At 39.7% G+C, this 288,358-nt stretch overlaps 4 protein-coding genes and 1 pseudogene across 20 annotated transcripts; 1 reads left to right on the top strand and 4 right to left on the bottom strand.

Moving 5' to 3' along the window:
- Nucleotides 1–47,295: 47,295 nt before the first annotated feature.
- Nucleotides 47,296–71,959, bottom strand: Epdr1 (ependymin related 1). Of its 2 annotated transcripts, NM_001007625.2 has the most exons (3): nucleotides 71,439–71,959; nucleotides 49,830–50,038; nucleotides 47,296–48,808 (listed from the first exon to the last, which is right to left on the bottom strand). In NM_001007625.2, exons 1-3 carry the CDS (start codon nucleotides 71,705–71,707, stop codon nucleotides 48,612–48,614), a joined length of 675 nt encoding a protein of 224 aa, NP_001007626.1. In that variant the 5' UTR covers nucleotides 71,708–71,959; the 3' UTR covers nucleotides 47,296–48,611. The 2 variants fall into 2 exon arrangements, with proteins under 2 accessions (NP_001007626.1, NP_001389366.1); NM_001402437.1 differs by lacking the exon at nucleotides 49,830–50,038.
- A 3,142-nt stretch (nucleotides 71,960–75,101) lies between these two features.
- Sfrp4 (secreted frizzled-related protein 4) lies at nucleotides 75,102–127,018 on the top strand. 4 transcript variants are annotated; one of them, XM_039096132.2, is made up of 6 exons: nucleotides 75,102–75,943; nucleotides 77,150–77,230; nucleotides 77,316–77,381; nucleotides 79,298–79,496; nucleotides 82,535–82,598; nucleotides 126,711–127,018. In XM_039096132.2, exons 1-6 carry the CDS (start codon nucleotides 75,499–75,501, stop codon nucleotides 126,807–126,809), a joined length of 954 nt encoding a protein of 317 aa, XP_038952060.1. In that variant the 5' UTR covers nucleotides 75,102–75,498; the 3' UTR covers nucleotides 126,810–127,018. The 4 variants fall into 4 exon arrangements, with proteins under 4 accessions (XP_038952060.1, XP_063132856.1, NP_445996.2 ...); XM_063276786.1 differs by lacking the exon at nucleotides 126,711–127,018 and adding an exon at nucleotides 83,309–84,476 and having other exon boundaries at nucleotides 75,116–75,943; NM_053544.2 differs by lacking the exon at nucleotides 126,711–127,018 and adding an exon at nucleotides 84,546–85,500 and having other exon boundaries at nucleotides 75,252–75,943.
- On the bottom strand, nucleotides 100,940–168,689 carry Nme8 (NME/NM23 family member 8). Of its 12 annotated transcripts, none has more exons than XR_005495310.1 (18): nucleotides 167,656–167,794; nucleotides 166,972–167,011; nucleotides 166,837–166,894; nucleotides 166,542–166,648; nucleotides 164,446–164,517; nucleotides 161,780–161,896; nucleotides 161,158–161,224; nucleotides 159,950–160,023; nucleotides 150,924–151,016; nucleotides 148,123–148,340; nucleotides 146,933–147,108; nucleotides 130,367–130,511; nucleotides 129,593–129,700; nucleotides 128,738–128,889; nucleotides 123,524–123,668; nucleotides 114,315–114,357; nucleotides 105,261–105,499; nucleotides 100,940–101,095 (listed from the first exon to the last, which is right to left on the bottom strand). XR_005495310.1 is itself a non-coding variant. In XM_039095975.2 (18 exons), the coding sequence occupies exons 3-17, from the start codon at nucleotides 167,002–167,004 to the stop codon at nucleotides 105,274–105,276; spliced, it is 1,791 nt and encodes a 596-aa protein (XP_038951903.1). In that variant the 5' UTR covers nucleotides 167,005–167,011; nucleotides 167,656–167,766; nucleotides 168,080–168,666; the 3' UTR covers nucleotides 100,940–101,095; nucleotides 105,261–105,273. The 12 variants fall into 12 exon arrangements, 10 of the variants coding, with proteins under 10 accessions (XP_038951903.1, XP_038951904.1, XP_017456125.1 ...); XM_039095975.2 differs by lacking the exon at nucleotides 114,315–114,357 and adding an exon at nucleotides 168,080–168,666 and having other exon boundaries at nucleotides 167,656–167,766; XM_039095976.2 differs by lacking the exon at nucleotides 114,315–114,357 and adding an exon at nucleotides 168,474–168,666 and having other exon boundaries at nucleotides 167,656–167,766.
- Nucleotides 168,690–196,135: 27,446 nt separating this feature from the next.
- On the bottom strand, nucleotides 196,136–204,314 carry Gpr141-ps1 (G protein-coupled receptor 141; annotated as a pseudogene). Its single transcript, XR_005495717.2, has 2 exons — nucleotides 204,231–204,314; nucleotides 196,136–202,739 (listed from the first exon to the last, which is right to left on the bottom strand). The product of XR_005495717.2 is annotated as a G protein-coupled receptor 141 (transcript).
- A 21,514-nt stretch (nucleotides 204,315–225,828) lies between these two features.
- On the bottom strand, nucleotides 225,829–288,061 carry Gpr141 (G protein-coupled receptor 141). The gene is made up of 3 exons (NM_001410304.2): nucleotides 287,956–288,061; nucleotides 231,200–231,333; nucleotides 225,829–228,840 (listed from the first exon to the last, which is right to left on the bottom strand). The coding sequence occupies exon 3, from the start codon at nucleotides 228,824–228,826 to the stop codon at nucleotides 227,909–227,911; it is 918 nt and encodes a 305-aa protein (NP_001397233.1). The 5' UTR covers nucleotides 228,827–228,840; nucleotides 231,200–231,333; nucleotides 287,956–288,061; the 3' UTR covers nucleotides 225,829–227,908.
- Between the last annotated feature and the right edge of the window lie 297 nt (nucleotides 288,062–288,358).

Here is a 288,358-nt window from a genome sequence, read left to right as displayed (position 1 = left end):
CCATAGTTCTCAAGTCCTGGAGCAAGATATGGGAATGTCTACTCCCTCTAGTACCTTAAAATAGCCCAAATCTTTGGCTACAAGTACAAATATTTAGGATGCTTCCCCTAGTTTAGGAAGATAATATGTGTAAGATACCATGAAGTCCTTGTGTGGTTAAGTGACGAAGAAAGTAGTAGCTGTATTAGACAAAAGTGCAGATCAGCAAGAATTACGTATAGCAGAAGCACTAAAGTTCAAAGGAAAGCTATTAAACTGGCCTTGTAAAGAAGGGGCCTTTGTTAGCAAAGTTCCAACAACACAGTTTTTAGTCATCACCACTTTACTAAATAATGTCATTCCTTTAAAATATACCATTTAGGTTTTGATCACCACCCTGTAATAACTATAAGGAACTGCATAATTGTGAACCTTTTAACTCACAAATTGCTATGCATGTAACATATGTGAATCATTGTCACACCAGTCAGATGACTTCAAAGTTTGTCAGTGATTTCTCACCTTTTATCTGTTAATTCCATACTCATACTGACTGACAGGAAAGTACATAGTTTTCTCTCTTCCTCATTTTACAGTGACTTACATATCCTAACATTTCCCTCAATAGTTCATGAAAGGAATAAGCTGTCCAATAAATGAAGGGTCACAAGGATGGAGTTACATAAAACAACAGAAGCTGAGAACTCTCTGATGGTTAAATTTTGCAAGTGAGTGAGTTCTGAGAGCCTACATATGTCTACAAGACTGCTAAACATTCTAATGGATTTGAGATCAGCATTTGAATCAGTAATTGGCAATGTAAGTAAGTATCATCCAATAGAATGAGGGTGTAAAACCAGGGAAATTTACCTAAGCTGAGTATCCATTCTTCTTTGCCCTTGAGCAATGGTACTCCTAGATCTTAAGCTTTTAGACTTGAATGAGGACATAGACCATTGATCTCTTCAGCACCTGGACCTTTGTATGAAGGAAAAACAAAGAAGCAATATGTGTTCTAATTTATATAATTGCTTATAATTATTACACCATGTTAATAAAAATCTAAATGGTATACTTTAGAGGATTAATATTATTTAGTGAAATAATTACTCTAATAATTATTCCAGTACAAAGTTATTGGAACTTTGCATTTATATATCTATTGGTTCTATTTCTTAGAGAACTTGAAGGGAAATTCATAGTGTATTTAAATTGAGTTATGGAAGAAAGTGCTATCAGTAGGACTTTTTTTAGAGATTAGAGATGGATAGAAGGCAGACTTAGAAATATCCAAGGAAAAGGCTGTGAGGCAAAGGATTAAGGTTTCTGGGAAAAGTGATTTTGGAAGGATAGAACTTTAAAGCCACTCTCAGAGGTATTTCATGACTTTAAAAACACAAAAGATAGTGGGAAGCCAACCCAAACCAAGAAAGTTACATGACAATCCATCAAGGGATACTAAAATTGACCACTCAGTGTTGTTCGTAAAGAGTGAACAGCATGCCAATTATACTTAATAAATTTTATTTTACTTTAAAGTATTTTCATTATTTCCTTGAGAATTTCATGCAACATAATTTGTTCATATTCACCTCCAACTCCTCCTTATAGCAGTGCCCAGATCCACTCCTATCCTTCTCATGTTGTGTCTCATTAATTTTTATAATCCACTGACTCCAATTGCCCTGGCCATACACTCCTGAGTGAGCATTCCTTCACTGGAGTATAGTCAATCTACCAGGAAGCAAACCCTTCATGAAAACTGACTCTCTCTCTCTCTCTCTCTCTCTCTCTCTCTCTCTCTCTCACACACACACACACACACACACACACACACACCACACACACACACACACAATCAATCAATCAATCAATTCTCTATACCTCCTGAAGAGTAGGGGCTCAGGAGTTTCTTCCCACTCCATTCTTTATTGCTCTCTGGCTTCACTTTATGCAGGTTTTGTGCAGGCAGTCATGGCTGCTGTGAAATTGTGAGTTCAACAGTTTTGCCATCTCCAGAAGACACCGTTTTATGCTAGTCCTCCCAAACTCTGGCTCTTACAGTCTTTCCACTCTTCTGAGATCATCCCTGACCCTTGAGGAGGGGGTGTGATTTAGATGTCAGATTTGTGGTTGAGCACGCCACAGTCTACCTTGAGCACATTTCAGTTTCTTGGTGAACAGCCATCTACTGCACAAAGGAACTTCTCTGATGTGTCTGAGAACTGCTCTAATTTATGGGTAGAGATGAAGTTAGAGGCCAGTTTGATAGCCTAATAATGGACATAGCATTAATAACATTTTTACAAAGAAGTAAAAATGCTTCAATGCCTTACTGGTTTTCCTAGGTTTGGATTTCTCTACACATTTATAATATATAGTGAAACAATTTCCAGTTTTTAAACAAAATTTGAGGGGTCACAGAAGAATGATAGCTTTCTTCATTCAAGGATATGACCATGGGAAGAGAAATGCCATTACAGATATGAAGTGAGGTAAAACTTCAAGGATCCTGACTGGGTGGTTATGAAAAATGAGCCTGGAGATAGTGATGTTTATGCCTAGTAGGAAACAAATTGAACACAATTATTAGAGGAAGAAAATTACCTGGAGTCAAATTCCAAGTCAGATCTTGTCTAGAAAGAGAGTCAAAGGGTGTGAACATGGTGCATATCCAAGAAGAATTCTGAGATATGGAATATTGGAGGCATCTACGTACAAAGAATCAGCAGTGTGTAGTGTGGCTGGAAGAGCAGCACACAAACATCTGTGACTGTAAATGAGACATACATTGTTCATCCTCACTCCATCCCATATGGCACTAACTTACTGGGAAACACTGGCTTTCTGAACCTACCTTTAAAATGGTATTTAAAAACCTGATAATTCTAAACCTTACTAGTTCCAGTGTTTTTGAGTGAATACTTTCCTCTTTAGAAACATATATTACTTTTTTTATCATAAAGGGTTGTTTTCTTCAGAAAAAATAGTCAACAAATGAAGCTGAAAGAGGAGTGCATTCCAGGCATCCTAGGAATTCAGAAAAATAAAAATAAAAGCTGGTCTCATAGAAGGATTACAAAGAGGTCCCAACTGAGTTAGAAGACCATGCCCTGCAGGGAGGCAAATGGCAGATTCTAGTCCTTTTGGAGTCTAGCTATGAAGACTTTTAATTTTGTACTGTAAAAGACTCTAGCCATCCATCATGCTTGGTTGACACTATTTATTAAGTTGAATCAAGTACAGAAGAGAAATGTTCTTTATGATAGGCCAGATTCCATGAGCAGAAACTCCTTGGATCCAGTTAGAAAGAGAATACACCCCAGTGTAAAAGATTTTCCAGAGGCCTCTTCCATTTTGCTTTCCACCCCTCCCTAAGTCATTTGCCAAAGAAATTCCTGGATACTGAAATGGCCACAGCTGTGCTCAGAAGAAAACATCAGGGAACAATTAATCATTTTCTTTTCACTGATGTTTTTCTAAAGCCATGTTTAGAGTTCAGGACAGGTGCTAACAAGCACCTTTGCGGTATTTAAAAATGCTTCCCTTCCAATGTCTGAAAGCTCTCTAGAGAACTAATTATCTGAAGGGGATTAGAGTTAACTTTCACCTGTATTGATCGTGGGCAAAATAGTCATTAGTGCTATGTGAGGTTGTGATGAGTATGGAAGAGGTTGCTTCAACTCTACTCAGAAGCTTTCTGTTAGATTATTTTGTGATCCTCAAGTCCTGCGAGACTTCTGGACTGTCCTCCCTAACTAGCCACAGCAACTTGTGATTGACCTCCAACCAGAAAGGCTAGGCTTTCCCTGACTTGTGCCGTTTTGAAAAAGCAGTAGTAACTGAAGTCCTTTATTACATTAGTATTTGAAAACATCTCTAACTCTATAGTGTGTGTTAAAACATCTAAGAATGCATGTGTAGCTAGAAGGCCCTTCACTCAAAAGGGAATATCCCTCTGTCTCTAAACAATGTAAAAAAAATGACAGGGAAATAGATGCTGTGATTAGTACTTAGCTATAAATGTTGTCCAGGAAGTGAGATATTCTATATTTTTATCTATCTATCTATCTATCTATCTATCTATCTATCATCTTTCTATCTATGTTTGTTGTGATTTTTATGGTAAATGAATCAAAAGTCTTATGAATGCTAGGAAAGCAATCTACCACTAAGTTGTATTCCAAACTAGAATTAAAGAGACCAATTTGCCACTGGCGCCACTTCTCTGGAACTCAATAATCAACTACTGTGTCTTATCATGTCTAGAAGGCATAGATAGGCACACATATATAGGTACACATATATTCTTTAAATTCCACAAATTTATAACCTAAGTGTTTTATTACATAAATATAATAACTTGGAATTGATGATTTTTCCCAAAGGCAATCAATTTCAGCCAGCCTAATGACAACCAGAAGATTCCGTCAGTGAGATTCACATTCCTTAAGGAAAACTCCCTGTCTTAAGCTCATTTTTCAAGGCAGCCAACTCTAATTGTTGTCTAACTGGTTACTGATCACATTATTTTTGGTGCTCTTTTTTGTGAGTTCAAAAGAGTTAATGTCTAAGCATATCCTAAGGTTTATCACCAACAATAACCAAGGCTTTCCCCTCCAGGATTCAGCCTATTCACCAAGTCATTGACTGTTAAAGACAGAAATGCTTGGCTGCGAGCCATTCCCTCCAGTTGACTTGAAGACAGCTCCATTCACACCACCCAGATTTCAGACTTATGATTTCAAAGCAGACTTACTCAGTATTTATAAGCTGTTGTGTGTTTTTATAAATAGTCATAGCAATTATAGTAAAACATCTATGTTGTTATAAAGAATTTCCATTTATGTAGGAAACAAAGACTGCATACATTATCAATGTAAAACATTCATTCTGAAAGTTGAAAGATTAAAGACATTCATGAGTATGTGCCTTTCATAAAGGGAGAATTGGAATCAAAATGCTTGTTATGCAGTTAAATGATTCAGTTGCCCCAGAACAACCTATCTGCCTTCTCCTAGTTTACAACTTCAGACTTAGTTCTCTGTCTGTCCTTGGCTCTAGAATTTTGCAGTTGCTACCCTTACAAACATACAGCTTTACCACCACCACCACCACCACCACCACCACCACCACCACCACCACCACCACCACCACCACCACCATCATCAGCTTTGTGTCTACACAGATGAGCGCCAAAGTGGTGCATAACAATCACAAGATCTAATTCTCACATTTTCCCCTGAGAGCTGAGATTTATAATACTAATAAAGATTTCAACAGAATGTGGAGAATAAACAGCTCAGAGGAACTCAGTTTAAGAGGTTGTTCCAAAGTCCTTGCTCACCACCCTGTGGGTCATGGATCAAAATAAAAAGTATTTGTGAGCTAATATTACAGAGTCTACCAGGGTGTTTTGGAATTAGCAACAATCCTTTCATAACAACACATTATTTTGAAAATTCTTTTTTAGAACAATAATCTTTATATGATTTTAAAAAATCAGGCATATCTGTTAATAAGACATAAATAAACAAGAAAGAGAGGGAGAGAGTCTGAATGCAGATATTGAGTACCTTGGCATCTGACATTTACTTATGGACAATTTTAAAATACAAATGGGGCTCTGTTTTGGAAGGTCCCTAAGGGAGTCATATCAGGATTAGGACACCCATGAAGAAAAATTAAGATAGGCATGCACACCACCAGGGAGAAGCAGAAATGGTGGTCCACCCTTAACCCTGAGCAGTTCTACACTTGACTTATCACATGGTTACACTCAATGAGAAATATGGCTAGTGACTCAGAACATGAATCCTATGCAATTGAGGCAGGTCAGGGTCATTTTGTCCATTTTTGAATCAGAACATATGCCTCTGCCCTACTGCTAGGTTCTGCTTTCACTGGAAGGTAGAATGAAATCCCTCCACCCAATACTGAAGCATCAAATACTGACTCTTCCCTCAGATATTGCACACTCTACCTCATTATTTCCAGAACACTTTAAAAGTCTGATTAGAAAAAGTCTGTATGCCTATTATGGAACATCTGAAAAATGACAACAAGAAACCATCACCAGAGACTCAAGATATTAGTTGTTTCGTGCATTTTATAGTCTCATCCATTATTACATAGCCAAGGCCATTGGTGGGCCATGGGCATGGATTGTCAGCCAGTTCTAGTCCTTTGCCCCAGAAGACCATTCCACACTCACTTCTCTTCCTGCAACTGTTATATCTTCACTCTGTCATTCAGTCCAATCTAGGCACGAAGCACACCAAGCCGTGTTCAGATTATAATCCACGGACCATGACTCAGACTGAGATAGCTTGACCCTGTAGTAGTTGTTGAGATCATGGAGCACTGTGCTCATCTTTGCACAGTTTTTTCATTTGGCCTTCAGGACACTACCACATGTTTGCTTGGGAGCCAATCTACTTGATTGGCTCTTGTTTTTAGCTGGAGACTTTAGTCTCGACTAACACCTGCTACATAATTTGCTATACACAGTTCACAATGAAAGTTATTCTAGATTATTAAGAGTTTCAAGGTGGGGCTGGGGATTTAGCTCAGTGGTAGAGCGCTTACCTAGGAAGCGCACAGCCCTGGGTTCGGTCCCCAGCTCCGAAAAAAAGAACAACAACAAAAAAAGAGTTTCAAGGTAGTGAATGGATGTCATTTAGCTAGTCTAGGCCCTCTTGAGCATAAGGGTTTCTGTGGATGCATATATAGCTCCTAAGCTTGTGAGCTGGGCCATGTTCTCATGCTTAGAGTAGTTCTGTGCTCTTATGCAGTGCTCATTTATAAATGATCTTACACAATCCACTTGAGACCAGGTTCTGAATACACCAACAGTCACATTGTTTTAATCCTTAATTCTCTCTTTTCCCCCAAGTTCAATTCTTCAACTGCTTGTTAACCATAAGCACTGGGTATACAACATGCTCTAAAGAAATGTCAAATTGGAACTCTCATTCTCAATCCTTTAAGACCAAGTCCATTATTCAACTTGTTCCACCAAAAATAATTAAAAGCCTATTTCTTAGTATATTTCTTCTGATTTACAAATACTTATATGCTGGATAGGATATAAAAGGAAATTCTACCTTTAAAATATTTCCCAAATTTGACTGGTTAAATCCTGCAACTACTCCAAACTCTGAATTCAGTTTCTTTCCTCCCCCTACTCTATAGTACAGTCTTAGATATTGGGCTTCTTCTATGCTAGTCACAGGATATTGTTCAGACTGATATCAGTTCTCCTTTTAAAATACAGCTCACAGTTGGCTACCTCTAAAAGGCAAATTTGAAAGCTGTAAAAATATATCCACTCTCATCTACTATGTTTCAGTCTCTGAAAATTCCTCCAAGAGAGCCCAGGAAGCCTGAGCAAAATTACAACTCAGCTTCCTATCAATATCAGCAGTTTCTTCATCAACCATAGTAAATATTTTTTTATAATACCTCTGGTTATTATTATCTTTTCAGTTTTACTTTTTATTCTTATTTATATTTTTATTTTTATTCTTCATTCTTTTTTTACAGTCTAGTCTTTATCCTCCTACTGGTCTGCCCTCTGACTATTCCATATCCCATACCCCCTGCCCCCACCCCTGTCTCCAAGAGGATGTCCCTACACCCCTACCCTCACCTCCACCCCACCAGACCTCCCCACTCCATGGGGCCTCAAGTCTCTTGAGGGTTAGATACATCTTATCTCAGTGAGTCAAGACCATGCAGTCCTCTTCTGTATATGTGTTAGGGGCCTCTTATCAGCTGGTGTATGCTACCTGATTGGTGGCTCAGCGCCTGAGCAATCTTGGGTCTCCAGGTTAGACTGCTGATCTTCCTATAAGGTTGCCCTCCTCTTCAGCTTCTTCCAGCTTTTCCCTAATTCAACCACAGGTGTCACCAGCTTCTGTCCATTGGTTGGGTGTAAATATCTACATCCGATTCTTTCAGCTGCTTGTTGGGCCTTTTGAAGGGCAACCTGCTAGGTTCCTGTCTGTAAGCACACCATAACATCAATAATAGTGTCAGGCCTTGGGGCCTCCCCTTGAGCTGGATCCTCCTTTCTTGCAGGCTCTTCTTCTTTTGGTCTCTCCAGTTTTTTCAGACAGGAACAATTCTGGATCAGAGTTTTTGACCTTGGAATGGTAGCCCCATTACTCCACTTGATGTGGTCCATTGGAGCTGGACTCTGCAAAGTTCCCTCTCCACACCAAATGGTATTTCATCTAAGGTCCATCCCTTAGAGTCTCTCACCTCCCCAGTCTCTGGTACATTCTAGAGGTTCTCCCCCACTCCTACCTCCTGAGGTTGCCTGTTTCCATTCTTTCTGCTGGCCCTCAGAGTTTCAGTTCTGTTCCCCTCAATACCTGATCATGTTCCCCTTACTGTCCCCTCTCCAGCCCAGGTCTTTCCCTCACATTCACCCTCCCTATGATTACTTTCTCCCTTTTTTAAAAGATATTTTTCAAACTTTTCCTTGTACCCTAAGTCTCTTGGCCTAAAATGCTCCCTACTAGAGATGTGAATAACTTGCCTTATTAATTGTACCAAGTTTCAATTTACATGCATTTCCAAGAGACTCCTCTATACTGAACATACACCCGGTACATTTCCCCTGGTGAACTTGACCACTTCTTTTATTCCAAAAGTAACAGAGTCATTTTACAATAATGGACAACACCACACCAACTTTGTAAATTCCATAGAACTGGCAGGAATCTATTGGTTTTACGTCTCCACTCTCTTCTTGAAATGCTATACACAGAAAGTAGGATCTGTCTCCCTGTCCAGGAACACAATGATATAGATGCGTTCTTAGAGAGCATGAGTGTGAATCTCTTATGACACATAATGAGGAGGAAACAAGTAGAGACATTCAAAAAACAGAAAAGAATAGGTCTCAAAACATATAGAAGAATACCTAATACATCCTATCTCCTTACTGTTTTCCACTATTTACTGATATCTGTATGTACATGGATAAGTGTATACAAATAAAATGTGATAGCTTGAATCTCTTCTTTTGTTTATTGCCACATCACCAGTTGGTAGACTAGCCACTAGAAGATAGTATTCAACAAACATGTTTTGAAAAAACTGAGTGAGTGAACATCAAATACTATAAGCAAACTTCTCATCTTGTTCTTTATATGCAAAACATAGCTTTTGGTTTTATTTTTATATCACTAAAGTACTTTATTAAAAGGTTGTAGTTTCCTTTCTATTTCTGTGATAAACACTATGACCAAAAGCAACTTGTGGACGAAAGGGCTTATTGAATCTTATGCTTCCAGTCAGAATCAGAGGAAGCCAGGTAGGAAGTCAAGGAAGAGGCAAGAGCCATGGAGGTATGCTGCTTACTGGCTTGCTCACATTTCTCTTTCTTTCTTTTTGAAAATCTCCTTTTATTTTTACTTTGTCCGACACTAGAACGATTGCACAATGAGTGCTGATAGCCAGGCCACAGTTGGGACCTTACCACTCCTAAGTACAATGTGGAGAAGCAGAAGACACCATGCATCAGACAGGAAAAGGCTATCTTCATTGTGCAAACATACTCAAAGCACAGTTGTTTGCCAAATCCTAAAGCCTTTTTTCAATTCTATACCTTTTCAATTATAAATTATTTGTTCCTGAAGAAAAACTATGGAAGAAAATGTATAACTCTCCATTTAGTGATATTAAATTCCTAATATCTATTAACATAATTTGAGCCTTATATATTTTATACATGCATCAACTTATCACACTGTAAACAAGAATTTATGGAAAGAAGTTGTGCTTATGATTGACTGATAAAACTGTAGTGATGTGGAGAGGTTGCTATGTTGTAGGCCCAGAGCCTAAGTACCTTCTCCAGGGCTAACCTTAACCTCCTGGGCAGCCATTTCTTGTTTACCTCTGTGTCTGCACTAACATCTTGTGACTAATGGATAAAATCCTTTCTGAATCTATTAACTTAGTAGACCACAAAGTTTACCAAACCCAAAGCTAAGAATGCCATCAGATAACATCTTGGTCTTATAGAAAAGTTTCACTCATTTTGCTGTAACTATCTCTCTGATGTATAACCATGTTTTTTTAACTAGCCCTGATTTATGACTTTCTTTTTTCTTTAGAGCTGTATGTCTTCATAAAACTGCTTTCACATTGGAACATGGAATTTAGAGTAGCCTAAATGAGTGTTCCCAAGTCATGGTCACTAAAACTGTCCTTGGGGTAACCTATCTCTTATTTTTGTTGTTTTTTTACATTGATAAGACTTTGCCTTATGTATACATATAAAATTACTTGATTAAAAATTCTTCCAAATACATTTTAAAAACCCATGCTTTATAGGAAGTTAAACTCCATGAAAGTGCAAGGTATTATATCTGCAAAAGTATATATTTCTTACACAAGTTTACATTGTTCAGAAATCAGCTGTACACAAAATAAAATGTGAATTAAAAAACTCAGCAATTATTGATATTTTGCTTTATAATGCTCTAGGTACTTTTCTACACATTGATATAAACAAATACATTTACATATTATTTCAGATTGTCTTCTTATTACTATTAATGATCTAGGTTGCTTTTCAAATTTTCACAAATATTTATGATGCATTTTCTCAGAATAAGTCATCTTTGTATTGAGTTAAAGAAAGTATTCTGCTTGGTTAGGACATCTTGGTGTGCAATTTGATTCTGAGTTAGTGTACCGATATTTTTATTACTTCTTTTTATATTATAATGTACAACACTTATTGGAATTAGTCACAGGTTTCTTTTATGGACTCTCAGATTGTCATATAAGGAACCTCTGGTTTTATGAAATTGGCTTGTTGAATGTTTTCCTCTGCTTTCCAACAGTGTTTTACAGTATTTTCCAGTGAGAGCTTTCTTTAATCTTATCCTTTGACCTTTCATGTATCATGTCTTTTATTAACATAATAATGAAATAAAGAATAAGTAAAAAGGCCACATGATCAAAAGAGGTGCTCGATTTCATTATGCATAGCTCCAACAGACATGAAGTTCTGCAAAGTTGACATAACTGCTTTGAAATGCTGACTCTCAATTGCGTTTACCATAAGCAGATTGTACCACATTGTGTGGACCACACTTCAGCATCCCTGCATGAGAGAAAAAAAGGTTTAATATTTTTGATGAAATACGCTTTCTAGCAAATAATTATAATATACTTACTTATAAGTTATATTTATAATCAAATTATTTTTGTAAAATTCAAAGTGTTTGAGATTTAAATACTGTCCATCTCAATTTCATTCTGAGTTAACACACAGCACAAGCATATGCTTAAAGAAGTTTGTTATAGGCAATGCATATGGATCCCCGTTTACCAGTAACATTTGATGGCTTAAAAACATGGAGCCAATGTTTCTTCAGTCTCACTATATCATCCTTATTTTTGACCCAAAATATGACTTAGCTGACATTGAGCAAGAAAGTGACATTGTACAAGGAACATTCTTTTCAGGTTGAGACTTCTGTTGAGAAAGATCATCATAGCACTGCTCACTGGGGACATGTCAGTAACCATGAAGTTAAGTGGTCTAGGGAGACAGTAGTGTTGGGTGTCGTGGAAAACTCAGTGGAAAGAGGATCGGGTGCTACCTGACATCTCACAAGCATGCATGCTAGATCATATGGATGGCTTGGTCACAGGACATGCAGACACAGAGGCCAAACCAGTGAGTTAAACGTCATCACAGTGGTAATCCTTCTTGTCATTAGAGAAAAAAATCACATCCATAATAGTTTCATTTTTCCTTTACATCCTGTGGTTTATTCTTACAGACTTTGTTGCTAAAGGACCATGACATTGGTACAGGCTTCCCAGAGAACAGCATGGCTTGTGAACCATCTGTTTATTTCATATTCAGACTCCTGAGTCCTTTGACATGGTATGTACTAAAGGTCACAAAGAATAAGGGAAAGGGAAGAAAAAGGGTGATATATTTAATAAGCTTCCCAGGTGATTCCTGATTCTACTATTATCTAAGGATCCTGATCAGGTTCATGTTCCCTTGCAATTAAAGAATTAGAAGGCAGGAAATATCTGAGACAGAGGATGCAGCAATAGGTTAAAGAAAGAAAGAGAGAGCGAGAAAGAAGAGAGAATTCAAAGTACACAGAAAATTGCATAGTATTGGTACAGAGTCAGACACATTGATCAATGGAACAGAACTGAAGACCCAGAAATAAAACTACACACTTACGCACACTTGATCTTTGACAAAATAGCCAGAAATATACAATGAAAAAAAGAAAGCATCTTCAATAAATTGTGCTGGTCTAACTGTCTGTATGCAGAAAAATAAAAATAGACCCATATTTGTCACCTTGCAAAAAGCTTAAGTCCGAGTGGATCAAGGACCTCAACCTAAAACCAGATATACTGAATTTAATAGAAGAGAAAGTGGGAAAGAGTTTTGAACTCATTGACATAGGGGGAAATTTCCTAAACAGAACTTCAATGACTCATGCTCTAAGATCAACAATTGATAAATGGGACCTCATGAAACTGGAAAGCTTCTGTAAGGCAAAGGACATAGTCAATAAGACAAATTGGCAACCTACAGATTAGAAAAAACCTTCAATAACCCTACATTCCCAACATCCAAAATCCAAAATCCAAGTACAATATCCAAAATATATAAGGAACTCAAGAAGCTAACCACCAAAAAACCAAACAACCCAATCAAAAATTGGGGTATAGAACTAAACTGAATATTTACAATAGAGGAATCTCAAATAGCTGAGAAGCACTTAAAGAAATGTTTGAAGTCCTTAGTGGTCAGAGAAATGCAAATAAAAACGACCCTGAGATTCCACCTTACTCCAATCAGAATGACTAAGATAAAAACCTCAGTTAACATCACATGAGAAAGAGGAACACTCGTCCATTGCTGGTGGAATTGCAAACTGGTACAACCACTCTGGAAATCAATCTGGAGGCTCCTCAGAGAATGAGAAATAGATCTACCTGAAGACTCAGCATATACCCAAAAGATGTCCCACCACAGGGGCATGCTTTCCACTATGTTCACAGTGACCTTGTTTGTGATAGCCAGAAGCTGGAAACAACCCAGATGTCCCACAACAGAAGAATGGATATAGAAAATGTGGTTCATTTACACAATGGAATGCTACTCAGCTATAAATAATGAGGACATCCTGAGTTTTGCAGTCAAATGGATGGAACTAGAAAATATCATCCTGAGTGAGGTAATTCAGACCCAAAAGGATATGCATGGTATGTACTCACTATTAGCCAAAAAAGTGTACAGAATACCCAAGATACAGTCCACAGAACTGAAAAAGGACAACAAGCTGAAGGGACCAAGTAAGGACACCTCAGTTCCACTTGGGAGGGAGAAGAAAGCAACCACAAGGAGCGGCATAGAAACCTGGAGGGAAAGAGGATGGGATCAGGGAAGAGAAGGGAACATGACCCGGTATTGGGTGGGGGAAAAGGAATGAAGCCCTAAAGGCCAGCAGAAAGAATAGAGTCAGGCAACCACAGAAGGTAGGACCAGAGCTCTGACCCATAATTATTCCTGTTTGAAAGAACTGCAGGGATGGAAATGGAGAGGAACCTGAGGAGAAGGAGATCCAGTCACAGGTCCAAAGTGGGATCCAGCTCAACGGGAGGCCCCAAGGCCTGACACTATTACTGAGGCTATGGAGTGCTCACAAAAAGGGATGTAACATGACTGCCCTTCGAAAGACCCAACAAGCAGTTGAAAGGGTCAGATGCAGATATTTACACCCAACCAATGGACAGAAGCTGCTGACCCCTGTGGTTGAATTTGGGAAAAGCTGAAAGAAGCTGAGGAGGAGGTGGCCCTGTAAGAGGACCAGAAGTCTCAATTAACCTGGAACCCCAAGATCTCGCAGAACCTGGACCACCAACCATACACCAGCTGAGATGAGGCCCCCAACATACATACAGCAGAGGACTGCCGGGTCTGGGTCAGTCAGATAAGATGCACCTAACCCTTAAGAGATTGGAGGCCCCAAGGAGTTTAGAGGTCTGTTGAGGTGAGTGGCTGGGGGTGAGGACATTCTCATGAAGACAGAGATTGGGGGTGGAGGTATGGGATGTGCAATAGTTGGAGGGTGGATTGGGATGGAAATAACATCTGGAGTATTAAAAAAATCAAATATAAATATATATAACAAAGTCACAGAGACTCCCTGCAGACCAGAGGGACTGAAATCTGTTTTACCCCAAGAGGTCTGGTGGGGTGGTCTTAAGTGTGTTTTGAGGCATAGGATGGGTCTTTTCCCCCTCATTTTAGGTTGTTCAGCTTAAGCAGAAAAAGGGGAGCTGATAGCAAATTTTTGGTGGTGCAGAGCAAGTATCACTCCATTTAGAGCCGATCAATTTAAATCCACAGTTCTCAACCTATTCCATTGAAAGTTGAATGACCCTTTCATGCTGGTCACCTAAGATCACCAAAAAACACGGATATTTAAATTACAAATCATGACAGTAGCAAAAGTACAGTTATGAAGTAACAATAAACACATTTTTATTACTGGGAATCACCGAATAAAGAACTATATTAAAGGGTCACAGTATTAGGAAGGTTAGCAACAACTGACTTAAACAAATAAGGGAACCTTTAAAGACCCACATCACCCTGTAATATAACATGTTCAGAACCAACATTGAACATATCTGAGCAGCTCTATTCTTACCTGTTCTTTCTCTCATAGCCAACAACTTGTTTTTCCATTCCATTGCTCCTTCTGTTGCATCTTTCTTTTATAGACTTTTTAAAAAATAACTTGCTCTTTTATTTGGTAACTATGTCTTCCAGACTGAACATGAGCCCAGTGTCATGTGTGAGATAATTCCCCACAAGGTGTTGGTCAGGATGATCTCATAGACCACCTGAATAATACAGGCTATTATTGCCCACCATAAGTTGATGGTAAGACCCCATTTATAAATATACCACATATTTTGGTCATACAACTTGGAAAAATAAATTGGTATAGAAGCTGTCTCTCTGCTAACTAGCTTTCATAGTATCAGAAGGCACTTTACAGGATGATTGGATAGAAGTGTCATAGTCTTACTTAGGTGTGAACGTTATGAGCTACAATAAAGACTGGTGTAGAAAAATATGCTCATGGGTGGAATAGAGGAATGAGAGAACCAATCATTTTCTGATTTGATTTCAGACCCTCTACGCAGGATGGAGTTTATGCCTACAACTATAAATCTAGTCAAGAACCTATAGTTCATGTGTCCCATGGGCAAATCTACTACTATTATTTCTCTAAATGGGCTTACTATCAAACTACCTTCTAATACATATTTCTTTTTTTATCTTTATTAACTTGAGTATTTCTTATTTACATTTTGATTGTTATTCCCCTTCCCGGTTTCTGGGCCAACATCCCCCTAACCCCTCCCCCTCCTCTTCTATATGGGCTTCCCCTCCCTATCCTCCCGCCATTACCACCCTCCCCACAACAATCACGTTCACTCCATGTTCAGTCTTGGCAGGACCAAGGGCTTCCCCTTCCACTGGTGCTCTTACTAGGCTATTCATTGCTACCTATGAGGTTGGAGCCCAGGGTCAGTCCATGTATAGTCTTTAGGTAGTGGCTTAGTCCCTGGAAGCTCTGGTTGCTTGGCATTGTTGTTCATATGGGATCTCGAGCCCCTTCACGCTCCCCCAGTCCTTTCTCTGATTCCTTCAACTGGGGTCCCGTTCTCAGTTCAGTGGTTTGCTGCTGGCATTCGCCTATGTATTTGCTGTATTCTGTCTGTGTCTCTCAGGAGAGATCTACACCCGGTTCCTGTGAGACTGCACTTCTTTTCTTCATCCATCTTATCTAGTTTGGTGGCTGTATATGTATGGGCCACATGTGGGGCAGGCCCTGAATGGGTGTTCCTTCTACCTCTATTCTAAACTTTGTCTTCCTATTCTCTCCCAAGGGTATTCTTGTTCCCCTTTTAAAGAAGGAGTGAAGCATTCACATTTTGGTTATCCTTCTTGAGTTTCATGTGTTCTGTGCACCTAGGGTAATTCAAGCATTTGGGCTAATAGCCACTTATCAATGAGTACATACCATGTGTATTTTTCTGTGATTGGGTTACCTCACTCAGGATGATATTTTCCAGTTCCATCAATTTTCTAATATATATTTCAATACCATAGTTTAGTAAACTTCTCAGTCCACAATTAGGGAAGTGTCTTTGTGCATTAGATGATGGTTAATACAAAAATTCACAAATGGTCAAAGTGCAGAGAATAAGTATCTGTGGAGGGCTCTTCCATAAAGGAAGCATCTATATCCACAACCCCTGACACTACAGCTCAGGGACAATAATGGAAGAGGAGGCAGAAAGAATGCAAGAACTACAAGTTGAGGAGAACTTGGGTGAAACAATGCCTTTTGGAGATTACAAGACTTCTGATCTCATGAGCCCACAAAAGCCATGGGTGCCCTTACAGGATCAAGCCAATCAAGATTCAAGTATGAAGTAAGATGACTTCATGAGTTCCTATAACTAATTGAGAAACTATGGAGAGTTGATGACTTCTTGGAGAGGGAAAGTCAGGTTTAAGGATACGGTCCCTTGTAGGTAGACCTTATTCCAGTGGATGGTTCTACACTCACATATGCATAAATAAAACTGACTGGACTCAATAGGCTACCTTAAGACAATGTAAAGGATGTTAATTTGGGAAGTAAATGAGTAAGGAGATGCAGGAGATGTTGGGGGAAGGGCGTGTGTGAATATGGTTGAAATATATTGGTTTACATAAAATTCTCAAAACAATACTTTTTTAAAAATTAAAGTTAATCATTTTTCTTTATTATTAGGGTCTTCCAGTCAGAATCACAGAAAAGCATCTCTCATGGTTTGTCATGATTTGACAGTATATTGTCTCTGCACTGAGCTGAGGCATCTTGGGAATAGTGACTTCCTTGTACTTGTTCATTTTCTTGTCAGGAATTCCAAGTCCAGGGCTACTATGCTATGTGAACAGGACACCCTTTAAGTGTTAGCTTAGACATACATACAACACAGTCCAATGAGAAAGCTCAAATGTCCTTACCGCACAACACCTCTACTTTTCATTGTTTGGATTCACCTGGTTTGAGGCTTGCAACTTTATTTTTTCATTTTACACCACTTCATTTAATTTAGGAAACCAAACAAGACTGACAAGATAGGTTTCTTTCATCAGATTTAAAAACTTTAATTTGTTATCAAAGGAATATTATCCCTCTTCCAGCTGAACTATTAGTAACATTTATTACTGTGCTGTTATTTTCCATATCCAAGATGGAAATAACAGTTCCAGACAGGGCCTTTTATTTAACATGTATCTTCACCTCCCCTGGACTAAAGTTGGTTTCTTAACTGAACTCTGAAGTCCTCAAGACAGACATATCTATCATGCATGCCCTTTTCATAATCTCTTAATTTCCCTTTGTTCATTAAATACAAGGAAAAGTTCTGTCAGCCCAGATAGTGATAGCAGGAAGCTGGCACTCATTCCAAATGTCTAGGATCAGATTACAACATCCTATAGAGGGCTCAGTTGAGGTGATGTTTTTAAACACTCAAACATAAATATACAGAACATTTTCTCACAAACAAAATGTGAAAACCAGTAGTATGTCTGCCAAGGAAGTAGTCACCTTTGCATTGTTGTAACCAAATCCATAAACCAGCAACATTGGTTAATATTTATTTTAGCACACTATCTCACAGAGGTCGGTCTGTGTTTGTTTGATCCATATGCTTGAGCAGGACTTCTAGCAGCAAGAGAGAGATTGCTATACACTTCGTGGCTGACCAGGAAACAGAATGGGCAACAGAAAGCAGCCAGGGACAATCTGCCTGCTCCCAGGGATCTGTCTCCTCTTGCTAGGCCAACTTCTTCAAATCTTCAGAACCTTCCAGAATGAGGCCACCAATTGAGGACAACTATTCATCTCAGGAAATGGGGATACAAGTGTGCATGAATGGGGTAGTGGTGATGGTTTCAGATTCAAACCATTAAACCATAGAAGTGTTTTAAGAAAATCAGATAGTATGTAAAGACCTCTTAATATCTTATATTTAGCAGAGGAACTGCTTAAATTTTTGAGGAATACTATATCACAAGTATTATCTAGATGAAAAGGAGGGTTAAAGAAATAGCAAAGTCATAAAACTTACTAATGTATTCATTATTATATAGCTTTTTCTCACAAGAAATACTGATTTATGCATAGCTTAGATATTAGAAATTTACTTTTGGCAGTGGTGACACACACCTTGAATCCCAGCACTTGGGAAGAAGAGACAGGCAGATCTCTGAGTTCAAGACCAACTTGGGCTACAGAGTGAATTTCATGAAAGATAAAGTTACAAAGAAAAACTGTCTCTAAAATCCAGAAAGAAAGGAAGAAAAAAGAAAGAAAGGAAGGGAGAAAGGAGGGAATGAGAGAGGATGGATCTAAGGAAGGAAGAAAGGAAGGAAGAAGTGAGAGAGAAAAAGGGGAGGGGACTTTACTTTCTCATAATTCTGGAGGCCAAATAAACATCCAAGTAGTGTTTTGAGTGTTGGTTTCATTTGTGGCTCTTCTCCTCTGTATATAACAGCTGTTTCTCCTTTGTGTCCGTTTTCTCTTATGTCTTAACCTTTTCCTATAAAGACACTCATGATATTGCATTAATTATTGCATTAAATTTCTATTAAATTAGTTTAGACTTAGTAACATCTTTGAGACACTATCTTGAAATATATCATATTTTTAGCACTTCTAATGTGAATTTGTATGTGGGAGTGGGTGCAGTTTGAGCAATAAGAATCAGAAACAGATATCACAGATATTATCAACAATACTTCATAAAAATTAGTGAACAACCTTATCACTTTATGAGGTCCAGATGAGGTGCACTTTTTTGGGGGGGTCTGGTGTATTTGGTAAGTTATTGGGTCCTGTTTCCTTAATATGGAATGCCCCTAGTGTGTCAGTTCTCTGTGATATGCTTATAGGGTAGTCCCCTATCTACTCCCAGGAAGTAGTTATCTATCTGTCTATGGTGGATGGTGCCTGGCAGATGGTGTAGTTTCTGGGACCAAAGAGGGGAGAGGTGTGACATTCTACCTCAAAACAGGGTTGCAAAATGGAGTCATCTAGGGCAAGGCACTGCCTGATAAAAACCAGTTTCATGTAATATGGAATGATTTCGGATAGGATAAAACCTGATCTCAACGGACGCTCCAGGGAAGTGTGTTTGAAATAAGGACTGCCATCTGACATACAGCACGGTGCTCACAGTGCAGGTTGCTGGGCCAGAGCTGCCTGTCTCAGGAGCAGCTGCTAGTGTATAAATATGAGCATGTGACACACCTGTAAGTCATTGGGACTTGAAAAGATTGTTTCATGCCACACAGAGCACTTGGTAGAATAGACGTCCACCAGCAGACACTTGTGCAAACTTTCTCTTAAAACAGGCAGAGGAACCAAATATGCCAAAAATGACAGTGTTAACATGCTCATTAGGAATCAAAACTTAATGCAGTATTTTTGCTGCTTTTAACATTTTGTGTACAAACATGCTGGTTACTTTTATGGCGGAAATTTCTCCTGGGTTTAAAGAATTACTATTTTGATAAATGGATTGTCAGTTTTTGTATACTTGTATTTCTCTGTGTAGAAAGAAATCCACTGCTGTCTGTAGACAATAACCACAGAAACCTGAGCTGTCTGCCCTCCTATGGCAATCTGGAAGATTCTCAGCAACAGTTCTTCACCCACAACAGGATCAAGTTTACTGAAACATGCTAGGTTGACAATGGACTCAATTAGAATACATTCTCCCCCACCCTGCTCTTACACAGTTACTATATGGGATTGATAAGTGAGTCAGGTTACTGCAGTAAGTGGATTTGAGCTATAAAAAGGAAGAAGACTGATTGGGCAGCTGGAACAAAGACACAGAAAGCTTTTGAGAACAGGACCTGTTACAGCTGATAGCATACAGTAGATGAATGGGTACAGACACCATCATTACTTGGAGGGTCTGTCTCTGCATCCAGACCTCCAAATTAGAAGCCGAGAACAACTCATAGCAACAGACAAAACCTTTGCATTTTATGAGTCATGAGTATACATGTTCACATGTGGTTAACAAAGCACCGTCTTTAATAAACACACAGCACTGGGTAGCAGTTAGAAAGGCAGATATTGTAAACAGGCAGCTTTATACTGCACTCTGTTCATTCAGGACATCAATAAAGCTGTGGCAGCACCAGTTGCCTCTTCTGAGTGATAATTGTCACAACCATCTTTATAGGGAGATCAGTGCAAGTGTCTATAAAAGTCTCAGTAAAGTGTCCAAAAAAAGCTAGAGAAATGCTTTAAAAATAGCTACCACCAGCGCTCAGAGATGAAACCTTATTCATGAGGTACCAGGAGCGCTGACACACCTGAGAGCAGAGGTAAGACCAACTCTTCTGCCCCAAATGACCCACCTTCAGGACTCAGGACACACAAACCCAGGAGGTGTCTGAGAAAAACTCTTCTTGTTTCTGCCAGTGCCCAAAGCTATACTGGTCCCAGATCCATCTGTAAGAAAACAAGTCTACAGGAGTGCTGACACACAGGTTTACAGGAGGGTCAAGCCAGTGTCAGAGACAGCAAGACCAGATAACACCGGAGATAACCTGATGGTGAGCAGGAAATTAAGCAACAGAAAACAAGACTAGTTGGATCATCAAAACCCAGTTCTCCGAGCAAAGCAAATACAGGATATCAAAACACACCTGAAAAGCAAGATTTGGATTTAAAATCATACCTCATGATGATGATAGAGGACTTTAGGAAGGACTTTAATAACTACTTTAAAGAAATATAAGACAACACAGGTAAACAAATTGAAGCCCTTAGAGGAAACACAAAAATCCCTGAAAGAATTACAGGAAAGCACAACCAAACAGGTGATAGAATTGAACAAAACCATCCAGCATTTAAAAATGGAAATAGAAACAGTAGAGAAATCACAAAGGGAGACAAACCTGGACATAGAAAACCTAGAAAAGAGATCAGGAGTCATAGATGCAAGCATCACCAACAGAATATAAGAGATAAAAGAGAGAACCTCAGGGGCACAAGATACCATAGAAAACATTGACTCAACCATCAAAGAAAATGCAAAACACAAAAAGCTCTTAGCCCAAAACATCCGGGAAATCCAGGATGCAATGAGAAGGTCAAACCTAAGGATAATAGATATAGAAAAGAGCAACTTAAAGGGCAAGGAAATAACTTCTATAAAAAATTATAGAAGAAAACTTCCCTAACCTAAAGATTCCCATAAACATGCAAGAAGCCTACAGAACTCCAAATAGATTGGACCAGAAAAGAAATTCCTCCTGTCACATTAATACTCAAAACACAAAATGCACAAAACAAAGAAAGAATATTAAAAGCAGTAAGGTCAAGTAACATATAAAGGAAGACCTATCAGAATTACACCAGACTTCTCACCAGAGACTATGAAAGCTAGAAGATCCTGGACAGATGTCATACAGACCTTAAGAGAACACAAATGCCAGCCCAGGTTACTATATCCAGCAAAACTTACAATTAACATAGATGGAAAAATCAAGATATTCCATGACAAAATCAAATTTACACAATATCTTTCCACAAATCTAGCCCTACAAAAGATAATAGATAGAAAACTCCAATACAAGAAGGGAAACTACACCCTAGAAAAAGCAAGAAAGTAATCTTCTTGCAGCAAACTCAAAAGAAGAAAGACACACAAACCTAATTCCACCTCTGACAACAAAAATAACAGGAAACAACAACAATCACCATTTCTTAATGTCTCTTAACATGAATGGACTCAATTCCCCAATAAAAGACATAGATTAACAGATTAACAGACGGGATACGTAAAAAGGACTCATCATTTTTTGCATACAGGAAATATACCTCAATGACAAAGACAGACACTACCTCTGAAATTGAAAACAATTTTCCAAGCAAAGAAACAAGCTGGGGTAGCGATTCTAATATAGAATAAAATTGGCTTTCAATCAAAAGTTATCAAAAAAATATATAAGGAAGACACTTCATATTGATCAAAGGAAAAAAAACAACCAAGATGACCTCTCAATCCTAAATATCTATGCTCCAAATCCAAGGGCACCTACATTCCTGAAAGAAACATTACTAAAGCTCAAAGTTCACATTGCACCTCACACAATAATTGTGGGAGATTTCAATACTCCATTCTCATCAATGGACAGATCATGATAGAGAAACTAACAGAAGTTATGAACCAAATAAATTCAGCAGGTATTTATAGATGATTCCATCTTAAAACAAGAGAATATATTCTCTTCTCAACACTTCATGGTACCTTTCCCAAAATTGACCATATAATTGGTCACAAAACAGTCCTGAACAGATACAAGAAGACTGAAATAATCCCATACATCCTTTCAGATCATCACGGACAAAGGCTGGTCGTCGTCGTCGTCGTCGTCGTCGTCATCATCATCATCATCATCATCACCATCAACAACAACAACAACAACAACAAAAACCAGAAAGCCCCCATACACGTGGAAGTTGAACAATGCTCTGCTCAATGATAACTTGGTCAAGGAAAAATAAAGAAAGAAATTAAAGACTTTTTAGAATTTAATGACAATGAAGGCAAAACATACCCAAACTTAAGGGACACAATGAATGCAATGCTAAGAGGAAAACTCATAGCTTTCTGTGCCTCTGAAAAGAAACTGGAGAGAGCATACATTAGCAGCTTGACAGCACATCTAAAAGCTCTAGAACAAAAAGAAACAAATACACACAAGAGGAGTAGAAGGCAGGAAATAATCAAACTCAGGGCTGAAATCAACTAAGTAGAAACAAAAAGATCTGTACAAACAATCAATAAAACCAGGAACTGGTTCTTTGAGAAAATCAAGAATATAAATAAACCTTTAGCCAAACTGACCAGAGGGCATAAAGAGTGTATCTAAATTAACAAAGTCAAAAATGAAATGGGAGACACGACAACAGAATCTGAGGAAATTAAAAAAAATCATCAGATCCTACTACAAAAGCCTATATTCAACAAAACTAGAAAATCTGGATGAAATGGACAATTTTCTAGACAGATATGAGGTACTAAAGTTAAATCACGATCAGTTCAACCGTGTAAACAGTTCCATAACTTATAAAAAAATAAAGCAGTTCTTAAAAGTCTCCCAACCATAAAAAAAGAAACCCTGGACCAGATGGTTTAGTGCAGAATTCTATCAAATCTTCATAGAAGACCTAATACCCATACTGCCCAAATTATTCCACAAAATAGAAACAAAATGAACACTCCCCAATTCCTTCTATGAAGCCCACAATTACATTTATATCTAAACCACACAAAGACCCAACAAAAAGAACTTCAATCCAATTTTCCTTATGAAAATCAGTGCAAAACTAGCCAATAAAATTCTCTCAAACCGAATCGAACACATCATAGTCCATCATGATCAAGTAGGCTTCATTCTAGGAATGCAGCGATGTTTCAACATATGGAAATCCATCAACGTAATCCACTATATAAACAAATTCAAGGAAAAAAACCATATGATCATTTCAATAGATGCTGAGGAAGCATTTGACAAAATTCAACACCCCTTCATGTAAAAAGGCTTGGAAAGATCAGGAATTCAAGGCCCATACCTAAACATAATAAAAGCAATATACAACAAACCAGTAGCCAATATCAAACTAAATAGAGAGAAACACAAAGCAATCCCACGAAAAGCAGGGACTAGACAAGTTTGCCCACTTTCTCCCTATTTATTCAATATAGTACTCGATGTTCTAGTCAGAACAATCAGACAACTAAAGGAGGTCATAGGAATACAAATTGGAAAGGAAGAAGCCAAAATATCACTATTTGAAGATGATATCATAGTATACTTAAGTGAGCCCAAAAGTTCCACCAGAGAACTACTAAGCCTGGTAAACAACTTCAGCAAAGGGGCTGGGTATAAAATTACCTCAAACAAATCAGTAGCCTTCCTCCACTCAAAGGATAAATAAGCCAAGAAAGAAATTAGGGAAATGACACCCTTAGCAATAGTTACAAATAATATAATATACCTTGATGTGACTCTAACTAAGCAAGTGAAAGATCTGTATGACAAGAACTTCAGGTCTCTGAAGAAAGAAATTGAGGAAGATCTCAGAAGATGGAAAGACCTTCCATGCTCATAGATTGGCAGGATTAATATAGTAAAATCGATCATTTTGCCAAAGGCAATCTACAGATTCAATGCAATCCCCATCAAAATTCCAACTCAATTCTTCACAGAGTTTGAAAGAGCAATTTGAAAATTCATCTGGAATAACTAAAAACCCAGGATAGTGAAAACTATCCTCAACAATAAAGAACTTCTAGGTGAATCACCATCTGTGACCTCAAGCTGTATTACAGAGTAATAGTGATAAATACTCTACGGTATTGGTACAAAGGCAGGCAGGTAGATCAGCGGAATGAAATTGAAGACCCAGAAATGAACCCACACCTATGGTCACTTGATCTTTGACAAAGGAGCCAAAACCATCCAATGGAAAAAAGAGCATTTTCAGCAAATGGTCTGGTTCAACTGGAAGTCAGCATGTAGAAGAATGCAGATCGATCCATGCTTATCACCCTGTACAAAGCTCAAGTCCAAGTAAAACCAAATATAGTGAAACTAACAGAAGGGAAAGTAGGCAAAAGCCTCAAACACATAGGTATTGAGGTAAATTTTCTAAACAGAATATCAATGGATTATGCTGTAAGATCAAGAATCAAAAAATGGGACCTCATGAAATTATAAAGCTTCTGTATGGCAAAGGACACTATCATTAGGACAAAACGGCAATCAACAGATTGGGAAAAGATCTTTACCAATTCTACATCCAATAGAGGACTACTAACCAATATATACAAAAAACTCAAGAAGTTAGACTCCAGAGAGTTAAATAACCCTAATAAAAATGGGGCACAGAACTAAATAAAGACTTCTCCACTGAGGAATATTGAATGGCTGAGAAGTCCCTAGAGAAATGTTTAACATCCTTAGTCATCAGGGAAATGTAAATCAAAACAACCCTGAAATTCGATCTCACATCAGTCAGAACGGCTAAGATCCAAAATTCAGGTGACCACAGAGGAACATTCTTTCATTTTTGGTGGGATTTTAAACAGGTACAACCATTCTGGAAATCAGTCTGGAGGTTCCTCAGAAAATTGGACATTGAACTACCTGAGTACCCAGCTATACCTCTCTTGGGCATATACCCAAAGATGCCCCAAAAAAGACACGTGCTCCACTATGTTCATAGCAGCCTTATTTATAATAGTCAGAAGCTGGAAAGAACCCAGATGCCCTTCAACAGAGGAATGGATACAGAAAATGTGGTACATCTACACAATGGAGCTATCAAAAACAACGACATCATGAAATTCACAGCCAAATGGAAGGGAATAGAAAATATCATCCTGAGCAAAATAACCCAATCACAAAAAAACCCAAAAAACAAAAAAACAAACAACCCCCCTCCCAAAAAAACCCACACGTGGTATGCACTTACTAATAAGTGGATATTTAGTGTGGGGCAGCGAGCTTTGAAAGGTACCCTGATTCTTGGTTGAGACAGGTCAAATCCCTAGAAACACAATAGGGCTGGCAGGTGCACACTCAGCCTCCCAGATCAAGGCCTTATTAGCTTCATCCCCCCACAAACCCCTGTAGAGAGGTTTGAAACAGACCAGTCACTTAGAGCAATGCTCCAAACCCCTCCTCCACAGGTGAGGACATGACCACAGGTTACATAGGCTCAAGACATAACAGAGGACAATGCTCCAAACCCCTCCTCCACAGGTGAGGATGTGATCACAGGTCCTGTAGGCTCAAGACAGATCAGTCATGGAAACAGGACACACCTCTGAACATGTAGATGAGCTCTTCCCAAGCTCTCAGGCCAAACCAATAGGAAGTACCTGCTGTCAGACACTGACTCATCCAAAAATCTGTACTTGAGTTGTGTTCAAAATTAAAAATGTGCAGGAATTATTCCATTGTCTGAGAACTTCTATCATAAGAGTTCTAACACTGCTGCTTGGGGAAGAGAACTGCTCTCCCAAAATCACCTCCAGAAGCTCCCCTCTACCCCTTGCTGACTAGTCAGTCTCCTACTGGCTCAACTCTGCTGAGCAAGGGAAGCAGCAGAAAGGAGAGAACCAGAGCAGAACCGGAAGCTGAGGCAGCAGAAACAGTTTCCCCTCCCTGCCTAATTTCTCTCTCCCCCTCGCCTGAAAAATACTTCCTGTTAATTTCAGGTAGAGCAGGAATTGATCTTGAAAATTACATGGCTGTACTATAAAGATGCTGTCAGGGCATTGTATTGGAAATGAGAAATGAAACTATTTGGTCATTTTTATTTTTCCACAAAAATACACGAGCATTGTCTTGACTGAACATTAAGCACAGGTTTTTTAAAATAGCTTTTGCTCTAAGATATGTTCAGAAAAGCCAATGTTAATAAAATGTATTAGATAGATATTATATTGGCCATAGCCATTATATTTGTTATGGGCAAATTAAATTATCATGTTTGCATCGCTGGAATATATGACTGCCCTAGTAACACAAATGTATGTGTGTATTTTGCCCCAGTAAAATAATCATATTAGTTGACAATTTTTATGAATTAGGAAATGCCTAGACAATGAGCTTGGGTTAGCAGCTGAGTCACTAAACATTGGCTAACAGGAACATAAAATCAAAGATAACTGAACTGCCAACAGCAAGAACAACTAGAAAATGTGAGTGCCAAGGACAGAAGAAAAGGGGTTTTGGAAGGGGGTGGCCAAGCAATAGAAAACAGTGTTTAGCAGACTTCTTGGAAGCTTTCCAATGACTCTGAGAAGGCAGTCTGTTAAGTCCGTCTGTCTGCTTATAACTATTAAGAACTTTGCATAATTGTGCCTCTTTGAGTGTGAAAATACCAAAGGATGTTGAGTCCATGGGTTAATCAGCCTCAGACGGATTCTAGGGAAGAACCCTGTGTACACCAGGATACACACAGGAAACAGCAGTGTTTGAAAGATGTGACTGGAGATAATTGATAATATTAACCCCACTAAGAATTCATAATGTTCAAGCTAATGCAGGCAAAATTCTGAGGTTTAGAAGAGAAAAATATCAGAAGTAGAAATATATACACACATTGGATGTGCAAGACAGGTGATCTCACTGTTGGAGAGTACTGTCTACATTATTGAATGAAGGCTGGAACAAAATCTTCTACCATCTCTAATAATGGAATGACTGGGTGAACTGAATAGAAAGGAATTCACCCTATGTACTAGGGCATGGTTGAATGAGAACGTCCCCTAAAACGTACAGTAATGACTTTCCTCTGCATAGCAATCTATACATAGTTAGGGGAAAGTTTGAGGGTCTCATCTAAGGAGATGGGCACGAGAACTTTGCTTTCAGGTAGAATCATGGACCATTCAAGAATGAGAAATAATTCAGTAAGAAAGAGAGGAAATTCAGGGCGCAAAGGCAGGAAAAGACAAGTTCAAATGGCAAAGGCTATTATTAGCCAACCCAATCAGAAGGGAGAACCTCAAGTAGAAGTCAAGGATAGTGGTGAGATAAAGGTCCGGACAAGCCACAGGGCATTGTCTGCAGGTGCACACTGTCAGCCAGGTGGTTTTGGGTTTCTGGGCTTAGCTTGATTCTAACAGGTGTCTAAGGGAACCATCCCAGAGATCTAGCAGCATCTCCATCAGGGTAGCAGAATCTTCTATCACTCTTGGTTCTGGTTAATTCACCATAGATATCCAAGATTTTCTGGAAGATTTGAAAACTGTGTGTGTGTGTGTGTGTGTGTGTGTGTGTGTGTGTGTATGGAGAGAGACAGAGACAGAGAGAGACAGAGACAGAGAGAGATAGAGGAGAGAGGGAGGGAGGAAGGGGAAGGGACAGAGGAAGGGAGAGATTTTGAACTTGTCAAACAAGTTACAGTTTGTTTTGTTTTTCATTTCCAGAGATCCTTTTGTGGTTTGGAGTCTATATAAATTGAGATGATAATACCCTTGTCTAGGGGGCCTTAACTAGGGTTAGTATTGCTGTGATGAAATACCATGATCAAAGCAACTTAGGGAGAAAGGGGTTTATTTCAGCTTACACTTTCAGGTTTCCGTCCATCACTAAAGGAAGTCAGGACAGGAACTCAGAACCAGAACCTGGAGGCAGGGGCTGAAGCAGAGGGCGTGGAGTGGTACTGCTCACTCACAAGAGTCATTTACTGACTTACTTGCTTGCATGCCTTACTTCTCAGCCTGCTTTCTCACAAGACCTAGGACCACCAGCCCAAGACTGGCACCATCCACAATGGACTGGGCCCTCCGCCATCAATCACTAATTAAGAAGTTGTGTTATAGTCAGGTCTCAGAGTGGTGTTTTTTCATTCAAGTTTCCCTCTTTTCAAATAATTGTAACTTGTTTCAAGTTGGCAAAAGCTAGCCAGCACAGAGGGTGAAACAAACTTCTACAATGGAGGCAGCACTGCAGTCAGTATTTGCCACCATGGTGATTTTCTCCTTTCTTATTTCCTGGTATCATCTTCTTTGTTTTCTCCTTTAACTCTACACAGCTACACAGAGATCAGAAAATTAGACCTCCCTAGACCTTCAGAAAATTGTATTTTCAGAGCTCAGGTTGACTTGACCACAGTGGCCTTCACATGCAATAAATTTCTGGCTTCTTCCCACACTATCTCAGAAAGGGTGATGCCCCTTGCCCACAAGGACGTAAGCAGAAGGCATTGTAAGCCGGAGTCAGGGTCCCCTGGGGAAGATGAGTAGCAATCTAGTAAAATAACCTTCAAGTATGTGTTTTACATAGCAGTGGTCATCACAAGGTCAGACAGTTAGTAGTTTCCACAGCTGTCAGGTGTCTTTACCCCACCACTGTTCAAGGCTTTTCACAGATGACAACTTCACCTCTCTCCAACAGCAAATCTGTGCCAGTCACCAAGATCTTAAGGATTCGCAACAACCTCTTCAAAATAGGTCTGCCAGACAGTAGATCATGTAGGGATTCACATGACCAAAGCACTGCATTATTTATTTTACAAGCAAACAGAAAAGGCAACCACAGTGCAAGAAGTTATCTGCATAACGGTGGCAGCTGAAACCACACAGAAAGATAGGCTCAAATAAGAACCGGATTAGAAATCAGTTAGATAACAGAAAGAAGCACATAAGAAGAAAATGACCTTGAAAAGTATAGGTAGAAAGAACAAGATTATGGGGAGAGAACTAATGGTTTTCATTTTGTTTTGTTTTGTTTTGTTTTGTTTTGTTTTTTTTATAAAAAGAATCACCAGATAACACTGAAGAAGTCAGAGAGGGCAGAGGCTCTCAGTCTAGGCTGACCTTAAGGTGGCTGAGATAGAGATGCCTTTTATGGTTTCCATTTCTCTAACACAAAGATTGGCATGGTCACAGTGCCATGTGGCCAGCACTTACCTTATACTATTTTGTTGTTGTTCTCTGACATGCAGTTCTGGCTTTAAGTCTCAAACACAGTGTTATGTCTCCTACCACAGAATGTTTTTTCCTATGTTCCTCTGCTTGGAATACTCTTTAGCAGAGGTCACTTTATTCTTCTTTCTAGTCTTAGATAAAGCACCTTGTGCTAGAGCCTCCTATTTCTAATCTAGAAGAGATCTGCAGCATCCTTCTGTGTATGTTTTTATACAATCTTTTTTGGTCTCAATATTCAACTCAACTGTGTTTGCTGTTTAAGAATTTCTTTTAACAAAACACGAAATGCACAAAACAAAGAAAGAATATTAAAAGCAGTAAGGGGAAAAGGTCAAGTAACATATAAAGGCAGACCTATCAGAATTATACCAGACTTCTCACCAGAGACTATGAAAGCCAGAAGATCCTGGGCAAATGTCATACAGACCCTAAGAGAACACAAATGCCAGCCCAGGTTACTGTATCCTGCAAAACTCTCAATTAACATAGATGGAGAAACCAAGATATTCCATGACAAAACCAAATTTACACAATATCTTTCTACAAATCCAGCCCTACAAAGGATAATAAATGGTAAAGCCCAACACAAGGAGGCAAGCTACACCCTAGAAAAAGCAAGAAACTAATCGTTTTGCAACAAAACAAAAAGAAGATAAGCACACAAACATAATCTCACCTCTAAATATGAAGATAACAGGAAGCAAGAATCACTATTCCTTAATATCTCTCAAGATCAGTAGACTCAATTTCCAAATAAAAAGACACAGATTAACAAACTGGATATGAAATGAGGACCCAGCAGCTTGCTGCCCACAGGAAACACACCTCAGAGACAAAGACAGACACTACCTCAGAGTAAAAGGCTGGAAAACAACTTTCCAAGCAAATGGTCTGAAGAAGCAAGCTGGAGTAGCCATTCTAATATCAAATAAAATCGATTTTCAACTAAAAGTCATCAAAAAAGATAAGGAAGGAAACTTCATATTCATCAAAGGAAAAATCCACCAAAATGAACTCTCAATCCTAAATATCTATGCGGGCACCTACATACATAAAAGAAACCTTACTAAAGTTCAAAGCACACATTACACCTCACACAATAATAGTAGGAGATGTCAACACCCCACTCTCATCAATGGACAGATCATGGAAACAGAAATTGAACAGAGACATAGGCAGACTAACAGAAGTTATGAACCAAATGTACTTAACAGATATTTATAGAACATTCTATCTTAAAACAAAAGGATATACCTTCTTCTCACCATGTCACCGTATTTTCTCCAAAATTGACCATATAATCAGGCACAAAACAGGCCTCAATAGATACAAAAAGATAGAAATAATTCCATGTGTCCTTTCAGACCACCACAGGTTAAAGCTGGTCTTCAACAACAATAAGGAAAGAACGCCAACATATACATGGAAGTTGAACAATGCTCTACTCAATGATACCTGGTCAAGGAAGAAATAAAGAAATTAAAGCCTTCTTAGAATTTAATGAAAATGAAGGTACAACATACCCAAACTTGTGGGGCATAATGAAAGCTATGCTAAAAGGAAAACTCATAACTCTGAGGGCCTGCAGAAAGGAACAGCTTGACAGCACACCTAAAAGCTCTAGAACCAAAAGAAGCAAATACACTCAAGAGGAGTAGAAGGCAGGAAAAAAAATCAAACTCAGAGCTGAAATTTAAAAAGTAGAAACAAAAAGGATTATACAAAGAATCAACAGAACCAAAAGATGGTTCTTTGAAAAAATCAACAAGATAGAAAAACCCTTAGCCAGACTAATCAGAGGACACAAAGAGTGTGTCCAAATCAACAAAATCAGAAATGAAAAGGGAGACATAACAACAGAATCAGAGGAAATTCAAAATATCATCAGATCCTACTACAAAAGCCTATATTCAACAAAACTTGAAAATCTAGAGGAAATGGACAAATTCCTAGACAGATACCAGGTACAAAGTTAAATCAGGAGCAGAGAAACTATTTAAACAACCCTATAACTCCTAAAGAAATAGAAACAGTCATTAAAAGTCTCCCAACCAAAAAGAGTCCAGTTCCAGATGGGTTCAGTGCAGAATTCTATCAGACCTTCACAGAAGACCTCATACCAATACTATCCAAAATATTCCACAAAATTGAAACAGACAGAGTGCTACCAAATTCCTTCTATGAAGCCACAATTACTCTTATAGCTAAACCACACAAAGACCCAACAAAGAAAGAGCACTTCAGACCAATTTCCCTTATGAATATCAATGCAAACATACTTAATAAAATCCGAATCCAAGAGCACATCAAAACAATCATCTACCATGATCAAGTAGGCTTCATCCCAGGCATGCAGGGATGGTTTAATATACGGAAAACCATCAAGTAATCCATTATATAAACAAACTGAAAGAACAAAACCACATGATCACTTCATTAGATGCTGAGAAAGCATTTGACAAAATTCAACACCCCTTCATGATAAAAGTACTGGAAAGAATAGGAATTCAAGGCTGATACCTAGACATAGTAAAAGCCATATACAGCAAAACAGTCGCTAACATTAAACTAAATGAAGAGAAACTTGACGCAATCCCACTAAAATCAGGGATTTTAGGACAAGGCTGCCACTCTCTCCCTACTTATTCAATATAGTTCTCAAAGTTGTAGCCAGAGCAATCAGACAACAAAAGGAGATCAAAGGGAAACAGATTGGAAAAGAAGAAATCAAAATATCACTATTTGCACATGAAATGATAGTATATTTAAGTGATCCCAAAAGTTCTACCAGAGAACTACTAAACCTGATAAATACCTTCAGCAAACTGGCTGGGTATAAAATAAACTCAAATAAATCAGTAGCCTTCCTCTACACAAAAGAGAAACAAGACGAGAAAGAAATTAGAGAAACAACACCCTTCATAAGGCTCCCAAACAATATAAGATACCTCGATGTATCTTTAACCAAGCAAGTAAAAGATCTGTACAATAAGAACTTCAAGACTCTGAAGAAAGAAATTGAAGAAGACCTCAGAAGATGGAAAGATCTCCCATGGTCAGGGATTGGCAGGATTAATATAGTAAAAATGGCCATTTTACCAAAAGCGATCTACAGATTCAATGCAATCCCCATCAAAATACCAATCCAATTCTTCAAAGAGTTAGACAGAGCAATTTGCAAATTCATCTGGAATAACAAAAAACCCAGGATAGCTAAAACTATCCTCAACAATAAAAGGACTTCTGGGGGAATCACTATCCCTGAACTCAAGCAGGATTACAGAGCAATAGTGATAAAAACTGCATGGTATTGGTACAGAGACAGACAGACCAGTGGAATAGAATCGAAGACCCAGAAATGAACCCACACACCTATAGTCACTTTATTTTTGACAAAACCATCCAATGGAAAAAAGATAGCATTTTCAGCAAATGGTGCTGGTTCAACTGGAGGTCAGCATGTAGAAGAATGAAGATCGATCCATTCTTATCACCCTGTACAAAGCTTAAGTCCAAGTGGATCAAGGACCTCCACATCAAACCAGATACACTCAAACTAATAAAAGAAAAAGTGGGGAAGCATCTTGAACACATGGGCACTGGAGAAAATTTTCTGAACAAAACACCAATGGCTTATGCTCTAAGATCAAGAATCGACAAATGGGATCTCATAAAACTGCAAAGCTTCTGTAAGGCAAAGGACACTGTGGTTAGGACAAAACGGCAACCAACAGATTGGGAAAAGATCTTTACCAATCCTACAACAGATAGAGGCCTTATATCCAAAATATACAAAGAACTCAAGAAGTTAGACCGCAGGGAAACAAATAACCCTATTAAAAAATGGGGTTCAGAGCTAAACAAAGAATTCACAGCTGAGGAATGCCGAATGGCTGAGAAACACCTAAAGAAATGTTCAACATCTTTAGTCATAAGGGAAATGCAAATCAAAACAACCCTGAGATTTCACCTCACACTAGTGAGAATGGCTAAGATCAAAAACTCAGGTGACAGCAGATGCTGGCGAGGATGTGGAGAAAGAGGAACACTCCTCCATTGTTGGTGGGATTGCAGACTGGTACAACCATTCTGGAAATCAGTCTGGAGGTTCCTCAGAAAAATGGACATTGAACTACCTGAGGACCCAGCTATACCTCTCTTGGGCATATACCCAAAAGATGCCCAACATATAACAAAGACAAGTGATCCACTATGTTCATAGAAGCCTTGTTTATAATAACCAGAAGCTGGAAAGAACCCAGATGCCCTTCAACAGAGGAATGGATACAGAAAATGTGGTACATCTACACAGTGGAATACTACTGTGCTATCAAAAACAATGACTTTATGAAATTCATAGGCAACTGGATGGAACTGGAAAATATCATCCTGAGTGAGGTAACCCAATCACAGGAAAACACACATGGTATGCACTCATTGATAAGTGCCTATTAGCCCAAATGCTTGAATTAACCTAGATGCACAGAACACATGAAACTCAAGAAGGATGACCAAAATGTGAATGCTTCACTCCTTCTTTAAAAGGGGAACAAGAATACCCTTGGCAGGGAATAGGGAGGCAAAGTTTATTACGGAGGCAGAAGGAACACCGATTCAGAGCCTGCCCCACATGTGGCCCATACATATACAGTCACCCAATTAGATAAGATGGATGAAGCAAAGAAGTGCAGGCTGACAGAAACTGGATATAGATCTCTCTTGGGAGATACAGTCAGAGTATGGCAAATACATAGGCGAATGGCAGCAACAAACCACTGAACTGTGATGGGACCCCCTGTTGAAGGAATCAAAGAAAGGACTGAAAGAGCAGAAGGGGCTCGAGACCCCATATGAACAACAATGCCAACCAACCAGAGATTCCAGGGACTAAGCCACTACCCAAAGACTATACATGGACTGACCCTGGACTCTGACCTCATAGGTAGCAATGAATAGCATAGTAAGAGCACCAGTGTAAGGGTAAGCTCTTGGTCCTGCCAAGGCTGGACCCCCAGTGAATGGGATTCTTGGGGGAGGGCCATAATGGGGGGAGGATGGGTTGGGAACACCCATGTAGAAGGTGAGGTGGAGGGGTTAGGGGGATTTTGGCCTGGAAACCGGTAAGGTAATAACATTTGAAATGTAAATAAGAAATACCCAATTTAGTAAAGATAAAAAAAAGAGTTTCTTTTAATGCTAAACTATTTTTCATGCACACTAATGTATCTTCTATCCCAGAGCCTCCATCCAGTCCCCTTTGAAACACATCCACTGTTTTCACAGGATTCCTCTGCTCTCTTTAGCTATTTGAAATAGAGGCAGATTCCTCCCTATGTGACCCATTATTCTAACCAGTGCATTCAAAAATAAGTTTGCTTAAAACCTTGGAAGAAAAGGAACATTTCATTTGTCTCTAGAATAATGTTCAATATAAGTTTACCTAGCAAAGTTACAAATAGGTGGTGTAAATTTAGATGTACCCCATTTGGAAATATTATTAAATTCTTTTTTTTAAAGCATGAGATCAATAGCTAATGAATGGATAATTCAGATCAGCAAACTACAGAAAGAGAAAATCTGAAAGCCCAGGGCTAATAACTTAGAACATTATAAAGTCCAGTTAAAGCAAGAATTCCAGTGGAGTGTGGTCCCCTGGAGACCCAGATAAGCAGGGACAGAGATCCTGAAGTGGCATTACTCTGTCTGAAGACAGAGATTTAGCAAATGTAGACTTATTTACATAGAGTTTGCTTAAGGAATCTGAACCTGAGAGTTTGGCAGTGCTAATCTAGCTGTAACCAGTTGAGATAATATGGCAGCCATAAAGAGGATATTGAGGAAAGACATGAGATTAAACTCATGTTTTGTTATTTTGGTCACAATTTAGGGAATATCTAGATTTCACTTCATTCTCTCCATCAGTGATACACAGAGAAGTACGACTTAGAAGGTCAAACCAAGCAACCAATTTCCAATGATTGCAAGAGCTTTAGCCCTAGATATTTTTGTAGAACACTGAGCGTCAGCCAAGTGGAGGAGGGAGGGACCGACTTAGTTGCCTGCCAGAGCAGGCTAAACTACCAACTCTGTTTTTAGCCCCAACTCAAGTGGCTTGTCACAGAAATAATCCACTCCCAGTGCTGAGTAGATTCACAGAAAGCTGAGGAAAAGGCCACAACCGTTAGGAAAGCTTTTGACTCGGTGCCTCATGTTCCATGTCATGACCTGGCTAAGCTGAGAAATAAGCACCTGCAAGAACACGCCACCCAGCAAAGTCTGTCTGGGTCTGTGAGTCGGGAAGATCTCAGTAACCTCAGTTATCCCTCTAGCCTGTGGACATCCACCAAGGCAGGAATATCTATGGGCTCCCTTCGATCTCCAGCTGACCTGCCCCTGGGTGTTTCTTGGTACCTCAGTCTGCCCTCCATTGCTCCCACTCACATCCACAAAAGTGTGTCTACCCCTAGCCAGAGGCAGGCATCAGCACTCTCATGGGCCCTGCTTTTTTTCTCCCCACAAAACCTATTAAAGACAGAGAAAACAAATTAGTTTCAGCTTCAATCTTGGTTGCTATCATCTAAGAGTCCTTGTTTGTGTGAATTCCTGTACTCTTGTTTCAACATAGCTATTTAATCTCTACAAACATCTCTAAACAGTCACTATTACTTTTATCCCCATCTCACAGGTCAGAAGACTTCAGCATGCGTCAAATGCTCCTATTTGGGATAATAATTGAAAACTTTCAACTATGATTTTACTTACTAGGTATAAACTATTAGTGTAAAATTTAGAAATGACACATACCAAATAAATACAACACTTAAATATAGTTATTTATAGATAATTTTAAATGAATTGAAAATAAAGCTCTGTTTTTTTCAGTTTCACCTTTTAGTGTCAGGTGTGCCAGAAGATTTCTTTTTTCTCTCTCTCTCTCTTTTTTCTTTTTTCTTTTTTTCGGAGCTGGGGACCGAACCCAGGGCAGAAGATTTCTTTTATAGCAACACTATAACACTATCTGTTATTTCCCAAACTTCAGAATCAAGTGTCCATTAAATCACAATAAAATATAAAACCACAAGGAACTTCCATTATGTCCTTCAGATTTAGAGTGTTCCGCAGTGCCCTTCAGCAATTTACTAACCTGTGCAAGAGTTAGCTTTAGGCAACATCATGGACCCAGACTTATCAAAGTCAAAATCATTTCATTCCTAGGCAACAGCACAAACAAAACAAAGGTAGGAAGATCTTTCCTTCATATGATTACCACTGGAAACCAGTGCTTGTCTCCAGAAAGCTACATTTGGGACAATGTGAAAGACCTCTTCTGTCCTTCTTTTCATCCCTCAATAGTACCATCTTTTTGCATAAACTCCAGGTAGAGATTTTAGCACCAGCCAAGAATGAAACAGGACAGCTTTTGGGCCACTGTCAATAGTATATGAAGTCTCCAAAAGAGGATAGTTTTCTGGCCAAATAAGCATTCGTTCATTAAGGATTACCAATACCCTCTGCATTTGTTCATTGTGTGAAAATGACTGAGGCTAACAAGAATGGAAGTCCAAAAGCATGGTGCCTGCATTCTGGCATGGTCATTACTAGATATTTTGTGACATGGCAGAGAAACAGAAAGGGAAGCAGCCAAGTGTAGAAGAGGCCAAATGAATGAGAATATTTTGTTTAATAACAACCTATTCTAGCAAGAATTGACTCAGTCACTGAAGACAACATTAGTCGCTTCTGAGGATGTTTCTTCATAACCTAGCCACCTTTCATGGTTTCGTGGGGTCCTCCCTTTTAACTGTTCTACTATCTCAACACTGATTCACATAAATTTCCATCACAAGTGACCATTTGGGGAACACATTCAAACCGCATTCAGGTCATATCCCTTCTAAGTTCAAGACTGTCTATTCAAAAGAAGGGATATAGTCAAAGACATGCTTCTGGGCTCACAACCCTAGCAATTCCAAGTGGGGAAGAAAGGGAAAATGCACAGAGCCCTTAAAAGACCAAAGTGACAAATTCCACCTGGAAAATGAAGACGGCGATGGAGTAAAGTGAGCCTTTGGCCCTTTAGATGGGGTGCTCAAGAAATGCCTCTATGGAGAGAAGCAATTGAAATTTAGGCTGGGCAGAGGATCCAGCAAGAAACATTCCAAGCAGAGAGAAATGTCACATCAAAGGCCTTGGTTTCAATGAACTCATCTTGTTTGAGGAATTGTACATGCCTAAATAGAAATAGAAAATAGAAAATAGTTATACCTCCAGTCACTAAGTTCAGAAGTGCTAAGGCCAGTGCAGCCAGGTCTGATGTCTTCAAATAGAACAATGGGTGGGGATGTCAGTCTAAGGCCCATCTGAAGTAGAGGCTGTCCTGCAGAAAACTCACAACATTTGACTTATAGTTTAGTAGGGTTCTTCTGATTAGTCTGCAGAAATGGGTGATAGGAGACTGAGAAGAAAAGCAAGAATGGAAGGCCGGGGATAGACAATGGCCACTTGCATACAGGCCACTACAACAGAGTGGTATAAAGACATTCTGTATGATTAAATAGTCGGCAGGGCATAGCATTAATGGAAATGCTAGAGAAAGTAAAGAGGCAAAATGGTTCAAAGAAATCCACCTAAGGTTTAGTCACAATAAATGTAACTGATATTCAAAGAACTATACAACAAATGATAAAATCTTCTCTTTCTATAACTATCAGATGTCTGAGTGTGTGTGTTTGTGTGCCTGTATGTGAGTATATGCGAGCATGTGCGTGTGAGCGTGTGTGTGTGTGTATGTGTGTGTGTGTGTGTTTGTGTGTGTGTGTGTGCATGTCTGTGTGTGTTTACTGCTACAGGTACAGAAAGAAGCTATAATGTGAATGACATTTTGCTCCTGTCTCAGCTGGTGTGTGAGAGGTCCTTTGATATCATTCTAATTATTTGGTTACTTTCACAATCATTTACTACTTTTAATGCATGTCAAGTCATAGTTTAAATAAAGCTAGACTTTATTCTCTTCTAGGGCAAACCCTATTATTCAGCATTACTTCAAGTTCTCACTGCTATTTTTATGAGTGACAGACGCAGATTTGCTAGTTGAATTGAATTAACAAAACCAACACTCCTTCAAAAGAAAGCCTGAAGAAATGCTGTGAGCTAGTAAGGAAGGCTGAGCTGTAGACTAGTGTTTCGTCTGCTTGAGGAATGTCACCAAAACTTCTTCTTCCATATTTTTCCTTAATTCCAATAGTAACTGGGGATAAGCTGACTAAACTCAGAAGTTGAAGATTTTTGTTACTGATGGCAAAACTTATCCAATGTGTCTGGATGGGCTCTGCCTCTGGATGGTAAAGCAAAGGTAGAAAAACCACAGAACAAACATGGTGTTATATAGGTCATCCAGGTCCTGACACAAACTGTGCGGGGAACCAGAGGGGTATAAAATGCGAAAATAACGGAAATATTTTTTACCAGAAAACGTTTTAAAAGCCAACATTTCTCATGTATTTGCATCAGGAGTGTCTGTTTATTGAAAATTTTCAGAACGTGCTGTTGATGTTCAGTGTTGAAAGTTCTTGTTTTGCTTCCTTTTAGAGCATTTCCTTGATTAGTGGTATGCAGCTACTTTGCCCCAGACACTTGAAAAGAGTCCTATTTTTTCTGATGCAATGGACACTTTGCTACTCTTTCCAGCAACACTAGCAGTGCTGGCTAACTTGTATAAAGCCGTACGAATCATCAGGTGCAAGTATTCACTTAGTCCCCAAGTCATGTTAGGTTTTTGGTGTAGGTAAATTACTGTGAAATGGGCTGGAGTCTTCTGTTCAGTGTCATCTAGCTGGGAAGATAAGCAGCCATTCTTATGGTTCAGACCGTAATGACTGTTGCGAGCTGATGCATGAAGCAATAGGAATGCAAAGGTGCCCCAAATAGCCACAGGCTTTTAAGACAAAGCTCATCTGTGAAATTTAAGTTCACTGAGTCTTCACAAGAACTATGACATGCACCATTAATTTGAAAATCTCTAAAACTTATATCCCAAAAAGAAAAGACAAAACCCTCAAGTGAGTTGAATTGTCCATATTTTTCTGAGGTGAAGCAGAATGACATCCTGAAGCCTGCCTTCCTCTTGTTTTACAAAAGCAAAATAAAACCCCTTGAAAACTTTTCTTAAAATGCAAAAGGAAGAATGTTGCATCTCGATGCAGATGCTTCTGGGAGAATCTACACCAGCTTTCCAAATCACAAATGGAACAGACCTCTATGATTCCCAAGAGGCAATGGAAGCAGGGCAGAAGTATGTAGGAAAGCCTGTTCATCTTTCTATATGGTCTGCACGAGCTGTGCACGGGATGCCACTACTCCACTGGTCACTGGGAGCAGTTCAGAAGAGCGTAAATGAAACAAAGGCATAGCTTGGAGTACTGCACATGAAAGCTGCGGGCCTCCAGCAGGCCACTGTGTTGCTGTCACAGTGAAAGCCCCACTGTTTCCCAGGCTTCTCTTCTGAGAGTGCTGTGTTAAAAGCTCATTCATTCTTTATAGCATCCCTAATTATCCCTTATGAGACCACTGAGATCCAGAAAGATTTACAAACTTGCTCAATTCCCACAGCTGGTAATAACTTCCCCTGAACTTACTCTGTCTGCAAATCATTGGTCTCCCCTGCTCTCAAAAAGATATCAGTCTCTACCACATAGGAGTCTGATCTCCAGCAGTTCTACCCTTCATGCCTGTTAACAGCTTATTGAGAATGGTGCTATGACTGCAAAGGATGTACACTGTCCATGGAACTTACCATGTACTCTCTGCCAGAATCTCATCCCACTTCCCATTCCAGGAGTCACCTTCAGAATTTAGTTCCTTCTGAGGAGCAGGGACTGTTGCCTTATCACTTGCTTTTGCAGCACAGTTTTTCACGTTAATTTTTCTTTACCATTTCTCTTACTTCCTTGTCCAGTGAAGCATTTTGTCTTGTCCTCTACACTGGAAGAACCATGCTGCTAACTTGTCCACAGAGCATGGAGTCTGGCCTCAAGTGGGTGAGCAACATTATGTCTGGAGGAGTGGAAAGTTCAATTTCTTTTCTTTATTTTTGCATTGTTGTTAACATTTTCACTCTAAGCCTGAACATTCTAAAGTTTCTGCTCATAACATCAACAGTCTGATTTAGTTTTATTTAACTAACACAGACTGTTCTACTCTTTCCTAGCAAAGAAGGAAATGGCTGTGTACTAAAATCCTTGGTGATGGCAAGATTCCATGTTGCCATGGAATCAAAGAAAAAGCAGAGAATCCAAGAGGGAAGGTTTTATATGATCCTTAATTTTATTCAACTGTTCTCCTGTTTCCTCAGAAATGACTGAAACTTCTTTAAGCATGGTACCTTTTTAGCCACTCCACATCACCAGTGTGGGAAGCCAGGCATGATGTGCTAGTGATCTGAGAGATCACATGTGCTCTGAGATCTTTCAAACTTTGAAAAGCACTGTGGTCAGAGTGAAGTGAATGCAAGTTCTGTCCCCAGCATAGCCATGCTCTACATGCAGGCATCTTTATGTGGCCCTAAAACTTGTAGGTTCTTGCAGCCTTTGATTTTTTTCAAAACCTACTTTAATAAGGGTTTAATAATACTTCTCTTCCCCTCCCAGCCAACTGTCCAAAGGTAGAAGAAAAAAGATGGTAAACAGGACAAGGGGGTACAGACCTGTTTAGAAGTAGTTCTTTGGGACAATTCCACTCTCCATTTGCCAGGATGCCAACAATACAGTTCAGAAGTGTCACAAAACAAGAATTAGCAATGGAGGAAAGATCCAGTCAAAACCACCAGGCCTCCACTGAATTGACATGAGTCAGTGGGAGCACCAGGGACAACCTGGAATGCCAGAAGTTCTCTGCCATGTCTCTCTCAACAAGGTGAAGTTCAGCAGAGACACAAAGACCAAAGAAAAGTTGCACAGCAAGCTATGCGAGCATCCTGTCACTATCCACAGAGTCCTAACTATACTCTCTCCAATAATCATGCGCCCTCTCATGGTTCTTGCCTCAGCAAAGCATCGCATGAATCTGCTTCGGCAAAATATCAGGTGAGTCTGCATCACATGACACAACCAGAAAATTACACTTTAGGATCTGGAGTGAGGATGTGGCATTTATTGTATTGTTTTTGAAGATTTAGTCAAGGAACAGGTAGCAAGTGACTAGCCAAGGACCTTCTCAGTGGCATGCAGTCACTGATGCCCACCCTCTTTTTCCCTTTGCCTTATCATGGGAGATTTTGATACAGGCAAACTTCAGAGAATCCTTTCCATTTTTAGAGAAGGTCTATGTATATATTTGCCAGAGTTGTCTTAAAGCACCATGCACCTAACTAACAGAAATTTATTAGTACAGTTCAGGGGATTGAGCTTTTAACATTAAGGTTTTGTTAGGGCTGGTTTCTTTTATATGATCAGAGGGAGAATCTATTTTATCTGTCTTGCATAGAGTTTAGTACAAGAACAGATGGGATTCTCAAAGTGACTTGTCTGTGTGTGTCCAACTTTACCCTTTATATAAGAACATCATTTTATCGGATCAGAGTCTACCATGAGGACTGCATTTGAATCACATAAGAACTTTACTTCTAAATAACTTCTCATTCTCATAGTTCCGCGTTCAGAACTTCACTGTATCTTTTAGAGGTAAAAAATTCAAGCTATAATGTATCCATAGTTATTGTTAGATATTTAAAGGAATCTGTAGTCACTACAAATTTTCTTGTTGGCTTATCTTACCCACAACCTAGTCATCAAGCCTGGACATTTGAGAAAGGCCAGAGTGTATCTTGAGTATCAAATCATGAGGAACTCCCACAGTAATTCTGATGGTCTTTATTCAGACACATGCTTCAGATTGACTATTCCTTATCTAAAATGTTTGGAGAAAAGTTTTGTGAATTTTAGACTTTTGCTTCCTGGCTAGTTTTAGGATACAATAATGAGTTTTATGAAAGTGACTAAAAGTCCAATTTTTTAAAATATATCTTTCATATATAGGTTAAAGATAATCTTACATTGTTAGTATAATTACATTTTTGGTATGACCTAACACATGAGGACAGTATGACATTTTAAAATTTCATTAATATGTTGGTGCTCAAAACTTCATATTTTGGAGCATTTTAGAGTTAGGATTTTTAGATTATGAATGCTCAACCAATATAAGAGAAGAATCCACAGAACGTAGTGTTTTGACTTTATATTCTGTACTCCTTAGTCTACATAGATGGGGAATTTCCTTGTGAAATGATCGATGTGTTAGGGCCCAGCCTAAGACGGGAAGGGTCACCTCTGTGAGTGTGGTCTTGGAAGGTAGCTGAGAGTGAGCTGGGAGAAGAAGCGGAAGAGCAACGCTCTCTGAGCTCCCTGCCTGAGTTTCTGCCTTGGCTCTCATAGTGTGGATCTGGAAGCAAAATAAACCCTTTCCTCTCTATGTTGTTTTCAACCATGGTGTTTATAGAAGCAGTAGAAAGAAAAAATAGAACAATTTGATTCCCACATATTGAATACACCATAAAACTGAACTTCAGTTACTATGGATAACATGAGATGTCATTTAAAACGAGTGGCCTGAAAATGTGGGAGCATGAGTCCTAAAGCCAACAGGCTTTCTCCTCAGAGCTTTTTCCTTCTTCAAAGAACAACCTAGACTATGACATATATAGGTCCTCAGACACGGAAACAATTCTGGACTGCTGGCAGAGGAAGCCTGCGGGTTGCAGTTTAGGGAAGATCTTCCAGTTTGAACTACTTTATGTCACCATAACTTGAAGGAGAGGTACCAGAATGGAACATTTATAATGTGCTGGTCTTCTAAGGTCAATGTTATCCTTATGTCTGTCCATCAATGTGCTTCTGACTGAGCATTTGTGATGAAAAATAAAATGTCCCCTTCTTCATCACCTTTAGGTTTCTTTGCTCTTTGGGACATGTTTCATTTGTTGTAATCAAAGACTTAGGTTCACATTAGGACTTATGTAATTATACTGCTGGCATTGTTGAGTTAGGATACATAAATATCTAAGTGAAGCTACTGGTATTACACATATCATAAGAGTTGTGATCCATTTGTATCCGTCTGCAGAGCTATTTTTCACCAGGGTTGCAGTGTCAGAAGTCAATTGTGGTAATTATGTCCTGACTAGTTTCATGTCAGCTTGATGCATGCTAGGGTCATTTGGGAATACAGAACCTCAGTTGAGAAACTGACCAGACCAAATTGGCTTATGGACACACCTGTGGTTTATTTTCTTGATTGATGATTGATATTGAAAGGCTTAGGTCATCACTATAGGTAGTGTTACCCATGGGCTGGGGGTCTTGGATGCTGTAGGAAATTATACTGAGCAAACCATGAGGAGCAAGCCAACAAGAACATTTCTCCATAGCCTTTTCATTGACTCCTTCCTCCAGGTTAATGCCTTGAGTTCCCATCCTGAATTCTCTCAGCAATGTACTGTGATGTGGAACTGTGAGCTGAAGTAAATTTTTCCTCCCCAAGCTGCTTTTGGTCATGTTGTTTTTTCACAGCAACAGAAGCACTAAGTGTGGTACCTGAATGGGGAGGAGACGATAGAAGCAAATGGACATTTTACCTGTAAGACACTTAATAAAGCACAGACCTATGCTGGGATTAAAGTGTTTTTCTGATTGCTTCCACAATGTTCATGTGCACAGTCACTGACATTGCAAACGATCACACAGATTAATACAGACACACACACACACACACACACACACACACACACACACACACACACACGTATATGCCTTATTTCTTACCATTCCATGCTTTATGCCATTTCAGGACTCTGGCAAGAAGAAGACATCACTACTCGGGTTTCTTGTCTCTGGTTCTCCAAAAACTGTAAGCCAAACAAAACTTTTTCTTTCTAAGCAGCCTACCTCCGTTACTTCATGCTACTAATGGAAAAAGAAAACAAGACTAATATAACAAGCCACAGAGAGGTACTTGCTTGCTGGGTTTGAAAAATGACTTCATGTAGTAGCAGACAATCTTTATATCTGACATTTGCTTAGATGGGTAATTTTCTGTATGGAAACTATAGAAATCATGTTTAAGTAAGAACTCGTCTCTTTTCCAATAGATACTACCCTGGTGGAGGAAATGAAGACTTAGCTATGTGACTGAACATGTGTTAGACATATAGGAAGCCACTGGCAACTGCACAATTGCAACCACAGCACCGAACACAGGTACATATACTCAGAGGCCTGGATGTGTTCAGCAAAAATTAATTTTTAACTGCTGGTACTAAACTACATCTTCCAACTTGGAATATGAAATGAACTGAAAATGCTGTCAATGTTTTCTCAAATGAAAACTGTGTATTTAAAATGAAATAGTCTAGAAATAAGTGTCATTATTCATGCATGAACCACACAATGCGTTATAGACCATGTATTTTTCTGCACATTGTATATTAGTTAGTAACTCTACCCTAAAGCAAATAAGATATTTTTATTATTACTATCGTGACCATGTTTGCAAAAGATATGGTTACTGATGCCAGGATGTCTAGATAATTAAATTTGCCTTTAAAGTGGCATTTTTAAATCACTCACAAATTTTTGGCTGGAGAAACTCATTCTCTCATCGAACTGAAATTGTGGAATTATTTTGACTAGACATGAATGACAGATGCATTGTTCTTTCATTTGAGGTACTTCTGTGGAGGAAGGTTAGATCTATACATCTGGAGAAGTTAAAAACATCACAGGTTGTCTGGGCAATACACAAGCATGGTGACTGAAAGGATTTATAGGAAAGCCAGGTGCAGATGGTAGAAAAATCCAACAAGAGGTTAATTTGAGCTGTGGACTTAGTGTGGTAGGAAATTGTATGTGCTTTGTAGGACATTTCCTCAGAGGAGAAACTTTTGGCCTTCTTTAAATATTTGAATAATTTTGTAGGTGTTGTCCTAAGCTCCAATTTTAAGAAATTGTAAGTGGCAAAGTTTCTGATGAGAAAGTTATCTTCACAAGGGATTGATTAGAACCAGAAGGTCCAGGTGGGCACCTTTATGCCCATATATAAGTGCAGGAAGCAGCCAATGGCTCTATGTTAAGTCAGGACCTTTTCTGACCAGGCAGAACTGATGCTGAGAACTCCCTGGTACACCCCTGGTACATGGCAATTTATAAGCTGCAAAACTGCCTTGGGAGGAGAAATAAATTGTTCCAGTGTAGAATAAGGAGACAGAAACTTCAGGGCCCAATGCCATATTTCGGCAGTAGAATGGTCTTTGCCCATTCCAAACTACAGAATTCCACTCCACTGGTGACCCTGGGCACATCACAAACAATATCCCTATTCAAAGCAGGAACAAAATTTTCTGTCTTACTCATAGATGCAGAAAGTGTTTTCCCCATTCTATGATGTTTTCTAGAAAATAGATCAGAGAGAGTAGCAGGTGTCAATATGCCTCCCAATGCTAAGAGTACTGCCTAGTCCTTTTATGAGGTGTAGCCCTGGACCTATTTAATATCCCTCTTCATTTTGAGGGACAACCACTAGCACGTTTCTATGGCAGGCTGACTAAAGAAACCTCCTGATACTTAGATGTAACCCAGGCATTATCTCTCAAAGAAAGTGTTGACGAGTCACCAGCCTGGTGCAAAAGGCCTGTTTGTTGGGCTAAGGGGTCTCTGCTGGCTGTAGGTGGTGGAAAAACATAGTACCCAGGGCCTTAAGATCCATGAGGAGTTCCTCATCAGATAAAAACCCTCTCTGGGCTTTTTATTTACTTTCTGTGTTGGAGTTTAATTACTAGAATGGGTCAAATGAAAAGGGAAGACACTTTTCTGTGCCCATGAATAAGATACTTCTTCCTTTCTGCTTTCATTGTGGATATAGCCTGGACTGTGCCCAGAATCACAGGGCTGAACAGAGATATGTGGTTTGGACTGGACAAAGGCCATTCTGAAAGTGGGGATACGGGGAGAAAGATGAGCACTACCAGAATTTCTTGATAGGCTGAAATTCTTGAAATGTGGCTGTGTCATTCTTCTTGATCTTTGGCTGGCCTTCACTCTCCTTTGTGATTTCAGGAATCAGCTTAGCTATAACATGAATATATTATGACATTATAATTATGAATACATTACAGGTAAATGAGAATTGGATGGTTTCTAGGAAATAGAGCAGAGAAAGGGTAGTAGGCATAAATATCGTTCCCAAAACCAAGGATGCCATGAACCCTGACCTAGTGGTATCTAAGGAGAGGGATAGAAGCAGTAGCTGCAAGAACTGCACTGTGATGTTACCTGTGATCCTGATTACTGCACTGTGATGTTACCTGGGATCCTGATTACTGCACTGTGATGTTACCTGGGATCCTGATTACTGCATTATGATGTTACCTGGGATCCTGATTACTGCACTGTGATGTTACCTGGGATCCTGATTAGTGGTGAGGACTGACTCAGAAAAGCAGATCGATACTGCCTTTGAAGCTTCCTTCTGGTCCAGGAAACTGAAAGCTGAACTTTATGGACGATGAGACTTAGTAGGCTCTGAAGATAACCAATCTGGTTTGGATTATGGAAAGTATTTATGTGCTTATTACAGAAGGATTTTATCTTCCTTATTATTCAGTTCATACATATTTATTAGAAAAACAAACACTTCAAAGAATAATTTGTAGGGTGTCAATAAATTTGTTTAATTGTATAGAGATAAATTACAATATAGATGGCTACAGCATAAAGCAAGCTTCACACATTTCTCTTGATAACAAAAGGTGATACGTGGTCAAATGAAACACGGTGATAAAGAATCTAGAACAGTAGGTTGCATTAGTACAAGTCTCCCTAGCAACCAGAAAAACCAACCCTGTTTAATAGATGAGAAAACTAAACACTGACAGAGCTGATGAGCTCCTCTCTGCAAATGTTTGGGGCACGGACTACGTGCCAGGCACTTGCTTGGTGCTGGAGATATTAAAGTAAACAGAACACGATACCCGTAACTCAAGGGATTCTTACCCAGGATAACAGAGGTTAGTTTCCAGTAATCAGGAAATCCTCACGCAGCATACTGAGTATTGTGAGCAAGGCATGCCAAGCTGTAAGGTGCAATGAATTCAGGCATTGGAGCAGCTCACAGGGGGCACATGTGAGCTGATGTTGGAAGCGTGAGCAGTAGTCATATAGACAGAGAGTTTCCAGAAAGGCAAGGCGAGAGCTATTAGCCTAGTGCATTTACTACTTAAAGGATTAGAGTAGCAGAGAATCCTAGGCCTTACTTGGGGGCCTCCCAATTCAGTGCTGTTTTGCAAGCCTGTTTGCCCGCTAGAAAAGACATAGTTTCAGCACAGCAGTCAGTACTCTTGCACACAAAGCACCACACACGGCTCGGACTTCATCTCACATGAAGATACTAAGATTGTCTAAGCCTCCCGCTTAAAACTTCTTTTCCCTTCAGAGGCAACATTGCTTTGCATTACAAGTTTCTACTTCCTTGCAGAATATCTACATCCGGTGGGCCATGTGACAAAATTTAAGCTTGGAAAGAATCTTAAAGGGTCATCTCATAGTAGCCAGAGGCAGGTGTGGGGTCAGTGGGAACTGTCACTACCCTAGTGCACACAAGCAAGGGACTTTCTTTGTAAGGAGAGAACTGAAAAAAATTATACTATATCTTATTATCACTTTCAATCTTATTGGCAATAATAAAAGGTTCACTCTGCAGAGGCAAACTCCTTGTGCCGACCCCACCTTCACCCCGTCCTACCCTACAGCACTGACTACACACCTGCACACAGAAAGGATAACCCAGGTTCCTTCCAAAAATAGAGCTGAGCAGCCACAGTCAGATGACAAGCAAGTCCACATAGGGTTTATCTTCCTAAAACTAGCTTTGCTTCTCGTGACGAGTTGCTTTCCAACTGGCCTCTAGTCCATTTCCACACAAAGTCCCTAAGAGCTGAGGTCGTGGCTTCCGCTCATGGAAATTCACAGGGAGCAGTTCTCTTTCATCTTCTCTGGCTGTGCTGTCTGGCACGTGCTTGGTGGGGTGAACACAGAGGGGTCTTTAATGCCCAACTGCACATCAAAGAACCGAGTGGACAGGACCACAGTGTAGTTCCTAATGAAGGTCTCCTGGACCGGGTAGCAATCCTTGGCTGTATAAACGCCAATCCAGGTTTCATCTAAAGAGGAAAAAAGTTGACCTTTTCAGACAGCAGACAGGCAAAATTCCTGAACATTTTTATTTCGTGGTATCATGCATGACATAAAATGCACTTTTAAACTTTGTTCAAGGATGCATTTTGAAGGTGTCCACATCAGTTTATATCATCATAACTTACCTTGCAACTTCCCCAAACTGAAAACTCTGTTCAGTGGTTTCCCATCTTCCTCCCCTCCCATGCCTTGCAACAGTCATGCTACTGACTGACTGATAGATTTGAGCACTTCATGCACACAGTATTTATTATTTGTGTTTGGCTTGTGTCCTTTTACATAATAGCCTCAAGTGTCATTCATGTTGCTACATATGCCAGAATTCCTTTCCCTTCAAAGGATGAAAACTATCATAGTATCACATTTTGTTTATGCACTTATCTGCTGATGGTATCTGCGCTGTTTGCAACAGTTTGGTGCTAGGGATGAGGGCACTATAAATATGGGTGTACAGATAGCTATTTAAGTCTCCGCCATCATTTTTTGAGCATATATTCAGAGTTGGAGGCTCTGGACCACATGGCAATTTTATGTGTAATGCTTTGGTTAAATGCCATAGTGTCTCTCACAGACCGAAAGCCTACTCTATATGTTTCAAAACAACCTCAGAAGTAAAAAAAAAATAATTTTTATCAAAGCAGGTCTGCTTGTATTTAGAATAATGGTCTGGAACACAGAGGTTTTAGGAAGTGATGGAGGGGAGGTAAATGTTGGCACCTAATTTAGGAGTATTATTGAAAAAATTCCTTTAGGTCACAGACCTCATGGATTTCATGAAAAGTCTATAGCAAAGGGTGATCCCATAAGATCCAAAGTGACAACCTACTAAGAAAATGGTTACCCATAGTTGCCAAGTACACAAGGGATTTACATGGGCTTTAAAACCTCATCTAAGCATGTGACTTTCCCCAACAACTACGTTCAGTAAGGAACTTAGAAGAGTGTATTCCCCAGCATACACTCTGTGGCAATCCTTTCCATCCTTACAGGATCTGGCTGTCCTCCTGTCAGACCATTCCTGGACCATGATCTGCTCCTGAGGCCCTCCGATAGAGTACTGATCTTCAAAGGTAGAATTCTGGGGAATGTCGAGAGGATCCCAGGGTTCTGCCAAGGGTATCTTTGCACACAGTTTGGTGGCTTGTTCAATCTGAAACATCACTCCATCCTTATAGAGTAAAATGTATTCAAATAATCTGAAATGTAGATTCAAAAAATAGTTAAGGATGTTTATGTTAAAAATAATCATTTCTTTCATCAACATAGAGCCCAAAGACCTTTGATATAAAGTATCATATAAATTATTTTTAAAGATTGTAAATAACTTGTTCTTTATAAACTTTATTCCCACCAAATCACCCAACTGTGGAAAAATTAAAGTTTAGAAGTTAAACTTGAGTGTTCAAGGTGAATTCTTATCTGTGAACCACTACATGCTAGACCCCAGGCTTAGGCCCCTGAAATGAGGAGGACACGTGGGTTTCACTACTGGCTTATGGTGATTTGTTTAGTATGCGAAAGGAAAAATTCACTTTTGCTGCATTAAATCAACAGAAACTGAGAATTCACTGAAGACAAACAGACAAAATACCTGCATCTAGGGCCTAAGCAACCTTTATGAATGATTTGCTCTGTTGATGCAAGGATACATTCTGTGTGTAGCCTGACGAGTGTACGGCAGCAAGGACAAAGGCCGAGGAACATTTAGAGTAAATGACTAATACAGCAAGCTTGTCTACAAGCTATCTATCTCCTCTAGTGACTTCATACACGCCCTTCCTACAGGGTGAAAGAAGGAATCCGGAGCCAGAAATCTCTAGGGATTCTCTGTCGTATGTCTTAAAGTTAAGTGATTTGGGTTCTTTCTAAAGCCCCTGGGTACACAGTCATTTCAAAGTGAAGCCAAGACCTTAAATAATGCTTTTCATAAGTTATAGGAGACTGCTCACTATGGTCTGGGAGGGTAACTGAGTGGCAGAGCACCTGCCTGACATGGTTTGATCCAAGCACCATGAGGAAAATGGGCAACTGATCAATGATCTTTTCTCGATGAGTCTCAGGCTCTACAAAACATGGTGATGCAGGATGCATGCCCTCTATTCTGAATCTGTGTTTGAAATTAATTTCATCGAAGTAAAGCATTATTAATAATGTTATCTATTTTGTCAAAAGTATCACTATTAGCATTATAATTTCTATGAGGTGGTATAGAAATACAATATGATCACGAGCTCATTTTATATATTTACATGTATCTCACTTATTCAAGAAAAGCAAGAACCAGCTTACAAGAGGGAAAAGCAATGACTGAATAGATGGCATGCATTTAAAGGTGGGAGTGAATGTAGAAAGAAAAGAACATATGCATTTATGTAATACTGCTGAAAATAGAGGTAGTATTGGGCTACAGAGATGGTTCAGTGGTCAAAGTGCTTGCTAGACAAGCATAAGAATCTGGGTTTGGATCCACAGTATCTCCATAAAAGTAGGCATGTCAAAGGATGTCTGTAATTCCAGTACTGGGTGACATGAATGGGTCCCTGAAGCTCACTGGACAGCCAGCATAGACAAGTCAATACATGTCAAGTTTAGTGACAGACCTGATCCCAAATCAAAGTGAAGAGTGACCAAAGAAAGGTACCCAGGGTCCACAACTAGCATTCATATGTATGAAACACCCACGCACAAGTGCCTGCACACACGCATGTGTGCGCTCCCGTGCACACACGCATGCTAATAAATACATACACCACACATTTACAACATACTACACACATAAGTGTTTTAAATAGAGCCAATCTCTTCTAGAATACATGTAGGGTACACAAAGAATAAGCCAGTATTGTCTGTTATGTAACGATCTGTTAAGTCACCAAGACAATAAAGCCTAACCATTCATTGACTGAATTTAGAAATGTCAGCAACACATCCAAAGGAACCTCTTTCCATAAGCAAATCCTATTCTATGGTGCTTTTTATGACAAGTTGACCACCCAACACTCTGCTATGCACCCTCAGAGTTATACAACAGAATCATTTCTCCCCACTGTTAGCATCATGCCATGCTTTTCCTAGGTTATGGTGTTCAAACTGTGATAACTGTCCCCTGAATGAACATAACTGTGTATAAGGGGATAGCTTCCTGAGGCTATTCCCATCAACCCCCAATCCAACCTAACATCTATATCCCCCATACAGACCTTGGCACCCTCACTTGGGCTTACTGACCTACATGACAATATGTGACCTAGTGGGCCATATTCAGACTGCCTTGGATGTGTAGAATTGGGATTGAGGGACTACTGGTCAGCCTCTCTGTATAAATGAACTGTCATATGTGAACTCAGAAGCTGTGGGGATGATTTTCACCATGTGAAATGAGTAAGACTAAAGAACAAAGCGGCAAAAAGAAAGAACTAGCCAGCTGGTGTTCCCGTAGCTGCACTGTTTTCTGAGGTGCTCAGAGACTCCACTAGGAGATGATGACCTTCCTTTGTTTTTACTAAGCTTTAGTTTTGGCTTGTGACTTTGTACTGCCCATGACCAGTGCCCATTTCTGATATAGTTGAGGAAACTGAGGCTCCATGTGGGGTCCAAAGGAAGAGCTCTATTTAATTAGCTTTCAGGTGTAGGACTGAGTCAAGAACTTGAACCGAGGAAGAAGGCGGGCTTGGCTCACAGCTCCAGAGGACCTGCTGCTTTGGGACCTATGAAGCATCATGGTGGGACCATGGAAGACAACAATTGAAATTTTAGAACAATGACCAATTCTAGAGACTACTGAGAAGTGGGGTCCCCATGGAATATCCACACTGAACACCCTTAAAGTATAAATTGGCCTTATTGCATTTTTTTCCTGGATTTGCTGGACAGCTTCCTTGTATGCCATTAAACTTGTGCCTCTAGTTTCTCTCCCAGCAATCCCCCCATACACACACACACACACACACACACACACACACACACACACACGGTATTATGTCTGAGGCTTGATGAGACTTCGGCTCAGGAAGCATTATCATACCATGAAAAAAAAGCTAATTCAATTTCTCAGTGTAGTGTTGCTAACCTTGGCCACCATGACATATGATAATACCTGTCTTTCCATGAGCAATTGGCCATCATTGTTGAGCAATACTTTGTGATGCTAGGAATATCCTATTTTCCAGTGTTGGTTTTTATTTCAATCACCCATAAGGTGCTTTTAAATATTTTAGATGCATTTATCTTATTTATTGCTTCTGTGCAGCTTGCAAGTATGTGAGGAAGGGGACAGTTTGTTAAGTCCAAGCCCATGTTCCTACAAAGGTCAGAGGAAGACCACTTGTTGGAGTGGGTTCTCTCCTTTACCATCAAAATTCCAGCGAGAAATCAAGTAGCCAGGCTTGGTGGCAAATGGCTTTATCTGTTGTGATACCTTGGCAGCCTTAACCCAGAAATTTTAGATAAAATCATTTCTTGAATTATTTCATTAGAGGTTGATGTAATAAGACTAGGGCAGAATATATGACACCTGTCTGTGTTGCCTAATTTGTGCAGAATCTCCCTACTCTCAAGGCCCCATATATTAAGTGGTCAAGCATCATCTCCTGTTTAGTCACTGAGAGTTCCTTCGAGCCACACAATACTATTAATCTTTAAATACTTGGTGATATTGTGATAGCAGATGTCCCAGGATCGTTGTGGGCTTTCCTAGTCAGACTTGGTGGGACCAGCGTGGGGTAATAGATGTTACTGCTGGAATGGCTTTTCAGTAATAACAGCCTCTTATGTTTACAAAATCATAAATTCATGTTGCTATTTCCAGCTGAAATTTAATATCATAGGTTCTCCTCATTGCTCTTACATTTATCTATCATGTCTATTAAAATAAAAAAGCCTGTTTCCAAAATTATCAACAAAGTGATGCGCATGCTTTATACTATAATCAAAACTGTTAAAAATTAATGTGTGGAATACAGGTAGGATTTCTTCACAGGGTTGTATCCTTAGTTGGAGTTGTTGACGCTTGGAGTCAATATTGTGCTAAAATGTTCACACTGAGTAAGTCGACTCCCTGTGTGGTTATTCTTCCAGATTAATAATAAGCTTTCTTTGTTTCAGTTTGTTCTAAATTTAAAAACTTTATACTTTTCCCCCTTGATTTAACTTCATTATTTGAATATGAAAAAATGTCATGTTTTGAAACTCAAAATGCTCTAGAGAAGCATATGGAAAGAAATCTTTCTCCTTCCCCAATCTTTCCCCTTCTTCTCCACAGGCATTATGGATAACACTTTTTGTCAGCTTCCAATATTTTCCAGTTTGCTACCATATTTTATATAGACGAAAGCACCACAATGAATAACTTTGTTCTCTCCTGTTTGGGAAATGCAACATCATCTGAAACAGAATACCGAGGTCAAAAGGTCAGAATATCAGTGGTTGTTTTAAACACTACCAGATTTCTCTCCATTAGACTGTGCTGTTTTGTACTTTTACTAGCAACACATGAGGCCTGCTCTCTTTACACCTCTGCCAAAAGAGGATGTTGCCAAAATTGTATCTGTGTCCATCAGCAGGTTAGAGAATAAGATTCCCAAGGCCAAGTTTTAGATCTTTAAAAAGGAGGGGGAAAAGTCCTTAGGAAAGATGACAGAAACCTAAAGTATAATGCTTGAGAAGCTTACACAGTACCTAAACTAAGAGGTCACAGGCACATTAGGACACTAACTATAGAAGCCAGGATCCCCACTTTCCAAGTGCTGCCCTTGGATGAGTGAGGTGGTTTCCAATCACGCAGGTCAGGCGAACACGCTGTCACCTCTCAAAGCAACATCTTGGCTTTTTTCCTCTGAGAAACAACTATCTGCTCTCAGGTTTGGTGACTTTATCTCCAGTTTTCCGTCTTTTTAAAAAATTTGCCTTTTATGTCTTAGTCACATATGTTCTTAACTCTAGTTTTATAGAGAAAAGGATTTTTGCAATTTAAATAAGATTTATTTTATTGCTTCTAACATTTTTTTATTCCTAAAACATTATCTATGGCGTGTTTATAAAGGAATGACTCCATGCTCTCTGTGCCTGTTTTTTTCTTATATTCAGAACTTCAAACCAAGTTGAAATTTATTTTCATACATGGTCTAATATCTATAAGGAAATGTTGTTATGTTACAGTTGCTGCAAGAGCATTGTCAAACAGTCCATCTTTCCTTGGTGATACGAAATCAAACCCCATCATGTACTCAATCTCTCTCTGTCCCTGGATCTACTTCAGAGCTCTTCTATCCTGCTGGGCTGCATGTCAGCTCACTAGAGCCGCACGGGCTTATTTAGAAATACTCACGGTACTCATCAGAAATTGCTTTCTTCTTTGATAGAGTTTTACTCGATAGCTAGATCTAACATTTCCAAATAAAGTTAAAAATGAACTGTTTAGCTCAAATCAACTAACCCTTAGATAACAATTTTATCTTGTTTGGGTTAAATATATGTATTACTAATGAAAATATAATACCTTTACATGTAAAGTCATTCTACCCTCTAAATATGTATGCCCACTTTTGATTTCTATGATTTAATAATAATTTTTTCCTAAATACTTTTTATATTTTTTCCTTTAAATACTTTTTATCTTTTGATGCTAGAATAAATTGAATCTCCTCTTGCCTGTTAAGTTTATAGCAGGTCATTGTTTATTTATATACATGGAGATTACAGGTTTGGATTGTTAATTCTATACTCAGACATCATACTGAATTCTTTTGCTGCTTGAATTCAGTCTTGGTTCTTATTTTCAAGGCTGTCTACATCATTTCCTTGAAAAAGATGTGTCTTCACTTCTCTGTGTTAGCTCTCATCCTCTAAGCACTTTCTCTGGCTATAAAACCAGCATCATTAACGGAGTAGGAATGACAGCATCCTTAGCTGAGCGGGAGAAAGAATACACCCTCAATATTGAAATATATGGGCTTCATTTATTGTGGTAAGAAAGTGGTGTCATTTCCTGCAAACTTCCTTCCACCAATCTTGTTTATTGAACTTGATCAATTGTCTTTCTATTAGACTAAGAATATTCTCATGTACCCCTTGTCTTAGAGGCATTAAGATTTCAAAAAAAAAGAAAAAGAAAGAAAAAAAAAGAAAGAAAGGAAAAGAAACTGTTCTTGCATTCCTATGAAAAATGTTTCTTGATTGTGCTGTATTTTTTTAATGTACTATTAGACTATACTTGCTAGTGAGGAATTTTTCATCAATAGTTACATAATATTTATAGGGAGATCACAGTACTTTTAACAGTTCCCATTTATCATATATATACTGTTAGCTGGTTTTCAATTCACTGTCATTCATATGGTCCATGTAGAGAGTTTGCTCTATGAAAGTCTCCTTTTATGATCTATTACTACCTCCTGTAAATAGGTCTTCACATCACAACTAGATGTGAAGGCTTACACATATTTCTGCATGAAAGTATATAGTAGAAGGTTATGCTATTAGAAGGAAGGAGAACATACATTAATATTTTACTTTGGTGTAAAGTTCATAAATAAAGTGAAAGTCCTTGCAGAAATCTTTGGTCCCAAATCCAAGACACACCATTTACTAGACTTTGGTTGTCTGGTTACAATTTTTTTTTTTTTCGGAGCTGGGGCAATTTTGGTCTTCTTGTTCCAAACATCTAAGAGTGTTCCAGAACTTTAAATTTTAGAGTGCCTTTATGAAGATCACGGAAACAATGGATATTAAATGGCTGTACAAATGTGAGCCATCATCACTAGGTGGGAAAATGCAATCAGATTTGGGTATACTGCCACTAGCTAACAGCCAATGAATGAATCATTCATTTAACTTGTATAGGTTAAAAAAACTGACAATGTAGCAAAGAGGGGTTAATTGATGTGGGAGGAATGGAGTAATGGGGGGACAACTTCCGACTGCCGTGGTGAAGACCTTCAGAGAAGTACAATAGGCATTTTTGCTCCTTCCCCTCATCTTCCTCTCAAAATGGAAGTTGAGGGAATCCTACAACTTATTCTTGGTTACCTTTTGAGCTAAAAGCAGAATGGGCTCTGGCCTTGAAGACTTGAGGGAAAGCTGAAGAAGGAATAATGGAGATTTCTCTTAGAAAACAAGAGGAGGGCGCTGGCTCAATCCTACTGTCTTTGAATGTAGTTGGATAAAGACATGGTGCTTGTATGTCAATGTGCTAGGTAGCAACTCTGAGACAACATCCTAGAAAGGAAATAGCAATAGACAGAGCAAAGTCTGAGGTTTTAAAGAAACTTAGTAATATGTGTCACAAATACATCTCAAGAGTTCCGATCAGCAAACCTCTCCTAGTACCACCTTTTCTGACACTTGTTCAGCATCACTAATGGGTTACTTTAAACCCTGCATCACAGACACTGTATATTGATCCTTATGGAAGTTGGGTGAGAGTTGCAGAATGAGCAAAGCCCAAGCATTTGGCTAAACTTAGACTCTAAAATATTGAAGTCAAGCCCGGGAGTGAGTTAACCTAATTAGCTACTGCCTGAATGGCTAAAGTGAAATTATTTTCTGGCTTGAATTGTGGAGTCTACGCACTGGCAAATTCAGCTGGTTTGATTGTCATTAGCACATGTATTTTTTAAAAACACATTAAAGTATGTGCATTTTAGATCACAACTTAGTAGTGAATATTGGGGTCAGGGTTAGACTCAAATTCTGCTTATCTATCAGATTTATTTCCATTCCCTAATGCTGTGCCCCACCCCAGTCTCCACAAAGGAAGCAGTGGCTCTTCACTCACTCATAAGCATATGACCATCTCAGACACACTAAATTATAGACAAGGCAGTGCACTGATACAACTTGATCACAGAAGTACTTTGGCCTTTATGGAAGCTATTGGTCAAATCTTGGATTCATTTACCATGCAGTATAATAGATTAGTAATCTTAACTCTCAGGAGGAAAGTCTGAGCTACAGTCACTTGCACTCTGGCACACATGAAGTGTGAGTTACACCCTACAGTAATGATGAGACACAAAAAAGAAAAACACTTGAAAAATTCACTGTCGACATTCTGCCAACTACATACAACTAAAAGAAAATTAGAATATTTAAGAATGCAGTCTGAGGTAAAGTTAAATTGAAGTATAATTTATGTGTGTAATGTGAGCAGACATAGGTGGCCAAACTTCAGTCCTTGGAAACTAGTTCAAAAGGGAAAAAATGCTCAAGAAATTAAAGTGCTTTCTCTTCCAAAAATACAGCTTGATTGATACTGGCAACTTGTAGGAATATTCTTTCATCTGATGGGACACAGAGCATTTTTTTTCCTCAAGGCAACAGTTCAAGCTAGTTACAGACACTCAGAGGAATGATCTCATTAGTACTGAGGAGGCCACACTGCCATGAAGCATGGTGTATTTTACAGCTATGGCACAGGGACAGGATGTAGTAGGGGCAATGAGGCTGGGCTTGCAGTGAGCCCTGAGATCTTAAGTAGGTAAGTAACCTTTCCCAGCAATCTGAAGTAGAAACTCTCACACACATACACTTTCAGAGAACATTTAATAAAACACTTGAAAAAAGGAAGTCAAGATAAAAATGCAGTGGTGTTAGCATAAGACAATCCAAAGACGAGAAAGTAGTAGATAATTGTGGTGGTGGTGGTGGTGGTGGTGGTGGTGGTGGTGGTGGTGGTGGTGGTGGTGGTGGTGAGGAGGAGGAGGAGGAGGAAGAGGAGGAAGAGGAGGAGGAGGAGGAGGAGGAGGAGGAGGAGAAGGAGGAGGAGGAGGAGATTTACAAGATATTATTTTGGCAATAAAAGTTTAAAAATTAAGAGATGGATGAAAATGTTAAAGACAAAATAAAAAACTTAAAAAGATGCATGTAAGAGAGCCAAAAAAGTAGAGAAACTATCCAAAGTACAGGAGGAAAGAAAGATTAAACCTGTAGAAATAGAGCATAAGGGGACATAGGGATAGTCAAACTGAGAATAGTTGCCTAGCATATGAAAGTCTTTGGGTTCAACCCAGAAAACTGCAACATTTTAAATTAGCAAGAAACAAAATTTAAAATGTTTAGTGTTAGACATGACCTGGAGACATCAAATTCAAAAATAAGAATAATAAAAAAAAAACTTCAAAATGAGGGTAGAGAAATGCATATTCGAACTAAATTCAGGGCTAGAAAGGTTGTCAAGATGGTAAAATGCTTGCTATGCAAGAATAAGAACCTTAGTTCAATTTCCAGCACCTGCTCCAAAAAGCTGAGCCCAATGGAGTGTTTATAATTCCAATGTAGGGAAACAGGAGAACCCCTAAACATGGCCAAGCTCCTTAGGCACCTGTGAGTATAAACACACTACAGAAATCCCCCTGTAGTGAGCCATGGGAAGTTGTTGATCTTTCAGGAACTGGATCCAGGATGGCGAATAAGGAAACATGGCAAACAACGCACTTTAAATTCTTTTCAATGTGGTAAGTGAGACTTAAATAAATACTTGCCTTGTTTAATAGGAACCATACTAGTGTTAGAAAAACCAGACCCTAAACTTCCTTTTTCAACTCCTTAAGGAGAGTTTAGATCTCATAATGGTGGATTCTCTGGGGCTGCAGGAGTACACAGGCCATACCTGGAGCCTTTAGGAACTCCAATCTCCACAGTCACAGAGTATGTGATATGGTAGACAAAGAGGACATGGGTCTGAAGTGAAGCACTCCCACGTCACGCAGAGGCAGTACCCAACAGGGCATCTCCATGGATGATAAGGCTGGGCTAGGTTCTTCCTTCAGAACTCTTTGCTCCCAAGGATGTGAGTCTGTGAGATCATTCCTGGTCCACTGTGTTCTTTCTTCTAAAGTGACCTCTACAAGCATTTTGCTAGCCCAGGTACATTATTAAAAGAATTATGCATCATTATGCATCCAAACGCACTTCAAAAATATCAAAGTGACGTCATGTTAGGCAGTCTGTTAAATGAATCACTGAGTTGGCCATGTTTTATCTACAAATTAGAAAACTTTATAAGATCTGTCAGTGATTTTTCACTGAAATGATCAATGCCCTTGTTAAACCAGCAGCTTTCCAGAGTCAATGGTGAGTTCTAACCCTACTCACCACAGACAGAACCAAACCACAGCAGTGTGCCACCACCCCAGATGTGCCATTCTGACCATCTATTTCTTGTTTATAGTACCACAAATTACTATACATACTTAACTCCTTATAGATATGATGTGGAAAGTTGGATGCTCATAGGCTGCTAACCATGAATAAGCTTCCTGAAAGTCAATTTGATTAACTGTAGAACACTTTTAAAATATGTAAGTCAATTCATATTATTTTCATGACTAAGAACTCAAAAAATAAAATTTAAAGTATTTAATATACATTTGTATGAAAATGTAAGGCTACTTATTTTACTGTCAGTTACACTAATTACAAACAGGGGTAAGGAAATGTGGTGTTCCCATGACGAGGGATTATTGCCTAAGTAGCTTACATTATGTCTTTAGCTAATGTTTCAGTATCATTTAGTAGCATGAGGCTCTTAAACAATGACTTTTTAAATTTAAAATTCACACTGTATATTTCCATTTTACCTTTTATGTAACAGGTCTGGAGATTAAATCCATGTAATACAGGCTTTCTAAGCTGAGCTAAACCTTAGCTCTATGTTTCCACTTGAAACTGTTAAGTACAGGAATAGAACACCTGGAAAGCCCATGTGCCATGGCTGTGAATTCTGATTGAAGGACAGTGAATGGATGATCCTTCTTTTATTTGCTTTCACCATTGTCTGGATTTTTCTGTCATGAACATGTATAATGCTGATAATACCAAAGTCATAAAAATACATATCATGTGTGTATTTATTATCACATCTGTATCTGACACTTTTATTGAAACTTACTTTCTGCCCAGAACCCCTTAGTACAAAGAATCCAATAGTATACTGGTACTACACATGCATCCTCTCCCTTCAGAGAAGAAAGTCATTATGAAGGCTTGGCAAGTTAGCTAATGAGACAATGACAGGCCATGACAGTAACCTAAGCAAAGGAGCACAGGATGAGATGGGGAGGGTCCTGTGGGGAGACTTGCAACAAAGGCAAAGAGAATAGATATGGAGGGGCCAGGAGTTAAGTCCCACAGGGACATCTGTGCCCTCCTTGAATCTAAAGCAGGTGAAGTTACATGACTCAGACATTTATGTGAACACAATCACTTATGTTATCAAGCTAGAAAACAACAGGGCAGAGCAAAATTATGGGTATAACAGGAGAATTACAAAAATCCAGGTGTGGGACCATGGTAGCTGAGATTAGGATGAGAGAGAAGGTGTAACCAGACTCTGTGTAGTTTTTGAAATCAGAACATGTTGGATTTATATCCTGCCTCTTTGGAAGTAGGCGAGAGAGAAGGATGACTACATGGGTTTATGCTGACCAAGCAGATCTGCTGTACCTAAAGAAAGGGGAAGTTTAGTTTATTTATGTGTTTGGTTCTTTGGTTTGGGTTTGGGTTTGGTTAGTTTGATTATATGCAAAGGAAACATTCATTTTGGACATGCTGCATTCACAATGACCACAGATTTCAAAGGAAGACATCAACCAGGCAGATGGATCCATAAGTGCAGAGGTGAGGGAAGATCTCTGGGCAGCAATCAAGTACGTGGGTGACACCCTCCCCCAGTGAAGAGGTGACAATTAAGTCCATGACTTACATGATCTCACTAAGATAGAGGGATCAGAAAAAAAGTAAAGGGATGGGATGCCCAGCCATAGAGCCCCACCATTAACAGTGTAGAGTGTAAGAATAGCCATGCAGACTGAAAACAGGAAATGAGGCAGAGGAGGGAGCAGAGTCTGGGGCAGTGGTTGAGTTGGTAAATTTTTCGCTCTGTAAGCATGAGGACCTGGGTTTGGAGTCCTAACACCGACATAAAAGTTGGTCATAGTGGCACACACCTGTAATCCCAGTTCCTGGGGAGGCTGAGATAGGAGACTCATTGGCAGCCAGTCTGGGGAATCCATAAGCTCCAATGAGGGACTAAGAAGGAATCCAACATTGATCACTGGCTTGCACTTGCATACACACTCACACATGTGAACATGTACACACACACACACACACACACACACACAGAGAGAGAGAGAGAGAGAGAGAGAGAGAGAGAGAGAGAGAGAGAGAGAGCAATATTTATTTTTCAAATAACAAGAAAAGTTAGGAAGGTGGCATGCTGAAAGCCAAGTGGAAGAGGCACATCTAGGTAGGGAAGGGCTGCGTAAGAGAATCAAGGCTGCTAAGGAGTTTAAAGGTGTTTGAAGTTTCTGGTCCTATTCAGAACATTCTCCATGGAGCTGTGTGACAGTTTGATTGGAGAGGTTTGAGAGAGCCTAGTAGGACAGAGATTGGACTTAGTGTGAGATGCACTTTAAATAGAAGGAGGGAAATGAGGTTTCCACTGTTAATCTTCAAGAGACTCTTTTTCCTTAAAGATGAGTAAATAAAAATTTATGAAGGAAGGAATGAGAAATTTTTACTGGAATTGGGAAATATAAGACTATCTCATTTTTTTCCAGGAAAAATAAACCACTAATTGGTGGCATATTTTCAGATCTTTGGGCATGTGGCCCTGACCACCTTCTCTAAGGTCAGACTTATGAAGAAACAGCTCAATGTTATTGAAAAGATGTTTCCAGAACAGTATGGTGACCACTTCTGATGACTTCCATTCATAAAGTTTTTTGTTTTTTGTTTTTTTTTGTTTTTCTTGGCTCTGTTTGGCTATTTTATGCCTTTAGTAAAAGGAATACATCCCTGAACTCCAAGGTCTCTAGACCCTCTTAAAGCAAACTGTGGTTCTTCTCAGAAAGTCTCCTATTTTGAAAAAATGTCAGCATTGCAAATCAATATGGTTTATTTTGAGAGGTTCGAGATCCCAAAAGTAGTACATTTTCTTGAGTTAATAAAACAAAACAGCATCTCTAGCCTAAGATGAAGAAAGGGAAAACAGGTCAAAGAAGAAGTCATGCCCAAGCCTTAGAGTCTTGAAATGAAATTCCAATCCATGAACAGGGTGCAGGCCAGTCTAATTCCGAGAGACTTACAGATACTCTCTGAAGGCCTGCAATGGTGCCAGGTTGACAAATTCAAGAGAAAGCAAATATCTAGGGAAAATGAAACTTGCCTTTCCTCTTCCTCTGCTTGAGCAATACAGACACCATTAAAGAGACCCAAACATCTGTAAATGTGATGTTGGGGAGCAGCACCAGGGTGAAGCAGGAATCACTGTGAGAAGGGAACACCCTAGCTGCATGATTGGTCTTCAGTGTATCTGAGGATGAAGTCTTGTTCATTCCTGTGTAAGAAGGGAGTTACAAACTTGATGGGTTCAAGAGGAGAATCCGCCATGTTGTGTTGAACTGGAATGGAAAGAACTACAGAATTCTTCCATGGATAAGGACTGAAATTCTAGAGACAAAGATTTAAATGTGTGCATATTTGTGAATGAGTGCATGAGAATGTACCTGTGTACTTGTTTGTGCATATGTGGTGTGTGTGTGTGTGTGTGTGTGTGTGTGTGTGTGTGTGTGTGTTATGACCTGACTCCTTGTCAGCCCTGTCACCTGAGAGCAATGAACACAACTAGACTACAGACTTGGACTTCCAAGTTTTTTTTCTCCAGTATTAGTAACCAGGACATCCTGGGAAACAGTTTATTCCGTGGAAAATATATATGATTATGAAATATCTTACTCTGCCTCTAAAGACAATCGAGGAAAACTGGAAGAGGCTCCTCTGAAAAACTGGGAAGGTAAAAAAAAAACAAACAAAGAAACAAAAACCCCCAAAACCAAAAACAAAACAAAAACAAAACAAAACAAACAACCCCCCCAAAACAACAACAACAAAAAAACACAAAAAACAAAAAACAGGGAATACAATGAGATCCCTGAGTCTGTATTGAAACAAGTAAGTTTTGTGTTTGATGAAGAGTAAGAACCAACAAGATGGAAAAGTATCTTCCCACGAAATTACCTATTAATTATGAAGGAAGAAGGTGTCACGTCACAATGACACAATATGATAAACAACATTATGTGGCTAGAGTACTCATACAGATACAATACAGTCTAAGCTTTGAGACACCCCATACTGAGTAAGATAAACATGAATACAAGGCACCAGAGGAACACTGAACAAAGCATCAGGGCAGTAATCTTTAAAAATACCAGCTACAATTAAGAATTCGGGAATTGTTCTAGACAAAAAGAGATCACAGATATGGTATCCTAATGTCATAATTATATTTAAACCATATTCTTCTGCTGTAAAAACACACAAAAGTTAGCCAACAAAACCTGAGTTTCAGGTAGCATAATAGAGCCAGTGTTGACTTTCTGATTCACAGCTGTATTGAAGGTACAGGGAATGAATGTCCTTGCTTGTAGAAAACATACTGAGGTATCGGAAGACCATGTGCATACCTGGTGGTCAATGAACTCCCCAATTGTTTAGGGATTAAAATTTTTGTACTGTAAATAAATAAAAGTCTTTTTGTTCTGTAAATGCAAGGAGATAATTTCAAAATAAAGTAAGATAATGTGTTTGGGAAAGAATCATTATTTCCTTTCTCAAACATGCAAGAATTGATCTTAAAGGTGTTTTCCTCTAAGTAATTCCATTCAGTTCATATGATAATGGAGTGTAAGAAAAGAGAGGTGGGTTTAGGCTCAGGGCCAAAGCACTAAATTTCTTTTCTTTTGCTTATGAGGACAAGCTTAAATGAAAAGGAGTGGGAGAGAAAGAAGCTTACGTTTGTGCAGAAGGACGGGGTGGAAAGAACTTTCAGTCTGTCACATCGTTGTAGAAGCCATCAGCTTGATGTAACAGAAGCTCCAGTGTGCTTCCAGGATATTGACAATCCTGTATCCCTTACACAGAAATACTCCGAACTGAGGCACCATTGAAAATCAATGATTCACACCCTATGGCTGTCTAACAGAATTCCCTCACAGTTTCCAACCAAACCCAGTTTCATACAACAGCAGGGAAGATAAATGGTTTTTTGTTCTCTGGAGATGACTAAGACGGACATGAAATAATCGCAACATGAATGATAATCCATTTGCTACTCAGTCTGTGACATACTTTTCATCACTTATAAATAAAAAATTTCTGGTGGAACACACAAGACCAACCCCTGGGCAGCCTACTAAAATGTTATCACCATGTGTGCTCCTCCCCAGACTCTCTGCCCTCCACATGTGTAGCCTCACTAATGTGAAGACACTGTCTGTAAGCAGAAGTGCGTTACTGGTACCCTGTAGGATACATTCACATCTACTTTGCTCCCCTCACATAAAATCACCCTATTGATTAAATTGTAAAAATAATCAGCCTGCTTTTCCTTCAACCTTCCCAATATAATCCCCAGGAGTTTAATCCAGAAATCAGAACAGACAGTTGGAACCAGAAGACAAAATAGTATCAATTACTAATTTTTCCTTTTCTTGGTTCAGACTTGTCTTATCTGAAGCTCATAAACTATTTTAATCTTTTCCATCATCTCAGGGAACAGAGATCCCGGAAAATCCTAGTCATTCCCCGGTAACTATCACTGGGATTTTCCGTAACAATCTGGATGGGGAAGGAGGCTCTTAAGAAGTTGATCCAATTCTACATTTATGTTTCAACTTACTAGTAAATATGAAGAGACAACCATCCATATTTTTTTTCAAACAACATCTGGTTGCTTGGCCATACTGCTGTTATTTGAAACCATTTTGAGTTTGGACCAACAAATCTACATTTAAAGAAAGTAAAATGTATCCACACACTAAACACTCCTTTCTGCACCTGATTTAGGGCAAGGGACAGGATTGTGAGACAGAACCCGGCCAAAAACATTGGAAGAAGAAGAATACAATTGCCTTCTATAAGCCGTACTCTGAAACCATCACATGATGATATAGCAAGATTGAGGCTGCGGCTTACAAGTACAGTGATGTCTGAAACCCACACTAATTAGTCAGTAAGTTATGAAGGAAAGAGACCTCCTGACTCAGGCTTGAATGATGTCAACCTGTGTACTGTTGAGAGTGAATGAGTCCAGACCAGCAGAAGGGAGAGTAGGTAGTAGTGAGGAGGCATCACAATTGTAACTAAAGACGTCATTTTACGTTCACTTCACCTGCATCTTAGTTTGGGTTTCTATTGATGAAGCACCGTGACCAAAAGCAACTTGGGGAGGATAGGGCTTATCTCAGCTTACAGTTTGTAGTCCATCATCCTGGGACGTCAGGGCAGGAACCCAGAAACAAGAAGTGGAGCAGAGGCCATGGATTGAGTGTTGCTTACTGACTTGCTGCCTCCTGGCTTGTTCAACCCACTTTCTTGTACAACCTACCCAGGGTTGGCACAGCACCCAGTTGGATGGACCTTCCTTTATTACTTATTAAATCAAGAGAATGCCCCACAGGTCAATATGGTGGGGGGCATTTGATCAACTGAGGTTCTATCTTCTCAAATGACTTTCGCATGTGTCAAGTTTAAAAAATACAGTCAGCACAATCTACCCTTGACAACTTGACACACAAACACATCACTATTCAACTACATCTTTTCTTTCTCATTTGTCCCCAAGATGTCATGTTAATATTCATACCACAATATAAGACATTCTGAGCTTTAAAAGTTTCACGGGCTTCAACATTTTATACAACTTAGAAGTTCACGCTCTTTAAAATATTTAAAACTCTATCAAAATTCCAAGCCTCTCTAATACTTCTTATCTCTCTAAAATTTCAAATTCCTTTAACTGTGAGCTCCTATTTAAAAAAAAAGTTACATATTTCTTATTTCAGAAAAGAGAAGCCAGGGTACAAGGTACACCAGAATAATGCAAAACCAATGTGTAACACTGTAAAAAGCTCAGTGTGGGGCACCTGGGACTCACTCATGACTTTCATGATCACCTGGGCTCCTCCAAGTCCATGTCTATCTCTGCCATCAGCAGCACACAGCCTGTTTTATAGGTTCAGGCTATCTTCTCTCCATAGTTGCTGCTATCGTGGGCAGTCACCCCATGGAACTGGCATCTCCAAAATACTACTGCAAGTAGGCTACACCTTCACCAAAGGGATCTTTTCAGGGACTCTGACCCTGCTGCATGGTGGCAAGCCTTAAAGTTTCTCCATAATGTCTTTAATCATAGAGCTTCTACTGTAATTGGGTCTGAACATTCACCAGTGGCCTCTCCTGATCTTTTATGGTGACAAACCTACTTTCCATGACTCCTTCATGCATGCCTTTGCATCCAGGACAATCTGAGAAACTCAAGTTAGGTGGCTAGAATGTAGTACAACCTTGGCCCCTCTGGATCACTGCTTCTTTGAGCTGAACCCAGGGAAACACTTCTGAAGAAATTCTACCTCAATAATGCTGGTCTCTTCTTAATTGCAGCTGATTCTTCAGCCTCAGCTGATGAATATCAATTATACCAGCAAAGTAAAACAATGTTTCCCTTTAGTTGTTATTGAATAGTTGAATAACCACAGAGTCTTTAAGGGACTTTCAAACTTTCATCTAAGAACTTATCCAGCGAGGCCTCCATTGTCTACACTGCTTTCCACATTGTGTTCTAAGTCTTCACAATACCTCATTAGCCTCTACACACCCAATGGATTTTCCAGCCAAAAGTACAAATGTTACAACAGTCCTCCCAAAAACAAAATGCCAGGTTTATCTCAGTCAGTACCCCACTCCTGGTATAAATTTCTATTTTAGTTAAGGTTTCTATTGCTGAACAGCATAACCAAAGGCAATTTGGGGAGAAAAGGGTTGTTTTATCTCACATTTCCTTTTAAACAGTCCATCATCAAAGTCAGGGTAGGAATTCAAGAAGGGAGCTGGAAGCAGGAATTGAAGCAGTAGACATGAAGGAACATTGTTTATTGGCTTGCTCCCTGTGTATTTCTCAACCTGACTTATTATACAACCCAAGATCACCTGACCAGGAGTGGTGCTGCCGTCAGTCAGATGGGCCCTCCCACATTAACCCTCAATCAAGCTCACAGGTCAGTCTAGTGCAGAGATTTTTCTCACTGAGTTTCCCTCTTCCCAAATGACATTAGCTTTCTTCAAGTTAACAAAAAAGTAGCCTACAAAACGTGACAATTGCTAAATATTATCCTGGGAAGAAATACTTTATTTGTGATGGAAAACTCAATGCTGTGCATAAAACTGAGCCTAGAGCAGACAATCACCGGGCCTTTGTTCATTTATTTGCTCCAACTCTTTGATAATAACCTCCTGATCATAATTTGGCTCCTCACATAGTATTGAATACAAGGAGAGAATGATCTAGCCTATCTCTGTAGATTTGAGACTACTCATCTCCATGCCAGCTATATAAAACTTACTGAAATATAATTTAGCATTTGAGTCTGTGTACTGAGTCAGTTCCCAGAGGGAATATACTTGTGTGTGTTGCTCAATCAAGTGTCTGAGTTCAGAGGAGCGGTCAGTGAGACTCTAGCATATGGGAAATGAAATCCACCAAGATGATGATGGTAGGTAGTGAGGGAACCACCTGTGACTGCTTACTACACACTTTCTCAGTACTATGAGATGAGATAATGTAGCATGTTCTTTATATTTTTAGCTTAAGAGAGTTCTCACAGTCTCCTAATAAATGAGTTGCTGTAAGTTGCCATTTTGTAAAAGAGAAGCTGAATCTCAAACAAAAGCCACAATAACCTTACAAAAGCTCACTTTCAGAACCATATTCAGGCAGAGATGTATCTGAGTTCGTAGCCAAATGTCTTAAGTGGTGAATGATACTTCTTGGGTGAGAATGAACCCTTAGTCTTCTCCTGCTTAGTTAGCATCAGCTGAAAATTGAGGTGTGCAGCCCACGTTCATCATGTCTACTCACCAGCACATAACCACTGCACAAGTTTCATAAGTACACATCAAGACTCATGTCCCACTTTCACCCTGAGTGAAGAGAACTATCCCTGTTCCAGGCTGCCAGTACAGTTAGCTCCAAGTACCAGTAGTGGCAACCTGCTCCTCTTTGTCCCTCCACACCATGCTGCCTCTGATCACTTATCTATCACCACCTCTTTGTCAGCTCCCTAATGTAGCCACCTACCCAGTTTCCTCTACACCTGAAGCCTCTAAGGAACTCGAGTGTTTGCTTCTACACACACAGTATTGCTCTCATTTTTGTAAACCTCTTGAGGAGAAAATCTCGGTCATGCATCCAGTGATTTTTATGCTACTTAATGATGACATTCCAACTGTTCAGACGCCTTCAGCAAGATCTCTCAATACACTCTGTGCCTGCATCGTGATTGGGCTACTAGTCTCAGAATATTGGTTCTGCCTATAAACTCCCAGATGACAACCTACTAAGCCTGGAATACATACATATTTATGCCCCCTAACAAAGTCTTTTCTGTATGTCACCCCTGGTGGATTATCTTGGGTATCTGGGGACCAATAATTTGGGATATCATCTTCTCAAGAAACCTGGTCATGTTTCCATCATATGTGTATTCATCATAGGGATAATTAAATTACTGACTCCACCTTCAGACTATTACCTACTGAAAATCAGGACCTATCACATTGATAATTGAAACAGTCTTTGCCATGAACCAAAGCTTACTGGATGAGGAGTCGATGGATGAATGAATATGAACGTAATATATTATAGATGTCAGAATCTATGCAGCTTCCTTAACTCTCAGTTGTGCTATAGAAGGAAAGTTTATCATTTTTTTAGATCTTAGTGTCTTTATGTGAATGGAAATCATACAACCTATCTGTGATGTTATGAACCCTAAGCAAAATTATCTAAAACATGCCAAGTTTCAGCACCAGTACACTATATAACATACTCAAATGATGGATATTATTGTGCCCTTCAAGACCCAATGAAAAACATTCATGTTCTTGAAAGTCTCTGCACACTCACTCTGAATCGTCTATAAAGACACTACTGTGTCTCACCTTCCAGGCTAATGTAAAGCTGTCCCTATTATCCAAGGAGAATTGAATCCAAATCCAATAAAGAGCCAAATCCACGGATGCTCTCGTCATTGATCTAAGAATGACAAATCATTGCAGCTTACAAATACCATTTCACATATACTGGGTTGTTCACAATAGCAAATATAATCTAAATGTTTATATTATATCTATTATTATATGTTTATAAATATATATGTGTATAAGTTCTGTATTGTTAAACAAACAATGACAAGAAAATTGTATGTATGTGCTCAGTATGTGCAATGATTTCACATATTTTCTATCCATGGTTTGTTGAATCCTCAAAAGCAGAAAGATTCCAAGAGTAAGGTGTGTCTCCTGCATTTGGTAAGAGGTGGTCTTGCACTCTGAGAAGGTGGTTCAGAAAGTGGTACTGTAGCCAAGAAGTCCAACAGTTCAAGGGCAAATGCTTTTAGGTGGAATGGCAGTACCAAGCTCTGTTTTGTGCCAGAAGCTGATAGTTCTCATTCAGCACCAGTCTTACAGTTCACTGGAGCCTTGCACCACGGCCATTCATTCCTCATGGTGCAAATGCCATGAAGAGATGTTAGTGTGATAGCATGAAACTCTCCAGAAGTTAGCAGAGGGCTGGGCCAAGGAGACAGGTGGTGATCTTAAATTAGAAACTAGTGCTTAAAGGGGCCAGAAACAAGGTGACATTCCAAAACAGTATTCCTCTATCAATGCAAAATGGAAAGCTGAGCTGACTACCATTTGTTTTCTTGTGTGTGTGTAAATGTGCATGCATTTGTGTGAGCATGTGTGCAATGGCATGCCCTCCCATTTTGCAATTGTTGTGGTCATTAAAAATAGTTTTAAAAAACTAAAAAACTGACAACAGAGGAGGATAAATAAAACTGGAGTTTTATGGTGGCAATGCATGTGCCCTAATGTCAGTTTTAAGGTGGCAGTACATGTATCTAACAGAAGTTTTAAGGAGACAGTACATGTGATCTAATGAGACTTTTAACTAGTTTTTCAAAAGAGAAAAATGACAAGGTGGAAACAAACATGGTCATTTTATAGCAGGTAAGGAGTTGTGAGGAACTTTTAAAATCATTTCCCCACACCATTTACAGTGTTGTCCTTTGAGGCACATGAGGGAAGAGAGAGAACCGACTCTAAGTTGTCCTCTGGCCTCCAAAGGGACAACACACACACACACACACACACACACACACACACACACACACACACACACACTGTAATTTAAAATGTTTTCATTGTAAACAAAAACTTTACAGAATATTGTGTGTATCCCTTGTAGGTGGCTTCTAAAAAAACATGCCCTAGACTGCAGGGGCCTACAGGTACCAGGAGCCTGACTCAGCAGTTAAGACTGGGGGCTAACTTGGACTTAGAATGTCTGACTTTTCCATCCTGCCCTTGGAGAGTCCTTTCTTTGCCTGCCTCCACCTCACTGGGCAGACCATGCCATTCACAAACACCCCTATAAAGTTATTAGGGGTAGGGAGGAGCCGAGAGCTGCTAGGGGTCTAGCTAGAGTATCAAGTCCCTGAACTGGTGTTCCCCTGGCCCTTCCACACCGCCTACCTCTTGCAGGGGATCAGCGCCTTCCTTTCGTCCAGCACCCGCACGCGCTGGTTGAGACCATCGTAGGACACCAGGGCGCGGCTGTTGTGCCCGCTGCTCTGCTGGTACAGAACCTGACGTCCCTCCCACTGCTGGGGCGCCTGGCATGGCTGCGGGGTTCCCGGGGAGCCCGCCATCCCCAGGCCGCACAATATCCAGACCCAGAGGCCGCCAAGCAGCCAGGTCTCCCGGGGCCCCTGGACCAGGCGGCGGGGAGCGCGTGTGAGCATCGTGATTCGCGGCCCTCCGGGTCAGCCAAACCTGGGAGGGAGCCGAGGCCCGGCGTGGGAGAGTCACGCGCGTTGTCTGAGCGCTGGTGGAAGATGTGCTCTGGGACCAGCTCAGGAGCCCTGGCCTCTCCTGATTTTCCGATTTTCCAATTTTCGGTTTTAGAGGCTTCCGGCTTGGGGGTCCGAGTCTGGGGTAGCCGTGTGTGAATCGCCCAGAGCTCTTTCTGCCCTGACCGAGGCTTACTAACGCTTGTTTTTCCTGCTCTCTGCTGCCAACAGGAAACGCAGCGGCAGTGATGCCACCAGCATCCTGAAGGGCATCGCGATATAAAGTGTTTGGGATGAATGGGCGAATGCCCTGAGAAGGGACTCCTTTCTCCAAGAACTGCAACACTTCAGTGGGGGTGATTTCATGGAGGACAGGAGCAAAGCAGAAGTGTGGCATGTTCTCTAGCTGCTGCAATTTGTTCCTTGGGAAAATTGCGACCTTTTTTTCTTTCTTTTACAAAGTAAAAGTGCCACAATGGGCCCTTCCTAAAGAAATGACACTAAATAGCTGTGGTGTTTGCTGTGCTGTTCCCAATCTCAGGCCTTTACGTTGTCTCTATGTCACAATTCAGTGAGATTCCTCTCTATCCCAACATTCCAAAGCTTCAAGACAAGAGCTTTGTGTACTTAGGGATTTACATTAGTAAAACGTGTGTGTGTGTGTGTGTGTGTGTGTGTGTGTGTGTGTGTGTGTGTGTGTGTGTTTGTGTGTCTGTGTGTGTGTGTGTGTAAATAATGTTAGGATTAATAATATAGAAACAAGACCAGATGAGGCAATGTTTTAAAGACCCTTACTTTACAATGTTATTTACATTTACACTCAATATCAAATATGAAGGAGTATGAGCCAGTGGGAAATGGTTTGGGCATTCCTGCGTGAGGTCAAGAGAACACTGTCCAGGATTGGAGTTCAATCAAGTATCTGAAAGCCAATCTGGAGCCTGATCCTTCAGGACCTTAAAAGCTGTTAAGTGTTTTGTTATTAATATCAAGGGCTGTGGGAACCACCAGCCCACAAAAAGTCAGGGAGGAACCCCTTAAGGGATGTACATTAGAAAGCTCACTTGGGCAGCACAGGACAATATACAGGACAATAGAGCCTGGCTGAGCGAAGGCAATTGGGATAGGGTGGAATGGAGCTTGAAAATAGAGGATTGAAGTTGGAGGCAGGGATTTCTGATTTGGGTAAATGAGTTTTCTGTCTGAGGAAGGAAGGAAGGAAGGTAAATTCTAGTTAGTCTAGTTGCCTTTGAGCTATCTGGGGACTATCCAAGTAGGGAAAACCAAAGACAGCTCTGTACGACTATGACTTGGGCACAAAGTACTGTGATTGGGAAGCCACAGGCATACAGATGGTCACTAAAGAGGATGGGGATGTATGTGGATGGATAGTTCTTGTCCCCTCTCTCCAGGGGATATTTGCCAAGGAACTCTTCAGCCCTAAGTTTCAAAAGTTTCAAGACTTAGGAAACCTGGAGTCGACTGGAAAGTGAAGAGTGAGGTGAGATCTGGGGTCAAAATCTTGAGAGCAGTCTGCATATAGCAGGGGAGAGAAAGAAGGACAAGGAGACTAACCCCAGAGAAGCACTCAGCTAGAGGACAATGGCTTTAGTGCTAAAGCTGGAAGCCTTTTTGGAGGGCTGAAAGAGGAAGGACAATCGACAAGAATTTCCTGAGTCCCTCAGCTCTGTGTAACAGTCTATGAAACACAGAGCAGACAGACTGTCTGTGGGCCTGATAGGTAGGGTTACAGACAACAATGAAGACAACTCAGGCTAAGCATGAACTTGGGGTGAGCTCATCAATGGGCTCTACTCCTCTGTTCCAAATGCCTGTCTTAACATTTTCCTTCTTTTAGTTTTTTCTTGATTTCTTTTAGTGCCGGGATGAACCTAGGGTCTCATCTACTTTAGCTTGAAGGAAAGTGGTGGGAAGTTTTGCTCTCTCTCTCTCTCTCTCTCTCTCTCTCTCTCTCTCTCTCTCTCTCTCTTTCTTCTCATTAGAAAGTTAATTTGATTTTTTTCTGAGTGGGGGGATTTAGATTACACTTGGTATTTCACTACCGGAGAAGGCATGAGTTGTCTTTTGGGCCACCTATTCTGCTTAATGATTTTTTACCATGGTTTGGCATCTTTGGACTTAAGACTTATTCTGTGGGAAAGCAGAATGCCCTTTTTGATTGGTCTGGATAGATAGGTACTCTAGGCAGATGCTAAATAGTATCAGACCTCTTATGAGCGTTAACATTTTCATAGTGTTTGTCTCTACACCTTATGCAATAAAGACAATAAAAACAGTTGTGTTTAGTTTTGTTTTGTTCCATTTTGAGCAGCTGCTTTAATCCTCAGTCAGATTCATGCCTAAGCTAAATTGTATGTCTCAGTTTTAGAGAGGGAAAAGAATTTCCTTAAACCCAGGTTTCAAACTCAACCATACCTTTAAAGATTAACCATTCAGAGAACTTGTTTTCTTATTGTCAATGATGACAGCAAATTTATACCAGAAGTCTTGCTGTCTGATTGGCAGACATGTGGTGTAAATTTGCAACAGTAACAACTCTTTTTGTGAATCAGCCTTGATTTTCCTGTCTCTTTCTAATGCAAAGAGGAGGAAAGTAAACTTGCTTTCCAAGGCTGGTGAATTCTTAGTCAAGTAAAAATAATCTGCAATTATTCAACGATCGCGATGTTGGACTGGGAAAAATCTTTCAGCATGGGGCGTCTCAAGTTACCTTTGTTTTCTTCAGTTTTCCAGTCATATTGGGCTCAGAAATTAGTATTTTAGGGAAAGCAGAGAGTAGAGAAACTTCTCCAACACAAAGATGCTCTTGCAACCCTGGGCAGTTCCAAGTTCTGGAGCAGGCACAAACCAAATGCCTGGTAAAAACTTGAGCCAGAACTAAGTCCAGTGGCCACAAGACAACATCAGTCGCAACAACAATAACAAACTCTGCACAACTCAGGGCGGGCTGGGAGAGGCTTATATAAATAGCCTGTGCTAGTTCCAACACCTACAGTGCTAGGCTTTCCCAGCTCCACACCACCCTCACTACTCAGGCGTCTCTCTCGCCCCCTACAGGAAAGGAAAAACAAATGTTTCAAAATTAAAGGGCAACAACAGGGTCGTATTGCTCTAACTCTGTACTTAGAGAAACTTTAGGCTGACTTAGCAAAGAGATTCCTCAAAGTCTCCCCTGCACCGGCTTATATGCAGCGTCCCAAATGACTGAAAGCAAGGCGCTCCTTTTCTTGATCTGAAGAAAAAAGACTAGCAGACTGAGGGGGAAAAAAAAAGAGGGACTTTGGGGGAAATGCAGAACTATAGCCCTTGGCTGTGGAGTGGCGGAGATGATGTAATCGCTTCTGCAGGAGAGGCTGGGGGTGGAGCAGCGGAGCAGGAGCCGGCTCTGCTTTCGCCTCTGCCAAGGCTGCTGAGCCCACGTCAGGGGACGCGTCTGGATAAATAGGGTCCCACAATGGCCGTGGCCCGCTGCGCTCCGAGCTGCGGGGCGGGAGACTGGAGCTTCCTGCGCGGGTCTGTGCTCTGGTGGGTGAGTGCTGTCCCTGCCAGTGTCCGGGCGCCCAGGGCTGATCGACGGCCAGAACCCCAGAACTCCCGTTCAGTGCGGACTGGAGCTCCAGCAGAAACGCTCACTTCGCTGCCCCTAGGTAAAGACATAAGGAGATCAGAGGGACTTGAAGGGAAGGTCCCCAGTGGGGACCGCAGCCCAGGAGGACAGTGCGATGCTCCTCTCCATCCTGGTAGCGTTATGCCTGTGGCTGCGCCTGGCTCTGGGAGTGCGCGGAGCGCCCTGCGAGGCTGTGCGCATCCCCATGTGTAGGCACATGCCCTGGAACATCACCCGGATGCCCAACCACCTGCACCACAGCACTCAGGAGAACGCCATCCTGGCCATCGAGCAGTACGAGGAGCTGGTAGACGTGAACTGCAGCTCTGTACTGCGCTTCTTTCTCTGTGCCATGTACGCACCCATCTGTACCCTGGAGTTCCTGCACGATCCCATCAAACCCTGCAAATCTGTGTGCCAGCGCGCACGCGACGACTGCGAGCCCCTCATGAAGATGTATAACCACAGCTGGCCAGAGAGCCTGGCTTGCGATGAGCTGCCTGTCTATGACCGTGGAGTGTGCATCTCTCCGGAGGCGATAGTCACTGACCTTCCGGAAGGTAAGAGAAGAGGCGGTATCAGGAAGGCCAAGACATTCTAGGGACTAACACATTCAGAGAGAAGCAGAGGGTTTCTGCTTAGAGCCCACCAGTTCCTGTCCCAGAATAGTTCACTGAGCCTTGTGGGAGGTGAAGGGCAGGGATTTCTCAAGGGAGTGAAACATTCTAGAGCTCCTTGAAGGACATTGGGAATAAGTTTGCTTGAGTATAACCCATTTAAGCGTTTTTATTTAAGGTAACTAGCAGAAACAATAGCCTAGGCAAAGAAATACCATGAACATGGGTCCGTGTAAGCTTCCACGGTTTACCTTCTCTTGCTCTTGAAACAGTCCCACCACGTGGTGGTGGCTAAGAACGCTCTCATTTAGTGCTGGTTGGGAGTTCTTTCTCAAAGAGCAATAATAATTTCCACTCCCCACCAGGATAAAGTTTGTAAATGTAGTCACCCTGGGTAAACTCCGGTCTGTGTCTATGTTGTGGTCACTGAGCAGAGCACTGTGGCATGTTGGTTAATCTGATCCTGTGTCAGTTCCTCCGTTTTGTTTTTGTTTTTTTCTTTTATGCTGCTTTAGTGTTTTTGTTGGAAGGAACACTATGAATTCATTTCTTGAAATGAAACCTGAGAACATTATTGCATTATTTTATGGAGGCTTCCTCTAAATCAGATCATCCTTTATTTAAAGAGACTGGGTCTAGGATGTGAGTCAGGGGGATGGCGTGAGTTATGAACCTTGCTTTAAACTCTTGCCTTATTCAGAAGACTAGAAAAATAGTTTAAATTAAACAATTGCTTCGACTTCATTAAGCCTGGAAGTTATGCTTAGTACTGTTGATAATGCGTCTGTGGACTATTTCTGCACCACAGTAGGAGATAGCAATGTGGAAACAGTCTGGTTGTTCTAATAGAAGACCTGTTAACTTGTTGACTTGGAACAGCAGTATCAGGGTATCTGAGGGAGGGAGGGCTGAGACTCATCCAGGCTGGTGTCATGGATGTTCATTTGCATCAAGTTCTGTTTGAAAAAGGAAATTCTTGACTCACAGACTTCTTTCTTAGGCCTGAGGTTTACTGAGAAAGGTACTTTTATTATGGCGATATTGTGTTGGATGTTTGTGTTGGCCTGCAGCCTCCAATGGTTCCTTATTCCATTTGAATGAGGGGACCCAGTCATTGACTACATCCCCATGGTTCTGTTCATGTTTCAGATGTGAAGTGGATAGACATCACACCAGATATGATGGTTCAAGAAAGGTCCTTTGATGCTGACTGTAAACATCTGAGCCCTGGTGAGTTTTGTCCTCAGGCTTCCTTTGCTTTGTGCTCACGGTGATGTCCCATCCCCACTGTCCATGTATTTTATGTCTCTTTCAGATCGGTGCAAGTGCAAAAAGGTGAAGCCAACTTTGGCAACGTACCTGAGCAAAAACTACAGCTATGGTAAGTCTTCTGATAACAGCATTTGCTCTGGGGACTTGGCACACCAAGGCACCGAAATCACAGGGGACTAGATGTAGTAGTCAAGGAAAAGGGGATGTTGGATGGGTAATCAAATGGTTTCTGGACCGTTCAACAAACATAAAGTTTCTTTTCTGGGTAAATGAAAGCAAGCACAAGATAAATAACACTTAAAAATGGTCTCGGTGAAAACTGGTAAGCACAGAATGGCCGAGGCTGCTGGTCTCCTTCTCAGGTTGTCCTTCCCTGTAGGAAGGACAGGGCTTTGGACCAGGATTTGTTTATCTGAAGATCAGAGGATGAAGACCTGACCATGTGTCTTTTCCTTCACCAACAGCTACAGATGCTTTGGCCTCCTCTCTTGTACTTGAATAAACTATTTAGTCCTCCCTCCAAAGGAAAAACAAACCAACCGTGCTATTTTAAAAGTTTTGAGTATTTTTAATTCTCTATCATTATTTGGAAATAGAATTCACTATGTTCTTTAAAGATTTGTACTTGAGATCAGAAACAATTCAATTGCCTGCACTGGCATATACGTGTATACCAGATACACATATACACAAGACACACGTATACATGTATACCAGATACACATATACACAAGACCCAGATATACATGAGAAGAATAAAGAACCGAATCAAGTGTCTACTTACGCTATTTAATATTTTATTGCATTTCTTGTCTTTTAAATTTCGTCTAAAATAACAAGGACAAAAAAGTAACAGGAAAGATAGTTTCTTCATTGACTTGGTTTTCTTATTTTAACTGGAATCATGTATCTCAGTAAAGAAAAACTTTAGATTATTTACAAAGTAAGAGAAATATGGAACTCTTGAGAAGTAATCTGTAGTTCAACTGTCAGACTTTAGAGCCATAAATAACCAATGTGGTTAATTCAATGACAAGAAAAATTCATTTTCTTCCAAGTATTTTTTTCCTTGAAACATAGTCTGTGTGGATATTATTTTAATCGGTTCTTCTTAGTGCTTCATATGCCAGGATCCCCGTTAGGTCTAACCAGAGTTTCTCTGATACCGTTATCTCTGGGGTACCATGCCTTGGAGCCATGTTGATAAAGAACTGTTCAGTTGGTGTGCTTTTGTTTTGGCTCCACCTCAAGCAGTTTCGTATGGTGGAATTCAAAACAGAGCTGTGTTGGGCTGATCTGAAACTCCACTAGAAGTACTAAGTAGTAGAAAGATCCAAAAGATTCGGAACTTAAAACTTGATCAAAGGTGGTGACCTGAACATCTGCCTGTCATAACAACCTCATCTCCACTCCCTAGAAGTTGCAATTTCACATGACATTAATGAACTGAGAACAGCAGCTTTCAGAGAGTCCTCATAGTTGGAATATGTTACTGTTAGGTCCCAGGTTGGCCAAATATCGAGAACTGAGCTGGGCCTGAACTATAAGAGGATTTCTGGTGGTTAGATAAAAGCCAGCATTCCCTAGGGACCTGGCGGTTATGACTAATGAATTCCTCTGTAAAAAGTAATTCAAACACAGCATGAGGACTGAGCAAATACAACCTTTATCTTGGCCTGCAAAGCTGGTTATATGCCTGTCCTCCAGCTCAGCAGAGGGAAAGTAGAAAGGGATAAAAATGTTTGGAAAAAGTCAGGTTGATCGATAAGCCCAATTCCAGGCTAACATTGGCCTCCTAACTACCTTTCCATTTTGTGGCATGATTCATGAATTTTAGGACAATGTTGACAATAAGGTGCCTTGCATCTAGCAGTGTGGATTTTCTGCCTGTACTGGGCTGCTTGAGCATGACCTTAATTACAGGAATAACACTTTAAGAGAAGTTTTGAATTTGGCCCCAAAACACCGTCTCTTGTTTCTCCCAAAGGCTTCCATAACAACGCTCACTTGAGTTTTTGATTGCAGTTATTCATGCCAAAATAAAAGCGGTCCAGAGGAGTGGTTGCAATGAGGTCACAACTGTGGTCGATGTAAAAGAGATCTTCAAGTCTTCATCACCTATCCCTCGAACGCAAGTCCCCCTCATCACCAATTCCTCCTGCCAGTGTCCACACATCCTGCCCCATCAAGATGTCCTAATCATGTGTTATGAGCGGCGTTCAAGGTAGGTTGCAGGGAGAGAGGAACTGTATATGAAGAGCGATTCTCACTGAGCAATCATGGTTTTAAAGAAAAAAAGTAATACCAGTTGTCATTTAAAAATATTTTAGCAAATGTCTCTTCTGAGACGCTGTTTTAGTTAGGGTTTTTCTGATACAAACAGACACTATGACCAAGGCAACTCTTAAAAGGACAACATTTAATTACGGCTGGCTTACAGATTCAGTGGTTCAGTTCATAGTCATGAAGGCGGGAACATGGCAGCATCCAGGCAGGCATGATGCAGACGGAGCTGAGAGGTCGGCATCTTCATCGGAAGGCTGCTAGTGGATGACTAACCTCCAGGCAGCTAGGAGTGGGTCTTAAAGCCCACACTCACAGTGACACACCTAGTCCAATAAGGTCACACCTCCAAATAGTGCCACTTCCTGAGTCAAGCATATACAAAATTTACAGAAGCTATATTTCCTAAATATCAGTTTATTTCTAATATGAATAGTATAATCCAGTTAATAGGATGAAGAGAATTTTGAAAAAATATTTTGAAAGAGTCTAAAAACCTATTTAATAACTCATTAGCTGATTTATAATATATCCACAATTAGTTTGAGTAAGAGTAGGTATTTTAAGTCATTGTATTAGTCTCATGGAACATTGCACACACAAATACACACACACACACACACACACAGAGAGAGAGAGAGAGAGAGAGAGAGAGAGAGAGAGAGAGAGAGAGATTAAGCTGGTTTCTGGATCTGAGAATATGTATCTATCAAATTAAGTCATTACAAAGCAAAGTATAATTAAATAATCACACATATACCTCTAGCTGGGAGTGCTGTTCTACCCATATTCTCCCCATTTCTGGTTTTGGTCTTTCCTCTACATCAGTACATTCCTTAGAATGAAGACACGAACTCCGCAGCTCACACAGTTATGGGTACAGACCCCATAACTTGATGTAATTTCATCTAGAAAAAAATCATGTATAGTTGTATAACAAGCCCTCTCTTCCATTCACAGACACTCATGCATGTATGTTGCTTCTTGGTAAAGTTCAAGACTTTGCTCCCTTAAAGAGAAAAGCAAATGCCTCTTTTGAAAATGTCCTAATTTCAGTGCCTCGTTGCTGTGCCCTCCCCAGTAGCACTGCACTCTCTTAGCTTTCAAACTCTTCTACTGCAACTGTCTCAAGGGTGACAGTGCTCTAACTCTTGCATTAAGTTGCTGTAGTGGACCAGGGTTCATTTAGGGACATACAAGGTTATTAGTCACGAGATTTTTTTCTGGGCAACTGAGTGAGTTATAGACTCATCCAGTGCAAATATTATTCTTTGTCTGGGATTTATGTAAAGAAGATTTTGAATGTAATTAGAGATCTATCTTATGAGAGGCACAAAACTGGCATGAAGCTACTCGTTTTGGATCCCAGTAGTTCAAGAATGTTCTCCTTTTTTAAATAAAAAAATCTCCAGTACTGAGGATTGTACCTAGTGTCACAGGCACTCCGTGAGCCAAAGTTCTTCAATGCTTAGTTAAGCTTCAGCCCTCAGCTCACTTTTTATTTTTAAGACAATGTCATAAGATTAACCTTGAACTCATTCTGTAGCCCAGGCAGACCTCAAATTTGTGAGCTCTCTGCCTCAGTGTCCATTCCAAATAGCTGGAGCTACAGTCATGTTGGTGGAAAGGAGATACAGCTAAGGGGAATGTTCTTGAGAACAATGAGAACAAATAAAAGAATACACTATTATGCAGGACGTGTAACAAAACAATATGAATATGTTAGTTGCAAATATATTTGTTTGAAAAGAAAATCTGTTTTCCCACTGCCTAATGAAACAAATTTAAAATGGATTAAATGAGTGACCATTTTAAAAACATGATCAGAAAGGACAAAAGTGAATAATTAGAAATCTGACTCTTGAACAACAAAGTGCTCTGTAAGCACAAAACCAATGCATGAACGTGCGAGGGAAAATGTTGGTGCGTTGTTGCTAGATGATATTATATTATGTGCACAACGGTCACAAAAGTGTACAGGAAAGGAAATGCCTCTGTAACGGATACGATTAAAATGGAGATATTCTCTAAAAATTAGCATTTAACATGTTAAGAACACAATGCAAATATGTCTGCATGAATCCATTTAGAAAATCTCTATAAGTATAAATAGTAAATAAATATTAAAATTTACCTTTGTATTTCCAAAGCAAAAATGAGCAAAAGATTCTACTTTTAACTAATATTTTAATGGCAGTGAATTGGATGAAAATGAGGCTAATTTTAAAACAACTCTATTGAAAATCCCCCTTTTAAACTATTTTTACTTTGTGTATGGGGGCTGTTTTGCCATATGTATGTCTGTGCATCATATGTATGCAGTTGCCATGGAAGCCAGAAGAAGCCATTATAGCCTCTGAAACTGGAGGTAACAACTGTTTGTTGGCATCTGTGTTGATGCTGGGAACTGAACTCAGACGCTCTGTAAGAGCAGCTAGTTCTCTTAACTCTACACTACCTCTCCCTCTCCATCTCCTCCTTCTCCCTCTCCCTCTGTCTCTGTCTCTCCCTCTCTTTGTGTCTCTCTGTCTCAGTGCCTCTCCCCCCCCCTCTCTCCCCCCCCCCACACACAAACACACAGAGCCTGCCCCTTTTGGCCCAGTATTCTACTCAGAACCTGTGTAAAGAAAACAATAAGCCAGTGCATACTATTCTGTGCAAGGATATTCAACACAGTAAATAGAGAGTGGAGAACAGCTAAATAAATATCCACAGTTGTTCTGTATATTGTTATAGTTTATTTATGTTTTTATAATCATTCCAGAAAATAAGTACAACAATGAAAAGTAATGTAAAATATTGTGTACATATACAATCTCCTCAGAAAAACATACATGAACAAGAAAAATCCATAATTCTTTAGCAGTGGATATACAAGTTATAGGGTTAAGGGTTATTTAAAAAACAAGTATGATTTCCTATATGGATATTTTACCTTTATAATCAAATTTTAATTGCCAAAAATGTACTGTTTTTTAGGATGATGCTTCTTGAAAATTGTTTAGTTGAGAAATGGAGAGATCAACTAAGCAGAAGGTCCACAGTAAGTATAATTAAACACGGCAGGAATGGGTAGAGATTACGGTAAGGAAATTCTACAGATTGGGACTTTCTCCATGATGTCTTTTCTCCAAGCTCTCACAGGAGCCATTAAAGGCAAGAGGCACCTGCTGTTTGAATCTGCAGTTCAGAATCACATCCAATTTACTTGGAATTGTTATCAGAAACTGTTGACACAGTTGACACAGTTGTACTCAATTTTAAGGCAGTTATTGACAGGTTCAATTGGGCCTTTTTGTTTCTTTATTGTATTAAAACTTAGTCAATACAGTGAAGAGTAGAAAACATTTGGTATTCACTGGGGTTGGAATCAACATATAGTTGTAAATATGCAAATATTCCTAAAACACACACCGCAAGTATCCATGCTGTATTGCATTTAAAATAATGTATTTATAAGAAAGTAATTTATTTGTGGTCAAAGGTATAATTTCAATGATACCATCACCATATTGATGATTACATTAGAGTTAGAGTATTCTCCTCACCCCAGATGAAAATCATCTGCAACTTAAAATGGTAAGTGGTTTGGAATTTTTTTTTAAGGTTTCTAAACTTTTTTTAATTAACTATTGTAAATATTTACATTTCTTTTTTTTTGGAATTTTTAAAGCACATTGTCTCCTTGAAATCAATTTAGACATATCGAGGAGAATTTATATTTGTTATTCAAAAGAAATTGTTCCTACTCAGTTTTTCAGTTTGCAAGGATAAAAATACGTAGGCACGGCACAGGGGTATGTGAAGAACTCAGTAAGGAGGAAGACAGCTGAGGACTGAGCATGCCTACAAAATAGAACGGAACACCGCCATCTTAGACCTGTGTTAAAACTCCATCAGAGACTCGGGAGCTACTTGGCACGTGTGCTCACTGTTATGAGATACAATATTCTAGCAGAATTGCATTTCTGGGTCCCAAGACAAAAATATAATTGATAAATCAGTGGAGAAATAAATTCAACCCCTGATCTCCACACTCCACATATGTATGTGCACATACATACCAAATAAATAAATAGCTAAATGAATGGATGCATGGATTAATGAATGGTTGCCACAACTTTTGTTTAGAAGGAAACTTGGTTATCTGCAGGTTATCTCATTCCTCACTGCTCTGGGCACTTTAGTGGGTTACAGCAACTCCCTATCTGTTTCTCTGTGTCTCATGGGTTTTGTTTGTTTTTTTCTGCATCTGATCATACTTCAAAAATATAACACAATACAATAAGACATTTTGAGGGAAACCACTTTTATTACAGTACATTGTTGCAATAATTTTACTCTTGATATTATCTTTTACTGTGCCTAGCATATTAGTTAAACGCTATGGTAGGTACATATAGGCAACAAGAAGCATAGCATCTCCAGAGCACAGTACTGTGCATGGTCCGCATTATGCACATGAGATCATGGAATGATACAGTGAAGAATGGTTTTGTTTTGTTTTAGATATAGGTAATTTCTTCAATATAGTAAATCACTGGCTTTGCAGGGAGACTACATACATTACTGCTTTTAGCAATAGCAACATTATTTGAAAAGGCTTTGTTGTGTAGAGATACTGTATTGAGGCCGGCCATGAAGCATACAGGTAGGACTTGAGCTCTAGAAACAGTTGGAGAATATTGGATTATCTTTAGTGGCTCCATGGTCCTGTGTGAATAACCTCTATATGCTCATTTCCTGCTTGTGACAACAGTATCCAGAAGATCTTTTATGAGCTTCTAAGGAATTATGAGTGTTGAGACTTTCTTGCACACAGAGCACTTTCCAATCACTGGGTGCATGAAAAGTGCCCAGCATAGGGAATCTACAGTAATTGCCATGACATTACAGAAGAACTGCCTGAATATGAAGCTCATGGGTCAGTTCTGGTCTCAATTGAACAGCATAAAAGAATGCCATGTAACATTTACAAATTGCCTCCCAGCAGTGGGAAGAGAGGCTTCAGGAACAGCAGAGAACAACTCAGGACAAGAAGCAAATAGCCAGCCGCACCAGTCGCAGTAACCCCCCAAAGCCAAAGGGAAGGTCACCTGCTTCCAAACCTGCCAGTCCTAAGAAGAACATCAAAGCTAGAAGTGCACCCAAAAAGTCAAACCCAAAGAAAAGTACAAGCTAATTACTTTCCAAGTTGAAGCCACCCTTACAGGATAAGGTGGTACTGCCTGGGACAGCCTTCCGAAGGCCACACACCACTTGCCTTAGGACCCACTGTGGTTCTCTTTATAGACATGTCTTGCAGCATTTCTCTTAATGATAGCTTCAGTATTTCTCTTTAAACCACAGATCCCTGTTATTTGTCAGTTTTCTTTTATGGAAAGGTACCTGTGTTCAGAGTGGCCTGTGAGCATACTGTGTGACCTTCTGCTTTGAGATTTTGACCTAAAATCTACCTTATAAAGTTCACATACTATGTCAAGCAAAACTTTTTTTGACAAAAATATTGGATATCCTTTGACTTCTGTTAGGAAGTTAGTGATATATAAAATGTTATTGAAAAAAATGTTTTTGACAAAGGCAGAAGAATGATACATAAAAGACCTTCATGTGTTTGTTGTCTGCAGAAAGAGTTTTCTGATGAATGTGGTTTTCAAAAACTTGAGGTATGGGATGAGGGAAATGATAATGTGGGTTTGTAAAACTTTCTCTTCTGTCTTTAGTTAGAAATTTCTAAAACGAAGCCAAAAATGATGAGTAAAGGGACTGTCGATGTTTATGTTCTTGCTGTCTGATTGCCACAGCATCCTGGATTCTCCTCAACAGTGACCCATGAGCCACCCCACAGACAGTATGCTTCTTTTCTCCTGTATGACTTGGGTACCAAGGAGACATCTTGGTTAATCCATCAAGAGAGCTGGGCCATCCCACTCCAGGGCATCGTAGTTCTTCTAGTCATGAATAGGACAGGATATTCTCTATGCACCTGCAGGTTCTCACAACCTCCATGCACTGTCTGTAGAGCTATGGTGGCTGGGATACCCAAGCTGGTTCACAGTGTGCTATGCCATAGGCACCATACTCACTGTTTCCTTAGTACAGGGAGCAGAGGCCTCTTGGTTACCCACTACACATGGAATTAGCAAAACAATATGAAAGCTAAAGACACATTTACCATTGTCCCTAATGGTCAGAGGAAAGTGAGGTATCATATCATAGTCATTGATACACAAACTAAGATGAACAGGACAGGGGCAAGAGGAGAAACAGTTCTATGGAGAGGTATTGAGTGAACACTAGTTACCTCCTGAAGGCTTAAGCCTTGCCTGCATCATAACCTTAAGCTGCTAAGAAACCTAACGACATCAATGGAATACAAATAAGTGATCCTGTTGTATCAAACAGACCCACTTACTCTTGATGAAATCCAGTTAGGTATTTCACATAGCATCTACACTCTAAGGTCTCTGCACAAATCATGAAAAACTATTGATAGCCTAGGCAGCCTGTTAGGACAGGAAGAGAGTTAGAAAGAAAATCCATCACACTCTGCGGAAAAGGAGGAAAAATACTTCTGTAAAAATATTTTAAGTGTAAAACTGCAATAAAAGTTGGGAAATGACTTTATAAACTTTAGGAATATTGGTGCTAAATATTTAACTCAAATTATGTAGTTTACATTACACAAAATACCAAATAGTGGTCCGGGGAGATAGTTTTAGTAAGCTGAGTACTTGCTGTGGGAGCATAAAGACCTGAATTTGATCCTGGAATCCATGTATACGGGCTGAGCCTGACAAGCAGTGTTTGTAATTCTAGTGCTGAGGAGGAGACAGGCATATCCCTGAGGGAAATGGGGGTTCAAGTCCAGGCAGATACTCTGGCACCTGCAAAGAGACACGTGGGATCATACCTTTTCTCTGACCCAGCTGGAGCATTTTCAGCTGCTGAGAGACAGCTCAGTTGTTCTCAGTAGACAGTACAAATATTCAGTAGTAGATAAGTGACAGTGTCTCTGTCAAGGATTGCAAACATGGCTGCAAGGAAGCTTGTTCCCCTTCAGTAAAAGTAATAGTTCCTTATGCCAAGAGGAAGTCAAATGCCCCAGAGGCTCCAGCCCATCTCCTGAGGAGAATCAGTTATTTGTAGAAAACAGTTTATGCTTGTCTTAGAGTTTCCATTGCTGTGAAGAGACACCATGACCAAGTAATTGGGGCTGGCTTACGGGTCCAGAGTTTCTGTCCATTATTATGGTGGGAAGCACAGCAGTGTTCAGGTGTAGGAGGAGCTGAGAGTTCTATATCATCATCCAAAGGAAGCCAGGAGCAGACTGTCCTCAGGCAGCTAGGAGGAGAGTCTCAAAGCTCAACCCCACAGTGACAAACTTCCTCCAACAAAGCCCTGTGTCCCAGCAATGCCATTCTCTGAGCAAGAATATTCAAACCACTGCATCTGTCTCCCCAAAGCATGTTTGCAATATTTTAAGGTTAAAAATGCAACGGTCCAAGCCCTTTACCTTCCCCAATTGTCTCCCCAACTCAATCGCCTTCTTTTTATAAATCATGCACAAGCCAGAGATCCCTGGAACCACAAACACTGGGTAATAGAAGGAAAGGAAACCTGGATAATATGAGTGTAGGTGGATGAAGAGCTTGTTCTGCTCCCTGAAATAGATCCAAAAAGCCCAAATGGCAATGGAAGAGGGGATGGGTGGGATACATTTTCAAGACTCAAAAGATTAACAGGCACCATCATTCTTGTTGCCGTGTGATTCCATTGGGTTGGTAGACAGACAAGGCCAAGACCACCAGATGAGTAACTGCTGCTTCAGTTGAATTTCCTAGCCAATTGATTACTGTTCATCAGCACAATTTAGAATCCCTAAGTGCAATCGACTGTCTGTAGAAGAGAATGCGCAAATGATTCAGTGACTGGCCAATCTACCCAAGTATTTAGCAGTTAAGATACCTCAGCTCTTCTCCCTTCTAATGCATAATCATCCACTACACAGATGTGCACTGATGCCTATTTTTCTTATCTACACAGAAACCCTTAATGTCTAGGAGTGTCTTTGCACCAGACATAGCTGCTTGGGATTTGGGGATTAATATTAAATGAGGTCATGAAAAAATACTACTCTCCCAGCAAAGTAACACACCAAACATCTGGTACAGATTGCTCCTGAAAGTTTATTTGCAAGTATAAACAAAGACCCAGATATAAACTCCTAGGTCCATGCTGATTGGGTGCCATAGGAGCAGTAGTTATGAGTCAACCCCATTCAAATACCAAGCTGGCAAGAGTTATAAGAGTCCAACCATAGCTTTGATTCTTAGTTCACTGGTTTCTTAAAGAGATCTTCAGCTCTGCTTCTTGATCCAAGAAGAAGTTGGTCACAGTAAGGAGTACAGAATAGCTTGGTCACTGATTTCAGGTAAAATTCTTTTTACCATCCTAACTATGATGATTACAGAGCCTGGTAACTTTGATCCATCAAAGGAAGAGACTTGAAGGAAAAACTTGTAAGCATAAGGCCACCATGTAGCCTCCAGGAGGAAGGAATTCTCTACCATTCAAGAACAACGAATGGCAGGCTGAGAGGCCAGGCATCCTCCCCACCATCAATATCATTGTCTCCACCATCAATACTAATGTCAGACACAAAGCAGGAAAGAGCACAGCCTTCCAGAGCTGCGCAGGAGAATGAGGAGAGTCCTCCCCTCTCTGCTGTTGAGGAGCTAGGGATGGGATGGCACTTGAAAACCAGTCTTCCAGTTTTCACCCCAGGAAAATCACAAAAGCCAAAGAACATGGTCAAGAAGTCTGGTATTGGTACAGAGACAGACAGATAGACCAATGGAATAGAATTGAAGACCCAGAAATGAACCCACACACCTATGGTCACTTGATTTTTGACAAAGGAGCCAAAACCATCCAATGGAAAAAAGATAGCATTTTCAGCAAATGGTGCTGGTTCAACTGGAGGGCAACATGTAGAAGAATGCAGATCGATCCATGCTTATCACCCTGTACAAAGCTTAAGTCCAAGTGGATCAAGGACCTCCACATCAAACCAGACACACTCAAACTAATAGAAGAAAAACTAGGGAAGCATCTGGAACACATGGGCACTGGAAAAAATTTCCTGAACAAAACACCAATGGCTTATGCTCTAAGATCAAGAATCGACAAATGGGATCTCATAAAACTGCAAAGCTTCTGTAAGGCAAAGGACACTGTGGTTAGGACAAAACGGCAACCAACAGATTGGGAAAAGATCTTTACCAATCCTACAACAGATAGAGGCCTTATATCCAAAATATACAAAGAACTCAAGAAGTTAGACCGCAGGGAAACAAATAACCCTATTAAAAAATGGGGTTCAGAGCTAAACAAAGAATTCACAGCTGAGGAATGCCGAATGGCTGAGAAACACCTAAAGAAATGTTCAACATCTTTAGTCATAAGGGAAATGCAAATCAAAACAACCCTGAGATTTCACCTCACACCAGTGCGATTGGCTAAGATCAAAAACTCAGGTGACAGCAGATGCTGGCGAGGATGTGGAGAAAGAGGAACACTCCTCCATTGTTGGTGGGATTGCAGACTGGTAAAACCATTCTGGAAATCAGTCTGGAGGTTCCTCAGAAAATTGGACATTGAACTGCCTGAGGATCCAGCTATACCTCTCTTGGGCATATACCCAAAAGATGCCTCAACATATAAAAGAGACACGTGCTCCACTATGTTCATAGCAGCCTTATTTATAATAGCCAGAAAATGGAAAGAACCCAGATGCCCTTCAACAGAGGAATGGATACAGAAAATGTGGTACATCTACACAATGGAATATTACTCAGCTATCAAAAACAACGAGTTTATGAAATTCGTAGGCAAATGGTTGGAACTGGAAAATATCATCCTGAGTGAGCTAACCCAATCACAGAAAGACATACATGGTATGCACTCATTGATAAGTGGCTATTAGCCCAAATGCTTGAATTACCCTAGATCCCTAGAACAAACGAAACTCAAGACGGATGATCAAAATGTGAATGCTTCACTCCTTCTTTAAATGAGGAAAAAGAATACCCTTGGCAGGGAAGGGAGAGGCAAAGATTAAAACAGAGACTTAAGGAACACCCATTCAGAGCCTGCCCCACATGTGGCCCATACATATACAGCCACCCAATTAGACAAGATGGATGAAGCAAAGAAGTGCAGACCGACAGGAGCCGGATGTAGATCGCTCCTGAGAGACACAGCCAGAATACAGCAAATATAGAGGCGAATGCCAGCAGCAAACCACTGAACTGAGAATAGGTCCCCTATTGAAGGAATCAGAGAAAGAACTGGAAGAGCTTGAAGGGGCTCGAGACCCCAAAAGTACAACAATGCCAAGCAACCAGAGCTTCCAGGGACTAAGCCACTACCTAAAGACTATACATGGACTGACCCTGGACTCTGACCTCATAGATAGCAATGAATATCCTAGTAAGAGCACCAGTGGAAGGGGAAGCCCTGGGTCCTGCTAAGACTGAACCCCCAGTGAACTAGTCTATGGGGGGAGGGCGGCAATGGGGGGAGGGTTGGGAGGTGAACACCCATAAGGAAGGGGAGGGGGGAGGGGGATGTTTGCCCGGAAACCGGGAAAGGGAATAACACTCGAAATGTATATAAGAAATACTCAAGTTAATAAAAAAAAAAAGAAGTCTGTGCTCTGCACTCAGGGTCTAGGCCAGTTCCAGAAGCAGAGAAACCCTGATTTAAGGCAGATGTCTTCCAACAACCAATCTGGGCTTGCTTACTAGGCCCTGCATGCAAACTGCTCTCAGTGACTACATCCCTCCTACAGCAGTCAAGCCCGGCCCTCACTGTCAGTCACTCCTTTCCTCCAGATACCCAGTGTATACATTGCACTGTCAGGGATATTACTGTTCTCCAAAGAGAACTTTGGTTCAAAAAAATAATTGCTCTAATCTTGTCCAAATATGTGACACAAACCCTGAACAATTACAGAGCCTGTCCATTCGTTCTGATGGGACATAATTGTCATTGAAGAAGAATTTCAGAAGACCTCTCCTCTCAACATACACACATTCCTAGTCAAACTGTCAAGAATGTGCCTATAACCAGCACTTAAGCTCTTTGATCATTCTATTGACTTTGTGAATGCAATCCCACCAATTTACTTTAAAGTCATCAAAGGGAGAGCTGAAGCAGTTACTAGAAGTGTGGGAATTCGGGAATGCTGTTGGCCCCGAGAAAGGCCAAAAGAAGGAAGACCCCTTAGGGGAACAGTTTGAGGCTACTTTACAATAAATAGACATTGTTTCCTTTCTGAGACCTGGAGACATCATAGCACAGTTGCCACCTAGTGGCCAGCCAAAAGTCACTTCCACCATCTGGTTAGACAGTGTCAGGGCCAGAATTCCCAGGACAGTCCTTGGAATAGTTGGCCAAATTTGTTACAAAATGCACTAGCCCTGGCACTCTACTTTTACAGTTCATCCCAGAATTTGGTACACTAGTTACTCGCTATGAGAGGGCAAGTAAAGACCACATCTTAGGTCACTATGAGCCTCTAAATATTATCCCTATATTTCAGGCAGATTTGCCCGCAATATCCCCAGGAGTTTTTGAACAAGCAATCCATTGTGGCATGGTGGTAGAGCCAGAGGCCCACTTCTGATAGAGCATGTGAATCTCCAAACTCTACTCTTCCCTTTTGTCAGAAAGTCCAGTGTTTAAGTGTCCCACACCTCAGAGAGTCACTTCTGTTGGAAGGGCCAAGACAGAGAGCCTAATCCCAACATAAAAGAAACTCTGCCCCCAGAACTTTTTAAATCCACATCCAGAAGGAAGCTGTGGTAGTGTGGCTCTCAAGGTGAAGACATAAGTATGGGATCTATCCTTAGATCACCTGGAGAAGGGAAGTATCAAGACCTGGCTGTGGAGATGTAGAGGATGCCCTGACATGGAGGTTCTGAAAGAGGACAGCTTCCCAGCATTTAGGAGAATGAGGCAGTAGGATTATGAGTTTGAGGCTACTAGCTTGGGCTACATGGTGAGACTGTCTTTAAAAACAATATTAAACACATTTCACTAAAGCGAGAAAAATAACAAATGTGACAAGGGAGTTTTAAATCTATTTATTTATTAATTTACAGTCATGTACTACATAACACCATTTTAACCAAGGAATTATTTATCTACTTGATGTTTCATAGGATTGTACTGTGTAGTGACCATCCTGATTCATAAAAGCACACTCTAAGAGATTCTCACGATACCTAAATCATCTAATCCTTGGGCTTTTCCATTCTTTTGCCAACTGAACTCCCTTCTCCCTAGCAGGAATCCTCCCAAGGCCCCTCCTTAAAACATGACCTAAGAAGGTCAGTATAGATATCACAAGGATTCTAAAAGCAACGTGACTCCAAAGACAAGTCACATTTCCATTCTGCAGCAACCATGAGGGAGCTGCAGAACACAAGAAGCACGGAGGAATGATTGGCTTTCCCCGTTAAAAAGTGAGAAAGTTGGAAGCCACTTGACCCTGAGGACCCGGGTAGATGAGAAAGGGGATATATAACATTATGATTCCATAAAGGAAGAAAAAAAGAATCCCACAAAGAGTGAGGACTAGTAATCCCAGGAAAGATCTGAGTCTTAGCGGAGGTATTTGCAGAAAGGACACTATCCTTAACTCTGCAAAGAAAGCAAGACAGAGGATGAGAGGATCCTGGATCTAGTCCTCAAGGTGGGGACTGAACCCACATAGGGGACCCATAGTGGATTGTGAACATTCTGGATCCCATGGGGCTCACATAGAGTCACAGGGCTGCCATGGGTGTCTATAGAAAGTTGGCAATGGATGGCAAAGGTCTGAATAAGAACAACTGCAGAGCTGTGGGGACAGGATAGGTTTGGGCTTACAGAGCTAATTCACCAGCAAGCACCTGAAGCTGCTGAGTAGTTCAATTTGGTAAACTCAGAACCCAGGAAAATCAGCTGCCTCCTGGAGAAATGAGGAGATGTGGTTTGAATCTGCTGTTATGGAAGCAATGGTCCTTTAGAAACTGCATATGACCGCCAGCCCCACCCACCTCATCCTCATGCTTTACCTGTTGAGCTGAGGAGAGGTTTGTCTCCACAAAGGTACTGAATAGCTAAACCAAGCAGTTATAAACACCTTCCCTGCACTAGAGAATGGATAAGGGAGGAACAGAGAGGGCCAAAGAAAGAGATGCCAGCTCAATGGAACAGAGCCCATGAGCAGACTGAACAAGGCTAGGACAGGGCATGAGGATAGCATCTCCTGCAGACAGGCAGGCACCCTAGGTAGCCTCTCCACTGCCTACCAGGAGCACATGACTTGGCACTGAGCTAGGCTTGCAGCTTTCAGGCACCAGAAGTGTAAAAGGGAAAGGCTTTGTAGCCCTCTCTTCCAGCTACATTCCAATCTTATCCCCAATCAGGCCAGCCTCCTCTAGAGCTCTGTTCTCCTCCACACGCCACTATCAGGAAGAAAAAGCAAAGGACGGGATTAAAGAACAGGGGTCAGGAGACAGGGAAAAAGAAGTGAGAGAGGGAGATTAGAAGGGAAGGAGACACAGTGGACACTATAGGGTCACAAGAGGCCTTTCTGAGCAAGCTGGGTCAACTTGGACGTCTTAGAGAAGGAAAAGACCACTGACTGACTTACAATGGAGCAAAGACTAGGCTGTAGGGAGCAGTGTAGGTGTGTGTAGGGGGGGAATAAGATGCACAGACTGGTGTCCTGGCCATTGGTCCTTGAACTATTGGGGACTAAATCTCAGTCGCTCTCTAGCTTCCTGTGAGACACACAGCTGGGTATTGTATCGCTCTCAACACAGTTCTGGGCTCGTCAGACTCAGGGTCACTTTCCTGGAGAGGCTAAGGACAGCCTACTAAGGGGCAAGATTTTGAAGCATGCCTGCTTAAGGAGGCCCAGTCCTGCACTGTTACTATGAACACTGCTCTTCAGTAGATCCTTGTCCCACCCACCCATAAATGTAAATGCTCTGGACCCACTTTGAAGGCAGGAGGGAGGTTAAAAGGAAAAGAGGGAGTGGGTGCTGGTGCTAGAAAGATCTGGGAAACCAAAGCAACTCTGCAAGAGAACAGTAGCCCATGCAAAACTGATAAGCAGGCAAAAGGAAATCGTGCTTGCTACTGGGCCCCTTAAAATCTTCAACCCTGACTAAAACTGAGGCTGTCCCTTCACCATGACTTCTCTGCAGGAATTCCAGTCCTGGTACACAGTGCTAAGCTTCAGTTTTCTCCCATGACTCCATCAATTCTGGGTCACCACTGTTACTGACTCTGCATGGTCACTAATGGTTGGTCTCTCTCTCTCTCTCTCCCTCCTTCCCTCCCTCCCTCCCAATCTCTCTCCCTCGCCCCACCCCCTGTCATTGTCCCTCACAGTGCTGTTCTGCATGACCCCTTCAATTCTGCAGCTCTCACATAATCAAAATGTACACATCACCAACTTTGGTAACCAGATTGAAATGCAGCATTGGCCCCTTTAGACCCCATCTATGCACTGACCCTGAAGAAATTCTTGAAGAATATTTTAGCCTAGTGATGCTGGTCTCTTATTAATCACCCTGGATTTCTCATCCCCAGGTAACCAGCATCAATCATCCCGGAAAAAAATAGGTTTCCCTCTAGTGGTACTGCTCTCTTGTTAATGATAACTGATTCTTTAGCACCTGCAGATCAGAAACTGTTGTTCCCATTTGAGAAACAGGAGAGTTGGGGATTTAGCTCAGTGGTAGAGCACTTGCCTAGCAAGCACAAGGCCCTGGGTTCAGTCCCCAGCTCCGGAAAAAAAAAGAGAGAGAGAGAGAGAAACAGGAGAACGCCTCTCAATGAAGGTCAGCTTAAGAGTCCTTCATGTGTCAGCAATGGGGAGCAAGTTCATGCCAAAAAGGACTCTGCCTAGGAGGAAGACAGAGTAGGGTTTATAAAAACCACAATTATGCCACATTGGGGGCAGGCAGGTCAAGGGGCAGAGGTTTCAAAAGTTTCTGTTAACAAGGATTTTTGAAGCACTAGTGGGCTGAAACAATTTGTTATGTGTTGTAAAATAATGAACTTCTCAAAACTGCAGGTAGGCTGCATGAAAACACTACTTAGCAGAACATTACTGAGCTGGGGCCTGGGCCTGGAGGAAGGAGAGGAGAAACTGATACAGAGGCAAGAGGCAAATATATTTCTTCTCCGTGGATTATTCAGCTTGAATTTTTAAATTAAATTTTACTTTTTTTTTTACTTATTCACTTTACATCCCACTCACTGACCCCCTCTCGCTCATTCCCTCCCACAACCCTTCCCCCTCCCTTTCCCCTCTGAGTGGGTAGGGGCCCGCATGGGTATCCCCCAACCCTGGCACTTCAAGTCTCTGTGAGGCTGGATGCTTCCTCTCCTATTGAGGCCAATCAAGGCAGCCCAGCTAGAACACATCCCACATACAGGCAATAGCTTTTGGGATAGCCCCTGCTCCAGTTGTTCAGGACCCACATGAAAACTGAGCTGCACATCTGGTACATGTGTGCAGGTAGGCCTAGGTCCGGCACATGCATGTTCTTTGGTTGGTGGTTCAGCCTCTGAGAGTCCCAAAGGTGCAGACTAGTTGACTCTCTTTGTCTTCTTGTAGAATTCCTATCACCTTTCAGCTCACAATCCTTCCTCCTATTCTTCCGTAAGAGTCCCCAAGTTCCATCTACTGCTTGACTGTGGGTGTCTGTGTCTCGCTGAGTCAGCTGCTGAGTGAGCCTTTCTGAGGACAACATTCCACTTGAATTTTCATGCAACCTACAACCACTCTCCCAGTGGTGATACTGTCCACAGTGAGCTTGTCCTTCCCACAACAATCATCAATCAATACAAGGATCCATCGACTTGGCCACCTGCCAATATGATGGAGTCTCCTTGTCCATTGGGGATACCTCATTTAGATGACACTAGCTTACTTAAAGCTGACAAATCCAAAAGAAACAATCAAGAACAAAATATCTCAAGGTAACAGCACAAGATGAAATGGCCTTTTCCTCCATATGATACATCTCTGCACAGAGCCATGTATATATTCAACTGAGCATAGCTTGCCATCTGCTGGCAAAATACAATCATTTTAGGGGAGCTCTCATATTTTCAAAGTTCTGGATCACCGTTCAGACAATTACAGTATGTCAGTTATTGAATAAGCACCAGAACACAATCACCTAAAGCAGAGGTCAGTGGTGGCCAATTTGATGGAGTGGAAGTGGAAAAGGTGAAGTTTTGACTCCGCTTGTTTGTTAGCACAATCCACAGAAAGGCACTGGATGATTTACATTTCTAAAGTCATTGTGGGATCTAGAGAGGTGGTTTAGCAGTTAAGAACATTTTGCTGCTCACTACAGAGGAAATGAGTTCTGGGAGACTCACAGTGACCTGTCACACTAGCTTCAGGGCATCTGATATCCTCTGGGACCTCATCCAGGCCTCCCTAGGGATTCATGTGCATTTACATACACATTAGTAAAAATAAATACTTCATTTCCAATGTAACAACAAATGGATTTGGGGAAAGGGGAATATAAATTTACTGTTGGTGGGATTCCAAACTGGTACAGCCATTCTGGAAATCAGTATGGAGAATTCTCATAAAGTCAGAAGTAGATGACCATATCACTCAGCTATACGGATTCTTGACATATGCCCAAACGACTCGGGCGTATTTTACAGGTTCTTGTTCAGTCACGTTCGTTTCTATTCTATTCACAGTAGCTAGGAAATAGGAACAACCTACGTGTTCTTCGACTTATCAATCTTATTGTTCTTATCGATCTTTAATCGATAATTAAAATGTGATTCGTATACACAACAGAATACCATTCAGGCATAAAAATGAACCATGATATTTGCAAATAAATGGGTAGAACTAGAAAATACCTACACTGAGTGAGGTAACCCACATGCAGAAAGATAAACACCATATGTTCTGTCATATTTGTGGATCTTATTTTTTATCAGTGTGACACAAACTAGAAACATCTCAGAGGGGGAACCTCAATTGAGAAATGGTCTATATGCAAGACTTTCTTATCAAGCCACAAGATACAAACCAATGAACAACACTCTTCTGGGGCTTTTGAATCAGCTCCTTGCTCCAAGTTCAAGCTTTATTTGAATTCCTGCCTTGGCTTCCCTCAATGGACTGTTATTCATGATATATAAGCCAAATAAACCCTTTCACCCTCAAGTTGCTCTCATCACAGTAATAGTGACCCTAACTAAGACACTAGTTCTGAATCTTTAGAGATGGGATACCCTAGAGTGGTTGCAGAAATCAGGAAAATATAAAGGTTCCAGGGGATAGTAGAACACAAGAATAGAGGGCATTTAACTGGGTGGGGCGAGGGAGAGTAATACAGAGGGATAGGGAAAGAACAGAAATAAATAACACTAATAGTGTTTGAAAAGGCCATAGGGAAAATATTTTACATTTACTTGAAAATACATACCTACTAATCAGTATATTATGTATAAAATATATATTTAAATAAAGTTATAACACGTGGAATGATAATGCTTCCTTCTACAAGTCACAAACTGTCTAACAAAAATCTCCATGCCAGAGAGAAGATCCCCTTTTCAGTTGTGGTCAGGGAAGTCCAAGAGACTCCACAAACAATATAGGTTTTTGTCATTGTCCTTGGTTGCCTTCCAGAACCCGAAGACACTACAACCTCAGACCTAGTATTTAGAGAAATTGAGATGAAACTGACTTGGAAGACTCCTTCCTGAAGCTTCCTATCATTGCCACTCAGTCCTAAGTCAGTATACTTTCTAGCTTATTTATGCACAAAGCTAAGTGAACTTACTACCTCTGAAGCACCTTTGTGCATAATATGGAGAGCATTACAGAAAGCCACAACTGGTCAAAATGCAGACAATAACTAATGATTGAGGTGCCCCACACCAACTGCAACACAATCCCTACATTGAAGACTCTGGGAACATCTCAGAAGAGTGGGTGAGATGCTTGCTAAGAGTCAAAGGACTAAGTCTGCTGGAAAACTGTGACTTCTTTTTAAAACAAAGGATGTACATTGATGAAATCACAACAATATGGTCAGCAAAGCTAGACCTAAAAATTTACATCAACTGACATGCCAACATGTATGAGGGAAGTCTTAGAAGGCTTACTCTAGATGGAGAGCACATTCATTAAATGGATTTTGGGGGAGAATTCAGTATTCTCCAGGAACAAGGACTCTGGTATGCTACCCAAATGGTCAGCCTGGAGCACACAGACAATGGAGTACTATCAGATGGAGCCGGGAGGCTACATGTAAGTGTGTACAAAACTAAAGAAGATGTTATGAGTTAAAGATGGAGTCGGGCTAACAGAGCAGCTGGAGGCAGAGGAGAGAGTGGTCAATACAGTGGTGTAAATACAGTAATCACATGGTATTCACCTTTTTTATAATTTTTAACTGGCTATTTTGTTTATTTACATTTCAAATGTTATCCCCCTTCCCAGTTTTCTCTCTGAAACCCCTATCCTCACCCCTCCCCTGCCTCCACAAGGGTACTCCCCATCCACCAACCCACTCACACCTCACCGCAGTGGCATTCCCCTACATTGGGGCATCGAGTCTTCACAGGAACAAGGGCCTCCCTTCCCTTTGATGCCAGACAAGGTCATCCTCTGCTACATATGCAGCTAGAGCCATGGGTCCCTCCATGTGTATTTTTTGGTTGGTTTAGTCCCTGGGAGCCCTGAAGGGTCTACTTGATTGATATTGTTGTTCTTCCTATGGGGTTTCAAACCCCTTCAGCTCCTTTAGTCCTTCCCCTAACTCTTTCATTGGGGTCCCTGTTCTCAGTCAGATTGGTGGCTGCAAGTGTCCACATCTGTATCTGTAAGGTTCTGGCAGAACCTCTCAGAAGACATCCAAATCAGGCTCCTGTCAGCAAGCTCTTATTGGCATCAGCAGTATTATCTGGGTTTGGGGCTGGATATGGGAGGGATCTCCAAGTAGGGCAGTCACTGGATAGCCTTTCCTTTAGTCTCTGCTTCACTCTTTGTCCCTGTATTTCCTTTAGACAGTAGCAATTGTGGGTTAAAATTTTGAGAGGGGTGGGTGCCTCCATCCCTCAACAGGGAGCGGTGCCTAACCTCTGGATATTGTCTCTACAGGTCATCTCTCTCCTTTGTTGTGAATTCCAACTAATGTCATCCCCATTGGGTCCTAGGAGTCTCTTGGTTTTCTGGCATCTGACGCTTTCTGGTGGCTACCCATGGTTCCACATCCCTCATTGTTATACACCTTTGTTCAATTTCCTGATCCTCTGTACAGCTTCCCTGTCTCCTCCCACAGCTGATCCTGCCCCCCTCTCTCTCCCCATCCTCTCTTCCTCAAAAGTCCTGCCCACCCTCCACTTCCTGTGATTATTTTGTCCCCCCTTCTAAGTAGGACTGAGGCATCCACACTTTGTTCTTCCTTGTAGTCCCAGTTATTTCCCTAATATCCACTTCCACCTCACATCAGTCAGAATGGCTAAGGAAAAAAAAAACAACTCAGGCGACAGCAGATGCTGGTGAGGATATGCAGAAAGAGGAACCCTCCTCCATTACTGGTGGGATTGAAAGCTGGTACAACCACTCTGGAAATCAGTCTGGCCATTCCTCAGAAAATTGGACATAGTGCTACCTGAGGTTCCAGCTATACCATTCCTGGGTATGTACCCAAAAGATGCTCCAACATATAACAAGGACACATGCTCTACTATTTATAATAGCCAGAAGCTGGAAAGAACCCAGATGTCCTTTAACAGAGGAATGGATACAGAATATGTGGTACATCCACACAATGGAGTACTACTCAGCCATTACAAACAATGACTTCATGAAATTCACAGGCAAATGAATGAAACTAGAAAATATCATCCTGAGTGAGGTAACACAGTCACAAAAGAACACACATGGTATATACTCACCGATAAGTGGATATTAGAAAAAAAGCTCAGAATGCTGATGTGACATTCTTAAAAATAATTACATTAGGGGTTGGGGATTTAGCTCAGTGGCAGAGCGCTTGCCTAGGAAGCGCAAGGCCCTGGGTTCGGTCCCCAGCTCCGAAAAAAAGAACCAAAAAAAAATTACATTAAAAATCACTTGCAATTTTTAAAAAAGATAAATGTTTTTCTTATCAAAGAGTACACATGAAGGGACCCACAAGTCTAGCCGCATATGCAGCAGAGGATGGCATTGTTTGCCATCAATACAGGAGAGGCCCTTGGTCCTATGAAGGCTTGATTCCCCAGTGTAGGTGAATGCCAGGACAGGGAGGTGGGAGTGGGTAGGTGGGAGGGAGAGCACCCTCATAGAAGCAGAGGGAGGAGGGATGTGATAAGGGGGTTTCAGAGGGGAAACAGGGAAAGGGGTTAACACTTGAAATGTAAAGATATAAACTATCCAATAAATGAAAAAAAAACAATTATCATGTAAGTAGATTTTACATACTTAAGAACCAGTCACAAGTATCACTCAGGAATATCGAGCAGTGTTAAAACACTACAGTTTTCAATAATACAGTTTCATTATAGTGAGTAATCTATTGCTAAGATTCGATGGAACAAGTAGGAGAACTTCCTCACTTGCCAGGCATATCAAACTCTGGAGTGGACTGAGGATGTGACATCTAGTGGCTGAGAATTGCACATGAACCTGGTTATGTACTTGGGAGTCCTTGACTACAAGAAAGTCAGTGTCACCTGAGAGAGGAATCGATAAAATCAATGAAATCAACGTTCCTTTCTCTGTAGATAGGATCAGCATTATACTGCAGGGGGCCAGGAGCATGGCCTGCACTGCCCCACAGCTAGACAGCAAATTAAACAAGCTCTGGAGCTGGGAGATGGCTCAGGAGATGAGAACTCTTTTCTTGCCGATGACCTGGGTTTGGATCACAGCACTTCCATACAACTACTTACAACTCCAGTTCCAGGGGACCCAACACTGCTTTCTGTCCTCTGCCAGCACCAGGTACACAGGGGCACATTCATGCATGGAAGGCAAAATGGTCACACACACATAAAATAAAACAAATCTTTTAAGATCTGAAAAATAATCTGGTTCTCTCTATATTCCAAATTCTTAGGCTTTCTGGCTGGAAACTTTAGTGTCAAATCCGTGACCAATTTGTCTTCGGCCTAACATATTTTCTTCTCCAGTCTGCAGGCTGCATGTACTCTGACTTCTTCCTCGTGCATGTTTCTGCTCACGTTTGCTGTACTGTTGTATTGTATTTTATAGAATCCATCTAAGGACCCTGATGAGAAATAAACACCGAACCTGGATTGGGGGGTTACAGTTTTTATTGTTACCATGCATAGCCATGCGAGTTTTCATCTCCATGTGTGTTTCTCTTGGAGAAATTTTTGTTCTTACTCTTTACAGGAAGTTGTGCCTCATGGTTTTATGTGATGAAACTTCTTCATTATCTCATTGAGTTTCTATGAAGTGAAAAAAAACACACTTCATAAGATAACAGCAATGTTATAGACTGATTTTTAGAGCAGTTTGTTTTTATTATAAGATTACAGGTCTTTCAGGCCTCTTCATTTTGGTTCTCTCCACGTATTCCCCATCTCCACCATCCTCCCACTTTCTCCCAATTTAAAATTTTCTAGTTCCAGTATTACCTTCTCTGTTTGCATATTACCTATGATCTGATCTACTATCCCACCTCTCTTAATGCACCCCTTTCCAGTTTTTCTTTTTGACTTCTGTCATCTACAGAAACTCTAAATCAAACATGAAATATTAGTGATATAAAGATGAAATTCACACATGGGAGAGAACACGCATTTGTTTTGCCTCTGTCAGGGTTACCTCACACTGTCCATCTTTTCCTGGTTCACCCATTTGTCTGAAACTTTCACATTTGCTTACACTTAAATAAAAATTTTATCGTAGATACAGGATCCATTCACCAGTTGATGGACATGTAAGCTGACTCCCTTTTCTAACTCCTTTGAATAAAGCCTCAACAAACTTGGGTGAGCAAGTGTCTTGCCCATACGCCGTCCTTTAGTATCTGCTTAGGAGTGGAATCATTTTACTTGATAGCAGTTTTACTTCTACCTTTTTAAGAAATCACACTGTCCCACAGTGGCTAGACCAGTCTGCATTTCCCATATCCTTGGCAGTAATTGTCAATATTTACTTTATTGATAACCTTTCAGACTGGGATGAAATGAAATTTCAAAGTAGTTTTGATATTAAAAATGCTTAAGTCTGTTGATTTGTTTTAAGTGTCATATTTCTTCTTTTGAGAATCCTGTGTTCAAATTTGTAGCTCATTTTCGTTAAGTACTTCATTACTTGATGTTTTGATTTTTGAGTTTTTTGTATCCTGAAGATAGTAATCCTCTGTGAGATGTACAACCAGTAAAAGAGTTCTCTCACTTACCTCTCCATGGCGGTTCCCTCTGTTATGCTAAAAGCTGTTTTGTTTCATGAGGTAACAATCACCAGCTGTTGGTCTTATTTCATGAGCATCAAGAGGTCCTTATCTACTACTTAGGTCCTACTTAGGAGGTCCTTGCTCTGCCTGTCCTATAGTGTGCTCTTTGCCTTTTCTTTTGAATGTTTCAGTTCTAAGTCTTTGGCGAACCTGTTAAGTTGGCTTTTGGTTCAGGATAAGAGACAAAAATCAAGTTTCATTCACCTACACGTTGACGCACAATTTACCAAACATCATTTGTTGCAAAAGACCTCTGTCCTCCAGTGTGTATTCTTGTCAAAAAAGTTAGGTTGCTGTGATCCCTTGGTCTTAGGTCTGAATCTGCTATTCAAGATATACATATTTATGAGGGAGGGTTTTCCATCTTTTAGTGTCCTTACTTCCTTCTTTCTTCCTTACTTTCTTACTTCTCAGTTTTAAAGTTTTCATCATAGAGATCTTTTACTACCTGGGATAGATTTACTGTAAGTTATATTTTGTGTCTTGTAAATGGGATTGTTTCCCTGACTTTCACACCATAGGTTTTACCATTGGTGTACAGAAAGGTTATGTATGATAATTTTGTACCCTGAAAGTTTGCTGAAAGTGTTTATCAATGCCAGGAGTTCTTGTTTTGTTTGGTTAGTTGTTGTTGTTTTTAATCTCTGAGATACAGCCAAGCTGTCTATGGTTTGATTTTTTATTTGTGTCTGTATTTTGTTTCTGCCTTGTAGATTCTTGCATTTGCATCACCATCATGGATCTCTCGTTCTCCTTTGTTACGTGGTCCTGTGGTTTGGGTGCTAGGGTTAAAGCTGGCTTTGTAAAGAAATTTTAGAAAATTTCTTTCTATTTTTATTTTTCGGAATTTCGAGGAACCTTGGTTGTAGTTGTGATTGCTTTTGACTTCTCAAACTCTGTGAGTGTGTTGATAATTGTCCTTTTGAATTCCATGTCTCCAGTTTTGTTTTGAGGTATACTTGGTAGGGGCTATTACTATAAGATTGGTAGTTTGTTGGGGTATATACTGTCTAGTATTTTCATATTGGTTTTGTTTTTGCTATGGGATGTAGGCATTTGGAATTAGGCTGTTGGTTTAATCTTTTGACATGAGGTTTTTATCCTGCTGGACCTAAGGTAGGATGGTGATTCATTGGTTGGGACTTTGCACAAAATCCCTACTCCTTCAGTTTGTACATCACTTTGGTTAATAGTTTCATTTTAATAATAGTAAGGTTTTTTTACTTTATTAAAATAGGGTAATTTTTCACTTACCTATATATATTTTATTGGATTGGTGAAAATTTACTTTGTTTAATCAGTTTGTCAGTGTTCCCTAAAAGCTAGCTTCAACAACAGCAACACAATATTTACACATTACTCCATATCTACAGATTACTTTTGTACTTCAACTCAAATGTGTAGTCAAGACATGTAGACTTACTTTTGCTTCTGTCAGTACTTCCTGGTTAAACTGAGTGTGCAGATCAGCCAGTAGTGAAAATTTACTTTTGTCTCCTTTATGAGCATATACACTGCTCGGGGTATTCATTTCTAAATTCCCTAGTATACTAGCATTTTTGCATGTTCTAATTTCTTACATATGTGCATGTTAGCCCGAATCTTTAGCCCTAGGCAATTGTGAATTTCTTAGTTATTAATCAATATTTCCACACAATATTCTCACTTTTCAGTTGACTGGTTTTCAGATTAGGTAAAATAAATATGCAATTCTTATTCAGATGCCATCCAGAGGTATGAAAGCAGATAAACAAAATAATTTTGCCCTTTTCTTTAGATCCAGAGACAGGAATCTGACCTTGGGAGTGAAACAACACACCTTCCAGACCATCTTATGATTCCTTTATATTGAATGATCATTTTTGGGTTCCTACAAATCTTTACTTTCAAGGTTCCTGAAAATTTTCTTTCTGACAGTTTCTGGCTATGTTCTTCTCAGTCCCATGAGGAGGACAGGCACTGTTCACCATTTTGTTGATTTCACCATACTGGAATCTTCTCAAACTCCCTAGCTCCTATAATATGATTTATCATCAATTCTGGATATCATCTACCTGGTGTTACCATCACAGAATGTGTAATGTTTTCTAAGTCACTTCTCTCTTTTGAATCTTCTGTTTGAGAGTGGTTAGTTTCCTTATTCCATAAGTAAACTGAAACCAGAAAAGTAACTCTACTCACTTCTTTGCTAGAATAGTAGCCAATTACCAAATCTCACAGGTATAATATAGTCTTCTAAGAATGATATTAATATCCACTGATCCTTAACTCACTGTTTCCACATTAGTTCTGACTTCTGTATTATTTCACATTGATGACTGCCAAATGACTTGTCTGGATGAGCTCGTGTCTCATTCCCCTCCCCCCTTTACTTCCTGCAAGCATCTGCTGATATCTCAATAGCCCTAGAACACACAGTCCTTCCTATCTCCTGTTCTTACAGTCATAAACCCATCCAGCATAAGGAATTGTGTATACTCAGCTCTGCAGCACACAGCAAGAGTTGAGAAAAATAAATCTTGAATATGTGAAAGAGACTTGTAATACTACCCTCATAGTAATAATTATGTAGCACAAAGGCATGGAAATACAGCATCCAAAAGATCTTTACATGCAAGCATCAAGAGAGTTTGAATGTGTGTGTGTCTTTATATACATACATATATATGCATATGTGTGTGTATGTGTGTGTGTATGACTTAGAAACTTATAACTGAATTCTTTTCCTTGACTCTATCTTTGACTTTGAAATTCTCGCCCATATTTCCAGATGTATTTTAGTACTTAAGTTGCCTAGCTCCTACCCATGAAACACTGAGTTAAATGCAGAGTTGTGGAGCCTGTTCCCAATAGATACATATACAAGATACTCTTGAACCTAAGACCCAGGAAACATGGTGAAAAGGGGAGCAGAGGATCAGGGAGTTTGCTGTGAGATTCTGTCTCACATTAATTGACTGTCCAGTGCCCAGTGGTCAGCCAATAAATATAAATATAAACAGGTTATATTTAGGAATGAGAGTGGGGATGTGTATGTGGAAAGACTTAGAGGGAGAAAAGAGACAGATGAAATGTCATAATTATAATCTCAAAACTAAACTTAAGAAGGAAACCAACATTTGTTAAAGTGGCATATGCTTTATAGTACTTACTCTAGTATTTGTCCTAGTTCTCAAAATTGCTCTCTGTGAACACATTACTAATGGCAGTTGCTGCTTCAGACATGTTAGATGCCCCATGGACAGCATTTCTCAAAACGTCTATTCCATATCTGGCTCGGAGGGAATTTGGAGACAGCAGTTTTGCTTCTTCTGGGTCTACTGGGCCCATCATTCGCCTCCATTCTCCAACAGCATTCCACTTGGTCAGAATCATGACTACTGACATGCCCCTGCAAATAACAATTCTTTTAGAAGGCAGGCTGCTCCAAGGGCATGGGTTACACACATTGCTAAAGACAGAATGCTTCTGCTACATACAGGGCAATTTTCCCTAATCGGTATGATCATGTGCTGTCTTTGCTTTCTCCTTTTTCACAAGTTTTGTGTTATTTGAATGTAGTACTTGGACCATAGAGAATTGTGCAAATAGGTTCCTATTTTCACTACCTTGGGGACCATGCAAACATTGTCATGGACCCAGACTTTTGCTTCATGTTCACCCTTCAGTCTCTAGTCCAGTAGTTCTCGACCTTGCTAATGCTGTGTCCTCATGTGGTGACACTCAATCATAAAATTACTTTGTTGCATTTGTGGGTCTCCATCTGCAGCCAGAGCTAGGACTGTCTTAATATGATCTTAATATCCAGTGATCCTTAACTCACTATTTCCACATTAGTTCTGACTTCTGTATCCAAGTCTGTGGAGGGACAAGCTCCACTCAGAGACAGCAAGACCAATTAACACCAGAGATATCCCTCTGCCCTCCGTGCCTGGATCCCGCCCAGAGACAGCTGGTCTCCCAGGCATACTCTCATTCCTAAACACACATGTGAGACCCCACTTTCACTCCAATAATTGTCTGAAGAGGGATTTGCCAGGAGTGTGCAGGGCACAAGAACTGCAAAGCAGTCTAGGACAGGATCCTTCCAGTCTCCATCTGTGCCATGGAACTAAGACTGTCCTACAGCCCTCCATACCCAAATCCTGCCTGGAGAGAGCTGGTCTCCCAAGAGTAATCTCATTCCAAAGCCACAGGCCCATAGGTGGGACACCACTTTCACTCAAGTCACTGTCCAAAGAGGGACCTTCCAGGAGCACACAGGGCATAGGAACAGCAGACAGCCTGGGATAGGACCCTTCTGGTCTCCATCTGTGGCCAGAGCAAATGCTGTCCCATAGTCCTCCTGACCCAAATCCCGCCTGGAGAGAGTTGGTGTCCCAGAAGTACTCTCACTCCTAAGATCACAGGATCACAGGCCCACAGGAGGGACAAGCTCCACTCAGAGACAGCAAGACCAATTAACACCAGAGATATCCAGATAGTGAGAGGCAAGCATAAGAACCTAAGCAACAGAAACCAAGGCTCCTTGGTATCATCAGAACCCAGTTCTTCCATTACAACAAGTCCTGGATACCCCAAAATACTGATACTGGAAGAGCAAGATTCTGATTTAAAATCACATCTCACGATGACATAAATAACTCCCTAAAGAAATATAGGACAACACAGGTAAACAGGTAAAAGCCCAAAAGAGGAAACACAAAAATCCCTTAAAGAATTAAAAGAATACACAAACAAACAGGTGAAGGGATTGAACAAAACCATCCAGGATCTAAAAATGGAAATAGAAATAATAAAGATCCCGGCCCGCAGCAGCTCTCTGCCCCCAGACCCTGTAAGAGAGAGACCCAACTGCCTGGTCAGGTGGGCACTCCTGAGGCTGCAGAGCGGAAGAGACCACCAACAATGCTCACCCCTGCGCACATCCCTGGCCCAAGAGGAAACTGTATAAGGCCTCTGGGCTCCCGTGGGGGAGGGCCCAGGAGTGGCAGGACCCCTGCCTGAGACACTGCCAGAACCTGAAGGAAACAGACCGGATAAACAGTTCTCTGCACCCAAATCCGGTGGGAGGGAGAGCTAAACCTTCAGAGAGGCAGACAAGCCTGGGAAACCAGAAGAGACTGCTCTCTGCACACACATCTCCGACGCCAGAGGAAAAAGCCAAAGACCATCTGGAACCCTGGTACACTGAAGCTCCCGGAAGGGGCGGCACAGGTCTTCCTGGTTGCTGCCGCTGCAGAGAGCCCGTGGGCAGCACCCCACGAGCGAACTTGAGCCTCGGGACTACAGGTAAGACCAAATTTTCTGCTGCAAGAAAGCTGCCTGGTGAACTCAAGACACAGGCCCACAGGAACAGCTGAAAACCTGTAGAGAGGAAAAACTACACGCCCGAAATCAGAACACTCTGTCCCCATAACTGACTGAAAGAGAGGAAAACAGGTCTACAGCACTCCTGACACACAGGCTTATAGGACAGTCTAGCCACTGTCAGAAATAGCAGAACAAAGTAACACTAGAGATAATCTGATGGCGAGAGGCAAGCGCAGGAACCCAAGCAACAGAAACCAAGACTACATGGCACCATCGGAGCCCAATTCTCCCATCAAAACAAACATGGAATATCCAAACACACCAGAAAAGCAAGATCTAGTTTCAAAATCATTTTTGATCATGATGCTGGAGGACTTCAAGAAAGACGTGAAGAACTCCCTTAGAGAACAAGTAGAAGCCTACAGAGAGGAATCGCAAAAATGCCTGAAAGAATCGCAAAAATCCCTGAAAGAATTCCAGGAAAACATAAATAAACAAGTAGAAGCCCATAGAGAGGAGACACAAAAATCCCTGAAAGAATTCCAGGAAAACATAAATAAACAAGTAGAAGCCCATAGAGAGGAGACACAAAAATCCCTGAAAGAATTCCAGGAAAACACAATCAAACAGTTGAAGGAATTAAAAATGGAAATAGAAGCAATCAAGAAAGAACACATGGAAACAACCCTGGATATAGAAAACCGAAAGAAGAGACAAGGAGCTGTAGATACAAGCTTCACCAACAGAATACAAGAGATGGAAGAGAGAATCTCAGGAGCAGAAGATTCCATAGAAATCATTGACTCAACTGTCAAAGATAATGTAAAGCAGAAAAAGCTACTGGTCCAAAACATACAGGAAATCCAGGACTCAATGAGAAGATCAAACCTAAGGATAAGAGGTATAAAAGAGGGTGAAGACTCCCAGCTCAAAGGACCAGTAAATATCTTCAACAAAATCATAGAAGAAAATGTCCCTAACCTAAAAAAAGAGATACCCATAGACATACAAGAAGCCTACAGAACTCCAAATAGATTGGACCAGAAAAGAAACACCTCCCGTCACATAATTGTCAAAACACCAAACGCACAAAATAAAGAAAGAATATTAAAAGCAGTAAGGGAAAAAGGTCAAGTAACATATAAAGGGAGACCTATCAGAATCACACCAGACTTCTCGCCAGAAACTATGAAGGCCAGAAGATCCTGGACTGATGTTATACAGACCCTAAGAGAACACAAATGCCAGCCCAGGTTACTGTATGCAGCAAAACTCTCAATTAACATTGATGGAGAAACCAAGATATTCCATGACAAAACCAAATTTACACAATATCTTTCTACAAATCCAGCACTACAAAGGATAATAAATGGTAAAGCCCAACATAAGGAGGCAAGCTATACCCTAGAAGAAGCAAGAAACTAATCGTCTTGGCAACAAAACAAAGAGAATGAAAGCACACAAACATAACCTCACATCCAAATATGAATATAATGGGAAGCAATAATCACTATTCCTTAATATCTCTCAATATCAATGGCCTCAACTCCCCAATAAAAAGACATAGATTAACAAACTGGATACACAACGAGGACCCTGCATTCTGCTGCCTACAGGAAACACACCTCAGAGACAAAGACAGACACTACCTCAGAGTGAAAGGCTGGAAAACAACTTTCCAAGCAAATGGTCAGAAGAAGCAAGCTGGAGTAGCCATTCTAATATCAAATAAAATCAATTTCCAACTAAAAGTCATCAAAAAAGATAAGGAAGGACACTTCATATTCATCAAAGGAAAAATCCACCAAGATGAACTCTCAATCCTAAATATCTATGCCCCAAATACAAGGGCACCTACATACGTAAAAGAAACCTTACTAAAGTTCAAAGCACACATTGCACCTCACACAATAATAGTGGGAGATTTCAACACACCACTCTCATCAATGGACAGATAATGGAAACAGAAATTAAACAGTGATGTCGACAGACTAAGAGAAGTCATGAGCCAAATGGACTTAACGGATATTTATAGAACATTCTATCCTAAAGCAAAAGGATATACCTTCTTCTCAGCTCCTCATGGTACTTTTTCCAAAATTGACCATATAATTGGTCAAAAAACGGGCCTCAACAGGTACAGAAAGATAGAAATAATCCCATGCGTGCTATCGGACCACCACGGCCTAAAACTGGTCTTCAATAACAATAAGGGAAGAATGCCCACATATACGTGGAAATTGAACAATGCTCTACTCAATGATAACCTGGTCAAGGAAGAAATAAAGAAAGAAATTAAAAACTTTTTAGAATTTAATGAAAATGAAGATACAACATACCCAAACTTATGGGACACAATGAAAGCTGTGCTAAGAGGAAAACTCATAGCGCTGAGTGCCTGCAGAAAGAAACAGGAAAGAGCATATGTCAGCAGCTTGACAGCACACCTAAAAGCTCTAGAACAAAAAGAAGCAAATACACCCAGGAGGAGTAGAAGGCAGGAAATAATCAAACTCAGAGCTGAAATCAACCAAGTAGAAACAAAAAGGACCATAGAAAGAATCAACAGAACCAAAAGTTGGTTCTTTGAGAAAATCAACAAGAGAGATAAACCCTTAGCCAGACTAACGAGAGGACACAGAGAGTGTGTCCAAATTAACGAAATCAGAAATGAAAAGGGAGACATAACTACAGATTCAGAGGAAATTCAAAAAATCATCAGATCTTACTATAAAAACCTATATTCAACAAAACTTGAAAATCTTCAGGAAATGGACAATTTCCTAGACAGATACCAGGTATCGAAGTTAAATCAGGAACAGATAAACCAGTTGAACAACCCCATAACTCCTAAGGAAATAGAAGCAGTCATTAAAGGTCTCCCAACCAAAAAGAGCCCAGGTCCAGACGGGTTTAGTGCAGAATTCTATCAAACCTTCATAGAAGACCTCATACCAATATTATCCAAACTATTCCACAAAATTGAAACAGATGGAGTACTACCGAATTCCTTCTACGAAGCCACAATTACTCTTATACCTAAACCACACAAAGAAACAACAAAGAAAGAGAACTTTAGACCAATTTCCCTTATGAATATCGATGCAAAAATACTCAATAAAATTCTGGCAAACCGAATTCAAGAGCACATCAAAACAATCATCCACCATGATCAAGTAGGCTTCATCCCAGGCATGCAGGGATGGTTTAATATACGGAAAACCATCAACGTGATCCATTATATAAACAAACTGAAAGAACAGAACCACATGATCATTTCATTAGATGATGAGAAAGCATTTGACAAAATTCAACACCCCTTCATGATAAAAGTCCTGGAAAGAATAGGAATTCAAGGCCCATACCTAAACATAGTAAAAGCCATATACAGCAAACCAGTTGCTAACATTAAACTAAATGGAGAGAAACTTGAAGCAATCCCAATAAAATCAGGGACTAGACAAGGCTGCCCACTCTCTCCCTACTTATTCAATATAGTTCTTGAAGTTCTAGCCAGAGCAATCAGACAACAAAAGGAGATCAAGGGGATACAGATCGGAAAGAAGAGGTCAAAATATCACTATTTGCAGATGACATGATAGTATATTTAAGTGATCCCAAAAGTTCCACCAGAGAACTACTAAAGCTGATAAACAACTACAGCAAAGTGGCTGGGTATAAAATTAACTCAAATAAATCAGTTGCCTTCCTCTATACAAAAGAGAAACAAGCCGAGAAAGAAATTAGGGAAACGACACCCTTCATAATAGACCCAAATAATATAAAGTACCTCGGTGTGACTTTAACCAAGCAAGTAAAAGATCTGTACAATAAGAACTTCAAGACACTGAGGAAAGAAATTGAAGAAGACCTCAGAAGATGGAAAGATCTCCCATGCTCATGGATTGGCAGGATTAATTTAGTAAAAATGGCCATTTTACCAAAAGCAATCTACAGATTCAATGCAATCCCCATCAAAATACCAATCCAATTCTTCAAAGAGTTAGACAGAACAATTTGCAAATTCATCTGGAATAACAAAAAACCCAGGATAGCTAAAGCTCTCCTCAACAATAAAAGGACTTCAGGGGGAATCACTATCCCTGAACTCAAGCAGTATTACAGAGCAATAGTGATAAAAACTGCATGGTATTGGTACAGAGACAGACAGATAGACCAATGGAATAGAATTGAAGACCCAGAAATGAACCCACACACCAATGGTCACTTGATTTTTGACAAAGGAGCCAAAACCATCCAATGGAAAAAAGATAGCATTTTCAGCAAATGGTGCTGGTTCAACTGGAGGGCAACATGTAGAAGAATGCAGATCGATCCATGCTTATCACCCTGTACAAAGCTTAAGTCCAAGTGGATCAAGGACCTCCACATCAAACCAGACACACTCAAACTAATAGAAGAAAAACTAGGGAAGCATCTGGAACACATGGGCACTGGAAAAAATTTCCTGAACAAAACACCAATGGCTTATGCTCTAAGATCAAGAATCGTCAAATGGGATCTCATAAAACTGCAAAGCTTCTGTAAGGCAAAGGACACTGTGGTTAGGACAACACGGCAACCAACAGATTGGGAAAAGATCTTTACCAATCCTACAACAGATAGAGGCCTTATATCCAAAATATACAAAGAACTCAAGAAGTTAGACCGTAGGGAAACAAATAACCCTATTAAAAAATGGGGTTCAGAGCTAAACAAAGAATTCACAGCTGAGGAATGCCGAATGGCTGAGAAACACCTAAAGAAATGTTCAACATCTTTAGTCATAAGGGAAATGCAAATCAAAACAACCCTGAGATTTCACCTCACACCAGTGAGAATGGCTAAGATCAAAAACTCAGGTGACAGCAGATGCTGGCGAGAATGTGGAGAAAGAGGAACACTCCTCCATTGTTGGTGGGATTGCAGACTGGTAAAACCATTCTGGAAATCAGTCTGGAGGTTCCTCAGAAAATTGGACATTGAACTGCCTGAGGATCCAGCTATACCTCTCTTGGGCATATACCCAAAAGATGCCTCAACATATAAAAGAGACACGTGCTCCACTATGTTCATCGCAGCCTTATTTATAATAGCCAGAAAATGGAAAGAACCCAGATGCCCTTCAACAGAGGAATGGATACAGAAAATGTGGTACATCTACACAATGGAATACTACTCAGCTATCAAAAACAACGAGTTTATGAAATTCGTAGGCAAATGGTTGGAACTGGAAAATATCATCCTGAGTGAACTAACCCAATCACAGAAAGACATACATGGTATGCACTCATTGATAAGTGGCTATTAGCCCAAATGCTTGAATTACCCTAGATCCCTAGAACAAACGAAACTCAAGACGGATGATCAAAATGTGAATGCTTCACTCCTTCTTTAAATGAGGAAAAAGAATACCCTTGGCAGGGAAGGGAGAGGCAAAGATTAAAACAGAGACTGAAGGAACACCCATTCAGAGCCTGTCCCACATTTGGCCCATACATATACAGCCACCCAATTGGACTAGATGGATGAAGCAAAGAAGTGCAGACCGACAGGAGCCGGATGTAGATCGCTCCTGAGAGACACAGCCAGAATACAGCAAATACAGAGGCGAATGCCAGCAGCAAACCACTGAACCGAGAATAGGTCCCCTATTGAAGGAATCAGAGAAAGAACTGGAAGAGCTTGAAGGGGCTCGAGACCCCAAAAGTACAACAATGCCAAGCAACCAGAGCTTCCAGGGACTAAGCCACTACCTAAAGACTATACATGGACTGACCCTGGACTCTGACCCCATAGGTAGCAATGAATATCCTAGTAAGAGCACTAGTGGAAGGGGAAGCCCTGGGTCCTGCTAAGACTGAACCCCCAGTGAACTAGTCTATGGGGGGAGGGCGGCAATGGTGGGAGGGTTGGGAGGGGAACACCCATAAGGAAGGGGAGGGGGGAGGGGGATGTTTGCCCGGAAACCGGGAAAGGGAATAACACTCGAAATGTATATAAGAAATACTCAAGTTAATAAAAAAAAAAAAAAAAAAAAAAAAAAAAAAAAAAAATGAGGAAAAAGAATACCCTTGGCTGGGAAGGGAGAGGCAAAGATTAAAACAGAGACTGAAGGAACACCTATTCAGAGCCTGCCCCACAGGTGGCCCATACATATACAGCCACCCAATTGGACAAGATGGATGAAGCAAAGAAGTGCAGACCGACAGGAGCCGGATATAGATCGCTCCTGAGAGACACAGCCAGAATACAGCAAATACAGAGGCGAATGCCAGCCGCAAACCACTGAACTGAGAATAGGTCCCCTGTTGAAGGAATCATCGAAAGAACTGGAAGAGCTTGAAGGGGCTCGAGACCCCAAAAGTACAACAATGTCAAGCAACCAGAGCTTCCAGGGACTAAGCCACTACCTAAATACTATACATGGACTGACCCTGGACTCTGACCCCATAGGTAGCAATGAATATCCTAGTAAGAGCACCAGTGGAAGGGGAAGCCCTGGGTCCTGCTAAGACTGAACCCCCAGTGAACTAGACTATGGGGGGAGGGCGGCAATGGGGGGAGGGTTGGGAGGGGGACACCCATAAGGAAGGGGAGGGGGGAGGGGGATGTTTGCCCGGAAACCGGGAAAGGGAATAACACTTGAAATGTATATAAGAAATACTCAAGTTAATAAAAAAAATAATAAAAAAAAGAAAGAAAAAAAAAGAAATAATAAAGAAATCACAGAGACACCCTGGAAACAGAAAACCTAGGAAAGAGATTAGGAGGCATAAATGTAAGCAAAACAAACAGAATAAAAGAGATAGAAGAAAGAATCTCAGGGGCAGAAGATATCATAGAAAACATTGACACAATAGTCAAAGTGCAAAAAGCAAACAGCTACTAACCCAAAACTTCCAGGAACTCCAGGACACAATGAGAGGATCAAACCTAAAAATAATAGATATAGAGGAGAGTGAAGATTCCCAACTTAAAAAGCGAGTAAATATCTTCAACAAAATTATGCAAGAAAACTTCTCTAAACTAAAAACAAAAAAAGAGATGCCCATGAATATACAAGTCCAAAGAACTCCAAATAGATTGAAGCAGAAAAGAAATTCCTGCCATCACATAATAGTCAAAATACCAAACACAAAAATCAAAGAAAGAATATTACAAGCAGTAAGAGGAAAAGGTCAAGTAACATATAAAGGTAAACCTATCGGAATTACACCAGATTTCTCAACAGAGGCTATGAAAGCTAGAAGATCCTTGGCAGATGTCATACAGACCCTAAGAGAACAAAAATGCCAGCCAAGACTACTATATACAGTGATACTCTCAATTGTAATATGGAGAAAGCAAAATATTCCATGACAAAGCCAGATTTATACAATATCTTTCCACAAATCCAGCCCTACAAAAAATAATGGGGGGGGGGAGAAGTCAACCCAAGGAGGGAAACTACACCCTAGAAAAAAGTAAGAAAGTAATCTGCTTTCAACAAAATCAACAGAAGATAGCCACACCAACATAATTACAACTCTAACAACAAAAATATCAGGAAACAACAATCACTGTTCTTTAATATTTCTTAACATCAATGGACTCAATTCTCCAATAAAAGAAATAAACTAACAAAGTAAATACATAAAGGAGACCCAGTATTTTGCTGCACACAGGCCACCCACCTCAGTCACAAAGCCAGACACAACATCAGAGTAAGGAGCTAGAAAGGAATTTTCCAAACACATGGTCCCAAGAAACAAACTGGAGAAGCCATTCTAATATTGGATAAAATTGACTTTTAACCAAAAGTTATCAAAAAAGATAAGGAAGGATATGTCATAGTCAACAAAGAAAAAACCCACTAAGATGAGCTCTCAATTTTAAATATTTATGCTCCAAATGAAAGGGAACCTACAACCATAAAAGAAACTTTACTAAATTGAAAAGCACACACTGCACCTCAGACAATAATAGTGGGAGACTCCAACACCGACTCTCAGCATTGGACAGATCATGGAAACAGAAACTAAGCAGAGATAGAGAGAAACTAACAGAAGTTATGAACCAAATAGATTTAAAATATATCTATAGAACATTTCATCCTAAAAAAAAAAGAATATACCTTCTTCTCAGGACCTCATGGTACCTTCTCCAAAACTGAACATATAATCAGTCACAAAACAGGCCTCAACAGATACAGGAAGATAGAAATAATCCCATGTATTCTATAATATAATAATCCCATCATCATGGACTAAGACTGGTCTTTAATAACAAGAAAAACAACAGAAAGCCCACATATACATGGACGCTGAACAATGATCTACTCAATAATAACTAGTTTAAGGGAAAATAAAGAAAGAAATTAAACACTTTTTAGAATTTAAAGATAATAAAGGCAAAACATACCCAAACGTATGGGACACAATGAAAGCTGTGCTAAGAGGAAAGCTCATGGCTCTGAGTGCCTCTAAAAAGAAACAGGAGAGAGCATACATCAGCAGCTTGATAGCACACCTAAAACCTCTAGAACAGAAAGAAGCAAATACACACAAGAGGAATAGAAGGTAGAAAATAATCAAACTCAGAGCTGAAATCAACCAAATAGAAACAAAAAAACTATACAAAGAATCAACAAAACCACGAGCTGGTTCTTTGAGAAGATCAACCAGATAGATAAACCCTTAGCCAGAGTAGCCACAGGGCACAGAGAGTGTGTCCAAATGAACAAAATTAGGACTGACAAAGGAGACATAACAACAGAATCTGAGGAAATTTTTAAAAAAATTATCAGATCCTACTATGAAAGCCTAAATTCAACAAAACTAGAAAATCTGAATAAAATGGACAATTTTATCAGGTCAGAGAAACCATCTAAAAGGTCCCATAGCTACTAAAGAAAGAGAAGAAGTTATTAAAAGTCTCCTAACCAAAAATAGTCCAGGATCCAATGGGTTTAATGCAGAATTCTCAGACCTTCATAAAAGACCTAATACCAATATTGTCCAAACTATTCCACAAAATAGAAACATAAGGAACACTACCCAATTCCTCCTTTGCATTTACAATTAAGCTTGTACCTAAACCACACAAAGACCCAAAAAAGAAAGGGAACTTTAGGCCAAGTTCCCTTATGAATATCGATGGAAAAGTACTCAATAAGATTCTTACAAACTGAATTCAAGAACACATCAAAATGATCATCCATCATGATTAAGTAGGCTTCATCTCAGGGATACAGGGATATTTCAATATATGGAAATCCATCTATATAATCCACTATATAAACAAACTCAAAGAAAAAAAAAACACATGATCACCACATTAGATGTTGAGAAAGCATTTGATGAAATTCAACACCCTTCATCTTAAAAGTCTTGGAAATATCAGGAATTCAAGGTCCGTACCCAAACATAGTAAAAGCAATATACAGTAAACCAGTAGTCAACATCAAACTAAATGGAGAGAAACTTGAACCAATCACACTAAAATAAGAAACTAGACAAGCCTGCCCATTCTCTCCCTACTTACTTAATATAGTACTCAAAATCCTAGCCAGAGCGATCAGAGAAAAAGAAAGGAGGTCAAAGGTATAGAAATTGAAAAGGAAGAAGTCAAAATATCGCTATTTGCAGATGATAGTATACTTAATAGATCTCAAAAGTTCCACCAGAGAACTACTAAGCCTGATAAACAACTTCAGTAAAGTAGCTGTGTATAAAATTAGCTCAAACAAGACACTGCCCAGACCTGAAGGGACTGGATCAACAGTTCTCTCCACCCAAATCCCGTGGGAGGGAGAGCTAAACCTTCAGAGAGGCAGACACGCCTGGGAAGCCAGAAGAGACTACACTCTGCCCACATTTCTGACTCCACAGGAAAACACCTAACGCCATCTGGGACCCCGGTGCATGGGGGTTCCCAGAGAGGCAGCCCAGGCCCTCCTGGTTACCACCCTCACAGAGAGCTCAAAAGCAATCCCCCACCAGCAAACCTGAGCCGCAGGACCACAGGTAAGACCAACTTTTCTACTCCAAGGGACCAGCCTGGTGAACTCAGGACACAGGCCCACAGGAACAGCTGAAGACCAGTAGACAGGAAAGACTACATGCCCGAAAGCAGAATACTCTGCAGGAAACACACCTCAGAGACAAAGACAGACACTACCTCAGAGTGAAAGGCTGGAAAACAAAAACAACTTTCCAAGCAAATGGTCAGAAGAAGCAAGCTGGAGTAGCCATTCTAATATCAAATAAAATAAAATAAAATAAAATAAAATAAAATCAATTTTCAACTAAAAGTAATCAAAAAAGATATGAAAGGACACTTCATATTCATCAAAGGAAAAATCCACCAAAATGAACTCTCAATCTTAAATAACTATGCTCCAAATACAAGGGCACCTACATACACAAAAGAAACCTTGCTAAAGCTCAAAACTCACATTGCACCTCACACAATAATATTAGGAGATTTCAACACCCCACTCTCATTAATGGACGGATTATCGAAACAGAAATTAAACAGAGACATAGGCAGACTAAGAGAAGTCATGAACCAAACGGACTTAACAGATATTGATAGAACATTCAATCCTAAAACAAAAGGATATACCTTCTTATCACCACCTCATGGTACTTTCTCCAAAATTGACCATATAATTGGTCATAAAACAGGCCCCAACAGATACAGAAAGATAGAAATAATAATAATAATCCCATGCACCCTATCAGACCACCAGGAGCTAAAGCTGGTCTTCAATAACAATAAGGGAAGAACGCCCACATATACATGGAAGTTGAACAATGCTCTACTCAATGATAACCTGGCAGGACTAACATAGTAAAAATGGCCATTTTACCAAAAACGATCTACAGATTCAATGCAATCCCCATCAAAATACCAATCCAATTCTTCATAGAGTTAGACAGAACAATTTGCAAATTCATCTGGAATAACAAAAAACCCAGGATAGCTAAAACTATCCTCAACAATAAAAGGACTTCTGGGGGAATCACTGTCCCTGAACTCAAGCAGGATTGCAGAGCAATAGTGATAAAAACTGCATGGTATTGGTACAGAGACAGACAGATAGACCAATGAAATAGAATTGAAGACCCAGAAATGAACCCACACACCAATGGTCACTTGATTTTTCACAAAGGACCCAAAACCATCCAGTGGAAAAAAGAGCATTTTCAGCAAATGGTGTTGGTTAAACTGGAGGTCAACTAAATGCAGATTGAACCATGCTTATCATCCTGTACAAAGCTTAAGTCCAAGTGAATCAAGGACCTCCACATCAAACCAGATACACTCAAACTAATAGAAGAAAAAGTGGGGAAGCATCTCGAACACATGGGCACTGGAGAAAATTTCCTGAACAAAACACCAATGGCTTATGCTCTAAGATCAAGAATCGACAAATGGGATCTCATAAAACTGCAAAGCTTATGTTAGGCAAAGGACACTGTTCTTAGGACAAAATGACAACCAACAGATTGGGAAAAGATCTTTACCAATCCTACAACAGATAGAGGGCTTATATCCAAAATTTACAAAGAACTCAAGAAGTTAGACCACAGGGAGACAAATAACCCTATTAAAAAATGGAGTTCAGAGCTAAACAAAGAATTCACAGCTGAGGAATGCCGAATGGCTGAGAAGCACCTAAAGAAATGTTCAACAGCTTTAGTCATAAGGGAAATGCAAATCAAAACAACCTGAAATTTCACCTCACACCAGTGAGAATGGCTAAGATCAAAACCTCAGGTGATAGCAAATGCTGGCGAGCAAGTGGGGAAAGAGGAACACTCTTCCATTGTTGGTGGGATTGCAGACTGGTACAACCATTCTGGAAATCAGTCTGGAGGTTCCTCAGAAAAATGGACATTGAACTACCTGAGGACACAGGTATACCTTGCTTGGGCATATACCCAAAAGATGCCCTAACATATAAGAAAAACATGTGCTCCACTATGTTCATAGCAGGCTTATTTATAATAGCCAGAAGCTGGAAAGAACCCAGATGCCCTTCAACAGAGGAATGGATACAGAAAATGTGGTACATCTACACAATGGAATATTACTCAGCTATCAAAAACAATGACCTTATGAAATTCATAGGCAAATGGATGGAACTGGAAAATAACCTCCGGAGTGAGGTAACCCAATCACAGAAAAACACACATGGTATGCACTCATTGAGAAGTGGCTATTAGCCCAAATGCTTGAATTTCTATAGATGCACAGAACACATGAAACTCAAGAGGGATGACCAAACTGCGAATGTTTCACTCCTTCTTTAAAAGGGGAACAAGAATACCCTTGGCAGCGTATAGGGTGGCAAAGTTTAAAACAGAGCCAGAAGGAACACTCATTCAGAGCCTGCCCCACATGTAGCCCAAACATATACAGCCACCCAATTAAATAAGATGGATGAAGCAAAGAAGTGGAGGCTGACAGGAGCCGGATGTAGATCTCTCCTGAGAGACACAGCCAAAATAGCAAGTACATAGGCGAATACCAGCAGCAAAACACTGAACTGAGAACGGGACTCCCGTTGAAGGAATCAGAGAAAGGACTGAAAGAGCTTGAAGGGGCTCGAGACCCCATATGAACAACAATGCCAACCAACTAGAGCTTCCAGGGACTATGCCAATACCCAAAGACATGGACTGACCCTGGGCTCCAACCTCATAGGTAGCAATGAATAGCCTAGTAAGAGCACCAGTGGAAGGGGAAGCCCTTGGTCCTGCCAAGACTAAACCCCCAGTGAACGTGATTGTTGGGGGGAGGGCGGTAATGGGGGGGATATGGGGAGGGGAACACCTATCTAGAAGGGGAGGGGGAGGAATTAGGGGGATGTTGGCCTGGAAACTGGGAAAGGGAATAACAATCGAAATGTAAATAAGAAATACTAATGTTAATAAAGAAAAAAAACAAAAAACTAAAAACAAAGAAAAAAAATTAGCTCAAACAAATCAGTAGCCTTCCTCTACTCAAAGAATAAATAGGCTGAGAAAGAAATTAGGGGAATGAGTCCCTTTACATAATCACAAATAATATAAAATATCTCGGTGTGACTCCAACCAAGCAATTAAAAGATCTGTATGACAAGAACTTCAAGCCTCTGAAGAAAGAAATCAAAGATGTTCTCAGAAGATGGAAAGATCTCCCAGGATCATTGATTGGCATGATTAATATTGTAAAAATGGTCATCTTGCCAAAAGCAATCTACAAATTCAATGCAATCCCCATCAAATTTCCAACTCAATTCTTCATAGAGTTAGAAAGAGCTATTTGAAAATTCATTTGGAATAACAAAAAACCCAGGATAGCGATACATATTCTCAATAATAAAAACTTCTGGGGGAATCACCATCCATGATGTCAAGCAGTATTACAGAGCAATAGTGATAAAAAAAACTGTATGGTATTGGTATAGAGGCAGGGAGGTAGATCAATGGAATAGAAAGACCCAGAAATGAACCCACACACCTCTGATCACTTGATCTTTGACAAAGGAGCTAAATCAATGCAGTGGGAAAAAACATTGTCAACAGAAATATGCTGGCTCAACTGGAGGTCAGCCTGTAGAAGAATGCAAATTGATCCACGATAATCACCATGGACAAATCTCAAGTCCAAGTGGATCCAGGACCTCCACATCAAACCAGATACACTCAAACTAATAGAATAAAAAGTGGGAAAGAGTCTCGGTCACATGGGTACTGGGGGAAATTTCTTGAACAGAATAGCAAAGGTTTATGCTCTAACATCACAAATCGACAAATGGGACCTCATAAAATTGCAATGCTTCTTTAAGGCAAAGGACACTGTCATTAGGACAAAATACCAACCAACAGATTGGGGGAAGATCTTTACTAATAGATCTGATAGAGGGATAGTATCCAATATATACAAAGAACTCAAGAAGTTAGACTCCAGAGAATCAAATAACCTTAGTAAAAATGGGATACAAAGCTAAAAAAAGAATTCTCAGCTAAGGAATATTAAAGGGTTGAGGAGTACCTTAAGAAATGTTCAACATTCTTAGTCATCATGGAAATGCAAATCAAAACAACACTGAGATTCTATGTCACATCAGTCAGAATATCCAAGATCAAAATCTCAGGTAACAACAGATGCTGGTGAGGATATGGAGAAAGAGGAACACTACTCTATTAATGTGGGACTGAAAACTTGTTTAACAACTCTGGAAATCAGTCTGAAAGTTCCTCAGAAAATTGGACATAGTACTACCTGAGTACACAGCTATATCCCTCCTGGGCATACACCCAAAAGGTGCTCTAACATATAATCAGGACACATACTTCACTATGTTCCTAGCAGCCATATTTATAATAGCCAGAATCTGGAAAGAAACCAGATATCCTCAACAGAGGAATGGATACAGAAAATGTGGTACATCTACATAATGGAATATTACTCAGCTATTAAAAAATGACATCATGAAATTCATAGACAAATGGATGGAATAGAAAATAACATCCTAAGTGAGGTAACCCAATCACAAAAGAACACACATTGCATGCACTCATCGATAAGTGGATATTAGCCCAAAAGCTTGTAATACCCAAGAAACAATTCACCAACCATATCAAACTCAAACAGAAGGAAGAAAAGAATGTGGATGCTTGAGTCCTTCTTAGAAGGGTGGAACAGAATACTCATGGGAGGAAATACAGCGACAAAGAGTGGAGCATAGACTGAAGGAAAGACCATCCAGAGACTGCCCCACCTGGGGATGATCCATCTCATATGTAGACGCCAAATCCAGACACTAGTTTTGATGCCAAGAAGGGCTTGCTGACAGGAGCCTGATACGGATGTTTTCTGAGAGGGCCTGCCAGAGCCCTACTAATACAGATTAAGATGTTTGCAGCTAACCATCTGACTGAGCACAGGGACCCCTGTAGAGGAGTTAGGGAAAGGATTGAAGGAGCTGAAGGGGTTTTCAAGACCATAGGAAGAACAGCAATATCAACCAACTTGGACTCCCCTCCCTGAGCTTCCAGGTGCTAACCCACCAACCAAAGAGTACACATGGAGGGGACCTATAGCTTCTGCTGCATATGTATCTTTGTCCGGCATAAATAGGAAGAGAAGTCCTTGGTCCTGTCAATGTTCCTTTCCCCAGTGTAGGGGAATGTCAGGCAGTGATGTGGGAATGGGTGGGTCGGAGGGGGAGCATCCTCATGGGGAAAGGGTATAGGAGAGGAAAGAACCAGGACAGGGGATAACATTTGAAATGTAAATAAATAAACTATCCAATAAAATTACTTTGTTGCTACTGTTGTTAATTAGAACTTTGCTACTATTATAAATAACAATTTAAATATCTGATGAAGGGTAATCTGATGCAACCCCAAAGGCATCATGAGCCACAGATTGAGAACCATGGCCTCAGTCCTTTAGAGGTTGCCTCCAATGCAGAAAGCCACTTTGCCCAGACTACCTTTATTCCCAAGATATTACTCTACTCAGTAATTGGCTGGTGTAAGTTACAAAGATGTCTTACCTCAGCTCACTGCATTACCACTTGGATGACCACTAGTTGGTCAGCAGATGCTTCGGCTCTCTGTAAAACACCTTGGCCTCTTCTTCTTGCCCCACTCTCCTCCTTTTCTTTTCCTCCAAACAATCTCCTAAATACATGCCTGAAACATGAACTCTCCATGTAATATTCAGGAAATCTACCTACAATTCACCTGGAGCTCTGCTTTTCTAGTGTTCATGGTATAGATTCCTGGTACTTTCACTTCCTGTGACTAGGTCTTATGGATTTCTCTCTATTTTGCAAACAAGGAGATTTTAGCATAGTTCTGCATTGGCTAAGCAAGAATAACCCTGACAGCTGCTACATGCAGTATAAATGACTAAAGAAATCCAAAGAGGAAGGGAAGGCAAGAAAGGGAAAAGGGAAGACATTGTAAAGAATTAATAAACTTTAAATGTTAACAAGGTGTCTTTTCATCACCTTGAGTCAGATAAGAAAGTTGTTCAAAATAATCTGTTTCCCACAGTTCCTATAATGTACAATTACCACTTCTACAGTACAAACAACTACAGTTCAGAAACTTACGAAGATAAGACGTCCAATACATTTTTATAGAAATCTTTTCCTGTTATTTTGAAATAAACTTTGCTTGCATGCTCCGGAGTCAGGTGCATTTCTTTCATCTGGGTCAGCTCAAATCTTGCATCTCTAATGGCCTTCAGAATCTCCACTAAGGAAAGAAACATTAGGTACCATTGTAGATCATTCATTTCATATTCCTGGTACATTCAAGGATATAAGAAAACCAGAGGAGCACAATAGTTCAATTTTCATTTTGTGGTTTATATATAGAAAATTGTGTAAACTTAAAAGTTCCCAGCCAGAAGACCTTTGGCATCTTAGCATGGATGTCCCATTTTGAACAACCAAGAGAGCATGAAATGGAAAAGGAGATCTGTCAGTATGCTAAGCATGATCACATAGTTTCATTGTTATGCCCCAGGTGCCTACAAATGTCTTATGTAGTCAGTGCTAGGGGGAGAGTCAAGGCAAACATTCTTGCCTGAAGCCAAGAGGCAATACTAAGTGCATCAATACAGGCAATCCTGTAAGAATTTTACCAACAGCCTGAATGATGAAGTCTGCAGTCTGAAGACCAAGGGGAACCGACTGAAAGATGTTCGGGGATATTTGAACCTATTTCTACTTAGTGTATAATTCAGCCGCTAGTACTCTCCTTTATTCCCAAATAATGAAGATAAAGTTAGTTTGTAGAAGGAAGCGCCCATGTTTGAAAGTGATATCTAATTTAGTTGCAGAAAATCTGATGAGAATCAGAGAAAGATTAGATAGAACAGGATATGCTCAATTCTCATAAGAAGGGAAAGGGAAGATACTTTAGGGAGAGACAGACAGATAGTACAGGAGGAAGAGGATACAGTACAGGAATATAGTAGAGTTCAAGAAGAGCAGTACAGTAGAGTTGTGAGGGAGGCTAGAGCAGTACAGAGAGGGAGAAGAAGGCAGTTTTACCAGGAGAGTTTTACAAAGACAGATTGGAGAGACAGAAAAATCTAGACACTGGTACAAACAGAATGAGCAAGCAAACAAGAAGCCAGAAGATTAGAAAGGATTGCTAGATTTAGTTTGAAGCCAAGAAGAGTAATTCAGAGACAGAGAGAAAAATCAGATTGAATAAGTCAACTGAGAGAGGTGTTTGAGCCAGAACAGCTGAGTTGAACCAGCCAGCCAGAATTCAGAAAGAACAAGAAAGGATGAGCTTATTAAGCAGCAAGTCTCAGCTAGGCCTAGGTTAGGTTGTACAGAGGACTAAGTCTGGGTCAGTTGACAGAGACAAGTAACCTTCCCAGAAACCATTTCAACAGGAGAGTAAAAGTTACCTTTACAGAAAGACTTGGAGCTTTCTGGCAAAAGAAGAGGGAGGGGGAACACGAATGATATAGAGGAATTGGGGAGGGGGCATGAAAAAGAAAAAAATTATTTACATTGAATAAATAAACTTTATTTATAAATTAATTTATCTATGTAAATAAATAAATTCAGAGGTGCTGGGCTTCAAGGAAAAGTGAGTAAAACCTAATCCACAGAAAACCTGAAGAAGGCTGGGCCTTTCCTACTAGCAAGGATAACCAGAATATATGCCAGGAGGCCGTCTAATAATAAATGTGAACAAACTACAAAGCATACATCAGAAATGATCCAATCCTACAAATTTATTGTGAGAAAATAATATTATAGAGAATAGTGTGTGTAGTACCGAGACCACAAGCCAAGAAACAATTCTCTTTGGAATCTCAGGGATTTTTCTTTCATTTATTTATTTATTTATTTGTTTGTTTGTTTGTTTGTTTGTTTGTTTGTTCATCTTATATCCCAATTTCAGGCTGCATCCCTCCTTAGAAATAGTGGCCTTTGTGTTAGGCATGATCAGAGTAAAGTGGTACCACGAAGCTCATAAGGAGGATGCCATATCTGGTGTTTCTACTGCTGTGATGAAACACCATGATTGTAAACACCTTGGAGAGAATAGGAGTTGTTTCAGCTTATTCCTCAACATCCAGCACTGAAGGAAGTTAGCATGGAAATTCAAGAGGCAGAAATGAAGCAGAAGCCAGAAAGATGTGCTTCTTACTGGCCTGCTCCCTATGGGTTGCTCAGGCTAGTTTCTCATAAAACTTAGGGCCACCTACCTAGGAGTGGCACTTCCTATGGCTAGTTAGGACCTTCCACACCAATCGTCAACTATCAACAACAAAATGCATACAGATTTGCCTGCAGTCCAACCCCATGGAGGTGTTTTTCTCAATTGAGGTTCACTCTTCTTGAGTGAATCTAGCTTGTGTCTGTCAGGCTGAGAAGACACACCTCAGCACCATTATCCCCTTGCCAACTTGGCCGGCAAATACATCCTATTCGACGTTAACATTTCTGTCCTCTTCTGTCCTCCAGCTGTCCAGTTAACATTAACATCACAGTATCAAACACCTTACCTTTTAAAACTTCAAGTCTTCAAAAACTCAGTCTTTAAAAATACATCCTAAGTCTCTAACTTCAGGCCTCTCTAAAATATCAATCTCTTTAAAATTTTAAAGTTTCTATCAACTAAGAAATATTCCGTTGAATTTGTGTGCTGTAATGTGGGAAAGTGTCATGTTTTTCACAGTTTATATCAATGTGAAATAAAATTAATTTTGGTTTTAAAAAATGTTCAAGGGTTGGGGATTTAGCTTAGTGGTAGAGTGCTTGCCTAGCGAGCGCAAGGCCCTGGGTTCGGTCCCCAGCTCCAAAAAAAAAAAAAAAAAAAAAAGAAAAAGAAAAAAAAAGGTCAAAGTCAACTGTGAGCTCCTGTTGAAATGAAATGAGGTAAACACTTTCTTACTCTGTGAGAGAAGGATCCGCTCACAGTCACAAATGAAGCAAAGCAAAGCAAAGTTAAATAGTGGGAAAGTCTCAGTGCTTGATGTCTAAAACCTATTCCCAATCCCCTGGGCTGTACATAGCCATTCCATCACATTTGCTGCGTGCAGCATAGGACACCTTTTCTCATAGGCTCGGGTATACCGCACTGCACATACACATGCTACTGCTACTGTCCTTAGAGCTGCCATAGCACTCTCTCTGGAGTGCAAGGGTCTCTGCTGTAACTGTGCCACATCTTCACCAACAGCTTTGCCTGTTCTCTCTCAGGGACTCTGATCTTGCAACATGATGCCACACCTCAAATTCTCACCATTACTCCTTCAATTTCCAGGCTTCTACAGCATCTAAAGCTACGTTTCTACCAGTGGACTCTCATTACGCCAAGCCTCAGCTCTTCTTCATGACCCCTTCATGCTTTCAGAATCATTAACACCAAGGAGACTCTTGTACATCACCAAGTTCAGCTGCCTACAAAGTACAGTCATCTCTGGACCATGGTTTCTGTGTGCTGACCCTAAGGAAACACTTCCCAGAAGATTTCACCTCAGTAATGCTGGTCTCTTCTTAATCACTGATAATTTCTCAGCACCAACTAACCAGCACCTGTTTGTTGTTGCAATAAAGCCAAGGTTTTACTTCGGTGGGGCTCGGCTCTTGTTAATTACCCCTAATTTTTCAGCTGTAGCTAAGCGTATATCACTGAGTCTGGACACAAAGTATCACACAAATAGCCCCAGTAGGGCTGTTGCTTCCGTCTGACTCTTCACATTATTCGACGTTCTTATCTGCCAAGATACCACAGAACAGGCCACTAAACTCTGAGCCCTGATGGTTTCTCCAGCCTCAAGTTCAAAGGTCCTTCTACAATCCTCCCCAAGTCATGGTCAGTCCTGTCAAATCAATAGTCTACTCTCTGGTACCAATTTCTGTCTTAGTTGGGCTTTATATTGCTATTATAAAACCACAATGATGGGAAATAACTTAGTAATGAAATATTTATTTCATCATATGTTTCAATATCACAGTCCATCATTGAAGTTAGGGCAGGGAATCAGGAAGCCAGAACTGAAGAAGAATCCATACAGCCTTACTTATTCAGTTGATAACCCTGCCCAGGCATGGCACTACCTACAGTGAGCTAGTCCCATGTTCTTCAATAATTAATCAATAAAATGGCTCTTTGTGCTTGAGCTTAGTTCCAGACCCACAGCCCAAGGAACACCTTTCCCTCATTTTGTAAGGGCTGCTTTTTTTTTCGGAAAAGTCACTTCTTCCCTTTGGCACCTGTGGTGGTTTTAATAGATTTGACTCCCATAAGGTTCAACGCTTTGCCACAGGGAGTGGCACTATTAGGAGATGTGTCCTTGTTGGTGTAGCTTCGTTGTGTCCTTGTTGTATAGCTTTGTTGGAGGAAGTGTTGGGGTGGGCTTTGAGGTCTCTTTCTATGCTCAGGCTCTAGCCAGTGTGGAATCTAGTCTCCTCTTAGCTGTCCACAGAAGACAGTCTCCTTGGTGCCTGCCTTTGGATTACATCATAGAACTCTCAGGTCCTTTTCCAGAACCAAGACTGCCTACATGTTGCCATGTTCCCTGCTATGACGATGATGGAACTGTAAGCCAGCCCCAAGTAAATATTTGCCTTTCTAAGAGTTGCCTTGGTCATGGTGTCTCTGCGCAGCAATAAAATCCAAACAGAGATAGTACCCCTCAGCAAAGCCCTTTGCCATCTGCAAACCAGCAGTCCTAGTTCTGGTCTGGAGTCTTTGAACTCTTTTTATATGTGAACCTCCTTGGCCTGTTAGACATATGGCTTGGAAGCCATCTTCCTTGGTCCAGTTAAACATTCCATGAAACAGCTTTACCTGACCCAATCTAAGGAAGACTTGACTATTGTATCAGACACAGAAACAAATAAAAATTTCCAAATGCTTAGGTTAAATCACAAAAACAAAAACAACATGAATGGCCAAAACAGTAAATTTCTCATCAAACTCACTAGTCCTATAGGAGAACCCAGAACACAGAATTTAGAAAAACAATAATAAACTTTAATCAAATAACTTAGTTCATTTTATTGAACCTCATGTAGCTAAAGATAAGTGCTTGAGTAATGTGTCCAAGAACATATAACATATAACTACACAACCAAGTGGACGAATGGAGAGAAGTCAGGATTTAAAAACTGAGTTCCACAAAAAGGGAAACAAAAGCCAAAATAAAGATGAAATTGAAATTTTAATATCAATTTGGGAATTTTAATATCCCAAATTAATAGAAAGTTCAGGGGGGGAAATCTTTCTGTAGAATGAATCAAAGAGTAGACAAAATGTCAGGGCTTAAAGATAAAGTAGATGCTTACTTCTTTCTTTGTGTGACACGTGAGGCTTAATCAATGCCAGCGTACTCTGAGGAGGAAAGAAATGCTCTATTTCTGTCTCAGCTGCTGCTTTTGAACTGCTCCCATAGAACTGGTTGACAGGAAAATTTCCTGAAGCAAACCGTACACATAAACTTGGAAAAGAAAAAGAGCTGAATTAAAAATTGAATGTAACAGTCTACCATAATATAGCACTATTTAAGTTTGCAAGAAAAAAAGGCAAGCAACAGTGCCCATTCCAGATCCAAGTACTACACACACAAAAGGAGGTAATTAGCAGCTAACTGGATATACTGCGTCCTTTCTGGGAGGTAGCAGATAGTAGAAAGAAAATAGGTGAACATTTAAATCTCATTGTTAGTGGATATGACCAAGGGAGAACAATGAAGAACAGGGAGCCCAGTGGTGAAAAGTCCTGGCTAGCTACGTGATCTCACTTGGTAAGTTTAAAGCTCTCTGTATAGTGGTGTTGAGGTTAATCGTGATTTTTCTCATCTACATTTCAAAACACTTTATGATCAATTAAAGATGTTGCAGCTAGGATCACAACTTCTCTTTGGGTAATTTGTCATAAATGTGGTTCTGGTGGAGATTTCTTCCAGTAAGTAAAGAGGCGAGGGCCAAGTCAAGCACTCAGCTTTTCTTGCAAAATTGTGGCTGTCTTCAAGCTCCCATTAGACTAGTCCTCCACAAGATGTAGTCAGTTACTCCACCAGGAACAGGCACTTTCCCAAGAAGCTGTCTCAAAGGAAAACTGTACTTCCTGTATCATAGAATTCAAAAGAAATCAAACTGAATTGCATAGGAAAGGACAGAAAGCCATAATGCAAACAATACCTGTCTGGATGAGATGCATAAGCCTCCTCAACAGTTTTAGGCCCGATTAACTCTTTCCAACGTTCCACACTATGTTCCCTCATTAGAACAAGGATATAAGAGTTATTACTGTTAGAAAAAAACAAAACCAATGGAAGAATGTCTTAGAAGCTAATGACATATCAAGAACACAAGTATGTGTTATTAAGCTGACACAGCATGTCAAATGATCTGTAAGAAGTCCAATAATGCTACATGTTGACATCTACTCAAGAGCATACTCAGATGAGCTATGAAGGAAGAGGAAATTGCAGGACTACAGTTCCTTAGAGCAGTTTCTTCCAGGCTGATATACTCTATGTTTTTGCTCAGCTGCATCTGGCTTACTCTAGATATCAGGCAACTTTGTAGGGTCTCAGTTCTTTTCCAGGACCTGTGATATGGAAAGATTATTTAAGCCTCCCACACAGTAATCAGACTGCCAGAAGGGTCAGACCATTTTCTGCTTGGATTTGATGATACTGCCCACTCTGGAATGTTGCATCCTTTTTTACTGGAAACTGGTGTGTGTCCATGGCCATACTCTATTATTTGTTCTAACAGTATTTCAAAAAATGAGACAAACAGATATTTGAGCAGAGAATAAGGAAAATAACAAGACTGACAAAGACATCGACCAAGAACTTGTTTATAGAATTTATAAGTTTCCCAACCTAATTTTAAAAAAAGCTTAAGAAAAGGTTGAAATGAGCAGACTATATTCACAACTCTGTCTACCCCTGAACACTGCGTTACCTGCACATGTATCCTATAAGATTATCAAAATAGTCTTCATCCTCATGGACGTGGCACACTGCTCTTGCCTCTTCCTCTGATAATACGACTTGCCTCTGCATCAATATAGTGAACCCTTCATTTTGAATAATGTCCAACACATTATCTAAATACAAAGAGTTAGGACAAAGTAAACTACAAACATAATATACAGCACAGCATTGCGAAAAATATTGTATGTGTATAACTCTCCAGTGAAATGTAAAAGTTCACTAAACAATTTCTTAGGTTTCAAGATGAATGACACTTCTTAATATACCAATTATAATGTTGCTTCAGTTTTTCTGATCACATAGCAATTACTCACAAAGTCTTACACAAAAATAGCCTCAGAAAATAATTTCTTTTGTTGCACATACACTGTATCTTTGCAGGTATGTGATGGCTTGAATGGAAATGCCCCCCCCCATAGGTTCATATATTTAAATGTTCCCTTCCAAGTTGGGGAACTGTTTGTGAAAGATTAGGTATGGTCTTGTTGGAGGAGGTCTGTCACTTGGGTGGGCTTTGAAGTTTCAGAAGCTCATGCCATTGCGAGTTAGCTCTTTCTCTGCCGCCAACTTTTGGATCAGATGCAAGCTCTCAACGATTTCTCTGGTACTGTGCCTGCCTGTCTGCTACCGTGCTTCTTGCCATGATGATCATGGACGCACTCTCTGAAACACTAAGCAGGCACCCAATTAAATACTTGCTTTTATGAGTTGCCTTGGTTATAGTATCTTTCCACAGGGAAAGCAAACAAACAAACAAACAAACAAACAAAGAAAAAAAATCCAAAAACTAAGATAAAGTAGTTACCTAAATATTTAACCAATTCAAGTATCTTTATACAGGCTATGATTTTACTTGTTTATTTGGGGAGAAATAGGTTGACTAATAACCATAAGAATTTTTCCATTTCCTTCCTACTAGCCCATTTCTCTCAGTTGAAGATAAGGTACCTTGCCTTCTTCCTGAGTATGTAAATGAACCTAGCTGTGGTATATCACTATAAAAAAATATGCTGAGATGCTTCTGAAAGAGCTTCCTAGAAAGCTCTCTCTGCTCTACACTGGCTTTCTGCTTTTAACAGTTAAGAACATGATGTTGGAGTCTGTAGACATCATGGATAAATCAAAAGTACAAATCTTAAGCTAGAGCACAGTCAGTACTATGCATGGTTGATAATTTTTTCCAATCATCTGATTCAGAGAGTATAAAGTAAGGAGGCATACACAAAGACAATCGACCACCACTCTCCTCGTAAGTGCAGTTTCATTAGCTGCAGCAGCTCATGGCTCCCCCTTAGCTTTGTTCACAAGATGCTGTGACTGCCAATTGCCTAAGAAGCAAATGTCATTTGTTACAAGACGGTAAAGTCATTGATTGCTAAACAAACCAAAGCTGCAAACGTGCAGGTTAGCCTGCAGGTCAGCCCGCAGGTTAGCCCACAGGCTTTACTCTCACCCAACAACTGTTTGTCACACTCTAGGTTAGTACATTTATTATCTGTCCATCATAGGAGAGGCAATATATCAGATATATTTGCTTTCCTTGATCAGAGCCTTATGTTGAGTGTCAGTAAGATAAACAAAACAGTCTTCATCCTCATGGACCTGGCACACTGTTCTTGCGTCTTCCTCTGATAATACTATTTGCCTCTGCATCAATATGGCGGACCCTTCATTTTGAATAATGTCCAACACATTATCTAAATACAAACAGTTAGGACAAAGTAAACTACAAACATAATACACGGCACAGCATTGCGAAAAATATTGTATGTGTATAACTCTCCAGTGAAGAGAGTTACTATCTTTCTTACATAGAAACCAAAAATAGGAGAGAAAAGCTAGATACCAACCAAACAGGGAAAGATCCTAAATGGATGTACCTGCACTAAAACAGCAACAATCTCAAAAAACCTAAGGTTTGCTCAGGGCATGCTTTGGAGCAAATGATATAACTCTGCCTAAAATATATGGTTAATAAGAAATATAAAAGAATATATCATGTTAAATAGAATATATATATATATATATGATATAGGTACATTACAATTTTTGAAATGAGAATAATTAATATGATAATTTTATTTGTGTATGTATGTGCAAGCATGCATGTTCAAGTATGTATATATGTTCATATGTTTGTGTGACTATATGTGTACATGTCTGTGGTGGTTGGAGGTCAAACTTGAGTGCTATTCCTCGGGAGCTGTCCACATTGCTTTTTTGTGACAGGATGTCTCACTGGGGCTGGGGCCTCACCAAATAGGCTAAGGCTGGCTAACCAGTGAGCCCCAAATATCCATCTATCTCTTTCTTTCTGGTGCTGAGATTACAAGAATGGACAGGTAATGGAGGTCCTTATTATTGCACAGCAAGCTAAAACCCCAAGCCCAAATTAAATAATCCACATGAGCTTTATTTATAATTTCTTGAAGTGGCCCAGAACAATAAAATACCAAAATTTAATAGAACTTTATTGGAAAAGAAACACGATGGGTTGTCACTATCAATTGTCAATAATATAAACCTAAAAAGGGTCAAAAACAGGCTAGAATAAGACTAAGGACCAGTAGATTAGGATGCTTGAGAAGCAGTTTCAATTTTTCCCCTTCACCGTCATCCCGGGAGCTTCAGGCAGCAAATCTGTTATTTTTGTAGCTTCTATTAAAATTGATAAAGAAAAGAAAACTGATTTTGCTTAAGCAAAAACATTTCTTAAATTCTTCAAAGGGATGAGCTTTCTGGCACTGACTGGAGTGTGTTTCTTTATTTTAAAAAAATGGAAAGAATGTCTCAGGTGCCCAGGAATGGGGGCTGACGCTCATGTGGAACCCACACCAAGGCATCTGCCATAACTTTCACCATCTAGAGCACAGGTCTGAGCAGGAGTCCTGGTAGAAGATACAAGGAAAGATTAAGGAGCGAGGCAGTTGAGAAGCTTTCAGAGATGATCTGTTGAGGAGGCATTACTGCAGAGCACAGATGTGAGGTACTGGTTGAGTGTGCTACGATCCAATGGAGGGCTTTGGGTTAATTTGTGTGTCATTGGGTTATGATTATTAACATATTGGAGTGTATCTCTGTAGTAATAGAAAATTTCGGCCTTGGGGGAGAAAGTGATGTGGGAAGAAAATAAGGGGTGTCTCTTCAGGTGGCAAGTCCTTGCACAGCAGAGGTGACCTATGTGGAATTATGTTACTGTAATCAATCAATAAATCAAGAAATAAAAGCTAGATAAATAAATTGCATAGGATAATGCTTAATTTTATCTTTAAGTAAGATAATGACATATCCCAAGTAAATTGTAAATGGTCGTAGAGATGAATTACAGCATGCACAAGGTTCTGGGTTCACTTCCCAACACCACAAATAGTAATAACAATTATAATGTTAAAAGGTAACATATCTTGATAGGCACTCTAAATATTCCTCAAGAGTGAGACATGACAACAATAAACTTCAAACAGCAATATGGCAAAAGATATAATGGTCCTTATAAGTGGTCACCTAGACACAATAATCTTTCACTTCTATGAATGGACTAGAAAGATAGCAAATGATACTTAAACGTATTCATTATTGCATCAGTTCTCAAAAAATGAAACAATCTAACAGTGTATAAGAGCTTGAAGAGCTAGCAAGAAGACTTGGCTGATAAAGTCCTTCCTTTGGAAGCCTAAGGACCGGAGCTCAACTCCTGGGACCCATAGAAAAGTACAGGGATTATGATCCCAGCACCGGGAAGTAGAAACAGGTGGATCTTAGGGTTTACTGGACAAACTTCCTATCCTTGTTTGCAATTTCCAGAGTGGTGGAAGAACCTGTATCACAAATAAAGGTAGATGGTACCTGGGGGGAAGGATAGCTGATAGCTGAGTTTGTTCTCTGTGTAACATACAAGCACACATATACACATACACATGCACACACATGCACACACACGCACACATGCAGGCACATATGCACACTCATACACGTGTATATGTATACACAAAGTGTACCTGCACGCAAAATCATGCAGGTAATCTCTCTCTCTCTCTCTCTCTCTCTCTCTCTCTTTCTCTGTCTGTCACACACACACACACACACACACACATACACATACGCACACACATATACACACACACACGCACGCACACACACACACACCAAAGAACATGAACTATATAGACTTTTATGATGCATTAATATATTTTGTTTTAAAAGAATAAAGACACAGGTTTTTACATTGTAATGTTAAAACTGAAAAGGAATGTATTGAAATATCTCTCTTTCCTTCCTCTCATTTTGTGTGTGTGCATGTATCTGTAAATGCTAAAAGGAAGTTTACACACTGCTTGTGAAATTTTATATAAACTATCATTTCTTTTAAATTTGTTCTTTTCCAAATGTTGTTAAATAGTTAGTATTGTTTATATAAGGCCATTTTAATATGAATTTCAAATAACCTTTGAAGATTTTTTAATACAGAAAAAGATTTTTTTTAACGTGTTAAGTTGTTGAAGTGTGTGGGGGAAGTGCAGAAGCAGGGTTCTCTGGATAATCAGGTCAGGACCACACATGCCAACTCAGTTTTTAAGTGATTGAAGAGTGAAGATTTTTTTTCTGATTAGGAAAATGACAACTACTTTTGAGGATGTGGAGAAGACTATGGCACTCTTGTTGGAAATATAAACTAATATGGACATCCTGGAAAGGGGTTCCCAGTGATAGAGAGATGGCTCAATGGTTAAGAGCTCAATGGTGTTGCTCTTGCAGAGGCCCTGTATTCACTTCCTTTAGCAAACATTGGGCAGTTCACAATTATCTGTAACTCCAACTCCAGAGAAATATTACACCTATGGCATTCTCTGCCATATCCAATCATATGTGTAAACTCATACACAGACATATATAACATAAAAAATTAAAACAAAACTGCATTTTTTGTTTAAAAAAAATTGAAAGTACTACTTTATGATCCAGAATTCTACTCCTGGGTATATATCCAGGAGAAATGAAATCAGCTTACCAGAAACAAGCATACTCCTGTGTTACTATAGCACTGTTCACAAGAGCCAAGAAATGGCAACACTTACTCATAAAATGTTGCTGGATGGGCAAAAGAAAGCAACACACACACCATGAAATAATACTTATTCATGAAAAGAATAAAAGTGTGTCACTTTTATTTAAGAGTGTGTATAGAGAAAAAGATTATGTTACACAAAACAAGCCAATCATGGAAAATCAAGTACTGGAGAATCTCATTTATATGTGGTAACTTATATGACTGGTTGACCATTCAGAAACTGAAAGGAGAATAGTGATTTCTGGAGACCAGGGAAAATAGTGGGGATGGTGGTTCAAGAAAGCTCCATTACATTGTAGATGGGAATGAGAAGTCCAGGTGAAAGACTTCATGGTGGGGCATGAAATCTGAGTTAGGGCCTGAGATCCTGGGGTGGGGGCCCCAGACCAAGATTAGACAAGGCTTCCAGACCTAGACCAAAAGGATCGAGCTACAGGAGAGTGGACCAGAGGCATCAGTGAGCAAAGATAAGAAAAGCTGAAATTCATGACTTCAGATAATTGCAGTTTTCTATGTCCTCTCTAAGAAAGATCATAATAAAACAGACTTAGATGAAAGGACTGAGAGGTATAATGCTAAATTACAAGCAATAGGAAGAAAATGATGGATCTTTAAAATCAGAATAAAGAATTTTGTCAAGATAACCCTGTGGAATTTGATTTAAAGCCTATGGTGCCACCTCATGTCAAGATTGCAGGATGGCAGGCTAGGCCTATTAGAAAAACTACAATAATTTTTCCAGCTACCTTAAGACAATTGCATCCAGTGAGAGAAACTCACAAAGTTATAATGAATTTGGATAGCAGCCCATAGAAATGATAGATCAAGAGATTTAAAGAAGCAATGGTAGCATATTTCATATTCCCTTATTCGAAACAAGTACTTAATAACTTGGCCATGCAAAGTCATATGATTCAAAAGACTAGAAAGACTTGATATCAGCCATTTTAGAAGCTGTTCCTCTAATACAGTGGCTGACCTGGTACAGAGAGCAGGCTTCAGCTATGAAGAAATAGGACTAGGGGCAGTAACGTTTGAAGGATAAGTTGCAGGGAAGGTTAGTATGGTGACTTTGAATACAGATTATGTTTGATGATGCTGCATTAGAGCAATGTCATACAGTAGTATTAAATGCTTGAGACAAGCTTGAGCAGCAGGGGAAACAATTTGAATCATTTACCAAGATAACCCAGGGTTCGGATGAATCTTTTACTGACTTTTTACAAAGATTAACTTTGGCTGTAAATAGAACCATACCAGATCCAGATACAATAGAGCTTTTAGCTTTTGAGAATGCTAATGCTGAATGCAAAAAGTCTATTCGACTTTTAAAGGCCAGGTTTGCACCTATTTGTGAATGTATTAAAACTACTGCAGATGTTGGATCTAATGCTTATAATTCAGTTCTGACTGGACAGCCAATTGTAAAAGGCATGAGAGCACAGAATGTTCAATGTTTTGGCTGTGGAAGACCAAGTCACTACCTAAAGGACTGTAGGCAAACAGTTCTTAAGGATAAAATTTTTTCTAATGCTAATCCAGGGAGAAAGCTTGGGATATGTGAAGATGTGGAAGAAGTAGTCACAGGGTTTATGAATGTCTATCATTCAGATTTATGAGGCGATTCAGACAACCAGGAAATGGTTGAAGGGACTTTACTCACCAAAAAAGCAACATGGGCCATTCATTCCGTGTCAGCCAAGGAAAGACTGTTCTAGAGAGCAACTAGAAAATACAATACCTGATATAACAGACAGTGCTGCTCTACGCTTAACTACTCCAATGAATAGAACAGGAGATTCTACAGTTCCCAGGAAACAGATACTTTGTCAAACTCCAATAAAAGGTCAGAGATCAAATTAAAATTACAATTAGATGGAATTGAGATTGAAGGCCTAGTGGATACTGAAACAGATATAACAGTAATTCCACAAGATTCTTGGAATCCAACTAGGACACGTCAAAAGACTTCACAGCTCTAGGGATTGAGTGTAAACCTGATGGATGCCAAAAGTGATATAGCAATGAATTTAAGGGAAAGAGATCTATTACAGCAGTAGGAAACACAGATTAGCATTTCTCCAACTTCAGAGAGAAGTTGTAAAATAGGAGATGTTCCTGATAAAGGTGTTGAAACATATTGTCAAAACCAGTTACAGACCATCCAGACTGTCCATAGAAGGAGATGGCTTTCCAAGTTTATAAGGAGGGCTACTGCTGATAGATACCGACTACTCTACCACTGAAATGGTCAGCTAACAAGCCTCTTTTGTTATAAGCCTCTATATTCCTTAAAGAAGGAAACATCACACCCACTAGAAGGGCTGCTTCAAGCACAGCTGGTAGGTTAATATATAGAAGAGTACACCAGCCCATGGAGTTCTCCTATATTTGTCATTATGAATGTGTTTAATTTTACAGTCTGTAAAAGTATGTACATCATACAATTGTACCTCTTCAGGACTCCAATAGGCTTCTTGCCTTGAGTTCTGAAAAAGCGGATTCTGTAATTACATATTTATTAAAAATGACATCTATCTTAGCAATACCTGTACAGATTAAAACTAGTAATGTTCTCTGGTATTCATATCCAGTAAAATGCAATGATATTTAAACATTGTCACATAAAACACATTACAGGCATGCCTTATGGTCCAACAGATCAAAGAATTGTGGAAGGATCTCACTTCACTTTAAGGAAATGCTCATAAAACAGAAGGGGGATATGAGGTCATCCAGAGACAGATTACATAATGCTATATTACCTTGAACTTTTTTAAATGTCAATGAAACAGGTAGCACAACTGCTGAAAAACACTGAATTTTAGAAAGGGCCTCTGAGTTAAATCATCTTACATACCTTAAGGCTGTGATAACCTCATAATGGAAATGTGTTGCATGAAGGGAGAAAATATGTTTATATTTCTACAGGAAACAGAAAGCTGTAGGTTTCTTCAAAGTTAGTAAAGATTATATTTGACCACAGGAGACCTTCTGAAAATGTTGGCTGCTGACATGGAAAGTGAGGAAGAAGTCACCCAGGAAAACAACAAAACAGGTAACACAAGTGCCAATCCCACTGTGTGAGAACAGCTTGGGAGACCAGCTGACACATGGATGTCCCTGCAGCAGCCCATGTGTCGTTTTGGCCACCTGGTCTGCAAGGCTTACCTTTACCATGCCATTCTTTTCATATAACATAGATGGAGATTGGTAACATTAGTATTAAAGTTCAGTTATGCGGTCCAAACAGACATAAAGATTGACAGATGCCTTTCACAGTTCAACCATCTTTAGGTGATTGGTGCACACTGCACAGTCCATGTATGTGTTAATGCTGAACCATCTCTACCTTTAACATTTGTGCGTTTTCAGAACAAAAGGACCAGATAGAAATGAAGACAAAGCAGCTATCCCTGGGTGATACAGACTTACAGATTGCTCAGCTGCTGTTTCCTCAAAAATTGTATACAGGACAGCCTCGAGGTGGCTACATCAAAGCGCCTCAGCCTCATAGATGGCCTCAGCTAGGCCTGCACCTCCTGGACACAAAATCAACCACTAGCTCTCCCATGGCCAGAATCCCAATTTTCTTAGGATGTCCAAAGATGCTATCACTCCCAGACAGTAGAAAGCATTCTAAATAACACAACACCGCCATTTGCAAGAGGTAGGGGAGCTGGCTGGTTATTGGTCATTCTGTGGGTTAGAGATATTTGTTGTCGTTTAGGAGGGACTGGTGGCAAGTTACTGGTCATGCTCAGGGAAAAAGAGAAGAAAAGGATGTAAAATTCAGGAATATTTTTTCTTCTCTCTCCCTTTTACCCTTCTTTGTCACCTATCTAGTGTCAGGGGTGGAAGCAGAGGGAAAGGTTGCGAAAGAAAAGAAATCTGGATTTTTATGTTTTCTTTTAGATTAAGAAAACAATGTAAGTCTCAAATATTTTAGATTTGTATGGACTTCTGTATAATGATAGAAATTTAAGGTTATATTTGCTACAAAACACTGTATATATGACTCAACTCTTGTTTAAGGTATATGTACATATGTGAGTCATTTAGAAATTTACTGTACAGTCCTTGTCTTATAAAAGCTACTATTGTAAACTGTTAGATAGAGAAGAAATAAAGTTAGTGGTCAGTCACCTATAAATAATCATATCGTGTATTGCATTCAGAACTATACTTGTAGCCATGCTAGGTCCTAATAGAGTTGTTTGCAGGAATAAGCTTCGTTTAGCCTCCTATATATGTTTTAAAAGTTAAGCAAAGTCAGGAAGTTTGTTTAATTAAATATAATTTTGATAGATGGTCCTCAAACACTTCAGAAATCTACAGAAATGGCATTTAAGATGTTATAATAATAAAAAAGATTTTCTGACAGAGAAATACATCAACTTCTGGTAGCACCCCCAATCTCCTCCAAAAAAGATGACGGTCACAGAAGACCCTCCACCTGGAGCTTGCTTCAAATGTGGCAAAGCTGCCCATTGGGTTATAAAGTATTCTTCACCTTGACTGCTGACAGCACACTGTCCTAACTGTCACAAGCAGGACACGGGGAAGTTGATTGCCTTACTTTGCCTAAATAAGGTAGGGCAGTCTTGCCCAAGTTCCCACTTTACAAAAAACGTCTGTCAGATCTTCTGGGCCTGGAAGCTGAAGACAGATGTGCCCTTGATAAAGGCAACTGGGCTGACTGTCCAGGAGCCAATTAGTCTCTCTCTCTCTCTCTCTCTCTCTCTCTCTCTCTCTCTCTCTCTCTCTCTCTTTCTCTCTCTCGTTTTAGATTTGGAAACTGATTGCTCTGCACTTCCTGTTTACTCAGGTAAAATTTATCCTTCTCAGGTTTCTGATAGAGTTGATGGCCAGATTGTTAGAGTTTTACAGTTTTTCTTGCTACCAGATTTAAAAAAAGAAAAACTCACTTTTGAGATGTTAAGTTTATAAAGGTCGAAAGATGTAATAGCTTCAGTTGTAAGGATCTATAAAGTTTTAGGGTTTAAGAAAATGTTTTAAGGTTGGTAATGCAAGTTGTTAAGGTTAGAGGATGTGATCACCATTTAAATGGTGGTAAGAAAAATGATTTAAGATATATTAAAGGACTAAAATACTCCAGGTAGATACTGAAATATTTTTTACAGAGTTGCCAAGTACAGATGGACTAAACACTGTAAATAGAATTCTTACCTTGATAGTTCTCCTAATTATTCTTATTGTATATAACTTACTGTTGTTAGAGATAAAGCCATTTCTTGAACTAAAAGGGGGAGATGTTGGGGTAACCACAAATCCTGTATTTCCTGGCTATGCAATGAGTTGCTTGTCTTTTCAATGGCTATTTGGATCTGGCAACACCCAGTTAGCAGGATAAATGTCACTTCCTCACTGGCCTTTAAAAGAAAGCTGCCTGGGGGGGAAGGTGCCTTTTTCATAAAAATGATCTGGCAGCCAGAGTTGGGGCTGGAAGTTGAGGGAGAACTGCTCAGGTGGGGTGCTGAACACAGAGATGCAGGCAGGGGGAGGAGGCAGAAGGGAGATGTGGTGGAGCTGGAAGGAGGCAATGAGAACCAAGTGGAGAAATGGAGTAGAGAAGTCAGGTTAAATGAGAAACTAGCTGAGAGACTTCCCCAGTAAAAAGCAAACAGCTTTAAACTGTATCAATGTTTCCATGTCTTAATTAAACCTCAAGCTGGATCCCATAAAAGCCCGACAATAAGTTATGCAGTCACGCTTACAGTTAAATTAAAACGAGGCACTTAAAAGTCACACGGATTCTAAAAGAAAGAAGGAAAGAGGAAAAGACAATTCTAAATTGATAATGACATTGAATTTAAATGTCATAAGTACAGCAATTAAAAGACAGATGTTCAGACTCGATTTGGTTTTAATACTCTATATTCTGCTAATTACTGGTGAAGGGACCAAATGATAATAAAAATGATTGGCAAGCTGAGGTGGGAAATGTGGAGAAGGAGCTGTGAGGTCTCTGAGAGACTAGAGGAGATAAAAAGAAACAACAAGAAATGCTTTTAACATTTGCGTTATCGTGCTTGTCCCCTACCTCCGTCAGCCTTAGTGGACTCTTCTCAAGATCCGCATCCGTGTCATTCTTCTCAATACATGACACGGCCATTGATGCCTCTGAATCGGAGCACAGTGGTCACCAACACTAGACCTTCATAAGACTAGACCTCTAACATCTCCTTGAGGAGCAGAGAAGTCTAATAAAGCCCAGGAGGCCCGTGAGGTTCACAGAATACACGAGATAGCTCTGCTACAGGGGTCTATTGTAAGTAGTCAACAAATTCCGGGAGGAGACACTCTCTTGGTATAGCTACACAGGAGTTGCCTATTCTATAACTAATGCTCATGGGAGCCACCAATGCACCAAGACAGTCTTGGATATAAGCACTTATTCTGTCTGTACTCGCTCTATCAGAGACAAAGGGAAATAGAAAGCTTAGGAGAAGTCTTTCAGTAGGAGTGAATACTTGAGAACTTTGTATTGTTTTGTACATGTATACACATAAGAGATTAGGAAACACTAATTATAAAGTATAGGCATTGTATTGGGGGAGGGCAGAGACTAAGCAGTCTTACTCTGTAGCCCATGCTAGCCTTTACTTTATGGTAATCTTCTTGCCTTGGGTTCCAAAGTACTGGTATTTCTTGAGTTAGCTACTGCACCCAGGTCAAACAGAACAATGTTGAACTTATTACCACTGCTTTAAATGCTAGTTATAAGTGCTGTGTCTGAATATATTTGTGCACGGTGCTCACCGAAACATTCTTGCTGATATCTGAGATGGCCACAGAAACACTAGGTGGCAAGCATTCAGGAAAACTGAGTGCACCAAATTATCTCCAAAGGAAAATTCAGTCATTTTTAAATACGTCCAGAAAATTCTCTAAAACAGGTTTTTACAGGAAACCAATTTATAATAGACTTACCCAATCCAGGGAAAGGGTGGTCAAATAACTGTAGCCCACTCTCTCCACCCTTTCCCATGTAAGTGAAAAGTTATGTCTAAGAAAGACTTGGAATTTTTCTGTTCAGGAACTCAGGTCCAACAGAATTTAGTTTTCATTGGAAGGTAACCAAGTGATTCTTTTTCCAGAAGAAGAATAGATGCCCACTGCATGCAATGGCTCCCAGTTGAGAAATGCAGATATAAACTCCATTTAAAGAGTGTTTAGGGACACATAACTAAACTAAACCTAGCTAACTAAAGTAAAGAAAAGCTGAAGCATCTGTTTCATGAACAAGTATTAAACACAGCCCAGCTCCTGACCACATCAACAAAAACACAACTAGAAGCCTGATTGCCTCAGTCCCTACCAGTGATATATTTTGTCTGGCTTTTACTAAGAGTAAAGAAAATCAAAGTAAATGAGGAAGGAGGTGGGGATATATAAAGGGAAAAGAACAGGCATCTGAGGTGAACTGATTTTACACACACACACACACACACACACACATACACACACACACACACACACACACACACACACACACACACACACACACACAACACGGGACTTGAAAATATCAAAGGATCACCAGAATTGGTAGTTTTGCCACAAGCAAAGATGAACCAGTGAATAGATGATACATTAATAAGAACTCCCCAAACTGATATATGAGAAAAATATGAAGAAACTGAAGATAATATACAAGAAGTCTTGGATAATTATAAACCCATAATGGCAGTAATAGGAAAAAAAGAAAGAACTGGGGGCAGGGAGAAAAAATTATAATAGCTAAAAATTGTTTAATTAATTATTGCAAGTTGGAGAAAACAAAATATGATAAATTTCAAAATATTTACACCTATTCCTACTGTGTTCAAACATTATAAATTCTCATGGAAAGATCCAAAATAACTTATCTACAGAATAGGATAAGAACTACATCATTGTTCCCTCAGACACTATGCCGGCAAGAAAGGAGAGACTAAAATTCTTTTATTTTTTTTTTTTTTGGTTCTTTTTTTCAGAGCTGGGGACCGAACCCAGGGCCTTGCGCTTCCTAGGTAAGCGCTCTACCACTGAGCTAAATCCCCAGCCCCGAGACTAAAGTTCTTAAAATCATACACCTACCTAGAATCCTGAATCTGGTGGAATTAAAAGGCATCAATAGTAAAGGACAAATAAAAAAACATTCTCTGACAACACTCAGAGGTCATGTCTCATCAGAGATCAGACGTGGAGAGAATGATTGAAGAATTCTTTCAGGATGAAGGAAAACAACGTCTTAGAGATCTAAGTACATCTACATTGTGGAAGTGTGAGAGATGATACATAAGATACCTCTTTTACTTTTCAGGTTCTCGACTCAGTGTCACTATTCAGTACAGTGCGCTTATGCTGGATCGAAGTGGCAGACTGAACACACTGGCAATTGTCTGATATCTGAACTACCCATCAAAAGAATACTATTATTTCAAGGCTTGAGAATGGCTTGGCACTTGCTCCTCTTACAGCAAGTGACCAGGGTTCAGTGCCAGCACTGACCTGTTGAGTCACAATTGTCTGTGACTCCAGCAGTACCAGAAGATCTGATCCCCTTTTCTGGCCTTCATTGGCACCAGGCATACAGGTTGCGCACAAACAGACATGGAAGCAAAATTCTCACATACATATATTATGAATAAATTTAAATAGGTTGAAACACTACTTTTAACTTACTATGGACATCCTCTGTAACTCCCCTTTTTGTGTTACATTTTAATGATGGGGTAATTTTATAGAGGACTTTTATCTAAGAAGGTCTAAAGAGGCCAGAGAGAAAAAAAATAAAGTGTGGCTATTGGGGTTTTGCTCCATTCACCAAATGAATATATGTACATACAATATGTATATATGTATACATGACTGTCTGTCTATATGTATGCACATATATAAGTATGCATGTATACTTGTGAAATTGATGGTTGGGCCTGGCTCTGTGTGTGTGTGTGTGTGTGTGTGTGTGTGTGTGTGTGTGTGTGTATGACTTTCTTTCTTGTCTTTCTTGCAAGCCTCTTAAGAGTTAAAAAAAAGTTCAGAGGTTCTTGCCAAGCATTTTTGCCAGGCTTGGATAATTAAGTTTTGTTCTGTCAGCTATGCTGTCAAACACCCACCATTCTCAGCAAGGGGGATAGGCATCAGCTGCTATTAGCACAGATGCCCACCACCAATGCTACACTTGCTGACTTCCTCAGTGACCTGGAAGCTGGGCAGAGGCACTAAAGATCTTGTAAAATGATTAAATTAGAGCATTTTTAAATTATTTGTCACTAGATCACATTTGATATCTCCTCCTGTAACTAACATCAAAAAATCTAAAACATACACCATAAAGGAAGATATAGGCAGCATTAGTTTGTGTATCAAAAATGCTGAGCTAAATACACATTATAGGAAACCTTTAAGGGCATCAATAAGGTATTGTTGTGTATCCACTAGTCAGCTGAAAACTGACAATTCAAAGACTGACAAGCCATACAAGCTAAGAAGAATTCTTACTTGGTGATTGTGAAATAGAAAATAGTACCCCTACATTGAAACGCACTCTGGATGTTTCTTGCACAGTTAAGTACAACTTTACACATGATCCAGGAATCACATTCCCAGCTATTTACCTAGTCAAACTGAAAGCTTTTATCAATACAGGACCTTCTGTAATGTCTATGGCAGTTTATTCATGAAAATGAAAGAAACTGAAGCTGGAGAAAGTGTCCTTTAATAAATCACCTGATGAACTTCATTGGACTCTTACAACTGAATATTATTCAGCAAGAAAAAGCAATGAGCTATGGAGCTTCAAAAACATGAGGAATCCTAATGGGTATAAATGGAAGAAGTCAGTCAAAAGGCCACATGTTATATGATTTCAACAGCATCGTTATAGAAAGACTAAAAGGACAGTAAGGAGCCTAGATATGGCAGGGTATGTGCAACAAAGAGATGTATGGGAGCTTTCAGTTACGGGAGTCCATGCTGCCCTAATCTGCAATAGGAAAAACCATGTCATGCAATTGTCTCAACACTGGGGATGTTCAAAATCAAGAGTGAACCTTAACAAAAACTATGAACTTTCATTTAGGTATAGCAATAATATTACAGTGTTAAGCACAATATAACACAAGATGGTTACAAGAAAATGGGGGGGGGGACCCAGCTCTGCACATAAGAACTGTGAGGTAGGTCACTCGTTTGATAAAAATGTTCTAAAGCACGAAGTCTATTAATTTAAAAAACTGACACATTCATTATGGAAGATCCAAAAGTACAAATAAAATAAAAATAAAAGGCAATAAAACTTTCAAGGCCCCGTTGATTTCCCTAACAAATCTCAGAAAGCATTTGGGAGATATTCCAAGTGATTAACATCCTACTTCTTCAATAAAACATGGGAGGAAAGACTATTTTTTCCTTGTTTTATGAGTCCTGTATCATTTTGACACCCAAACCAGATGATTATAAAGGAAAGCACAAATGCTCTTCAAAAATTAATCTGCCATATTATCAAATACAGAAAAATATGTAATTGCTGTAGACAAAGAATAAACTGTTTACAAAGTGACAAAACTCATTTACAATAAGACAGATTTAATCCCCAGCAGTGCAAATTAAAATAAAGATATACGCATTCACAACAACAAAGATAATTTGCCTTAAGCTACATAATGCATGGAGATTTCCTTAATACGAGAAAGCACATCAAGAGTTAACATTGCACCTAACCTTTTGCTTTAAGATATGGTGTGTCACTACGGTACAACATCAGCCCCTAATAAACACCACATAGATGTGTCAGCTTGTTTAAGGAGGAAAGCTGAGGAGTCAAGGCACACAGATGGAAAGTGGGAGTTGCATATCTCCAAGGCAGATGGCATGCACTATCAACGATTCTCAATCCTGTTCAGGGAATTTGACAATCAGATGACTAAGTAGATGGATGAATGAATAAATGATGCTATGTAAAACCTTCATTCTCACTCTGGAGAATTTATCTCTGCTGTGTGATGATGGGATGGGGTTTTAAATGACCAGCATTTAGGGATAGGACTTGGGGTTGTATCTCAGTGTCAGTGTGCTTACAGACAAGTGAGAGCTTGGGCACTGTCCCCAGTACTGAAAAACAAATAAACAAATAAAAACTAATACTCCGAGTTCGAGGCACTCTATGTATGCTTTCTGATTTTTATAAATTAAATAGACCAGTACCAAACCTTATTAAAGTCACACTAGTTATCTGGCTCTCCCAGAGCTCTGTGTCAAGGCACTGTAGACAGTAGTTGCCCTTTCTCCTTGTGTCCTGTAAGGCATTGACAGTGCTGAGACAGATTCCAGCAAAGTCGGAGGTTAGACAATGCTTTGTAAATTCTTCATATAAATATTTCTTATATTATTGAGAAAGTGATGAATCAATATTCAGATCCTACCCTCCAAGTTCTTATTTTGTGCTTCACTTCCTACCTTTCTCTTCCTCACAGACTTCTGGATACAGTAATCCTAGTGTCCTTTGTACATTCGTGCTTTTCATGGTTTTAAAATCAGGGAATAATATGTCAATGAACTTGGACACCTTAACCGCATCATCCTCGACATGACAGTAATCAGACATATGTTGTCGGTCCATATACTCTTGCAAACTGTTGAAACCCAAAGTATAAGCTAAGATTATTATGAGCTAAGGTGCAAGAGCTATGTATGAAAATTTTATGCTAATGAATGACTTAGAATTTAATAACATAATACAACACTTCTTTCTGCACACACATTATCACTCTGAATGTGACTCCTACTGTTTCCAAAGCCCTCGGGCATCCACTGAATTCTCTTTTCTCTTGCTCTACCCTGATTTAAAACTTGAAACTAAATGACATTATAACCTTGCACAGGAGGAGAACATTTGAGTAGCATGCACAAATGGGTCCTTGGCCAGCAATACAACAGCAAAACAAAGTTTAAAGTTATCTGCTACCTAAAAAACATGCAGTAACCAGAAACCACAAGAAAATTCCACAGTTCATATGGAAAGGGGAAATATCTTGGGCATCCCAGACAGACAATAGCACTGGGACACAAAGCAGTAGCAGACTTAGGCACAAAGCCTTCAGGCTCAAATATCATAATGGCTTCTTCCTCACTAGACTCCTTCAGGTGTGCTCTATAAGACTTTTGTATCAAACTCTAGCTCTTAGTCTTTAGAAATGTAAAAGTCACAACAGTATTACACAAAGCCAACATTCTGAAGACTTCTTGACAATTTTGAAATATTTAAAAATGAGTTACTTAAATATATATTTTATACCAGTAAATATCTTAACTAAATAAGAGAGCCTAGCAGACAAAGGAAATGGTTGGTGCTGGAGAATGGGCAGGGCTGGCTGAGGCAGTGCATGGTTCTGATACACTCCCTAAGCCTGAGAGAATGAGGCCAGGTTGGGTGCCAGGTTTAGAAAGTAAGCAAGGGAGTTATGCCCTTTCTAATTTTCTTGTCATAAACATTCAAGGATATTCCCCATTTTCTCCATACATAATATTCTACGTTGACCAAAAGGAAACTTGTACCTATAGAAAAACATTAGGTTTTGAGACATCTGGGCATCATATGCCATCACCTAGTGACACATTATATGTGATAAAGGGCTGGTCTTAGCTACCTGTCCCGTTTCTTCTTTACCAGCATAGGTGCAAACCTAACGTGAGGCTCTTCCAAAGGGTCAGGTTCTTCTACTACTTCTTCTTCTTCTTCTTCTTCTTCATCATCAGACTGAGGGAGAGCTTCCTCCTCAATAACCTCTGTGTCTTCTCCTTGAGATATAATGAGCACACAGCTTAGGCGGTTTGTCATAGAATATACAAACTCTTCAAAGTCAGGCTACAAAAGAAAATGAGAAACTCTCCCTCAGGCTCCTGATACAATTGCATTACAATAACACCCACTGTGAAAAACAAAAACCAACCAACTAGACAAAGCAAAACACAGTGAAATCTTTCCTTTTGTGGTCATCAAACTGTCCATATAAAGTATCTCCTTGCAAGGACATTTTTGCACAGTAGGCATTTACTTCCAGCAGAAAGTGATTTTAAATACAGTGTAGCACAACTATTTTCCAACCACTAGGATGTTGCCAGTTCATGTAAAGGGTCTTCATCAGCCAATATACTCTTGGATGTGAGGTCTTACACTACATTGTGGTCCAGGGGCCCCAAACTTAAAGAAATCTGACTCTCCCAGCTGCTGTCATTGCTAATAGCTCCTTAACTAAAGGTGGGACTGTGTACCCTCCTCCTATCTTCATGCTCAAACTTTGTCTGGCTTCAGCCTGAGCAGGTCTTATGCATTGTGTCACAATTAAACATGGTGGAATTTTCCCCCTCTTCTCTTTTGTTTTTTTCTTTTGTTTTGTTTTTTCATTTTTTTCTTTCTCTTCCTCTTCTTCTTGTTCTTCTTCTTGTTCTTCTTCTTGTTCTTCTTGTTCTTGTTCTTGTTCTTCTTCTTCTTCTTCTTCTTCCTCTTCTTCTTCTTCTTCTTCATCTTTGTCTTTTTAAAGAGGACACAAAATTGGGTGGGTAGGGAAGTAGGGGTAAGCAGTTGGGAGGAAGGAAGGAAATGATCAAATATATTGTACAAAATCCTCAAGAAATTAACACACACGACACACAAAGAAAGGAGAGACAGAGACAGACAGACAGAGGTAAATGGAGACAGGGAGGGCATTTTTGTGTGTGTGTATGTGCAATCCCAAAGTTTCTAATTCAGTAATTGTTACAGTTGGATCCAATATTTCTCTCAGTGGCCATGTATTAAATGCTTGCTCCCCAGCATGTGATTGCTACCAAAAGCAATGAAACACTTAAGTGGAAGGCTGTACAATCACTGGGTATTACCCTGAAACAGTATCAGGACCCTGACATCTCCTTCTACCACATTTTTTCATGGCTCCAGGAAGTAAGCAGCTTTAGTTCACCATGATCTCCTGAATATGATATTCTGTCTCAGCACAGACATCAAGTTATGGCTCCAGGCCACTATGGAATGAAATGTCTCAGATCATGAACCAAAATGAAGCCCTCCTTCTTTTCAGTTGGTATATTTGAACACAGTGATAGAAATCTGGTGAATACAACAATTTCTGGAAACATAGGTGCATAGGTTGGTGTTTCATAAAATTACACACATATTGGTGACACAACTGGCAAAATTCTACACACACAGAGAGACAGGCACACACACAGACAAACACACACAGAAACACATACACACATACACACATAAATACACAGACACACACATACACAGACAGACAGTCACACACATACATACACACAGACACAGATACACACATATACACACACAGATAGAAACACACATATACATACACACACACATACACATATACATATGGAAGTTAGGAGAACTAGAGCACTAGGTCAGTTTAAAAGGGCTGACTAGTAGAATATTCCTTATGGGTAACATACTCTGCACTCCCTAACAATATTTCTGGATATGGCTACTGAGCACCTGAAATGTTCATAGTGTAAATAAGACTCCAAGTTTTAAGTGTGATTTAGTTTGAATGAATTTAAATTCAAATAGCCACATGTATTTACGACCCACAATATTGAGTGGGTTTTTTTTTTTTAAGATAAGTCTTCTGAGGGGCTGGAGAGATGGCTCAGCGGTTAAGAGCACTGACTGCTCTTCCGGAGGTCCTGAGTTCAAATCCCAGCACCCACACGGTGGCTCACAACCATCTGTAATGAGACCTGATGCACTCTTCTGGTGTGTCTGAAGATAGCTACAGTGTATTCACATATAATAAATAAATAAGTAAAAAAAAAAGATAAGTCTTCTGATTTCCAAGTCACACACCCACTTTAAAATTTTTTGAAACATACCCTGTTCTTCCAGGAAGAAAACTTGCTGGAGTGCAGCCTTAGAGAAATGATTCAGATAAAGAGTGGGTTCCAGAATCCCTACATACAAGATGTACATACATACTCCCTAGATAGCCATAGTTTTAAAACTTCAAATATTTCACAATATTTTTATTAGAGTGGGCTGCCTCAAATTTTGAAATGTTACCATAAAAGGATGAGGGAAATAAAAGCACAATTCCAAAAGCCCCTATCTATATAGCCAAGGCTGAAATTGATAGGTGATGACTGACTATTCACTTCCGGACAACATGCCAGAAAGGAGTCTTCAACAAAACAAACCATTGAAATCTTGCCTGGATGTTACTGTTTCTACTGGAGATGTCCCCGGAGATGCCATCTTTGGCATCATCAATTTGTGGACATCTTCAAAACACCAAAATTTATTCAGTTGGCTAGAATTATCAGTTTTCTACTCTATAATGGAAATCTGAATTTATAGCAATCAGTTGTGTGTGTGTGTGTGTGTGTGTGTGTGTGTGTAAATATGTACACAGTGGATTTTTAAATGCCTTCTTACCTCATCTATCATATGATTGTAGAATTCCCTCGCTACCTCTTCGGGGAGAAGCATGTTTTCCTGTATTTCTATGATAAATCCTTCTTTGGTTATCTTCGATTCAAGTCAGATCAGAAGCAAACATGACAAAGGAAAACATGTAAAACAAATTAGAGCTATTTTCTTATGAACTTACTAAACTACCTAGATTTTAATATCTTCAGGTAAAGGCCAGAAGAAAATTCACATGATTTGAAATGACTCAGAAATGCATAAAAAGTATCCTTTGATACTCCCTAGATGTCCATATTTTCAAAACTTCAAAGATTTCACAATATTTTTATTAGAGTAGAGTGCCTCAACATTTTTAATGCTAACATAAAAGAATGAAGAAAATAAAAGTACCACTCCAAAAAGCCATATATATATTCATATATATGAATATATTAAAGTATATGTACAATTTCTGAAGTATCTATAAGGAATACTTCTTAACTATGCTCAAAAGTATTTTAGCTTCATTTGTTCCTATGTTTCCATTTTTGAAGGTTCACTCAAGTTGAAACACTAAATTCCATAATGCATTGTCTCCAGGAAACACACCTTACCAGTAAAGACATTTACAGATTGAAAATCAAATGATAAGAAATGATCTATCATGTAAGCAGAAATTTTAAACAGCTTCACCGAGCAATCTAGATATCTGATAAGGTATATGTCAAATCAAAATTAGTCAGAATAGATTTCTTAAAGACATTACAAATCTAATATGGGAATGATTTAACAAGAATATATGCCAACAATAAATATATATGTTTCAAATGCTCAGCCACAAACATTATGGAGCACACACTAAGGGAGTTCAAAGTCAGTTTGAACATGATTTAAGTGACTTTAGCACCCCACTTTCAATTTCAGATTCCTCATCTGAACTGAAATTCAACAACGTAATCTCAAAGTAAACATGTATGTAACAAACGGATATAGAGTATTCCATTTGAAGATACAAAACACATTACTTTCAGCAGTTCATGGAACTGTATCTAAATAGAACACATTCTAAGTCATAAATCAAGACTTAGAAAACAATAAAAAAGCAGCTCTCTGTATTTTTTCTGATTCTGGTCCCATTATAATAAAAACCCATAGTATGAAAACTACATAAATTCATTGAGATTGAACACTATACCCTTGGGTGTAGTGAGTCATTGAAGGAACCAAATAAGGAATTTGAAAGTCTCTGGAAACTAGTGATGATGAAATCAAAATGTGCCAAGTTTCTTGAGCTACAGCTAGGACAGCTGTACGAGGAAACTTTGTAGCTATGAATTTATACATGGCAAGGGTCCGATACAGGAAGACAAAGAAGTATTTGAGAATTTTCAAGAAAATAACTCACAGTTGTACCTCAAGCACAATCTCAGTGTTAGTAAGAAATAATAATGATCAGGTTAGATATTGTTTAATTAAAGACTAAAACAATATTACACAGAGACAATCAAAAATTCAGTTCTTTGGTAAAATAAGATGGGAAAACCTCTTGTTAAAATAAGTAAGAGAAAGAAGACCTAAATTAGTAAATAAAAAATGATAATGTGGAAATTTAATACAGAGGAAGATTAGTAAGTACTTTGAAAATTTATGTTTCACAAAAGGGGGAAATCCAGGAAAAATTATAATTTTTTATGTATGTGTGGTGGTATGAATATGCTTGGCCCAGAGAGTGGCACTATTAAGAGATGTGGCCTTTGGAAGGAAGTGTGTCACTGTCGGGGTGGGCTTTGTAGACCTCCTCCCATCTGCTGTCTTCTGCTTACCTTTGGAACAAGATGTAGAACTCTTAGGTCCTCCAGCCCCATGCTTCCTGCCTTAATGATAATGAGTGAACCTCTGAACCTGTAAGCCAGCCACAATTAAATGTTGTACTTATAAGAGTTGCCTTGGTCAGGTGTCTATTCATAGCAATGGAAATCCTAACTAAGGTAGTATGTATTACCTGCAAAATTCTAATCACGAAGACACAAACAACTTAGATGGATCTATAAGTCAGTATGGTTGAAGCAAGAATACACAAACCTCTCAAAAATACAAGTTCACATCCAGATGAATTCACTGTTAAATTCTTCCAAACCTTTAAAGAAGAGCAAATACTAATGTTCCTCAAACTATCCCTTAAAATATAAAAGGAAGGAGTTATTAGTAAAATCACTCTCTGAAGTCTGCATCACCCTGATACAAAAGCAGGACACAGCATAGAAACAAGCCCACATATCAATTTCCCCAGTGAAAATAAACAAAAAAATGCTTAATCAAAGTCTTTCAAACAGAATTAAAAAATACTTTATGGAAACATACATCAAGATCAAATTGATTTCACTGGAGTTTTATTTTATGGACACAAATCTATAAGTGTATTTCAACACATAAATAAAATAAAAACTAGACATGATCATTTCAATCAGAACAGAAAAGGTTTTGAAAAAGTTGAAAATCTTTCAGGAAGAAAAGCTCTGAAGAAACTAGAGATTGAAGTAGCACATCCAAGCATAATAAGGACTGTGGCTGATGAGCCTACAGCCAACAGTATAACAGTATGGCAGCCATAGAAAGAGTACAAACATCTCCTCTAAACTCTGGAATAATACAAGAGTATCCATTATCTTTACTCCACGTAGTGCTAGACATCTAACACTAGAAATCTCACATCAAATAAGAGGACATGAGAAAGAGACGAAAGAAATACCAATAGGAAGGGAGTCATGTAAATAACATGACCCTATCCTTAAACAACCTCCTCTACTCTACCAGAAAATTAAGATCTGACAAACTTCAGCAAAGACATACTGTGCAGAATAAACATAAAAATCGGTAGTGTTGCTATACACTAATGACAAACATGCCCAAAAATCAGGGCAAATATTGTTGGGACCACCTTTTTTCACATTGTATGAAAAATTTGTCTCTGTATTTTTAATTGTTGATTCTGTAGTGGCAGAGAGCTTTGTGCCAGGAGGATTTTGATGTTATTTCTATGGCCCAATCACTGGGTATTCTATTTTGTAAATATTCATACTTCCTCTTCTGCTTAAGGCAATTCAGAGATGTATCAGAGGTTGCCTTGCTGCTGATCAGCTGTAATAAAATGCTGATGGCAGAGTAGCCTGGGAAGAAAGTAAGGGAGACTTATGGGCAGAGAGAGTGATGCAGAGGAAGCAAGCAGATGTGAAAGACTTGAAGCAGACACGGAAGGGAAGGGAGACTAGAGTGGAGCAGAGAGGTAAAGAGCTAACCACATGACAGAAAAATTAAGGTAAGTTTAGATAGACTAGCTGTGAGTTTGCCCCAGTGAAAGTTCTAAAACTTTAAATTATATAAAAGTCGTTGTGTCTTATTGAACCGTGATGGGATCCATGAAAGTCTCACAGTAATTTGGCACACCAAAGTGTGGCATGAAATCCAAGCTTAGGCACTAGATTCAGGCCTTAGGCCAAAAGTTCCAGACATGGGAGACAGATGAGAGGACCCAGGTACAGTAGCAGTTGTGGATGGTTTCCTAGAGACTTCACCCTGAGTGGACTTCAAAGCAGCTTTGTCCACCGCTGGCAGCCAGCTAGCTGCAGTCCGGGGCTGGAGCTACGGTCCTTCAGACACCACAGTCTCTGTCTCAGGGGGTTGGTTGCAGTATGCTGCCTACAGAAGTGCTTGCTACTATCTTGTAGAGCCAAAGGTGGCCAGTGGGGACCTGAAGCAGGATCTAGATGTCAGAAGCAAGGAGTACCTTCCTGGAACTCATAGCATCCCTGGCAAATGCTAGCAGACTTCTGAACTGGTAATGTATGCACAAACGTGCAGTTAGCAGAGGACAGAGTTTAGAGACACTTAGATATGGAAATAAATATTATGTGTATGGACACTGAAGAAAGGAAAGAAACTGACTATAAATAGTAATCAAATATATTTAAATTTAAATAAGGTGAAGTCTCTGAAGAAAGGAGAGAGTTACAGAAATTAAAGAAGAAAATATTTTTTGTGTTAAAATATGGAAAACACGAAGGCAGAAGGCATTTGGACCTCATATAGTTTTGACTATCAGCCTGGAAATAATTATAATTTGTTGAGGAATAGTTATAGTTTTCTATATCTTCTCTAAGATCAAAATAAAGCAGACTCAGAAAAGGAGAGGACTAAAAGATGGAATGCTAAATTAAAGGCAATAGAACAAAAATTATAGAATCTTTAAGTAAGGTTTTCTCAATCTATGTCAATCCAATCTAAAGCCCATACCTCCACCTTGGGGAAAGATTGTAGGACAGCCGTCTAGGCCCATTAGAAAACATACAATGATTTTTTTCCAACTATAATAATAGAATAGCTCCAGGTGAGAGGAAATCCACAAGGTTATGAAGAATTTGGGTGAAAGTCTATAATAGTGCTAGATCTAAAAAGATTTAAAGAAGAAATGATGGCCTATGTCATACATTTCCTTATGTGAAGCAAATTCTTAATATCTAGGTCAGGCAAACACATATAATTCCAAAAGATTGGAAAGATTTAATGCCAGCAATCTAAAGGCTGACCCTCGACTACAATGGCTAACACTATGGAAAGAAGAGGCTTCAGCTCTGGAAAACTGTAATTGCACTAGAGGCATCAATATTGTCAAGGATCAAGTGCTACATGAAGGTCAATATGCTGAATTAAGAGTGCAGATTATGTTTAATGATGTCACTTGGATCAATGTCCTATAGTAGCTTTAAGTGCTTGGGATAAGGTTGAATAATGGGAAAAACAATATATATATATATCACTTACAAAGATATCCAAAGTTCAGATGTATCTTTTACTGACTTTAAAAAAGATTAAATTCATCTGTAAATAGAGCAATATCATATCCAAATGCTATAGAACCTTTATTGGAGTCTTTAGCTTTTGAGAATTCTAATGCTGAGTGCAAAAAGGTATTTGACTCTAAAAGGCCAGATTTTTACCTATTTATGAATGGATTAAAACTACTGCAGATATTGGATCTAATACTTACAATTCAGCTATTATTGCCCAAGTAAAAGGCATGAGAGCTCAGAATGCCCAATATTTTGGCTGTGGAAGATCAGGATGTCTGTGGACAAACAGTACTTAAAGACACAATTTTCTCTAATGCAATCCAGGGGAAAGCTTCCTGGGAAATGTAAAAGATGTCAAAGAGTGGACTTCCTTCTATGAATGCAGACCATGCAGAGGTATACAAGGCAGCTCTTTACTGTTGGAAAACTTCCTAAGGGGCTTTGCTCAGGCCCTGACAAAAAACAACATGAACCATTCATCCCATGTTGGCCAAGGAAAGACTGTGCTAGAGAGCAACTAGAAAAACTAATGCCTGACAAAACAAGCAGCATTTAACAGAGATAGAGGAGCTCCAATAGATAGAATAAGAGATTCTGAAGAGTCTAGAAAACAGTATTTTGGCAAGCTACTATACATTATCAAAGACCAAAGATGAAATTACAATTAGATGGAACTTAGACTGAAGGCCTAGTGGATACCAAACAGGTATAACAATAATTCTACAAGATTCTTGGAATCCAACTTTCAAAAGTATTTACACAGCTCCCATTGTTTGAGACATTGGCTTAGGAAAAACAAAGGTCTAAAGTGGATTAAATGTATAAGACCAGAAGGTCAGAGAGGAAGGTTAAGGCTGCATGTAGTAGATATAGTCATGAAGGCGAGATCTATTGCAACAGTGAGAAACACAGAATAGCATTTTTCCAAATTCAGGGACAAGCCATAAAATAGGAGATGGTCTTGATGATGGTCTTTAATAATGTTATCAAAAGTAGATACAGACCATCCAGGCTGTCCACAACAGAAGTTGGCTTTCCAAATATTTAATGAGAGCCACTGCTGATACCAACTCCTCTACCATTAAAATGGTTATCTAACAAGCCTGTTCAGGTATATTCCTTAAATGTTACAGGCTCTAGAATAGCTGATCGAAGAGAAGCTGGAGACTCAATATATAGAAGAGTCTACCAGCCTTTGGAGTTCTCCTTTATTTGTCATTGAAAAGAAATCTGGAAATGAGAATGCTGACAGATCTGAGAGCAACCAATAAAGGATTTTGCCTATGGGTTTCTTACAACCTGGGATCCCCTAAAATTCTTTATCTATGACCTATTATAGTGATTGATTTAAATGATTGCTTTTTCTCAATACCCCTTGAGAAATAAAGATTTGCTTTCACTGTGCCATGTTTTAACCATGAAGATCCAACTACAGTCTTCAGGAATGTTAAACAGTCCCATCTTATGTCAATATTTTGTATGACAGCTGTTAGAAATATTTTTAAACAGTTTTCTCAATCTATAATTTATCATTATATGGATGATATCTTTTGACAAAGTACAGAAAATTCTGCCCTACTGGCTATTACAAATTTTTCTTGAAAAATACAAAGGAAAAATTAATTATCTGGGATATGTTATGTTTACAGAAAATTCATTGCTGAATTAAATCATTCTTTAGACTTTAAGGATGTGTTTACCTCAGAATGGAAGTTAAGAAATGTGTTGGGGAAGATGATATGTTTTGTTTTGACAGGAAGCAAAAAGATATGGATTTCTTCAAAATTAATTAAGATTAGATTTGACCATGGAAGAAATCCTTAAAATCTTGGATGATGAAATGAAAGAAGAGACCCAGAAGAACAACAGAACCGTGTGACACAAGTGCTAATCCCCTTACATGGGAACATCTCAGAGACCGGCTGAGACATTAATGCTTCAGGAACAGCCAACAAATCATTTTGGTTACCTGGTCCTCATGATATGTTATTGTATGCCATTCTTCCATATGGTGTGAATAGAGATTTATATTACAGCTTGCTTTTGCAGTCCTAGGAGACTTATAGAGATTGACAGATGCTTTTCACCCTCTCATACATAGAGCAGGGAATCATCATTAGCTGATCTGTGCACACCACACATTCCATAAATGTGTTAATACAAAACATCCTTACAATATTACATGTAAACCTTTGTGCTTTCACAGAAGAAAAGGACCAGGAACCAATAAAGACAAAACAAGTAGCCCAGGTGATCAGCCTTACAGACTGCCACAGTTGCTTTTGCCTTAAAAATTGTATCCAGGACAGCTTCAAAATGGCTTGCCCCAGGTGTTCCAGCCTCATAGACTGCTTCAGCTAGGACTGCTAAGCCCTACGTTTCATAGTCCCAGATGATCCCACAGAGCCTAGACAGTGAGTGAAACAGCCAACTCTTCCAGGACTTGGCCAGTGTCCCAATTCTCTTAGGATTCCCCAAAAGATGCCTTCCCACCCAAGACAGCAAGAAACAATTTGAGAAGCATGATGCATCCATTCTTGAGTGGTGTGGTTGGTGGGTTTTGGTCATAAAATGGGCTATGTATATTTGATATTTAGGGGATTTGGTTACAAGTTGTTTTTGGTCTTGGTCAGGGACAAAATTAAGGAGGTTAGATTCAGGGATATCTTTCTCTTCTTGTTTTTCTTCCCTTTATCCTTCTTCATATCTATCTAGGAAGATGAAAGGACAAAAAAAGGGGGATAAGTGGTCTGATTATGGTATCCCCTTGATAGGAAAAAGAAGGGTGGGTTATTGCAATTACTTTTAGACTATAAAGCAACAAGACTCAAATTTTTGCATTGGTATGGATTTTTATATATTTATAGAAATTTAAGGTTATATTTACTATAACATACTGTTTATTTGATTCAACTCTTGCTTAAGGTATATATAGACATATAATTCATTTACATTATACATATAATTCTTGCCTGATATTTCTCATAATTGTTCTTATTGTATATAGTTTATTGATTTTTAGAGATAAAGATATTTCTTGATCTAAAAGGGGGAGATGTTGGAGTAATCTTTCTTCACTTTTTATGAAGGTTTGTCTCTATATTTTTAATTGTTAATTCTGTACTGGCAAAGAGCTAAGTGCTGGTAGGATTTTGATCTTGTTTCTATGGCCCATCACTGGGTTTTCTGCTTTGTAAATGTTTGTCCTTCCTCGTCTTCTTAAGGCAGTCTAGAGATGTATCAGAGATTATTTCATTCCTGAATGGTTGTAATAAGGAGCGGACAGGAAAGAGCTTGAGCAGGAAATAGGGGGGCAGAACTTCTGGGCAGAGAGAATGACATGGGGGAAAGTAAGAAGACACAAGAGATTTGAAGAAGATACAGAAGGGAATGGAGACTAGAATAGCTCAGAGAAGTAAAGGGCCAGCCACATGGTAGAAAAGCTAAAATAAATCTAGATAAGCTAGCTGAGAGTCTGCCCCAGTGAAAGGCCTAAAATGTCAAACTATATAGAAGTCTCCTTGTCTTATTGATCTGCTGGTGGGATCCACAAAAGCTCTGCAATGCATTATTGTGTTATTACAAAAAGAAAATACATAGAAATAAAACACAACAAAATAGTAGAAATAATATCAGTACAATATACACTTTAAGATATCAAATAGAAATACTGAAAATAGAAAGTAGTCACCTGTTGGCATGGAAACTGGGAAAGGGAATAACATTTGAAATGTAAATAAGAAATACCCAATTTAATAAAAATGAAAAAAAAGAAAGTAGTCACAAGTTATATCTTATAGTTATTTCTATATAATGCATATTATAAATTGTGTGTGTGTGTGTGCGCGCGCGCGCGTGCACATGTGCGTGCACATGTGTGTGTTTTGGGTCTCAAAGAAAGAACTGAATGAGTTTTTAAACTACCATGTATTGAAAAGTGCCATGTACACAACAAAAGCAAGTTACTGTGTGTTTATGACAATATTGTATCACTAATTGCTAAACAAAAAGAACATTTATAACAATTCCACACAGCATCTAAAATACTGGTAAATTCTGTGGGATGGTGGTGGTAAAGCAATTAATTCAAGGAGGACACATGAATAGATAGAATATTTGTAAGTCAGAATAATTAAACTCCTTTAGAGAGTTTATCTCTTATCTTACTATTTTGTAACTAAACCACTTTCGGTAAGTATTACTTACTTTTTCCTTAATTTCCAAATTTTTTCTCATGAGTACAGCATCAGGGTTGATAACTGCCATATTGTAAACTTCCACTAAGAGAAAATCCAAAAATTATATTATTATTATTGTTGTTGTTGTTTTGGTTCAGACACAGGATAATGAGAGGTGTGGCCATAGAAATAGGAATTGATAATGTCTGGGTTTTTAAGGAGATAAAATATAAATATATAGGCATATAATTTTGAAATAATTCTCACACATTAGAATTATACCCGTGGTTCCTACTACTCAGTATTAACAATGACTGAAGCTTCAGATATGCACTGTACAAATACAGATGACAAACCAACAGAGCTACTGGATAAGAACTGCTCTCTCACCACAGACTTCTTGTATAGGGTGTTTCAATTACCTCTCCTGTTACTGTGATAAAATACCTGACAGGAGCAACTTTCAGCAAAAAGGGTTTATCTTGGCTCTCATATCAAGAAAACCAGCTCCCATGGTGGGGAAATCAAGGTGGCATGTTGTCTTACCATGCTACAATTGAGAAGCAGGGTGTGGGGAATCAACACTGCTGCTCAGCTATTGGTCCCCTTTTATGTACTTCAGGGTTCAACAGGCATTACCTCCAAGTGATCCTCCCACCTCAGATAACCTGATCAAGGGAACCCTGCACAGACATCCACAGACACTTCTGCCCTGGGTGATTCTAGATTCTGTCAAACTGACAATTAACACCGTCACATCAGACCACAGGGTGTAAGTAACTTGACTGCCCCTCAGGAAATAAACATATACACTCAAGAGTGTGTATGTGCTCATGAATATAATACAAGCACATGAATACATGCACACAGTTGAATCAATATACACACAAACACATAGAAAACCCGGTAAAGGCATGGAATTTTCAATTGAGTTCAAACTATTGAATTCAAAGGAGAAATTATTTTAACAAAGCTAGGAGGTGAAAAGTGAACTAGAAATTGACTGCCCAGATCAGTTGCAGGAGGTAAGAGTACATTTTCCTGGGTAAGGGTCTTTAACCAGAAAACGAGGCAACAGAAACCAAAAAGGTCCCATGTCTTGCAATGTATAAGCCATTGTGAGTTGGGACCGCTCTATGCTGACTAACTAGATAAAGCAGGTCTTTGTTGCTATGGTAGTGTAGTGAGGGAACATGTGCAGAAACAGTAGCTGGACTCCGTTACACTGTTACTTACCATTACTTTCATAGTGCACTTCCCCATATTCTTCGTCCAATGAGTCTACTAGTGGAATTTCAACATACTGTGAAAGAGAAATGAAAATAAAACAATTACTTTAGTGTAATAGTGGAACAGTGCCTAGGAGTTTTGTTTCTAGTAGAACACAAAGACCCCTTTATTTTACATTGACACCATGCATGCCAGCACCTTGCTAGTTATATAGAGTGCTATAACTTCTGTCATAGGCTGAAGTCCCCATCCGTGATGCTACAGGGAGATTGGCAAAAATTTTAAAGTAAAGCCTAATTGGAACAACATAGTTCATTTGGGACACGTCTTTGAAGGATCTCTTGCTCTCCTCTTTCTTTTTCACTTCTTGGCCCCCAGAAGTTAAGCAACTCAGTCTACTATGAACTGCTTGCCATGGTGTGCTATCCTGCTACAATCCTAAAGCAACAGAAATGAATGACAATGGAATGCCACTACTAGTCAAAACACGCTCTTCCTTAACAGCCAACTAGTTTGGGTATTTTACCACAGTGACACAAAATGGCTGAACACATATAGCTAGGGAAAATACCTTAGGAAAACATAAAAGATTTAACATATTGTAATAGCCATTCACCAAGAATATTACCTGAGGACGAGCCATTTCACCTGCTGCAATTTTCTTCTCTTCATCTATCAATGCAATGACTTTTCTATTGATAAGTGGTGCATTTGCACCCTGAATCTTTGCAATAATTTTACCATTCTATAAGAGGAAATATAAACAAAGTTTCATTTTCATAGTAAGTCAATAATCATCATTTACTTCGAACTAAGTTGCCTCTCCTTGCTTCCAACTCCCACCAGTTTTTTTCAGCTACTGTAATCAGCCATTTGAAAATAGTGCTGGTGGGAAACCTGAGCGCTAGTATCAGCAATTAGAGTTCCTCATTTTATCCTCTATATAGGTCATGGGTGTGTCTCCATCTCGTTGCACCCCAGGTTGACTACACCCCATCACCTACATGACATTACCACCCTACAGGAGTGGTCACCTGTTACCACCAATCAGGAGTGCCTGCCTCATTCATCGTTGCTTTAAATGTGAGGGATTTCCAAGAGGACCTTTAATTTGCTTGAATGATCTTCCACAAATATGTCCACAGTCCAATCTGATTTAGGTAATTCCTCAATTAAGACTCTCCTGTTAGATGACTATGTTGTCTCAGCCTGACAATGAAAACTAAAGTGGATGCCACATCCTTTTTATCTGTCTTTCACCTTGTATGTACAAAACATAACTGCATGGACATGAACCAGGCCTGGTGGCATGAAATGAGAAGTCTGTGTCTAACCCTATTAAATAACAAATAAAAAACCCAAAGACCCACAAAGACACATGGCATAACAACTACAGTTAAGAGTCAACAGTTCAGAGAGGTTTAGAACATGCAGAATCTCTACAAGACTGTGTCTAATCAGCTGAAGTATTACTCTATATCAGTAAATGTTTTTTACTTAAGATATGGAAGATACAAGAAGGAGAAATTTATAAAAGAAAATATACTATGCAGAAGGGTAACTGAATGCAAGGGTGAAGGACCTCAAACAGACAGAGTTAGTGAGGAAACACTCTGGGAAACTGGGTCTGAACCCAGAATGTGTATTCTTAACAGAGAAATCTAGACCATATGGGGAATCGGAAACTTTGGGAGCAAGAGAAGATTCTGTCTACAATTCAGTTGTAGGTCTAAGCATTCTCAGTTCTATACCAGCCTGATAATCCTCTTGAGAAGAGCTGCTCCCACTGACACTTGCTAGAATGAAGTTTTTGTCAACTAGAGAAGCTGACTAATAAAAAAGGAGGGTATGTAAGGGTTCAAGTAAGTGGGATATCCGCTGAAGGGCAGCTTTGAGTTAGGAAATAGTATTCTTCCATAGGTGGTCATCAATGTGGTTTGTTCAGGGAAATGTCTGAGGCATGAACATGGGGCTTGGTAGATGGAGGTATGTTGGAAGGAAAGATCTGCAATGGAAAGGAGAATAAAGAATTCACAAGCTGGGGCAGAGTAGGGTATCTGAATTCCCAATGGGAACAGGAGAACTTGGGCTTGAAAATCAGACTTTACACCACATGCAGAACTATGAGGTTTTGAGCAGGATTCACTTGAAGATAAGTGGGAGAAAAGGACAAGTAATCAAATGTAACGGATTCTAAGTAATGAAGGAAAAGAAAGCAACTAAACTATGAATGATAAGAAGCGAGAGAGAGAGAGAGAGAGAGAGAGAGAGAGAGAGAGAGAGAGAGCGCTATTTTACTCAGGAATCTGACAAAATCTGAAAAACAAAACCATAAAAACAAAAGAACAACAACAACAACAACAACCCTAAACCCACCACTTTCAAGTTGCAGGCAGGTTCCGAACTAGTCACTTCTCTTTTGTGTCGTTCCTTATACTGTTTCCTTAAATTACCTGTGCACTAGGTGACATCAAACTGTTACTCTCAAAACAGACCATATTTCTTCAAAAGGTGAAAACTCTATATATCAAACTGTATATATTAAACATCCTGCAAGGACATGATAATTTCTTTACTCAATTAACTCAATTCATTTTTTTAAATAGTTGCAAGTGTACTAAAAGGATCGAGAGCTTATACACAAGAGATGCTATTAATAATTATTTCTACTACGGAAAGGTAGTAGCCTGAAGCAGAAGGGTGACCGAGTGGTATATTGCTTCCATTGAAGTTTCACGTGGCTAACACATGGCTGAGTACCTAACTTTAGACTGGTTTTAAAAACTAAGTTTTATTATGCTGTTTCCTGACTTATTACAGTTGTGCACCTATTACGAAATGTAGGCAAAGCACAGGCAAGTGTAAAGAAGAAAAACAAATGGCTCCTCCAGCCGAGGTAGCAATCAAAGGTCCCAGCTCCGGGAATAAACTTTCTACACTATTTCTGAACATTTGTGAACGTGTAGATGGAAGCAAAATGCATGGAAAGAATGACAGACAGACACCTTTGCACAAATCCATGAACACTTAGAGCCACTTCTCTCCTGAAGTTCCTGTGAGGTTGACCCCTCATGCTGGTAAATGCACTCTTATTTATCTTTTTTCTAATCAGTTCCATGTGTAGTTGTCTTAACAAGCTCCCAGGAGGTGAATTATTAAACTTATTATTAGACAAATAGAGATAAGGCAAACACTGTGCAAATACTACCACCAGCAAATGGCCCCGTGGTAGTTTTCAGTGCTGCTAGTCCCTTCACGTGGATCAGATAATAAGATGATGAATGCTGTACTCACAAGACTGAAGAGGAACACAGGCTCACATTTATCTCTAAATGGCTGCAGAGTCACAATGCTGTCAGCTTCCGCCTGAAGAATATTGTAAATATTTTATATAACAGTGAGAAAGCGATATCCACACTATTCTGCTTGCTATGTTTAAATGGTATAGAAGCATGCACCACTTTTGTGGGGTCTGCAACATTTCTGGATTTGTGGTAGTTGTATGAAGAATCAAACAACATGCCTTAAGGACTCAAGCCCTGTGCTATTTGGAGCCAACTGTTCCTTTCAGTGTTGTCCTTCATAAAAAGTCAAACTCACCTCTGTTTCTACCTTACTCACTGCCTGGTCTTGCCATCACCCCTCTGTTCCAGCCCATGTGTCTTTGATCCAAAGAATGTCTGTTGCTCCCTCCTCACATGCCACTGTCCATCACCCAGGACAGAATGCCTCTTTCAATACCGTACTACAGGTAGGGGTGGGCTGTCTCACTTGCTTTGTTAGGAAAGCAATGATTTTCCAATTACATGTAACTCCAGATCCAAGGTTTCCAACACCTCTGTCCTTTTGAGACACTTGCAGTCAATATGTATGCACATACACACAAATACACACACACACACGAACACACACACACGGGGGGGAGAGAGAGGGGGGGTAGACATAGACACAGAGAGAGACATACACAGAGATACATATATATTCAAACTAACACAAGAACACAATTTAAAAAATATAAAGAAATGAAGAACAAATGATTCTGCAGAATGGGAGGGTTAGTTGATAGGTGAGGTTAGGAAACAAATGTGCAAGAGTCACTTAAAAGACAGGAAAGGCCCACACCTAAAAAATCCCATGTGTGGAGGTTTTCTGTCTGCCTCATACACTATGTAGTTTAGAGACCTAAAGTAAAAGTGCACACAGCAGTTATCTGTTTCTGCAGTTTACAGCTAGTTGGCTCAAGTTTGCATCTATCTAGTAGAAATGTATTCTCTATTTGTTCAATGTGTATCAATGTAAAGTAAATCTTAAAATTTATTATTTTATAGAATTTTAATATTCAAAGCATATTTTCATGATTGATACTAAATAAATAATTTTAGTCAATAATTGAACTATAATTAAAAGTAGATTCACATAGCCAAATTGTCTCAAATCCTAAATTTCACAATAATTTAATTTAGCAACACCAGTATTATAATTTTAAAAATGTATTTGTGTAAATTCATTTTTCCCTCTTGGTATAAGAGATTGAGAAGGGAGAGACAGACAGACCCATAAAGAAAAGGAGAAAATCTTTCTCTGCTTCCATCATTTGCGTCCCAAGGATCCAACTTTTATCACCACACCTGCCAGCAAGCGCCTTTGCCCGCTGAACTAGTCAGCAGCCTTCAGTTTCTAAATTTAAGTTAATTAAAAGTGAAAATGCCTTCCTACAGTTGGTCTAGATCTCAAGTATTCTGTTTGTGCATAAAGGCACACTGGCCAGTACGATTCTAACTTACTGTTAACTGGATATAGATTGAACTATTAATTATACCTGGATACAGATTGAATAATCAGCACAATTGAGTCAAGTGAATTTGGCTGTGATGTTTAATCTCTTGTCACTTTTGATAGCTAACAGCTGAAAGAAAAATTACTTCCTTTGAATTATTCGTACACAGATGGGTGCCCAGGGGTCTGAAATGTCTGTGCACAGATGGGTGCCCAGGGGTCTGAAATGTCTGTGCACAGATGGGTGCCCAGGGGTCTGAAATGTCTGTGCACAGATGGGTGCCCTGACTCTACTCCATGACACACAGGAAACAGTCTCCCATAATGTTAACTCAGGGACATATTTTGGCCATGCTATGGGGCAATATCAACAGACATATGTCCATCGTTACATTTTTCTGAGGTTTTCAGTCATGATGAGTTATCTCAGCATCATGGGAATTAGATGAAAATCATACAACTTCTCAAACATAGTAGAACTAAGTATATAGCAAAACTGCCAAGCCAATGTTGTTTAGAGTGAAGACTGGTAGGTTCCTTAAGCTAAGAAAATATTTAAAGTACAGGGGATCTTTAAACACAGAAAACACATTGAACAAAAACGAAAAGCTTACAACGACAAAATGAAGAAGCTCATCTTCATTCAGTTCATTTTTTAGTTTTCTGAATAAAGCTTGCACGGCTTTGCAGGGTCCACACCAGGCTTGGTATACATCAATCACTGGAAAATGGTGACATTTATCAAAAGCAGAGTCAAAGAATCTGGAGGCTGGCACATTCCCATCCCAGGTGAGGGATCCCAGGGAGGAAGGCAGGAAGGCAGCTTTGAGACAGGGGGTTGAATTCTGCAAGGTGTCCCCAGATGCTTGAAAACAAACCCTGAACACTGACAGCAGAAAGCCCCAATACCTGTTAAGCCTTTGTTCAGCAACATCTCATCCCACAAGTTCTGACTATTGACGACTGACTGCAAAAAGCAAAATATGGTGAGATATAGCAAGTGTCATTGCACCAGAAGAAGACCTGCTGGCAGGACAGACCCACCTGTAGCTGGACTTCACGTTTTTTGCTTGCCATTTGTCTGCTTCTCCATGGAACAGGAAAAGAAATACAAAACATGGGAGAAATTAAGCAATGTTCTCTTTGTATACACAAACCACACCTTAAACTACTGCCTAATTCCCTTTAGAAAATACTGGCCTGCTCAAACTACTCTCTAGAGAGGAGTCAAAGTCACAGGCAGACTACTGCACGCAATGCCAGAATGTTACAGTCTTAAGTCATATTGCCTCTCTCTCTCTCTCTCTCTCTCTCTCTCTCTCTCTCTCTCTCTCTCTCTCTGTGTGTGTGTGTGTGTGTGTGTGTGTGTGTGTGTGTATGTGTGTGTGTGCGCGCGCGCGCTAATAGTGTGGTTGTTTCCTATACCTTTAATTGGTCGTAAACATGCCTTTTAGATATGCTCACTTCTAATATTAATGAGTTTTTAGAACAAAATCACTGCTGTTCTCTGGAGCACACCACAAATATTCCATGGGTGTTAACATCAAGGATGCATAGTAGAAGACATTAAGGTAAAAGCAGGAATAACTCCTAAGACTGCATCCCAACAAAGTTAATGTACATCATAGCGAAATGGGCACTCTCTGCTAGATCTTTAAAGACAATTCAAATGGGCTCCCTTGCTGGGGTCTACGGCCCTTGATAATATGAAGTCCTGAAGTTCAATACCTGGACCAGTTCTGGGTCAGGCTCAGGCTAAAGGTGGCAGGGTTCCTGCTGTGCCTTCTTCCCCAGCAGGTCCAGTTAAAGGAGGGGATGAGGGATGCCTGGCATCACCCCCTGGAAAAGGAAAGGCAAAGACACCAACGTTCAGCCCTCGAGGCCGGGCTGGCCCTTCCTTCCCTGTAGTGGAGGCTCGAGAATCCTGCTCGCAGCAGGTAGAACTGGACACCAAGCCCAAGCAAGAGCAGTTGGAGCCTATAAATCCTCCCCTACTGTTGCTTAGCTCGGGTAAGAGAGTTTCCACTTCCTCAAGATCCCTCCCTCCACTGCCTCCTACTGAGCTTCAGGGTCGCTACTCCGCCCCCATCAACAACATAAACAAGTGCACCTCGGCATTTCCTGTTCCCAGAGAGGCTTCTCAAGAGCTCACCTGGAAGTCTCTCTCCTAGGCTTTGAATCCTAGGGGATCAGCCAAGCCTTACAATATGCGTACAAATCCCTCAAATTGAAGCAAAAACAGGCCTTCCTTCCTGCTGAGCTGACTCTCCACCTTCGCTATTGTTCTCTGATGGTCTCATCCTCATGGTCTCCTTCCTCCGTTCCCACCTAGGCACTGGACCCATAGCACTGCCATTTTAACTATTTAAATGTTTAGAGTTACAAAAGTTCTGCCAAAATGATATTCGGATTCCCACACACACCCTTTCTTCAGTTCCAAGATTAAGAATTTTCAAGGCACAATGCAATCATCACGGAGACCAAGATCCATCGGTCCAGTACTCAATTATTATGTAGCCTTTAACTCAAGTCTGCAGTTTCCCTACCAATCATTGAGGCTTCCTTTGGACCAGGACCCAGTCCGGAAAGTGTGTACTGTCAAAAGAGTAAGTATTCCAACATTGCTTGTTCCAATATTATCAGCAACAGGAGAAGAGTGACTCAAACATGATAATCCCACATCTCTAAGTACTACGCCAATGTGTGTGCGGTGCTATGTACCGCTAACAGTATCTACAGGTAATGAGCCAGAGTTACCAAGGTAACTTTTAAATAAGAAGGAAGAAGAAAGAGGGTTCTGTGGATAACGACTTTTGTATACTCAATTCATACCTTACCCAAGCATTGCCTATTTCCTTAGAAAATTGTGTTATCTATTTACTCACATAGTCTCTCAATACTTTCTCCCCACATCCCACGTGCCAAGCAAGTCAAAAGGTGGTTAGAGTAAAATGTAACTGCCTGTGTTTAGAGGAGTATATTTTTCTTCTGGAGCTGCAGCGCTTACTCAGTAATGGGTCAAGGAAGCTGTTTTGAGACCGGCAGCAGGTGAACACTGACACAGAAAATGATACTATTACAGGTGTGATCAAACATATCACTCTAAAAGAGACAAATCAAAAGCAACATAAATGATGCAGAAAGAGAAGGTGATACTGAAGGGTGTTCGTGCTGGAAGGCGGTTAGAGATTTAAAATGTGGGGTATACATGGAGGAAGAGCTTCCTGTCTTCGCAGTGGAAGGCTTACCTATGAAATGGGCATCTTCATATTGTCTTCAACCAGTTTTGATTGTCCATAAATTTTTTTCCAGAGGCATTTTAACTTCATGAAGAGAAACTTTATCTGTTTTTTTTTTCTATACCAAAATGCCATCTCACTTTAACCCTCCACCCCCAACCATGACCTTTCCAGAAACATCACAGTGAATGCCTTTAAAAACAACAACAACAATAACAACAGCAACAACAACGACAACAACTAATTGATGTAACTTAATTTTCTTCAAAAGGGTTTTTTCTGTCTTTAGGGAAAGGGCACAGGTTTGAAGTGGAAGGATTCTCCCCATTCTACTTTGTGTTGCCCCACTTCTCCCTTCTCCTTCTGGCCTTACCTTCCATGGGTGCCAGTGACTCTCGTAGCCCTGTGGTTGTGAGATGCATATCGTAAAGGACTAGATCAAGGAGTTTGTTAAGGAGTGGCCATGTGTGCTTACTTCTTTCCTGTTTTCTTAGGTTGTTTCCTCCTGAGAAAAAAACCTGGTGACAGAGCATGCCTTCAAACATGGAGAGTATGCCAGGGAGCACGAGCTCAACAGAGCACTGTCTACATAAGCATCAAACCTAGGCTGAATCTTGGTGTGATAAAAAAATCAGGTTACCAATTATCGTGCCAACTGAAAGGGAATTTTCTAATAAAAGTTTCCTGGAGGTTCATGGATCCCTAGTTCCTAAAACACTAAAACAGTAAGAGCTTTGAGAATTTTCTGTTTGCTAATGCTATTTAACACATTCAACAAAATCTCAATCCTTTCGCCTTAGTGTATTCTTCCTGAAGTCCATATATGAATTTTTCACATTTTCATGTTTATAAAAACATTTTGTTTATTGTCTATTCTAGTTGAAAATCACACTTAAGAAATACTTAATTGCAACTTTTCAGGATGTCCATCAGGTGGCAGTATGCACTGCTGTGGCCACAACAGAAGCTGCCCAGTAGGAAATTTCACAAAATATTTGACCACATGCTACCTCCAGGGCTCTGAAGTTTCCTGCCTGAAGTACATGAGGATCGCCTGCAACCTGGGACAGCAAAGACACAAAGAGCTCTGGGTTCCTGCACCTGGACTTTGCATTGACTACCTACCCTGTTGCAGATCTCTGTAATGCATGGGACTGGTTGGAGGATGAAAGGCCTTAGCGGTTCACTTACCCAGTGATGCTGAGACCCATGGCTCCAGTGCTTGCTTGCTTGCTTGGAGAGCCTCAGTATGTACCCCAGGTTAGCCTCTTTGCAGCAGAGACTTTTTGTATACTTTCTTCAAAATATGCAATATATTACACATTCCATGTGTATATTATTTTATATACTGGTTTATTTAGAAATGCTTTCTTCTATCCCACTCAACTGCTCTTAGCTCACCATTCTCCTGTGCACCACATCCACATATTCTTTAAGCAGGAATCGCCAAACACATGTTCACTTTTGTGATCACAATTTCTAAAAACTTACCATCAATCAAAGTGGCTAGTGGTGACCCTTATTGGGTGTCCTTGAAAAGCACCTACATCCAATTGTCTCTTATGCCCATGCAATCTAGGTTTCTTAAGAGGTTTTCCACAACCCTTGAAGACATGAGTTGCTAACTTAAATAATGCACTTTATAATGGGAAAGGTTATTCTGAATGTATGCCATTTTTGCTATTGAGTTCTTACAAATGCAAAGAACTTCCCATCTTCCAATTGTGGGAACTGAGACCCCAAACTGACAAGAAAATAGCCCAAGTAGCAGAATTTTTGTTTGAAAGATTTACTGTTTTAACTCACGTGGGGCCAGATATGTCCTCACTCACATGTCAACTTCTACCTGGGAGGAGATGCAGTTGAGGGGCACTGTATCTTGCCTCCCCTCGGACTCAACTTCCACAGCTGTGACTTCCTGTTTTTCTTATTCTTATTTCCTATTGTCATGTGCTTCCTCTTTAGTTACGTTTTTTTAACCCCGTGTGTACAGGAGTTTTGCCTGCATGTATATCTATGCACCAAAAGCAGAACTGCCCTCAGAAGCCAGAATCCCACGGAACTGGAGCTACAGATGATTCTTAGCAACCGTGTGGGTGCTGAAAATCAAACCCAGGTCCTCTGGAAGAATGGCTGTGCTCTTGACCACTAAACTGTCTCTTCACCACATGTCCAATCCTTCTTGGTCACACTGGGGTCGAAACAATTCTAATTTTGCAGACTACACGACATCTGACCACAGAAGAATGTTCAAATAGAAATGATGTTTACTTTCTCCATCTGTTCATATTGTCATGATCCCTCTACATTCTCTCCTTTTTCATTCCCTTGGGAAGCAGAAGGCAGAGGGAGCCTCTGCCCTCCTATCAATGGTTGTGTTGGCTTTTGTTTGAAAGACGTGTTTAGTATGTTCAACCACTGAAATGGGTTATTTTACTTGGGAGATCAACATTTTCTACTTAAGCTGACTAGTTCATGTGTAGAAGAAAATGCATTCCTAGCACAGCAAACCCAAAATTTAAAAAAATCAGTTTGTTGCTCAGTATACCCTTCCCCTTAACACATATAAAATAAGATATAAAATATTTGAGATTATTGTATGTTTCACAATACCACTATTCTGCCTGTAACATGAAAGCCAAATAAAAATGATTTGAAATGTAGTAGTTTCTTTCTCTCAGGATAAAAGAAATGTGGATGGGACAGCTTAAGAAAAATGGCCCACACCCAAAACATCATCAAAATCCAACTCACTCATTTTCTCCTTCTTTTTGGTCTCCCTTGGTCTCAGTTGCCTTATTTCTGATTGAGTATCAAAACATGCAAATTAAATGTGGTGTGGTGAAGCCTGGCATAGGTGTTGGCAATAGATACTGAGGAAATGGAGGCTTTGCAAAGGCTTTTTAAAGAAGCCATTGGGTGTTTCAGTGTCTCCTGGCAGGTAGGGAGGAGTCACATCACATTTCCCTGAAGAGAACATGAATGTCCTGAAGAGAACAGGAATGTTGAGTCTCTTCAATGAGAGGCCCTGCCATGTCAGGAAATCTGTATGTTGCTCAGGTTGCTGCAGCAAGGTGTGGGGAGGAGGTCCAGGGTGGGACCAGATCATTAGGGTCCTCATCTGTAAGCAGGTAGGAGGTCCTTTGAGGGAGCAGGAATAAACTCTAATAGAAATGAAACCGGTGAAGACTTACATAACATTATGGCAATGTGATGATTTCTGCAGTTTAAAATCTACTCTGGCTAGGAACCAGAGGATGTGTGAAAAGAGAATGGGGAGAGAGGAAGACTCTGCTGCCAGGAAAGCCACAAGGACAATTGATTTGGGAGCCTGCCTGTATGAGGTAGGTAACATGGGTGCTAGCAGAGAATAGGGAGCAGTTGGTAACAGGGAGTCCTGCTGTACCCCCAAGGTGCTGGGATGCGAGGGTGCCATTCCAAGCCCAGACTACTTCAATAAAGCAAGCTACTGGAATTTTGCCTTTGTTCCCCAAAGTATATACAATTATGTTTATACATTGTAGTTTATTAAACATGCAAAAACATTACTGTTGTAGAAGGTGGCTTGTAACTGGATAGATCACACCAGACCAACACAGCTCCAAAAGAAGAGGTTTATTTGGGGGAAGTGAGGAAGAAAAGCAGGAGGAAAGAAGGGGCAAAGAAGAAGGGGTGAAGGGTTGGGGTCTCTCTGCCTTTTATTTGGGCTGTGAAATAATCATGTGCACAGGTGAGGCACGCAGGTGAAGTGCATATTGGGAATGTGATGGTTGCCATGACAACAGATGCAAGCGGGTCTTTGTTGCCTACAGGTGACATCATCTCTGGATTTGGAGACCATAAACAGCTTCTGATTCCAACAATTACATTTTAAAAAATAATGTGGATCACTTAATTTGAGATGCCTCCTTGTCAATAAATGGTAATGTTTTATTGTGACGTGAATATCTGGGAGTAGTACCATCATTTCTGATAGGACTCAAGTTCCAACCCATGAAATAGAACTTGATACTATTGAAGGAGCCAAGTACCTGTGGCTAGATAACTGTAGGGAAAAACTCAATACTATGATTATGCTAAATGACCATTGTATTAAAATGACTCTTATTGCTATACCCATAGATGACCAGAGCATCTCTCAACCTTTCTCAGAAAAGCTTTTCCTTGCAGTAGATGGCAGTTGACTCAAAGAGCCTCAACTGGTCAATGTATAGAGTGAGTAGAATGCTCAGCCCTAAATTGGATATTTGTATCATCTAGGTGCAAAGGTCTCTGTAGAAGAGACAGAGATATTGTAAGATGAGAGGGGAGTCAACAGCATCAAAGAAATGGTGCCTTTCATCAATATGACAGATGCCACGTGAACTCACAATAATTGTAACAGCATGTACAAGACCTGTATAAGCTCTAGTCAGACAAAATCTTAGCATGGGGCATGGGAGGAGGCATAAATACCCATCAGCAGCTGAGGATCTGGTATTTTGGAGTTTTTGGGTGAGAAGAGTCAATTTTCTTTAATGATGTGACTCCTGATAGGTTGAGTACACACCAGAGCTGGCCACACTCCCCAATACTAAGTAGTAACACAGTTGAGAAAGGAGAAGAGGAGGAGGAAGATGAGGAAGAGGAGGAGAAAGAGGAGAAAGAAGAGGAGGAGGACGAGGAGAAAGAGTAGGAGGAGGAGGAGGTGGAGGTAGAGGAGGGGAGAGGAGAAAAGTCATTTCCAAGTCAGGTGGAAAGGTATGGGAGAAAAGGGTGATAATGAAAATTGGAAAAGAGTTAGGTGATGGATGTTTTCAGAATACATTGTACAGAATGCTCAAAGAATTAATAAAATTATTGGAGGAGAAGCACAGGTCAATAAACAAAATAAAGCATTGGGAATTTTTTTAAAACTTAATGATCATTGGGAGCATTAAAACAATCACACAGACAGCTCTTGCAGGATTGCCAAAACCTTCAATTTGAGGGATAGGGAGAAGTGCAGTAAATGTATTTAAGCATATAAAGATAAAATAAAAGCATCCCTGGGCTAGTTTGTAATCCAATGAAATGGGTTAAATAACACATCTTATCTGATTTTTCAAGTTCAAAATTCTTACGGCTTTCTTAAATTTTTAATAATGTCATTTTTTGAGCAGAGATGTACTTTTATTTCTTAGTTGCAGGGTATAGAAGCATTAGGGTTTATAAAGTATAATATTGTTAATTTGAATAAAGAATGTGATTAAATACTTATTTTCAAAATATTGGCTTAATCTTTGTGTGACTTATTTCATTGCTAGAAATACTTCTTCTCAAGAGAATGTGGCTTTAAAAGAAAAGGAGGAAAGGTTGTCTAGGTTTACTCCATCACAACACAGAAGACATTTGGTTTGGTATTATCAGGAAATTGTCCAGTGTTCTTTCTGTAATCTAGATCTTAGTTGCTTTCTCTCCCCAATAAATCAGGGTGCTTAATAGCTAGCAAATCATGGGGGTTGGAAATGAGAACATTTTCAGAAAAAATTTTGAGAGTATTGCAGATGCCAAGAAGTGCCTGCTGACAGCTGTCTCCTGAGAGGCTTTGCCAGAGCCTGACCAATACAGTGCAAATGCTCTAAACCAACCACTGGACTGATCACAGGGACCCCAGTGGAGAAGTTAGGGGAAGAAAGGAAGGAGCTGAAGGGGCCTTATGTGGCATCAATGGGAGGAGAAGCCCTTGGTCTTATAAAGGCTTGTAAATACTAGAGTAGGGAAGCAGGAGTGGGTGGGTGACACCCTCATAGAAGCAGGGTAAGAGGGGGTGGGATAGGGGGTTTGCAGAGGGGAACCCAGAAAATGGGATAACATTTGAAGTGTAAATAAATAAAATATCCAATTTAAATAAACTGGTTTTTAAATATAATTAATTTTAAAACATTCATTTCTTGTATGTGCTTGTGTGCATGCACAGTAGTGCTGAGGCTCATGTGTAGGAAAGTTGGTCAGAGGACAACCAGCAGGATTTGGTTTTATCCTGTTACTATGTGCATTTCAAAGATCAAACTCAAGTTAGACATAGTGGCAAGTACTTTTACTCACGCAGCCATCTCACCAGCCTGAACGTTTATTATTGAAAATATTCTTATTTGTCTAAATTTGAGATCATTTGTAAGGCAGCTTAATCCCTCTTAAGCTGCTGGAGTAGAACACACACACACACACACACACACACACACACACACACACACACACACACACACGCCAACTTATTTTCTACAGTTTGAGATCTTGCTAGACCAATATCAAGGTATTGGCAGCAGTTAGGGACTTTGCTGTAGTGACCTCATATGGTTGATAAGGGAGAGCTCTCATACAATCAAATGGTCACAGGTCTGTAGGGGAAGGGGTTGAATCTACCCTTTCTTTTTTTTTTAATTTGAATACTTTTTACTTATTTTTTTTCTTTCTTTTTTTCAACTTGAGTATTTCTTATATACATTTTGAGTGTTATTCCCTTTCCCGGTTTCCGGGCAAACATCCCCCTTCCCTCTCCCCTTCTTTATGGGGAGGGGAACACCCATAAAGAATCTATCCTTTCTTAAGGACATCCCCTGACCCCAACACAAGGCCATTCTTGAGAAACAGCAGAAGTCCATTCGCCAAGGGTGGAGCCCTGAGAACTAATTACCTCTCAATGCTGTCACACTGGGAATGGAGTTTCCATCCAATAGATGGAATTTCAAAGGATATATTAAAACCACAACACACATAAGGTCTGTTTTTATTATTAGTCATGATGGACTAACACCGAGGAACAGATTAAAGATGAATGGTATTCTGCAATGATGGGTCTGTGATTAGTTTAAAGGGGGTATACAAATTTGTTATCATTACTTGGGCATGATTATATACCTATAACCTGGTTTTGATGGAACCAAGAAGGACAAGGTGCATAACTGGGATGTTTCTGTTTGACAAGCTCCTGACAAATGGCACTCAAGAGATATTGAACATCCTCACAGCTTTGCACACATATAGTGTCTGAAAAGCTAGAGACAATTTTGTTTTTTGTTACTCAAAAATGATAGGAAAAGATGCCAAGGAAACCATTACTTTTGATAAATATGCAAGTGTGTGATAATGTCTCTTATTTCAGATAAGTGAGATTAACGGTAACATCTATTTTTTATTATATTTTACGTGTGTTGGTGTTTGTCTACATGCCTAGTGCCCAGCTAGGACAGTTTATATGTATGGGTGTTTGTCTACATGCATGCCTAGTGCCCAGAAAGTGTTGGATATCCTGAAAATGGAATGACAGATGTTGGTGGGCTGCCATATGGGTACTGGGCATTGAACCCTGGTCCTATGAAAGAGCAGCCAGTACTATTAACCAGTGAGCCATTTCTCAAGCAGCCTCTCTTTCTTTCTTTAACTTTGGAGACTGGGCTGGGGCTGGAAAAGTGGCTCCGTGGCTAAGATCTAAAACTGCTCTGCCAGAGGACCCAAGTTCAATTCCCAGCACCCATGTCAGGCAACTCCCAACCAAATGTAACTCCAAACTTTGGAGAACCTGACACCACTGGCCTCCAAGGGCACCCATTTTCATGTACACTAAACACACCTAATTAAAAATAACAAAAATAAATATTTAAAAAAATTTTGGACAGTGGTTTATGTGCCCAGAGAATTTGAAGAAAGTAACTTTACAAAACTGAAGACATCCAGGCTGAAGTTGTAGACTTGCAAACAATTGGCATGGCCTGGGAGGACAGTAGTAGGCATAGCTGAAATGTATAGTTGGAGGACTGAGGGCGTACAGGAGAGTAACTAGGGACATTAAAATTATAAAAGAAAACTACGAGAAATCACGAGAGCCAGCAAGAGGAGCAGAAAAAGGTGATGTCAGCAATCAAACAATGGCAAAGGATAAGGAAGAAAAATCAGGTCCAGGCTTACATGTAATCAGGCAAAGAAAGGTATGACCCAAGCATCCTGAATGAAATCGTCGCAGCATTGATGTGCGTGTAGCTGAGTCACATAAGAGAGCTGCCCAGGGAGTGAGTGGAAATAGAACCAGAACGGACAGTGCCTTCTAGAGTCTAAAGAATGATGGAGGGAGGAAGAGAAGAGTCCATTGCCAAGGAAAGGGGATGGCAGAGGGCTTGTCTAGACAAGCATCAGTTGGACCTCTCCCTGGAGGAGAGGTTGCAGAGCTGGGAGACCAGAGAGGAAAAGACATAGATGGAGGAACAGCTTCAGATGAGAGGAAGAATATTTCTTCCAGCAAGATCCAAAACAGCAACAAATAAATCCCAACCTCTCTACAGTCTACCTTATGCATTATAATTGTTTCTACTGTATTTGTGCGGATTATTTCTATAAAAGACACCTTGATGGATCCTTGTAGTAGACAAATGCTACCTATAACAAACAAATCTGTGTATGAAAGCTGTATTGTAGCCACTCTATAATCCCAGTCATTTAAAATACTTTAAAATGCAAGATAAATTTAAAAAGATTAATGCATTCAGATTATGCTCTTATAAATACCAAATAAAAATAACATTGTACATGCAATTGTTAGGCAAAATAATTTCAGACATCAATGGATATGGCTAACTGTGACTGCCAATTTACAATTTCATCCTCCCACAGTAACTTCAGTATTCCTATGTGTATATATTTATATAGTCTCTGCTGCATGTTTTGTATATTTTGCATACACACATCATTTATCAGGTGAATTCAGTAAACTTTAATGTTTGTGTCATTTGAGTGAAAACACAAATATTACTGGTAGAAAGTAACCTGCCAAGCTTTGCTCGGTAGAAGTTAAGATGTGTAAAGGTACCACATTTTCTGTATCCATTCCTCTGTTGAAGGGCCTCTGGGTTCTTTGTAGCTTCTGACTATTATAAATAAGGCTGCTATGAACATAGTGGAACACGTGTCTTTGTTATATGTTGGAACATCTTTTGGGTATATGCCCAGGAATGGTATAGCTGGGTCCTCAGGTAGTAATATGCCCAATTTTCTGAGGAACCACCAGACTGATTTCCAGAGTGGTTGTACCAGTTTTCAATCCCACCAACAATGGAAGAGTGTTCCTCCACATCCTCACCAGAATCTACTGTCACCTGAGTTTTTGATAATAGCCATTCTGACTGGTGTGAGGTGGAATTCCCAGGTTGTTTTGATTTGCATTTTCCTGATGACTAGGGATGTTGAACATTTCTTTAGGTGCTTCTCAACCATTCGGTATTCCTCAGTTAAGAATTCTTCGTTTAGCCCTTTATGCCTTTTATAATAGGGTTATTTGATCCTCTGGAGTCTAACTTCTTGAGTTCTTTGTATATATTAGATATTAGCCCTCTATCTGTTAAACAGCTTGGGTAAAGATCTTTTCCCAATCTGTTGGCTGCCATTTTGTGCTATTAACAGTGTTCTTTCCCTGACAGAAACTTTGAAATTTTATGAGGTACCATTTTTCTATTCTTGATCTTAGAATATAAGTCACTGTTGTTCTGTTCAGGAAATTTTCCCCTGTGCCCATGAGTTCTTTTGAGGTGGGAGTGGGTTGGTGGGAGTGGGAGCATCCTCATAGAAGCAAGGGGGGGCAGGAAGGGGTAATGGAGAGCAGGGAAAGGACATAACATTTGAAATGTAAATACATAAAATATCCAAGAAAAACAAAATTGAAAATATAATAAATTTAAAAAAATAAAAAATAAAAAGGGAGGGAGGAAAGGAGGAAAGAGCAAATAAAGAAGTAGTTAAAATGCCTTGAGGGGTAGGTGGTTGCTTCCTTGTTTCCATAGTAAACAATGCCAACCAATCAGTCAACTTCCATGCATTTAAGGATGCTTTTGCTAACTCCTCTGGACATGCTTCCTGTGATGTCTCCATGAGGCCACATGGAGTGGTTGTGTTTCTATCAGCTTGGTCAAATTTCCTGACCTCCTGTCCTAACAATATTTTTGCTTCAGATTATAATGTTGGTGCTTCTGTGAAGGTTAACTGGTTGAAATTTTTCAGTCCCCAGTTTATGGTGACTATTCAGTGTTTATTACCAATTTCTGTGCAGAGATATTACTTTGTACTACTTTTCTTAGTTTTTCTGTGTGCGATTATATTCTTTTTAAAACTTGCAAAAGTGTCATTTCACAAAGGTTTCTATACAAACCAATAAAATAAAATAGAAGTGAGGAGCAAGGCTGAGGGAAAAGACTATGGGGATGTTTGCTTGCAGGATGGCTGCTGAATGTTACACTAAGTCACTGGTCACTAAAGGAGACAACAGCATTTGACTACAGCATTTGATTTTAGGTCATCTTAACACCATTATGTCATCTGAGACAAATTGCTCTTTCCACAGAATAAAAAGGGTCATGAATACCCATGACACATTGTTCTGTATTAAATTGCTTTGTTTCTCACAATGATAGCATAACAGAGTTAGATTTGGTCTCTAGACAAATGTACTAGAAACAATGATGAAATGCAAGAAACTATGGTTTTTAAGACATTAAATTGGCATAAAAAAAGGGTGATGATCAACAGGAGATAGCTACTAAATTAGATGAGCCCCTCACCCTTCACTCTTTCCCCTAAAGACCTCTCCCTGACCTCCTTTCTGTTACCTTCTCCCCTGTACTCCTCCCCCTGCACTCCTCCCCTCTGCTCCTCTCCCTGCACTCTTCCCTGTTCTTCCTCCCCAGAACTTATCTCCCTGCACTTCTTTTGTCCTCCTCCCTGTGCACTCCTCCCCTCTGCACTCATCCCCTTTCACTTCTCCCTTCACTCCTCCCCATCCCAGTCCCACATTTTTTTGAGTCCCAGCAATCTGGGGAAAGGAGAATACAGAAGTGCAGTAGCCACTTACTGTTCACAGAGAGCTGGGAGTAGTGCATGCTCCACCAGGCACACTGAAGTACTTAATTTAGTGGGTGTGGGGTGGAGTACTCAAATACCACTGGCTGAACACTGGAGAACTAATCACCCAAAATCCAACACTGCTGTGAATCTGCTTAACAAATCTTAGACACAGCACCTAAAAGGACCAAACTACATCCCAGGAAAAAAAGAAAAGCAGAAAATTGACAATATCTTACCAGGTAGAAATTCCACTGAATGTAGTTGAATTAAAAATGACAGCTATGGGGTGGGAGAGAAGGCTCAGCAATTAAGAGCACTTACAATTCTACAAGATAACTGGAGTTCAGGTCTGATATCAGGAGGTTCACAAATGTCTGGAACTTTCACTCTCAGGAGATCTGACATTTGCTTCTGGCCTACATAGGCATCTACACATATATACATATTCCCATATTACACACACACACACACACACACACACACACACACACACACACACACACCTTTCTTTTTTTATCTTTATTAACTTGAATATTTCTTATTTACATTTCGATTGTTATTCCCCTTCTGGGTTTCCGGGCCAACATCCCCCTAGCCCCTCCCCCTCCCCTTCTATGTGGGCTTCCCCTCCCCATCCTCCCTCCATTACTGCCCCCCAACAATCATGTTCACTGGGGGTTCAGTCTTGGCAGGACCAAGGGCTTCCCCTTCCACTGGTGCTCTTACTAGGCTATTCATTGCTACCTATGAGGTTGGAGTTCAGGGTCAGTCCATGTATAGTCTTTGGGTAGTGGCTTAGTCCCTGGAAGCTCTGGTTGCTTGGCATTGTTGTTCATATGGGGCCTTGAGCCCCTTCAAGCTCTTCCAGTCCTTCTCTGATTCCTTCAATGAGTGTCCCGTTCTCAGTTCAGTGGTTTGCTGTTGGCATTCGCCTATGTATTTGCTGTATTCTGACTGTGTCTCTCAGGAGAGATCTACATCCGGTTCCTGTCAGACTGTACTTCTTTGCTTCATCCATCTTATCTAATTTGGTGACTGTATATGTATGGGCCAAATGTGGGGCAGGCTCTGAATGGGTGTTCCTTCTGCCTCTGTTCTAAACTTTGTCTCCCTATTTCCTCCAAAGGGTATTCTTGTTCCCATTTTAAAGAAGGAGTGAGGCATTCACATTTTGGTCATACTTCTTGAGTTTCATGTGTTCTGTGCATCTAGGGTAATTCAAGCATTTGAGCTATAGCCACTTATCAATGAGTGCATACCATGTGTGTTTTTCTGTGATTAGGTTACCTCACTCAGGATGATATTTTCCAGTTCTATCCATTTGCCTATGAATTTCATAAAGTCATTGTATTTGATAGCTGAGTAATAGTCCATTGTGTAGATGTACCACATTTTCTGTATCCATTCCTCTGTTGAAGGGCATCTGGGTTCTTTCCAGCTTCTGGCTATTATAAATAAGGCTGCTATGAACATAGTGGAACATGTGTCTTTGTTATAAGTTGGGGCATCTTTTGGGTATATGTCCAAGACAGGTATAGCTGGGTCCTCAGGCAGTTCAATGTCCAATTTTCTGAGGAACCTCCAGACTGAGTTCCAGAATGGTTGTACCAGTCTGCAATCCCACCAACAATGGAGGAGTGTTCCTCTTTCTCCACATCCTCGCCAGCATTTGCTGTCACCTGAGTTTTTGATCTTTCTCACTGGTGTGAGGTGAAATCTCAGGGTTGTTTTGATTTGCATTTCCCTTATGACTAAAGATGTTGAACATTTCTTTAGGAGTTTCTCAGCCATTTGGCATTCCTCAGCTGTGAATTCCTTGTTTAGCTCTGAACCCCATTTTCAATAGGGCTATTTGTCTCCCTGTGGAGTTCTTTGTATATTTTGGATATAACCTTCTATCTGTTGTAGGATTGGTAAAGATCTTCTCCCAATCTGTTGGTTGCCATTTTGTCCTAACAACAGTGTCCTTTGCCTTACAGAAGGTTTGCAGTTTTATGAGATCCCATTTGTTGATTCTTGATCTTAGAGCATAAGCCATTGGTGTTTTGTTCAGAAAATTTTCTCCAGTGCCCATGACACACACACCTTTCAAAAAATGGCAGATGACTGAATCAGAAGGAAAGGATCATTATAAACATCAATCAAGAGAAGGTGATTCAGAAATTATAGTATTCTGAGACTCATTGGATAAGGTCATTTCTGTAATCTGGATCTTAGATGAGTCCTTGACCTCCTGCCAGTGTTGCTATCAAGAGGTGGAGAAACCTTTAAAAGGTGACGTCTACCAGAAAGGTGTCAGGTTAGTGGCATATATTGAATGTGTCAGTCTGCTGAAGATAAGACCATCCCCTAAATAGGATAGTGGACCCCAGCCTTATAGTACCCCTTTCACATTCCCAGCCAAATAGATTGTAAGATATCTCTTGGATTTCAAAGCATGCAGAGCTAGCTGTGTGTGTAAAACCACTTCATTTTCTTCATTGAATTCATTAGATGAAAACGGCCTGGTACTATTCATGGTTACTAAAGGGGAAGAAAGGAAGGAAAGCAAATTGGTACTGAGAAAGTCTTTCTAAAAACAAGAAGATAGTAAAGGGAAATCTTTAAGACTATTTAGTAAGATAACAATACAGGAGAATGAATCCCTGTAACATATTGATCCAAACTGCAAGAACCACAAAATGAGTTCATACAGCATTACGAAGCAGTATTTCTTGTCCTTTCATATTTAATGAGTTACTTACTCATAAATTATCCAGTATTTTGACATCATTCTTTTACTGCGCAGCCAAAGAAATTGTGCAATTATTTCTATACTTGGCCTCTGGTAATTCTGTACCTTCCTAAATACTTCCAAAAATTCCCTGAATTTAATAATTTCTCAGATAGCATATGCTTGAAGTTCTAGACTTTGCAGAATTGTCATTTTGTGTCAGTTCTTGTCTCTCTCCACCTCACTCCCCCCACCCCGTTGCATGTATTTGCCAACAGTAACAATAGCCTAAGGTTTTGTAACTTTAAAGTGTCCAGCCATGAACATAACTTTCACCCCACAAGAACATCCCATGACAAAACACATATTAATCAGCCTCAATTTCTAGAATCTAAAATGCAAATGTGCTCTTCAGAGACAAATTGATAGCTTAGCCTGAGACAGGGTTTCTCTTTGTAGCCTTTGACCTAATCTCTGAAGCCCCAGATGTCTACCGAGATGACACTACAGAGGGTTTTATTTATCTTTGCAGGTTATTTTATTTTATCATTTCATGTATTTATTTATAATAAAATAAGATGTATATTATTTATTAATGTGTGTATGTCTATATGCCATTTATATGCCTTGTCTCTTTGGAGGCCAGAAAGAGTGTCAGATGGCTTGAAATTGGAGTTAACAGATGGTTGTGAGACACCATGTGGGTACTGGCAGTCAAATGGAATCCTCTGGAAGAACAGTGCTGTGTCATCTCTCTAGCATTACATGTCTTTTCTTATTACTTAAATTATCTCTTTCAAAAAAGTCTTCTAGAAAATTCTGCCTCCAATTTTAGCAAACATAATATCTACAGAGGCCTATTTCCTTCAAAGTGAGCAACTAGACTTTAATATATAGACTTGGAATAAAATCATAATTTACAATGTGGTCAATATGCCTATCTTTCAAATGTATTGCCTGTGACATTTGCTTTCAGCTGTCCCTCTGAATACTGCGTAAACAAAACTAAAAATCTACGTGTGTGGCAGGAGACAGTATCATTCATGAGGCCATACTTTGGTTGTTGCCACAGGTTCAGCTTATAAAACACCAAGGCTGCTGTGATTTTTTTAAAATGCCTCTGAAAAGTCCAGTATTAGTAAAAAGGGAATCATGTCAAAGCACAGAACAGAGGAAAATTAAATGTAAAGGTAGGAGCGTGGAAGATGCTAGACTGTACTAAGTATAGCCTAGGAACACAGGTTTAAACTACCCCAAGTTTCATGTTCCAACCTAGCAACAATCTGGTGGATTTTTGTAGTAACAGAACAGAAAAGTCATAAATAAAAGTAGCCTGTACAGACAGACATGTATCTCAAACAGTAGATGGAAGCTTATGTCTTAAAACCACAACACACACACACACACACACACACACACACACACACACACACACACACATTCGAGATAGAAAGAGATAGAGAGATAGAGATAGATAGATAGATAGATAGATAAATAGATAGATAGATAAATAGATAGATAGATAGATAAATAGAGATTGAAAAGTTTAAGAAATTTCGTAACTTCAAAACATTACCCCAGTGACAACTCCTCCAAAAAGACCATATGACCTACTCCTTCTCTTCATTTTCTTCTCTTCAAAGAGAGAGTGGGGAAAATAAGGGGAGATCTTTGTGTTGAATAGTTTAACATGACAAAAGGTAAAGTTATCTGAAGGGAGGGAATGTCAATTGAAAATGCCTCCATGGAATTCAGTTTTAGAGCATTTTCTTAATTACTGAATGATGTGGGAGAGCCCAGACCACTGTGGGTGGTGCCAAAACTGGGCTGGATTTCTGGATTCTGTAAGAAAGCAGACTGAATAAACCATTGGGATCAAGCCAGTAAAAAGCACCCCTCCATGAGTTTGCATCAGCCCTTGCTTCCAGGTTTCCTGCTGAGTTGCTGCCCTCACTGCATTTTATAATTAACTGTTATATGTAACTGTAAGCAAAATAAATTCTTTCCTCACCACAAAAAAAAGTAGCCTGCAAATACATTGTGGAAACCTAAGTCCATAGGCTGATGCCAAGTGGAGAAGCTTTTGTTATAGGTACCAGATACTCACTCCCGGATGAGACTGTTATCCTCTTGGTTAGTGAAAACTAGGCATTTGTTAGGTTAATGCATTCTATTAGCTTTCATTTGTTAGTCTGTTAGTTAATATGTCCAACTATGTCCAACACAGAGATGGGCAAGAAATGGCTAATTTGGGTGTAAATTTAGCCTAGGATAAGTTGTAATTAGACTCTGGGTGTGCAACATTCCAATGTCCCGCAGTAACTGAACTTCTAATCAGTTAATTGATTATGTAGAAGGTTCAGTTGAAGGTCTAATTTCTTCCTTGTTCACAGAGGGAAAAAAGTAGACAACAAACAAAGCTAAGGGGAAATGAAGCCATAGGCATACTAAGAAAAACATGAAAACCAAGTCTAATTTCTTAAGGCCCAAAACACTAAAGTAGAATTGAAAATGTCTCTGATTGCTTATTATGGCTGAAGAGAAAAGTCTGAGTGCATCTCGACAGACAGATGTTCTAGAATAACTAGACTAAACAAATAAAGCAAAGCCACAGCTAACACATATATAAACTCAAAATAGATCACAGACCAAGGATAAGACACAAAAATAGATCCTCGAAAGTGAGCACAAGAGAGAAGCCAGGCAACCCTGGGTTGATAGTCTTTAAAGACAAGAAGAAATGATTGATAAGCTGGGATTCATAAAAGTAAAGAAAATTCTACTCTGAAAGAGAAAAAAAAAGCAAGTAAAGTTAGGGAAAATATTTATACTAGATATCATTGATTAAACATTCTTAGCTTCAGTACAGAAGAAATTTTGAAATCAACAATAAGAAATATTTTAAATGAGTCCAAAACTTCAGTACACACTCTTCATTAAAAGATACTCAGAATACAAGCAAATAAAAAATATTCTGTGTCACATGCTAGCCTGAAAATGCAAATTAGCAGAACAATGAACTATAAGGACACAGTGCTACAATAGCGAAAATCAGAACTCTGATCACAGGAACTCCTGCTCACTGCTGGTGGGCTATGGAATGATACAGCTACTTTCTAACAGCAGACATTGTAAGCAGCTTGTTGCAAAATAAAACTGGCCTGACAATAGGATATAGCAAATGGATTCCTTAGCATATACTCAGGTTAGCTAAGGAATTAAAACCACATAAAACCCTGTATGGAACACCTATAGTAGGTGAAAAGGTGGCACTCTCCAGAGGGTGAGTAGATAATCAAAAAAGAAAAAAAGGATGAGATATTGTTTGATTCCGACAAGGAATGACAATACCTGCCTGTCACAAAGAGATGCCAGGAAAACTCAAGCAAATTCTGTAAGGCTTTATGGCTCCAATCACGTGAATCTAACAATTGCAAAGTTATTAAGACAGCAAAAGGTAAGTGGTCCAAGGGTTAGGACAAGGAGGAGATGGATACAGAGGCCCAGAAGATTATTTTCTACCTGCCTTAAAATTATTCTTAATGCAACCATAACAGCAGATGCATGCCATCATGCAGTTTCAGAAACCCCTAGAATAAATAAAGCCAAGAATGAACTCTAATGCCATCTCTAGGTTCTGAGTGATCCTCAGAGCTATATGGATGCATTGGTGTCATAAAGGCACCACTCTGAGGAACAATGTTGGTGTCTTGTAAGGTGTGAATATATGCAGGTGTAAGAAGAAATGGGACCACTGTCTTCCTCAAGCTTTCTGACAACTAGAAATGGCTCCAAACAAATTTCTGATAAAACAAATAGGATTTCTATGGAATAATATCCCCATGTCTCATGGATCATATGCACTAACTGTCCTCCTTCCTGGCTTGTCATTAGCAGCACTGCAGGCACCTCTCCGCTGAGTAGATCATCACTAGCCCTGATATCCCATCCCAAGTCCCTCTGAAACCTTCAGAGGCGACATTCAAATGTCTGCTACTTCCAATTTCATCTAGGCTAACTGACAAAGTCAGATGCTTCTCTATCAAACCTTCCATCAAGATAGTTCCCTAAGCTGAGAACAGTTGTTAACTTAAGAGAAAATATTTCCATAGAGAATAATATCACTGCCACAAGTCTTCTAGAATGAAGGGATTCATAGTAAATCACCATGTCTCTTCACCTTTTGAATATTACCAAGCAATCCCATTAAATGTAATATTCATAGTTTATATTCTCATGCTAGTGATATCCCACATATATGACATTAGTACCACGCTGTCACCAGACTTGCTAAGGTCAACACCTAGGTTCTGGCAGCCCTACAAGTTGGTCTGTCTATTCCTCCTCAGTAGATCAATGGAAGAAAATCATGAAAGGTAAATGTATTCAATGTAGTGACATGAGGAGGAGAAAATAGAGATTGGATGACTCCAAGTTTATTGTCATGGCCATGAAATAGCCTGAGGTTTAAACACAGGGTAAGAGATGTGTACAACTAAGCAGTCCTGTTCACAGTGTGGTCCTGCTCACCACCCACCTAATACTGTCTTGGTTCCAAACTCTCCTGCAAGGTGGTCTGACATGTTGTCAGAACTCGTTAGAGAGATAGGTTCCTCCTCTGGCTGGCACAGACTTGAGTTTCTTCCTTCCCTCAGCCTGGGGTTCCTTGGTAAAGTCCAATTCCTTGAAGACCATTGCTTCAATAGTCTGGGAGTTTAAAGGGACACAAGTGTCTTTCTCTGGGATCTTTGTCCTGCTTTGCTACTTTCTTGGCACAGCAACAATCATTCTTCTCTATGCCCCCATGCTCCATGCAGCAGAAATGTGGTGTTGGCATCATATGTTATGCACATTGGGTCCTTGTATATTTTCCTATTGTAGTTTCTCTCCTTTTAAACTTATGTGACCTTTCTGCTTGATGAGCTCAGTGGAGAAATCTTATTGTGATAGAAACTTCAAAACCACTTTCAAGGTATATATGCACATTTAAAGTGATAAATGCTTTGATATACAACGAGTTTATGAAATTCATAGGCAAATGGATAGAACTGGAAAATATCATCCTGAGTGAGGTAACCTAATCACAGAAAAACACACATGGTATGCACTCATTGATAAGTGGCTATAGCTCAAATGCTTGAATTACCCTAGATGCACAGAACACATGAAACTCAAGAAGTATGACCAAAATGTGAATGCCTCACTCCTTCTTTAAAATGGGAACAAGAATACCCTTGGCAGGGAAGAGAGAGGCAAAGATTAAAACAGAGACTGAAGGAACACCCATTCAGAGTCTGCCCCACATGTGGCCCATACATATACAGCCACCCAATTAGACAAAATGGATGAAGCAAAGAAGTGCAGACCGACAGGAGCCGGATGTAGATCGCTCCTGAGAGACACAGCCAGAATACAGCAAATATAGAGGCGAATGCCAGCAGCAAACCACTGAACTGAGAATAGGTCCCCCGTTGAAGGAATCAGAGAAAGAACTGGAAGAGCTTGAAGGTGCTCGAGACCCCAAAAGTACAACAATGTCAAGCAACCAGAGCTTCCAGAGACTAAGCCACTACCTAAAGACTATACATGGACTGACCCTGGACTCTGTCCCCATAGGTAGCAATGAATATCCTAGTAAGAGCACCAGTGGAAGGGGAAGCCCTGGGTCCTGCTAAGACTGAACCCCCAGTGAACTAGACTATGCGGGGAGGGTGGCAATGGGGGGAGGTTTGGGAGGGGAACACCCATAAGGAAGGGGAGGGGGGAGGGTGATGTTTGTCCGGAAACCGGGAAAGGGAATAACACTTGAAATGTATATAAGAAATACTCAAGTTAATAATAAAAAATAAATAAATAAATAAATACTCTTTAAAAAAAATAAAGTGATAAATGCAATAGTTTTCTTTTAAAAGAAGATTCTTATTGTTATTTTGAGAGAGAGAGACAGAGAGAGAGAGAGAGAGACAGAGAGAGAGAGAGACAGAGAGAGAGAGAGAGACAGAGAGAGAGAGAGAGACAGAGAGAGAGAGAGAGAGAGAGAGAGAGAGAGAAAAAGAGAACCTGTAGATGGGTACCTGCACCTGAGGGCAGAGGCATCTAATCTGTGAGCCACCTGACATCTGTACTGGGAGCCAAACTCCGGTCCTCTGCAAGAGCAGTACTTGCTTTTAACCTCCGACTTGTCTTTAGAGCTCAGTAGAATGTCTTCTTAGCTTTCTTCAAATCCAAAGTTAAAAGAATATTACCCAAGTATAAGGAGACCCTTTGTAAAATTAGTAGTGTAAAGAGGGAAATATCACTCATTTCATGAACTAAGATATGTGGAGATATTTAGTATTGAAAATACTTGCAATTTAAGAAAGACAAACTTGAATGGATTACAAAATATATGCATATTTTTACAGTAAAATGCTTGCAAATAGAAAGTTGTTCCTCAATCCTGATCTTTTTTAAAAGTAGAAATTGAGACAGGAGTGAGGACATATTGGACACAACTCAGAACTCCGTGTTAGATTCTTCAGTGCTCTGGGGTTTGCACCAGAATTAAAGCATTATAGTCCTGTACTGGGAAAAGGGGAAAAAGCAAGTGGGGTCTCTTGAAGGCAGGCTTAAAAGACCATGTTATCTTTTATCTAGTACCAAGAGTTCATAACCCAATCACAGAAAAACACACACGGTATGCACTCATTGATAAGTGGCTATTAGCCCAAATGCTTGAATTACCCTAGATGCCTAGAACAAATGAAACTCAAGACAGATGATCAAAATGTGAATGCTTCACTCCTTTAAAAGGGGAACAAGAATACCCTTGGCAGGGAATAGAGAGGCAAAGATTAAAACAGACACAGAAGGAACACTCATTCAGAGCCTGCCCCACATGTGGCCCATACATATACAGCCATCCAATTAGACAAGATGGATGAAGCAAAGAAGTGCAGACCGACAGGAGCCGGATGTAGATCGCTCCTGAGAGACACAGCCAGAATACAGCAAACACAGAGGCGAATGCCAGCAGCAAACCACTGAACTGAGAATAGGACTCCCGTTGAAGGAATCAGAGAAAGAACTAGAAGAGCTTGAAGGGGCTCGAGACCCCTTATGTACAACAATGCCAAGCAACCAGAGCTTCCAGGGACTAAGCCACTACCTAAAGACTATACATGGACTGACCCTAGACTCTGACCTCATAGGTAGCAGTGAATATCCTAGTAAGAGCACCAGTGGAAGGGGAAGCCCTGGGTCCTGCTAAGACTGAACCCCCAGTGAACTAGACTGGTGGGGGAGGGCGGCAATGGGGGGAGGATGGGGAGGGGAAACACCCATAAAGATGGGGAGAGGGGAGGGGGATGTTTGCCCAGAAACCGGGAAAGGGAATAACACTCGAAATGTATATAAGAAATACTCAAGTTAATAATAAAAAAAAAAGAGTTCATAACCAGAGAAAATTGAGCTCCTCCCCCAGTCCTGTTATTTGTTTACATGTAGTGGCATTTGCAAAGCTTTGTGTGCAGGAAAAATGGAAGACCATGCACAAATGGAGAAGCTGGCAGCTGTTTCTCTATCCCTTCTGTCTTAAGGCAGAGGTTTAAGCTCTGTAGAATTCGAATTTGCTTCTTTAAAAGAAGTAGGAATCAAATTTGCTTCTTTAAAAAAAGTAGAATATAGGTTGTATTAATATTGTAATTTAGATGAGCTTGAGGATGATTCTCTTTCTAGAGATGTGTGAATAAGGAAATCATCAATGGAAATGATGTATCCTGAGATTAGCACCATCCGATCTGAAGAGACATGATAAGACACAGTGAAGAGCCAGGCTGCCTTTTAGAAGCAGTTTCTTAAAGGGATGTAAGCGGCACCTCAACTGTAATGACCAAGGGAAGAATTCCCAGTCCTCTTCCTCCCACTAGATGGCACCTCCTCACAGTGGTCAAATCCAACAAGCCGCCAGCTTGCAAAAGAACCCCGAAGACAGGCATGGAGGCCAGCCTATTGCTCACAGCGAGGGAGGACAGAAATAGTGCACAGAGGAAAGGAGCAACATTTATGATTAGAAGACTCAAAATCAGAAATATTCGAGCACACTCATCGGGAGGCTGGCTGATATTCTGCCCTTGGGATGAAGGTCAAAAGCTAATGACTCTGAAAAACAAGCTTAGGAGACTCCTGGGCCAAACAGAACTGCTTTGGAGCTCAGCCAAGAAGTTTGAAAATGGAAACTGCTCATCATGCTCCCGTGGTAAAGCAGAGGCTTGTGGTTACTGCTTCACACAGCTTTTCTTCCTATAATCTCCCTTCTCACTCCAAGTCCTTCTGTGTTCCCCTCAAGAACTCCTCTTAGATTCTTGACATTTTATAATTACTATATTTGCAAACACACACATATAAAAGAGGAGTGTGTGTGTGTGTGTGTGTGTGTGTGTGTGTGTGTGTGTGTGTGTGTGTAAAATCTATAGTGGACTGAGCCCAATTAATGTTGCTCATATGTACATGTGTTTAGGGTTTCCCAGGTAGGGGTAGGAAACTTGCCAGGGTTTCGATCCTGGAGAAAACCAATTCTCTCTACCTTGGCAGTCATTGACTGCCTACAGCTCTCCATTAATGGGACTAATGTGGAATTCCCCACACATCCAAATTAACATGTCATGTGTAAGCAATGATACAATTGAAATAGTAAAATTGAAATTTTGTGGATATAGCATTCTGTCTTGTTCAAAAGACATTAGGTTTCAGCAGTCTTCCTGCTTTTGCAATCTTTCCATCCCTGATATTTTCTGAACCTTGGTGTACATCCTGTTTTATAGATGTACCAGTTAGAACTTTTACTCATTTATTTCCTGTATTTTAATTAGTTATGAATCTTTGTGGTAGCTCCCATTTATTGCAAAAAAAATTCTTTAGTGAGGAGTGAAAGCTACAATTTGCTATTGGTATTTACAATGTAATTGATATAATTAACATTAATTATTAATTATGAAATGTTAGTAGGTTCTGCCTTAGCATCTCTGATCTCTCCAACCACAGGTTCTTGGCTACAGTAAGTTTAGAGTAGTCTTAGACCTGAGTTTCTGCCTATTGAGCAGGACTAAAGATCAATTAGACAACTGTTGGTTACCCACAAGATAAAGTGCCATTTCTGCACCTCTAAGAATATGTAATTGGGTCTGGTCCTTATTCTGGTTCAGAGACTTTTCAGCTAGTCATGGCTGTTTATTAAATTTTCCCCTTAACAAATTGATTAACACCTTCCACTGCTACAACAGTCCCCAGCAAAGAGGCCTCTAGGTTAGTACTAGTTTGATTCCTCCAAGTTCTGTGTCCAAAACATGTGGTATCTTCAACAACAGGGTTTTACTTTCAAGTTTGTGAGGCAACGAAGGGCAACGGCAATACGCTGTATTGCTTTAGAAGTCTCTGGAACCCCTCTGACCAAACCATTCTAAGGGAGGAGTCCCTAGCCTGACAGACTTCCTGCTTTATTTTAGACAGTCAGTGGGTATGAGGGGAAATATTATCACCCCATGTGAGATAACAGAGATACAAGATAACATGTCTTTGCATATTTTGTAACTGAAGATATAGATATCACGATGGGGGTGCTGAGAATTGAACCTGGGTCCTCTGGCAAAGCGGCCAGTGCTTTTAGCTGCTGAGCTAGCGCTCTAGCTGTATTATACATGAAAGCCAGTAAAATGTTACCCAATGGCTTTTTCAAACATTGTTAGTGTTATTTATCCATCCTCCTCCTTCTTCAATGTTACTTTCTTTCCTCCTCATCCTCAGTTGTCTCTTCTGTTCTCATTTTTCACAGCAACTGTATTCTTCTGTGTCCCATTCAAGAGCCTTTCCTCCCCTCATGTAGCCCACAGTCTCTTACTTCTATGTTTACTTCAAGTTACACATTTCAATCTCAAGATTCAGAGTTAAGATCCACAAATAAGAAAGAGATTGTGACATTTGTCTTTCTGTGTCTGGGTCACCTCACTCGGTGTGATGTTTTCCAACCAATCGATTTAACTGAACATTTCATGATTTCATTTTTCCTCACAGTTGAAAAAAACTCCACTGCATATGCACCACATTTTTTCATATGCACACCGCCTGACTGACATCGATGCTTCTTGCATTTTGTATCTATTTTGAGTAGAATGGCAACTGACCTGGCCAAACAATTTCCTTGGTATTAGGGTACTTTAATATTTTAACTTTTATTTTTATATTGATGTTATCTACCACTACTTCCCTCCAACTTCCTCTAGTGTCCCTCACCCAACTCTCTTTCAACTTCATGCCCCCTTTCTTATTGTTATTATAGATAATAACACAATAATTCCAGTTCATGATTCCCATATGTGTGTAAGGGAAGGTCATCTAATAGGATGTGAATGGTCTAGCAGCAGCCATATCTCTAGAGCAGAGTGACTTCCTCCTTTAGCAACAATCAACTGCCAAGTCAGCCAAGGATGGAGCCTTGAAAGCTCCCATCTGACCCATCCTGGAAATTTGACTGTCTTGATCTTGTGCAGATTTTGTTCAGGTAACAATAATTGTGAGTCAATGTGTCGTGTCATGTCCAGAATAAGTCAATATTTCATAAGTCCTCTCCATGATCATAGTTCTTCAGTTCTTTCTTTCCCTTCCTTTTGAAATGTTCTGTGAGCTTTGGATAAAGAACATTGATAAAGACGCCCAATCTACAGCTGAGCACCCAGCTACTTACGTACGACACATTGAAAAGTTATGTTTGCATTATCTGCTGCAAAAGGAAGCTTCTTCTATCAAACTCTATGGATATAAATAGAATATTACAAGGCAACTCGACAGTGTGATCATTTATCAATCCTCAATTTCTCTAAAACCTATGATTTCTACAGTCACTGGCTTCTTAACTAGTGTGTGAAAGCGACACCAGGTGTGAAATCCTCTGCCGAGTCAGGTTCATATCCACGCATGAGAATACCTGGACGTCTTTTCCTGGATTTCCTTCAGTGATAGAATGTGATGTGTCAGGGTAAGTCAAACAGACCCTTGCCACTTCTAGGTGTTTTCATCAATGTTCTATATACAGTACTAGAAACTAAGTAGGATACAAAGGGTAAAAATTATCATAGTAAACTTATAGAGCCTTTGTGATGTGCTGGCCACTGTTATCTGTACCATGTTTAAGCATGCCGTTTTTAACATGCACAGTGATGGGGGAAGGGGTGGTAAGCACCAAATGATAACCAATTTTTGAACTTATACATGGATAATCTCTAAATGATTGCACTAATGCTTTATGTTTTGAGCATAGCTGTATTTGATACTGAAACATGGTGTGATGATTTGTATATGCTTGACCCAGGGAGTGGCACTATTAGGAGATGTGGCCTTGTTGGAGTGGGTGTGTTACTGTGGGCATCCTAGCTGCCTGGAAGCCTGTCTTCCCCAATCAGCCTTCAAATGAAGATGTAAAACTCTCAGTTTCTCCTGTAACATGTCTGCCTGGATGCTGCCATGTTCCTGCCTTGATGATAATGGACTGAATATCTGAACCTATAAGCTAGCCCCAATGAAATATTGTCCTTACAAAATCTGCCTTGGTCATGGTGTCTGTTCACAGCAGTAAAACCCTAAAACATATGGCTACTGAGTCAGGTTATGCTATATGCAATAAACATATAGACTTTGAAGACTTTAGTATAAATGAAAAAGATTATAAAGCATCTCATGGATAATCTCATCTTGATTATCTCTTCAAGTAAAAGTATTTTTATTAAGTGAGTTAATAAAATGTGATCTCTCTATTTTGGATTATTATTTTTATTATATTTTTTCATTATTTAAAACAATTTTCAAGTTCAAATTATTTTGAACATGTTCTTCCCCTTTCCCACTTTAGGGTTGTCTCCCCCACTCCTACCCACACAATTTTAAGTTCTTTTTCAAAAACCACAAAATCCCAATATAATAATATGCCCCCAACCAAGAAAACAAAATAAAACCACATCCAAAAAGAAAAACACACAAACATACAAAACCCAGCAAAAACTGTAACCAAATAAAAGCACATGTGTGCACACACACACTAATTTCTGTAGTCTAATTATATATAAGTTGGTCATCTAGTCTTGAATATGAAGGCTGTCCTAGAGTGGTTGATATACTCAGTGTCACTCCATTGGAGATCTTACCTCTTCTAGCAGGTATAAGTAACAACTCATTTGTTAACTGTTATCTAGGTTTTCATTCATTCATTTTAAAAATAAAACAAAATAAAATATAATTAGATAAAGCAAAAAGTATTATGTAATAGTTGGACAAGACTAACCAAGAGAAGGAAAAGAGTCCAAGAGAAGGCATAAGAGTTAAATAAAATATAATTAGATAAAGCAAAAAGTATTATGTAATAGTTGGACAAGACTAACCAAGAGAAGGAAAAGAGTCCAAGAGAAGGCATAAGAGTCAGAGACCCACTTTTTTTCACACTCAAGAGTGCCATAAAAATGCTAAGCTAAAAGTCATAATGTTTACCCAGAGGGCCTGCTGCTGGTCCATGCAGTCCCTATATCATACTACCTCAATCTCTGTGAGTCTCTGTGATATTTTCTCATGTTGATTTAGAGGGCATGATTTTTATGGTCCCCTCTGGTCCTTAAGCTGTTTTGTTTTCTTCTTTCATAGGGTTCCCTGAACTCTGAGGGGAGGGATTTGATGAAACCTCCCATTTCGGGCTGAGTATTCGGAGGCCTCTCATTCTCTGCATGTCTGACCATGGGTCTCTATATTTGTTCCCATGTAATGCAGAAATAGGCTTCTCTGCTGAGAGCTGAACAAGGCACTGATCTGAGTACAGCAGAATATCATAAGCAGTTACTTTACCACTGCATGTTTTAGACCAGCAGTATTTAGTTTGCCTGTAGGTCTCTGAGCTACCTAGTCTCAGGTTCTAGTCACCGAAGCTGTGTTGAGTATGGTTTCTATCAAATGGCATGGGTCTTAAGGCAAATCAGTTATTGGTTATTTTCACAGTCTTTGTCCCACCATTGCCCTGGCACAATTACAGGATATACATCAGTTTAAATAAAGGGTTTATGTTTGGCTTCATGTTTATATTTTTCTTTTCAGACTGTGAAGAGTACTGTACCAAAGGCACTAGAAAATAGGTCTAAGGGCTTTATGTTGGCACCAACAAGACATTCATTTTTAATAAGTTGTGTAGAAATTATCTTCAACAATGAAGCCTTGCTGTCAGTTTGTGGAGAGTAACCTAATAGTTTTGGCAACAGCTTCCTTTGTTTGGGGATTCACATGAGGCCCCATTTAGCTAACAACTCAATTAGATGCATGGCATCAAATTTTTAAGTTATATATTTAATAATTATCTGTTGCTGCATAACAAATTATTCAAGAATCAAATATTTTATTGTATCTTGCAATTATATTTATTTTGTAAGTTTTCCAGTCTGTGGTATCCAGTTATAGTAACAGGAAATAGACTTAGAATCAACAGTTGTATAACTGATAGTGATTCAGGAACCATATATGAAGATCTAATGGTTTTATACTTAGCGTGACTAGCAATTCTTTTTTTTTTTTTTTTTTTTTTTTTTTTTTGCAATCAGCAAGAGGGTTTATTGGAAAACACAGTTACCTGCGGGCACACAGTCTCTTCGGAGGACTTGCGCCCCAGCAGCTCCAGCATGGGGCTTTTATAGGGATTGGGGAAGCAGAAGCGGGCGTACAGAAGCAGATGCATAGTTACGGGGATTGGTGGATTCAAATGAGGCACATAGACATGTTCACATATGATTGGCTATCTCACATGATGAGGTAGTAAGGTATAGCTACACACATTGGCAGGTTTGGGGCGTCCTGGATGTCGGGGGCTGGGGGCTTATCTCTTCCTGCCAGGTGGCCTGTGAGTCAGATCCGGTACTCCTGGTCTGTTCTGCATTCCGTTCCTTTTATGGTCTGTTAGTTCTAGTGGCAGGGCAGGGCTGCCTGGACTTGCTTTTCACAGTGTTTAGTCCTGAGGTTGTGAATTTTGAAACATACTCTTTTAACTTCATAATTTTAAACCTTAAATCTGTATAATTTTCCTTTCATTCCCCTCTTCTTCTACTAAGTAATTCTAATCTTAGAATTTTGGTATCAAGTCTAGTATTTGGTCTCACCAGTTGTCCTAACTGACTGGTACTGTTGTCTCAGAACCATCAACCGCACAGCACTCACTCGATTTTTAACAAAAGCAATTAACCTGTTTGTCACGCAGGGTCCAAAAACTAAAACCAAGAAAATTATTAGTAATGGTCCAGCCATATAGCAGAGAGTAGGGTAGTCATCCAGGGAGACTGAGTGAACCAAGACTCAAACCAACCTTGTTGAGCGTCTCTATCTTTTTGTAGGAGTCAAACCTATTAACTAGTTTCTCTAACACACATGGACCTATAATCAGAAGCAAAACTAAGAAGGGTCCCATAAGGGAAAATACCAGAGTAGTCATCCAAGGAGATCTACTAAACCAGCTCTCGAACCATCCCTGATGCGTTTCTCTGTCTGCCTTTTGTCTAACCTTTCTCTAAGTTTATTCATGGAGTCTTTAATTACTCCTGAATGGCAGTTCTGAATTCTCTATAAGCCTTGCATTGCAACAGCAGATGTCCTTGTGCTGCCCTTGCAGCACCTAGATAGCCTTAGCCCTAAGTAATTCTCAACTCCTTTTTTGTGTCTTACTAAGTCTTTAGCATCAGGATTCCAATCTGGACACTATCTAAACCTACACACCAAGGTCATGACTAGCTTTTAGAACTTCTAAACTTATACAGATTGTGATCCCTGAGGCACAGTCCCAAGAAGTGTTAGGAGTACTAACATATGCAATGTTACATCATTTGTAATGGAAATCAAGCCTATCCCCACACCTATCTTGATAGAACCCAGGACAAACATGACTGAATTTCCCTCTAGGTCCCAGCTCTCAGCCCTAACAGCTAGTACACGGCTGGTGAGGGCTGAGAATTGACGGCTGTGACTAGCAATTCTTATCCAATCCCCAATTGTTCCCTTTGCAGTATTTCCAAAACCATGATCTGTTTTCATGTACTGTCATGTGTTTACACATTTGTAATTCATCTTTCTGATGCAGTAACAGGTATACTTCTTGTGTTTGCTTATTATCAGAAACTGGTAAAGAAGAGACTAGTATGTAGGTTATAAAACTCAGAATGCCATACAGAATAAAAGTGACTTAACTGAGGTGTTCCTTCTTGGCATCTTTCATGAAGCCTCAGTGAAGGGGCCAGCTAAATAGGCTGTTCTTTCATGGTTTAGTGGGAAAGTATTCCTAAGTAGGCTTACAGGACTGCTAAGGAGTCTTAGCTCTTTGCCATATGGACTTTCCCAGTTTCCCGTATCAGTACGCGGATTTTCCAGGAAAAAAAAATTCCAAATGAGAAGGAGAAAGATGGAAAGATGTCTCTTCATGAGCTATCATGAGAAGTGACATCTCTTCATAATGTCTACTTTATTTACAATTCAATAGAGGAGGAAAAAACTTGTTGAGTAATGTGTGCAGGAAGCAGTCATTAGCAGCCCTCTTAGAGGCTGTCCGTCATATTTAAAACACCTATGAAATTAACACACTAGTCTATGTGTTACTGACTATATCAACCAATCTTGTTTTGTAACAAAATTATAAAACACTTGGACTATAGTATTTTGAAGTATAATTGGTAAGTATAGTATTAATAATGACAAGTTTTAGTGACAAAATAAGTATTTATTTATGTTGTGATTTAATAGTAAAGCATGAGATAAACCTTGAACAATAAGATTTCAACTCTCTAAAGTATATTTCTACATGAATTAGCATTCTGTGAAGTTTTGGCTCTAGTATTAATATTATTTTTACATCAATGTGACCAATACCCACCAAAATAGCTTAAGGGAGGAAAGGTTTATTTTGACTCTCAAGTTTAAATAATTCTCCATGCTCTCTCAGCTAAATGCACTTGGGACAAACACCCTGGGGCAGAAGCATACAGGATGGATATGTCTTTTCTTCTTGGTAAACAAGAAAACAAGATGGGGGGAGGGTGAGGGGAGGAAGAAGCTCTGCATCCTTAAGAAACCAAATTCAGAAACCTCTTTCCTCCAGATTGGCCTGACGGCCCCAAGTTTCCAAAATTAGCAAACAGAGAAAAAGACTTTAGTACATAAGCTCTTGAAGGGACTACTAAGTCATATTTTCCCTGCCCCTCAAAAGTCTTTTGCACTGTTACAATGGATATTATATTCTGCTCATCTTCAAGGGCTGACACAGATGCTGGGTGAGCAAAGGCACCTGGTGTCAGGCTTGACAACCTGAGTTTGATCCCCGGTACCCAGAGAGAGTAAGGAGAGCAGTGACTTCTACATGTGCTATACGTGTACACACACACACACACACACACACACACACACACTAATTAATCAACTAATGTAATCTTTAAAATTGCCAAATTAAACATCTAACATATATTCTGAGACTTAAAGTAAACTTCTAGCTGTAAGTTTCTGTCAAATTTTAAGTTACATGCTTTAAGGTACATTGGCATGGAGTAAATAATTCACTCCAAAATAAAGAAATGAGGAGACAGCAAGGATAGGCCCCAAGTACAACTAAACCCCAGCAGAACAACCAGGAAATTCTATAATCCACCTTAAGCACTCAGAACACATGGTAGCACAATCTAATCTCCAAAGGTCTGAACAGTCCTCTGCTGTAGTCTTATTAGAGAAACCCACTTAGACTGCTACAGTTTTTCTCGGCTATTTTCTAGTTTTACGGTGTGTGTGTGTGTGTGTGTGTGTGTGTGTGTGTGTGTGTGTTTGTAGATGCCAAGTCTTTTTCAGCTTTTTTAAAGTTATGGCCAGACCAATCTGGCCTTGCACTTGTGATCCTCTTGCCTCTGGACTCTTCAACATATCCTTCTAGAATGTACTATCACATCTGACCACATACCACCACTCTTGTCTTACTCTTTGTCTAGTTTTTCTAGACACACATTTAAATTTCCTGGGCTATCCAATATCTCAAGGTCTTCATAGGAGCTTGGTCTTAACCTTGAAGCATCGGAAGTTTGCTTCTTGTAGGTAGTTCACAAATTGTTACAAATTGATTGGACTCGCAGAACCTCTTTGGACTCTTGGTAGAAGTTTCACTGCCCCATAGCTTTTCTTTTCAGAAGGCTTGCAAAATATTCACTATAAACTGGATAAAAGCATCTGGACAAAAATATGCCATTGTGTGAATGCTATACTGTCTTGACATTTCATTCACCAAATTTATTTGTCCATCATAATTAAATGGTCTGACATATAATTTTCAGATATAGACAAAATGTAGACTTTGTCATAACTAGCATGTATGGCATTAGGTACAATTCCTAGGGAGTTCCTAGTTCGTCCTAAACTTCATAAAGCTGTTCATAAAATCTCTATCAATATCTCTATCAATATTTGGTCTTCTGAGCTCTCACTAGAACATCCATTAAACACTGCATTTTAGAACCTCTCTAGCCTACATTTCATAATTCTTCCAAATTCTACTCATAAACCAGCCCCAAAGCTTCAAGAAATGAGTCATTTTTTATTAATTACTTTATAATACTATAACCAAATTACTAACAGAACAAGTTAAAGGAGGATTTGTTTTTTTTTAACCACAGCTTGATACTATACACTTGAGTAAAATATGAGTGTAGAAGAGATGTGGCGAGGGGTCTTTTTCATCTATGGAAACAAGAAGCAGAAAATCAGAGAGGAAGAACCATTGACCTACTTCGTCTTGGGAAGTTCTTGCCTCCCAAAGTTTCTAAAACATCAACGTGAGGACCAAACTTGTGATACATGAGCCTTGTGAGGGCATGCTTCATTATCAAGCTATGACAGCTCTGTCTTAAAATTGTACTTCATAAGGTGCCCCCAAATTAGGAAAGCACTCAGTCCTACATGTTTGGAACTCTATCACAGGACCCATGGAGAGGATTGCAAATATTTAACCCAAAGTTCAATGATTAATAAACACAACTAATCTCCACATGACTCCAAAATTCATTTGTATTGACTATGCTCACCTATTAGCCACCAGAGAACTATTTGAGTGTGGTATTAATTAAATACATTCTTCAAGGAAGCATTATTATAAGCAAAAAATAAGTACATGTCAATTTCTATGTGATAGAAACAGAATCTAAGTTAGTTATCTTGGTTAATTTTATTGAGTATGTCAGACACAGATGCTCCTTTTAATTATATGATGGTTCTTGAGTGTCTAGAAAAATTATAAAAAAGAGCTATATGGCTTCAAAGGTTTGTGGCCAATGAGTCTGTTGGCATCATCAGCCCAGATCCAATTTTTGTTGCTATTGTTGGTGGTGGTGGGGTTTGTTTCGTTTGTTTGTTTGTGTTGTCTTCCTCAATGTCTTTTACTGCTTCGTACTGAAGGTAGATCAGGAGGTAGCCTCCAGCTTCCAAATCCCTACTGTGCCTTGATCAGGATGAACCTCACTGATGTCCAGTCTCTTGGAAGAGTTTCTTCTAACTTTCTTGACCACACTGTTCAAGGTAATACTCTCCTCTCCATGCTGATACCAGCAAGAAATCTTAATTTAAATAGATTGAGGTTATTTTATATCCCCATTTATAACTCTATGTTGTCTAAATTTTGATGGACAGGAGTGGGGGGAAACACATTCAGAGAAAAACGTGGTAGAGTGAAAGCCTCAGGAGTTGGGGAGAACTAATACATGTGCTTGGCTGAAGTGAATACTGAATGAAACAGGAAAAGGATAAAAGGATGTGTTTGGTTGATATACAGCTAAGAAATCCAATATATTCTGGGATACATTTAGGGCTTGTAAGCATTCTCAAAGAAAAAGTAGATGATTAAGGTTAATTATGTTTTTGTAACAAAACAACTGTGGCTAAGAGAAATCCAAAAATCTGATATTCAGGATCAGAGAGCTTGAAGTTTTTAAAGATGATAACAGCACTCCATCTATTCAACTAAAATGATTTTCATCACTGTGTCCTATATACCAATCACAGAAAGAGCTTGAGAAGGTCTAATGGATGACACCACCTACAAAACATAACATATCCAGGCAGCAGAAGGCTGTTAAAGCAACACAAATTTCATTGTATAGTATCAACTTAGAATTTTCTTGCTCTGGATAATTTTGAATAAAATATACCCTGAACACATGGTGGGGTATAAAGCAGACAACTATGACCAACAGGAAGAAGAAGCTTTTGATCTGGGCTCTGTACTCTTGATGGGCCCACATACAAGGCCAATAGGCTTTTATCAAACGAAGAATGACAGCCAGCTGTATCAGAAAGAGGACCAGAACTGTTGTCATCATAATGACAATTATAGAGTAGTTTATGATGATGATGTTCCTGCAGTTGAGAGATCTATGAAACTCAAAGCACCGTTGTTGCTCTGTGTAACTTGGATCTGTGCCATACTGTAAAAAAAAATATCGGTAGAAAGATGAAGCTTCCTACCATCCAAATTATAATGCTTAGAGCCACAGCATGGAACTTTTGTAGCTGTTGCATCTGGAGTTTCTTAAAATAGATGAGCAACCGAAGGGTAACAATGGCCACATAGAAAACAAAGGTAAGGTACATATGAGCATAAATGACGCCACTAACCATTCGGCAGGTAAAGGACCCAAGCTTCCAGACTGCTGAGAGATAGTAGCTGAGGCGGAATGGCAGACTAATCAGGAGAAGGGAGTGTAGCACAATGATATTAATGATGATTGTGGCAATCGATGATTGGCTATTCCTCTTGAATATCATGTGTGACATCATAACTGTTCCAACGGTGCCTCCAAATAAGACCACACTATAGGCTGTTGTCAGAATTGCCCTGCAGTAGGCATCACAGCCTTGCCGTGCTGTAGGCGTCACCACACTTGAACCATTTGACACGATGGCTACATTCACCACATCCATGGTATATCGTGAAGAAATTGGATCACAAACTGTCAAATCAAAAGTTTTACAAAATTATGATTGACATACTGAAATGATGCAATCATGTCCCAATATTGAACTTTTCAATCCTTGAGTATTCTTTAAAAACTTTGAAATCATATAAAAGAAATTCTGTTGTAAATTCTGCCCAGTAATTCAAACATACTGGAGACAAGAGTGAATGAAGTTAAATAATGAAGTTGGGTGGGCTTGAATGTAAAACCCAGAACTGTGCTCTTATATATTCTATAAACAGATATGCTCACGTATGTATACCAGGACAAGTGGAGTATCATGACAGAGAAATATCTAGATCCAATCAGATTCAAAACAGCACCAAACTTCTTCAATCATTGAAATAAATAGTGTGCACTGTACATATATGTTCATACTGTGTGCATGAACATTCATTCATGTGCCTATCCATGGTCAGTTAGCAACAGGTTATCTTCCTCAGTGGCCCTGCACTTTAATTTTTGAAACAGTTTCTCATGGCTTCTGGAACTTTTCAACACAGATGGCCTATTTGGCCATCTGCACCCTGGAATCTGTGTCCAGACCTGTGTCCACCTCTAAGTGGACAAACGCCTCCATACCTAGCTCTTACTTGGGTCCTGAGGACCCAGACTCACATCCTTCTGCTCACACTGACCCTCTCCCAGCCGATAAATAGCATTTCAAGGCAACATATTCATGATACAGAAATTAACCAAATTTAAGTGAAACTGGGGTCAGTAGAACCCAGTGCATATTCAGATCAGATTTATAAATATGACCCCTCAAGTTTCAGGCAAATGGATTTATAACAATGCAGAGAAAACCCAAACAAATCATTTCACTATCACAGGAATGTTTGTCAGGTGACCTTGGATTTTTTTTTTCTGGGTGAAGTTTTTGAGCAAGAACCTTTCTAGCACATGCTTATTCTGGGACTTCTTTCTGCTTAAACTTGAATACTTTCACACACTGGTGTGTTTAGTTTTGGTAAAATGGTGTTGGAGGATGGTTTGTTTGATTGTTACTTGTTTTTCTAGTGTGAGTTTGTGGCCTATTGTTCCATGAGCAGTAAGACTGAGGTTGCTTGCAGCCATCCAGCAAATACAGGCAGTGCAGTTGTGTACTTAGAGGCTGAGGAGGGACATGTTTCAAGAGGGGCAGTTTCAAGAACTTCCAGAATGGAAGGAGGAAGGCTGTGCTGGCTGCAGTGAATGGTGATTTAGACATTCTGTGAGCTCATTTACTTCAGACTACTTCATGATTTAAAAAAATCATGATTTTTAATATTAAAACACAAGCAGCTCCTGACCTTTATTCTAAGTGTCATGATAGATAACTAAGATATTTAAAATGGTTGCTACACAAATATATATTTAATAAATACCTATTTTAAACACTAACAATTTCTCAAGACCCCTGTCCTAACATCCCAAGACTGAGGCCCTGACAGCTCCAGCTTCTTGAGTGGGTCTGAGGCTTGTCCCCATGTGCCCCTTGCTCACCTGTCAAGAGGCACAGTAGAATTATTTGTGTCTCAGTGAGAAGTCATTTGCATGGCAAGTCTGAAGATTCTGAAGTTTTTCTGCAAATACAACATTTTTTGTGAAAAGAATAACTTGTTTTTTCTTTTTTTAATAGAAATTCAGTTGACTATAGCATAGTTATTGCCCTCAATAAGATTTTATGTTAATTTAAAAACATTATAACTTCAATAATGTTTATGGTCAAACAGGCATTTTAATGAAGTGCATACATTCGAACTATGTGACTTTTGCCTGCTTTATGTGAAATTATATTTTATATGCTTACATTAACAAATTTAACACAATTTAGAGTTTAAATTTTGGTCTTTTTTGAATCTAAGTATATGATTTAAGACTGAAACTAATTTAAACTAGTTTTGAAAATTATATGAATTTTGAATTTAATTTGAAAATAATTAGGCCTTCATTATGATGCAGTTCCACAGCTTAACTGGGTGTGTCCTGAGACAGAGGAGAACCTTTGGAGAAACACAAGTCGCTCCACTCTAAGCAGCTGCTTTAATAATGGGACAGGAGACTGAACTTCCCTGTAGCTATAAAAAAACTGACTGATGACTCCCTTCAGGGGTTAACTTGGACTGCATCAATATAGAAAATTGAAATCATGACATTGGCAGGAAAAGACTCAGAAAAACATGAACAGCAAGTAGAACCTAGATATAAAATAATCTATGTATTCATACAAACACCTGTGTGTTGGCATGTAGATGTGTATGTATGCTAAGTCAGGAGATTAGGAAAGAGAGCATGGCAATAGAGAAAGAGATCTTAAAAGAAATGAGAACAAAATAGTATTACATTTTAAAAGGTGGACGATTTGAGGCACAGGAGATAGCCAGACTGAGGTGAGCTGAGGAGATGGAGTAGAACAGCGACAGACAGGATAGCTAAGAACAATATAATGATGCACATATATGAAAATGTTGTAACAAAACAGAACTTGGCGTGCTTACTTAAAAAACTAGTAAACTGATAAATAAAAGAACCTAACAGATTGTCTGACATCTCAGACAGACCTAGCCTGCCTTTTGGTATTTCTCAGGAACTTTCTACATTTTCTCTCACAACTTTACCTAGTGACTCCGACCCCATTTTCTAACCTTATCCTTCAAAAGCCTATAATGAATTCTGGGTATTTCTTGGGTCATTAAAACCAAGCACCAAAATATCTAGAGACTCAGCCCTCCAAAAACCCAAACATAGCCATCCAAATACTTGCCTGCTTCTTTCCAGTTGTAATCTATCTTGGTGGAAAATTCAAGGCACCGTGGTCATCTGTTGTTCTACATCAAAGCAGCCAGTAAACGCAGTTGCTGGAGCCAAGACTATCCTAGCCCAACAGACAACACAGCCATGAGTGGGCCGATGAGTGGAGGGACAAGGGCAAGACTTGCACTGAAGTCTCCAGAAGTCCAACAGCCAAGATGCAGAGTCCTGATAAACTAAGCCTTTGAGCTCAAACGGACATTGCCTCGACAGTGGGGCAGATTCAAACCAGAGATGTGTTTTCACTCCCAATGACTTATTCGTAAAGTTAAAATGAAAACTGCAGAGGAATTTTCCAGCGCGGTTTCTCATCCTGCTTTTAGGGACCACCCCAAATTCTGACTCAGAATAAGAATGGTATGGGGAAATACTTCCTGGACAGCTTTCTCTCCGTCGGGGTCTCCGCACATCCCATTGTTCATGGGCTCCCTTCGCCCAATCAGGCTGCTGTCTGGAAGTGCGGTTCTTTTGGAGTTTCACCCTTCTGCTGATGTAGCTTCTACAGGTTTGCTTCTCCCAAAGGTCCCATATTCTTTCATGAGCTGTCTCGCCTCCTGTCCTAACCTTAGCTGTCCTAAAACATTGAAACATACTGGAAAAGAAGTGTAAACGGAGTCGCACAGGAAGATAAAAGAGACCAATACACCTTCAATGATGGCAGGCACCTGCCGTGAATCATACCAAGATTCAGCTACAGAAACTAAAAACAATGGAAATGTTGTTGTCTCTCAAGCTCATTACTGCCTACATTTGAGCATTAGTGGAGATTATTTTCAAGTTCCTTTCAAAAATGTAAACATCACCTGTACCTGTGCTATCTGCTACTCAATTGTTCAACAGTGCTTCTCACTTCGAAGACATAAGCTAACCCAGTCTACTTGTAACAGACCCATCTGCTTAATTATTCGAATAAAACTTAAACAAAAGACAAAACTTTGGCTCTTACTAAGATAGTAACAATTTCACCAGCTCAACTCAGCTAGAAAAAGAAAAATCACTACACACAGAAACAAGTTTCAACCAATTGTAAGCATGTCAATTCTTAAGTCAAATTAATTCATAAAATACAAAATCTGGGTCACAGCTCAGTTTTGGATGTATTAATCTGACAATCTTTATTTTTTTCTAATAAAGTGTGTTCCTGGGATCTGTATGCTAAAGTATGTTCCCATAGAAACGGTGCTATGTTTAGAGCTTGCTCCTATGAGGAAGGAAAACTGGGAAATAGGTTACCTGCAACCAACAGCAGAGAATAAAATGAAATAAATAAAACAAAGCAGTGTAATGAAAACTGCGCCGTATAGCTGTTGTGCACACGGAAGCCATGGATGTCTGCTAAAACGTGTGCATGTTCTATCACGGCAGGAGGAACTCGGCAGTCCCCACACCGCCTCCACCCACAGTCAGATGTAGCCTTTGCTCCATGGAGACATGAAAATCCTTTAATGAGAAACACTATTCCTAACAAGACAGCCTAAAAAGTGGTTTACTTCAGGATAATATTTTTTTTTATTTAACCAAACTCAGAGCTGAGGACATTTTCACTGCGATCCACTAGGGCCAGAAACGATGTCATCCCTACCCCACCAGGAAGCACATGGTGGGAGGTTTGCTGTTAGAGGAACAGTTAACTTGTTTTCTACTTTTTTTTAAATTAAATTAATCTACATTCACGACCAAAAGGGATGCTTTTTGACATTTAAATACATGTACAATATATATTTTTCTTGGATTTCTTTCCAGATTCAATTTCTGGTGTTCTTTCTCCCCTTTCAATGTCTCTCCCTCCTCCCCTCAAACAGTCTCTACTGGGAGACCCCACAGCCTGGTCAGGTGGGCACTCCTGAGGCTGCAGAGCAGAAGAGACCACCACCACTGCCCACCCCTGCCCACATCCCTAGCCCAAGAGGAAACTGTATAAGGCCTCTGGGCTCCCGTGGGGGAGGGCCCAGGAGCGGCAGGACCCCTGTGCCTGAGACACCACCAGAACCAGAAGGAAACAGACCAGATAAACAGTTCTCTGCACCCAAATCCCGTGGGAGGGAGAGCTAAAACTTCAGAGAGGCAGACAAGCCTGGGAAACCAGAAGAGACTGCTCTCTGTACATACATCTCGGACGCCAGAGGAAAACACCAAAGGCCATCTGGAACCCTGGTGCACTGAAGCTCCCAGAAGGGGCGGCACAGGTCTTCCTGGTTGCTGCCGCCGCAGAGAGCCCGTGGGCAGCACCCCGCGAGCGAACTTGAGCCTCGGGACCACAGGTAAGACCAACTTGTCTGCTGCAAGAAAGCTGCCTGGTGAAATTGGGACACACAGAGGCAGAACTCCTCTAGGACCGGGCACGTCCTGTGTTAAATCAGGAACAGATAAACCAGTTAAACAACCCCATAACTCCTAAGGAAATAGAAGCAGTCATTAAAGGTGTCCCAACCAAAAAGAGCCCAGGTCCAGACGGGTTTAGTGCAGAATTCTATCAAACCTTCATAGAAGACCTCATACCAATATTATCCAAACTATTCCACAAAATTGAAACAGATGGATCACTACTGAATACCTTCAACGAAGCCACAATTACTCGTATACCTAAACCACACAAAGACACAACAAAGAAAGAGAACTTCAGACCAATTTCCCTTATGAATATCGACGCAAAAATACTCAACAAAATTCTGGCAAACCGAATCCAAGAGCACATCAAAACAATCATCCACCATGATCAAGTAGGCTTCATCCCAGGCACGCAGAGATGGTTTAATATACGGAAAGCCATCAACGTGATCCATTATATAAACAAACTGAAAGAACAAAACCACATGATCATTTCATTAGACGCTGAGAAAGCATTTGACAAAATTCAACACCCCTTCATGATAAAAGTCCTGGAAAGAATAGGAATTCAAGGCCCATACCTGAACATAGTAAAAGCCATATACAGCAAACCAGTTGCTAACATTAAACTAAATGGAGAGAAACTTGAAGCAATCCCACTAAAATCAGGGACTAGACAAGGCTGCCCACTCTCTCCCTACTTATTCAATATAGTTCTTGAAGTTCTAGCCAGAGCAATCAGACAACAAAAGGAGGTCAAGGGGATACAGATCGGAAAAGAAGAAGTCAAAATATCACTATTTGCAGATGATATGATAGTATATTTAAGTGATCCCAAAAGTTCCACCAGAGAACTACTAAAGCTGATAAACAACTTCAGCAAAGTGGCTGGGTATAAAATTAACTCAAATAAATCAGTTGCCTTCCTCTATACAAAAGAGAAACAAGCCGAGAAAGAAATTAGGGAAACGACACCCTTCATAATAGACCCAAATAATATAAAGTACCTCGGTGTGACTTTAACAAAGCAAGTAAAAGATCTGTACAATAAGAACTTCAAGACACTGAAGAAGGAAATTGAAGAAGACCTCAGAAGATGGAAAGATCTCCCATGCTCATGGATTGGCAGGATTAATATAGTAAAAATGGCCATTTTACCAAAAGCAATCTACAGATTCAATGCAATCCCCATCAAAATACCAATCCAATTCTTCAAAGAGTTAGACAGAACAATTTGCAAATTCATCTGGAATAACAAAAAACCCAGGATAGCTAAAGCTATCCTCAACAATGAAAGGACTTCAGGGGGAATCACTATCCCTGAACTCAAGCAGTATTACAGAGCAATAGTGATAAAAACTGCATGGTATTGGTACAGAGAAGGACAGATAGACCAATGGAATAGAATTGAAGACCCAGAAATGAACCCACACACCTATGGTCACTTGATTTTTGACAAAGGAGCCAAAACCATCCAATGGAAAAAAGATAGCATTTTCAGCAAATGGTGCTGGTTCAACTGGAGGGCAACATGTAGAAGAATGCAGATCGATCCATGCTTATCACCCTGTACAAAGCTTAAGTCCAAGTGGATCAAGGACCTCCACATCAAACCAGACACACTCAAACTAATAGAAGAAAAACTAGGGAAGCATCTGGAACACATGGGCACTGGAAAAAATTTCCTAAACAAAACACCAATGGCTTATGCTCTAAGATCAAGAATCGACAAATGGGATCTCATAAAACTGCAAAGCTTCTGTAAGGCAAAGGACACTGTGGTTAGGACAAAACAGCAACCAACAGATTGGGAAAAGTTCTTTACCAATCCTACAACAGATAGAGGCCTTATATCCAAAATATACAAAGAACTCAAGAAGTTAAACCGCAGGGAAACAAATAACCCTATTAAAAAATGGGGTTCAGAGCTAAACAAAGAATTCACAGCTGAGGAATGCCAAATGGCTGAGAAACACCTAAAGAAATGTTCAACATCTTTAGTCATAAGGGAAATGCAAATCAAAACAACCCTGAGATTTCACCTCACACCAGTGAGAATGGCTAAGATCAAAAACTCAGGGGACAACAGATGCTGGCAAGGATGTGGAGGAAGAGGAACACTCCTCCATTGTTGGTGGGATTGCAAACTGCTACAACCATTCTGGAAATCAGTCTGGAGGATCCTCAGAAAATCGGACATTGAACTGCCTGAGGATCCAGCTATACCTCTCTTGGGCATATACCCAAAAGATGCCTCAACATATAAAAGAGACACGTGCTCCACTATGTTCATCGCAGCCTTATTTATAATAGCCAGAAGCTGGAAAGAACCCAGATGCCCTTCAACAGAGGAATGGATACAGAAAATGTGGTACATCTACACAATGGAATATTACTCAGCTATCAAAAACAACGACTTTATGAAATTCGTAGGCAAATGGTTGGAACTGGAAAACATCATCCTGAGTGAGCTAACCCAATCACAGAAAGACATACATGGTATGCACTCATTGATAAGTGGCTATTAGCCCAAATGCTTGAATTACCCTAGATGCCTAGAACAAATGAAACTCAAGACGTGTGATCAAAACGTGAATGCTTCACTCCTTCTTTAAAAGGGGAACAAGAATACCCTTGGCAGGGAAGAGAGAGGCAAAGATTAAAACAGAGACTGAAGGAACACCCATTCAGAGTCTGCCCCACATGTGGCCCATACATATACAGCCACCCAATTAGACAAAATGGATGAAGCAAAGAAGTGCAGACCGACAGGAGCCGGATGTAGATCGCTCCTGAGAGACACAGCCAGAATACAGCAAATACAGAGGTGAATGCCAGCAGCAAACCACTGAACTGAGAATAGGACCCCCGTTGAAGGAATCAGAGAAAGAACTGGAAGAGCTTGAAGGGGCTCAAGACCCCATATGTACAACAATGCCAAGCAACCAGAGCTTCCAGAGACTAAGCCACTACCCAAAGACTATACATGGACTGACCCTGGACTCTCACCTCATAGGTAGCAATGAATATCCTAGTAAGAGCACCAGTGGACGGGGAAGCCCTGGGTCCTGCTAAGACTGAACCCCCAGTGAACTAGACTGGTGGGGGGAGGGCGGCAATGGGGGGAGGGTTGGGAGGGGAACACCCATAAGGAAGGGGAGGGGGGAGGGGGAAGTTTGCCCGGATACCGGGAAAGGGAATAACACTCGAAATGTATATAAGAAATACTCAAGTTAATAAAAAAAAAAACAGTCTCTACTGTTACTACACGTGTGTGTGTGTGTGTGTGTGTGTGTGTGTGTGCGTGTGTGTGTGTGTGCGTGCATGCACATAGGCTGTGTATCAGAGAAGACAGAATATTTGCCTTTCTGAATCCAGTTCATTTCTCTCAACGTGATGATTCTGAATCCCATTCGTTTGCTGAGGCTGACATGATTATTACCAAGACACTACTGAGTACATGCTGCATTTTCTTTACCGTTCATCTGTTGGTAGGTATGCAGGCTGCTTCAGTCTCTTGCTTGTTGTGAACACTGCAGCTAGAAACAAGGTTGTACACGTGTTTCTGTAGCATAATGGCTCAGACCCCTTACAGTGTGTGCTCTGAATGGTATGTGTGGATCATATAGCTGTTCTATTTTTAGATTTTTGAGAGACCTCCACATGAATTCCATGGTGGTTGGATGAGTTTCTCAGGGTTCTTCACTGTTTGCTTTCTTGAGGAGTGTGGAAAGTTTGAGACACTCTCTGAAACTTTAGTCTGGGAATGGAATTAAGCATTCATATAGAAACACTTTGAAAAAAATCTCAGAGAATCAAAGATCCTGTTTTAAAGACTTACTTTTATTCACATGTATCTGTGTGTACATGCTCATGTGGGTGCATGAACGTGTGGAGGTCAGAACAGAACGTTGAATCTCCCGAAGCTTGATTTTCAGGCAATTATAAGCCATCTGTCATGGGTGCTAGGAAGTACATCTTCTTAACCACTGACCTCTCTTTCCAGCCCTCAAAAGTGGTGTATATAGTCTATTCTCATGTCATAAATTGAAGTTTCACATGAGCATTAATTGTTAGCCTGTCATTTTTCAGAAGTCAATACGTCTTCATCAGGTACATACAGGAAACCAATGTTTCTAAGGAGCTACTGTGTATCCTTCTATGCCAGGTGTCTTTGGAGATGGCTCTTGAGGGGCTGTCTCGGCCCCTGAAGGAATGGAATGGAAATTGTTCACCATCCTTACAGTCGCTAAAGTGCTGTTGGGAAATGTCCTTGGGCAACTGGTAAGAAAAATCAGAAGCTACTCACTCTTCAAACACATTTATACGCTTATGTTGTGGAATCCTGGGAAATGCCATCTGATCTTGACTGCCCAGAAACCAGGTCACCCTGAGTTCTGGATGTTGTGAGGGGACTTCAAGTGCTCTCCATAATGGCATCTCTGCTCTTAGTTTCTGTTCACTTACTTCTCTCTAAGGCTATGTGCATATGCGTTTCACCTCCCGCTCTCATAGCCACAAACAAATTTTCTAGTATAAAAATTTGAGATTTGGAATGAGAAAAGTAAATACAAATTACTCCTTTCCTCTCGAAGATGAAAGCTAGAGGAAGTTAGTGCCCCTCTAACCCTTCTCCCAGGGAACATGCCGGGATCAGAACTTTTTAGAATCCTTCCGAGTCAACCGAAGTCTATTTTGAAAAGCTTATTCTCTGGCATATAGAGCTTCAAGTAATAAAACCACAGCTGGCACACAGAAGTATTTGGTAGCTGAGTTATAGATATTCATTTTAAAATATGTGCACATGCCCAATCTGCTTTCTTTTCTCCAGGGCATATCACGAGCAGATTTCAGGACCAAGTGGAAACTCTTTGAGAAAAATTTTCTGTACTAAATGTGCATACATTGTGTTGGCATTATTCTTGAAAAACATAACTCTTTAGGTAGCATTAAATTGCCCGACATATTGGATAGGTGGAAATGAGATGGTGATATGTTAATACTACCCTATTTTGTATAACAGTCAAGAGACAAGAAAACCATACATTTTGACATCATAGAATTCTTTTTTTAATTTTTATTGGTTATTTTGTTTATTTACATTTCAAATGTTATGCCTTTTCCTGGTTTTCCCTCTAAAAACATCCCATCCCACCCCCTCCCCCTGCCTCCATGAGGGTGCTCCCCTACCCTCCTACCCACCCGCCCACTCCTACTCTACCACCCTAGCATCCCCCTCTGCTAGGTCATCGAACTTGTTGCCAGATAAGTCCATCCTCGGTTACATATGCAGCTGGAGCCATGGGTCCCTCCATGTGTACTTTTTGGTTGCTGGTTTAGCCCCTGGGAGCTCTGGGGGGGGGTCTAGTTGGTTGATCTTCCTATGGTTTGCAAACTCCTTCTGCTCCTTCAATCCTTCCCCTAATGCCTCCATTGGAATCCTGTTCTCAGTCCGATGGTTGGTTGCAAGCATTACATCTGTATATGTAAGGTTCTGGCAGAGCCTCTCAGGAGACATCCATATTAGGCTCCTATCAGCAAGTACTCCAACAATAGTGTCTGGGTCTGTAAACTGTATGATGAGTCTGTGCTTTTTTCCTAACATCCACTTATCAGTGATTGCATACCATGTGTGTTCTTTTGTGACTGTGCTACCTCACTCAGGATGATATTTTCTAATGCCACCCATTTGCCTGTGAATTGCATGAGGTAATTGTTTTTCATGGCTGAGTAGTACTCCGTTGTGTAAATGTACCACGTTTTCCGTATCCATTCCTCTGTTGAGGGACATTTGGGTTCTTTCCAGCTTCTGGTATTATAAATAAGGCTGCTATGAACATAGTGGAGCAAACATTATATAATTCTATCAGGAACAAATCTCATAAATACTGCAAGCTAGTTGGTTATCTCTTTCTGGCAGTGTGTTCTTTACAACTTAAAAGAAAACAAATACTATCTGGGTTTGGTGACTTTATATGGGATGGATCCCCAGGTGGGGAAGTCTCCGATTGGCCTTTCCTTCAGTCTCTGCTCCAAACTTTGCTTCTCTGTTTCCTCCTGTGAATATTTTCCCCATTCTAAGAAGGACTGAAGCATCCACACTTTGGTCATCCTTTTTTTGTGAGTTTCATGTGGTCTGTGGATTGTATCTTGGGTAATCCGAGCTTTTATCAGTAAGTGCATATACAGCCACCAAACCCAGACAACATTGCTGATGCCAAGAAGCACATGCTGAAAGGAGCCTGATATAGCTGTCTCCTGAGAGGCTCTGACAGAGCATGACAAATACAGAAGCGAATGCTTACAGCCAACAACTGAACTGAGAACAGGGTCCTCATTGGAGGAGTTAAAAATGATTAAAGGAGCTGAAGGAGTTTGAAACCCCATAAGAACAACAATACTAACCAGGAACTAAACCACCATCCAAAGAGTATACATGGACAGACCCATGGCTCCAGCTGCATATGTAGCAGACAATGGCCTTATAGGGCATCAATGGGAGGAGAAGCCTTTGGCCTTGCCAAAACTTGATGTTCCAGTATAGGGCAATGTCAGGGCAGGGAGGCTGGAAAGGGTAGGTGGGTGAACACCCTCATAGAAGCAGGGAGAGGGGGATGGACTAGGAGGTTTATGGACCGAAACCAGGAAAGGGAAAAACATTTGAAATGTAAATACAAAAAAATCTAATAAAAAAGAAAACAAATGCATTTTTACATTTTTTGTACATATTTGTGTATGTGTGATATATATGTGTATATATAAAACATATACACATTAGTATATATATGTATGTATATACATATATATATATACATATTCATGTGTGAGCATAGATGCACATATAACATGGAAGTCAAAGGGCAACCTCTAGCGTTGGTCCTCAATTTTCACTTTGTTTGAGACAGGGCCTTTGTTACTGTTGTTAGGCACTGTGCATGCCAGGCCAGCTGGCCAGAAGACCTCACTGCATCCTCATGTCTCCACGCAATCTCAGTAGACAAATGTTCTGGTGATTCAGTTCCTCACATTTGTGTGGCAAGTGCTTTGCCCATTGAGCCATCATCTCAGGCTAAGAAAAAACATTCAAGTAGGATAAGAGGGAGTTTTTAAGACTGACCCTGAAACACAACTCTGCTGAAGGAGAGATAAAACCTCAATTCACAGCATGCCCTGTCAGACCGACTTCTCTGCCCCTGGAGTACATTCACGTCTTTATGGATTGAGCCTTTGGCACCTGCCTCTCTGCTCGGAGTGGTGTTAGGCTGTCCTTTGTCATTCTGGTTTCATTAAGATAACTTTCTCAGATCCCAGACTGCATATCTGGAGGTCGCTTGCCTCTGTCACACTCCCCCATTCAATTTCTTCATGCATGAGCTCCACCTGCAACTTTATGATCTATTCACAGTGGTTTATGGCCCAGCTTCTCTTCTCCTAAAACCTCCATCTCTCTGGGGACTCAGCCTCTGGCATTCGAAAGTACAAGTCAGTGTCAGTTTTGAGAATTAGGAATGGTTGGCTTATCTACCACTCTCCTAAAGATACATTTTCCAGGGCTTCAGCATCTGCTTACGGTTGCTTCTCAGTGCTCAGATGAGGGGCTAGCATACAGTTCCTACATTAACTCAATAATTTAAATGAACGTGCAACTATATGTGACCTTCTGAGAGTGGATATGGGATAATAACTTGTTGGTGAGTTAAGAGTTCCTCGCTTAATCTTTACAACTTTTCTGGGGCTAGATCTGAAAGTGATAGTTGGCCTTGGTCTAAAAGAGGTTCTATCATATCAAGGTTCTTCATTTTTTCTTTTATTACTATTTTGTGAATTTTTCATCACACAATATAATTTGATTATGATGTCTGCTCCCTTAACTTCTTTGATCCTCCTCACATTCCTACCTACCCAGCCTAATATTCTTCAGTTCCTCATTTTACAGGAAGGAGCTGAGACAGAGTGGCACCTGGAGTACAGGCTGCACAGAGGACTTGGCTCAGAGGCTTGAAAACCCATCCTTCTTTCTTTACTGATTCAATGCTGCCCAGGGTAAGAATCCCAAAGCCACTATAGCAGATGGTCGCTATTATTCCATATTCCAAAAGATCTTTTCTGTCTTGGCTACTGTCTCTTAACATTTGGGAAGCACCCCAGAATATGAATGTTTTTAGTGAATAATGAGGAAGCACTGTGTTCAGCAGAGACTTGTATTATTTTTTTTTCGATTTCAGATCCTTAAATGTTATGTGAGAATTGTCTCTGTGCCTTAGGGCTCCAGTCTGAAAAAAATGCAACTCACCTCTTAAAGTTGTCATAGACTGTGTTTGGACCCGTTCCGCTTTGATTCTACTCCTTTATGAAAGGAATACAATATTTTCTCAGAGAAGAGCATAGGAGAGGAATGGACAGTTTAGCTAACACATCAGATGTAGCTCCGATCAAAAGATTAAACCCAACACTTTCCTGAGATGCCAATGATCTTGAGATCTTACTATCTAGAGGGAGTTCAGTTGAGATACGGTTCACAATGTATCTGATTAATGTGGCAAAGGAGACTAGGGGGGAAGTCTCAATGCCTTTTTAAGGGTATACTAATACTCAGACATGTCTAGAATATAAACATGTGTGTCACTATAATCTATCTCCAAACCAACATTTCGAAGCATTTATTGTGTTTATGATTCAACTGGGATCTTATTAATATGGAAATTCTGACCCAGCAGTTCTGGGTCCTGAGATCCTGCATCTGTCACTCATACCCAAAAGATGTACAAAATACTTACTGCTCCATGGCATACACCTTATGCAGTAAGAGAGTACATGCAGTAGCCATTGGCACATGTATCTATTTTAAACAATCAATAAAATATAATAATTCATTTACTTCATCACCCTCCACATTTGAAGTGTTCTCTCAAGGCAAGTGCTATTAAACACAGTTATCTAAGAATGCACAATTTATTTTTGTTTTCTGCATATAAGTGGTTTCCTGGAGTATGTGCACCATGTTCATGCTGGTGCCCATGACAGCCAGAAAAAGGCAGTGGATCTACTGTAACTAAAGGCACAGAGGGTGGTGTGTAGCTTTGTGGGTGCTAGGAACCAAACCTAGATCTTCTTTAAGAGCAATGATAGCTCTTAAGTACAGAGCCATCTCTTCAGCTTCCAAAAACACAGCTTATTAAATAATTACTAGTCTCAGGGACTTCCTGCCACAAGCTTTGTAGCCATGAGGATCTTAAGAGAATTGACAAAACATCCAGAGAAGGAGGACTCTCGAGATGGATGTAATCAACATAGAGCATTGTTGCTAACATAACACAAACTTTCGCTCAAAATTGTTCACTCATGATAGGGATGTGCTCAGAGAATCTTTGTAGCTATAAAATACATAGGCTTACACATGGGATTTTTGAATGGAAGCTTTTTTGCTTATTTATATAATCAAATTCAAAAATATAACCCGTAGGGGTTAGTGTGGACTGTCCAATCAAAACGGGCCCTATGATGGTGACCTACTTTTTACATTGATAGTTCAATGTACTCAAAGAAATGCCCTTATCCATTTAACGATTCCACCCTCAATCCAGCATGTCCTGAGCTGTGAGAGAAATCTCACATTTCCTTCTGTCTAAGTAGAAAAATAATTACTGGGTCTTGATTACAATGGAGACTACAGAACTCTGGACTCTTTTTCAGGCTTCAGTTAGAATGAAGAACAATTTCACTAATCACATTTAACTCAAAATGCCACAAGTCTCTTTAAAAATAAACCTCCTTTTCACAGAAAGCCCAAACCCTAGGGGATTCTGCCAGTCCAAAGCGGACACCTTGCTCAGAGTGTTAAAAACTGTTTTTAATTAAGTGTACAGGCCAGTCTCCTTTCAAAGGAAATGAAACTTCTTTAAAAATCACTTCATTTGTCCTCTTATTAGTAAATGAAAAGGCACAGAAAAGCTTATAGACCTTGGTGATAAGCAGGGTGGATCACATTGTCCAAGTGCTGTGGTATGAAAGGACACTCAAGAAAACTGACACCATCACAGGGAGACAGGGAATAATTTCCCTGGGGCAATGTCCTGCCTCAGATACTCTCAGAACATTGCCTTGTATATAGTTTTAAATTCCTTCCAGACCATTACAGCACCGTGTTATGCAATGGACAGTTTGACATGCTGCTTGAATTGTACTCTTGAGGAAAAGGGACAGCTGACATTTGGGCTCAGATAGGTATTGTGTGCTTTGCACAAGGCACAGAATCTTTGAACCCTTATTTAAAAAAAAACAGGCAGTATATAATCTTGTTTCCTGTGTTAAGAAGGTTTTTTTTCAAAAGAAGAAACATGAAACTGACAGGAGCCCCAAGCATGACATGGCTTCCTAAGATGACAAAGTGCTATTGCACTAGTTCATTCTCCAAGCCTTCCTTCACTCTACTGCTAGTGGCTTTTTTTTTTGCTTTTTGTTTTCATATTAAGAAATATCTATATGCCTCATGACTAAACAATAGTCCCATAAGGTCCTTTGGGATGTCATGGCTCAGTTTGGCTCAAAAGTAGACTTTGGCGGTTCGGGGTGAGGCAGAGCCTAAGAAAATGGGCACTGCAAATGCGTTACCTTAGGAGCTGCTCCTTGGAGTGCAATATAGATACAAGGTAGGCAGATTCTCAGAGTGACAGGACAGGAGAGGCTGGGTGTGGGAGGAGGAAGGAAGCAGGGAGAAACTACTTAAACAGGAAAAGTAATTATGTCACATAATCACCAATGTCCTTTTTCACCAATGGTTTTAATTTAAGACAGTTTTGCAAAATAAAATTTCAGTATGCGAGGAGACACTATTTTCTGAAACCTGTTACAGGCATGTCGAGCCTAACCCTGAATTCTGCTGCGTGCCGTCTGAAAGCTTGGTCTTCAGCCATCCCCTATGAATATCCAAGGATGCAGAGAGCAGAACGCTGCTGGTGAAATGAGAAAAGGGGTTTAGCTCCTCCTTGAAAGAGAAGCAGAATCTTTGGAGGATCTGTAGTGTTTTGAATCTGAACATCAGCCAGTCTTTGCGCATGTGTGACTTTCTCTGCATTAGTAACAAGTGATTTTCTCCCCCAATCAGGCAGAGAGGGAGCTTTCAGACTGATCAACTGGCCATGTCCTTAGATAGTCACTTGACGACTCTGGCTTTTACTAGCAACACCCAGAATTGATGAACAGTAAAAAGTACAAGATCTATATATGCATAAACTTTATATAATATTTCTACATTTGGTATGCAAATTGCCGCCTTTACTTCAATGCCTATATCACACTTCGATTCTCATTCAAACTTAGACAAGCATTATAGGGCTTCCCCAAATAAGTCATCAAGGCCAAGATCACCTTTCCAGTGTGTTCAAGAACAACTTTGAGTTATCAACTATTGTCAGAACTGACATTAATTATTATCAATATCTTCATCACTCTGAATTATCTTGATTTTTGTCCTGTTCCTTGCCATAAATATAAAAACTCATATTAGGCAATGGTTCTCGGTTAAAAGAGACGAAGATGAGTATTTTTGGTATCTTGGGTAGCTAATGCTATCGGCAAATCTTGTAACGCTATGAGATTTATCACATTTACTGGCATGCAGATATAACTAGGGATATGTGGACCTGTCTGCTTTCTTCCACTTAGATTTTATGTACCTGGAGATGTTATTAATTTTAAATTTTAATCAAATTCACTGAGAGAGAAGGACTGTCTAATTAAAATGCCCTCAACGTTTCTGTTAAAATTATTAAAGCAAGAGCATAGTTTAGTAAGACCCAGGAGACTTTTCAGATTAATGCTCTATTGGACTAACTCAAAAAGTCAAAATGAGTGATTACAATATCTTGAAAAATTATAGGAATTCTCCAGGAAAATGGTTTACCTTCAGTGAAAGAATGATCTCCCATAAGAAACAGAGAAAATTTTATTAGTGGAAACAGCTTCCCAGAGGAGCCTAAACATTATAGTTTTAGCTGAATAAATTTAACAATGTTAGCTGAAGAATAATTCATAAAGATATTCAGATATGAATATGCTGGTACTTACAGCTCACCCATCTAAACTCTTTTATCACCTCATTTTGCAAAATCAGGTATTTAGTACTTCTGCCTGACCCACTCATTCCAGCATGTACTCAGACCTACTTTATCTCTTGAAACATATTGTCATGACACCTTTCCTTATGGTTTTCTAGATAGTTCCATCAACATTTCACCCTTATTCATTGGGTACTATAGAAACCTCTGTTTCACTCTTTCAATCAAGTCTTAATTTCAACCCATGTCGGAGGGGCTGGGAGTGGCAGGCCTTAGATAGGTTTGTTTCCTTTTAAGTTCTCTAGCATACCCTCGCAAACAGCAGCCATAGCTCCTATTTACTGTATTCTTTAGTATTTTACTTCTCAGGAGCTATATTTATGTAATAAATATATTTATTACTCTAGTCTGCTATTCCAAATGACTCATTATATTAAATTTCCTCTGGTGAAGTACATGGGGGTCTCCATTTCCTGACTGGACCTTGATGGATACAAAGAACATTTAAGAATAGTTTATGGTATTTGGTCTTAGCAAACCAATAAAATGTGGTGCTAATATCTGAGATGAGGCAGGGCCCAGGAGGAAAGAAATCAAATATTCTGATCTAGTTTCTTTAGATTGAAGTTTCCTATGATCATAAGTGGTGTTTTCAAGTTAACTGTTCTGTGTTTGTGGCTAAAATTTAGGATAAAGGACAAGGCAAGAGCTATTTCTTGGAGGAAACAATTTACAGTTAACATTTATAGCCAGGGGATTGTGTGATATCTCTTCGGGAAGTGTGTACAAAGAAGCAGGAAGATCACTGAGAGTTGAGTCCTGTGGCACTCTAAACTTTAAAGATACAGTAGAGCTTGAAATTAAATAACTCAGGTGATACAAGAAAAAAAGACCTAAGAACAAGACCTTCTAATAGCTAAAGCAAGTATTTCAGTGAAAGAGACCATTCATTTTATCATTGCTTTCTTTGAGGTTAAGATGAAGATTCATCATGAACCACAAGATTTGTAAACTGATGTCATCAAAAACATTGACAAATTCTATAGCAGAGCCGACTGTCTAAAAACCAATGGAACTGGGCCAAAAATCTGATGGGTGGTGAGACACTAAACACAGAATACACTCAGTGTTTTGGAAACTTTCATAATGCGAAGCTTATAGGGGAAGCCAGGCAGTGATCCAACACTGAATGAAGGGAGTAACTGCATGTCATGCATCGCTCCAGCATTTTTATACAGAGGTTGAAATTCAAGTGTGTGTGTGTGTGTGTGTGTGTGTGTGTGTGTGTGTGTGTGTGTGTGTGTGAGAGTGTGTGTGTGTGTGTGTGTGTGTGTAAAATAGTGCTCCAATTAGAAAACAATGGAGGTGTTAGTACAACCTTCATAATTTTGTGGTTTCATATTTTAGAACATTGTCTTTACTTTAAAAGAAGTATCCACATTGATCTTTTGGGGTTATGTTTTATGTTTAAGGACATGAAAAGTTTGTATTTCTTCAAGCATCACAATAGAGCAATCCATTTGCCTCATGCACTAAAGCTGTTTTGTGATTTTTGTTGAACTTAATTAATCTGAAACAAATGTGTAAACATTGTATTTCCAGGAACTGCTCCTTGCCAAACTGGATACTGCTCTGGACACACGCTTCTGTGAACCTCCCAACCCCACAGCATAGTTCACATCTAGTACATTCTTACTCTTTTAGGCCTTTTAAAGAGCATTCAAGCATTCCACACCAACTGGAACCAACCACACGTTGACAGGCATAATACTCTTAATCCTTTAATATTGGCAAGAAGCAGACTTTACTTCTAAAAGTGAAATATATCACAAGTCAATTATTCCAAAGCAGTTCAGCATATGTTCAGTCTTTGAATATTTACAATGGTATTCAATCTCAAATAAAAATCTTTCTTTCTTTTAACATTGGCAGATTTTCTGAAGCACATGTCAGCTCGGATAATGTTGCCAAGAGCAACAGCAGCCACAACTCTTTTTATCTCCACGGAATTCTTAGATTGGGCACCAAGGGTATCAAGGTCAAAGTCTTCTTTTCTAACTGACTGACATTGTCAACACAGTTATCTATCTGTGGTTCTTGCCATAGCCACCATCTCACATATAACTATGATGGCATAATTAGTATTTATTATGTTTCTTCAGTGCTGTGATACAAATACAATGAATTATAAAAAATATATTTCAGAAGATGCCATTCAATGAATTTGACTTTAAGAAAGACTCACTGCATGGTTATTGTATTTCTCAGCATCCTTAACAGATAAACGGAATTCTCACTACGGACAAACACCTCTCATTTGCAGATTCCTACACTACTTAGAAGTTCATTGTCATTGGGGAGAGCAGGTTTGTATACAAGAACTAAACAGCTTCCCTACCCTGGAGTCATTCAAGATGGATGGAGCTGTCTACTCAATAGAGCACTATTAATAACCATAAACAAGAGGCGCTGAGCCTGGGGGAGCTTTCTATAGTCCCTCTGGCTGCTGACACTGACGACTGGCAAGCAACTTCCTGCTTTGATAAGAAGTTGCTAAGAAGCCACTGAGAAGTATGCCAACAGGGACAACAGGCAGCTGGTGTTGAATCATGTGAACTCTTTGAATGATGAAGGAAGGACTTGGAAAAGAAATCTCTGTGACAAAACCAAATAGTGGGCAGGATCAGATAGTTTTGAATGATTCATAAAATTCAGAATATATGCCTCTTGTAGAATAGGAAGTTAGAGCCAAAATTATGTCAGTAGTTTATGATAAAATTAGAGATGTTAAAAGAGAGCAATGTTACAACATGTTATAAAAATGCATAAAATGTAAAATGTTTATGATGGTTCGAAAATAAAGAGGAAGACAATTTAGAAGCTGTATCTGACTATTATTCAAACTGATAAAAACAAGGAAACAGAAGCATGGCTAGGAGTGGGAGGGTCCAGAAGACAAGCACAGGAAGTAGAATAAAGAGAGTTCACATGCCTGCTGCCGGAACTGTGAAAGATGCTCAGTGTATCGTACTTTAAAGGAAACATGAATTTGCCAGCAATTTGCCTCCTAAAGATGACTAGAAGGAAGCAGAGTTGGCCTTATGCTGGAGAAAATCCTGGTGTTGAAGGAGCAATGTTTCTGGGGTGATTTCTTCTACCATCAAGAGGAAAGAGGTCCAAAAATATCTTCATTAGCATATGAACATACACAACAATTCACCTATCTGTACACTTTATAGCTATACTTTTTGATCAAAATCCAACAGATATTAATCTCCCCCACCTTCCATTCCAACCCTTCATTTTTCTGGCCTACATAATATAAAAAAGCATAGTTAAATATTTCCCTAATTAATTTTCTTTTACTGATGAATGTTCCATTTTCATGGATTTAATGGTATGTTTCTCTGTCTTTAAATTATGAAACATGTTCAAATATAATACTGGTACTGTTTGCTTGCCTTATTCTCAAGGAAACCTTTGTAGTGAGGTTGTAATCTTTGAGCTGATGAACTCTGGATACGTTTTTTTGTGATGTCTATGCTTTAACTTTCTGCCTGTGCTCCATGCTTACATGTGAAAGCTCCTATCATGTTTCTCCAACCTGCCAACTATTAACAATTAACTTTTGTAGGTTAATTGGCATCTGGTATCTAATTGACTCATCCCCTGTTTTGGTTGTGAGGTCTGTTGCTAAGAAGAATGCTTTTTGTGATTGTAGAAAGGAAGTGGACAGCTCAAGGGATACGGCAGACAGTTGGGTTGTCATGAAACATATGTTTTATGTCCAGAATTGGACATCATCCAAGACTTTCTTCGCTTTCCTAAACTTGAGACTTTGTAAACCTTCAAAAGATGGGCAGACCTGAAAAAGTGCTTCTAGGAGGCAGGTACAGATTTTGGTGTTTACTCTTGTTACTTAAAACAATGTTTTTCTGAGAATAAATGACACAATCTTGACTTCTCTAGAGTCACTACTCTGCTTATTCAACCAGGGATGAGAGGAAGATTCTAAAATTACTGATCAAATGGGCAATGGTCCTATCTTTGTGCTAATACTATGCCTTCTAGAAGAGATATGGTTTAGAATGAAAAAGGAAGAAAGGAAGAAAGAAAGAAAGAAAGAAACAAACAAACAAACAAACAAAAAACAAAGAGGAAGGAACATATCTCAGTCATTGCTAATAACATGAAATATTAAGATGTACCTAAAAGAAACAATATTCCGCAACATTTTTTACCGTTGTCTGAAGTCTCTTCCTTTTGTGTTCCTCTTTCTGTCTTCCCCATCTGCCTTTCTCATGCCCTCTTGTTTACCTATAACTACTAAACAAGGCTCCTCCAAGACCCGAAGTCCTCAGCTTGGTTTTCCTCAAAAAGGGTCTATTTTCCCAAATAGCTGCTACCCCTTCTTCTTAGACCCCCGCTCTCCGATCTGTTTAAGCCCCTTGCTGGGTGAGCTTTCTTGGTTCACCTCTCAAAACAGTGCAGTATCACTGTTGCCTTCTGCCATGGAACTCTCCTCACCAGTTGTTTACATGGTGTTGAATGAGCTCCTATGACAAGGAGAAGTTCTTTGTGCAATAGTGCAAATGAGCAGGATGGTCTTGTTCTAGGCCTTGTCCCTCGTCTTATTGGAAGTAAGTAAGCAATTATCTGGTTGAAGATGATGGCACCACAAATGTTTCTCTCGCTGACTTTGACCCTAAAGCTGGTGAGAGAGCAGAGTTCCTGACAGCCTCATATTGAGACTGATATACAAATTTAAGGGCAGGTACTTGGAGGAGAATCTCGGAATGCATATATATTTTCTATACCACTTCATTCACCCCACACAAAAGATCCTACTACAAGTGAACCCAGTGGATTTCATTCTACTTCAGCAGCCCCTTCACAAGAAAGCTTAGTAGAGAACACCTGTCAACTATAGCTCTTAATAGCAGCTAGAAGCACACTTTCTACTTCTACCTACATCTCAAACACTGCCTTGTCTTTGGCTCTGGCCTCTGTTGGACACTGGCTGCAAGCCAGTTTGACAGCAATGATACTCAGAAAAAAAATGCCATTTAGTTGTCAATGAAGGAAACAGACAAAGATGTCCTTGCCATCTTGCTAAAAATCATATTTAACAGACAGAAGAAGGAAAGGAGTTCATCGTGGGGCGGGGGAGTATTCCTAAGGCATTAGCATATTTTCCAGGCTCCTAGCCTTTTCACAGACAGACCTCATTTTACAACTGATTCTGTGCATGGTAGGTTAATGATTCTCAATTCCTAGACCAAATAAGCCTAGATTGTATCACACTATTAAATAACACTTTCCTGTACTGAAATGAAGCTTGATGATAATGAATTTCATAGCGTTCCTGTGATAACACATGTAAGTATAAGAAAAATACATATATTAATGTGTGTTAACTAGAGAGATGAAATGAGGCAATCTGATATTGTCGTCTCTATATAATCTCCACCTGAAAACAACAGCTAAAATTATCACTTATGATAATGCCGTGTTGTATTTTAATATCATAAATGGTTTGCTTGTGATCATGTGATTTTTGTTTAAGTAAATTTCTGAAGTAATGAGAATAATTTTTCCTTGAAGTCTATGATAATTATAGTTTCAAAAGTATTATATGCTTATGAATGCTGAATAAAACCCATTGACTCCAATAATTACCCACTTCTATTCCACTTCTTACATGTCTGGATGATTATTCAAATACACAGCAAAACAAGATGATGCTTTTTAATGCAAGGTCAAATTTCTAGGTTCCAATCTCACCAATAGTTTCTACTAGTAATCCTTATGATGGTGACATCCAAAGTGGCCTTTAAGGCCAATGTCACCACCCATTACCATGTAGTATTCATTTTTATATCAATTAAATCAAAAGACCAGAAAACTTGAAGACTTTTCATTTATTCTGTGAAGCCTGATCAATAAGGTATTACATATTATAATTGCATATTATGTTACATGTCTATATTCTAGATAACAGTTTCTATATGTGCAGGCCCATAGAAAGAGATGAGCCTTTATTACAACACTGAGAAATAGATAACTGCTGCTTTGCATCAACATGTCTTAAAATCTGAAAGATACAATCCTGTCCATAAAAGTAGGATGCATAGTCCACAATTACAGTTGCCACTAGAAGAAAATCCCCAGAAAACCCTTATAACTAAAACTTATTTTAAATATTCCTTTCTACCTTTCTTTCTTTATGCTACAAATGGATATGTTACATATTTTCTCAAAATGTTTATGGGGCTAGTGATAGTATTGCAAATTTTATGAAACAAAGTAAGGGGAAAAATTAGAAAATAAATACAAAAGGGAAGCTAGCAATAAATAAAAGAAATGTTTTTTAAATGCTGGAAAGAAGAGATGTGATTATTTAAAGAGGACAGTTGGAAACAGTCATGTTTGCAGTGTGTTACTACATTTGATTCCTTTAGGATGAGTTGCCTTGCCTTGGTAATTTCACTGACACTAGAGCTTCACAAGAACCTTTCTTGTCCTTCAGATGAAGTTTGGAATCTGTGGATCAGCAGTAACTGATGAAAAGTCTTTAAGATGTAAGGATGTCCCTTCCAGGAATAATTGCTCTCTTGACCCACCTGTTCTTCTACTTACACCACTAATGACTTCAGTTTTTCTGAAGCCTTAAATCTGGACATGGCTCAGTTCCCTGAAAAGTTTCAAGACCACAAAACTGAGGGAGATGCGGCATGAATAACGAAGGGAAAAAAACCAACATAATTTAGTACAAACCATAAACCTGTGCGTGAACTTATCATGAATCATTCTTGAAATAAAAGTTTAATGCAATTTAATATGCCACATGTCACAAGTTATGAACAAAATTGCAAAATGTGACTAAGAATTTGGCAAGGATATCCATATGGCTTAATATTTTAAAGGATGGGATGGTATTACTTTTCTGCATATTTATTCACTCATTTTAAAATGTTTCCTAAAACTCTTTTAATGCAACCTAAGTCTCATATAGTCTAAATTAAGGATTATCCCATATCTTCCCCAAATTTCTTTCTGTTCAAAATACAGTTTTCATTTACTTAAAAATGTATGACTTTAAAAGTGGAGTATATCTAAAAGACTCCAGTGTATCTTCCCATTTTCAAATGGGTAAGAATACATTAACTATGGCCATAGACATGTAAAATTTTATTCAAAACTCAGAGAAGGAAAACAAAACAAAGCATAGCAAAGCCATAATTGTCCTGAATTGCATCACACTGGCCCTGGGCATTCCCTATGTTAGGCTTTCTCCATTACTTGGGTATCTTAGGAAGGTTACCATTAGTTTAATTTTCAGAGAAAGAGTGTGATTGATGACAGTGTGCTGCCAATCCCCATGTCCTTATACACAACCTTTAAAAGGACAAGGTTAGAAAAGCTCGTTAAAGAAGTCCTGCTGTTTCCTCCAAAGTTAGGATGATATAAAAAAATTTCTTGCTCCCCCAACTTCCAGGTTTCTTCCCAGGTGTGTGTGTTGACCGTGCCAACTAGTCTGGGAAACCAAACAGAATGTGTCTGTTTGGAGCCCCATGATAACCAGGATGAGCCTTCACAAGGTGAAGTGGAATAGAAATAACTAACTTCAGCTACCTGCAGCTTGAAGCCTAGGAGGGAAACCATGTTTCAAAACCAGGAAGTCACCACGCCCTAACATAACTCCAGCACCCAGTTGACACATGTTTTCTGGATAGCCAAATAGACACTGTATGTTGGAAAATAATGCAATATGGCAACTTCATATAGGTTCACTGCCAGTCATCTTTGCATGGATACCTTCACAAACAACAGGCATAGAATAGGAGAGGGTAAAACACTTGAACATTTTTTATTCCTTTTGTTTGTTTGGGCCAAGGCAAGATTTCGATGAAGCAATGAAAAGGCATTCTTAGCTCCTTGCTTATTCCCACACCCGACCTGAAGAAATGAATATGGTAATCTCGGCTAATGGCACAAAAGGCAATTCCATATGTCAATAATCTTTTGCTTAACCCAATGACTTCCTCCAAAGACAAAGAGCAACAAATCACAGCAGCTGATGGCTGTTGTGCTCAAGAGGATTTCATTGTAAAATGCAACTTTGTTTATACAGCTCTTGGAATGTGCCACGACATACAAGTAATACATCCTGAAGAACTGGTAGGGGAGAAAACAAATAAGAATGATACCTATAAAGAAAAGATTTTTCAGTTGTGCCCAGAACTCCTGGTGGGATAGTAAGGAATGGCGAAACTTCCTCACCATGGACAATGTGATGAAGGCCTGGCAACCCAAGAGAATCAGTGCAATGGTTATGACAATAATGATTATCATATAGTTGACGACTTGCACATAATCTCGGGCAAGTTCTTTATGAAATTTAAAGCACTGTTGCTCATTGTATTCTTCATTATTTCCATACTGAGAAACCACCAAGGGTACAACAATGACAATCACCAAAAGCCACATGGCAGTACTGGCAGCAACTGCATGCAATTTTCTGTAGAATTCTACTTTGTCTCTACGCTTAAAGAAGATGAGGTATCTGATGACAAGTATCACCACGTAGAAGAGGAAAGTGAGGTACATGTGAATATGTAGCATGGCACTCACAAATTTGCAGAAGGGCAATCCAAATGTCCAAGTCCCTTTGATGAGGTAAGCTAAGCGGAAAGGCACTGTCAGTAGGAATACCCCATGGACCACCACCAGGTTAATGACAGCCATGGTGGTCACTGAACGTGAGTTCATTTTCACCAACAAGAACAGGATGGAGATGACGCCTACTAGCCCTCCAATAAGCACTATGAAGTAAACTGGTGTTAAATGGTGTGCCAGTATAGGGTCACAAGAGGAATTCTCCGAGGTATTATATTCATCCATTCTTCAAACATTGCCTGCAAAAGCAAAAACACCAGTGAACCTTAACAAACTTCCAAACTGTTGTTCCCAGCTCCTCCAATGCACTGACAAAGTGGCTCTGAAGTGTATCTGTTCTCATGACATACTTATTAAGAATGAAGATAGCAGTCTCTGTATTTTTGTGGTGTCTATACCTAAACCACCAAACCATTTCATTGGTTGGTTTGATATTGATATTAATGCAACACTGCTTACTGAGTTTAGGAAGAGGTTCACAGTTCTGAAAGCTTAAGGTCAAAGAGCCACACACTTGATGTTGTCCTTCTTTCAGACATAATTGTAGGGAAGTAACAGAATATGGGGACTCTAAATGTAAACGTGTCTCCTTTTTTTATTGGTTATTTTATTTATTTACCTTTCGAATGTTATCCTCCTTCCTAGTTTCCCATCTGAAAACTCCCTATCCCATCCCTCCTGCTTCCATGAGGGTACTCCCCCACCCACCCACCTACCTACCCACCCACTCCTGCCTCTCTGCCCTAGCATTCCCCTATGCTGTGGCATTGACCACCAGCCAAAGACTGCATCACTTCTAATCTCTCACTCTTTTCAGAAAAGCATCAGGATTTAGTCATGAGGATTCTGTCCCCAGACACATGCTGAGTGGCTGATGAAGTCATACAAAATATTCTAGGCATATTTCTATTTCCTTCCTTCTAGTTCTTCCAAGTAATTAGCAAATGACCTAAGGATAATCATGCATAACTCCATAAGAATGCTGACTAACTTGACCACAGCTCAGGGATGTGAGTGCAACAGAGAACTATATGAATCTGATTTTCTCATGATGGTTTTAAGATCTTCCTCTATGAGGTCTTGGAAAAGTTCTTCCCCTGAAATGTGGCATGACTCCCAATCTCTCATCTTGTAGCTAATGTCTTGCAAATTTTAAGAACATCTACTCTCACTTCTTTGAACTCCTGAAAGTACTCAGGAGTTCAAAGTACTTTATAAGTACTTTATAAGTACTCAGTTCTCTCTAATACATTCTCCAAATTCTTATCTTTCATATTTATTTTAGATTTATTTTATTTTTATGTGTATGAGCACTTTGCCTGCATCTATATGTGTGTACCACATGAGTGCTTGGTATTCAAAATGGCCAGAAGAGGATGTCAGATAACTCTGGAACCGGAGTCCCAGATGGTTGTAAGCCACCAAGTGGGTGCTGGGAATTGAACCTGAGTCCTCTGGAAGAGCAACAAGTATTGTTCTCAACTGCTAAATCATTTCTCCATCCCTCTATATTCTTCATTAATTATTAGTATTTTTAAATCTCTCAATTTCACTGCACAAGTCAAATCTAATTTCCTATTTTTAAATCATTTAATAGTTTCTCATTCCCCAAATATCAATAATACCCTTTAAGTACAGTATGAACTTCTCAAGGAATTAATTAAAATATATTTTTAAAGTCCAGAATGTGCTGGATTACACTGCTCAAAGTTTGTATCTTAAAGGATAGAAAAGGAACTTGGCCACGTCTAGCATTCTGGCTTGAACAGTTGCATAATCATGAAATGTCTAAGGTATTTGTTTACTGATGCTAGAAAAACAGGAATTCACTGGGTACCTGACCTTTGTAACACATTTGCAATTATTCTTAATGCTTTTATGAACATCTCTTCAAACATGTATTACTATCCACATTATAAACCAATTATTAAACCAAATGATATACATTATGTTGATGAATCTCAAAAGCTTTGTATAAATCATGTAAATTCTCAGCAAGAAAACAGTACTCCTAAAGATAAAAAAAAAGGTTAATGAAGTGTAAAAATATTACTTTATGTGCCAAGTAGAGCTGTGTGTACAGTAACTAGCCAGACACACAGGCATCCTAAATTTTCAGAGGAACTGGAAAGATAATTAGAAAAAAATCCTAAAATCTTTTCTAGGAAAATAATAATTTCTAGAAAAATTGAGAAATTCTGTAGTAATACAAAATGCCACAAAGTATGTGATGTGTGTGTGTGTGTGTGTGTGTGTGTGTATGTGTGTGTGTATGTATGTGTGTGTTCTAGGAAATTTAAATTAATGTGAGTGAAAACAGATAAATGTAGTCAAACTTGTAGTGGGAGATGTGGGCTTTAAATTGCTCTACAGAATACCAGGATGATGGATGTCTGATGTCATCATTGAACACTTAAAATGACAAATGATCATGTAATTTCTTTACCTCAACTAAAACATGATGATAGCCTAACCCCAGAAAGCCTCTGCTTCTGTGGAACATTCAGTACGCACTTCAGAATGCTGTGGCCCACTTCTCTGTATCTCCCTGCAAGCTCTGAAGTTTGCTGTCTTGCATTGGGCAGTCCCTCTACTCACCGTTACTTTCTCCTTATAAAAGAGCAGTTCTCCTGAGGAGAAATAACCTTGCTTTCCTCTGAGTCAGGCACGGATGTTCCACCGACACTTCTGCTTACCATTTCCTTTCACTGTTAGCATAGGAAGACTGATTCCTGAAAGAAAAGAGTAAAGTCAGTGCTCTGCTACTTGAATCAATCTCTTTATAAACTTCCATGATTGCTGCCTTTCAGATATCAGAAGTGTGAGTTAAATGATTTCTGTGTGCCAGCACTATACTATATTGGGCTACTTACTCTCACAGTAGGCTCCCAGATGCACAACATGTTTTTACATGGGATTTAAGGCCGCAAAACAGTCTTAAGCCTTCCTTTCTGTCTCTCTGTAATTCTCTAGGCTCTTGGGTTTTGGTCTCCTCCACTTCCTGTGGAGAGAAGCTATAGTTTCAGAATGTGACTTTACTTCTGCTAGAGATGAGAGTTAGCCTGTGATGAATATCAATGTGCAAAAGCTTTAGTTCATCTGGTATCAGGGTCATGGGCTGATCCATTTGCTCTGGGACAGCTGTGGCAGAATTCTGGTATTCGGTACTATAAGTCCCAGAACTCAGATATCAAGATGAAATGTTAAACATCCATCATAAATGTTGTTGAATGTAAACAGAATAAGGCAATAAAAGGTGAAATTCAAAGGCTGAGGACTGAGTTAAAGACTCTGTTTCACAGCGCTTATAACTTTTAATGTAACAGTCAAACATTGTGGTGTGCTTATGCATTCACTGTGAAATGCTCTCTTCAGTTCTTTTTATTTTGAAAACAAAGTCTGACTCTGAGACCTGTACAATTAGTTTTTGTTGTCAATTACACACATAGAGCCACCTGAGATGAGAAAGCATCAGTTGAAAATTGCCTAAATCAGATTGTCTGTGGCCATGTCTGTGAGACTTGTTTTGATTGACATGGGAGGGCTCAGGCGACACTGGCAGCACCATACCTGCATACCTGGTGTGTTTGGCTGTGCAAGAAACATAGCCAGGCATGAGCCAGCAAGCAGGATTACTCAGTGGTATGTACATCAAGTTCTTGCCCAATTTACATCCCTTCACGCCATCCCTCAGTTATCCACTGTAAGTTGTAAAGTTAAATATGCCCTTTCCTCTTCCAAGTTGTGTTTTAACATGGTTTGTGTTAAACATAATTTAACACTATGTGTTAAACACACATAGTTTGTGTTTTAACATAGAAAAAGAAAAGCAAACCAGGACAGAGTCTATGCTAGCCTAAGATGCATAATTGTAGACACAGCTGGCTGTCCAGTCAAATACTGAGAATGTATGAGAATGAGTATGTACCGAAACACCTGGCTCTTACTTCAATATTTCTAATGTTTTTTAAAGTCTACCTTTGCTGATATTCTTGAGCCTGTTTTGTTTACAATGGTTCTCAACCTGTGGGTTGCAACCCCATTGAGGGTTGCATGTCAGATAGCCTACATATCAGATATTTACATTACGATTCACAACAATAGTGAAATACTTATAATGAGGTTGCAAGGAAATAATTTCATGGTTGGGGGTCACCCCAACATGAGGAACTGTGATACAGGGTCACAGCATTCGGAAGGTTGAGAACCACTGCTCTCAAGTATGTATTTTGTACTTTTTCTTTCATTCTCTTTGCTTCTAAGCTTAAGAAATCTTAAAATATGCCTTTAAACAAAAAATGTCCTCTTGTAGCACTACAAATTCAGAGTATTTTGATTCTATTTACCCCTTCCTTTCCCCTTAGTGTTTTCATGAATTTTAAGTCTATATATGCTTTATTATTCTAGAATAAACAACTTAAATACAGGCCTGTGGAAGTTTTTAGACAAGCTATCCAACATGGTCCCTGCCAGCACACTCACATTGGTATTAGCTGTAGGTTTAATGTTCTCATGTGGGTTAAGAGAGTCAGTCTTTCCATTGACTACAGCCAAACAAAAATCACATTATTTAGACAGTGTATGCTAAAGGAGCAGTTAGCAGAGTCTAGCCATCACAACTACATAATAATACCAAATGTGGTAAATATGCTGATAATTTTAAAATAAGCTAAAAATAAAAAAAAATACAAAAATCAGGACAGGTGATTCACACTAAAGACCTTTGGAAGAGCCTTAAAAAAACCTACTAATATAGAAGCTGCTGTGTGTGTGTGTGTGTGTGTGTGTGTGTGTGTGTGTGTGTGCATACATGTATGAAATTTTTAAAAAGTCACCATATAATGAGGGAGACAATATTCTAATTAAAGATGTTATATTACCAAGTAAAATTTCCAGTAACAAGAATGGATTACATCTTGTTGAGTTATTGGTCAAATGGGTTCCAAAGAATGCCCCAATCCCAAATATCACAGGACTATTGCTTACTCTCTACAACCTGATGGCAAGACCCTGTTTCTGAAGACACCACTTATTTATGTCATTGTACGTGGAAAAATTAAGCTGCTCCCCAACTAAAAGATTTAACTTTACTGACTGGTGTTCATGGTGCTAGAAGGTAATTTGCCGACACTCAAGGAGAAGAGTAACCATCAATATTACCCGAATCTATGGCCTGAAACATTCAACTGCCTGCAAAGATTATACTAGTGCAATGATGACAGAAAAGTTATGGGAGTAAGCACACACTTTTAGGGTCTGCTCCATGAGAGGGAATCCATATCTGACACAGCTAGGGTGCTCAAAAACTTGAGACTACATAGGTCCTGGGTCCTTGGTAAAAACCTACTACTCTTATTCTAAAGGGAACATAACAATAAAATGACCTCTAATAACATATTGCTACACAAATAGATCAGTGTCTCTCTCAGCTCTCATCATACAAATGTCTTCTTGCAGTACATGGTAATTAACACTGACAATGTTTAGAAAGTGAGAGATTTTGAAGTACCCAATCCTAAATTGGATGTCTCTACCAAACTTCTTCCTTCGAGTGTCAGGTATATCTAAAGAATAGGAGGTAGAAAGGTTTTAAGTAAGTAGATCATACCAAGGAAACAGAACTTTCCAGATATAAAAGAATTCATAAATATGTAAACTCACATAGATTGTGAAAGTATGTGCAAGATCTACACAGATTCAAGCAACACAAAATCTCAGCGCAGAGAAGAGGAAATGTGTAGGAAAGTTCTACTTCTAACCATGAAGCTGTTTGTAATTGCTTCTTGCTGGGACAGTGAGGAATCAGTCTCCTCCAGTGGAATTACACTGGGTATAACAAACACAATTCAGGGCAAGAAAGACTCTACTTTCTAAGTTTGCAGTGATCATGATGATACTTCTAGCTTCTGCTCACGCATTCCAAATGGTGAAGACAGAATGGAAATCTACCAATCTTTATTTAATCATTAAAGACTGAGGATGTCTGGATTTTATTCTATTGTGTTTCTAAGATTGTACCTATTAAATCTTAACAAAACAGAAGTGGCATACGTTTGGTGATGTGATCAATTTAAACAGCACTTCTGGATAGAGCCTAGTTCATGGAATTTTGTGGTTTAGGGGAACTTGACCTTTCAGTGCTCTACTGTGCTGCTTGCTAATGAAGCATCTAGGTTAAAAGCAATCAGAATAGTCTTCATGGATAGCACATCTCAATGGTCTGCCATTGTGGAGAGCACCTAGCTTTCAAATATCTAAGCATGTTCTTCCTAGACTGTCCATAATAAGTTGGTAAAGTTTGGTCATGAAACAGGCTTCAGGTTTTAAGATGAGATATTCTGGGAGACAGCTCAGGTTCAAAACTTCCTCCTTCGAAGAGGGAATTCCAGGGGCTATCAATAACCACATGAAAGTAATGAGCTTTATTCTTTTCTGATGTGCTTTTGTGTCAAGAGCTAGCTCACCAAAGATAGTTAAGGGAAAGGGCCCACAGTCAAAATCACTTACTAGTGACAATTGTTACAAGAAGACAAATCTGGGGCTTAAAGGGAAGGTCAGAGTTAAAACAGTGAGGTCAAGAACATTGGGATGGAGATAAAGGAGCTTGAAACTGGATGTGAAACAACTCCACAAAGAGCAGGTAGAGGAGAGAGGGGACTCTGGACTAGTGTCAGCAGGCTGCCTGGCTCCCCAGGGTCCTCCTACCTCAGCGAACACACATGTAAGTGTCCTTTTCTCTTCTATGTAGCCTTGCTTCTGTTGCAGCTAAGTGGAACACATTCAGTTGTAAGGATGGGTTCTTACAAAGCCCCTGCCTATTTTAGGAAAAGACATTCCCATGCTGCTCCACAGACAAGGACTTAAATATTAGGTAACCAAGAACAACTCCTGCTCCACTGTGGTAGCCATGGCAGGAGTCACTCTCAGGATGGTTACAAGTTAACTACAGAAATGTGATAACAGACACAGCATTGGATAGTTTATAGCCAGCAAAACACTTGGCAAAAGTCCTAGTCAGAATCACTAGTTAACAAACAGATGCTTAGAAATTAGTGAAAGTGGGATGCCATCCACCCCTAACTGGGTCAAGAACAAGGATACAGCACACTCACCTACATATGTGTCAAGGCTGCATACACAGAGCACATGTGCCCTCCTCTGGCTAAGCCCATGACCACCCATAATACTAACCTGTCTCAACAGAAAAGTACATCTATCCTTGTTCCATTTCAACCAGAAAACCTCTGGAGATCCCAAGACAAACTAGCTCAACTTCTTTTCCTCTCTTGGGAATCCCTCCTACTCTCAGGAGTATATCTCCATCTTCCTTACCTTCTCATTTTCCCTCAACTTTCCTTACTAAAGCTCACTTCCACTTTGTTCACTCCTGTGGATGTCTACATTCTCCACCTTTGTTGGGATGAGACGTCAATATTTCAGACTGACAGTTGAGTGGCTGCTGAGTTTCTGAAACCATAAGTGCCTTGGTCGTGCAATGCTCCACGAGAACAGCCCATTCTTCCCCAAAGCTGCATCACGGAAATGCCAGGAACTGGGTTTTCTCAATGGTCCTTTGGGAATAGTGGCTTTCATGTCATTTAGTGCTGGTTCTAGCTGCAGTCATCTTACATGTGACAAACCAAATTCCTCACATGCTATGTGTCACACCATATTACTGTAAATGTTTCAGCCATAGCTTTACATTTATATACTGAGTTTCTTTATCCATTGCTTCTTATATCTCATGTGTCTCCTGGTTTCTATGCAGGGTAGTTTTCTTCTGATGGAAAACTCCATTTAGTATTTTCTTTAATAGAAGACTGTGAATTCTTATATTTTATGTGAGTGCCTCTGAAAATGCCTTCACTTTATCTTCATTTAAATATACACTTTAGTGACTTAGCAGCATAGCATAATGCTACCTTCCAGCACTATAAAGAGGCTACGCTCTCATACTCTAGCCTTCATCATTGGTACTTAGGCCATTGAGGGAGCTCCTGAATCTGTTAATGTTGTACATCTTTTCTTAAGCTTTATGCCAGTAGATAATTTTCTTTGTGCTGAGCATAGTCTTTGTGTCTGTGGGGTGTTCTCTGATTGTCCTGCTAGAGATTCCTCTTGTTTTTTAAATGAACTAGTTGATGTCCTTGATTATCTTAGGGAAGGCCTTACCTTTGACCCTAGAGACTCTGTTTTGCTCCAATTCATTCCCCTCACAGTTCAATTATATTTATGATAGAAATTTTCAGTGTTTCTCTTGCATCTCTACTATTTTCAACTCTTTTCCTATCTGGGTATTTTCAGTTCTTCTTATTCAGTTCTTTTATAACTAGCTGTATCTTATCAATTAAAACAACTGTGTTCATAGTGAAATTCTTTCTGTTCTAGACTGTGCTTACTTTGATTTATTAATTTTACTTTGGTTATGACACTTTCTCATAAAGTATTTAATATTTTATATTTTCTTCTAATTCTTAACTATTTGACTACTCAATACATAACTACTTAAATTCTAGTACTGACACTTATATTTATATTTGATTTTTCTCTCATTTTTTTCTATTACATAATCATAACATTTCTCATATATAGTACTTTAATATGAACTTCTTTTTTTTTTTTCGGAGCTGGGACCGAACCCAGGGCCTTGCACTTGCTAGGCAAGTGCTCTACCACTGAGCTAAATCCCCAACCCCTTAATATGAACTTCTGAAGCTTAGTTTTCGTCATGGAAAGCCTCTAGATGATGTTCTTTTCTTACCAGTAGTAATTATCTTTAACTCCAAAAATGGATTATTTTGAGCCAATTGAAACATTGCAACCTAGAAGAACAAGTAAACATCTGAAAACCTCAGGAAGATCCTGAAACTCACAAAATTATGAGCTTCCCTTCTTAGGTTATATGAGCAATAAAGATGAAATGAGGTTTTCCAGTCCTTTGGGTGGCCTGCAAGTCCTGAAGGGCACTCCAGGACAGCAGCTGTTGTGAGTCATTGCCCATGTTATTGATTTTTCAATGATACAGCTGCATGCACACATTCCCCCTTAATCCATAGCCCTCCATTCACAGTTCTGTAAGTAGTGAATTCATAAGTTTAGTAACATAGATATGGCTATACAGTCTTATTGGATTTGTCATTTGTCATGATCTAGAGTGAGTAGAAGTCTTTTCCTATCTCTCCAGAAAAAGTCACCTAACAGTTCATTCAGTCCTACTAAGGCTTAGTTTACCGCTTCACTCTACATTTTCAACAATACTCAAATGTGTTATACTGGGTACCATTAGAGAATGATATGGACTAGCAGTTCTCAACATGTGAGATACACATCAGATATCCTGCACATCAGATATTTACATTACAATAACAGTAGCAAAATGACAGTCATGAAATAGCAATGAAATAATTGCTTGGTTGGGGGTCACCACGACATTTTATTAAAGGATCTCAGCATTAAGAAAGTTGAAGACCACTGATCTTGACTTTCTTCAAACTTTTTCTTGCAAATCCATTTATATCTCTGTCATATTTTACAAAAAAATTCTGTCTTAATACTGTGGTCTCTCTCTCTCTCACTCCAGGATCCATCACATTCAGGAAGAATTTGAACTTGTAGCTCTGGGTTAGAAAATGTCAGTATGGAAGGGAATTGCTTAAGTTACTTGTTTAAGTTCTTCAGGAGGATTGCCTGATTTATCCAGAACCTTGGATGCACAGTGAGGCAAATTAATTTTGCATTTTATTCAACTTACTCAAGTTTGGGTCTGGAGGTTAACCCCTAGGGTACGCTAGGTTAGTATTCGCCTTTGGTCTATATCGCCAGCTCTGTGTTTTATTTTATTTGGCCTTTTAGGCTGTTCTTGATGAAACCTGTGATTGATCATCTGATAACCATTCCATCCCATGATTATTCAGATGCCAATGACATGGGAGGTGTTTGGGTAGCACACAGTAAACTAGTGTTTCGAAACTGTTGGATTCTGCCCAAGAGAAAGAGAACTTCCTTCTAAACATTCAAAGATTAATTTCCTAACTTTGTGAATGTTCTACTATGAATTGAATAATTCCATTATGAATTGTGAATTATGGATACTGTCATGAATTGTAAATTTGGAAGTGCATTATCTAATGCTTGCATAAGCAATTACACTCCTCAGTGTTCTCTAGTCACCGGCTATGCCCTGGCTACGCTCACCTTGCTCCAAGAGCTACAGTGTTCAGACTTCTTTTCCATCTAGAATTCCCATCTCAAAACCATTACCCAGATATCCTCTAATTCTTCAGAAACCAACTCTGCTGTCAGTGCTTCAGGAATGCTGCTTTATGTCCTATAGTAGGTCTTGTCTGCCTGGCCTTTTCTAAGAGAATGGTCTATGCTCTTCACTTGAGTGCCTAAACAGTTACTAAAGCAAGCAGATACTGCTTTCTGATTTATCCTCACGCAAACCCTCAACTTACAAATTCTGAGAAGATGAAATGGTATACATTTTTGTTCTTTTCCACTCTTGAATCAAGAGAGTCACCAACACGAAGTATCGCCTTAAATATTACGTTGAGGAATAACTAAACGTCTAAGAGCACAGAATGTTATTTCATTCTTTGCTGTTTTCAAAGTTACTGTGGGAAAATTAATCAATGTCTATGAGGCTCATTTTCTCAGCTAAAATGTAATCTATTTCCACCTCAAATAATCCAGACAAATGACATAATATATGGGAATATGTAAATTAATATATCACTCAATAATTAATAATATCAGTTACTCTAAGAGAAAGAAAAAGCTTAAAGTATGGAGTCAAGATGTTTTCTCAGACTATCCTTAGCATTCTCCACGAGAAAAAGCCCTACAGCATTCTTGGTTCAGAGAGGAACCGGGAAATAATCTGCAGACAGCTGAAGCAGTAATATTTGATGGCGCTGAACTGCGTTTTGCCTTCCCACAACTGTCCTCATCAATGTCTCAGTCCATGTATTCTCTCAACATGCAATTTGTTATTCCAAGCTATCCCAAGCACCTAGGTTTTCCCTGACCTCGGAACTAGACTCCAAACTGTTTAAGGTGACATTCTTCACCAAGTAGCCTGTGGAAGAAACAATTCTAATCACAGCTGGAAATTGTTCGGCAAGAAGAGCAAGGAGTGCTCCATCTTCCCACACTGCCCATGCCCATCCACACAACTACTCATCCTCGCCTTGCCACAAACATCGTTTGGATTCTCTGTCTAACTGACATACTTTGGTTCACTCCAGGCCAGTCTCCTGACTCAGATGCCACTCTTCTAGCCTCATTTGGTTGTTTCTCAAAGAATTCCATCTGGCAATATCTTCCATCAGTCTACTTCTGAGGTCTGCTTTTCCCTTAGAGAATATCTTTTCTAGCCCCAGCCGTCACACCACTCATCATTCTTTCCAGTGATTTCAGTTCATCCTGAAGTTTGGGGCTAGCCATTTCCCAGTCAGCTATGTTTGTTGAAAAGTCAGGATGTTAAACCACTTGCCATTCTACCACGTCTGCAGGATCACTCCAGCAATCCTTTCTTTTCCAGTCTTTCTGTTTCTTTCTCCAGCTCGACTCCCAGGATGGCCTGTTCTGGGTCATCAATTCCATAGCATGTTGGTTGTCTCCATTAGTGTCTTGATAGTGAAACTTGCTCTTCCTACCTGTCTAGAACATCTGTCCAGCTAGGAACCTGGCCCTGAGGAAATCTCCTGGGACTGCCTCTATATACCTCCTTGGACCCAGATCTCTGCTGGTTTATGATTCCATTGCTACTGTGTTTACTCACAGGGAATCAGGATACTGTTAGTCTCCCAGATGGCCTCACTCAAGCTACAGCTTATTCATTATGCCACAGGGCTCTCAGCTAAGTTACCTTCATGTTAGCTGCTCGCTCTGTCTGTCTGTCTGTCTGTCTGTCTGTCTGTATCTCTCTGTGCTCTCTCTCTCTCTCTCTCTTTCTGCTGTGTGTGTGTGTGTGTGTGTGTGTGTGTGTGTGTGTGTGCCCGCGTGCTTATGTGCCTGCACATGCCTGCTAAGAGCACATTCTTGTTTGAGGTCATACCCAACCACCAGACTTTGATGGGAAAACAGAAGCTAAAGCCCTCTTTCTGTCTGGTGTTTACTAAAAGCAAATGCACAAATAAAAGAAAAAAGCAGACCTTCTTCCTTTTTACCTCTTTCTCTGAGGCAAGTATTCATTTATTCTTTTCTTAAAGAGGACTCTAAGCAATGTAATGAACACCTACCTTCAAATTGGCCACTAGACTTTAAAAGCCAAAGAATTATCAGACCAGGGTCTAGGAAAGAAGATGATGAATTGATAAAAGCTTTTGACTGCATAGCAGTTAGAACCCATTTTCTTCAGCAGGGATGGAGAAACAGAGAGAGAGGGGGGGGCAGGGGGGATATATATGTAAGAGAAGAAGTCTTTCTATACAGAGAGTACAGATTTAACTGTAGGAATGCTGGGACTGTTAAATTAAATAGCCTAAACTTTTTCTTTTTCTTCTCTTGTTTGCCTTTTTCCCCCCTCATAAAAGTGATTTGTTATCCCTGTGGATGAGTGGCTTATAGCCATTGCTTTACAGATCCAGTGTCATGCCAGCAGAGTTCAAGAGTGACAGAATCACCTGTATAGGAAAAATGTCATTGTTGTATTTATAACAGGTATGATAAGTGATTGCATGTTGCACCAAATGACTTTTATCAGTATCACCTCCAAGAATTGTACATTACACCCAGATTGAAGCAGAACATTGAAATTTGCAACAATTCTTATGTGCCATTTGATGTTAGCGGTGGTGAATATTCCCCTTGCGGGCCTCATTTCCTTACACATTGGTTTTCCAAACAAGACATAACAGGAACATTAACTACTCAAGATGAACACACTTGTTTGAATCTCGTCTCACTAAATATGCCACTTCTACATTTGCTGTTAGACTTGGAGACCCACAAGGAATAGGGCCACAGACACTTTGGGCAGGAAACAACAATAACAACCAACCCAAATGAACAAACAAACAAACAGACCTAGAAGGAACCAGGGATAGAATGAAATACAGTAGTTAAAGACACCACTTCATAGAGGAATGTTATAGAGGAAGGGGGATATAGTGACTCTATCTGAAATTATTCCATATACTCATGAAATAAATAAAAGCAATATGTCAAGAAAATGTGTAAGGGAAGGAGGAGGAAGATGAACACAGAGAAAACAAAACAAGGAGACAGAGTGGGGAGGAAGACTGAGGGGTCCCTGATAGGAGGTTGCTGTCACCTGGGAGCTTGGAGTCAACTATGACAGCTTTCTACATCCAGGAAAGGCTGCAAACTTATTGATCTACCTAGCTGGCTATTGTTTAATAAAACATAAACTGTTTGCCAACAAGGCAGCTGATCCCTGTTGAACTCCTGGAGGGATGTCATGTCTGCTTCCCTGGTGGAAGCAGCCGTGACAGCTGTCCAACAACATAAACAAGACTTACTGGAGTTCTTCTGACGTCTCATCCACACCTCTCCATCAGGCTTCCTCTTCTGTGGGAGTCCACCTCTCCCATGTTCCTGTGCATTCTCTGGGTCATTTCTCCAGAATCCTTTGACTCTCACTGTACCCATTCTAAGAGCTTTCCAGAATGTATATCTGATCGTCATCCTTTCCTTGGTTCATTAATCCTCAATTTAACTCCATGTCTTGATTGTATGCTTGTTTTTAACATTGATGACTTTTAGCATAGGTCTACTGCTCTAATAGTGGATATGAGTTGTTAACTAAACCAGTGAAATAGTGGTGGAGAATTCAGTGAGCTTACTGAGCCTTTCCTTGATAGACTCCTGATTTACTCTAGACCAGTAACTGATGTCAGGATCAGAGAAGCAATCTGTGGCCCCTGAGAAAACTCTCCTAGGGCGTTTATCCTCCTCTCTGTCTGTGCAGCAATTACCTGTCCTGACCAGGGACCCCTTCCCTGACTCTGACTGGCCATAAAGGACCAGCTTAAAGTCTTGTCTCAAACTCCAATCTCCTTCCCTCTCTTATTGTCCTACTTGACAACTCTTCTTTGATCACTTTTGGTCAGAACTAGAGTGCTTACCCTGTTCTGTCATTTATGTCCTTTGCCACCCAGTTCAATCTAACTTCAAGTCACATTGCTTCTCATGCCCACTTCTTTTTCCTTCATCCCACTGCTAGGTTTTTCGATCCAAGAATATTCTCCTTCATACCTCCAGGTTGTTTCTTACCCTCATGCACTCCAAATGCACAGCTAGACAACTAAAGTCCTAATTGCATCATAAATTATTCTGATTCTTTTATTTAAAGCATCTCCAAGGCTTCTGTTATGTATGGGAGATGTGTACTTATTAACATGATATACTAGACCAGAACCCACTGACTTTTGCATGCCTAAGCCATTCTCCTCCCTCATGACATGCCCAGACAACTACAGCATAAGAAGTCTGTTGGGCTGCTTACATTTCTTGAACTTCTATCCATGTATGTTTGGCTGAAGCTCAGCTGGTGGCAACTTCCTTGTGTCTTTCCAGTTCCCTCCTGATGCCTTGCCACAACTCCCGTGGGCTGTGTGGTCATTGCTCATTTCACCAGGAATACCTCAAGATCAGAAGTGAGATGTGGAAGTGGTTTCTATGGCTGTCTCTTAAAGTATTCATCATAAGACTAACACGAGTGAGTAGCCTACAAAATGAGACTCCTAGAAGTGTTATAGAAGTTTACAAAGTAATGCTATCCAATCCCCTATCCTTGTAGGTCTACAGCCTATGTCTAAGACATCTTTCTATTACAAGAAGATTAGGAACTATGATGTACATTGAGACTTCTCACCTTGGATGTTAAGTGATATCATTTTAAGTGTTTATTGTCTATTGTTATATATTGTATATTACCTAATATAGATTGTCTGAGATGGATAAAGCACATCTCTATATTTAAATTGCCTTTTTCATGGTAGGAGATAATGGGAAGATAAATTACTTAACGAAATCCTCATGTGTATAAAAAATACAGGTAATTTTAAAAGATGTGTTGTAAGTTGAAGATAAAGAGTGAAAGTATCAAGTGGAAGAGAGGAGCAGAAAGAGGATAATAGCCAGAGGATCAAGGACTTGGCTATGAGTTTGTGTCCCCTAGTAACTTCAGAAGTTACATGCATAAAGTCTCACTAACATGACTGCCCAAATATGAGCTGACTACAGAAAATACCAGTGGACATTCAAGTGTACAGAAAAAAGCCCATGAGGCCTCAACCTTACACAAAGAACTACAGGTAACAGAGAAAAGTTGAGAATGGGAGAGGTGGTTTTCCCCAGAAAAGAGTACACTAAATGTTTATTCAGTATTAAATGCCCATCCTTGAAAACATGCATACAAGTAACATTATAAGCACTTAACAGGTTATATTTATTAATATATATATAATATATTATATATAATATATATGAATACAATAATAATCAATGCGGGAAAAGTCTAGGACCTCAAAGGAGATTAGGGATGTGTATATGGAAGGGCTTGAGGAGAGAAGTGGGAAGGGTGAAATGATGTAACTATAATCTCAAGAAACAAAACAATATATGTATTTTTTAAAAAAAATAAAAATTGTTTAACAGAGTTACATAATAGGTGCTGGATTTTGAAGGACACTTTGAAGTTATGCTTGTGCAGAGGTGGAAATAAAGCGCTCGAGGGAAAGACAATGCTCTGAATAAAGACTTGGATGAATCTGTTGGGGACCTCCAGTCACCTGTTACGGGACATAGGATAAATAGAGTGCAGGTGTCTGCTAAGGAGTCTTACCAAATGCTCAGTGTGTGGCTGTATAGGCATTTCCTATTTTAGCCTGAAATTATGAGCAAGACAGAGAATTTTAGATTACCAGATGACATTCCCATGTCTTCACCTTTAAAACTGTTTTATTTTTGCAGTGGAATGAAAATTAGAGAAAAGCCAAGCAGACAAGTTCATATCATTGAATGGATATTCTGTTGGTCAAGTTTAAACAATATAAGGTTTGACAAAGTTTGGCACCACATGGGAGAGTTTACCCCTATACTGAACAAAAGTTAAGAATGGGTTGAAGAGAAAGGTGTGTGTTTCAAGTATGTCCATCTACAAATAAAGTCAATGCTGTGCCAAATACAAACATGGAAATCGAGATCTAATTCTTGAACACTTTAGAACAATAAATTACATTAAGAAGACATCAAATTCCTCAGGCAAATGGACTATGCTGCTACTTCGTTTCCCAACAAGGAAAGTGTAATTTTGAAAGTCCTTAGAAAGAAGGAGGATATGTGAAAAAAGACTCCAGGGACTGGAGAGATGGCTCAGTGGTTAACAACATGAATGTTCTTCAAGAGGTCCCAGTTCATTTCCAAATACCCACAAAGCAGCTTCAAACCTGTTGGGAATTGGTTCTAATGCTTTGTCTTAATTTGCCTCCAAAAGCTGCACTTCCAAATGCTGAGGGTCCCTACCCCCCAGCTCTCTTTGATTGGTAATAAAGAATTGCTGTACAGCCAATGGCTGAGGGAGATGGAGGTAAGACCTTTAGATTGGACCAAGGAGGAGAGGAAGAGGAGAATTGCTATGACAGGGGAGCAAAGAGAACAAATAGAACAAAGAGAACGTAAAGACCTGCCAACGTGTAAGAATCTGGGAAAGTGGCCCTAGGGACCACTCCCCCAATTATGTTAAGTAAATACCTGGGGTAGCAGAGATGAAAGATAAAATTTAAAAGAGGTTAACTCAGGAATACCAGAGGGGAGTGGGAGCTAGCTGTGGAAACATTTAGAAGCCATTGAGCTAATGAAGGCATATCAAAATTAACATGTGTGTGTCTTTCATTCCTGAATCCAGAACTCTTGGGCGGGTTCAGCACATGTGCGACCTGATGGGAGCCAAAGTGGATTAACTATTTACTGCTACACAAACCATCCATAACTCTAGTTTCAAAGCATACTCTTCTAGCTTCAGCAGACACCAGCAACTCAAATGGTGCACAGGCATACAGGCAGAAATAATACCCATATGCGGACAAAGAAATAATGTTTTAAAAATGTATTTATTTTATTCTTTGTGTATGAGTCTAAGTAAGTATAGGGTTTCAGGATTGGCCACCTGATATTGAATTGCCTTTAGTGAACTTTTCCCAGCAAAGATCATTATTTCACAACCAGCACTCCTTGGTTGCTTATAGTTCAGTGTTTTCTTAATTTTTACTTGCCTGATGGCTAAAGATGCTGAACCTTTTTCCTATATTCATTGGCTATTTTACGTCTTATTTTGAGAATTGTCTGTTCAGTGCATTGGCCTATTAATTGATTAGATTGTTTGTTTCAACTGGTTTACTTTATATATCTTTGTGATGTTCAGCATACATTCTAAAAAGGTATTCTTTTGATGGCCATACGTAAGGACCAAGGTTGGGAAAGAACATTGCTGCAATTTTATTACTTAATCTCAGGCTCTGTTAATAATTTATCAATGACAACGAATATCATCTGGAGGCTGTGGATTCTGTGCAGGTTATTGGGTGGTGCAAGGATAGGATTTATTGAAGAAATGGAGATAAACTTGAGGGGAAAACAAGAATTCAGCAATGGTGCCTGGTCTTGAATACAGCATTTGGAAATGGACTCAATGTTATTCCAGAGAGGATTATAAATATAAGTAGTATTACACTGACATATGGGGTGTGCACATGTGTGTGTGCATGAGTATGTATATGTGTATGGGTATGTAGGTGTGTATGTGTCTCTGTGGATGGGTGACAACAACCGAATTAGGTCACAAATTTGAGAGAACAAAGGGATTGGAGGGAGGAAAGGAAAGGGGCAAATGATGTAATTATATTTTTTAAAGAGTGGAAAATTTCAAAGAGTGGAAACATTTAAAACAGAAACAAGCATGTGCATACACAGAGAACAATGACATTCCACTTTACTCTAGTCATAATGACTATGTAAATGTAATAAGCTCTAAAAATGCTGAAGATGATGCCGAAAAAGCAGGACAATTGATTATGCAGTCCTGGTGAGGATGCAAATTAGTACAGTCATTATGGAATCAGTCAGAACAAAAATTCCTCAAAAAACTAGAACTAAGCCAAGTGGCAGTGGTGTATGAACCAGAGGCAGGCTAATCTCCTTCAATTTGAGACCAGCCTGGTCTAAAGAGTGCGTTCCAGGATAGCCAAGGCTATACAGAGAAACCCTGTCTTGTAAAGACCAAAAAAGAACAAAATAAAACAAAACGAAAACTGAAAACTGAAATTAAAATTAAAACAGTCATATATTCGATCTCACTGCTCCTGAATACACAGCAGAAGTCAGAAAACGAGACAAATATGTGCATAGCCAAGGTTACTGTAGTCACAATAGCCAAGATGTGGGAACAGCCTACAGTGAAAGAATGAAGACAATGTGATATGAATATTTGGAGAATTGTTTTCTTTAGCCATAAAGAAGAATGAATTCATGTCATTTGCAAGGGAAGGAATGGAATTAGAATCATCAAGTAAGTTGATGTAAACTAGACTCCAAAGACAAATCTGTTTTCTTTTCTTTGCAAAATCTAGCTTTTTTTTTTTTTTTTTCTTTTTTCTTTTTTTCAGAGCTGGGGACCGAACCCAGGGCCTTGCGCTTTCTAGGCAAGCTCTCTACCACTGAGCTAAATCCCCAACCCCGCAAAATCTAGCTTTAAATACATACATGCACAAATGCATATGCAAACATGCACACACAAATAGAGATATGTATACACAACCACATACAACATGAGAGTGAAAGAGGACTCTTTGGAAAAAGGAAAAGGGCCAGCAGAAAGCAGGAGGGGATGAGAGAGGGTAAAGTGGGTGAATATTAGCAAGTAAGTAATATACACATAAGTAAATTTCATAATGAAACAATTAGGCTAATAATTAAAAACATGCTAACAATAAAGACCTAATCCTCCCAGTTAATCTTCAAATTAATTCAAAAGTTGCAGCATGCTTATATTTTAACAATGTGAAAGACCAGTGTAGTAAAATGCAATAGAGGAATCTGGGCTAAGCAAATATTAGAATTCTTTACATCATATTCTTAAGATTTCTGTAAATGGACAGTAGAGAGTTACTTATAAATAAATGTATTTTTAAATTAAGCAAAATCAATCTGCGGTAGGAACATTTTCAGCACTGACACTGCTATGACTGACAAGTTAAAATTCATCTTTCAAATGAATCTTCACAACGAACTCTTGAGTTCTTTCTTCTTCACTGTCCCTTCTATTGTCTGTCCTCCACTCAACAACCAGAGTTATCTGCTAAAAGGAAGTGAGATCACTCCTCCCACAATGCTCCAGTGGCTCTCCCCTTACTCAGCATCACACCAACACTTAGAAGTGTTCTACACCATCCTGTGGGGAGTCCTTCTGACTAGCTATGATTTTAGTCTCACCTTCAATTACTTCCCTCATTAATATGTGACAACTGGATATGACCATTGATATGCCTCTACCTCAGGGCTCTCGGACATATTTAAAGATCTTTTTTGTACTGTTCTCCATATAGCCATTCAGCTGGCTAGCTTCCTTCATGCTCTGGCTACAGTCCTTACTCAGAGATTTCCTCCCTACCTTTCTGTTTGAAATGATGTCATCCACACTCACTGTTCTTCTGGAGGTTATTCGTCTCTGCAACTGTATTGTTGCTTTACACACGTATTTGCCTGTCTATCCTATTGCTCTGTGTTCCTGTGTAGGTAGGTATTCTGTTTGCCCATTTGTACTATAGCTCAATACACTAGAACTTAAAAATAAAGACAAAAATGATTCTGCTTTGTTCGCATTTTTACTTCCAGAATTTGGATTGGGGCTCTGTGTGTATTATCTTCTTGATATATAAATATTTAATGAATAAAACTGGTCATCCTATAAATTCTAGTGAAGCACAAAATCACCACATAATCAATAAAACATGCTACATACAAGCCACGAGAAGAAAAAAACCAATCAAAGGCAGGAAGGACAATCGCAAACAGAAAACCAGCAAGCAAACAGCGTGCAACAATAATAAAAATGTCAACAATCCTACCTAAGAATAGCGGCGTGCCTTTAATCAAAGCACTTGATGAACTGACATAGCCAGGGTTTGGAGTCAGCCTGGGCTACATGAAACTCAGTCTCAAGATACTGATAGCAGTAACAGAGAGCCCTGGGAACTTGTCCCAGGCCCCTCGTCCTAGCTCTCATTCCTCTCTGCTCTTGCTTCATCCCTGGATTCTCTTCCTGTTGAGTCCTTGCATTTGGCCCTTGACCATTCAACTGCAGCCCTACCCAGTCGTTTTCTGCACAGAGCTTCTCAGTGCGCCTTCCCTTCTTCCCTATCTTTCTTCACTCAGTCTTACCCTAGTGCATCTCCAGGGCAGGAGGAACACACGTACCAGAGGACAAAGAACACAGAACTAAGACTACAGTCTTTTGTAAAAGAAGATCCTCGTGATGAGAGACTGGATTAAATTGCTGAAGGCACTGAGACCCACACAGGAACCTTCAGAAGAGAGCCGGCCACTCACTGGCTAACCTCATATTCCCGTTCTCTTCCAGAGGCAAAATCCCCATGGTGGTGGCAGTGTCCTGTTTTAAGCCAGTCCAACCTCTAGCTCACTTGCTAGGAGCGTCAGAGGTTCTGAAGCCCAGATAGAAGGCATGGAAACAGGTTCTGAGACGGACGGGAGATCAGTCCTCCACCTTTGTCCAGCCCAAGAAAGCACATCCAGATTCCTATAGTAGTTGAAAAGGAATAAAAGCAGACACTTTAATCACTATTGGAAAATCAGCAACAGGCTACCCAAAGCATACGGAGGAGAACTCTGGCTGACAGAGGCACAGTAAAGATTGCCTTAGCCTACCTAAAAACGAGAACACAGCACTACCTTAAAAATACCAAGAGTAGGTGAACTGCAACAACAGATCAATCGAGAGAACCCATTTGAGGAAATCACATATGGAAGTGGCATTCATCACCCCAACCCCCAGGTTTCCCCACACACTGTTTTTATATTTTCACTCTCTGGCGATCATTTTTCTCTGCATCCTGGAAATAATCACCTGGCCCTTCACAATCAATGGCTGTGAAAAGAAATCTCCTCTTGAACAGCTTCCAGTGAAATGAGACCTGGAGCCTACAGCACCAAAAACTACTCCAATGCAAAAACTAAACAATTGAAAACACAGAAAAACGTGAAAAGGGAATGGAGACGTGGTGGGGGATGGGAGGGCTGGGCTGGATGCTGCATGGGTATAAATGATGGTAGGAGATGAATGTAGCCGAAATCACTTATATACGTGTATGAAATAGTTAAACAATAAATTGATTTTTTTTCTGCTGCAGGCAGAGAAAGGAATTCTGGTTCAAAGTCTCCCTTTTGTCACTTGAGAGGTTAAACGTTCTTTTTCCTTTCTTTGTTTTAAACCAGTGTGACGACACCGTCTGGTAACCTAGAAGGAAAGTGGAAGTGAGGTAAAGCTCCGTGAGTTTGAATGCTGCGGGCTTTGGGTTTGTACAGGGCAGGAGCCACACTTGTCTCCTCTGCTTCTCCTCAAGCAGGAACAGCGGCCACACCGTCTTCCCCTTCCCTGGGAGGACTCTGCAGAGACTCAGGTCTCCTTATTGAGACACCTTATTAAGAAGCCTTGTGCATTTTGATCCTGCCCCTCTTCACCCTGCCACGTCCTTTTGCTTCAAAGAAATTTCCTATCCAGGAATTGTGATTTGCTCCTTAAAATATGCCTGTGAAGTTCTGTGCCTAAGATTCCTGAGGGTGCAGAGCTGTCCAGCCTTCTTGCCACCCTTACTACTTAGTTCTTCTAACGCCACAGAGAAGCAGAGTACCAGGCAAGCGCACTTATATAAACAGTTAAGGGATGGGAGGTCAGACCTACATAACATGACCCAGTCATTCCTTCTCTTGGTTCACTTTCCAAGGTTTACATCTACTATTTTAAAAAAAATCGTGATTTTAATTGCCTGCATTTCTGTGCCATGAAATCCCTTGTTATATTCCTCCCTCAGAGGATACAATTAGTCAATCCCTTGATTCAGTGTGCCCATGTCTTTGTTCAGTGTGTCCTTGCCATGACAGGACTCTCCTTGTACTCACTGAGAAGTCTCTAGTTATGGGATCCATGGTTGAAGTGTTATGTTCTTTTGTTTTATCTCATAACCATTTTTTACTTAATAACAGGCAGAAGTACTAGCTGGCAATCACAGAAAGCTAAAGAGAAACTGTAAGGCATTTTCTATGATTAAAAATATGATGGGGTTGGGGATTTAGCTCAGTGATAGAGCGCTTGCCTAGCAAGTGCAAGGCCCTGGATTCGGTCCCCAGCTCCGAAAAAAAGAAAAAGAAAAAAAATATGACAATTGTTGACCTAAAGATAGGAAAGATATTATAGAAGGTGAGTAAAAATCAGTGGTAAGAAAGGTTTTGTATCTAAGACCTTGAAAAGGGAAGAAATATGCTGATTTTGCTGCCATATTCAAAATGCAGAAGTTTTAACCACAGAGCATGATAGGCTTGAAGGTAAAGTCACGAAGCAGGAGCTTCTGGAACTGCCTGCAGATTCTGCTATGCAGTGGGGTCACAGAGTGTATCTTCAAGGATGAGATGAGCTGGTGCAGTCAGCAATGCTAGTGTCTTGAAGCATCAAGATATCACAAGGCAACAATCAGAAACGAGTAGAGAAGGTTGCTTGCATGAGATCATTCCAAGCACCCCACTCTAGGCCTGTTTCAACTGTAGCATCCTAGTAGACTTTCATCATCACATAACCTGGGTTAATATCCACCTGCTCATCTGACCTGATGTTAGTTTTACCCTGATGTCAGCTTTACGTCCTCCTGACCACTGACAGGGTTTCTTTGTCGTTGTTGTTGTTTCTTTTATTCCCTTCCCTCCCCTTCCCTTCCTTCCCCTTCCCTTCCCTTCCCTTCCTTCCCCTTCCCTTCCCTTCCCTTCCCTTCCCTTCCCTTCCCTTCCCTTTCCTTTCCTTGTCTTTTCTCTCCTCACTGGTTTTGTTTTTTAATCTTATTGTAAGAAAAGTAACCAAAAGAAACTGAGGGAATATTCATTTGGCAGATGTCTTAAATGCTCCAGCCTATTTCTTAGTATCTTTTTTTCATTTGTGCTATTCATGAGCTTTTTTACTTCACTTTTCAACAGTGATGTATGAAAGATGCTGAACCTTGAGGTGTCTGCACCTTTAAATCATGGCAGTGTTTTAGGGTTGCTTAGCCAAGTGCTCAGTGGTGGCATGTTTCCAATGGTCACCATAAATAATCATGGGAAACATTTTGTGAATTAAGTTTCGTTCATTTCTAGATGGTATTTAGCTATCCATATGATGGAGAAATATTTATGAATATAGATTTATAGTACCAAACTGATTTACTTTGAAATATACCAAATTTAGGTCAAAAAGTTATTCCTACTTTTCTAATGTAAGATTTTCCTAGTGAGTCAACTCCAAGGTTCATCTCTACTTGCTATTCTTGTGAACATATTTCTGAAATACACAAGATGAAGGACTGAGAAATACTTTCATCATCCCATGAGCCATACACTAACTCGCTGTGCTCTGTGAGCTAATCTGCCTGTAAGGGAACTCTCCCACAGTGGATCTGCAGGCTCCTCTGTTGCTTTAACTCCCCTTCCTCCCCAAGCAGAGCCCTGGAGAAATCACTGATTTCCATCATGATAATGAATATAATCTGCCAAGCAGTTCAGCTACCGCAGTGGCATCAAAGCCAGAGAGTGTGAACAGCAGCAGGAGACAGCAGACATGCGGCACCTCGGAATATGTGGGTGGGTCAGTTTTCCTGGATGGTTTAATCAGATCAAGATCGAATGCTAGCTTTTGCTTTACAGCACTAATTTATGTTCTTCCAGTAAACTTGCATTCAAAAATAAAATTTTTAAAAAAATGTGAAGCCTATTTATTAAGGGGGTAGGTGTTTCCTTTGGAGAATGAGTTAACATCTATAGTTGGAAAGTACCATAATTCTAAAGCGATCCTGATTTGCCAGTGCTCCCCTCAAATCAGTGATCCACAATCCAGTGTGTCTGTGAACTGCACTCACATTCTATCCTCAGTGCTTCTGGGGTCCGTCTTTCTCATCAATACTGAACATGATTGCTATGATTACTGCTATCCGAGATTCCAAGTTGCTCTCCCAATCCTGACACTAAAGAAAGATCATATACAAATTAGTTATATGGCCCCCAAAGATTCTAGAGTGTGGGTATTTGTTACCTAGATGTTGAAAGAAGAGATTAAGGCCATGGAAATTAACAGGTCTCCTTTATTCCCTCAGCTAACTAGCAATACTGATTTGGGCCTCAGCACCATATCATGGGGGACAGGATCGCAGACCTTCACTGTACCATCATGCTCTCCAGGACTGGGAATTCTGGAAAACTAGCTAGTGGTCCCTAGCTTTCCTCAGCACTGTTTATACCTCTGTAACCAGTTGCTAGGATACTTGAAGGCATTTCATTTGCATACCAAGCAGAAGACCTAGGAAAATCATTTAAATGGGACTACTCAATGTTCTCTAAGATGGATAAATGCTGGAAAAGAAGTTCATCATGTTGCAATGCCAAGAACGCAACATCGTATTCAAAACTTGATTACCAAAATTTAATTTGTCCCTGAAAGAATCCAAAGCTTTTCTAAATTTTATTTTGACTCTTCTAAATCCTATATCTTTCACCTTTGAAATGGGAAATCATGCTGAGAATTTCATAGATCAGAGAGAGACTGTTCACATCCTCTGCCCCAGATGACTGTGCCCAAGACATAGAATACCTAGCCATCAAAGGGCACCTGGCATGGCATTTGTAAATGATTTCTGTCCTGTCTCCAACAATGCCCAGAAGCATAACCAGTTGTGTTCCTCTTCTCAAAGGTCTAGAAATGCCAGACTTGAGTCATAGCATGCCGTTCCTCTGACTGCTTTCTGCATAGCTCTGGGTTCTTCTCCCAGCTCCTTCTGCAGCCCAGGTCTTCCTGAAGGGCACCCAACTCTCCTTGCTCCACACTCCCTTCCCATACTACACAGCTGTAGTGAGTGGAGACGCACCTCAATGAATAATGATCTCCTCAAGAGCAGCCTCCCTCAGATTCTTGCTCTAACGAGGCTCTGCTGCTCCTCAGGGAGGTGGACGTATCTTCCACACTTCGTGTTGGACCCCATCCTTTCCTTAATTTTGAATTAGACCTAAAGAGATTCTATAAGATTTGAAATCTACCTTTCACTTTTATCCTCTCAACTCTTCTTGCCAAAATTTTATTAACCATCTCATTCTACATGAAAATTTTTCAGACAAAAGTGGTCCTGAATGAAGGAAGTTGTGGTACAAATTGTGTCAGTGTCCCATCTAATCTTCAGGTACTTTATCTGGCTTGATTTCAGCTACCCTTGTGCTGCACACTCTCACTTAACATGGCCACAATGACTTCTGAATTCTCTAAGATTGAACAGTTAATCCATTCTTGCAAAACTGATGCATGATTCATGGATGTTGCAGAAAAGGTGACTAATGATATGATGAAGAAGGGAATGTGACTGTTACAGATCTTTTAGGTCATCTCTACAAGAAACCAAAACCTATTTTTCTATTGTGAAGCAGGGTGAGATTTGTGTTCAAGTTAGGGTGATTTTTAAAACGTGCCAGTGCTAGAGGAAGGAAGAAGAAATACAGCCATCCATACCTCAACTGGCATTTTTCTTGGCAAATTTGTGCATAGAAAATGCATTTCTGAGTGAAAGACCTATAAGACAAAAACTTCAAGGATTTGAAAAATGAATTGAAGAAATATCAGAAGATAGAAAAATCATCCATGCTCATAGATCAATAGAATTAACCTAGCAAAAATGGCCATCGTATTAGAAGCAATCTGGAGATTCAGTGCAATCCCCATCAAAACACAATTCTTTACAGACCTTGAAAGGGCAATACTCAGCTCCATATGGATAAATAAAAAGCCAGGACAACTAAGACAATCCTGTCCAATAAAAGGACTTCTGGAGGTATCACTATTCCTGATTTCAGGCTGTACTATTGAACCATAATAATAAAAACCACATGGGATTGGCATAAAACATACACATTGATCAATGGAATTGAAACAAAGACACAGACATAAATTCATACATCCGTGGACACCTGATTTTTTATTTAAAAAAAGCCTGAAATGCAAAATGAGAAAAAAGAAACCATCATCAACAAATGGTACTGGTCTAACTAGATGCCTGCATGTAAAGAAATATAGGTGGATCTATATCACCCTGAAAAACAATCAAGTCCAAGTAGATGAGAGAACTCAACATAAAATCAGATACACTGAACCTGATAGAAAAGAAAATGGGCAACTGATTTGAACACATTGGCATGGGAGGTAACTTCCTGAGCAGAACACCAATAGTTCAGGCATTAAAAACAACAATCAATTAAATGGGACTTCATGAAACTGAAAAGGCTCAAAAGACATAGGACACAGTCAATAAGACAAAACAGCAGTCACAGAATGGGAAAAGATTTTTTACCAACCCCACACCTGACAGAGGACTAATTTCTAAAATATCTAATAAACTCAAAAAAATTAATAAACCAAATAATCCAGTTAAAATGGGTACTAATATAAACAGAATTCTCAATAAAGGAATATCAAATGGCTTAGAAATACTTAAAGAAATGTTCAACACTCTTAGCCATCATGGAAATGCAAATCAGAATGACTCTAAGAGTCCATCTTACATCCATCACAATGGCTAAAACCAAAATACACATGGCAGGTCATTTTGGCAAACATGTGGATTAAGGAGAACATTCACCATTGCAGGTGGGAGTGTACATTTGAATAGCCACTTTGGAAATCAATATGGCAATTCCTCAAAACATTGGGAATATTTATACCTCAAGACACAACTATAACACTCTTGGGCATATACCTAAAGGACCGTCCATCCTACCACCAGGACACTTAATCAACTATGTTCAAAACAGGGTGTAGAAACAACCTAGAAGTCCTCTACCAAAGAATGGGTAACGAAAGTGTGGTACATTTACACAATTATGGCTCTGTAGTTAAAAAGAAATATGACATCGTGAAATTTGCAGGCAAATAAATGGAACTAGAAAATTTTATCCTGAGGTAACCCAGACCCAGAAAGAGAAACATTTTATGTACTCACTCATAAGTAGCTATTAGCCATTAAGTAAATAATAATCAAGGTATAATTCACAGACCAAGAGAGAGGAAATTAAGTGCAGTGGGAACTCCCTGGAATCTAAAGAGTGACCCTGGTGAGGACTCCTAGGAAGATGTGGGGCCTGAACATCATCTCCAGTAACCAGGCCAGGCTTTCAACAATGGGTCTAGGACACCAACTAACCCAGTCATAAAACTTTCAACCTACAGTCTGTCCTGCTGGCAATATGTGCTAGGAATGACGACCCAGAACTTGCGAGAATTAACCACCAATGACTGATCTAATGTGTGGCCCATACCACCAGAGGGAGTGCATGCCCAACACTCCCTGGATGACCAGGAACCAAAGACTAGATTGCCTAGAGACCTAAGAGTAGAACCAACATGATTGGCAAAAATAAAAAAATTAAAATAAAAATAAAAAATAAATGAGATGATTCCTAATGATGTTCTGACATATTTATAGATCAGTGCCTGGTCTAATTGTTCAGTTGTCATCAAAGAAGGTGATGGAAGTGAAGACCTATAAACAAACATTAGGTGGAGAGAGAAGCCAGGTTGGAGGTTTCTATTTGATCCCTCTCCCCAGAGCACAGTGAACCTAGCCAGAGAGGGGGAATTATGAGAGTCAGAGGGGTCAAGAACACAAGAACATGGCTCTTTTCCTCCTACTGGGTTGCTTCACCCAGCCTCGATGTTAGGGTTTTTTCCTGGCTTTATTGTATCTTCTTGTGCCATGTGCAGTCAATGTCCTCTAGAGGCCCACTCTTTTCTAGAGGTATATGGGTGAGTGTACCTGGAGAAGAAGGGAGGTGGGGGCAGAGAACTGGAAAGAGTATAGGTAAGGGAAGCTATGGTCAAGATACATTGAATAAGAGAAGAATGCATACAGATTAAAGAGTAAAAAGAAAATTTGCTAGACTAAAAAAAATTGCTAGACTAGCAGCCAACATGATGGTCAATCCTGAGTTCTACATGTTAACAAAGACCTGGGTTCTTACAGTTCTATTTTGGTCCATTTCTTAGTCCATACTGGGTGCCTCCTTAAACTCAAATAACATAACTATTCTGTGATTGCACCAGTTGCCAGGCAACCAGCAACCTCCACCCTACTTCTGCTTCTGAGATAACTGAACTGCCCAGAACTAAGTGGGCATTTCAAAGGACAAATTAGCTATACTTTGTACCATAGTCTTTTCAGGTTATAGAAGAAAATCAATATCTAACAATGAAACATGTATAAACAAGAAACCAAACTGCCCCTCCCAATAAACTGATAGCTGGCAGAGTTGTCCCTGGATTTGTTTTAAATAGGCTGCTAGGTCACGGGTGTTATCTTCAGTCACTTAAACTTACCTTGAATTGCTGTTTTACCATCTTCATCTCACTGAGTATACTATTCACCTGTAAATGTTTTCTATTTCTTCACATATTGATTGACCATTTTCCTTACTAGATTAGAATCTCCACTTGTACAGCTCCTGTGACCATTTAATTTATATGGCGCCAGATACACAGAAAAGACTGCATACTTTTGTGAGCTATTTGCTTAGTTTATGGTTTTATTCTTACCACCTTTAATATTTCTATGCTTTTGAATGATGCAAACTTTTCATATAACTTAGTTACTTAAGCCCAGAGATGAAGAAATACTTTGCCAGATGTTGAAGCCAGAGTATCACTTACCTGCTATATTTATTATAAATTCTCTTTCTGAACAATGGGAAAACTTGCATTTAATTTTAACTGCACCTGTTTACCCAAGAGACATGTATAAAGATTGCTGTGATGTTTAACATTGGCAATCTGACCGGATCTAAGATCACCTAAGAGGCAGGTCCTCTGGGCATGCCTGGAGAGAGTTTCTAGATTAGGATAACAGATAGAAAGACCCACTATACTTTAGATGGCACCATCCTGTGGTCTGGGCTTCCAGATGAAATCAACAGTAGAGAGCAGGCTGAGTATCTATGTCCCTTGCTTTCTGTTTTCTATGAACAATATGTGATCAGTTGCCTCATGGTCTCTGTCAAGCCTTCCCTGTCATTACAGAAACCCGCAAACTGTGAAACAAAACACACCCTTCCTTCTTAAGAGTGTATCTTCTCTCTCTCTCTCTCTCTCTCTCTCTCTCTCTCTCTCTCTCTTTACGTTTGTCAAGTATTTTGTCCTAGATCCAGTTAAAGTAATTAATTTCGTGGTAATAAACTAAGAATTCAAGGTAAATTGCAGCCAAATTCCTCAAGCAATTCCAAGAAGAAGACAGATGGTGTGAGGGGAAATGGAGATAAAAGAAGACTGTGTCATGAAAGCATGGGTGGGAAACTAAACCCAATGGGGAGAGAACAATGCAACTGATGTGCTTAAATAGAAGAAAGGATCAGAAAGGATTGATCAAATGCAGAACAAGTGAGAAAAAGAATGTGAAGTGTCAGGATATGGAACAGAATTAGCCGCAAAGGACAAATGCCAGCCCTGGAACTTCTGCTAATGGTCAGATGTTCTTCTCTGTGCTGATCTGGAAAGCATCAGGCAGCAAACTCAGACTCTCTGTAGACTTCGACAAACCGGCTCACGTCTTTCAGAGATGTCCTCAGCAGCCCTAATTGCCAGTAAGATGGACGATCAGTTCTCTCTTTAGTTCAGCTTTGGGCTCTATAGCTTGGAGTAAAAGAAAACAGAGATTTCTCTTCTATGCATTTGATATGTTTTTTTTTCTTACTATGACTCATCTATATCTTCTAATCTTCAGCCTTTCTAGAGCACATATAAGAAATCACAGGCACTTACACCTTAATTTGAATATTCATAATGAATAGGGCTACTTAACATCAAATGTGTCCTTGATTTTGGACACAGCCACTATTTTTAAATATTGCATCTACGATGGAAAATTGAAACACACTGGCTAGGGAGCCTCTCATGTAGTTGGTAGGGACTCAGTACTCATAGGACCCTTGGGTCCCCACATCAGGCAACTTCTCTCTAGGGTATAAATAAACGTTCTCTCCTCAGCCACTGGAAATAAAGAATTTGGGTTGAAAACTTAATTGGACACTCACAACAGAAGTATACAGAAGTTTATAGATATAAAACAGAAGTAAGTTTATACATTGAAACTTCACTTTAAAATAGAAACTTCTGAAAAGAAACCATATACACTGAGGATTCTTTGCAATGTACTGGCTTCCTGATTAGACAAGGCTAATGCACCCAAGGATATAGAAGTTACCATTTTCAGTCAATGAGAAATGATACAGTTGTCTACAGGTTCCTGATTTCTTTCTCTCTCTCTCTCTCTCTCTCTCTCTCTCTCCCCCTCCCTCCATCGTTCCCCCTTCTCTCTCTCCCTCCCTCTAGAGAGAACCTAAATAAAATAGTGAAATGAGGGTGTGTTTTTTTTTGTTTTTTGTTTTTTTGCTTTTAGAGCACTATATTTTCTACCGAAGCCTTGGGCATTACTTAGTCATCCAATTCCTCTTGCTGCCTAACAAGGTTTATTCTTTTCTGTGTCCCATTTCTCCAAACAACTTATCACACAGAACTGAACACGTTCCTTGCCAGCTTCTCATGTGCAATGTTTTTGTATCTCTTCCAATATTCCTCAGAGAAAGTAACTACCCTAGCTAACAACCAAACCACATTTACTCTATCACATCGTCTTGTTTGGACTAGAGCTACAACTGCCATCTCTCTCCACAATAAAGTATAGATGCCCAAGTAAGGCAGGAATTGTAATTTTTTCTGTTTCTAGTTCAGTTCTTAGCAGATCTGCTGTCTAGTTGTTTCACTGGGAAGGACAGTGTGAACAGTCCTTTTGTGTTTCTCTCTCCAAACTCCATCTCTGCCTCCTCCGATCCTGTTTCTGTTCCAAAATCCATGCCATTGGGAAAAACTGACTCATATCTGAGCTCCTAGAGTAGGATCTGAGCATGCTCTAAGATAAACTGAATAGTGAGCCTTCATACCCACCTCATCCTTAACATCACCTCATCATGAACATATGATCTACGATGACCAATCAGATTTCATGACTCCTCAGGATGCTGGACAATGGCAAACTCCTGTTTTAAATAATGGGATGTGTTTGTCCAAGGACCAGTGATGTAGTAATTATACCATTGCTTTAGCAAGTGTTGCTACCCCTCACCTCAGGGGCTAACGTCTCCTGGTATCTGCTATAACAACTGTGTTTTAATATGAAATAAAACAGGATGGAAAATCCCCTACTAAGATTTGAATCTGTCAAAGTCTGGTTACAAAATAAAAGAAAGGGAAATCAGCCTTCTGCCCTGATAACATCAGTGAAATTGCACTAATCTCTTCATTTGCAATGTGGTACATAGCATAAAAGACCAGCACAAATGGGCCGTCACTTCACAAACCAACACTTGTCCTTTCTTTTTTTCCCCACATCTAGAGGTCTTTGTCTTTAAAAGAAAATCTTATAGCAATGCATTTTTAAATTCTGAATAAATATCTCCCAGCTTTAATGAGGATAAAACTAAAACAAATGAGGGCTCCCTGGGTACTTTGTAATGCCTCATGCTTGAGATACAGATTAATGAAAAGCCATTGCAGAAATCATAAGAGCTTGCATCCAGTTTCTGCACCCTGAAGCAACGCAGCATGGTGTAATGGGACTTGCGACACGAGGGGCAGATCAAAATGGCACATAACAAAAAAAAAGTTTCATTTCTTGGATCATGTCTTTAAAGCAAAAAGTGTTCCTGAAAAACTGAGCATAATATAAACTTTCTTCGAGGTTACTTTAATAATCATAAGTTAAGTTGAATGCTGTTAGGGTTACTCTTTAACTTTATTTTCAAGTTGTGCAAGGTCTGAGAAGATGAATCAGCCATTAATGTATTTGTTACACAAACCATGATGAGATACAATAATTTAAATTATATAGTTGGAAAATATAATGAGCCTGAGAGTCCAAGTTTAAATCCTCAGAAATCTGCATAGATGTCAAGTAGTCAACCAGCTTGGTGTTTGATTGAGGACCCTGCCTCAGTGAGTAAGACGGATTCCCAATATCAACCTTTGGCCTCCACATGCACATGCACCCTACAAACATGTAGAAACATGCATATACTCAAAGACATTCAATACACAAACATGAAAAATGAGGAAAACATAAAAATTTTTGTGTAACTGGCAGCTAGTTACCAAGAGAACTAAGTTATTTAAAATTCCTGTTCTAAACTAATACTCTGGAACCTATGGGGGTGGTCATTTGAATAGGTATGCCCCCCATACCTATTTTGAATGCTTGGTCCATAAAGAGGTGCACTATTAGGAGAGGTGGCTTTGTTTGAGAAAGTATGTGGGAGTCGGCTATGAAGTCTCTTGTATGCTAACGCTATGCCCAGTGTGAAATGCAGTCTCCTTTTGCTGCTGCAGATAAAAAGATATAGAATTGTCAGATCTTCCAACACCATGTCTGCCTGCATGCTCAGTGCTTCCTGACATAATGATAATGGACTAAGACCATAAGCCAGTCCCAATTAAATGTTTTCCTTTGAAAGAGTTGCCTTGGTCATGGTATCTCCTCACAACAATGAAACCCAAACTGAGACAATGGCTACATAGTAATTCTCCTCTCCTGGTTTATTTTTATGGTGTCAGACTGTGAAAATACCCACACTTAAAATTTTAAAATTCTGAAATCTTAGAGGAAAATGCAGTCCTTGGAGTCCATGTTAATTGACTAGTTCCATGAGTAAAATTGTGAAGCATCACACTACCAATTACCATGACTACATTGTTCAGCTGTATGTCTGGGTACTAATTACCATCTACTACAAAAAAAAGAAGCTTTTTCTGGTGAGGGCTGAAAAATGTACTGCTGTATATGTATAATAGTATGCCATTAGGGTTATTGTATTGCTATGTTAATTTAGCAGAATAATTTAGCATTAGGTTTTCCATTAGAGCCCCATGGCCTATCTAGTCTCAGGTTCTTGGTTATAACAGTGTTAGGTACGGGTGTTATGCAAAAGTGTGTCTTAAATCTAATAAGAAAAAAAAGTGGTTGGTCAGTCCCCTAATATTTGTGCCACTATTTTACCAATTGCCATGATAAGATACAATAATTTAAATTATATAGTAGGAAAATATAATGAGGCTATGTACCAGCCTTGTGATTTAATGACTTTTTAAAAGTCTTTTTTGCTTCAGACTATTAGGCCTTTCAACTTTCTAGAGAATAATACAAGCCTTTTTGTGCCACACTTTCTCAAGAGTGGGAAATAGGATCCCACTCACATTTGTCCCTAAACTATCAACATAAAATCCATCCTACTTTGTATTTCAGAAAATCTGAAGGCCAAAGTGTGTATGTGGGGGGAAGGGGGAATCATTGAACAGAAGACAGAAGAAGAAAAAGAGGAGGAGGAGGAGGAGGAGGAGGAGGAGGAGGAGGAGGAAGAGGAGGAGGAGAAGAAGAAGAAGAAGAAGAAGAAGAAGAAGAAGAAGAAGAAGAAGAAGAAGAAGAAGAAGAAGAGGAGGAGGAGGAGGAGGAGGAGGAGGAGGAGGAGGAGGAGGAGGAGGAGGAGGAGGAGGAGGAGGAGGAGGAGGAGGAGGAGGAGGAGGAGGAGGAAGAGGAAGAAGAAGAAGGAGAAGAAGAAGAAGAGGAAGAAGGAGAAGGAGAAGAAGAAGAAGAATTGACTGCAAAATGAGCATCCTGCCCCATATTTAAATTTTGATGCTATTGGTTGCTCTAGCAGTACAATTTAATATAAAAGGTCATAGTGTCTCTTCACAACAATGAAACCCAAACTGAGACAATGGCTACATAGTAATTCTTCTCTCCTGGTTTATTTTTATGATGTCAGACTATAAAAATACCCACATTTATAATTTAAAAATTCTGACATCTAAGAGAAAAGTGCAGTCCTTGGAGTCATCAATACCACAAGATTGTGGTGAATCATACAGGTGACAACACAGGGATTTAGAAACTGTGTTTTAACCCTTGCATAGAGAGATTCTTAATAACTATCAGCTAAACATGTAATATTCTAAGAGGTGTTTTCACTCATGTGATATGTAACTGACCAGCATATTCAAATGTGAAATGGAAGCTCCTTAGTAACAATGAGGAAGATAGCATGTAGTTCAGTTGCTGATACAAAGTCTGATATGTTTATTTGGCTAATAAAGTTTAATGTAGACAACTACATCATTATAGCCAATACAAACAGGGAATTAAAAGAATGTTGATATTAAGAGAAGCAAAGAAATCTGAACAAGACTGAATAAATATAATAAATATTAGCACATTGACTGAAATTAGTTTCAGAGTTATTCAAACAAAACTTTTCCAAGTTATCCCAGTGGTATTTTATCTAAATTTTCTTTTTTTAAAAGATTTATTTATCTATTTTATGTTTATGAGTACACTGTAGCTGTCTTCAGACACACCAGAAGAGGGCATCGGATCCCATTACAGATGGTTGTGAGCCGCCATGTGGTTGGTGGGAATTGAACTCAGGACCTCTGGAAGAGCAGTCAGTGCTCTTAACCACAGAGCCATCTCTCCAGCCCCTAAATTTTCTTATGTGTAACAACATTGAACTTAATTTTATATGCATAAGAGTTTCTACATATCTAATATAATCTCCTCTCTCTCTCTCTCTCTCTCTCTCTCTCTCTCTCTCTCTCTCTCTTTCTGTGTGTGTGTGTGTGTGTGTGTGTGTGTGTATCTGCATGAAAGACATTGGCTCAGTTCTTATATACATGACCCCACCATTGGTACATGTAGCTATGTAGCCCCTTCCACTGCAGGAACAGGGCATATTAGTGCCTCCTTGACTTTATGTTAATCTGGTTGACTTGTTTGTTGAATAAGTGAAAGTACAAGAAAGTATGTCAGTTCCAAACTTTGCCTCAGAAGCATATGTTTATGTAATTCCCCTACCCCAGCCCCACCCCGTGTCTCCATCATTACCAGGAGACAAGCACACTATTCTAATTCTTGGTCATGAGAAAAAGAAAGACAATACCTAGTAGACCTAAACCTTCTCAGAGAGCTCACGGTAAGCACACATCAGTCATGGGAGCAGGCTCCACTGAGGTCTGCAGAGCCACCCTACAGCATGAGACCTAGTGGCTGAAACTTAGCCCATGCATGGGTCTCTGAAGACATATCACTACTCCTTAAGATGCTGAGTCTTCTAATGACATAGTACACAGCATTCTTTCTCAGTACTTAATGGAACAGAATATTGTGAAACATTTTTTAAATTATTGCTTCCATCTGCTCATATAAATGGAAGGGGAAACACTGATAGATATCAGGTTTACTTAAAAACACTGAGTCGTAATGCAATACACAAATAATGTCAGTTGGAGACATGAACACAAGTGATATGGCTAGCAAATTTCAGTCTACTTTCAGTGGTCAATATTAAAAGCAATATTAAATATGCACAGACAATCTTCATATTTTTCCATGCTTGCAGTTCCCATCTAACCTATTCCCCAGACATAGATCTCCAGAGTCCCTTAACCACTGACCCTTAATCTTTGAGTCTTTTTTTTTTCTGAAAAGCACTTAGAATCCATGAGGGCCAGCCCAGGGCATCAAGACGTAAGGCACTGTACTCAGAAGGGTCAAAGCGAGAAAACAATTTCACTTTACCCTTGTATCTAAGAGTCCATTGATGTCTTAGTTGCCTACTCGTGCTCCATATGCTCTTTCCCTTGGGATTTCCCATGGGCAGATGGTTTTTGTCTCTCTAAAACCTTCTCATTTGGATTATAGATTTTACTGCTAAAAAATAACAGGGAAGAGATAAAAAAGATGGTCTCTGGGGAAAGTTACAAAGCTTCTAGAAACTTCAAAGTCTAAACATGGTTCTTGAACTGAAGTTTCCGTATTGCTTCTAATGTGCTCCTACAATACAGAAAGGTCTGGCTGCCTCATTCCTCAGGCACTACTGGTTTTGACTAATCAAAATTCAGGTCCACTATTCCAGGAAATGTGTAGTTTTTTGCTATGCAGTTAAAAAAATCTGTGGCCCTGGGATCCATAGTTTGTTTTAGACCTTCCTGTTTGAGAACGTCTATTAGGGTATATTCATGGCCAGTAGAGCAGAAGGCCCAGACACATAGTTTGGCTAAGCAAGGAGGCTCATGAAACTGACTGAAGCCAAGAACAACTGTTTAAAATTTGCTTGAGACAAGTAGAACTCCCCTTTTTGATTTGACTTTCTGGGAGGACCTACCCTCAAAAGACTGAACCCATGATAAAAAGAAATCAAAACCTCTTAAATACATTCATAAAGCTTTCATATCCTCCTTCCATTGCTTTAGGTAGGAAAGCCCTGACCAAACCACAGATGGTGGCTTCCTGATTCCGTGCCTTCAGCATCTGCTTTCAGTTTACTCAAAATGGCCCAGCCGTACTGTGAAAAGAGTGGAGCCAAGAAGCTGCTTACCATGCCTGTTCACGAGGTAATACACAGACCACTGCTCTGAGTCAAGGCATTGACACTGAAAGTGTCACTACAGCCGCACCCTAAGTACAGTAACAATCCCTTCAGATGATTCCTGGCCATAGTAAAATCTGACGCACACTACCCTAGGTGACCTGGAGCTACTCATATCTTTGCCTTGGTGCATCTACCTATGACTCCATTTTTCCTGTAAATATGCACTAAATAGTATAGTTTCTTCCCTTGCACGCTTTTCTCTAATTCATGGTGTCTCAACAATAAAGGAGAATTTACGGAGCCAGATCATGTGGTCGGAGCCAGATCAAGTGGTGAGCCGTCTCTACTTTTACCCTAAAAGGTCTAGAATACAATGCTAATTACAATAATGTCACTGAGTATTTGACTAGGACATATGGAGTTCTAGCACCCATCTGGAAGGGAAAATACATTATATGCTTATGTAGATAAATGACAATTAAAATGGAATAAGCCAAATGAAAACATCTCCTACTTCCTTAGTTCTGTCCAGCAATAACATTCGTCACATCAACAGGAAGCGTCCTTACATCAAGATGGTACATTTATTTTAATAGTATGTTACACTGAAAGAAATAACAGCTATCTACAGCAAGCTATGGAGATCGCTTAGAGAGCAAAGCTCTTGCCAAAAGTGAGAAGAGGACTTGAGATCTTCAGAAGCATGTAAGTATGGCAGTCCTGCAATCCTAAGAGACAAGATCAAGCTGATAAGCAGACTCGTAGAATAGGAGCACTCCTGGCTTAGTGAGCAACCCTCAGTAGATGATGCAGAGAGTAGTACGTGAGGATGTACAATGTCAACATCAACTTCAGGCTTCAACATGCACATGTGTGTGGTGTGTATGAATAGGTACATGACAGTTTGCATGTGTGTCTCTGTGTGTGTGTGTGTGTGTATACATGCATATATACATACAATACATATGGAGTGAATCAAACCCGAGTATCTTGGAAATTCATCTCTGCACCTGAGTAAAACTAGACAATAGTTGCATAGTATTCCTAGTCTACAGTTCAAAAATTTCCACGATCATACCTTTTTAGAAAGGAACAAGTTTATTTACCATTGTGCAAAGAGAACACTGAGTATATTGGTGGCAGACCCCCCCCCCCGCTGCCCCCGGAACAGCACTTTCAAGTTGGCATTTTGAAAACAGAAAAGGAAGGGCAGAAAACCTGTCAAAGCAAAACACAGCATCCAGAACTGATGAAATGATGAAGATAGATACACTTCCATTTTCTTTTCTGAAGCATGGAGAGTAAAATATTACTTCAGTGAACACCCCCAAGAGAAGCGTTTTGTGAGGGCTCCCACTAGGTCACCAAGCTTGTAAGTTTCTGTTTGGAAGCTGCTTATCTACCATCTGCAGAGCAGGCTTGGGGGAAAGAGGCCCCATGCTGTGAAACAAAGCTGCTTAGTGTCTGCATGGGCACCTACAAGGCAGTTACTGACTGTTCCCTTGATTAAAAATACTCAAAGTATTTTCATTTAAAGTGAAAAGAGAGAAGCTGAGGAGCAGCAGGTGTATTTAAGGCTGCAGGACTCTCCAGGCAATTGCACTCATTATCTAGGAACACCTCACTGGTAAGTACTCAGTTTGGCACATTTAGAATAACACTGGGTTGAGGGATCTTTGCACTCAGTGGAGTTGATCTAGAGTTGACTGCTCTTTATGGTTTTGATGAATTGTACTGACAAGCTTAATTCATCTAGCTGTTAGTGGTTTTCAAATGAGTGAAAATTTTTAAAGTGAATAAAATTACTGTTTCTTTCACCTAAGCATCAGTGAATTAAGTAAGGTGTGATGATAATCTTGAGTGCTGGCAAGAATAAAAATATATAACTTGATAGAATTCAAATCAGTACTGTTTCTAGAAATCCACCAGACAAAATATATCAAGTGTATTAATGTTCATTTGGGATAAGAGTACTGCTCCAGGAGTAATAAAAAGTTAAACCAGTCCAGAAGTAGAAAACAAAATGTGTATTCTATATCCAAGAACATATGTTTCATCTATATGAGCTACTGTTTCCATTACACGATGCTACAAAATATAAGTAAAATTTAAGATGCCCTTGGAAAACAAGAAAGACAAGTGTTTTTAAGCTACTAATGCAATAGTTCTCAATCACACAAAGGTGCCCTGAAATTTTCCATTAATGACAGTAACTTTAATGTCATTAACAAAACAACATTCTTGGATAGAGTATGGAATTTGTGTCTTTATATAGTCTTCCTTGGATCTGCTTAAACATAGTTTAATAAACTATCTAGAGGAAATTTCAAAGATACAGTAGACTATCAGTCTTTAATGCTGAAGTAACCATGTTCCATGCATGCATGATGAAATGGAAAAAAAGTCGGAAATGAGCTGGAAGCTTCCTTAGTGTCAGCTAGCTTTTTATAGTCATTGAATGGGCCTTGCAGGCTGCTGGGGGAGAAAAGGCATCAAGGGTCTTACGCACCCATGAATTCTACAATCTCTGAGACCAACCTGCCAGGCAAGATTCACCCACTAATGCAATAGCAGCACTATTGCTGTAGGGGTAATGGACTCCTCTCTGAATTGGAGATCATCTCTACAGAAGGGAACCCATGGCTGGAACCATAAACATGGACAAAACTCAAAGGTCCAGTAGATTCTAGATCCTAGCAGGGAACTGAATACTGTTGCTCAGCTAAATTGACACAAAGCCAAGGTTTCTTCTAAATATTTATGCTAATATCCATACACAAATACTGCTTTCAGATTTAGTCAAAGAAGTCTCTCAAGTAAAAGGTGGTAAATGCTAAGCTTAATAGGTATTAAAGATGCTGAGAACAGTGACAGATGAGTGTTCAACCCTAAACAAGACATTTGTACTGTACTCCCCTCTAAAACTTACAGAATATTGCAGAAGAGGGGGAGAACAGAATGTATGAGCCAGAAGATAATGAGAAAGGCTGAGAAATGTCATCTTCTGGATAAGACATAGCTGTTACAATCAGAAATCCACCGCACTTGTAGATGCCTGCACTGTGTCGGTATAAGAACGAACCCATCAATAGTAACACATTGATGGGGGACGGAGGGTCAGGAGCTCCACTCATCACTGCTGAACTATTTGATGCTAATAGATTTGGAGGGTGGAATTGCTTATTGTCTTCCACTGCATTTCCAATAATGACCCCATCAGAAATCAGAGGAGAGCTCCAATCCAAATGTTACCCAGATGGCACTGGTTAAATCAAGTGGCTCATAAAACAAAAGACTTCAATTCTAGGAAAGGGAAAGGGAGGTAGGAATAGAGGTTAATGGAGATAAGAGCAAGATAAGGGGACTTGCTGGAAGACTCATCTCAAGGCATTATATGCAAGTATAAAATTCTCAGTAACAAATTAACCAAAAGAAAGCAAAGAGCAATAAGAGGCACTATATTAATGTATTCAAATAAGTTTCTTAAGCAAGGCCTTTGAGTTTTATATCTTTTGGTTGCACTAAAGTTCTGGTTATTCCCAATTCTTATGCCAAAGATAAGCATATTATCTATGGTTTTGTTTCCCTACAGATGCCCTGCTTCCTCTCCCAGCACAGTTCTCTGACTGCTTTTTCCCAGGAGCAATCCAGGATGTCTTTGCCTGCAGTTGGATAGCATCTACCTCACACACAGCATAATGTTCAGTTCCCCAAGTGGTTTGGGTTTGGCTGCTCTCTGAAGATGGCATCTTACGCTTTTGTCTCCTTGCTAGTAATTGCAAAAGCATGGGGGAAGAAATCTTTATTCCAATTGTAAAATTAAGTTCAAAACGACAGCCGAGTTAGTTAGAACAAAGGCTTCTCTGGTCCAGTTTTTTCCAAGAACATTGTAAAAGAATGAGTTTTGGGATTTTTGTTTGTTTTATTTTGTTTTTAATGCCTGTAGTACCAGAGACTAGATTTGGGACTTGCTTCAGTAACTAAGTTAGCTCTTCACCTGGGTTCAACATCTTTTCCAATTATGCCTCAGCTCAAGCTCTTAGAAAATGAGACTTCTAAATCTGCTGGGCTGTTGTAGCAGTTCCAAGAGCTATCTGCAGCCAAGCACCTTAGAGGCTACCTGTTAGCTTAGAGATCATGCATATTCCAATGTTCTCTGGAGTTTGGAAGATTTCTGTAGTATCTAGAAGCTTCCAGAGCCAGAGAACTCACTTTGTTCTCAGAGGCAGTATGTGTCATTGTCAGACAAAAAGCAATTGATTTGTGTGTAGCAAGCCCACTGTGGGTTCATGTCTCAGGAGCTTTCTAATTATAGTATATGTTTCCTTCCCAACCACTATTTTATCATGAACTGAGCTCTCCTTTCTTGTCGATTTTCTCCCAACCTTTGTCTTCCTTTGAACCCTGCCATCCTTCATTACTGAGGAAAGGAAGATTGTAGTGGTGTGTGACTACAGACTCAACTCTGAAGCTCTGAGGCTTTCATCTAGCGGAACTATATTGAGAAGCTGACATGATGAGTCCACAAGTAACGTATCCTGAATTATTAAGTTCAGATGAGCTGATGCTTTCTTCATCTAAAAATTGTTCCATTTTGTGCTTTACAAATGCATACAGAGAATCTACTTAAAACATACGTTTGATCAGGCTTTTCATAAATGCTGGCTGCTGGTGACAATGAAAAGGTTGATATTATACTCTGTGTCTAGCCTATTTTAATACCTTAGCTTGTCAATAATCTTCATAAATTATAACTTCAAAACTGAAGACATAGGAAAGTTATAGTTAGGAGAACAAGAGTACAGAGGGATACTTAGCAGTTGGTGTGACTATCTCTTCTACCTTCCCAGGCCTATGGCTTCCTCATCTATAAAATCAGATGAAAATGCCTACCTTGTAACTTAGCAAATATATAAGTCTTAGTGCTCAGCACCAAATTTATAACTATTTAGGATTCTCTTGGTAAGTAATAAGCATTTAATTTAGCACATGAGGGGCTCTGGGAGGTTTGAGTTCACCTGGCAGCCCTGAAAGCAGTGTTTTTCCCATAGACTCCTATCTGAGGTCATTCTGCTCCCAAGAACTTCCATCCAGAGCTGTGAACAGTTCACTTTGATCTACCAGTAGATTCTTTAACAGAAGACAGTAAAGAAAAGAGAAATGAGTTCTGGAGGCATAGGAGAGAAAGGGAAAGAGAAGTGTGGAGCAGGTAGGTGAGTAAGTAGTTGTTTTTGAAAGCAGGGAGCACTTAGACAGTCACTCACATAGAAATCAGTGTCTCACATTCCTTTGTCCGTGCACAGTCTCATAGCCGACAGTCTGCATTACTATCTATGTGTAAAGAAAAACACACCATAAAAATCTACTTGTACCTTGCTTACAGTGGGCAACAGTGCAAAAGACAGGAAATTTGACATCAAGCATCTTTCCTGTGGTGTGGTCACATTTTGCCCTCACCACTCGAATGTCATTTTGCCAGAGCCTCTGCCAACTATATCTAGCCAATCACTAGATAAAAATCTTTGGGTTCTTGTTTGTTACTGATATGCAACAGCTTGTACAATGTTAACAGATAATCAATACATTTTTCAATCATAAGTGGATTGAGTCTCTGGTCTTTTCCCAGGGCTCACAAACTCCGTTACATACCCAAATAATTTTAACCATCTCTAAAAACTTGTGTGACTTTATATGAATGCTTGCAAAATAGGTGCCATCTTGTTTAGGGAAGGGAAATGACCTTGTAAATACATGCTCAGCACAAAGGGTGTTTTTTCTGAATAATTTCAATTTTCACTGGTTGGTTGAGCTGAAGACTATAGAACCTGTGGATTAGCATGGCTGCCTGTGTCTATGACAAAGTAGTTTGGGACCTAACCTGTCCCTAAGCCCTGCTCCATTCCTGTATGACTGGAAGAGTCTCAAAGTGGCAAGTAGTGATAATTTATTCTTTTCAGAGTCTTGACACTATGTTTCAACTTTAACATTTTTAAATTGTTTGTACTGGTATGAAAATGCAATTTCTTAGTCCCGTTGGAGAAGGACCTAGGTAGTACCAAGGCTGTGTTCAACTACATACATGTATTATTTGTTTGAAAAGCATTGACCGCAAGCTTGTCGCTGATAACCTAATGAGAACTCAGGCATGAACCTTGTAGGACAATGAAATAAGGGTGATCCTCTGTTAGCAGTTCAGTGTGTCTTAAGCTGCCAACCAACATCTTAAAACACTTCCCCTGTCTTCTCTTTTGGAAGTGCACTGACGAAATTGAATCCATTGCCTTGTACACACTAGGGAAGCTCTCTCACAGTAGCTACAACCATACCCTTTAGAAATGCTTAAAAATTCATGGATGAAATAAACAACACCTCCCTGAATGGGGTCGGGGTGTTCCAGAAATGTGGTTTGGTAAAGCTGACAGGCCAGTATACAGGGAACTACACAGTAGTTCACAGGCCAGTACACAGAATATAAAACCATGGTCCAAGTCAAGCTTAAAGTCAGATTGTTGTTCGACTATACAAAGCTGACTTGAAAGGAAAAAAGCCTGGAGAACATTCCTTTCCGGTGCAAGACATCTTCTTGTTCAGGGGGTGAGAAATAAATTCTCCTCAAACAATTCCACCTGAAAGCTCTCAGTTGAGAGGGAAAAAAAAGGTGAAATCTTAGTCTGAGCTGGCTAAGCAGCTGGAGAAGCCTGGGGCAGGGGGAGACTTCTAAGTCTAATGAAATATGTGAAACAATAAAAGACTACATTTAAAGCAAATTTAAATTTAAGAAGCTTTGCCTCTTGAAAGTCATTTGCTTAGGCTTCTAAAAAAACTCAAAACTTAAAAGTTACATTTTTAAAAGTTAACTTTTGAAAATAAAATGTATAATCATAAAACTAGACTCTCAAGGGAAATATTAAACACAGAGTAAAGGTTAGTGAATTCTATGCAATAAGAAATAAACATTTTTCAAAAGGAAACATTGGAATAAACACACTGTGCACATACTTTAGCACAGTGCAGCCTCGTTTAAGTCATGAAGATGTCAAGAAGTCCAGTGCAGCCTCAATGTTTTTAGAACTGAGGGCACCAAGGCACAGAAAGGCTAAGGAGCCCACCCAAATCAACACATCTACTAAGAAAGAAATACAGCCAATTTGCAGCCGAAAGAACTAGGTTTCAGTTCTGTTTCCTAGCAACTGCCCTGAGATCCTCTGAGGAAAACGGAAATCACTAAAAAGGAGTCCTGTGGAGGTTAAATTTGTCCCAGAAAAAGCAATAGTGAGGGTGAAGCAAATAACTTTTTGTAGAGATGATGCCTGAAAATTCTCCAGAATTGGAGAAAAGCATCAATCATTCAATTTGATAAAGGTCAGATTTCCTAAGTAGAATTTGGAAAAAAAAAAAGCCCATATCCAGACATAGAATAGTGAACCCGAGAGTGGTAATGTATAAGAGATGCTGACCACTTAGAGAAGACAAATTGATAAAAATGAAAGCCTGTTATAAAGGAGACTTCTAGAGGCAGTGATGGAAGCCACGTGATGGGCATACTATTGTCCTAGGAGCAAGGAAAGATGACCATGAAAGAATAAAAAATGCAGCTAAGAAGTCAGAAGTTTAAAAATGCTATCTCACCCCTAAGAAGCCCTAAATACCTCAAATTCCAGACCCTGCCCTCTACCTGAAAGTAGGTAAAAGGTCACATTTCTTGAGTCTGCTCTCCCAGGAACTAGATAAAAGGACTTAAGATAAGGCCCTTAGATATGTGATTCTCAACCTAGTAAAGATAATAGAAAGCTTCTCCCAGGAACTAGCTGACCATAAAGTTAAATTAGAATCTTAAGAGAACAATCTTGAGAGACAAGAAGCTCTTCCTTGTGATTTTTCACTGGTATTCTTCACACTTTTCCAATGATGCCATCCCTGCCCCTTCAGGTTGTGGTTTCTCCCTTTAAATACCCTTTCTCCCAGCCTCTGGGGGTGGAACTCCACTGCCCCTTCGTGGTATGTGAGTCTTGACCCCAGTGCACTGGTTCCTATCGATAAACCTCATGTGATTACAGCAAGGACGGTCTTGTGTGAGTTCTTGGGGGGTCGCATCATCCCAAGACTTGAGTGAGAGTCTCCCAGCTCTGGGGGTCTTTCAACCATCAGCTACAAGGTGTACCTGGTGGGATTGTCATTGAGGGATGTGAACAAAATAATGCCGTTTTATGCAAACAAAAATTGAGAGTACCTTCACTAAAGAAGAATGTAGAGGACAAATCTAAGAAAGAAAGAAAATCATATAAGAAAGAAAACTCTAAACTATAAAGCAAAAGAGTTAAGCTGCTAACATACATTAATAAATCTAAAACAGTTTTCTATAAATAAATTCTAAAAATTAAAATGTTTCAAAGAAAAATAATTAAAATCTATAACTGACAAATAAGAACAAAAGAAGTAGAAAGATTTGTCTGTTCATATTCTCATTATTACTGTAGAGATTAATGCGTGAAAAAGGCTCTCTTGGGAAAGTTGAGGCCTTTGGTGAGAAACTGATTTCCAGATAGGTCAGGGGAAGTTTGAAACAAGCATCAGAAAAATGTAAAAAGGAAAAACACATTTGGTCAACATTGGTGAGCACCCACCTTCCTAACAAAGAAATTTGCACCTCTCCTGTAGCCCCATGTCAGTGCTACAGTAGATTAGCAACTCCCTTAGCTAACAACTTACAGATACTACTAATGAGACTGCTGGAGTCTGTACATTTAGGAAACATGCAGGAGTGTGTATACATCCTGAAGTAACATATACATTACAAGACTGGGAGGTTGTTTAAATTAATTCACGTTGCTGTACAGTACTTAACTATAAATTACAATATACCTATTTAGTGTGTATCCTGTACTTGCAGAACAGGGAAAGTTCCCTGGACTGAGAACATGGGCATAGTGTGAGCTCAGCCGAGCAGAATGAAAATCTTCTTGGACTGTGCAACATGTTTCACCTCAATTAAGCTACAGGTGAGAATTACATGGTAGGGTTGGGTGGTCTTGCTGCCGAAACACTGTAGTGCCTTCTACAAAGGACCTTTAAACAAGGAGCTAATATGATCTGGAGCTAGTAGTAAAGAAACTGGACATTTATTGAGTGCTTACTGTGTCCCACATCAAGCCTTGCCTTAATCCTCCCAAAAGTGTCACAGTACGTAAGGTACAGCGTCAAGGTGACTTCCTACTAGAGCTTCCAGCTGGTAGCTGCTGCATTTTTAAACTCTGTTTTGGACCCTACTTGAGCTGCTGGTGAATTAAGGTTCATTTATATGTTTTCCAAGCATTGTCTTAGCTCAGATGAGAGACAGATGTAAGACAAAAAGGCTATGAGAGTCAGTATGAAGGTGCCTCAAATGACTGAAAACAGATCTGTCCACTCCATTTATACTATTCTTGAGCACATACCTAAATGACTCTGTATCCTGCTATAGAGATACTTGCTGATCCATGCTGCTCTACTCACAATATCTAGAAAATGGAAACAGCCTAAATGTCCATAAATTGATGGGCAGATAATGAAAATATGGTACATTAACATAGTAGAAAGTTACTAAGCTATTAAGAAAATTGGAATTATAGAATTTGTACTAAATACTTGGAGACAAAAACAGCCTGAGTGAAGTGACTCAGACCCAGGAAAACAAATATCACATGGTTTTTCTTCTTTGTAGACATTAGCTTTAAACTCTCAGACACGTGTGTTTTGTTTGAATACACACAGAGGTCAGTATATTATTAAGGGCCCTTGGGGGAGTGTTGGAGGCACATAAATGTGCTCATAGACATGCACTAGGGCAGTGGTTCTCACCCTTCCTAATGTTCTAATCCTGTAACTCAGTTCATGTTGTGGTGACCCTCAGACACAAAATTATTTTTGTTGTTACTTCATAACTGTAATTTTGCTATTATTATGAATTTCAATGTAAATGTCTGTTTTTCCAATGCTCTAAGGTTAGCCCTGTGAAAAGGACATTTTACCACCAAAAGTGTCAATTCCACAGGTTAAGAACAACTGCACTGGGGAAACCAGGAATGTTAAACGCAGAGGGCTTGTGCCCTCAAGGGAAAGAGTACAAAAATCAATTTTCACCCAGAAGTCTGAAGCAGATGTATTTTCTAAACTGGTGACCTTTGTACAATCTGTGTGGCTGATGTGGCTGAAGACCGTCCTTCAGACCTATTCTCGTAAACTTATTTTTTTCAGTCCATCTATGCTATCTATTTTTTATGCAAGGTGTCATACTTTACAAGAACTTTTTTCCATGAACTTTTCAAGAACTTTTTTCAATGATTTTTTTCCATGTTCCTTTGAGCCTGCTTTATTGTACATGTGAGGTTGAGTTAATCAATACAAAAATGGTCTTCAGCATTGTGTTGAGTATAAATAAGCTTAAAATAGGCAAATTGGGGTCAGACTTCCAAAGTTTTACACAATGCTGGCTACTGAGTCATGTTGTGCCAAACTGCCTTCTTGATGACCATGGTTTGCCTGTCTGCTGTCAGTGAAGCTCACATAGATCCCTGCAGGGGATGGTCTTCCAAGGGAAAGAAAGCAAAATGAACTGGTATAAAGGCTTAGAGCATCGTTATGAGGGGCTAAAGAGATGGCTCAGTAGTTAGGAACAATGGTTGCTCTTCCAGAGGATTTGGGTTTAATTCTTAGCAGCTACACGACAGCTCACAACTGTCTATAACTCCAGGTTCAAGGTATCTGGCACACCCACACAGACATACATGCAGGCAAAATTCCAATGCACACAAAATAAAAATAAACCTAAAAAAATTAATTGTGTAATAAGAAAGGATAAATTGGGGTAAGAGAAAGGAGAACAGGGTAGAAAAGAAAAAAAAAATGACAGGGATAAATAACACTAAAGAATTTTCAGAAAAGGTTAGATGGAAACCTACTACAGTAGAAGTATATATACTGCTCACTGGAGCAATACTAACACAAGCATCATGGGAGTAACCAACCACTCCCTGATTGTATTTAAGTCCCATTCCATAAGATATAACCCATACCTAGTATAATCATTAGGCTAAGACCCTACAACTATACAGAAGTCATAGTCTCTAGGAAAGAACTTATTACTATTTTTCTTCCAAATGTATTAAACTACATCATATTAAACTGACTGCTAATGACTTCTTCTACCCGTACATTAATGCATGTTTCAACCCTCATCAGAGAAGCTTCTATTTGCAGTAGATTATGATAAATATAGAAACACATAACCTAGGGCTAGGGATTTAGCTCAGTGGTAGAGCGCTTACCTTGGAAGCACAAGGCCCTGGGTTCGGTCCCCAGCTCCGGAAAAAAAAAAAAAAAAAAAAGAAACACATAACCTGCCAGTGTACAGTGTAAGAAAATAGCAAACACTTAGCCCTGAATGAAGCATATATACCTCATCCCTCCTTCCAATGTTCGGGTTCACCACAGAAGAGAGGACAGAAAGAGGACAAGAGCCAGAGGCAGTGGATGACAAGGAAGGATTATTGTTTGATACAACATTGCAGATGTACACAGGAGCTCACTACAGTTACAACAGCATGCAAAAAACCTGTAGTAGCCTAAGGCAGACCAACTCTCAGCATGAAAAGAGGATGATTAGCATGATTCCACCAAAAGCCAAGGAGGTATTAACAATATTTAGTGGAGAGAGGAAAGAATGGGGGAGGGGAGCTAAGAATGATGAATTGATCAAGCAGCAGTGAAAGTTATTCGAGCAACACAAATTGACCTTGAAGGGGAAAGAGGAGACAGTCTGGATAGTAAAAGAAGAGTAGGTGGGCCTACCGTAGTTGGGTAATGAAGAGTGAGAATGATCAAAATACACTGCATTAAATGTCAAATAACTAAAAATCAGAAGAAAAAATTATTCTAGAAAATCAGCAAACTAAGCACTCACCCAGGCATTTGGACGGTGATTTTTTTCCCTCATCCTCTTCATATTCATTCTAACCAATATTATGCTAACAAATATAAGTCTGGCAAGGATTCCATAACCACTTTGTCCTTCTATGAATATCTCTGCCAAGATTTTAGTGGACCTGTTTCTGATCTCTGCCCACAAAGAAAATTTGACACTAAACTTTTAATTTTTCTTGATTGGAACATTCTGGAGAAAAGAACGTTCAGTTCATTCAGGGCAGCAAGCTGGAGAACCATGGTAGGTGATGTGCAAAATGTTGATGGTAGAAGCCATTCAGACTAAACTTCTCCTCATCCTAGCAATTGATGAAGGACACCAAGAATACATAGCTCATATTTATGTGACTCTTGGAAGCAACAATTTTTAATTATACAAAACAACCAATATTACATGAACGTATTCCTACAAATGTCCTAATTCTATCAAGTTCTTAGAAACTGACCATAGATGGAGATTATAGAGGACTTGGAGAGAAAGAGAATCAGGAAAAATGTTTGATATATACAATTTCCTCTGGGAATGATAAAAACAAGCATCTACTAAAAATGGGTCATTTTACTCTGATTACTCTGTTTGTCCAACAAAATGAATATAATTAGCAACTGAACTATATTAACATATGCAAATATGTTAACACCACCATAATTGTATTTTTAACAGCAGAAGAGGGATTTGTCTTCTACACAGAATTTCTCCTCAGTAAGGAAAGGGTGGTCCAGCTGATCCCATGGTGTATGAAAAGTAGAAGCCACTTGGAACATTGGAGCTGACTCAGACTTAGAGAAGCCAGATTCTGTTCAATGGTACTTCTTTCCAGAGATGGCCTGGCTTTTGACATTTTCTACTTGATGCCACACATACTTAGAGGTCAGGAGAGTCCAAATTTGTGCAAGTGAAAGTAAAGAAGGCTTCCCAAGTAGGAACAGTGAAGTTAGTGAAGTCATGTTTCGGGAGGAAGTATTCAGGGATGTATCAGAGTGAATCTCTTTAGGGATTTTCAAAAATATTTCTTCAGTACAATTGCTAAACAGAAGAACAATGGATGATGTTTACCAAGGATGATGCTCACACAGTCTATCACATAGTAAGTGGTACATTTCTGCTTTGTCCCCTGAGGACAAAGAAGCAGCAGCAGGTGATAGACAAAATGCCTCCTTTCACTTAAGAAGGCATCAGAAATGATACAAGATACACAGCTTAATGCTGCCTTTTGTTATTACTTCCTGAAAATGTTATGAGACAAAAATCTCACTGTCTCTTAAATTTTTTCATCTTAAAATTTAAAGGAGTTTGTAACCTGAAATATTTCCCATATTTCTTTTTAAAATTATATCAAATTCTTTTATACTATTATTTAATATCTAAACTGGAATTCTTTACATTAAATGAAATATTTTTAACAAATAGATGAATAAAATGTAGACTTCTTCTGAGAAGAAAACAAACTAGCTGCTAAATATTGAATGCTTTTTTTTAAAAGAAAAGATATTATTCTTAAAGGAAAAAGGAATAGATAACTCAAGTCCCTCCCCTACTCCATTCAGATGTGAGGACCCCTGACCAGCAAGCATCTTCAGATAGGCAGATGATGGGGCACAGAATGAACATATTTGTCAAGGAGCAGAGTGGATTTCCATTCTCTCATCTGACTCTTGGCCTGTGTGGAAGAGCCTGCAATTTATACACAACTTTCCACAGGTATGACTTCCTGTCCATTCCCCCAAAGGGCAGAAAGTGATCAGTAAAACTTCACTCCCATAGTCTATTTTATTAGATATTAGACTGGCTACTTCAGCTTGTTTCTTGGGTCTGGTTGCTTGGAAAACTTCTTTCCAGACTTTTACTCTCAGGTAATGTCTACCTTTATTGCTGCAGTTTGTTTGATATATGCAGCAGAATGATGAATCCTGTTTACACATCTATTCTGTTAGCCTGTGTCTTTTTTTGTGGAATTGAATCCATTGATGCTGAGAGGAATTAATGACCAATGACTGTTAATTCCTGTTATTTTGATGGTGGTGGCAGGAGAGAGGGAGGGGAGAGAGAGAGTTTGTTTCTAAGCAGACACAAGAAGCAAGCTTAAGTAGCCATTCTAATATCTAATAAAAAAGACTTCCAACCAAAACTAATCAAAAGATATGGAGAAGGACACTTCATATTCATCAAAGGATAAATTGGCCAATATGATGTCTCGATTCTGAACATCTTTGCCCCAAATGCAAGGGCAACCATATTTATAAGGATTGCTAAAGCTTAAAGAATACATCATAATACATCTCCAAAATGCTGACCATATAATCAGTCACAAAGCAAGCCTTAACAGATAAAACAACATTGAAATAATCTCTTTTGTATTATGAAACCACCATGGATTTAAGCTAGACCTCAATAACAATAGAAACAACAGTGCCTACAAAGTCATGGAAAGTGAACTACTCTCTACTGAATGACCACTGGGTCAGGAAGAAATAAAGAAATTGAAGACTATCTAGAATTCAATGAAATTAAGGCAGAACATAGCCAAAATTATGAGACACAATGAAAACATTGCTAAGAGGGGCGTTCATATCACTAAGCACCTTCATAAAGAAATTGGAGAGATCTCATACTAGTAACTTAGCAGAGCACTGAAAAGTTCTAGAACAAAAGGAACATACACAGAAGTAGATGACAGGAACAATCAAACTCAGGATTAAAATAAACACTGTGTGCATGTGCATGTGAGTGTGTGTGTGTGTGTGTGTGTGTGTGTGTGTGTGTGTGTGTGTAATAAAAAAAAAAAAAACAAAAACAAAGAGCTGGTTCTTTGAGAACATCAACAAGATAGACCAAGATAGACAAACCCTTAGCCAAACTAAAAGGCAAAAAGATACTATACAAACTAAAAAAATCAGAAATGTCAAGGGGGAAATAACAGACACTGAGAAAATCTAAAGAATCATTAGGTCTTGCTTCAAAAGCCTTTACTCTACAAAACTGGAAATGAAATGGATGATTTTCCTGATTTATAAAACTTTCCAAAGTTAAATCAATTAACAATTAATTTGTTAACAATTTAAGTTGCCTTATAACCCCTAAGGAAATAGAAGAAGACAGTAAAAGATTCCCAACCAATAAAGCTCAAGGCCAAAGGGTTCTAAGACAGAATTCTATAAGACTTAAGGAGCTAATACAGAGACAAACTGTTCCACAAAATAGAAACAAAAGGAACACTGCCCAACTCATTCTATAAGTTCACAATCATCCTGATACCTCAACCACACAAGCCTTTTTTGACCAGTTAAACTGGAGAGCAAGGTTCACATAGCAACACTTGGTATATAAGAGGATATGTATCTCAGGGGAAACCAATTGTTTTTTTTTTCCATTTACTAGATTTTTTTCCCCCATCTTTATTAAATTGGGTATTTCTTATTTACATTTCAATTGTTAATCCCTTTCCTGGTTTCCAGGCCAACATCCATCTAACCCCTCCCCCTCCCTTTCTATATGGGTGTTCCCCTCCCCATCCTCCCTCCATTACTGCCATCCCCACAACAATCATGTTCACTGGGGGTTCAGTCTTGGCAGGACCAAGGGCTTCCCCTTCCACTGGTGCTCTTACTAGGCTATTCATTGCTACCTATGCAGTTGGAGCCCAGGGTCAGTCCATGTATAGTCTTTGGGTAGTGGCTTAGTCCCTGGAAGCTCTGGTTGCTTGGCATTGTTGTTCATATGGGGCCTTGAGCCCCTTCAAGCTCTTTCAGTCGTTTCTCTGAATCCTTCAGCAGGGTCCTGTTCTCAGTTCAGTGGTTTGCTGCTGGCATTTGCCTATATATTTGCTGTATTCTGGGTGTGTCTCTCAGGAGAGATCTATATCCAGTTCCTGTCAGCATGGACTTCTTTGTTTCATCCATCTTATCTAGTTTGGTGACTGTTTATGTATGGGCCACATGTGGGGCAGGCTCTGAATGGGCGTTCCTTCAGTCTCTGTTCTAAATTTTGCCACCCTATCCCCTCCCAAGGGTATTCTTATAGCCCTTTTAAAGTAGGAATGAAGCATCCGCATTTTGGTCATGTGTTCTGTGCATTTAGGGTAATTCAAGATTTGGGCTAATATCTACTTCTCAATGAGTGCATAGCATGTGTGTTTTTCTGTGATTGGGTTACCTCACTCAGGATGATATTGTCCAGTTCCATCCATTTGCCTATGAATTTCTTAAAGTCATTGTTTTTGATAGCTGAGTAATATTCCATTGTGTAGATGTACCACATTTTCTGAACCCATTCCTCTGTTGAAGGGCATCTGGGTTCTTTCTAGCTTCTGGCTATTAAATTTACATTTTAAATGTTATCCCCTTTCCCGGTTTCCTGTCCATAAATCCTCTGTCTCATCCCCTTCCCCCTCCCCAACCACACACCGCTTCCTGCCTCCCATTGCTGACATTCCCCTACACAGGGAATGGGGGGAGTCCAACCACTTCTTGAGAAGCCAGTCTTTTATTGGAAATTTTCTTTATTTACATTTCAAAACTTTTCCCCCTCCCCCTGCTTCTATGAGGATGCTCCCGACCCATCCATCCACCCACTCTGTCCTGCCTCACTGCCCTGGCATTCCCCAACAGGTAATGCCATCCTCCACTACATATGCAGCTGGAGGCATAGGTCACTCCACGTATACTTTTTGATTGGTGGTTTAGTCCCTGGGAACTCTAGGGGATCTGGTTGATGTTATTGTTTTTCCTATGGGGTTGCAAACTGCTTCAGTGTCTTCAGTCTTTCCTCTAACTCCTCTATTGGAGTCCCCTTGTTCAGTCCAATGGTTAGCTGCAAGCATCCACATCTGTATCAGTAGGGCTCTGTCAGAGCCTCTCAGTAGACAGCTATATCAGGCTCCTGTACATGCACTTCTTGGTATCCTCAATAGTGACTGGCTTTGAAGACTGTATATGGGATGAATCCTCAGGTTGAGTAGTCTCTGGATGACCTTTCCTTAATCCTGGCTCCACAATTTGTCTCCATATTTATTCCCATATTTTGTTCCCCCTTCTAAGAAGGACTGAAGCATCCACACTTTGGTCTTCCTTTTTCTTAAGTTTCATGTGGTCCGTGAATTTTATCTTGGATATTCCGAGCTTTTGGGCCAATATCCACTTACTTGAAATCCTATCCTAGTACTTGAAGTCCTATCCTAGCAATAGACAACTTAAGGATATCAAGGAGATATAAATTAGAAAAAAAAAGAAGTCAGAGTATCACTATTTGCAGATGATATAACAGTGTACATAAACAACCCCCAAAACTCTACTAGGGAGCTCCTACAACTGATAAACACCTACAACATGTGGCTGGATACAAAATTAACTAAAATAAAAATCAATTGCCATCATTATGCAAATGATAAACAGGCTGAGAAAAGAATTGGGGAAACAACACCGTTCACAATAGCCACAAATAGTATAAGTTTTAACCAAGCTAGTGAAAGACCTGTATGACAAGAACTTCAAAACTCTGAAGAAAGAAATTAAAGAAGATATCTGAAGATGGACAGATTTCCCATATTCATGAATCAGCAGAAATAGCCATTTGAACTAGGACTGGGAAAGGGTTAGAAGTCAAGTGGGGGGAGGTTGCAGAAACCTGGGATTGGGGAGGCTCCAAAGAGTCTATAGGGGTGACCCTAGCTAAAACTCTTGCAGTCAGGGATATGGAGATTGAAGTGACCACCTCTGAAGTCAGGTGGGACTTCCAGTGGCAGAAGGGGAACTCCAACCCAACCACAACATCTTCAACCAAAAATTTGTCCTGGCTTCAAGATGAGCAGGGATAAAGACGGAGCAGAGATTGAGGGAATGGACAGCCAATGACTGGGCCAACTTGAGACCCATCCCATGGAAAAGAACCAATCCCTGACATTGTTAATGATACTCTGCTATGCTTGAAGAAAAGAACCTAGCATAAGTGTTATCTAGGAGGCTTCATCTAGCAGCTGATGGAAACAGATGCAGATGGACCCATAGCCAAACATCAGGTAGAGCTCAGAAAGTCTTATGGAAGAGTGGGACGAAGTATTGAGAGAGGCAGAGAGTACACTAGAAGATGTCCTATACAGTAAACTAACCTGGAATCATGGGGACTCAGAGATTAAACCACCAACAAAAAAGCACGCATGGGCTTTACCTAGGCACCCTACACATTTGTAGCAAATATACATCTTGGTCTTTGCTAGCATTCTACCCCACAATTACCTGGAAACAGCCAGGTATGCCTGACACTATAAATTGGACTGCTTGCCCCTCCTTGCTCTCTTCCTCTTGCTCCTGCTTCCTCTTGCTCTCTCTTGCCCCTTTATCCCTTCTCGCCCCATTCCCCTCCCTGCTTCTCTCCACGTACTTATGGTCGGCCTCTACTCCTCTACTCTTCTACTCTTCTACTCTTCTATTTCTCTCTTTCTCTCTTTTTCTTTCTCTGCCCTACTACCCTCTTAACTCCCCTCCCCATGCCCTGAATAAACTCTATTCTGTATTATACTGTCATGTGTTTGATCCCTCAGGGAGAAAGGGATGCCTCAGTATGGGCCTGCTGGGGCATCCCCTTTCCCCAGACCTCCATAGAACATATCCCCCCCATCTTTTATAAATACAACAGTCTTCATGTGGGTGCCCTAACAATTGGAGAAGGAGCTCTCTCTGGCTCTGTTGCCTGCCTTTGAATCCCCTTTCCCTAGCTGGGTTCCCTTATCTGGCCTCAGTGGGAAGGGATGTGCCTAGTCCTGCTGCACTCTGATGTGGCACAGTGGCTTTGCATGCATGGGTGGCTTTCCCTTCTCCTAAAGGGACGGTAGCAGGTCGGGGAGGCATTTATGAATGTGGGACTAGAAGGAGAAAAGTATGGGACTGCAATTGGGGTACAAAGTGAATACATAAATAAATGAGCAAAAAATAATTAATTAATTAATCAATCAATCAATTAAGAAAAAACTTCACTCTCCAGCCCAGCCCAGAAATTAGGGGGCCAGAAACTTTGCAAGGATTATTTCTTACCCCAGTGTGAGTCAAGTGCAACAAATGCCACTCTTTTTAAAAAGTCACCATACTCTGCAGGAACTGTGATCATTAGGCAACCGCATATTTCAAAATCACAGTTACATTCAAATCTGAAAAGAGAAGCAGCCTTGGAAGTCTGAAGTCAGTTCTTTGTGAGCACTGGAGTTCCAGGCCTTCACTGTTCCTCTACCATGGTCTTGGCCATGTTGTCTTTATCTTGTTGCTCACTCGCTTAGCTTCTGAGGATATTGCTTACATATTAAGCACCAGACACTGTTCTAGAACACAAAGATATGTGTGTATTGCTATTAAACATATCTTGTATCAAAAAGACTATGATCACCTAAAGTTTGATTGTAGTTGTTTTTAATGACATTTGCATACAAAATAAAATAAGACAGGGAAAAATTAGGAAGATAATTTAGCATAAGTTATGAACTAACTTTTTGGATCCTTTAAAATGTAGTATTTTAGGAATCCTTTCATATAGGGTGACTCTTTTGGATGGAATCAAGCTAATTCATTGGAACATTCTAAGACAGATCTTCACCAAATGTGAGATGCTGTCCTGGAAGCTATGCTGTTGAAAATCTGGGAGTAAGAAGAGGGGAACACAGAAAAAAACTATAGCTGCCAGAATTAGAAAGAGTCTGAGTTAATTGAAAAAAATACCAAATTCAACAAATTGAAACTTAATAAATAAGGGTTATAGTTGTTAAGTAGAAATATGGGGAGAGTCCTTAGATGTGGAGAAAGTATGTCTGCCTTGGACAGGGTCATTGACAGAGTGTCCTGCCATGGTCACAGCAGAGTAAGTTTATATCTCCTCCTTGATGTTGCTAAAGACATCAAAATATGGCCATGCTAGGGTTCCAATAGAAGTTATGGGTCTAACTCTGGGGATTTTGTTGGTGAGTGTACCATCAGAGTGATGGATCACTCTGATTACATCACAGTCAGACACAGGTATCAGTGTAGAAGCTGTTGATCCAATGTTCCAAACAAAAACATCAGAAATGCTAAGAGAAACAGGGATTCTGACATGACTGTCAGCTGGTATGCAGTCACCATGGCTTGGTGGTTGGCATTCTGCTGCTGATATCAACACACGGCAGAACTCTGATGCTTTCCCAGATACAGCAGTGGCCTTGGCTGTGGCTCCCACTCAGGGTGTAAAGAGACCAAGTGTTATTAATGCCTTCATACTGACTTGTTCCAATATGATGGGGCCTTAGAACATGAACCAAGACAACTTCAAGTCGACTCAATGAAACAAACTATCTACCCAGGCATTAATTAATTCATTAACTATACAAATGTCACTACCCTATTACACTATTAATTATCAGCCAAATGAACTGAAAAATACAAGATGCTGTTAAGTTTGCCTAAGTTGTGTTATGTGGAAGGTTTGACACCTCAGAACTATGGTGAACATTGTAAATAAATGAGTCGGTTGAGTCGGTGCCAAAAGAGATGGTAGAATTAACTAAGAGTTCCAATGAGGCTGTGAAAGAAAACATAACGCCTGAACAACAAAGAATGTTAGCAAGCAGGACCCCAAACACTATTTAGAAGAAAAGGTAGATATAGTTATGATTTCAAATATTGTCCAGTGTTTTACAACAATTTTGCATACCGTTTCTTTAAATAAAGCAACACAGAAAGCTTTTCCAAATACATCTGGCTATATTCCTCCATAGTTCCTAATGCTGACAATGACGGGGACTCTAAAGGTGTACTTGGTGAAGTGTAGGACACATGGTATCATTTCAGCACTGTGACACCTCAGTTCTCAGTTATACAATCACTTCTGTTTCCTTAGTCACGGTATGGTAGATTCCAAAGTTGTGTAAGAATATATCAAAGTGAACACATTTTTCTAAGATTTGATTTACTATTTGGAAAAAAAATAACAGAAATTTTTATTATTGACTATAAAAGAAAGTAAGTTTACAATAAAAAAGAAATATTTGAGCAGTTTTGGAATTTTTCTCGAGTCTCCTTGAAGGACATCATGAATCTGAAAGGGGTGTAACATTTATAACATACCCGGACCTGTTATTGCAGTGACAGCACACAGTGGCTCTCACAAAGTAATACTAAACACTTTACAGTGCTCACTGACTCTTACATTGAAAGAGCATATTCACGAATCAGTCTGATTTTCTTCACATGAGCTGGAATTTAGGCCATTGTAGTAATTGATGAGCTCTATATTCCTTTCTTTCATTAAAAACATTTTTTGCATACCCTCAAACTTTTGTGGACAAATTCAGGTGATTGGTAGATCACCCTATAGACAATCCAGTGCTAAAGTGACCTCTTAATTTTTAACTGTGAAAAATAACAATCAAGAACCGGGCCATGGGGGCAAACAATGTCTCCTAAGCTGGATCCACCTTTCTTCTTGCTTTTGTATCTGCTGTGAGGCAAGAACAATTGTTTTCAATGTTGCATTTTAAGTGGATTCACAGATACTTCTTGCCTACAGCTTTACCTCAGCATAAAATAATTACTATGCAGCCTTTATTAAAAAAGTTTGTCAAACATCTGACCTAGAAGGTTTAGACAATATTTCTCCAAGCAAACAGGATTTTGACAAAGAGAATTGCTATCCCCTGATTGTTCACCAGCTGCTCTTCCTGTTCTGCCTATTGACTAAGGTACTGACTTATGAACTGATTTGGAAAACAGGATAAGGAGTTGTAAAACTGAAGAAGTCATTTCTCAATTACATTCTGCAGCTGTGAGGAAACTGAAGCACAGTGAATTTAATGACTTGCAAGAACACATTACAGAAAAAGGCCAAGCTGGCTTCTTAGAGTCAGCGTGCTCTGATGACTTATCCTTAAGTTGCATCTTATCTCATTCCACATATTGGAAGCATACCATTAGTTGCAGATAGGAGATAATGGCATACATTTTTTAGAAAATAAAATTATTTATACAGGTATTCTTCAGTTTTATTTATGATTTTAAAAATTAACTTTGGAGTGATTTTGTCCCATAACTTAAAATTGTAATGACGAGTACAGTATGCTAAGGGTTCATTTCCGTGACCAATTGCTTGTCTTGCCTAAGCAGACCCTGAGTCTCACTCCCAGAAACTTAAAAGTAAAACAACAGAAAGAACTTAAAATAAGTCTTATCTCTCAGATTATTTTGAGCAAATTTCCCTAGAAATGTCTCAGCATGTGGTTGCTACCTTAATTTTTTGTATTGATGAGGGCTTTCAAAATGTTTCTGAATGAAACATGATGATATTGTCCATAATAGCATTAAAGGGATTTAATACTAAAAACCACATCATTTTAAAGATGTCTCCGAGTAACTGCCTATAAATTTAACACCAAGTCCTCTGATCTGTAACCAGGATTCATTTCTGTTTTTCTTCTGGGACGAATTCAGAAATAAGCGTGTCCACCTTAGTACCTAATAGAAACTAGGCTTCTTGTTCAGAAGCATGTGTCTTACACAAGATGGAGACAGCAATTCTTTTTATAACAGAGGTTTGTGGTAAAGACTGAGGAGCTTTCTTTTCACAGCACTTGGTTCTGAAGATTCCAAATTAGACGCAGACAACAACAGGCGGCCTATTTTTATCAAGGTCATCGCAGAAATCTTTACCTCAACACTTCAACACTTACCTTCAAAGCCAGATTTCCAGCATGAGTTGTTGAGTTAGGCTACAGGTCTAAGGTTCAGAAGGTTCTCCAGCAGCAGGGCTGTGTTGACACATCCACTCTCTGTGTGAACAAGGACCTAGACTGACCACTAAGCAAAAGGAAGCTAAAGGGTTCTGTGTTCCTCACGGTGTCGTCAGACCACAAAACCCCAGAGCCATTTTAAGCACACTGACACAATAAAAGTGCCAGGCTTTTAATGATGAATAGCCCAACATAAAAAAATATGACGGGAAGGACAACTGTCAAGAAATGTTTATTAAGGTTTACTGATTACTCTGAGTTAAGTATTTATCAAAATTTGTAGAGATTATGAGGTAAAGGTGATGTTATCAAAAACAGAAACGGAAGATGAACCATGTATTAT

The sequence above is a fragment of the Rattus norvegicus genome, chromosome 17 (assembly GCF_036323735.1).
Source record: "Rattus norvegicus strain BN/NHsdMcwi chromosome 17, GRCr8, whole genome shotgun sequence".
In the NCBI taxonomy this organism is placed as follows: domain Eukaryota; kingdom Metazoa; phylum Chordata; class Mammalia; order Rodentia; family Muridae; genus Rattus; species Rattus norvegicus.
This window is presented reverse-complemented; position numbering and strand designations above follow the sequence as displayed.

What these genes read in the sequence shown, in the direction of transcription:
- Epdr1 (NM_001007625.2), bottom strand. Translation starts at nt 71,707, where the DNA reads ATGCTCACACGCGCTCCCCGCCGCCTGGTCCAGGGGCCCCGGGAGACC. An exon ending in GCGCTGATCCCCTGCAAGAG is followed by an intron (nt 50,039 to 71,438) that starts GTAGGCGGTGTG and finishes TCTACATTTCAG; the next exon opens with ATTATTTGAATACATTTTAC. An exon ending in CAGGAGGACAGCCAGATCCT is followed by an intron (nt 48,809 to 49,829) that starts GTAAGGATGGAA and finishes TTTCCTCTTTAG; the next exon opens with ATGAAACCTGGATTGGCGTT.
- Sfrp4 (NM_053544.2), top strand. Translation starts at nt 75,499, where the DNA reads ATGCTCCTCTCCATCCTGGTAGCGTTATGCCTGTGGCTGCGCCTGGCT. An exon ending in AGTCACTGACCTTCCGGAAG is followed by an intron (nt 75,944 to 77,149) that starts GTAAGAGAAGAG and finishes TTCATGTTTCAG; the next exon opens with ATGTGAAGTGGATAGACATC. An exon ending in TGTTATGAGCGGCGTTCAAG is followed by an intron (nt 79,497 to 82,534) that starts GTAGGTTGCAGG and finishes ACTGTTTTTTAG; the next exon opens with GATGATGCTTCTTGAAAATT.
- Gpr141 (NM_001410304.2), bottom strand. Translation starts at nt 228,826, where the DNA reads ATGGATGAATATAATACCTCGGAGAATTCCTCTTGTGACCCTATACTG.
- Nme8 (XM_017600636.3), bottom strand. Translation starts at nt 167,004, where the DNA reads ATGGCAAGCAAAAAACGTGAAGTCCAGCTACAG. An exon ending in AGCTTCTTCATTTTGTCGTT is followed by an intron (nt 164,518 to 166,541) that starts GTAAGCTTTTCG and finishes AATATTCTTCAG; the next exon opens with GCGGAAGCTGACAGCATTGT. An exon ending in GTGAAATGGCTCGTCCTCAG is followed by an intron (nt 161,225 to 161,779) that starts GTAATATTCTTG and finishes TCTCTTTCACAG; the next exon opens with TATGTTGAAATTCCACTAGT.